The 288358-nt window shown below is 44.5% G+C and overlaps 2 protein-coding genes across 4 annotated transcripts; both read left to right on the plus strand.

Moving 5' to 3' along the window:
- The first annotated feature begins 26561 nt into the window (after positions 1-26561).
- Positions 26562-158470, plus strand: ATG10 (autophagy related 10). Of its 3 annotated transcripts, none has more exons than XM_066602957.1 (8): positions 26562-26597; positions 50957-51087; positions 67022-67135; positions 104841-104976; positions 115521-115618; positions 136374-136462; positions 136594-136683; positions 157689-158470. In XM_066602957.1, exons 1-7 carry the CDS (start codon positions 26564-26566, stop codon positions 136679-136681), a joined length of 690 nt encoding a protein of 229 aa, XP_066459054.1. In that variant the 5' UTR covers positions 26562-26563; the 3' UTR covers positions 136682-136683; positions 157689-158470. The 3 variants fall into 3 exon arrangements, with proteins under 3 accessions (XP_066459054.1, XP_066459052.1, XP_066459055.1); XM_066602955.1 differs by lacking the exon at positions 157689-158470 and adding an exon at positions 147780-149129; XM_066602958.1 differs by lacking the exon at positions 157689-158470 and adding an exon at positions 141469-142600.
- A 12195-nt stretch (positions 158471-170665) lies between these two features.
- Positions 170666-211502, plus strand: LOC136626939 (V-type proton ATPase subunit S1-like protein). Its single transcript, XM_066601896.1, has 7 exons — positions 170666-170744; positions 183307-183353; positions 183563-183624; positions 186710-186951; positions 192292-192342; positions 206960-207203; positions 210932-211502. Exons 1-7 carry the CDS (start codon positions 170695-170697, stop codon positions 211256-211258), a joined length of 1023 nt encoding a protein of 340 aa, XP_066457993.1. The 5' UTR covers positions 170666-170694; the 3' UTR covers positions 211259-211502.
- Positions 211503-288358: the final 76856 nt, after the last annotated feature.

Consider the following 288358-nt stretch of genomic DNA (forward strand, 5'->3'; position numbering starts at 1 on the left):
ACTGCCATGAGGAAACCTTTAACGATTCACTGTGGAATAAAAATTTCTACAACCGCAAAATATGTAACATAGTTGGATTTTTTGTGATGGTCGTAAGGTCACTTGTGGCATTTCTTCCATAGGGAAACACAAAAGTTGCAGTGGGACTGTGAATGTAATAACGCAACAGTTTCACAGCGACTCTTGGAAGATGCCGTACCATCGTGGAGAACTAGCCTATTTCCCTTTCATGTTTAGAATCCAGTATGTAAGTCAGAATATTACTTTTTATACTCTGAGAATCACAACAGATAGAAAGAACATACTAGGAATAAGCTCTGGAATAAAGTTGGAGTCGAGTTTGAAATATAAAAGACAAACTAAGGATGAAAATCGTGACAAAAAAAAGTTAAGCATAAACAGAAAGAAAAAGAGAATGCACTTATATATTCCTTTCCTCTGTTTTGTAGATGTTTGTTCTTAGGTGCTATATTTAGGATTGTTGACCCAGTTGGAGAGAAAGTAGTAGTAAGAAAGTTATGAGAATATATTCTTGTGTTACATTAAATTCCAGTTCTGCCTGGTTCTTAGGAATGATTCCTGACACAGAAAGGGGAAACCAAAGTAACAGTATTAAAGGGGCACTAGCCCCATTTATTAGAGCGACCCCTTCCTGGCCTAAAGACCAGGCTATATGAAACCCATCAAATATGACTGCCTCGTAAATATAAATACCAATTGTACTATTTTAGAAGATAGTTCATTGGCTTTATAATTTGTTTATTGTGAATGGATAGTATAATGTTAAATTTGCTTTGCAGAAGTCATTCAAAATAACTTTGTTTCCATGTGGCTGATTTTATTTTCTCATCCTGCAAGCAGCCTGTGGCCACAATGTAACATTCAGAAAAACGTGTGCAAGGACAACATGGAGTATATGGGTTCTTTCCATTGGACAAGCTTCAAACTTCCAAGAAAAACATGTTTATCAATCTTGATGAAAGCATAGCCGTTTTTCGTGCTCTTGCAGAAGTATCCAGCTGTTGGTCAGTCAATGTGAAAACAGAATATGAAGGGTGTGTCAGGAAATGGAATTCCCTTGTGGTTGAGCTCACAACTAGGGCAGCGAAAATATCACACTGCTTTACTGATGCAAATGCAGGTTACAAAAACAACACGTATTACCTTAGAGCCATGCAATGCTTAGATTATATTGCTGTGCTTAGTTTCATTAACGAAGATAACACCAGTAACAAAAAAATATATATGTACAGGTCGTAATATATACATGTGATTCTTATAGTTTCTGTCTAAACAGTGGATATTGCTAAGACATCTAAACTGGAAAATGGTTCTGAAAAGTAACATTTGGTTAGTTCATCGTCCATTTATTGTTCGGGGTTAGGAATCACCTTGTACAGAGACATAACTTGAAGCTCCTGGCCCCCAATGCAAAACCTGTAACAGGGCCCTCAACTATAATGCTTTATTCATAGTACTGGGCTCCCTTTATGGAGAAGAGAGGCCTTATGGGCCCCCTAAGGCTCCTGGGCCCGGGTGCAACCACATCCCCTGCATCCTCTATAGTTACGCCCCTGACCTTGTAGTAAGGCTTTGTTCACACTGCTGTTAGGGGTTTCTATTATTTGAAACAAAGCTCAGCATATAAGGGATAACTAACTAATTGGTGGGGGACTCCTATATCCCATTCTCCTCACTGCAGGGGTCGCTTCTCCCTCTGCAGTGATGTCACTCTAAATGGAGCACTGGCCGAGCATGAGTGGTTAGCCCTCCATTCATTTTACGGGGATTGATGGAAATACCTGATTGGGTGCGCCGCTCGGGTACTTGGCAGTCTCATTAAAAGTGAACGGAGCGCTAGTGCGCTTGCTTGACCAGTGTTCCATTCAATCTCCTCCTCACTGGGGTAAGTGCAGTAACCCCACAGTGAGAAGGATAGGGGACATCCCCATTCTTGAGATCGTCAGGGCTCTCAGCAGTGATACCCCCACCAATTAGCAAGTTATCCCCTATGGATAGACAGTAACTTGATATTCCGGTGTAACCCCTTTAAAGGGTTTCCAAGCTAAGCGAAACCCTTGTCAACCGGTACCCTACACATTAACATAACAAATCAGCAGTTACCTTTCCCTGCTACCCCATTCATCCTCAGGGGTTAACTAGGACAACCACCTTAAGGGCATTTTTAACCCGTTAGTAATATAAAAGTAATTTATATTAAGAGCTAGTAAATCGAATTCCTTTTTGTATTGCAGCAGTCATAACTTTTAAAAAACTGTTTTCTTAAATACAGCTGCATGACCCCTTTTATTCAGCGGGGCAAGTTCTAGTTTTTAAAGAAACCAATTTATGGTACATGTAATGTATTGGAAAACTTTTATTCATTTTTTTTGCAAGGTGCAATAGAAAAAAATCTATTCCAGTGTGGTATAAATATTATGTTACCTTTATTCTGCGAGTCATTATGATTATGAGAACACCAAATTTATAGAGATTTTAGTATGTTTTATCACTTTTGCATAAACCCTTATTTTTTCTTTTTCACAAAAATACATTTTATCTTGCACTACATTCCAGGACCAGAACATTTTTATTTTTCAGTCTACAGACCTGTAGTGGAGGTGTGTTTTTTTGTGGGACAACTTGTAGTTTTTATTGGTACCATTTTGAATTATATGCAAATTTTTACATTTACTTTTTATTCCTGTTTAAAGGAAGCAAAATAATCAGAAAATGGATATTTTTTATTAATTTTTTTAATGGAATATTCTGTGCCTAATAAATGCAATAATTTATAGTACGGATTGTTATAAATGTGGCAATAGCAATTATATGTCGTTTTTATTTGTTGTTTTCATTTTTTTCCATACTTATAGCCTTGTGTAAGGGAGAAACATTTTTATTTTATTTTTCTCTAAAAATATTTCAATGCCACGGTCAACAATGACTGCAGCAGTAGTGATTCAATGAGCAAGTTCTCATCATTTTACTCCTTTCCTCGGAAAAAACCCATGTGTGACAATCAGAGAGCAAATATCCTCTCTGTATGATGGGGGTAATAACATGAACAAAAATTTATGTCACCCCCTCCCCTGGGACAGGAAGATAGACAGGAGGATCACAGATCTGCTCTGTTGCCGCTGGTCTCTCTTCTGCACACACACTTAAAAATGACAGCTGTAAATTCAGTATTCATTACTCCACTTCAAACAGCTTCAGCTTTAGGCTCTATCCAGGCTACTAACATGCGTTTGGTGTTATTTTACAGCTAAGATCCATAGGCTTTAAAATGATATGAAAAGCATGTCAGTAGCCCTAAAAGAATTGGAGCTACAGCCATTTAAATTAGAAGGAGCTCTGTTTATCCTAAATTGTAATGTCCTTTTCCTGCAGAAGGAACAGAGCTCATCCTAAACTGCTGGTGGGTTAAGAAAGTTCATTGAGTTTGAATTAGTGTTGAGTCCTCCAGTGTGGGAGACACTTTCTGCAGCTGCTTTGGCTTTGGGGTCCTGATTTTGAGATCACCCCCTACTATGTCATATCTCTGGAAAGGACATATTAAAATAGGTTGTTCTGTTTCCCAGAGGCAATGTCATATCCATCTCATTGTGGCTGTCACAGTTGCACCCCTGTTACTGGCATCAATGATAGAGACGAGTTGATGCTTATTATTTGTCAATTTCTTCACTTTTTCACAGTTTAATCCTTTTGTCATGAACCTCTCCATGTCCCATTCCACATCACTCCCATCTCTGTTCTTTGTGTGTCCTCTGTATACCTCTGTTACTATCAGTAACCATCTTTTATTGCTTGGTACAAATCTCAAAGAAGCATTAGAAAGCTTTGCAAATGTATCAGTATTCCAGATTGTTTTGATACATAAAAATGAACCGGAATATACACACTTGCAAAACCAAAATGACACTGTAGATACCGTAGTACTCTATACTAGAAGTACGTTTCTGTATATTACTAGGTGTTTGCAGTACAATTAAAAATTGGATTGCAGGCTTCAGGGAACTAGTACCTGTTGTGTTAGTGATTTGTACCGTGGTGTATAACATGTCTGTACAAAGTAATATTATTTTCAATGAGGAACCTCATGTCTCACTCGCGTGTGCCTTGCGCGTTGTGCGATGTTTTTGCCGACCCCAATGAAAACAATGGTCGAGGCGCTCCGAGGGAAAGCCCAAACACGGATGTAGGAAAAAAAGCGCTCATGTGTATAACCCCATCTCGCAACCAACAAATTTTGCACAATTTTCTCGGCTGTGTAAAAGCGGCCTAAGGTGCCTTGGTACTGTTGTATTATGTCTCCACAGGAAGCTAGGGATAGAGACATAATTGTGCTGGGTTGACATGCAGGTTACGCCCCTGGTGATTGGCTCTTTCCGCTGCCCTGCTATCTCCGTGTCTCTGCTCTCATGTACCGTTCGGACCCCGCTGTTGGCACTGTGCCATTGATTGTCTGTCCCTGCTGCTCTGCCATCTCTGGCTCTCGGTTCTGCTGCCATTGTCCGTCTGCCGTTGTGCGGCTATCGGCACTGTTCTTTGGTCCTCCATCTCCCCAGCAATCGCCGATGTGCTCCGCTCCTCCATTGCTGTCAGTCAAGACCCCCGCTGCTGTCCTGCACTTACAGTGTACGGCAATAACCAGTGGCAGCAGGGTCAGGACACTGACAAGAGCAGGGTCCAGACAGCACATGAGATCTAGCACCCATAGATGGTAGGGTAGCGGGGACAGTCAATCTATGGGACAGTGACACCAGCGGGGTCCGGACGGCACATGAGAGCAGAGACACGGAGATAGCAGGGCAGCAGGGACAGCCAATCACAAGCTGGGGGCGTCACCTGCATGTCAGCCCAGCTGAATTATGTCTCCACCACTAGCTTCCGGTGGACACATAATACAACAGTACCAGGTGCCTCTACTGTAGACTTCCTGCAAGGTTAAATCCACAGTAAATTTGCTGAAAATCTACAGCAAAACAAAAATGGATTTCTTTACGGAAATGCTGCAGATTTCGCATTTCAATTTCTGGGCAGATTTCACATGGATTTCCCCACAGCATATTGATGAGATTTTTTGAAATCTCATCCATTTGACTTGTAATATAATATGCTGCAGATTGTCGCACCCAAATCCATGAGGGAACATAAACAGCGTATATGTTGTGTGAAAATACCGCAATACGAGTAGATTGGATTTATGTCTTCTCTCAGTCAGACCCGTTCACATGGGTGTATGTTCTGTCTGTATTTAGTCCGTATTTTTGTCAGAATATGGACTGAATACAGACCCATTGAATTAACTTGATGTATTCATATGGGTTTTTTTACACATGTAAAAGTAAATCGCAGGATGCCCTATTTTGATCTGTGTCATGGCCCATATCACCCATGAAAGGCTATGAGAGTTTAGATCTATATTACAGAATTATGGGTCACCTGGAAAAGTCAAAGTCTGGACCATTGCACATTTTGCAGCAAAAAAAATAAATTACTTTAGGTTTTAGCCTTTAGCTGACAGTAAAAAGTTTAAACACATCCAGCTACTTGTCTATCGGTAATTGTCCTCCGCAGTCAGGAAAAAAAAAAGTCAGCAACACAAGTGATGGACCTACCAAGCATGAAATTTATGCTTGACCTTGGATCAGCAGTCAGTTTGACTGCTATTGACAATTCTCAGGTATATCTGACTTTGTGAATGTCACCATGTCTGGTATAAAAAGAGTCACCAGTATTTTGCTGACTGAAGTTGGTTAAAAAAAACCCAACAAAACAAGGACTGCATTGTGATCGGACGCCTTTATTCCCATATTTAGAACTTATCTAGTCATCACAAATGATGACAAAATACTGCTGACCTTTTAGAGATATAGCATAGCTGAGTTTGTCAATGCGTGAGAGCTGAGGTTGTCATTTAGCACAATTGGGATATATTGAATTGTTAGATTACTTTCACTCTTCGTCTTTAGTCTGCTTTTACTGTATGCGCCAAGAAAGCTTTCACCGCATATGGTAAATTGATATTGTAGACCCCCATTCACCTGATTAAAACTAATTTGGCCTCCTTTCAGGTGGCTTCTGTCATTGTTTCATTTTTTTATTGCATGGAATAGCACAGGCGTATACTACCACGTTTCCCTGAAAATAAGATCTACCCTTTAAATAAGCCCTAGCTGCACTACATGAAAAAAGCGGCGCTTGAGAACCAATCACAGCAATCGCTTGGTGGAGGCAGGGTTTACAAACCCTGTTACCAGCAAGCGATGTTCTGTCAGCGCTGAGAACTCCACGGAAGCCTGCCTGAACTGCATGGAACAACGGGAGGACCCCGAACGGCGCCTGCTAAGTAAGTAAGGCATCCCCCGAAAATAAGACCCTGTGCCTCTTTTGAGGCAAAAATTAATATAAGACAGGGTCTTATTTTTGGGGAAACACGGTATTCTATTTAGAATATTTTAAAAAAATGCATATTATGCAGTATATGCTTTTTTTTTCAATGGCAGTGTACAGGTGATGGATACCACTAAGTGCCATCCATAGCTGTCCTCAGCTACATGTGGTCCTTGCAGTTACACAGGGCAGTGCCCATCAGCTTGTAGGGGACCACCAGACGGATGTAGGCTGGGGGCAATTGCCCCTTTCCCATTTGGGTCTGCCTGGTCATATGATGTTTTTCTTCCTGCATCTTGCGGAGCTACATGAATCATCCTCCTCCTGGTTATGTCTCCTCCCATCTGAAGTTGCAAGGCACCGCAACGAAGTAAAGTTAATTTGATTTCCCCCATTTAAAGTTCGGCTCTTCTAAGAGCATTTTCCTGACCTTTTCTTAGTTGCATTTTTCAGCAAAAGCCATAAAGAGCTTACAGCACATCAAAGGGATCTGATCGCTGAAAGGTATCAGGAGAAGGGGACCAAAAACATCTCCAAGGCATTAAATATACCATGGAACACAGTGAAGATAGTGTAGGCACTAGGCAGTATTATGCTGTGGACTGTTTTTCTGCTGCTTTAGTCAAGCTGGAGGGAATTAGGAACAGTTCCAAATATCAAACCTTATTATAAGCTTGGTTTGGGTATTGCAACTGTGTTCTGAGGTTGGCTAGTGCTGTATTTATGTATTGAACTTGGCTCTGGTGCTGTATTTATATTCTGAGGTCAGGTTTGGTGCTGTATGAACTAAGTTATGGTACGGTATTTATTCACTGAGCTGTTCTGGTGTGGGTATGCAGCTATTTTGCTGCTGTCTTCAAGAGCAGAATACACTGCCTACCAATGCAATAGATTTAGTCAAAGTGCTAACGACCACTTGTCTGTCTGTGTGCGCTGTGTGAGTTACATGCAGAGCCTGACAGCAACTATGATGATGTCACTATCATGTAATCAGTTACCACCTCTTAGCTCCACCCCCTGATCGCATAACGGTAACATCATCACAGGTCTTTAGTCATTCTTGTGCACTGAATGAGGGATTATGGGCGGACAACATCTCCCACAAACCCCTGTGGCCTCAGTTGCTATTGATACAGCAGTAATCAGTCTGGCAGTTTGTACCGGGTTGTGAGACAGCTGGACACCTGTGTGGAGACTCCAATAAATGACACCTCATAAATTTACACATACATAGCTCATTTGCTGACAAGACCTGTGATAATGTCACCGTCATGTGATCAGTCACATGGTCTCTGAGCTGATTGAGGGATTATGGATTATGTATGTTGTGCAAACATGTCACCACAGATGGTTCAACGTCGCCATGAAGCTAATGCAGCTTACCTGACACAGCGACAAGCCACAATTTCACCTCCGCCACCTGCTGAAGTTTGTAAATCTCATGCAGCAGATATGCGAAAGCTACGAGCGAACATGTCTCCTCAGCGAGTTGCTGAAGTTTGTAAATTACGTGCAGCTCATATGATAAAGCAACGTGGCAGAGCTGTGTGTGTGAGATATGCATGTAGCAGAGCTGTGTGGCCACCAAAAACACTGGTACTATAATTTCCTAATAATTACTAGTTTTTTCTTATGATGAGCTGGCATAAACAAAATTTCTACTCAGGGACCCATCTAACTTAAGGCTGGCACACCATTAAATGTATATATCTGTGGTTTTTGTTATAAATCCTCCTTATGGAAGCCCTGGACGTAGAAAAAAAGATGATGTGTAAGTGGTGTAAAAGTAGCTTTATCTACGGTGCTCCAGAGGACTGCTGGTAAACCTATTGAGAAATTATCTGTGTAAATTCCGATGTGGCACAAAAATTGTGCAGTGGGCCAAGTATTTGCTACAAGTCCATAACGCATCATGTTACATGGAGATTTTGCATTGCAGAAGGTGAAATCCACAACTAATCTACAACATAATTTGTGAATCTGCAGCGTGCTCTGAAATCTGCACAGCTGTTTACCATACATGTGAATAACCCCATTTACATGACTTGCACTCCGCTGTACGTTGTGGCTGTTATTAGCGAGTGTTGTTTTTTTTATACTCGTAAATAGGTAGCATATTTGCGTATGTAAATAAAAAATTCTATTGATTTTGGCCATAAATATGCTGTGTGCAAGTAGTGCTAAAACATATAATAGAGACGAATAGTGCAATGAGGTCCTTTATGTAAATCCCTCACTGCGTTCACATACGTAGTATCCTGTCTGCCCACCAGAGTCTTCTCCCCATCAGCAGTGCTGTACATAGATAGAGGGGGCTGCACAGCAAAGATCAAAATAGACCCCACTGTGATGGCGCATTCACACGAGCGTAAATACACTGCATATTACGCGCATAATACGCAGTGCATAAAGCCCATTGTCTTTAATGGGTGAATTCACAGCCACGTATTTTTCACACGGCTTTTGGGCCCTTCAAAAAATAAAAAAGCATGATATCCTATCTAAGTGCATATTATGCCCCATAATAACCCATTTGTTTGTTTAAGCTCTTATTGTGCACTTCGAAAATGGCTTTTATTATATCAGAGTTTCAACATAAACAGAGTAAAGCCGGGCTTACACAGGAGGATTCCAATTGCGGAATCCATGACCACCGTCTCCGCGGAAAAATGCAGGCAATGAAAAGCATGTACTTTCGCTTTTTTGCTCACACTCGTGAATACGAATTGCGCATTCGCGAGCAGAGAAAAAAATCGCAGCATGCTTTCTTTTGCCGCGGACTCAGCATGGATGGTCTCCATTGAAGTCAATGCAGGCCGTCTGACCCGCAGCCCATAGCATTGCGTATGGGCCACGTGTATCCACGTCATCACTAAGCAACGGCATTGGAAACACAACTGTAGAAAAAAAACCTGCACTGTGCGTGACTGACGGTGAGCCGTCACGGTCATCTGCGTCACAGGAAAATAAAGTACGTACGGTCTAAGTAGGAACACTTTGGAAATTCTGTCCTTCTTCTAACAGAAAGATGGACTACTTTTAGCCTGTAAAGGACCCATGTCCTTGAAGAAGGAGAGAATACCAAAACATCATGGTATAAAAAACTGCACGCTCTATATACTGATATCTGTGTGCACTTTTATATGCAGTCCTATACATATTATTTACCTCCGTGTATCATCCGCTTGATACAGCTGCAAAAAAACCTGAACCAGGCCCGATACATTCTTTTCTGCAATGGATCCCTGATAGAGATGAGCGAATATACTCGTTTTGAGTAATTACTTGATCGAGCATCGCTATTTTTGAGTACTTCCGTACTCGGGTGAAAAGATTCAGGGGGCACCGGGGGGGCGGGGGGAGGCGTGGCAGAGCGGGGGGTAGCAGCGGGAAACAGGGGGGAACTCTCTCTCTCCCCCCCCCACTCCCCGCTGCAACCCCCCACTCACGGCACCCCCCAAATCTTTTCACCCAAGTACAGAAGTACTCGAAAATCACAGTGCTCGAGTGAAAAAGGAGCGTGGCCGAGTACGTTCGCTCATCCCTGACATACGAGCATTGTGGCTTGAATCAGTGAGTCTAGTCTGCAAATTGGATCAGAGTAGCAGTTGTATGCTGTGATGTGCATGTGGACCTTGTATCCACGCGGAAAAAAAAAAAGTGTGAATTGACATATAAACTACTATGCATCGGTGTGCTGCTGTAGACCGTACACTGATACAAACCCCCCTAACAAACAGATGTTTAAACACTTTCCCATGATGCTATATAAAGCCCCAGCTTCACCCAAAACTCCTCTTTCCGTTTCAGATGACTTTATGTTAAAGGAAAAAAATGCAAAAACAGAACCAATTCAGTATTGAAAATGCATCTGACAGGGCAGTCAATTGCAGAGTTGGTATCTTATGTGCAATAACGTCTGTCCATTTACTACACACGCCAGGCTGACATGCCACCAAGGCAACACCACGGTATCGTTTACAGCAGCTGTCATCACGCCTGTCAGCGGGATTTAAGCCTCTGATGAAGCAAATCTATCTCCAAGTTTTTAGGAGGTGGGAAAGCTAGTAGTCATATTCCATCTTAGCAGCTCTTAGACCACCAGGTTGATTGACAAGGCAATATGAGGGTTAGCTTTCCTGGAAGGAGAAGGGTCAAGAGATGTCAAGACATTGTGTGCCATTACTCTGTACTGCTCAGACTAATGAATGGAAAACCACATGCTGGAATATCTTCTATATCAATATTAATAGATAATTTATCACTAAGTGGCAATAAATTCAACATTTGCAACACACTATTTATTTTATTCATGTTCCCTCTGATTCCCTAGCATGATGATGTACTAATGTACATGGGTGACTATATTGGGCACTGCCACATGTGACTCTGAACTAGTTCACCATCTTCAGCTGAGGAGACTGTGTGCTTGTTAGACCATGGACTTTTTAAAAGAATCTTAGGCGCAACTCCGTTCAGACCACACACGGATACCCTGTCCGTGTGCTGTCCAATATGTGGGACACCTCACATTTACATGTACTGCTCTCATCCGAGGACATGCTGCAATTTTATTTTACTCAGAGTGTCTAAATTAAAAAAAGCTCTTGTCAATACACCCATTCAGATGAATGGGTTTGATTTTCGGACCAAAAAAAAAATCAGTTCGAAAATTGGACGGAAATATCATTTCTATAAATATACCCTAAATGCTGTGGAATTTCCACAGTATTTAGAGTAGAAAACATGTAATTTAAATTAAAGGTACACATTAGCCATGGTTAGCAAGAACAGGTGTCTCAGCACTCATACAATTCTAATTCTATCCGTTCAGTCGTGTCCGACTCTTGAATACTCTGTAGGCCACTCCTCTCCATGCTTCTCTATTCTCTATGGCTACTTTGAATTGCCTGATGTCCATTCCCGTGTCGTTCTTGATGGTGTTCAGCCAATGTATCTTTTGTCTTTCCTGTTTCTTTTACCACTGAGCATTTCAAGTAGCAGCTTTTTTTCCAGCAAATTCTTCCTCATCATGTGTTGAAAGTAAGTCAGTCTCTGTCTTGTGATCTTGCCTTCTGTATCATCTCTGGGATGATACAGTCCAAGACAGTTGTGTTGGTGACCCTAGCTGTCCAGGGGATTCATAGAAGTTTTCTCCAACACCACAGCTCGAAAGTGTCAATTTTTCTTCTGTCGGCTATCCTCAATGTCCGTGTCTCACAGCCATATGTTGCAATTGGAAAGATGATGGTTGTGATTAACCTTCATTTGATGGTGACTGAGACATCCTTGCATTCTCATATTGGGTCCATGCTCAGCATGGCTGTACGCCCTAGTGTTAATCAATTCTTTATCTCAGCTGTCGAGCTGCCACTATATGGTTGGTGAGGGACCCAAGTAAAACAAAACTATTAGCCACTTTGTTTTCCTCGTTGTTGACCTTTATGTGGACTTTCTTGTTGGCAGTAGTCATGATCTTTGTCGTCTTGATCTTCAGGTGAATTCCCATCATCTCACTTTTTTCTTTTAGCTTCAAAATCAGCACCTTAAGATGCTTCGCTGTCTCTGCTACCAGTGTTGCTTTGTCTGCATATCTTAGATACTGATGGTTCTTTCACCTATTTTCAACCCAATACCCTGATCATTTAAGTCCAGCTGTCTCATCATCACTTCCACATAGAGGTTAAAAAGAAAGAAGAGAGGATGCATCATTGTCTTGTAAGTGTTTTTGATCTTGAACCATTCTGTATCCCCATACCTGGTTCTCACTGTGGTTTCTTGATTGCTGTAGAGGGACCTGATCAATGTGATCAGGAGCACTGGTACTTCTACCTCCCTTGGTGCTTTCCAAGACTTATTAAGCTCAATACACTTTAAATCATTGATATAATAAATAAAACACAGCAGAGCTTCTTCTGATACTCTTGCCTTTTCCATGATCTACCTCAGGTTTGCAATGTGGTCACAGGTCCTTCTGCCCTTGCGGAATCCAGCTTGAACATCAGGATGTTTCTGGTCAAGAATATTGCCCAAGTGCTTCTGGATAATTTTTAGAAGCACCTTCCTGGCATAGGGAATCTGAGTGATTGTTTAATAGTTTCCACAGTCTTTGACATCGCCCTTGTTTGGCAGTGGAATGAAAACTGAACTTTTCCAATCCTTTGGCCATGCGCAGGTCCTCCAAATTGTCTGGCATAGTGTTGCAAGTGCAGCTCTTGAGACTGGTTTGAGCAGTTCTATAGGGATTCCATCCAAGCAATGTGCTTTGCTGTTTGGTAACTACCTCATTGCCCACTCCACTTCACTTTCCAGCAAGTCTGGTTCCAGATCCTCTTGGCTCCCATGTTTCTCTGGGTGGTTACTGCTGGTGCCAGAATATAGTTCTTTAGTATATTCTTTCCATCTCTTCTTGATGTCGTGCTGGTCGCTGAATTAATTCCCATCATGGTCCTTCCCATCATGGTCCACCCTCTTACTATTCCTGGCAGATGCGGGTGTTGCCCTGCTCCCTCTGTATGAATGAACTGCCATTTACTTTCCAGCAGTTAATCCTCACCGGTGCCCTCAGCCCTGCTGCAGGGTAATTGGCTATTAACTCCCTACTTATCTTAGCTGGGGCTCATCCTTCCTTGCCTGAGTGTTGGTGTGTGTTTGCTTCTGTCACCCAGCACAGGTCCTGTGACTAGTGTGTCTGCACCTGTCTCTGCCTTGTTTGTCTGCCCTCATTCCTGCTTTTACTTATCTGTTTTAAAAGAGCTTGATAAAGGCCAGTTGTTTGGCCGAAGCGTAGCATTTTTTATGGAGGAATAAGGTCTTTAAACATCTATTTTTACACCGACATATGCTGCCATGGCTTGTTTTCGTCTTATGTACCTATCCATTTGTCCTCTGTCTGTCCCGACTTTGCTCAGTTTTCTGGTTGCCATTCACCCTGTCGCGTAGTGCCTTGCATCGGTGCTTCTGACCTCCGTAGGTCAGCTGCCAACCACACCAGGACTACTCCAAGAGGTAGTGGCCTGCTCGGCTCACTGCGGTGGAGTCTAGATCCCTGTACAGGTGTTAAAGGGTGAATACTGGGGAGTCAGCAGCATAACACCATCAGGTTTAGCCCAAAGCCAAACCGGTTGGTTGGAACAGTGGGTCCACATTCATCGTCCATAACAGTTTCCCTTTAACTATTCACACAGTTCATTTTGATCCCCACTTTCCTGCCTGAGCAAGTAAAATCTGTTTCTCACCTCGACTGTGTATTTTGCAGGAATCTTGCTGACATCACATATCCTCTGTATAGCAGGATGTTTGAGTTTGCGTAGTCTTAACCTGACTTTAGCTATAAGGAGTTTGTGATCGGACCTAACTGAATAAAATTGCACAACTGTTTTATTTATTAACTGCATGAGGGCATTTCAACATGGGACAGGACATTCTGCAGGGCACTTTAGAATATCCCACTGTCAAATCCACACCAAAATCTGCAAGGGTAAATGTGGATTTTCGATGCAAAACTGCCAGCGGAATTCTGCCACTTTCATTTCTGTATTAAAATCTGGACATTAGTTATGTAGCTTTTGTTGCAGTACCCTAAAACTTCAAAGTTCTTAGCACATATATTGATCAAATCATGTGCGCCCATCTGCCACATCCAGGTAGCCAACATTCAGACAGGTCCTAACTCTTAAACAGACTCGTCACTCCCAGGGCCCAAGCTTCAAATGAACTCATAAAAAATAGAATGCAAGCCTAGACTTTTAGGGCACCATTCATGTGGGTGGAATTTGGCCACAGGACGCACTGCAATATGTGGAAATTTCTGCACCAAAATCTCCATGCCTCCGTATGGATTTTGATAAGAAATTGAAAATGGCTTAATTCTGACAGCAATTCTGCATCACAATCTGCATGTAGCCATGTGGCTTTTGGAATGGATTTCTACAGTGGCAGCTTCAACAGTGTGCTGCATTGCATCCTGCAGCCGAACCCTTAAGGGACCTTTCAGACGGAATAGAATTCTTCCATAACACACAGCGGAACTTTCCACTGCAGAAATCCGCACCAAATGTGCATGTGTAAGTGCAGATTTTGATGTGGAATCGCCTGCGGAATTATGCCATCTTCAATTCTGCATCTAATTCCACATGGTAGACATGCAGATTTTGGTGTGGAATTTCCAGCGCAATGGCAAATTCCACTACATATTGCAGAACAATTCCACCCATGGCGTCATGTGAACAGTATGTGACCATTGCAGGAGCTTCCCCTCGGACTGGTTCAGTGGCGCTTCAGCTGGGTATCATTTAAGAGGTGAGTGTGTTTTTTTCTCTTTATTTCAGCCCCTTACCTGTCTCCTGAAAATTTTTTCTTAATATCAAAACACCCCTTTAATTGCTTCTAGTGGGTATTGCTGTAAAAAATCCTTAGTAGCTGGACATCCGTAAGAAGAATTATTCACTTTGTGTCAAAATAATTTCTAAGCTTTTGATGGATATCAAAAACGTTTAGAAAAAAGTAACAAAACATTTAGTATTTGTCAATAAAATGGGCAGAAAACTGTTACATGAAAACATTTTTTTTCTAGGTGCAACTGGATTATTTATTTAAATTTGGTTAATAGCGGACATTTCTTTGCCTGCTACATCAAGACTGAATCCACTCTGACTAGTTAAGGATCCCCAGAAGGTGGACGTGCTTGTTGAGAGGGTGTTTATTCTTACTGCTATGGAGGGTTAATTAATGCTCTTTGTCAATAACTATGTGCTGGCTTTATTTACTTACTTGAGTCAAATGAAAGCAGGACAAGTTATTTTCTAAAGAGGAATTACTTACTCTATAGTCTAAACATGGTTACTGCTGCTGTGTTAACAGAGAGCCGGTTCCAGTGAGAGCGCAGGGACTGCAGAGTAGCTTATGTAACAGAGGAAAAGCGTGCACTGAATTTTTATAAAAGATCTTTGAAATGCAAGAGACAGAAGCGCAGGCTTTATAATGGAGAATAACAATTGAGCGGGCTATATTAATAGCCATTAACTGCTCGCAGCTCTTCTGGTTTAGTAAAAATAGTTACGAGATCATCAGCTCATTTTATGTTTATTTCTTGCAATATGGTGGGTGCTTTTTATATGTCGTCTATACATATATTTCTGCAGTCCTTTAATCAACTGCAATAACATCAATGACATTATTGTCATTGTCACCATTTAAATGGAGCGGAGGTACATTTCAGGTTCAGAGAAGAAACCTTTAAACCATATTCATGTCATTTCTAAAGGATTATTTATGAGTGCAGGACAATGCCAGTATGCAGCACAAAAGCTCATTTTCGTGTCATTTTATGATATGTGTCTGTTTCTTTGTCACTGAGTCTTTATACCAGTAAAACAAAATTCTGCTTGCAAAATATTGCTGACAAATGATGACTGGACTTGGGTGTAAGAGTGGGTCATGGCTGGAAAAAAGGGAAAGCGGGAATTGTATTTCGTTATTTTCAAGAAGGGGGTTATGATACTGAACTAGAAAATTAGTAGATCGAATATATTTTGTATTCAACAAGGTAGAAATATGGCGACTTCAGGCAAAGCTGCTCCAAAACCTCAGCAGATGCAAAGATTTCTACATGGAGATTCAGGTAGCTGTATTATCCACAATGTATATACAACACTTTCAAGTATAGATGGTATATTGTAGACAGCAAAGCTACCCATTTTATGAATCTCTGGACATCTTTGCATCTGTTGGGGTTTTGGTGCAATGCCATTAGAAGTTGCCAATTTCTCTTTCACTGAGTCCTTAGAAGACACACTAGTGATATCCAGATGGGATCTGATGGCAGTGACATGGCTTGAGCCTCAGCACCCCTTCTACTGGTCAACTGACCATAAAGTGATCTACAGAGATGGGCCTATTTACTAGCGCAACTCAAAATGGTGAGAATAGCCTTGTTTGTCTGCGTTCTTAGTCAACCAGTGTCAACCTACTACAGCCAAAAAGCATTTTAGTTAGAGATGAGCGAACACCAAAATGTTCGGGTGTTCGTTATTCGGAACGAACTTCCCGCGATGCTCGAGGGTTCGTTTCGAACAACGAACCCCATTGAAGTCAATGGGCGACCAGAGCATTTTTGTATTTCGCCGATGCTCGCTAAGGTTTTCATGTGTGAAAATCTGGGCAATTCAAGAAAGTGATGGGAATGACACAGAAACGGATAGGGCAGGCGAGGGGCTACATGTTGGGCTGCATCTCAAGTTCACAGGTCCCACTATTAAGCCACAATACCGGCAAGAGTGGCCCCCCCCCCCCTCCCAACAACTTTTACTTCTGAAAAGCCCTCATTAGCATGGCATACCTTTGCTAAGCACCACACTACCTCCAACAAAGCACAATCACTGCCTGCATGACACTCCACTGACACTTCTCCTGGGTTACATGCTGCCCAACCGCACCCCCTCCCCCCCACAGCGCACACCAAAGTGTCGCTGCGCAGCCTTCAGCTGCCCTCATGCCACACCACCCTCATGTCTATTTAGAATTGCGTCTGCCATGACGAGGGACCGCAGGCACACACTGCAGAGGTTGGCACGGCTAGGCAGCGACCCTCTTTAAAAGTGGCGGAGCGATAGCCCACAATGCTGTACAGAAGCAATGAGAAATAGAATCCTGTGCCACCGCCATCAGGAGCTGCACACGTGGGCATAGCAATGGGGAACCTATGTGCCACACACTATTCATTCTGTCAAGGTGTCTGCATGCCCCAGTCAGACCGGGCTTTTTAATTCATAGACACAGGCAGGTACAACTCCCTATTGTGAAGTCCCTGTCGACCCACAGCATGGGTGGCTCCCTGGAACCCACCGGCGGTACACAGAAATATCCCATTGCATTGCCCAACACAGCTGAGGTAGTAATGTCGTGCTTAATGCAGGTGGGCTTCGGCCCACACTGCATGCCCCAGTCTGACTGGGGTTCTTTATAAGTGTACAGATGTAGTAAAAACTCCGTGTGCACCTACAGCATGGGTGGGTGCCAGGAAGCCACCGGCGGTACATAGAAATATCCCATTGCATTGCCCAACACAGCTGAGGTAGTAATGTTGTGCTTAACCCTTTCCAATCCAATTTGTATATGGTTTTCCTAGGGGGCTTACTCTTTTTCTGCCGTTATACAACGGCGCTATATGCTGGCTAAAGCCAGTACTGCATGAGCTGACACGTAGGATAGGCTCCGACAGCAGAGAGGCTGGCAATATACAGTAAGAGAACCCCGACGGACGTCTACCAACAACGGAGCTGTACAGCCTTAAACCCTAATGTCTTCACAGGTCACACAGTGGACTGGAAAGGGTTAATGCAGGTGGGTTTCGGCCCACACTGCATGCCCCAGTCAGACTGGGTTTCTTTATAAGTGGAAACAGATGCATTTATAATTCCCTGTGGACCCACAGCATGGGTGGGTGCCAGGAAGCCACCGGCGGTACATAGAAATATCCCATTGCATTGCCCAACACAGCTGAGGTAGTAATGTCATGCGTAATACAGGTGGGCTTCGGCCCACACTGCATGCCCCAGTCTGACCGGGGTTCTTTACAAGTGGACACATGTAGGTTAAACTCCCTGTGGACCCACTGCCTGGGTGGGTGCCAGGAAGCCACCGGCGGTACATAGAAATATCCCATTGCATTGCCCAACACAGCTGAGGTAGTAATGTCGTGCGTAATACAGGTGGGCTTCGGCCCACACTGCATGCCCCAGTCAGACTGGGGTTCTTTACAAGTGGACACATGTATTAAAAACTCCGTGTGCACCTACAGCATGGGTGGCTCCCTGGAACCCACCGGCGGTACATAAAAATATCCCATTGCATTGCCCAACACAGCTGAGGTAACGTCAGCTGTAATGCAGGTGGGCTAAAAATTAATTTGATTACACTGTAGGCGAGGGCCCACAAAAATTGCTGTATCAACAGTACTAATGTACATCCCAAAAATTGGCCATGGCCAGCCAAGAGGGCAGGTGAAACCCATTAACCGCTTTGGTTAATGTGGCTTAAGTGGTAACTAGGCCTGGAGGCAGCCCAGTGTAACGAAAAATTGGTTCAAGTTAAAGTTCCAACGCTTTTAAGCGCATTGAAACTTATAAAAATTGTTCAGAAAAATTATTTGAGTGAGCCTTGTGGCCCTAAGAAAAATTGCCCGTTCAGCGTGATTACGTGAGGTTTCAGGAGGAGGAGCAGGAGGAGGAGGAGGAATATTAGACACAGATTGATGAAGCAGAAATGTCCCCGTTTTGGATGGTGAGAGAGAACGTAGCTTCCATCCGCGGGTGCAGCCTACGTATTGCTTACGTATCGCTGCTGTCCGCTGGTGGAGAACAGAAGTCTGGCGAAATCCAGCCTTTGTTCATCTTGATGAGTGTTAGCCTGTCGGCACTGTCGGTTGACAAGCGGCTACGCTTATCTGTGATGATTCCCCCAGCTGCACTAAACACCCCCTCCGACAAGACGCTAGCCGCAGGACAAGCAAGCACCTCCAGGGCATACAGCGCTAGTTCAGGCCACGTGTCCAGCTTCGACACCCAGTAGTTGTAGGGGGCAGAGGCGTCACCAAGGATGGTCGTGCGATCCGCTACGTACTCCCTCACCATCCTTTTACAGTGCTCCCGCCGACTCAGCCGTGACTGGAGAGCGGTGACACAGTCTTGGTGGGGAGCCATAAAGCTGGCCAGGCCCTTAAAGACTGTTGCACTGCCTGGGATGTACATGCTGCCTGATCTACGCACATCCCCTGCTACCTTGCCCTCGGTACTGCGCCTTCTGCCACTAGCGCTGTCGGCTGGGAATTTTACAATCAGCTTGTCCGCAAGGGTCCTGTGGTATAGCAACACTCTCGAACCCCTTTCCTCTTCGGGAATCAGAGTGGGCAGGTTCTCCTTATACCGTGGATCGAGCAGTGTGTACACCCAGTAATCCGTCGTGGCCAGAATGCGTGCAACGCGAGGGTCACGAGAAAGGCATCCTAACATGAAGTCAGCCATGTGTGCCAGGGTACCTGTACGCAACACATGGCTGTCGTCACTAGGAAGATCACTTTCAGGATCCTCCTCCTCCTCCTCCTCAGGCCATACACGCTGAAAGGATGACAGGCAATCAGCCGGTGTACCGTCAGCAGCGGCCCAAGCTGTCTCTTCCCCCTCCTCCTCATCCTCCTCATGCTCCTCCTCCTCCTGTACGCGCTGAGAAATAGACAGGAGGGTGCCCTGACTATCCAGCGGCATACTGTCTTCCCCCGCCCCCGTTTCCGAGCGCAAAGCAGCTGCCTTTATGGTTTGCAGGGAATTTCTCAAGATGCATAGCAGAGGAATGGTGACGCTAATGATTGTAGCTTCGCCGCTCACCACCTGGGTAGACTCCTCAAAATTACCAAGGACATGGCAGATGTCTGCCAACCAGGCCCACTCTTCTGAAAGGAATTGAGGAGGCTGACTCCCACTGCGCCGCCCATGTTGGAGTTGGTATTCGACTATAGCTCTACGTTGTTCATAGAGCCTGGCCAACATGTGGAGCGTAGAGTTCCACCGTGTGGGCACGGTCGCACAGCAGTCGGTGCACTGGCAGCTTAAAGTGATGTTGCAGGGTGCGCAGGGTGGCAGCGTCCGTGTGGGACTTGCGAAAATGTGCACAGAGCCGGCGCGCCTTTACGAGCAGGTCTGACAAGCGTGGGTAGCTTTTCAGAAAGCGCTGAACCACCAAATTAAAGACGTGGGCCAGGCATGGCACGTGCGTGAGGCTGCCGAGCTGCAGAGCCGCCACCAGGTTACGGCCGTTGTCACACACGACCATGCCCGGTTGGAGGCTCAGCGGCGCAAGCCAGCGGTCGGTCTGCTGTGTCAGACCCTGCAGCAGTTCGTGGGCCGTGTGCCTCTTATCGCCTAAGCTGAGTAGTTTCAGCACGGCCTGCTGACGCTTGCCCACCGCTGTGCTGCCACACCGCGCGACACCGACTGCTGGCGACATGCTGCTGCTAACACATCTTGATTGCGAGACAGAGGAGGAGGAGGAGGAGGGTGCTTTAGTGGAGGAAGCATACACCTCCGCAGATACCACCACCGAGCTGGGGCCCGCAATTTTGGGGGTGGGTAGGATGTGAGCGGTCCCAGGCTCTGACTCTGTCCCAGCCTCCACTAAATTCACCCAATGTGCCGTCAGGGAGATGTAGTGGCCCTGCCCGCCTGTGCTTGTCCACGTGTCCGTAGTTAAGTGGACCGTGGCAGTAACCGCGTTGGTGAGGGCGCGTACAATGTTGCGGGAGACGTGGTCGTGCAGGGCTGGGACGGCACATCGGGAAAAGTAGTGGCGACTGGGAACTGAGTAGCGCGGGGCCGCCGCCTCCATGATACTTTTGAAGGACTCCGTTTCCACAACCCTATACGGCAGCATCTCAAGGCTGATGAATTTTGCTATGCGGACGGTTAACGTTTGAGCGTGCGGGTGCGTGGCGGCGTACTTGCGCTTGCGCTCCAACAGTTGCGCAAGCGACGGCTGGACGGTGCGCTGAACTACACTGCTGGATGGGGCCGAGGACAGCGGAGGTGAGGGTGTGGGTGCAGGCCAGGAGACGGTAGTGCCTGTGTCCTGAGAGGAGGGGGTTGCATCTCAGTGGCAGGTTGGGGCACAGGGGGAGAGGCAGGGGTGCAAACCGGAGGCGCTGAACGGCCTTCGTCCCACCTTGCGGGGTGCTTGGCCATCATATGTCTGCGCATGGTGGTGGTGGTGAGGCTGTTGATGTTGGCTCCCCGGCTGAGCTTTGCGCGACAAAGGTTGCACACCACTGTTCGTCGGTCGTCAGGCGTCTCTGTGAAAAACTGCCAGACCTTAGAGCACCTCGGCCTCTGCAGGGTGGCATGGCGCGAGGGGGCGCTTTGGGAAACACTTGGTGGATTATTCGGTCTGGCCCTGCCTCTACCCCTGGCCACCGCACTGCCTCTTGCAACCTGCCCTGCTGATGCCCTTGACTCCCCCTCTGAAGACCTGTCCTCCTGAGTAAGCGTTGCACACCAGGTGGGGTCAGTCACCTCATCGTCCTGCTGCTCTTCCTCCGAATCCTCTGTGCGCTGCTCCCTCGGACTTACTGCCCTTACTACTACCTCACTGCAAGACAACTGTGTCTGATCGTCATCGTCCTCCTCACCCACAGAAAGTTGTTGAGACAGTTGGCGGAAGTCCCCAGCCTCTTCCCCCGGACCCCGGGAACTTTCGAATGGTTGGGCATCAGTGACGATAAACTCCTCTGGTGGGAGAGGAACCGCTGCTGCCCAATCTAAGCAGGGGCCCGAGAACAGTTCCTGGGAGTGCTCCCGCTCCTGAGCAGGTGTTATTGTAGTGGAGTGAGGAGGCTGGGAGGAAGGAGGAGCAGCAGACAGAGGATTCGGATTGGCAGCAGTGGACGGCGCAGAACTGCGGGTAGACGATAGGTTGCTCGAAGCACTTTCTGCCATCCAGGACAGGACCTGCTCACACTGCTCATTTTCTAATAACCGTCTCCCGCGTGGACCCATTAATTGGGCGATGAATGTGGGGACGCCAGAAACGTGCCTCTCTCCTAATCGCGCAGCAGTCGGCTGCGACACACCTGGATCAGGAGCTTGGCCTGTGCCCACACCCTGACTTGGCCCTCCGCGTCCTCGGCCGCGTCCACGTCCTCTAGGCCTACCCCTACCCCTCAGCATGCTGTATTACCAGTGATTTGATTTCACAGGCAGGAAATAAATTGGCGCAAGACTGCAGGCCAAATATAATTTTTTCCCTTTTTTGAAAACGAAAGGCCCCACTGCCTCTAGTGAATGTATAATCTAAGTTTAATAACTGTGCTGTTTTCCTGCTAATGTGTCACAGAACGTGAGGGTAGCAGAGTTATTAACTGTGGCAGAGCAGGTATTTTTTTTCCCAATTAAGGAAAGCAAATGGCGAAGCCAGGAGTAAAACGTAGCTGGGTGCGTATGATTTTTAAAGGTGTCACACGCAGCCGACACGTGTCCACCGCCCTTAGGACGGACAGAGGCCGGACAAATAGAATTATTTTCCGTTTTTTGGCACCAAAAGGCAGCACTGCGTATATTCTATGAACATGAGAAGTTTAATAACTGTGCTGTGTCCCTGCTAATGTGTCACAGAACGTGAGGGTAGCAGAGTTATTAACTGTGGCAGAGCAGGTATTTTTTTTCCCAATTAAGGAAAGCAAATGGCGAAGCCAGGAGTAAAACGTAGCTGGGTGCGTATGATTTTTAAAGGTGTCACACGCAGCCGACACGTGTCCACCGCCCTTAGGACGGACAGAGGCCGGACAAATAGAATTATTTTCCGTTTTTTGGCACCAAAAGGCAGCACTGCGTATATTCTATGAACATGAGAAGTTTAATAACTGTGCTGTGTCCCTGCTAATGTGTCACAGAACGTGAGGGTAGCAGAGTTATTAACTGTGGCAGAGCAGGTATTTTTTTTCCCAATTAAGGAAAGCAAATGGCGAAGCCAGGAGTAAAACGTAGCTGGGTGCGTATGATTTTTAAAGGTGTCACACGCAGCCGACACGTGTCCACCGCCCTTAGGACGGACAGAGGCCGGACAAATAGAATTATTTTCCGTTTTTTGGCACCAAAAGGCAGCACTGCGTATATTCTATGAACATGAGAAGTTTAATAACTGTGCTGTGTCCCTGCTAATGTGTCACAGAACGTGAGGGTAGCAGAGTTATTAACTGTGGCAGAGCAGGTATTTTTTTTCCCAATTAAGGAAAGCAAATGGCGAAGCCAGGAGTAAAACGTAGCTGGGTGCGTATGATTTTTAAAGGTGTCACACGCAGCCGACACGTGTCCACCGCCCTTAGGACGGACAGAGGCCGGACAAATAGAATTATTTTCCGTTTTTTGGCACCAAAAGGCAGCACTGCGTATATTCTATGAACATGAGAAGTTTAATAACTGTGCTGTGTCCCTGCTAATGTGTCACAGAACGTGAGGGTAGCAGAGTTATTAACTGTGGCAGAGCAGGTATTTTTTTTCCCAATTAAGGAAAGCAAATGGCGAAGCCAGGAGTAAAACGTAGCTGGGTGCGTATGATTTTTAAAGGTGTCACACGCAGCCGACACGTGTCCACCGCCCTTAGGACGGACAGAGGTCGGACAAATAGAATTATTTTCACTTGTTTTACAAGCAAAAGGCAGCACTGCATATATTCAATGAATAATAACTGTGTTGTGGCCCTGCCTATACAATTCTTTCCCTGCAGTATCAATGGAGGGTGCAATGCTCTGCAGAAGCGATTTTGAGAAGCAAAAAAAAATGCAGCACAGCTAACAGCAGCCTGGACAGTACTGCACACGGATAAATATGGCCCTAGAAAGGACCGTTGAGGTTCTTGAAGGCTACACTCACTCCTAACACTCTCCCTGTCTATGCAGCACTTCTGTCCCTAATGCCAGGTGCAACGGTCTGCAGAGGCGATTTTGAGAAAAAAAAAATTGCCACTGCTAACAGCAGCCAACACACAGCTATCAGTGGCCCTAATAAGGACCTTTGGGGGGTCTTGAAGCCTACACTAACTACCAATTCTTTCCCTACAGCAGCTCCGGTACAAACAGCACTGTCCCTCATCTAAATCACACGGCATCTGAGGCGAACCGCGGGAGGGGCCGACTTTTATGTTCGGGTGACACCTGATCTTCCCAGCCACTCACAGCAGGGGGGTGGTATAGGGCTTGAACGTCACAGGGGGAAGTTGTAATGCCTTCCCTGTCTTTCAATTGGCCAGAAAAGCGCGCTAACGTCTCAGGGAAGGAAGTGAAAATAACCAGAACACCGCATGGTGTTCGTTACGAATAACGAACATCCCGAACACCCTAATATTCGCACGAATATCAAGCTCGGAAGAACACGTTCGCTCATCTCTAATTTTAGTGTGTTTCTCTCTTTTTGCACATTTTCTCCCAGTCTGATATTAGTGTTGGGATCCAAGATATATGTGTGTATATATATATTTTCCAAATATCAGTTGTGTCTGGTTAGTAGTTTTCCCCCAGTCTGCTCTTAGTATTAGGATATCTTGGATTTCTCCATGTGCCTCAACAGAAACCAGGCCAAGATTTCTGGTATAAATTATACATATATTTGTTGCACCCTCCCGACAAGCCCCACCCACTTTGAAAAAAGTGGCAAAGACGCTGCAGAAGGCTAAAAAGTCGCAAAATTTTAGTGACTTTTTCTACACTAGACAACTGGATTAATAAATGTCGCCCAATGTTTTCCTGTCCAGTGTAGGGAGGCATCTGGCATCAGAACTGATTAGCCAGATGCAATGATTGATCCAATGGAAAACTATGGGACCAATCCTGGAATCAGTGTCACTCTCATTTCACTAGAAAACTAGAGGGAGAAAAACTAGAAAGTTGTACGTATGGGGAAAATACACAATTCCCAGTGGTGTGGACCATTACTCTATCCACAAGAGCAAACATACCATTTTGATCAATTTTTAGGGAATGTTCACACGACAGAACCCATCAAGCATAAATTCACAGCTATTCTGCCATGTATCCACAAAGGGATTTAGTCCTGTCAATGGGCAAAATCCACTTATGGAATCTCCAAAGCGGATCTGCATGAAGACGTTAAAGTGAAGAAGTGACAATGTCAATTTATGCTGTGAATTTCCACCACCTAACCTCTGATTGGCTGCAGTGGTCATGTGATGTCTGCTCCAGAACAAACACTGGGAGGTCCATGGGGCTACAGCCCTGGACTTGAGGACATGTAAGTACAGCTGGTTTTATTGTTTTAAATTTTTTGGATTGAATTTTAAAAACTTTTGCTACCAGACAACCCCTTTAAATACTGGCCATGTCCAATAACAATAGACACATTGGTGGATTAAGTACACCACTTAATTTTGCCCCCCTCCATGAGGTAATAGAGCATTGTATTTATTCAGGCCTCCCAACTTTTGAACTATGAAAAGAGGGACAAGTATAATGCTGCGGAAAATTTTTGTGACAGGCCATGCCCCTTTTATGCCAAGCCCCACCCTCCAAATACCATAATAGCGCCCTTCAGTGACCCCCTGACAGTAATAATAATAATGCCCCTCATGGCCCAAATTTAATAATTATGCTCCTCATGATCCTTTTACTCATGATCATTTAGTAATAATGCTCCCTTTAATATCGATGCCTCTCATGGCCCCGTTTATTAATATTACCCCTCATGCTTTATTTAGTAATAATGCCCCCTCATAGCCCCTTTTAATAATAATTAAAAAGCCCTTTTGTTGCCAAGATAAGAAAACCGCTGTACTCACCTACATCGCTTCTCCCACTCCAGGCCTCTGCAGTCCAAGCTGGTAGTCCCCGGTGTGCTTTTAGCTGGTAGATGGCATGGCAACACATGATCACTATGGCCAGTCTCTATACTAACTAAACTGATCTTGGGGAATGGCCGTAGCGATCACATGACATGCTTGCTACGTGATCTGTCTACCCAGAAGCACACTGGGGACCAGTGACTCAGACTGCAGAGGCCTGGAGTGGATGGAGCAATGTAGGTGAGCATAGCTGTTCTTAATTTTATTGCAGCAGTGGATTATCAATTGGGGCAATTTGGACAGTCCTAGGGCAGCCGCCCCTACTATAATCTGCCATTAGGTGGGTAGGGCGGTGCAGGGACATGCCTGGGACATTGCCCCAAATCTGGAACTATCCTACAGAATCTGGGCTGGCTCAGAAGCATTCATATCTGACTTTGTCTCTATCTGGACCCTCTGATTTGTAAAGTGTTACAGAATATGATGGCGCTTTATAAATAAATACTATTTTTATTAATATGTTGCATTTTAAACTGGAGAAGGGAGAGGAAGTTGTCAGAAAAGTGACATCAAAAACTCCCCTAATGATAAATTCCTCACTTAGTTTCCACACAAACATATTTTGAGAAAACAATATACTTGACCCGCACATTTCTCCTATAAAACCAAAACAATGATCTCATGTCCCGTGTGCCGCCGCTGCCCAGGAGAGCGCCCATCCATAGGGATGTTCTCAGCACAGACTGAAGGAAGAGGCTTATAGTCTGAACAGTGTGGTAATGTGGCCAGGCTGCACTATACAGTGTATTACGGTAGTGTGAAGAAAAGCATGCTGGGAGAGGCAGTGCAGAGCAGGAAGACATGTGAGTTCTGCAGAGGGAATGTGCCGGATGTCACTGTATAAAATACCTAGATACAATGTATATACAGATGCATCAGACATAGCAACATGTATGTATTTAGAGTCAGTATGTATCACTGCTGAGACAGAAGAATCCTCACCATCCAGGACATCTTGCTGGTTTTAGCTATGTAGCTTTTGTTCTGATGCTGGGAACTGTATTCCCCCATCAGCTGGAGGTTACAATCCACTGATATAACTTTTTGGACACTTTGGTTCTTTGTGTAGAAGATCCCCATCCCACGTGGATCCGTGGGCTCCAATAGTTATTACTACACTGGCAATCATCACAGTATAGAAGTGTGTCAGTGTGCAGGAGCCTAAAGAGAAACTTTACCCCTTCCTAGCTATTATTCGGTAGCATGCAGTAGTGTCCGGCACGCTGATTGGAGACCTGCGTTATTTCAGCAATCGACATGTATATTCTGGTTCAGCCTTGAGCCTGAAGTGTTCATGAAATGAGGCTACCTCTGCCCCTGATTGACAACTTTCTCATTATTAGGCTTATTAACAAAAGCGTTTTTACACGGCTAATTTAGCCGTGCTAAAAAAATCGCCACCATCTGGTGGTTTGCATGTATTCATTCATATGGTGTTGCGCCAGAAATAATAGCACATCAGCGACTGAAAACCGCGACCGATTTTATACACAGTCTTGCCCTATCTTTTGCCGAGATATGCTGGAGGCTCCCATAGATTCATATGGGAGCCAACAAAAGAGGGAAGTGGAAGGAGTTTACCTGCATCCAATGCTGCAAAAAGATTATAGCTGGCTTTATTTAACTACTGTTTCCCTTAAAATAAGCCCTGCCCCGATTTTCAGGGAGGCTTGAAATATAAGCCCTCCCCCCAAAAAAGGCCCTAGCTACACTACACACACAAAAAAAATACTCACCTGGCCTGCGGCGTCTGAGTCCCTCGCACTGGTCTCTGGCAATGTGTCAGGCTTCCGTGTCCTCTGCGCTGACATGGCCTCCAGCAAGCGAGTGCTGTTATTGGATCGAGCGCTAGTTAATCAGAGGCGGCGGTTGATCATTCACAGCCATTCAGTGAATGACATCACTGAATCGCTGTGATTGGTTCATCAAGCGCCGGCTCTGATTGGCTGAGCCAGCAGCGCTCATGATCACAGCACTCACTTGCTCACCGTCACCAGAAAGAGAGTGATATATCAGCGCATAGGACACGGAAGCCTGTCGCAGCGCTGGAGACCAGCGCAAGAGACTCAGATGCCGCGGGCCAGGTGAGTATAAGACCCCCCCCACACACACACGGAAATAAGACCTAGTGCCTCTTTTAGGGCAAAAATCTATATAAGACAGTGTCTTATTTTCAAGGAAACGTGGTATTAGAAGTCATTCTGAGGATTTATGCCGACCAAGAGAATTCCGCGCTGCAACGTCTTTTCTCACTAATACTCCGTAGCTGCCTGTGTGATCTGATAGTTTTGATCGGGACTTGATCGCGCCTTCTTCTTTCTCACTGGTTTTTCGGCTGCGATGCGGCCAGCGTGAAAACACATCGCTCGTGTGAAGGAGGCTTTTCTGTGTATAGCGAGAAAGCTGTCAATCAGCTGCTAGAGGACAAGATTCTGTCCAGGGAACATAGGAAGGTTTTAGATTATCTGCCATTGGTTTCCTGTGCCCATGTCCCAAAAATCTGTCAACTATTGGTGCACTAACCTGCTTCCTGATGGGCCAGTGCTACTCACATAATCGGTGGTGGCCAATCGTACAGCAGCGCAAAGTGCCTTGGTCAATCGGCCCACAGTTAGAAGTTTGGGGCAGCCATCTTGATCAAGTGAAAGCAAGCTCGAAACCATAGGACATTGTGTCAAAATAGAAATAGCAAGTAATATAACGCTCGCCCCTTGGTGCCACTTGACCCCTGGGTGCACCACACTGCATACTTACGGCACTAGTGTGATGCTTTTAATAGGTGGTCCGGGTATGAGATATCACCTATCACAGCTGTTTACCCCCTTAGATGATGTACCCTTATTGACCTTGGAATCTAAGTAGATAGACAGAGGGGAGGGCTCCTTCCGTCACCCTACTGGTGCCCCATGACAGGCTTATTGGAAACAATGGAAGGAGGTCTGCTATGTTTGTCATTTATCCCACATGGTGTGAAGGCCGTAAAAAGAATGACCAAGATTGCTATTGCTTTTAATTCACATCTTTTAGCCTTTTTTGTTACAGTTTTGAATAAATTGCATCAAATGCCATGACATGACCACAAAGGGGGAATAAACCTGAAAGGGGTTACTGGGCAAGCCCTTCGCTATATGACCCCCGGTGTGAAAATAATAAACAGATCCAGGGCTGGTCATTCCTATAATAAATGATGTCACAGGAAATAGGGTGACTGCTGCAGCCAATGAGAGACTGCAGTGTCGCCGCCCGTTCCCAAGGCATCGGCGCTCACATCCCAATTGCCACAATGCCAAGAATTCAAGAACGTGACGCTGAGGCCTTTCATTGGCTGCAGCAGCCACGTGAATTCCTGTGACATTATTTGTCACAACAATGGGCTGCATCACTGGATCCCAGTTGCCACGGAGGGTAAGTATATCTTTGTTTATTATCTTTACACAGGGGATTTTATTAAAAAAAGTGATTGTCCAGTAACTGTTAAGAGTTGAATGGGTTGACCCACTTCTAGATGCTTTACTGCAGGAAGCAGACAGCTTCATACATTGCGTAGTGGCCTAGGTTGATACTGCAGGTTAAGTCCTACTGAAGGGTATGGAATTCAGTCTGCAGTACCCTCCCATGCCACTACACAATGTACAGTTACCCTGTTTCCCTGAAAATAAGACCTACTCCCAAAATAAACCCTAGCATGGGTAGATGTGGGACAGCCTTTTTAATCAAAAGTAGTACAGGAGGATTTATCATACAAACATGCCCCAAGCATTGCTGGCAGAAATGAATTCTAAAATGTTCAAATTTATGCCAATTAATGGCACTTTTTAAAAAATAGTGGGCAAGGCATGTCGGAAGGGGGCATGCTCCCTGTACCAATGGATTTAGGTAATTGGCATAAATTATACCAGCGTTCCATGGCAGCTCACAGCTGATGTAGATTTCTGTTTAGGTGCACCAAGGGCCTGAGGTGTACCATATACTAGATGCATCTTACTCCAGCAGGGCTTATATTAAGACTGGGGTATGAAACACTGGTCTTAATACATTCCCCTTTGTCTGCAAACAGGGTGCCAATGAAAACTACAACTTGTCTTGTGAAAAACAAGCTGTCATACGGCTATGGTTGAAGGGGTTGTTCGAGATGAAAATTATTTCGTAAAAACGGCTGAAACATAATAACGAGCAGATACTCACCTTTCCCTGCAAGTTCCCTGTGATTGATCGCTGAGCTCTATCATTGGCTGCAGCAGCCTGTGATGTCAGGTACGTAGGCTGCTGCTGCATGTAAGGATTACATCACAGCGGAGAACCGAAGCTGCCAAGCAGGGAACTTGCAGGAAGAGGTGAGTATCAGCTCTATATTATGTTTTAGCCATGTGGGACCCATTTTCACCAAAAATAATTTATCCTGGAAGACCCCTTTAAGAAAAAAAAAAACAGTGCAAAAACATAAACAATTGATTTTTTTTAATGATCTGTGTGTTCCACCTCATGTTTCTTTTTACCTCCACTGCTCAACTTTTACACACACTTTATGTTGCAATTTTTGTAGCAACTGGTTTTAGGCCTCCTTCACACGCAATGTTGTCGTGTTGCCACAATGCTACAAATCGCATGTATGTGAAGCCCATGCTTTCCTATGGGTTCCTTCACACATGCAATGTTTTGTAGCATGCAACAACCCGACACAAAAACCTCACAGGTCCGGTGATATGCCCACGACACGCGAGGTTTTGTAGCCCATGTTTCCCTATGGAGCCTTCCTCCCTGTTGCATCGCACGAAAACGTGATTTTCGTGAAGTGCAATGCAACTTTCACAGTACAAAATCCTACTGTCAAAGCTATAATCTAAGCGCTAGCTGGAGGGAAAAAAAAAAAATACACATGCATCACCTATCAGCCGCTGCCGCAGCTTATCCTCGGGTCCCGGCACTGCTTCTCTTCTTCATTTTCTGGCCGGGAATTTGAAAAATCCCTGCCTCCTGAAAGTGCTGGCTGTGATTGGCTGACGCTTAGCCAATCACAGCCAGTGCTCGATGAATGGCTGTGATTGAACCAATCACAGCCATTCATTGAGCACTCGCTGTGATTGGCTAAGCGTCAGTCAATCACAGCCAGCGCTTCCAGCAGCCGGGGATTTTTCAATCCCCAGCGAGAAGATGAAGAAGATGATCAGTGTCCCAGGACCCGGGGAGAAGCTGCAGCAGCGCCCCGGACAGTGAGGGAGAGGTGATGTATACTCTTTTTTTAACTTCTTCAGTTACAGCTTATATTCGGGGTAGGGCTTATATTTCAAGCCCCCCCTCCCAAAACCCCTGAAAATCCTTGCATGTGATGCTACAAAGTCGTGCGACTTTTTAGCGTCACATATGAGTTTGTAGCGCTAGAAAATCACGGTATTGCTACGAGAAGACGCAGCGATATAGCACAGTGCAGCGATATAGCACAGTGCAGCGATATAGCACAGTGCAGCGATGCCATATCGCTGCGATTTTCTCGCGGCGATGCCGTGTCGCCCGTGTGAAGGAGGCTTTACACACACACTTTATGTTGCGATTTTTGTAGCAACTGGTTTTATACTGTGACATGACTGCAACATATGAACAGACCCTTGTAGTTCTGAGCACAACCCAATCCTGGCGATTTTCCCATTGCTGTGTTTTGGGATATTTCCTACATTTTGCTGCAATGCTCCTGTTATGTGAGAGACGGCTGTATTGAGATGCTGCATCTTTCGCTTTGCTGATGCTATTTGACAAAGGACCAGAGTTCTGCATCTTCTATCCTGGATGCTGACGCTGCAGATCAGTCATCGAACTGCAAAGTCATGGCATTCAAAAAGCTGGAGTGAGCCCATCGAGCAAGAAACAATGATGATTAACTGAAGTTCATTAATGTCTTGTTCAATATTATTGCTGGCTATTGGTAACTGATCCGGTTTTGTGAGCAGCTCTTTAAGTACTTTCGGTATCCGGTTTTCTTGGCTCTACCGGCGTAGTTAGTGGTGGTGTTAAAGCGGAGGGACATGAGACTGTTGTAAATGTCACATTAATCTTTCCCCGTCCTCTGGGTTTAGGCCTCTGACCAATGATATTAAAGCATTGCTGTTACCATTGAAAGAAATTGTGTTTTGTGACAGCCTTACTGCTTGTTCACACTAGTCATGCAGCTGTCAACACTGTGTGAGCGCACCCCTGGGAATATCACTCATAAAACCCAACGACTGCGCATCTCTGATGTTCAGGTAAACGGCGCTGCAGGCGTCAGATTAACTCGTAACAACAAATAGCAGCTGTGCACAACCCGAGTGTCAGAGCGGCAGAGAGCAAGCAGAATCAGAAATAACCCAAGTGGTAATGGTGATACTATAGTTGGCTGTTGTGTAATAGTTAATCGTTTTTTTTTCGTCAAGTAGCAAAATGCAAAGTTAATGAACACAAGAGAAATCTACAATCTAAATCGGGTCGATATTTGTGTGACCGCCCTTTGCCTTCAAAACTACGTCAATTCTTCTAGGTACACTTGCACACAGTTTTTGAAGGAACACGACAGGGAAGTTATTCTTATTATTTTGGAGTGGATATAGGGTAGCTCAAATGTTTCTGAATCTTCATGTGATCCCAGACAGACCCAATGATGTTGAGATGAGGGCTCTGCGGGAGGTGGGAGCAATAAATTACTTCCAGGACTCCTCGTTCTTCTTTACACTGAAGATGGTTATTAATGACATTGGCGGGATGTTTGGGGTCATTGTCCTGCTGCAGAATAAATTTGGAGCCTGATGCCTCTGTGATGATATTACATGATGGATAAGTATCTGCTTGTATTTCTCAGCACTGTGCGCACCATTAATCCTGACCAAATCGCCAACTACATTTGCTGAAATGCAACCCCAAACTTGCAAGGAATCTCTACCATTCTTCACTGTTGGCTGCAGACACTCATTATTGTACTGCTCTCCAATGCTAGAGCCATTTGCATAAAAGTCATTCTTCTCTCACAAAGGTTGTTTGGAAAAAATATCCAAGTTTGTGTTGCCACTCTTCTTGATCTAAGTAAGCTAACTCTCTGAAACTTGGTGCATGCAGTCAACTTTTTGTGTAGAATTCGAAAATCCTTTTAGGCAGGGCTCCCTAAGCATAGGTTTGGTGGCTAATAAGGCCCAAAGTGGTTGGTAAATGTTTTTGCAACCAAATTATCCACCAGTATAGGAACCTATAACTTATTACCAAATAGCTTATAGTTCACGATGGTACCACTCAATGTAGCATAAAAACTCAGGAACCATTAGCTCTAGGAACTTAAAAGTTTGGGAAATTTCTGTTGATACCATGGCAGTGTAATAGACAAATTTTGAACAAAATCTGAGATCTGAAGGTGGGGACTTTTTTCTTCTTTTAGACCACTTGACATGGAATGACTCATTAGATAACTATTGGCTGAACACAGCCATTCTTTCCAACCCCCTTCCCACATAGACACTGCATGCTTAACCAAGTGTGCATGTGTTCTCCATTGGGAGAAGATTAAACCCCTACCAGACACCTCTGATGGTTTTTGCCACCTGAGAACTAAAGGATTGGGCAAGTTGAAATCTTCTTTTCTCCAGTGTCTGCTGTTGGGGGATAGTTGAGACAGGACCAGGCAAGTTAAAAGGTTGGCCGGTCCTGCAAAAAGGTGGGTTTGACCAATATTCATTTAAATGTTCATACAATGCGCAAATTCTTCCCATCTTGTAATTACACAGAACTTGCATGTTTTTCACGGCCGTGTAAATGTGTCCTTAGTCTAATGTATAGGTGCACCGTAAGGCCATCTGCACATGGGCGGATTTTTGCGGTGGGCGTTTGCACTGCGTATCAGCCGCAAATACCGTCTATATCATGCTATGAGAAATGGATTTTTCCTGCACGTGAGCGAAAACCAGTTGCAGTTTCCACTCATTGGAAGAAAAATCGCAGCATGCTCCATTTTTGCGTGGATTCCATGCGGACAGCTTCCATTTAAGTCAACCTATTGAATGACAGCTGAGAGCTGCCTCTGATTGGTCCTGCGCTCAGCCAATCAGAGGCAATACTCACTCATTCATGAATGGGTGAGTTAGTGCTGCCTCTGATTGGCTGAGTGCTAGGACCAATCAGAGGCAGCTCTCAGCTGTTAAATGACAGCTGAGAGCTGCCTCTGATTGGTCACAGTGCTCAGTGAATCAGAGACAGCCCATTCAGCAGGTGGGGATTTTAAATCGCTGCCTGCTGAATACTCCTCACAGCAGTGCAGGAGAAGAGCCGGCTGGACGCTGCTGAGCCCTGGCAGCTGAAGAAAGGTGAGTATAGATTCTTTTTTATTTCTATCACCAATTTTTCTTGTTTTTCAGGGAAGGGCTTATATTTAAAGCCTTTCCCTGAAAAACAATTACAGGATGCCAGCAGCTGGATCCCCCTACCGTAGCTGTCCTCTGTGACAGCTGTGGTAGGGAATTCTTTATTCCCCGCAGGGATAAAGAATTTCTTTGCTGCATCTGTCACAGATGTAGCAGGTGCAGCAGGGAATTCTTTTTCCTCGCAGGGATGAAGGAAACATCTGCCTGATGTGTTCTTCATCCCCACGGGGACATGGCAGCGGCAGACAAGTAAGTATTTATTTTTTTACACTAAGGTTCTTGTTTTTCAGGGAAGGGCTTATATGTAAAGCCCTTCCCTGAAAAACAATTCAGGGGTACCGGCAGACCATTGCCTTCAATGGAGCCGCTGGCAGCAGCCGCTGCTCCATTGAAGACAATGCACGGACCTGCATTCAGGCGTGTTTTTGCACGTACATGGGTGTGCACTTATGTACGTACCTATGTACGCACAAAAACACGCCTGTGTGAACCCACCCTAACGCATGAGAAAAGGATATTCTTCTGGCATACACTGGGTTGAGCCTATTATATCCTATGGACATATATAGGGTATACACCCCAGATCTGCAGACAAACAGTGTGAATGAAGTCTTAATTCACTATTAGTTAATTCAGTTTGAACAATTCTCATAACAGAACTCTGGTTTTTCCATAGCCTTTCAGGATCATCCAATTATTAGAAAGAATGAACAACATAATCTAATTAAATGAGAAACAAAGTGAAGATAAGTTGCGTCCAGCGAGGGCTGAGCTCTTCTGGATGCGAGGTGGACTTTAAAAATCTCGTAAGATTTTCTCTGCCTCAAAAGCTTAAACCTGTAGCCTTTTGGATTTGGAAGGATCTGCTGTAGACATGTTAAGATAATTGACTTTGTAGCGCAGTGTGACAATGTCTGACTGTCTGCTATAAACTAGTTAACTTCTGGATTTATATGTGACTACTGTGCCCTTTGTAGGAAATAACCGAGTCACCACATGCATTCAGGTGAAACTTGCTCAGAAGTTTATTGTTGCATGCAGTTTGCATTTTTTTGTCCCATGAGGGGCTCTTTGTCAACAGTATATTGTGGTGAGAACCAAAGTATTTACAACCCATCGTTTAACCCCTTAAGGACCAGGGGGTTTTGCTCCTAAAGGACCAGACACTTTTTAGGGGTTTTACTGTTCTATATTTTTTTTCAGCTGCGAAAATTATTTTTGCTGCATTTTTTTTCTCGTGACCTATATGGCTGGTTTTAAAATCTTTTTTTCATTAGTTTTTTCCCCCCATTTTTTTAGTTGTAGGCACAGGACCTGGTCGGATTCCACATGCAGGATCCTGCAGCAGAATCCCACTCTGTGCCCGGCTGGGGACCCCGCATACCTGTCTGGATTCTTTTTTATTCTGTACTGCGGATGTGCTGGCCGGCTGGCGCACATGCGCAGTACAGGTTATGCCACACTGTCGCTAGGTGCTGACATGGATCCCGCGGCCTTTCCGCAATGATGATTCAATAGAAGCCGTCCGTACAGAATCCGCCTAGAAATAGGGCATTCTGCAATTTTCCACCTACAAATGGAAAATCACAATTCATTTCCGCTCATGGGCAGGAAAAATGCTTTTCCATAGCAAGCCCGCTCCGGATTCTGCAATGTAAATCTGCTCATGTGCAGGCGGCCTTTTTGGGAGCAAAAAGCTAAAAAAAAATGATTATTTTAAAATGTATAGTTTATTTTTAAAATTAGTCTATTTATGCTAAAATAAAGTACAGGAATGGATTCCTCATGTTGTTGTTTAAAGGGGTTGTCCCGCGCCGAAACGGGTTTTTGTTTTTTTCAATAGCCCCCCCCCCCCGTTCGGCGCGAGACAAACCCGATGCATGTGTTGAAAAAAAAAAACGGATAGTACTTACCCGAATCCCCGCGCTCCGGTGACTTCTTACTTACCTTGCGAAGATGGCCGCCGGCATCTTCACCCTCGGTGGACCGCAGGTCTTCTGTGCGGTCCATTGCCGATTCCAGCCTCCTGATTGGCTGGAATCGGCACACGTGATGGGGCGGAGCTACGAGGAGCAGCTCTCCAGCACGAGCGGCCCCATTCAGAAGAGAGAAGACCGGACTGCGCAAGCGCATCTAATCGGGCGATTAGACGCTGAAAATTAGACGGCACCATGGAGACGAGGACGCCAGCAACGGAACAGGTAAGTGAATAACTTCTGTATGGCTCATATTTAATGCACAATGTACATTACAAAGTGCATTAATATGGCCATACAGAAGTGTATACCCCAACTTTGTTTCGCGGGACAACCCCTTTAAGACATTTTGATATATAATATGTATGGTTTCAGATTACAGGACACATATGATGGTTTTGGTTGGCGTCGGCTTCGGGTTATTTTCTTTTTGATGTACAGTGGTGCTTCAGCTTGCGAGTAGGCTCTCTCACGAATTTTTGCTCAGATTTAAGATCAAAAACTCAGGTTACGAGCCTGCTCGCAAGTCAAGAAGCTCGCAAGCTGAGGCTCAGGGGCGCTCTAATACTCACATACCGCTGGCGTTCCGGTCCTCACAATGGTCTGCGGCGCTGCTGCATCCTCCTCCACGTCGACACAGCATTTCTTCCTGAAAGCGGGGCTTGAATACCAATCAGAGCATTAGCTTGCTGGAGGCGGGGAATTCAGGCCCCGCTTCCAGGAAGAAATGCTCTGTCGACAAGGAGGACGTGGCGGTGAGGAGGAGGAAGCAGGAAAAGGAGGAGGAGGACCAGACGCCCGCCGCGAATTCCGCAGCAATGTCCAGTAAGAAAGACAGCATCAAGCAGTGCATAGATAGAGAAATTTAAAAGCCTTTATTCTCCATGGTGCAAGTGCCAACAGCGATGTTTCAACCCTAAACGAGTCTTTATCAGCAATATCCGTCCATATCCATGCCAATATCCAGACCAATATTCATGCCATGTTAAACAATTCTCCCATGCTCATGAGCATAAATCAACTGCGATTTTCTGCTCGCAGGGGAGAATTGCAGCATGTTCTACTTTGTGCGTAAAATTGCAATGGAAGGCGTCTGTCCCACAATACTTTCGCTGTGAGCACAGCCGAAATATCGCAGGAAATCGCATCAGCGCCGGTGCGCCACACGCTGCACTGCGCAGGCCTGTTGGCCGAGACGCTCATGGTGGATCCGGAGAGGTGAGTATAGGGTCTCTGGGGTGTGCCAGGTCTGATTCCGCTGTGAGATTTCGGCTGTGGACATGTGGCCTTAGGGTAGGTTCACACATAGCGGAAGTCTCACCACACACTGTGAAAAAAACCTACACTGTAAGTTCACCCGCCATGTGGATTTTAAACAATGCAGCATGTCAGCTTATGCTGCGGACATACAACGTAGGTTTCACCCTTTGCAATGCCAAAAATCTGCAGCTTTTGCACACCAAAACCCACTCCAAAAAGTGCACCATTTGGTGCAGTTTCTCTCTTTTGGATTTTGAATGGATTTGTTGCAAATTTTCTTCTGCATAAAAAGCCCGTACATTCCTCAACATTAAACTTGGAACACCAAGAAGGGCAAGTCAGAGGGTAGAGCAAATTAAGTAAGTTCAACGAAAACTGGAATGACAGCATGAGGCACCCGGAGACGAAGCTCTGCATGAAGTGACCCTCAGATTAGAAGACTGGCTGTCAGAACCAGAAACTCTCGGGGCCGCCGTGCCCACACCACCGGTCCTGCCACCCGCGTATATTTTGACTGCTCTTGTGACCCCGGCTTTTCTGACTTCTGCTCTTGGACCTTGACTACATTTTTGCCTTCCCCTCTGCCCCCTCCAATTGCAATTAGTGGCGAAGGACGGAGTGGGGGCGGGAGCTCAGTGCACTGCTCCAGGCCCGGCCTGCCTCCTCCCCCTGCAGAAAGGGACACTGTATATCAGCTGGGCGTGAAAACCCAGTCGATATACGGACGAGTGTATGAGCCCTATGGTTAAGTTTTAGACTGGGGTCGCATTAACAGATTTGAATTGCGGATTCCGTGATCGCCGTCTGTTCAGAAAATCTGCAGTAAAATGCGTTAATTGAAAGGCATGTAGTACTGAATTTTCCTTCACACTTGCAGGTACGAATTGCGTATTTCGCAAGCAGAAGAAAAATTGCAGCATGCTCTATTTTAGTGCGCAGTCTGCACGGGCGGCCTCACTAGATGTCTATGAATACAAGCAATACGTAGCCCATACGCAATTAACATTGCATATGAGCGTCGGAAATGCTCTCAACTAGATAGGAAAATAGATAGAAAAGCCGGAGTGCCAACTGGAGGGGAGAAAGATCTTTCTTCTACGCGAACGATACACTGTGCATACATGTACATTGACGCCGAAAACCGCATAAATCTGTAATTTCCTGTGATCATTTGCAATTATTTTCCGCACATAATTGGTTTGAGCCCCATGTGAACGTACAGGTGGTCCCCGACTTGCGAACAGGTTCCGTTCCGGGAGCCCGTTCGCAAGTCCGTTTTGTTCGCAAGTCGAACAAATGGTATGGTGGTGGATCCCGCTCCATACAACGTCGGTTGCCGGCTGTTCTTACAGCGGGCACCCGGCGGCAGCAGTTCCGACGAGCCGCGCCGCTTGTCAGAACTGTTAACACTTTAAATACCGCTCTGACAGCGGTATTTAGAGTGTTAACAGTTCCGCCGAGCGGCGCGGCTCGTCGGAACTGCTGCCGCCGGGTGCCCGCTGCACCCGACGTTCAGGGGGCCCGTACAGCGTCCCACGATGAGATCACGGGACGCTGTGCGCTTGATAGGCGCTCTGCATAGACAGCCCTAGGGCCTTTCAGAAGGCCCCCGACTGCCTAGCAACCGCGATCTGACCGGACAGGCTTCTATCAGGCTTGATAGAAGCCTGTCCGGTCCCTGCACAGTATGATGTAATGCCATAGCATTACATCATACTGTGCAGGACAGATAGTTCGTATCTAGCGAAATTCGTAAGTCGAATGTTCGCAAGTCGGGGACTATGCCAGCATCTCAGGTCCTGCTGCGTGAAAAGATACTGTGACCTATCTTTGGTGTGTGATACCCAGGAGTTTCTATAGGCTCCTATGGGAGCTGGAGTTTATCTGTGTCCTACACTCCGAAAAAAAGATTACAAGTCGATTAGTAGGATTTCTACCGACCGAAGGACAGCAGCAGAGCCGCTACACCAGGAAACACATTTTAAATGTCCCGCTGTAAACCCCTGTTAGTCCCCTCGGGATGAGGATAAGCCCTGAGGGTTCCGTTCATCTCCCCCAGGGTTCCCTTAATCTTTGCAAGGACTAATAGTAGTTTACAGTGGGAAATTTAAAATGTGCTACTGGGCTGCAAGTTTTAAATGTCCTGCTGTAAACAATTTCCCTGCAGCCGGGGGCAGTAAGAGACTCCCTCCATGCCTCTGTACCCTAAATCAAATGCTTGCCTTCGCTGAGGCTTTTTACAAGGTATCCAGTCTAGGCAGGGGTGTTGCTAAAGGCTCATGGGCCCGAGTGCAAAAGTTTATCTTGACGTCGCCCAACGTGTCTTAACCCCTTAACGCAGAGGTGTACCTTGAAGCTCCTGGGCCTCAATGCAAAACCTGTAACAGGGCCCCAACTATAATGCTTTATTCATAGTACTGGGCTCCCTATATGGAGAAGAGAGGCCGTAAGGACCCCCTAAGGCTCCTGGGCCCGGGTGTACCGCCTCCCCTATAGTTACACCAGTGAGTCTAAGCAATCTTCTAGCCAGACTGTTTGCTAGAAGCCAAACTGTATCAGCCTGGAGACTTGCAGACCCTGTCTGGATACATTGTAGAATGTCATCAGCTGTGACAACTAGTACGCCTTTATCGGTTCTCAGGCTCTTTAAAGGGGTTTATTGAGTAAACACTAGTGATGACCTATCCTTAGGATAGTGTAAGCTCACAGATGGGCACTACAATTAAAAATGCAAAATATACCCCAAAAAATTATCGCACATCACTCAATAATGAAAAGACAAGAAATCTTTATTATCACAAAAACACAGCGCAAAACAGCATAAAACCACTTAAAAAAAACTGAAAAAAGAACGTACATAACTGGTCAATGTATTACAATAAAGTACATGACCCCCGGAGGCAGTTGTCAGAACATAATTCTTTCCACAAGGAGCAATAAATCAATAAACCAACTCAACTCAAGATATACAATCATAATGACAAAAGGCTTAAACTGCACCTGCAATAAAGTACAAGAATGCATACCCCAAACCATGAACCTATATAATGGTGTGGGATGGAAATCAGCGACATCTTCACACGGCTGTATTTACGCAGGTATTTAGAAAAAAAATGAAAATGTAAAAAATAGCCCAAAAATCATGCCGATGCGAACCGTTGGATTCCAATGTATTCATTCAGATGAACGATTTTTGGGCGCGTAAAAAAATCATGGCAGGAAAAATAGCACATACGTGACCGTTTTTAGTCACTGATATTATACGCCGCGTGAACAGATACGTCTTGCCCTATCTTTTGCAGAGATATGCAGGAAGCTCCCATAGACTTCAATGGAAAAAAGGGAGGGTCATTCCGAGTATTTTACAGCGATCAATGGTTTTCATCACTTCTGTATATTATTTTGCCGATATGCAGCATTGCTCCATGTGAATGGCTGAAAATATGTGGCGAATCATTCACACGATTTTACGGGCAAATTTAAAAACTCATAGGGTCGTGTGAAGGAGGCCTAAGACATATAATATGTGCCAAAATAGGCTCAAATTGCCAAAGAATAATAAATGCCTACGGTGAGGACTCTGAACTGCGCTCGATTCGCTGCATGTTATGGCTTCCTCAGGGGAACTGCTATACCACATAGTAAGACATCATGAACTAGTCATAAATCAAAATGCAACCTTGAAGCACCTGTGTTAAAATATGAGCCACCTGGCTGTGCGCCATGCCATGGCGAACCGGAAGTAACTAATTGCGTAAGACCAGAACTTCTGGAGGTTTTAATATGGGGAACAATATTCAGTTGTTAAATGTGCGCATGCATCTAGTCTAACATCATGATGAGCGCTACGTAAAGATCTACGGCGCACCTTATAAGGAGCAATAACAGAGGTATGGATATTCAATCATAGTCGTTGCATGTATGGTATAAGAGGTCGTGACTACAACCCCCTTATAAAGCACAAACTTGCGATTTTTGTTCAATACGTTTTTAACATTAGAAAGTCCAATTGACTTTTGCGTTAAGGAAACGCAGCGATATCACGATCGCAAGTGTGAAGGCACCGTAATCTGAATAATAATTGCAATTCATATGCACATACCATAGCAAATTAAAAAATAAATCATTGTGCAAAAACAGAATTACTGGGATCTTCAATATTGGGGAAATTAAAATTAGTACCTGCAGGTATTTAAAAGTTAGACGAGCACATGTGCCCAATAAAATGTCACATCTATCGCGCAAAAAAAGGCAGTGCATGTTAGTACTAACAATAAGGATAGAGATATTTGGACAGAAGTACTACACGTGTAATTAAAGTATCAGTACTCCAAACTTAATAGGCCATGAATTGATTTACTTCAGTACATAGATTGTCAATGATAACTTCTCACAAGGCGTAAGTAAAACATGTATACCTAAAATACTTGTAGAAATGAAGACATAAAATTATAAAGTGTCAAGTGCGGCATCAGTGGCAGTTTAAAGCCCCATTCACATGGGCGTTGTTTTCACGCATAATAGGCGCATGAAAAGTCTATCAGAACAATGGTTTCCTATAGAAACGTTCAGATGAAGGAATTTTAGAGGCGCAAAAAAGTCGCACCCTAAAAGGATAGGACATGCGTGAGTACAATGCCGGCATCTCAGGTCCTGCTGCGTGAAAAGATACCGTGACCTATCTTTGGTGTGTGATACCCAGGAGTTTCTATAGGCTCCTATGGGAGCTGGAGTTTATCTGTGTCCTACACTCCGAAAAAAAGATTACAAGTCGATTAGTAGGATTTCTACCGACCGAAGGACAGCAGCGGAGCCGCTACACCAGGAAACACATTTTAAATGTCCCGCTGTAAACTCCTGTTAGTCCCCGCGGGATGAGGATAAGCCCTGAGGGTTCCGTTCATCTCCCCCAGGGTTCCCTTAATCTTTGCAAGGACTAATAGTAGTTTACAGTGGGAAATTTAAAATGTGCTACTGGGCTGCAAGTTTTAAATGTCCTGCTGTAAACAATTTCCCAGCAGCCGGGGGCAGTAAGAGACTCCCTCCACTTCTCTCCCCTGCATTGGGTTCCCCAAGAGATTTCCCCATAGGGGAAGAGAGAGGGGGTGGAGTTAGAGGGCTCCCTCAGGGGTGGGGCTAGAGCGATTTAGCCTCGCCCATCTAGTCACACCCTCTCTCAACTTGCAGTGGGAAATCCCAGGGAGGAGACCTCTAGCCATGCCCCTCCCTCAGTACTATGGGGGTATCCCCTGAAGCCCCACCCCCACTCTCTGCTTTATGGAAATATCCCTCAGGAAATGCCATAGCAAGAAGAGGGAGAGCGGGGCGATGGAGGATTTCCCTGTAGCAGTGAGAGAGTGTGGGGCTATGGGGGATTTCCCCATAGCAAGGAGAGAGAGAGTGGAGCAATGGGGAATTAACCAATAGCTGGAAAAGAGAGAGCGGGGCCCTGAAGCCCTGCAGGACTTTTTCTCTCTCTCGTTTTGTAAAGCAACACGCTGCTCCAGTGAATGGGCAATTTTCACACGCATAAAGCTGGGGTCTTCTGCTCATGCAAAATCGCCTTTCATGTGATTTTTAGTGCAGTATAGTGGATTTTTTCACATGCCTATACTGCGCTAATACAACACCCGTGTGAAAGCGACCTTAAAGGGGTTGTCCCGTGAAAGCAAGTGGGGTTATACACTTCTGTATGGCCATATTAATGCACTTTGTAATATACATCGTGCATTAAATATGAGCCATACAGAAGTTATACACTTACCTGCTCCGGTGCTGGCGTCCTCGTCTCCATGGCGATGACTGAAGCCTTTTTCTCCTTCCTTTAGACGCGCTTGCGCTGTGCGGTCTTCTGCTTTGTTCAGGTCTGCGCATGCGCATAATACACATGAGCCCTAGGACCTAACCTTTGCAGGTACTCCTATATAAAGGACACCCGTTAAAGAGTCCCATAGAATAGGCAATTGTGGATTACACAATAAATCCGCCAACAACTATATTGGTGTAAGGGAACACTGACAGGGGTAAGGAAAAATAAACTAAAACTATATAACAATACTAATGAAGACATAAACAAAAATTTCCTCTTCCTTTATGTATGTACCTTATAAGAAACCCGTGAACAAAAATTCCTCATTAAGTCCACATGGAGAAACTCAGTCTAAATTAAAGAGCCATCTAGATCCTTGAAGTAGCAATGTTGGAGTTGGGTCTTCTCCTTAAATATTGTTATACATTTTTTTCAAGACCAATTTGCAGGCCTGTATGTTTTGCTTGATGATACTTGAAGAAATGAGCTTCCACAGAAGTAAGTGTCTTGTCCTGTTGATCATCTCTTCATGTCAGGGTGATCGTGGAAAGATATTTTTAAATCCTTTTTCGGAGCTCTTGTGAAGTTTGACCAACATAAATCAAAGAAAATGGACAAACCAAAGCATATACAACCGTCTTCATCTTATAGTTAATGAAGTCCTTCAAATGGAAAGAAACCGTATTAGAAGAGTAACTGCCACAAGGGAAGGATCCACAATTCTTGGAGCTTCCACCCATGTTGATATTAGAACGAATAAAGTGACTTCTAACAAAATGGTCCCTCAAATTAGAGGCTCTTTTGGCAGCTAGTAGCATTTTATTTCGGTATCACTTTCTGTATCACATCTGAGTATAGGATATTCCAATTAGAATTTAAGAGAGACAGTAATCAACTCCAATGATTGTTGTAATGGGTAATGAAACAAATAACACTCTTATCCCTGTACCCTGGGCATTGAATAGTGAGGCAATATCTGTCCTCTTGGCAGCCTGATAAGACCTGGACATGATTGTATGGGGATAACCCGGACCCAAAAAAAGACTAGTAAATTGATGTGATTGGAACTGAAAGTTCCTAATCCTAGAGCAGTTCCACTTGATTATTAAAAATTGGGAATAACTGCCTTGATATGATGAGGATCAAAGCTTAAAAAATGAAGCAGGTTATTAGTTGCTGTGGGCTTTTGAAACACTAAAGAGCGGATCTCGTTATTGTCCATCCTCAAATGTAGATCCATGAAGTTTGCCACTGTATCTGACATAGAATATGTAAATCGAATATTCAAGACATTGTTCAAGGCAGAACAAAGTTCTCACATTCTTCGCTGGTACCTTGCTTACCTTGATCGTACTCATACAAAAGTTCCATTAGGTCTTGAAGTGCTTGTTGATCCCATTCGACAACATTTTCCATAAAAGTCGGTTTTTGATGTAATAATTAGAAATTTAAGTTCCTACAAAAGAAGTACAAATCTTTGATAATTAAAAACTTGTCTAATTGACACGTAGGGAAAAAAGTCAAACTCTTTTTAAGGACCAACCCCGCATCATCATTTTTATTCATCATTAGGATAGGTGATCGGCGGTGATCCACCTACTCAGGATACCTGCTGATCAGCTGGCAAGAAGCTGCTGCCAAGGGATGAAAAACTCATAATGCTATCTGCTCAGCAGTAGCCAGTTTAGTATTGCAGCTCTCTCCCATTTACAGCAATACCAAATTGGGCACTGCTGACCAGACTGCATTATCAGCTTTCCAACCCTTGACAACAGCTTCTTGCCAGCTGATGAGAGGTAATCATGAATAGGCAGATAACTGCTGATCTGTTATTGATGACCTTTCCTAAGGAGAGGTTACCAATAATGTTTGCCTGGAAAACCCCTTTAGGGTGCATTCCCACGAACGTATATCGGCTCGGTTTTCACGCCGAGTTGATATACGTCGTCCTCATCTGCAGGGGGGGGGGGGGGATGGAAGAGCCAGGAGCAGGAACTGAGCTCCCACCCCCTCTCTGCCTCCTCTCCGCCCCTCTGCACTATTTGCAATGAAAGAAGGTGGGACAGGGGCGGGGCTAAGTTCTGAGAATTAGCCCCCCCCTGTCCCGCCTCTCCCCATTGCAAATAGTGCAGAGGGGCGGAGAGGAGGCAGAGAGGGGGCGGGAGCTCAGTTCCTGCTCCTGGCTCTACCACCCCCCCCCCCTGCAGATGAGGACGACGTATATCGGCTCGGCGTGAAAACCGAGCCGATATACGTTCGTGGGAATGCAGCCTAAAGGGTTTTTCTTGGACTGTGACATTGATGGCTTATTCTTAGGATAGATTGTCAATATCAGTTTGGTGGGTTCCAATTCCTGGTACTTCTACCAATCACCTGATTGTACATAATACTTATAATAGACATAGAAATTACTTACACCTTTGATATTTCCTAAACTTGTTTATGTAGAGTTCGTGCAAAACTTCTTGGGCTCTGGTGATAGACAAAACAGACCTGCGCCATAGCTAATTTACCTATAAAGTTTTTTACTGCGCTTTGTTTTAACTTGATCTGTTTTTGATAGCTTTTGCATCTTCATACCTGGTGAAAGAGGTTTTAGCACGGTCGCCAATCTAATTCCGAAAAAAATAAATTAGTTGCAAATCACTGGATGTGGAGATTTCAGACTAAACCTCACTAATTTGAAGCTAAATATTGACCAATTGCTATCAGAGCATCAGGCTCATCCCCCCCCATTTGTGTATTCATTAGGGCACCTACCCACTAGCGATATATTTTCTTGCGATGCGAGAGCGAGTGAAAACGCATGATCATGAAACCAATGATTTTCAATATTTTCATATTCATTTGCGATTTTTCACTGAAGCCTCGCAGCGTTAAGAAAAATCTGCGATATCGCTCATTGCAGCAGCGCTAGCCCCAGTGAAAACATAGGGAGTATATCTCAGACTTCTGCCACAGCTATGGCAGGGGATTCCTTCATCCCTGCTGTGGCAGAAGTCTGCGATGCTATCCGATTGCTTTCAATGGGGCCGGCACTGCTGCAGGCAACCCCCGCAGCAATGATTTTGAGGGAAGTTCTTGACAAATAAGCTCTTTCCTGAAAATCAGCACTAAGGTAGCTGTAAAAAAAAAATAATATTTACTCACCTAGAAGAGCAGTCCGGCTCTTCTCTCCGGCCCCATTCAATGACGGCTGAGCGCTGCCTTTAATTGCTCACAGCGCTCAGCCAATCAGAGGCAGCACTTTCTGGGGGTGGGGATTTTTCAATCCCTGGCCTCCAGAAGACAGAAGATGACTGCCGGGGCTGGAGAGAAGAGCCGAACTGCTCTTCTAGGTGAGTAAATGTTTTAATTTTTTAAAACTTTTTTTTACAGCTAGGACTGATTTTCAGGAAAGGGCTTATATTTCAAGCCCTTCCTTGAAAATCATCACTGCAGGGGTTGCTTGCAATCCATTGCTTTCAATGGGGCCGCAGCAGCGCCAGGCTCCATTGAAAGCAATGGGATAGCATTGCAGACTTCTGCCACAGCTGTGACAGTTGTGGCAGAGAATTCCTTCATCCCCGCGGGGATGAAGGAATTCCCTGCCATAGCTGTGACAGAAGTTTGCAATATACTCCTTATGCTTTTAATGGGGCTAGCGCTTCTGACGCCGGCCCCATTAAAAACAATGAGCAGATTTTTCTTATTGCTGCGAGGCTTCCGTAAAAAATCACGAATGAGGATGAAACCATTGAAAATCATTGGTTTCATAATTACGCATTTTCACTTGCTCTCGCATGGCAAGAAAACATATCGCTAGTGGTTAGGCCCCCTTATATGTAAGAATTTTACTAGGTTTTGATTTGTTTCATCCCAAATCCAAATACTTACTTGCATTTTGTGTCTTTTCAATAAAGATCTGAATAAAAATTGTACAGGTTTTTCTTTTTTTACTCTACAAAAAAACGTATCTAAGTGAGCAGCTCTGTGTCAGCTGTGAAAAACCCATTTGACTTTAATAAGTTAAGGAAAATTTAATATTAGGCTGGCAGGGGGTCTATGGAAAACAAAAATAATTGGCAAGTGGTCTATGGGGCAAATAAAATTTGTATGGAATGAATTTTCAGTTGCAGAATTTTCTGCAATGCATCTGCTGCTTTTGAATATTCCCTAATAAGCAATTTCTTATTAGTAGTATTGTTTTGAAACATATTTTGCCTTAATTTGTATTACCATCATTTTTTGTTATTTTATGTTATCATTTTCATTCTAATTTGTGATTTTTATTTTGTTTTTATTTTTTTCTCTCTCCCCCGCGTACTTTTATTATGTTTGTGCATTTTACGTATTTTATCCTTGCTCCACATTTATTAGTGCATAACCCTAGCTATACTAAGGAAGAGGCTCTATAGCTCAAAACATATTTTTTGTTGCTAGCTTTAGATTTTATCTGATAAATGGAGTTAAATTTTTAATTCTTGTCCAGTATGTTTTGGAGGATTTTGCCCTACACCATTGTTTTCCCTTTTTCATTCCACATCTTCCATGCCCAGTTTCAATAGGCATTAATCTCAATGGCAGCACCTTCGCACAAATTCACAGTCCTAATCTTTGACCCCTTACGGTTCGCTAGTGATATTTTCAGGTCATCAAACACTGCTGCAAGGTCGCTTTACCCTTTTTCCTTATTCTTCACTCCATATGCACAATTCCAGTGAAAAACAAACTGAAATCTTTTAGGGTGGAAAACTAAAACTAAAACTAAAATAATGCAGTTGCATAAGTGTAAACCCTCCTGTTATATTTGGGGATGGGGTTGTGTTCAGAATTAGCCAATCACATTTAAACTCATATTAAAGGAGATGTCTCGAGGAAGCAGTTAAATTTTTTTTTTGCCCAGTCCCCCCCATTAAGTACACATTACTAAGCCCCCCTGTAAATGACATTTCTAGCTGGTTCGTACTTACCGTTCCAGCGTTTCAGCAACTTATAAAAGTTTTCTCAAGATGGCCGCCGGCTCTTTCCCCGTCGCTCGCTGCAGCACGACGTGCGCGCTCCCGAGACGCCGCCAGCTGTGTCTCCATGGCAACCGGACGCATCGCAGCCGCCGACCAGACGCCCCGCAGCCGCCGACCAGACGCCCACCGCCAGGCAGCAGGTAAGGCGCTAGCCCCCGGCTCCCCAGCGCTAGACCCTCAGCCCAGGTGAAGGCCCCGGAGCCCAGCGCTAGTTCCCCCGGCCTAGCGGCAGCCCCCCCCGGCCTAGCGACACCCCCCCGGCCTAGCGGCAGCCCCCCCGGCCTAGCGACACCCCCCCAGCCTAGCGGCAGCCCCCCCCGGCCTAGCGGCAGCCCCCCCCGGCCTAGCGGCAGCCCCCCCCGGCCTAGCGACACCCCCCCGGCCTAGCGGCAGCCCCCCCCGGCCTAGCGACAGCCCCCCCCGGCCTAGCGACAGCCCCCCCGGCCTAGCGGCAGCCCCCCCCGGCCTAGCGCTAGTTCCCCCGGCGCAGCGCTAGTTCCCCCCCGACCCATCACTTACCTGGGAGGCTTCTCGGGGCTGCTGGGCTGGGCTTCTCCGCTGGGCAGCTCCAGTTTCTGCACCTTCCTCTAACAGAGGAAGGTGCAGAATGGCCGCTGCAGCGCGCTCCCGAGCAGTGACAGCTCGTCTGCGCATGCGCAGAAGAGCTGTAGCGGGGAGCACACTGAAGCGGCTCGTGCTGAATAGAGAAGACCGGACTGCGCAAGCGTGTCTAAAAAAGCAAGCTGCCGGCGAATTTAGACGGAACCATGGAGACGAGGACGCTAGCAATGGAGCAGGTAAGTGAATAACTTCTGTATGGCTCATATTTAATGCACGATGTATATTACAAAGTGCATTAATATGGCCATACGGAAGTGTATAACCCCACTTGGTTTCGCGAGACCACCCCTTTAAGTAACAGTCAGTACTCCGCTGCCATTATGTAAAGTGATTCTGATTTCCCCCATATAAAGTTCGACTCTTCTAGGAGGATTTTCCTGACATTTTTTTAGTGACATTTTTCAGCAAAAGCCATAAAGAGCTTACAACACATCAAAGGAATCTGATCGCTGAAAGGTGTCAGTCAGGAGAAGGGGAACAAGACATCTCCAAGACATTACATATACCATGGAACACAGTGCAGACGGTCATCAGGAAGTGGATTATGTTTGGCACAATAGTGACATTACCAAGAACTGGATGTCCCTCAAAAACTGATGAAAAACCAGAAGAAAATTGGTCTTCGAGGATGCCAAGAGCCTACAGCAACAAGGAGCTGCAGAAGTCTCTGGCAAGTACTGGTTCTGTGGTACATGTGACCACCATCTCCTGTATTCTTCATATGTCTGGGCTGTGGGATAGAATGGCAAGACGGAAGCCTTTTCTAACAAAGAAAAACATCCAAGCCCAACTATGTTTTGCCAAAACCTACATCAAGTCTTGTGAAAAGTATGTGGGAGAAGGTGTTATGGCCTGATGAGACCAAGGTGCAACTTTTTGGCCATAATTCCAAAAGGTATATCTGGTACAATGCTAACACTGTGCATCACCAAAAGAACACCATACCCACAGTGAAGATGGTGAAGGCAGCATTATGCTTTGGCCTGTTTTTCTGCTGCTGGACTGGGGCTTTAGTCAAGGTGGAGGAAATTATGAACAGTTCCAGATATCAGTCAATCTTGGCAAAAAACCTTTTAAGCCTCCGCTAACAAGAGAAATTTCACCTTTCAGGACGACGACCCAAAGCATACTTCCAAATTAACAAAAGAATGGCTTTGCCAAAAAAAGATCACATTTTGGAATGGCCCAGCCAGAGCCCAGACCTGAATCCCATTGAAAATCTGTGGGTTGACCTGAAGAGGGTGCTACATATGAGATGTCCTCGCAATCTGACAGTTTTGGAGGTCTTTTGCAAGGAAGAGTGAGAAAAGATTGCCAAGTCAAGATGTGCCATGCTGGTAGACAACATACCCGACAAAATGACTTCTATTATAAAGTAAAAGGGCACATCAACAAAGTATTAGCTTAATGATGAACATATCTATGCAACCACATTATTTTGTTTTTTAATTTTTCCACCCTATGATGGAAAAACCATAAACAAAGTGATTCATCTTTGTCAGATATTCTAACATGACAAAACCCTGGCAGTATGTAAGGATATCTGTTCAAATGGCTTTATATGAATGGTAAACTTGATGATGGCCATCTGTAATGTGCATTAGAAGCTTGTAGAGTTCTCCTAGCTTCACTTGCCATTCTGGCTGTTGAATAATTCAGCTTTACTTTTGCACCAATCCTTTTGAATGCCGCTGCCCTGGATGTAGATGTCTTCTGGGTCTCGAGGTCTAGTCCCTTAAATCTACATTAGTTTATCTTTTGGCCCTGAAATTATTGTATGATGAGCTGAGCTCTCACTAGTTACAGAATCATTGATGAAGATACATTTACATCCAAGTATTTTCTGTTGTGTTTCTTCAGCAGAACGATTTTTTTTGTCAGTGTAATCTTGCAACAATGTAAAATTTGAAAGAAAAGCAATGTTTTCGCTTTTTAAGAATCTGATTCCAGATGTTGTCATTTACGGTTTGACATAGGAAATTCCATACTGTAAAGTCTTTCTGTGGGTTTTCTAAAAACAAAAAAAGAGGGGGGACTGGAAAATGTTCTGTAACCAAAGCAGACTAGTTCTTGAACCTAAACTTGTTTTCCATTATCTGTTTTCTTTTTCTGTGCATGTAGGTTTCTACAAAATGGATTCGGAAAGCAGCAAGAACGTGATTCTGGGAGAAGAGAAATTTAAACACTTCTGCTTGGAATTTTTGAAACACTCTCAAGCTATTGGGGACGGCTGGGAGTGGAGAGATGTTCAGGTATCGTCAGTCCGAGTCTCTGCTACACATAATATAATATGATATGCTTGCTAGAACTCAGTGAAATAACTGTACAAAGAGAATTTAATTTTAATCTTGGAACATTTTTGTATAAGTGCTCAGTGGGTAACAGATTTTCTGAATAGGAGAGAGAGAGGAAGAGACAGAGAGGGAGAGAGAGAGAGAAAAAAAAGCAGCTCGGGACCCAGCGTCCCACATACAAAAATGCTCAAGTCTCCCATTGTAGTCAATGGGGTTCGTTACTCGAGTAGAGCTCTCGAATTTTACAAAAAGCTCGACTCAAATAACGCGGACCCGAGCATTTGGGTGCTCGCTCATCTCTAGTGGTTTCACATCTGCATTGAAACCTCCAGTTGGTGGTTCCATAGGGCTGGGTAATTTGGCCTAAAACTAAAATCTTTTTTTAAAATTTTTCTCGATGTTAATCTCTATTTTCTAAAATAATGCCAAGACAAGTTTTTTTTTATTACATAACGGAAACGCACGCACAACAGTTTCTTAAAGGGGTTGTTCTGCAAAAGGAAGTAATCCCCTATTGACAGGATGGGAATAGCTTGCTGATTGGGCAGGTTGGGCTACTGGTAATTCAAGTACCAGCTAAAAGCTCTCAACTTACTAATGCCAGCTTGGGTTGGAGGGACTCTGCTCGCTCCCCATGTTGCTGGCATTAAACACAATAAAGGGGTTGTCTGGTTATGAAGTCATATTTCAAAATTAGTGCCAAATGACTGAAGCAATGAAACAAAGGTGATCCAGCTGAAGTCAGGTTGATAGTAGCAGTCACCTGACTTTCACTGTCAACAGAGACTAGAGGAATCGCGGGGCTGCAGTGGTGGATCGCCAGGACTGAGGATGGGTAAGTACCCTGTATTGTTTTCACTCTTTTGGCACTAATCTTAGTAACCGGACAACCCCTTAATGCCGGCAACTGCCCTTCGAGAAGGACGGTGCTCCACTGTGGCATGGGGAGTGAGTGGCCGTAGGTTGGTATACTTTCACATGTGGGTGCTATTACTGGGCAGGGGATGATTTTCTAGAGAGCAGAATGGAGCTGGCACTAAGTACGTGTCTGCTGAAACTCATGATGAAAATCTGCTACGGTGGGGGTGGATCTAAAGTTGATTTTAAGATTCTGACATTAATGAGAATTGTAATGCATCGAGGTGCTAAGTTAATTCAATTAATCCCCCAGCCCTGTTGGCATTGCAATTTCTATATTTTACAGGGGTATTCCCATTTCTGCTAATCATGACCACAATCTTTGTATGCAAACAGCTGAGCAGGGCTGTGTTAGCCGTTTCCATAACTTCTGTACAGGTGAATGAGAATTCTGAATACAGCTTTGCTCATTATGCTGTTTCCTTGATATCATTCACTTCTATCATTATTTCGACTTAGTACAGTCTGCTAGGCTGTTCCTGTACGTCTCGCCACTGCATACAGAGCAGTATTGCCATCTCAGCCATGATTGGTGAGATGGGATTACCCATTTAGCAAATATAGAAGAATGCCACCATTTTAGTCTTTGCTGTGTGCCTCTTCACCCCTGGCTCATGTACAGTTATTTTCCTTCTAGTTAATTTGTCTGTTTTCTGCACTTATGGGTGACCCTAAAATGGCCTTTGGGTTTATGAGAGAGGTTTTTGGAGGTCGGCAGAGACTTTCCTGTTGGGAGATTGGCACATCTCCCATTTTTTAACAGTTTGTCTAATTCCACGTCTGCAAGCATTGCCATCTGCAGATTATGGGGTTTAATGCGGTAACGGTTTGCCTGAAGCATGACCCGATCTGTATAAAAGTTCTGGCTGCTGCTATAATCTACACAAAAAGCCAAAACCATAGTATAGAAACCTGCAGAAGATTTGTAGATGAGCATTTTCCTGACCTTTCACTTCAGCAGCACCTTCACACATAAGAGCTAACTCTCTAGCCATCACCTGCACCATCCCGCTCTCCGGCCTTTTCCAGCCATGCTATTAACAGGAGTGGAGCTAATATCAATTTAACGATTCGGATGAAAATCTAGAATCAGAAAATAAAAAGATGAGAAAAATTGAAAATGCTTCCCTATCTGGTTTTAATTAGTAAAAAAATATAGGTGATCCTTTTCCTTTAAGTATGTAACAATTAAAATGGGTTGAAATATAAAGTGAATTAATAGTGTATATAGTAGGTAGCATTACAATGCATGACAGTTGTCTTCTCAGAAGGCATCTTCCTCTATGACCTCCATAAGTTCTAATAGGGCATAGGGAAGGGGGTTGTCTTGAGTAATATATTGGCTCACAGACAGAGCCGTTTGTGTCTCCTTGTCTCTCCTCCCTTTACTAGCTGTCAGTATTTGGAGTGTTGTGCATTGACAGTGTTGTACCCTGGTGATGCTTGGCACTGAGATAGTGAACAAACCAACGCCACTATGTAATTGAGACCACAGACTGAGTTTCTCAGCTCCTGATTACTGATTCGCTAATTGCCCACTGGTGACACCAAACTAGAGGTCACCACGTCCGCCCAAGCAGCAACGCAGAGCTAGAAGAATCTCATCATTCTGCTGAGTGTGGATGGAAGAGAGGATGTTGTGTCCATTGCCATCTTGCTCAAACTTACATTGACATGTAGCTTTTCTCCAGCCAGCGCAACAGGTCCAAGCCCTTACTTTTTCTCTAGTTGTGGAAGTCCCCAGATTCCATCCCTTTAATCCAGCCCTGCCACCATGTAACCCAACTGGCCTTCCAGAATTTCTGCTGAAAGAACTAATCCCCATTCTGCCTCTGAGCACTGTTGCTGTTAATCCAACACTGGCTTGAGTCATTAGAAGCAGCAGCAGAGTTGTTGTGTTTTCTGCCTTTGTCTCCCTTAGGCTTCTATGGGCAGCAGCTGTAATCTGATCTCTCAGTATACAGATTGCTGTGTATGGATTGTATCAATGAATTGGATTGATCAGTGAAGGATAAGCCGAGAAAAAGTGATTTTCTGTAATAAGATATACAACAGGAAGGCCCTTTTGATTGGCACTCCTTACTGCCGTTTATATGTAGCAGAGGATCGGTAGTATAGAGATGAGCGGTCGTTAATACAATCATTGGTCTCCATACAGATAACATTTGTTGGCAGCATATCCCCTGTTTACACAGAGAGATGTGCTGCCAATGAGTGAGCATTTTTATGCCCACTTAAATTATCCAATCAGCTGGCAAACTGCGGTTTACTCATTTGTCAACGGGTGTGGGCATATTAAGACTGGTCGATGATCAGTTAAACGATTGTCCATAACGATCATTAGCCCACCTAAGAGGGCCTTTACAAAGTTTTTTACCTTCACTTGTACTATTGATTTATGGAAAAATGTATATGATAGTTACTGTTCAAGATGAATCCACATTATGGTGATCTACAACCATCCTAAGGTGTCAGCTAACTGCATTACTGTCCTCCATTTCTGTAAATTACTGATCTACTGTAAGATATTGTATATTTGCACATTATCCCATGTAAAGGCCCAGAGTTCAGAATCCCTGATGTAAACTATAGCCGAAATCTCTGCCAGCTTGTAGCTGATGTAGATTTCAGATTGTGGCTCATGGATATCCGGAGATGTGCCAAATGTATTAAAAGGCTTACTTCTCAATACATTTGGCGCATCTTACCGCAGTGGCACTTCTCGTAGACCAGCGAATGAAGCACTGGTCTTAGATAATTGTGCCCCTATGTTTTCTTGGAAATGCCACAGCATTTCAGAGCTAAAACATAGTTCACTGTAATGAGGGAGCCTGCCGGTATTTCATGCTACCCGTGGTTAGGGCAGCATGAATCTGCTGACAGGTTACCTTTAACAACCAGCTTTAATTTTCTGTTTGAATGAGCTTGTTTAACATGAGCGCCCAGCAACAACTACAGATTTTGTTTTTCGGCAATAAATTTTGGATGTGAACTTCTTTATTTTCCATCTCTCCATGGTTACATTTCTGAAAAGTCTACAATTTGTTACAAAGTGTTATTCACAATCCTTGTCATATAAACAGATTTGTGTTAAAGGAAAGTTTTAGCATTACTCTCATACACATCTATTATCAAAGCGCTGCAATTGCTAATTGAAGTGATGTGAGTAAAGCCGCTGACATTTATGCATCTGTAATATGGATGGGTGTCCCGGCCTGACCATGGGTCTCCTGATCTGAACTCTGAGCACCATCGGAATTTGGTTTGGGTCATGATACCCACAGTCAGTCCGGGACACCCATCCATATTATGGACGGACAAATGGGGCCGGAATACGCTTTAATGTCACTGGCGTAATAGGGGGAGAGCAGACATCAGGAAATGAAAGGAGTACTGTGTGTGAAGGTAAAGTTCTTTAGCTTGGATACAAGATGAGATACAGGCAAGCATGGAGGTTCTAGTACCCTGTGGTACCACCTCTAGTTTGGATGCAAGATGTGATACAGGTGGGCATGGAGGTCTAGTACACCGATAGGCTCCCTCTAGCTTGGATACAAGATGTGATACGGGTGGGCATGGAGACTCTAGTACCCTGTTGGGCTGCCTCTAGCTTTGATACAAGATGTGATACAGACGGCATGGAAGCTCTAGTACCCTGTTGTACCGCCCTTAGCTTGGATACAAGATGTGATACAGACGGCATGGAAGCTCTAGTACCCTGTTATACCGCCTCTAGCTTGGGTACAAGATGTGATACAGACAGCATGGAGGCTCTTGTACCCTGTTGTACTGCCTTTACCTTGGATGCAACATATGATACGGACGACATGGAGGCTCTAGTACCGTGTTGGGCCACATCTAACTTGGATACAAGATGTGATATGGGTGGGCATGGAGGCTCTAGTTCCCTGTTGTACCGCCTCTAGCTTGTATACAAGATATGATACGGGCAAGCATGGTATCCTGTGGGATATCAGAACACATTAGCTGTAACTGAGCCTTTAGATCATGCAAACTCAAAGGCTGTCAAAGTTGCCATCCCAGATGGTCCCATACATGTTCTATTAGAGACCCGGTGACACCCTTGTGTGTGCGGCCGACCATTATCCTGCTGGAAAATGCCTCTTGGAAGCCACCATAAGAGGAACTTATCTGGCTGCTGGATGTCCTGAATATATCGCTGAGCTGTCATTGTCCTTTGTACGACTATTAAGAATGACTGACTATCATATGTAATTGGTTCTTTTTCCCCACATGACCTTCATACCAGCAGTAGGGGCAGGATGCCACTCCACAGCAAAGGCAGGATTGAGGCACTGACCCCTAGATCTCCAGACACAAACACGTCTGTCATCAGTGCCCAAACTACACTTTAATTAATCACTGAAGACAACCCCGTTCCACTCCGTAGGAGTCCAGTTTCATCATTCAGCACAGCATTGCAAACGGAAGTGACAGTGGGTGGCTGTTAAAGGCAGAACACATATTGGGCACCATGAGACCAAATATCTTTCAGGCAAGCACCTGGAAATGGTTCTGACAGACCTAGAGGCCAAAAACGATGGTGCCACTTGAAGCTGCTCATGATCAGACTATTTACTGGTGGTCTATTGAGGGCATTCTGAGCACGGTCACCCTGTGAGTGCCTCATGCATCCACTGGTCTCAACACCTCCTAACTGTCTGGTCAGAAAGGCCCAGGTGGCAGGCAGTTTGTCGCTATGACCATCCAACTTCTTGCATTCCCATAATGCGCCCCCTTCCCAAGCTCTGTTAACTGGGTAAAATCTCTTCACTTGCGTCTTAAAGGCATATAATGGTCAACAAACTCTCCACAAGTCAAAAAAGGTCCTCCATACACAAATAGGCTCTGAGAGCTTTTTATAGACTAAGGGTTGAACCACTTTTAGGGCCTCAGGTTGCAAGACCGTTCATCTAATCACACCACAACTGTAGTCATTTGAATATCTGCCTAAGATGTAACTGCATGCTGAGTTTTGCAGCAAAACAACACCTCCTTCTAGGTGCTTGAGTTTTTTTTACAAGGCGTGTATAAATCAGCTGTGCGCAGGGTTTACATAATTATAATAATCTTTATTTGTATAGCGCCAACATATTCCACAGCGCTTACATAGATGGGGAAATACAGAGAGACAAAAGTACAAAAATTTCAGAACCACGGTTACATGTAATAATTTCTTGATGGAAACAATAGGGGTGAGGGTCCTGCTCCAACGCGCTTACATACTACAAGTAATGGGGTGATACAGAAGGTAAAGGGCTGGAGATGTGCCCGGTATAGGGAGGTGGAGAGTGAGGGATGCTATACCCAAAACAATAGGCAGACATTAAGCCGTGTGACGGCAGAATCGGTATGACTGCAGGGAGCAGTTGATGGTGGCTAGCAGGGATTGCAGTCAATAGGTCAGGGACAATGTTATTAGGCGGCATACAGAGGGATTTGGTTTAGGAGATTTGGTATGCCTCCCTGAAGACGTACGTTTTTAGAGCACGCCTGAAGTTTTGTGAGTCATGGATTGCCCGGATAGCCTTTGGTAGTGTGTTCTGGAGGACTGGTGCTGCTCTGGAGAAGTCTTGGAGGCGGGAATAAAAGGTTCCAATTAAAGGGGCAGTCAGTCTGGTTTCGTTAGCAGAGCGGAGAGCCCAGGCTGGGTGATGGATTGAGATGAGGGAGGCAATGTATGGCGGTGCTGCACTGTGGAGGGCTTTGTGGATGAAGGTAGTAAGTTTAAATTGAATTCTGTACTTAACAGGCAGCCAGTGCAGTGACTGGCACAGGGCAGAGGCGTCCGAGTAGCAGCTGGACAGGAAGATGTGCCTGGCTGCCGCATTAAGGATGGATTGAAGAGGGTAGAGTCTAGCTCGGGGGAGGTTGATCAGCAATGAGTTGCAATCATCGAGCCGAGAGTGGATGAGGGCAACAGTGAGCGTTTTTAGCATGTCCGCAGTGAGAAAAGAGACGATTCTTGAGATGTTCTTGAGGTTTAGCTGACATGTTCGGGCAAGAGATTGGATGTAGGGGGTGAAGGAGAGATCGGCATCGAATATGACCCCAATGCAGCGGGCGTGCTGTCTGGCAGTTATGGAGGTGCCACATACTGAGATGGAGATGTCAGGATAAGTTGGTTAGTAGAGGGCGGAAACAGGAGAAGGTCAGTTTTAGAGAGGTTTAGTCTCAGGTAGAGAGAGGACATAGTGTTAGAGACAGCGGACAGACAGTCGGTGATGTTTTGGATGAAAGGTGCAGAGATATCACTGGAAGAGGTGTATAGCTGGGTGTCGGCCAAATCTCCTGATGGTTTGTCCAATAGGGGCTGTGTAGATAGAGAAAAGGAGGGGGCCGAGGACCGAGCCATAGGGGACCCCAATAGCAAGGGGAAGAGGAGGGGAGTTAGAGCTAGCAAAGGAGATGCTGAATGAGCAGTCAGATAGGTAGGAGGAGAACCAGGAGAGAGCAGTGTCCTTTAGGCCGATGGAGCAAAGCATACTGAGGAGGAGTTTGCGGTCAACAGTGTCGAATGCTGCGAAGAGGTCGAGGAGGATCAGTAGGGAGTAATCAGCCCTCGATTTGGCTGTCAGGAGGATGTTTTTTACACCCTTGTAAGGGCAGTTTCTGTCGATTGTAGGGGTCAGAAGCCGGACTGTAGGGGGTCGAGAAGAGCGTTTTCTGATAGCTTACAGATGGGAGTAAACTAGGCGTTCCAATAGTTTGGAGATGAAGGGAAGATTAGAGATGGGTCGGTAGTTGGCAGCATCAGTCACGTCAAGAGTCGGCTTTTTATCAGTGGGGATATGATGGCATGTTTGAAGGAAGAGAGAAAGATGCCATAGGTCAGAGAGAGGTTGAATATAGTGGTGAGATGGGAGATAGCCACTGGGGAGAGGGACCAGAGGAGGTGTGAGGGAAGAGTGTCGCTAGCGCAGGTGGTGGGGTGAGCAGAGGAAAGCAATTTGGAGACTTCTTCTGTCATTGGTCTGAGTATAGACAGTGAGCAGGAGTATGGAGCCTACTGTTTTATACAGCTAACATTTGGCCACAGCAGCAACTCTGATCCCAAACATTTGATCATTTAGATGCCACAGTCCATGCTGACTGTGGCATCTAAGTGGTTAGACACAGGGAAGGAGATTTCTCTGTCTCCTGGTGGCTGCTCAAAAAACAGGCATCACATAGCTCAATTAAAAGAAAAGTCAAAAAGTTTTTTTTTAATTACTTTATTTTTCAAAAGTAGTGAAACTGAATCTGCATCAATTATAATTGTACTGACCAACATAATACAGTTAATGTCATTTTCATTGCACAGTGCATGGTATAAAAAAACCCCACAAAAATGACGCAATTCATTTTTTTCGTTTTACCCCATTTTTTTAGAGTTTTTCAGTCAATTATATGATAAATTAACTTATTAAAAATTACAACTTTTCCCACAAACAACAAGTCCTAATATGTTGATGGAAAAATAAAAAAATTATGACTCTTGGAAGGTGAAGATGAAAAAAATTAAAAAAATCAATAAAATTGCCTGCGTCCTCCAGGGGGTTAATATAAAATGTTTGGACCTAAAATAATACGGTGTTTAAAAATAAACATAAATTGTAGCCTAGAAATCTTCTCGGAAGACAGAGAACCTAATGAAAATTAAAGGAGATGTCCCGCGCCGAAACGGGTTTTTTTTTTTTTAAACCCCCCCCCCGTTCGGCGCGAGACAACCCCGATGCAGGGGTTAAAAAAACCACCCGCACAGCGCTTACCTGAATCCCGGCGGTCCGGTGACTTCAATACTTACCGCTGAAGATGGCCGCCGGGATCCTCTATCTTCGTGGACCGCAGCTCTTCTGTGCGGTCCACTGCCGATTCCAGCCTCCTGATTGGCTGGAATCGGCACGTGACGGGGCGGAGCTACACGGAGCTACACGGAGCCCCATAGAGAACAGCAGAAGACCCGGACTGCGCAAGCGCGGCTAATTTGGCCATCGGAGGCCAAAAATTAGTCGGCACCATGGAGACCAGGACGCTAGCAACGGAGCAGGTAAGTAAAAAACTTTTTATAACTTCTGTATGGCTCATAATTAATGCACAATGTATATTACAAAGTGCATTATTATGGCCATACAGAAGTGTATAACCCCACTTGCTGCCTCGGGACATCTCCTTTAAATGAATATGATGCCCAAAATAAACCCGTGCCAACATGGAATATGCAGGTCCCCAGTTTTTAATAGTCTCTGGTCTTGTGGTATTAAGTTCTGTAAATGACTGGACTACCAGATTGGATGGATTATCGGGTCATAGTTTAACTCTACCTTAGACCGTCTGATAAATCTGACGGCTATTGTATAATAGTTGATTGTAGAACAATTCGTATTAAATGAATCATTAATAGTTATTACTCTACAAAGGAAAGTCTTTGAGTTATGTGCCGCTTTCTGCTTAACCATTCTGCTGCAATGTCCTGGAAAACTGGCTGCCATGGCAACTCTGACTTGACCAGTCCTAGCCGTAAATATTGTCTGAAATAGCCGGTTAGAGGCTAAAGTGCATGAAATTTTCAGTCTGAAAATGTTAAATCAATGCTTCACAATGACAGGACAGACTTCCATCTAACGGCATCTTAATACACCGGATATGTTTGTATTGCTGCATGTCGTGCGCCGTCATTATTAATATGCAATTTGCTATTAGTAAATTATGAATAGAAGAACAGAGGAACGTTTCAGAGCAGTCTGACAGTTTAGTTTTGGCAAAAACTGACTATTTTGTCTTCTTATTCGCAGTCCATCAGAATTTAGGTTAATAATATACCGATGACATCATCGGTACGTGTGGCACAGGTTCCCATGCGGTAGTTTCATATAGCTCTACATTACAGATTGTACTGTAATAGATTTGTAAAGAACTTAAACAGAACATCAGGGAAAGGAATATTATCAGAAAATTACATATTATCCAAATCAGGCTGTATCAGAAAAATATATATTTTTCTGCAGCTAACTTGTCTATTTGCATAGTCTGAGCTGAGTCATCTCGTTATTATAGGGTGGACAACTTAAATAGACACTAACTTTTCACACAGCCTATACTTATTTAACAGCCTATCTTGTACTATACAGTGTCTGCATTAATTATTTTTTATTTTGTCACTGACAATCAAGTTTGAGCTGCCTGCCACTAGGAGTTTCCCTTCCAGCAACTTTGTAATCCATTGCCTGTTGTTAGGCATTTGGCTTCTCTAGTAACAGGGACATGGGAACACTGCTAGTTACTATATGCAACAGAAGGTTGGGCATTCATATGTTGCCATGCAGTTGATTGGAGCAGGGCTATGCAAGGTAGCATGGAAGTCCCATCAAGTATAGTAGTGGCAAGATAACTGGCTCAGGACTTCCTCTGCCCCCTTACCCCGCCTGTAAATGCATTGCAAAGAGCAGGGCACCAGCAGTCCTGGTGACTGTACTAATACTTTTATGACTAATAAAGGATTATTCCCATCTCATAAAGTCAAGGCAAATTCCTAGGGTATACAAATACTTTATTATCAGTGGGGAGCCAACCTCTGGGACCCCAATGAGCCTGAACATGAAGGGGGACTACTGCAGTTCCCGTCACAGCAAGATGGTGGGGAGTGCCACTATGCATGGAAAAAACGGTAAACTAGCAATGTGGCCCCTTCATTCTTGGGAGAGGTGGGGATCCCAGAAGTTGGACTCTCACAGATCATAAAGTGATATGCCATCACTTTATGAGATGGGAATACCACTTTAACTCTAAGGCAAGCCAGTTGTAATGTGTTTTGATTTCTTAGACTGTTTTGGAACATATTGGCTCCAGTCATCAAGATGTTTTGCTGTTTTATCTTCTGTGGCTTTTTATGACCTTTATTTGAATAAATAATATTATCTAATTAAATGAATTACTTACTTGCGTTTCAATGATATTTGTTGCATGTGACATTTTGTTGTAAAACCTCGTAACGATAAAAGACGTGTTTTCTGTAGGTTGGTCAGTATTCAACAAGACTTTAGAAAATGAAATACCTTAAGTCTTCAGTAAAGAAGAACTGAAAAAGTTGAGTCATCCAACCAAAATATTAGCAGACCGGTTTTGTGCTTTTTTTTTGTATATGAAATAGTGTATTCTCTTCTGAATAGAAGTTCCTGCAGGCATTCGTATAGGTCACACCGCTTCTAATATTCTTAAAGGGGTTTCCATGCAGAAACACTATTGATGACCTATCCTCATGATAGGCTATCAATAGTTGATCAGCTGGGGTCCACCGCTCAGGGCTCTGGCCAATCAGCTGATTGGGCGCCTGCAGTCAGCAGTGTAATACATAGGGGCCAGAGCAGAAGCTGCTGCTCCAACCCCGGTGTAGCAACTGGCGCTTGTAACTGCAGGCGCAGCTCTCATGAAACCACCCTCATCCTTTTTCCAAAAAATGTTGGAGGCATCTAAGATTACGCATTATGATAGTCTGCATTAACTGAGGCAGTACTTTATAAGCTTCACAATTTGCATTGGAGGCTCTGTCATCAGTCTGCATTTCTGATTTTGTTTTTAACGTAAACCACAAAAACACAGATGGAGCTACGCTAATTGCAACCGCCACCTGGACTTGTTTGTTCAGTTACTATGATGAGTCCAGACGCTGGCCATAATCAGCTTTTCTCTGCCTATGTTTTGCAGAAGAGAAATGTTGCCATCGGATACAGGTCGGATTCTGCATGCAGGAGCCTGCAGTGTAATCCGACTCTGTGCCCAGCTGGCGTCTGCGGGTACCTGTATTTTCTGTACTGCGGATGTCTCGCCGTTGCACATGCGTAGTACAGATTTTTTTTTTTCCTGCACCGTCGCTAAGTGATGACATAGAATCTGCAACCTTTCCGCAATGTCAATGCAGGATTCACTAAGTCATCCCAGACAGATATTTGTCCAGCCTTTGTTTGAACACTTCCATTGAAGGAGAACTCACAACCTCTCATTGATCAGCCTCACTGTCAGAAAGTTTTTTCTAATATCTAATCTGTGTTTCCTCCCTTTCAGTTTAATGCCATTGCTTCTAGTCTTTCCTTGTACAAATGAGAATAGGGCTGATTCGTCTTCTACACTGTGACAGCCCTTCAATTATTTGTAGACAGCTATTAAGTCTCCTCTCAGCCTTCTTTTATGTAAGCTAAACATTCCCAGATCCTTTAACTGTTCCTCATAGGACATGATTTGCAGACTGCTCACCATCTTGGTAACGCTTCTCTGAACTAGCTCCAGTTTGTCGATGTCTTTTTTTAAAGTTGGGTGCCCAGAACTGGACACAGTATTCCAGATGAAGTCTGATTAAGGAAGAGTAGAGGGGGATAATGACCTCACGTGATCTAGACTCTATGCTTCTCTTACTACATCCCAGAATTATGTTTGCCTTTTCGGCATCACATTGTTGACTCATGTTCAGTCTATGATCTATTAGTATACCCAAGTCTTTTTCACATGTGCTGCTGCTTAGCCCAATTCCTCCCATTCTGTATGCACTTTTTCATTTTTTTTGCCCAGATGTAGGACTTTGTATTTCTTCTTGTTAAATACCATTCTGTTAGTTGCCACCCACTGTTCAAGCTTTTCTAGATTTTTTTGAATACTCTCTCTCCTCTCTAGCATTAGATATCCCTCCTAGCTTTATGTTGTCAGCAAATTTGATCGATTTTTCCCATCAATTAGCTCCTCCAGATCATTTATAAAAATGTTGAACAACACTGGGCCTAGGACAGAGCCTTGTGGTACCCCACTTGATGTGCAGCCATTTATGACCACTCTTTGAGTACGATCACTAAGCCAGTTGTGAATCCACCTAGCAGTTGCCTTGTCAATCCCATATTTGGCTATTTTTTCAATATGTATGGTATGAGATACTTTATCAAATGCTTTACTAAAGTCAAGATCTACTATATCCACCGCAAATCTCCAATCAACACAGTCAGTGATTCTGCCGTGGAAGGAAATTAGACTTGTCTAACATGACTTGTTTGTTTCAAACCCATATTGGCTCTGGTTAATTATTCCATTATTATCCAATTACTTGCATACATGCTGTTTAATAATTTCTTCAAAGATCTTTCCCAATATAGAGGTCAGGCTCACAGGCCTGTAGTTTCCTGGATCCACCTTCTTCCCTTTTCTGAAGATAGGGACAATATTTGCTCTTTTCCAATCTTCTAGGACTTCTCCTATTCTCCAGGAATTTTCCGGCGACTGGTTCAGCAATTACCTCTGCTGCTTCCTTTAGTATCCTAGGATGTAATTCATCTGGATCTATTTGCTTATAGATAGCCTGCATTCTTTTATTCCCCCAATAGCATAGGGAAGATCAGCTGATGTTACACCTACTTTCTGAGAGAAAACAGATACAAAATAGGAATTTAAAAGTTCAGCCTTCTCAACACCATTCTTAATCAATTCTTCCTACCCTCTTTCTGAGTTAATTAAAATCTGCCTTTCTAAAATCCAACCTTGAGGTCTGCGTTTCCTCAGGTCTTCCTCCCCTTTTTTTCCAAAATTGAAGATCACTGCCTCCTAGGGTCCCAGCCACCCTTACTTCCCCAACCATTCCCTCCCTGTTGGTAAGAATTAGGTCCAAGATAGCAGATCCCCTTGTTTTCTTTTCTATCTTTTGGTAGATAAAGTTGGCAGCAACAGCGGATAAGAATTAGTTGGACCCATTATTTTTACCTGAGAAAGATTCCCAACAAATGTCTGGATAGTTAAAATCTCCAATGATCACTATGTCATGCTTTTTTGAGAGACATTTATTCTCTTCTTATCCGTCTGTATTCTTCTCTGGTTTTGTATTTTGCTGATGTCCTTATCGCTACTGGTAGCATGAAGTGGTACCTGTAGCCCAATCAGGTTGCACAGGTAATCCTGCTCCTCTAGGATGACACATCAATACGTACCATCACAAGAAGCTTTGTTGTGTGTCCCAGCAAAGTCTGCGAGCATGGAGCTGATACCAGGACATGGGCTGCACATGGGTTGTAGGAAGGTGGACAGGGCTGTAGAATGGCATCAACCCAGCATCAGGACTACTATCTGCTGCTTTGTGCGAGGAGGAACAGTAGGAGCCCTGCCAGAGCCCTACAAAATGACCTTCAGCAGGTGTCTGGTTTTTCAAGCATCTGACCAAAATGTCTGAAATAGACTTAATGAAGGTGACACAAAGGCCCAATGTCCAATAGTGGGACCTGTTCTCACAGACCAGCACCATGTACCTTGATTAGCATTTGCAAGAGAACAGCAGAATTGGCCGGTTTGCCACTGGAACCCTGTTCTCTTCATAGATGAGAGCAGGTTCACACTGAGCATATGTGACAGATGTGAAAGAGTCTGGTGATGCCGTGCTGAACGTTATGCTGCCTGCAATATCATCCTTCATGACTAGTTTGGTGGCGAATCAGTCATGGCTGGGGAAGCATATCCTTGGAGGGGCGCAAAACCACCACATGATAGCTAATGGTACCCCAACTGCTATAAGGATGAGATTCTTAGTGCAGTTGCCAGACCTTACACTGGAGCAGTGGGTCTGGTTCTTCCTGGTGCTGGACAATGCCTGGCCTCATGTGGCCAAAGTGTGTAGGCAGTTCCTAGATGACAAAGGCATTGATGCCATTGACTGGCCAACATGTTCCCCAGACCTGAATCTTATTGAGAACCTCTGGGGCATTCTGTATCAGTGCATCCAACTCTACCAAGTAGCAACACAAAGTGTCCAGGAGCCCACTGATGCCCTGAGCATATCCCCCAGGACAGCATCCACCATCTCTTTCCAGACATTGTCCGGAATGCATATAGGGGCCATACACACTACCGGGTTACATTATGAATTGCCGTGATGAAATTCAGGACATTGATTTTGTGGCTGATTTTGAATTCCGCACTCAATTGGTTTTTATTTTGGTTCCCATTGACCGCTGATATATCATTTTGTTCTTAACAAATTACATAATTTATATCAGTAAAGATTTTCAACTTGAATCTTTTGTTCATCGAGATCCGATGTGCAATTTAAGTAAAAGAATCCAGCACTCGAATAAATGCAAAGTATATTTATTAATCTGTCACCGAGCAATGTGATTTCTCACTGATGGATTAATAAATATACTTCGCACTTGTTTAAGTGCTGGATTCTTTTTCTTATGTAGTTAGGGAGTGAGATCCTATCCCTGCACCACCCTGCCAATTTTCTGCTAATGTGTAATTTAAGTGTTCCTCAAATTTTTTGGAGTAGTGTGTTTTATATTCTACAATGTGGGTAATTTTGCGGCACGGCTACAATGCCAGTCTATAACTCAGTATGATCGGAAAATCGATTCTAAGATTAGGTGCATACAATGAAATGAAGGGGCTCAGAGCAGATATTAAAATAATGCCCCTTCTGATACTGACACTCTGACACCCCCTGACCACCCGCAATAGGAGGACATGGTATTGGGCTGGCTACAGAAGCTCTCCACAGGGGTCCTAGAGTTACTGCATGCAACCTCTATGGTACATATGCCCTATAGAGATGAGCGAGCATACTCGCTAAGGACAATTACTCGATCGAGCATTGTCCTTAGCGAGTATCTCCCCGCTCGGCTGCCGGCGCGGGTGAGAGGTGAGTTGCGGCAATGAGCAGGGGGGAGCAGGGGGAGAGAGGAAGAGAGAGATCTCCCCTCCGTTCCTCCACGCTCTCCACAGCCGCTCCCCGCCGGCAGCCGAATCTTTTCTTCCGAGCGGGCAGGTAGTCGCTAAGGGCAATGCTTGATCGAGTAATTGTCCTTAGTGAGTATGCTCGCTCATCTCTAATGCCCTAATATTCCTCCATTATGTATTTTATTTGCAACTTTTATTTTGGTTTTTCTTACGTATTGCTCTGTACTGTATATTAAAATATACATTTATTTATATGTTATTGGCGTTTTGGATGCAGGGAGGAGAGGAAGGATATCTGAGTAAGACTTGCTACCAAGCAAACGCCATTGGAACAGATCAAGGGAAGAGGCATGAACAGGAAGATGAGAAATCCGACAGCATTATTTTGGAGGTGAGTTAGTATTGATTATTATTTATTTATCATTTCGCAATTTTGATTTGAATATTGATCTGTTTTATTGCTCAACAAGCAAAATCCTGGATAAAATGGTGCAGCATGCTGGGCTACTTCATCCAGAAAAATGCTATATAGCATAACAGGAACCCAATGAACCCTATGAAGTCAATGAGGTCTGTTGGGCACTGTGCCTGGCGCTCATGTGCTGGAACCAGCATTTAAGTTATTTTTAATATTTGCCTCCTGTAATGGAGCTGAACAACGGAAATGATAGTGCAGGTGGGAATCGAGCCTAAAAGATTAGCAGAACACTTCTCTTTTTACATAAAGCAAATCATGCACAGCAATTCCTGGATATATGCAGATTATCCGAATTAAATGGAACAATTCTAATACCAGTACTGATTAAGGAATTGCTGTGCATGCATGTAGGACTGGGTATGAACATCAAAATTACATACACATAAAACATGAGGTTTCACCCCCCAGTCAGCACAGCCCCCCAAAGTACATGACAGCAGCTCCCCAGTCAGGACAGCCCACCCCCCATGTAGAGGTCGGGTACAGTGCACACTAGAGCATTTTGCAGGCTTGTCTCCTCTAGTGTACCGACAAGGAGCAGAAGAGCAGTGCACACATTACAACAGGGGTGCAATTTTTTTAATGGTCTAAGGGCCACATTGCCATACTGAACTACTTCCAGGATCAGCAAGGGTATTACCATCGTAGACATTTATGGTATATCTTAAGAATATACTACAATATCGGAATCTCACCTATTTGGAGAATGAGGGTCACCTTTTCCCCTCCCCTTCAATTAGCACTTCAGAGAGGAGACAATGCCTGTGGCTCTCTGAAATCTAGCAGAACAAAAAACGAATGCCAGAGATAAGATATATAAGCCTGTTTCTATTATCAGTATTAAAAAGGGTTGTCCATGTCTGTATATAAAGGATCTTTGATTTTTTTTAGAAACAATGCCACTCTTGTCCGCTGCACTAGTGCCTGGCATTTCAACTCATCTGTAGCCAAGTATTTTGGGCTAAACTGCAATTCCAGACACAACCAAAGGTCAAGAATGGCACTGTTTTTTGAAAATAAACAGACCCTTTTAAAAAAAAAAAAAATGCTGGACATCTCCTTTAACACCTTAATAGAGATGAGCGAACGTGTTCTTAACGAACACTTACGCACCCAGACACCGGCTTATCCGAGGACTTCAGTGTCCGCGCGTAAGTATTCGGCCGGCGCCGGGCGGCGGGGGGAGGTGCGGCGGCGCGGGCGGCAGCAGCGGGGAACAGGGGGGAGCCCTCTCTCTCTCCCTCTCCCCCCCACTCCCCGCCGCACCCCCCCGCGCTGCCACGGCGACCCCCGAACTTTTTTCGCCCGAGCACGGAATTGCTCGCAAAGTTCGGTGCTCGGGTGAAAAGGGGCGGAGCCGAACACGTTCGCTCATCTCTACACCTTAACCCATTCATGACCAAGGGTCATTGATGTGCCTGTGTCCAGGTCACATTCTGCAATTCTGGTAACATATCTACATGAGAATTTGTTTTTTGCAGGACAAGTTGTATTTTTCAATACAACTTGTTTGGGTTCCTGGAGAATTGGGCTGACTGCTGTTGGCTACAGGTTCTACCGTAGGGACAGGCTGCATCTTAGTGGGGAGGGTACAGCTGTGCTGGGGGAGAAGATGGGTAGAAGGTTGGAGGAGTGTTTAAACACACAGAAAGTTGCAAGATGACATGACACAAACACAGGCAGACAAGACTGAGGAAATACAACTTCCTCTTGCAGAGGGGCTGGGGTATATATCTACCCCCAAACCCAGGGGATTCGCTGACCAGAACCACCACACCCAGCCAGCTCAATTAACCCTTACCTGTGCAGATGTGTTCCTGGAACCCAGAGTACTACAAGTTCCAGAAGCACAACCTACCACTAGGGGCACATGATGAGAACATTGTTCGTCCTCTTTACAAGTCACTAGTCAGACCACACATGGAATATTGTGTACAGTTTTGGGCACTGGTACTTAAGAAGGATATATGAGAGCTTGAGCGGGTACAAAGTTGGACAACTAAAGTAAATTAATTGTGCAGACTACAATAACCAGAGAGGTTATCAAAAGTTGGGTTATTTAGTTTAGAAAAAAGATGTCTAAGGGGCGACCAAATAGCTATGTATAAATACATGAGGGGACAATACAAGGATCTCTCCCATGATCTGTTTATACCAAGGACTGCGATGGTAACAAGAGGGCATCCTCTACGTCTAGAGGAAAGAAGGTTTCTACACCGACATAGAAGGGGGTTCTTTACTGTAAGAGCAGTAAGACTGTGGAACTCTCTGCCTGAGGACGTGCTGATGGTGAACTCACTAAAAGAGTTCAGGAGGGGCCTGGATGCTCTTCTTGAGCGATACAATGTTATATTTTATAGTCATTAATAACTTCAGAAGGGTCGTTGATCCAGGGATTATTGCTAGACTTGTAGTCAGGAAGGAATACACACTATGTCCGAACCACTTCTCTGACTAGCTGATGCACACTGTGTATTAGTATGCAGTAGTAGTCTAGGACACTACATGCTGCTCTGACTGTCCAGTGCTACTCATGTATGCAGAACTGGTTAATCAAAGCAGGTGTAGAGTCTCAGACTAATGATGCATATTAATACACAGCGTGTAATCAGAGAAGCTGCTGTGGAGGGTTACTTTAATAGTAAGAAATCTATGGCAAACCAGCATGCCTTCACAATGCCAAATTAACCGAAATGGCAGCCCGTAATCTCATTGTTTTTTTTTCCGGAAGGCAGAGGTAACTCCCTCCCTCTATCAGGCCATACCAGTACTGACTGCGGCATCTGAAGGGATGATAGCTGGGATTGGAGTTATCTCCGATCCAGACCGCTGCCCCAGGTGTCAGCTGTTTTCGCCATGTATAGAAAACCACTTTAAGCTCTAAGTCTTTCATAGGTTTAAAGTCCTTGTAGTAAGATGTAAAATAGTAGACACAGGCCTTTAACCCTTTCCAATCCAATTTGTATCCTGGTTTTCCTAGGGGGCTTACTCTTTTTCTGCCATTAACAATGATGCTATCTGCTGGCTAAAGCCAGTCCTGCATGAGGTGACACATTGGATAGGCTCCGACAGCAGAGAGGCTGCCAATATACAGTAAGAGAACCCCGACGGACGTCTTCCACCATCGGAGCTGTACAGCCTTAAATCATGATGTCTTTAGACGTCAGACAGTGGATTGGAAAGGGTTAAACTAAACAGCCTGTGTTGTGCAGACTTGTTGCATTCTCTCTTGTCACGCGTCTTATATGATGGCCCGAGGAGTATTTGAATGCATAGCCTCTGGGAGACATCTCGTCTTTATAACGCAGCATCTGCTCTTATTCTCTATGTGATCCTTTTGCTTTAGTGTCTCTTTAATTCAGGCATTTAAAAAGGCGACCGGAAAACGTTTTTATGTTGCGAGGAGCAGAAATAGGCGGCATGTTTGTTGGTTAATTGTTAAACTGTTCACCTTTAGATCAGTAGTTAAATTTGGCCGTAGCATGCTTTGTAGGAATTCTACAATACGCGGCTTGATATGTGTAGCTTTTTTCTTTTTTCCTCGGTTTTCAGCAATGCCCCTAATTGCTCGTTGCTCGTGCTCTTCCACGTTTTGTTGTATAAACATTACTTAGACGCTGCATTCGTGAACGTGCCGTCGTTTCCCTCCCTACTCTTCTACTTGTCCTCTGAGGTTGGAAGCAATGATCTCCCTTTGACTCTGACTTTGATCTCTCCTCAAATTCTCTTACATTCCCCCAAAAGAATATGCTTGATTGACAGTGACAACAATAAGTAAATCAAAGCATATTTACCAGGGAGCTGGAGGGAAGAGCTTAAAAATGCTGACTTTTGTGACCTCCTGAAAATGTTTTTCTTCATCCGCATTTTGTAACATTGTGACCTTACAGAGCTGATTATTTGTGTCACTGAAATAGGTTTTGTTATGGATGGCTAACAAATAAACTGTTCACTAGCTGGAACTGAACATAAAAGTAGAGATTTGTACCAAGAATAAGTGTTCCATTAGTAAATATAAAGAGCTGGCGTGTCGTCTGCACTGCCATATTAATAAAAGGGAGCACACAGACTACTTTACAAATAGATTGCTTAGATATGATGTACTAATATTTAGACTGTGCTTTAAATGCATATTTACTGAATTCACATACTGTGGTACAGAATAGCAAACCTAAAAACTGTCACCACCTCCCTTCCTTACTGCTTAAAGGGGTTGTCCCGCGCCGAAACGGGTTTTTTCTTTTTTCAACCCCCCCCCCCCCCCGTTCGGCGCGAGACAACCCCGATGCAGGGACCTAAAGAAAGCTTACCGGAGCGCTTACCTTAATCCCCGCGCTCCGGTGACTTCTATACTTACCGGTGAAGATGGCCGCCGGCATCCTCTTCCTCCGTGGACCGCAGCTCTTCTGTGCGGTCCATTGCCGATTCCAGCCTCCTGATTGGCTGGAATCGGCACGTGACGGGGCGGAGCTACACGGAGCCCCATAGAGAACAGGAGAAGACCTGGACTGCGCAAGCGCGGCTAATTTGGCCATCGGAGGGCGAAAATTAGTCGGCTCCATGGGAACGAGGACGCCAGCAACGGAGCAGGTAAGTATAAAACTTTTTATAACTTCTGTATGGCTCATAATTAATGCACAATGTACATTACAAAGTGCATTATTATGGCCATACAGAAGTGTATAGACCCACTTGCTGCCGCGGGACAACCCCTTTAAAGGGGTTTTTTGACTCTCATGTGGATTTAGATAGTGATATGCCCACATCACATTTTGCTCTAAAATATTCCCTAGATAGCATTATTTTCAATTTTCATGACTTCTCCTCACCGATTGTGAGTTTCCTACGCGTTTCAGTTTGTTGACACGCTGCATTTTGGGTTCCGCAGCAGTTTATGGTACCCATACGTGGTGTTCATAGTGCCTGCCCACCTGCTAAGAGTACGGCGGAGCATTTTCAGCTCCCGGGTATGGGACGTTGGTAATGGCAATCCATACACTGAAGGAACTGCAAGAGAGTCTGGTGAGTGGATCTGATGGGATGTCACCAAAAGCAAAAAAAAGGCTTAAAAGGGTTATGCAGTTGTAAACTGTTGCTAGCTTATCCTTAGGTTAGGTCGTCAATAGTAAATCGGCACACGTCATTCACCCGAGACCACCGACAATAAGCTGTTCTTGCTTGTGCACGCATGCACTGAGCTGATTTCTGCAGGAAGCAGAAAGCTCCGTTATCAATACAGTGGCCTGGCGTGGTATTGCACCCATTTACTTCATTGGGAACTTCACCTGTAATATTTATCCTGATCACTGCAATGGGTATGAAGCTGTCAGAAATCAGCTCAGTGCACGGACACACTGGCATGGCTAACAGCTAAATGGCAGGGGTTTTGGGCAACAAACCTGCACTGATCCACTATTAATGGCCGAACCTGAGGATATACTGTCAATAGTTCACAATTATACAACCCCTTTAATTATTGATGCTTTTATCAGGATAGGTCATCAATAGTTGATTATCTGTTATTGGGCTCACTGTCAGTGCAGACAAGGCCAGAAGCTGACAGCTCTGTTCCGATTACTGTTGGTAATGCAGGCATGGCTACCATAGAATTCAATGCATTACAAACCTGGGCTCTTCCATTGTGGACAGAGTTGTCTGCTTCTGCTTCTGCCTACACTGACAGCAGGTCCATTAACAGCTGATCGCTGCAGATCCCAAGTGGTAAACCTCTGCTGATCATCTTTGATGACCTGTCCTGAGGATGGGTCATCAATAGTTAAATGGGTTAATCCAGGACTTTTACTATTGCAAACCTATCCTCAGGGCATCAATAGTTGATCAGCAGGGGTCTACTGCAGCGGATCCTCACCAGTCAGCTGTTTACAAGAGCCGCCGTCATTGCGGACAGTGCTGGGCACAGCTCCTATACCTGGCGAATGGCTGATCCCAAGCAGCAGACCCCAGCCAATCAACTATTGATGATCTATCCTCAGGATAGGTCATCCATAGTAATAGTCCAAGAGAACCCCTTTAATTTTTTGTCTGATCCCTTTGTCATCTTCCTGCCATCCCGAGAATTGCGATCGCAGGACTAACAATTTTCAAATGCGGCAGAATTGCCATCAATATGTGGTGCGGAATCTGAACAATGGTACAATACGTTAGCTGTGTGTAGCAAAAAGAAATCTGTGTGGAAATATGAGCATTAGGGATGAGCGAGTATACTCGCTAAGGCACTACTCGCTCGAGTAATGTGCCTTAGCCGAGTATCTCCCTGCTCGTCCCTAAAGATTCGGGGGCTGGCGCGAGGCGGGAAGCTGCGGGGGAGAGTGGGCGGGAACGGAGGGGAGATCTCTCTCTCCCGCCTGCTCCCTGCCGCAACTCACCTGTCAGCTGCGGCGGCCCCCGAATCTTTAGGGACGAGCAGGGAGATACTCGGCTAAGGCACATTACTCGAGCGAGTAGTACCTTAGCGAGTATACTCGCTCATCCCTAATGAGTATGCTTCATCAGCTTTACCTTATGTTGGTCATTTGTTGTAGATTTTACGGGTGATTTTACTCTTCGCATTGCTCAGGACGAAATCGTTGGCCAAATCTGTGACAAATTCCAGGTGTAACATTGTCTGTAATGCATAGGTCTCTGTTAGTTCATACCTTACTTTATATGCACAGACTAATGTAATTTTGTATACAGACTTATATAACATTAAAAAACAATTACAGTAGAACCTCAACTAATGTCATTAATCCGTCCGGAAGCAATGGACTTTAGCAGAAATCAATGTTAGTTGAGGACATTATTTCCATAGGAATTAATGTAAATCAAATTAATTGGTTTTAGACGTTCCAAAAAACACACCAAACCCCATTTAATAGAGAATAATTCTGGTCTTTAATAACAATAACAATACTGAATGAATATAAAACACAAATGTAAAGAAAAAAGTAACAATTAACAGGTTTTTGGACATTTAGCATACAGTGCTTTGACATAGGACTGCAGGGACATCATTATAGCAGTAGGTATCACTGTTATCTGTGCTTTGACAAAGGACTGCAGTATTTATTTGCAAACGTTTCTTTCCTGTACTGTACTCATCTGTACAGTACTTACATTTTGCAGTACAGTGGGGATTCAGGAGGCAGGCAGCGTTCAGCCGGCACTTTGGGGATTCAGCTGCTGTACTGTGTGAGGAGGCAGGCAGATACAGCAACGCTCAGCCGGCACTGTGCACTGTGGAGAGGGGAGGGCAAGCAGTAGGTGCGCGCTGATGCAGGAGAAGCAGGAAGTGACTGGCATCAGCTGCGCGTGCCTCACTGAGCGGCGCCCGGGGTCATGGAGCGGTCGGCGCCCTTATCTGAGGAATGCAACTTTATTTGAGGGACCGCTGCTGCCCTGAGACATCGAATTAAGTTGAAAACAGTGTTACTTAAAGGGGTTGTCCCGCGAAAGCAAGTGGGGTTATACACTTCTGTATGGCTATATTAATGCACTTTGTAATATACATCGTGCATTAAATATGAGCCATACAGAAGTTATTCACTTACCCACTCCGTTGCTGGCGTCCCCGTCTCCATGGCTCCGTCTAATTTCAGGGTCTAATCGCCCGATTAGACGCGCTTGCGCAGAAGGGTCTTCTCCCTTCTGGTCGGTCCGGGCACGAGCGGCGTTCTGGCTCCGCCCCCTTCTAAGCGTCATCGCGTAGCTCCGCCCCGTCACGTGTGCCGATTCCAGCCAATCAGGAGGCTGGAATCGGCAATGGACCGCACAGAGCCCATGGTGCACCATGGGAGAAGACCCGCGGTGCACCATGGGAGAAAAACGCGGTGCATCATTGGGAAAGGACCAGCGGCCATCTTTAAAAGAAGAAAAGAAGATGCTGCGCGAACTGGGAAGGAGGTAAGCGATTTTTTTTTTTAAATTACAAACGGTATTGATTTTAACGGGGCAGAATGCGGGGGTAGGTTGAAAAAAAAATTGCATTTCGCCGCAGGACAACCCCTTTAAGAGCAATGCTACTCAAGGGTTTACTGTAAGAAAAAGTTACAAAGTAAAATTTCCCTCTAGGACTAAAAATATGCCTGTTCAAAATAAAGTAAATGATTAAATGTAAAAAAAAACAAAACATCTAAGTAACTAAGCCAGTCCCCTGCTCAGTTACAGACAATGCAGAAATAGAAAAGGGGGGTTGGCTTAGTTATTGAATTTACCCAATTAGCCAGCCCCCTGCAATGACATCAGTGACATTGAGATGGATAGGAGAAATCCATACCCCATCACTTGTGTTAGAATCGGGTCAGAAATGGAGATGTTGGCAACGCTGGACCTGGACTGTATCAAGTACGCTTTTCTCTACCTGAGCAACTCCTTTAAAGGCCAGAATTGGCTTGGTCCTTAAGGGCTTAATATATTAGTGCACTGATAAACAGCAATTTTCGAACTGTTATGGTATGATCACATGTGGCAGATTTGTTGCAGACATTTTTGCCGCTATCACATAAATCTGAATGGGGCTTGCAGAAATTCATTTAGAATTTTCTGCAGCTAATATGCCACGTATGAACATACCCTAAAAGGGGTTTTAGGGGAAATACTATTGATGACCTATCATCAGCTTCTGCTCCGACCTCTGTGTATTTGGAGTGGATGTCTCCACGCCGACCTGCCATGTAGTGGCTGGCGCTTGTAACGGCAGGCACGGCTCCCATTGACTTCAGTGAGAGCTGTGCCTGCAGTTACAAGCATCGGCCACTACATGGAGGTCGGCGAGGTAACTTCCGCTCCGACCTCTATGTTATTGCGACGCTGACAGCTTGTGCCTGCTCAGCTGATCGGTCGTGGTCTTGAGCGGCGGACCCCGGCCGATCAACTATTGATGACCTATCCTCATGATAGGTCATCCATAGTATTTCCCTGGAAAAGTGTTGTCAGAATATATCCCCTTTTCAGTGAGAGATCATATTATAAACAAGAGGACCTGCAAGGAGTTCAAGGTTCCTGCATTTTTCTATTGGTTTGCGAATGGATAAAAGTTCTACTACAAAAGTCTGTGTCTTTGACTTCTTGTGGCTGCTGTTCTTGTCACTTATCAGTCTGGTGATGCATTTGCATGGTTATAGTAAATTCAGAAATAGGTATACTGTATATTAGGCAATATCTCTTTGTGAAGTTCTGTTATGTGTAGCTTCACCAGAGGTCTTCTGTATAGTATGCTGTAATATGGAAAACACAAGGGCATCTGATATCCTTGTTATTGGAAACAGAATTTCCTCGAAACATATTTTAGTAATTTACTCAGCATACACCGTGTTGTTTTGTCTTAATCGACAACGTTTGGAAAAGTTCTTTAATGCATACTCAAACTTTCAGATGACTTTTCAGAATAAGCTGCCATGTCTGTACATAAGGAATACCAACATTTATGGCCATTATGCGACTTGTATCTTGCAATATCACCTATTTTCCACTCTGCAGGCTGTAGTTGTAATTTTCAAATCTTTCTAAGCTGATGGGAGAAGACCAGCTGTTATAAAGTCTACATACTTCACACAGCAAAAACAGCAGACCCTGCTCCATAACTCTCTGTAGGACACACACATAAAATTATCATGTAGGACATTAAGCAAGTACTGAGCAGTGCAGATGTGATTGTAGTAGTTGTAAATCACTCATCTGTTATGTAAATCACTTCCTCTTTCTTGTCCATAGACTTCTATAGGAGGGAGGAGCCATCCTCTTCTTTCAATTCCTGTTATCCTTCTTGATTTCTCTCTTACTGGACTTCACTGGACAATAGGCAATGAACAGAAAATTGTAAGGAAGTCATACCCCTACTGACCAACACGTTAGAGTAATTTTTCTGCACAAAAACATCATTTGAGGTAAATAAAGAGATTTGTACATTTGCTGGTTGTCACATTGACTATCACAAGTTGTTTGAAAAATCAATGACCATTTCAATTACTTGTAGAAAAATTATAAAAGAAAAAAAAGTGATACAGAACTGAATAACATGAAAGATGACCCAACGCCCCTCCTGACAGGTCCAGCTTTTGGTGTAACTTTCGTTTTGTAAGACAAATGACAGATTCAAGGAGTAAACCTGACTTCTCATTTATTGAGAACCAGCAGGTATAACGTGTTTTGAGGCAAGAGCCTTTTCATCGTATATGCTGGACTGTGCACAACTTGGGCTTGTAAGGAAGCTTAGCTATGCGCAGTGTCTGTGTGATAAGCAGAATGGCGGAACTAAGCTCACTTAGTACAGGCAAAGTTGTACACAGTCCAGCTTATCTGATGAAGAGGCATTTGCCTCGAAACGTTTTATACCTGCTGGTTTTCAATGAATGAGAAGTCTGGTCTACTCCTTAAGAGTGGTTTCACATCTGTACTGGGAATTCCGCTTTCCTGCTCCGCTTGTGGAACGGGAAAGGGGAATATCCATGGCCGAACGGTTCCATCTCTAGATGGAACATCTCCAGGTGCTCCCCATTTACTATAATGGAGTCTGCCCTCTTTCCGCCCAGCTAACTAGCTTTTGTATGGAAGATAAAGCGCCGCATGCAGCACTTTTTCTTCCAGTATTTTCAGACACATCTGTGGCGGAACCTTCGGAGGTTCCATTGCAGATGGGGAACCACCCTAACCATGTCATTTGTCTTATAGTGTGATCTATGGCTGTGCAACGTTGCGTGACCAAAGTGGCCATGTAGCGTTAGCCTAAGAGGACCAAGGGCATATTTAAAATACATATTTTGTCGTTTTTTTGTTTTTTAAATGCCCAACATGATATAATTTTACATGAACGTTACTGATACAAAGTATGAATGACTACAAAGACTGAGTTCCGACGCTTTTGAAACATAAGGACTCTGTGAAGGGTAAATACTTATTGAATGCATTGTGCATCACAGGTTTCGATGGAAACGATTATCCTAAATGTTGGTGCACGTGGTAAGTTAATATAAGCCTTCGTACAGTGAATAATGACTTATTGCCTTACTTCTGGACAAGACATGTTTGTAGCAGGCGCAACAGAGCATAACCTGATGTAAAACTGCAGACATATATCTGTTACTTTCACATTTTCTATTGATGTTTCTTAGATTAACTTGCAGTGAGACACGAGCAGTTCTCGCTAGTGACAGTCAATCAATACAAATATGAGGACATGAGTCATGTTTCTTCATCAGTACCTTGCTGTAATGTTCAATCTGAAATTGTTTTCTTTTTCTACTGAATGAGATGGGGTAATGACTGTACAAGCAGTCCTCAGAGGATGAATCCATGATGATGTCCGGGATGGATGCATGAAATAGAGAAGCCGAGAGCCCTGTCTGTTGTGGCTGAGAGACAGAAGATGAATTATTACAGAGTTTGCTGTCAGCCGAGATGTGCAGACCGAGACCTTGTCTGTGGTTGGATTGGGTATTCGTGTATTGATACAGATTAGCGAAGAATACGGATTGATCAGATAATTAAGCACAAATATCTTCATGTCTTTATGAGTAATTAGGTAAAAGGTAATTTGTTGTATGTCCATTTTTTTAAGTAAAGGCACGATTACGTGAGCGAGAGTGGCCACCTCTAGCGCTCACACTTTAAAGATAACTGTTGGGTTGAACTTGCAAGCGCAGGCGCCAATTAGCGTTACATTTCTAGCATTAGTGGTGCTGTGTTGTATGGCTACCATACCATAGACGCATACGGCGACAGTTCTGGTTGGCATCAGCTTTGCATTAATTTTTTTTTAATGTAAATATTTTTATGTTTTTCTGTTATTTTTTTTACTTATGTATGTAATTATGTTTTTTACCATCTATGTCCCCCATGAGGTCATATAAGACCTCTGGGGGACATTCACAATATATAGATTTTTTTTTAATTTGACACTTTCCTACTGTAGTTGGGGTATCCATAGAAGCCCCAGTTACAGGGAAAACATCCACCTGTAGTGACAGTAGTCACTGGTAGAGCTGATCAGGGTCCGCTATGACCCTGCAGCTCTGCTGTGCCAGGGAATCCCATCAGTCACGTGACCGCCGGCTCGCATAGTAAGAGTTACACTTCCACTTTCACTTTTTAGTACACAGCTCTCATTGAGCACTGTGTACTCAGGAAAAGAGAAGTCAGAAAGGGTTAAAAAACCCTCCTGCCTTCTTCTCCAGGTTATCAGCTGTGACTAACAGCTAACAACCCAACATGCTTCTGATTTATTGCAAAAGCAGAGGCTTTAAACCTCCCCCGATGTAATTTTTACTATCGTCCGGGTTTAAAGCCCAGGACCAAGCGCCGTAAATTTACTGTGCTTTGTCCTTAATGGGTTAAATGGGGAAAATTGGTTTCTACCTCATTGGGGTTTTTTGTCTTCCTCTGGATCAAAATTGTGAGGTAACAGGCTGAACTGGATGGACATGTGTCTTTTTTTGTCCTTACATACTATGATACTATGTGTTTTAAAGACATCCGTCTTGTACAAGTGGAGCACATTGGCTTAAACAGATACGGCATGTGTTTGGGTTCACCAAGGCTTCTAACTCCAGTGTTTGATTATTGCTTATCGCTCTTATGTGGACTTTGGAGCAACAAACATTGTAGAATGACAAGCTCTGGTGCTTGTGGTGAGTTCATGCGTTACAGAGAATTTGCACAAAATCACTGCTAAACTAAGTCATTTTGGCACAATTGTGATAAAATCTCAGCCAGAAAAACAGTATTTGATCACAGCATGTCTGCATACATATACACAGCAAAGTTGTGTGTATGGAGCCTGGCACAGCCCCTCTATGTGCTGCCATGCGGGTTCCCTCAGGTGCTGCATGTACTACAATCTAGGGGAAAATACAGAATCTAATAATACCTGCCGTGATTTGCTTGCTGTATCACTGTGCAACAGAAGAATCCTCCACATGTTTTTGTATGACTTCACAGGTATATAAAAGTGCAGCAGAGATCCCATGCATCTCTATGGGGGCCCTGTTACTGTCCGTACAGAATTGTCATAAAAAGGCCATAGATGTAACCTTTTGGTTGTGTTTTATTGTAATACAGGGATATAGCTATGTAGATGCAGAGGTAGCAGTTATACCCGGGCCCTCGAAAACCCCTTTATCACATAAGGAAGAAAGAGGGGATACCAAGGTGCGCTGAAACAGGAACTTCAGCTAGAGGGGTTGTGTAGCGGCAAAACACCCATGCAGCCTGTAAAACAGCAGGAGCTATCGGACAACCGCAGACTGGCACAAGACTCCATCACTAATGAAGAAATCCAGGAAGAAAAAGGGGATACCAAGGTGCACTGAAACAGGAGCTTCGCCTAGTGGGGTTGTGCAGTGGCAAAACACATATGCGGCCTGTAAAAGAGTAGCAATCACCCTACCATGGACTGGCACAAGACTCCGTTGCTAATGAAGAAATGCAGGAAGAAAAAGGGGATACCAAGGTGTGCTGAAACAGGAGCATGTTATCACATAAGAACCAGGGTTATAAAATGCACATAGTAGAAGGGGGCCTTGTGTAGTGCAGAATAGCGCAGTTTATGAGATCGCCATCTCCTGTGTTTGATAGGCACTTTTGGCACTTCCAGAACAGAGGACCACTGCAGATGGTCGTGGTGCAACTGGACTCGACCACTTTTATTTGGTTTTCAAGCAGGAAAGGAAAAGTAACAATTAGAGATGAGCAAGCACCCAAATGCTGGGGTCCGCGTTATTAGAGTCGAGCTTTTTGTAAAATTCGAGAGCCCTACTCGAGTAACGAACCCCATTGACTACAATGGGAGACTCGAGCCGGGTCTCGAGCTTTTTTTTTTTTTCTTGGTTCGTGTCTCTCTCTCTCTCTCTCTCTCCCTCTCTCCCCCCTGCCTGCCAGACAAAAAATTTGCCATTGATGTGCACTGCGTCGCGGCGGGGCGGGGCCAAAACAGGCACGTCGCAGCAGGGAGGAGCTAAAAACTGGGGCGGGGTTGAACACGGCTTGATGCTCGTTTGAGTAACGAGCACCATCGAGTACGCTAATACTTGAACGAGCATCAAGCTCTGCAGAGTATGTTCGCTCAACTCTAGTAACGATACCAAATAAAAATCCTAGGCCTGCCTGACCGATTACTACACATCAATCCAATAACTGTCATTGCTGGGCCTAATGCACAACCAGTAGGTAAAAGGCCATTTTACACGAAACGATATCATTCAAAAAAATCATTCAAACAAGTGTTCAGTATAGACGCAGCCAACGACCGAACACTAAATCATTCACTTTTCTCTCGTCGTTCATTTTATGCAGGACTAAAAATCATCCTTGGCTCATTCACTTATCGTTCAGTCTAAATAGCCAATTGTTCCAACCTTCTCATTCACTTATATAGTGAATAATAATTGCATATGGACTGCTGGTTGGATGGCCTCTATTGTATTCACTTGCGGAATACACAATTTCTATCCGCAAGGGTGAATGTAAAATCGAAAATGCATGCCTTTCAAAGCCCACATTTTACCATGGATCTTCCACGCAGACGGCGGTCGTGGATTTCGCAATTAAAATCCACCCATGTGAGCCCGGCTTTAGACCTGTGGATTTTGGTGTGGAATTCTGCAGCTCCGGACTTGGCTGTGTCCTGCAGTGTAATTCTGTCTCATGTTAACCCTTTCCAATCCACTGTCTGACCTCTGAAGAGATTATGATTTAAGGCTGTACAACTCCGATGTTGGAAGACATCCGTCGCGGTTCTCTTACTGTATATTGCCAGCCTCTCTGCTGTCAGAGACTATCCAATGTATCACCTCATGCAGTACTGGCTTTAGCCAGCATATAGCACTGTTGTATAACGGCAGAAGAAGAGTAAACCCCCTAGGAAAACCAGGATACAAATTGGATTGGAGAGGGTTAAAGGTCCCTTATTCAGGTTTTCTACCTGAAGCAAAGATATGCACTATTTCTTTACTTCAAAAACCCCTTCTTTGCCACATAAGACAGGAGCCTGGAAGAAATCTACACATTTTCAAACACTTCTCCCTTTGTCCTGCTACATACCTTACACCTAATGCACACAGTCGCATTACAGATCGATAATACGGTGCCAATAGAAATCTATAGACCTGTCCTATGTGTCTCCAGTTTCATACAGAGGTTTTATTTCATATGGACTCTGTTAGAAAACAAATGGTGGTGTTTTCTATTGTATTCCTTATTATTCATGTATTCTCAACTAGATGCATTGCCTCTAGGTGAGAATATACAGTAGTACCATGCAGACAGGGCACCGAAAGGCAGAACGAAGGATTACCTACGAGTCCATATGGTACTGCTCAGCTATCCCATGTGCTCAGGGCTACGAATACATTAACACACGGCAGATTTCTTACCGAAATTTCTGCAAGTGAAAATCCGTACTGTTCACCTGAGTGAGGTTTTTTCTGCAGCTCAGGAATAAGTCCCTGAAAGTTCTGCAACAACTCTAATACATGCAAACATCTACACTTCGTGTTAATGTTGGTCGATAAACAACTGAATGTCAAATTTTAAAGGGTTTTCCCATCAACAACGTTCACAGATTTTTAAAATTATGTAATATCTGACATATTACATATAGAGAAGACTTTTACATTGAACAGCAATGTACATACACAGTTTATTCTTGGGTTTCCATTGTGTGTTGAGGATTTTCATTGCACTGCTACAAAACAACTCGCTACATAATTACAACATACTACAACATGATACATTCACATGAAAACATCCAAATACCAAATCAAAAATGCCCAAATATGTGAAATGCAGAGAGCATATTCATGAACGTATCATGCAGTGCTCGTTTTGCCTTCTTAAAAATGCAGCAGGAAAATTCACTTTCCCACATCGGTTTTGGACTATAAGGATTTCTACTGTTACATTTCTATTTCCCTGGAGACTGTGAGTCATTCTCTGTGACATTTTCATGTGAGGAAAGGCAAAAGAAAAATATATATCTTAAACTGGATTCTGTATAAGATCAGGATTGCATTGCACAGCTCTGTTTCATGTTTTTCCTCTATTTAACGTACAGATGGAGCGAACATTAACTTGACATTTTACCCATGTTAGGATAATTCTATTTACAGCATTGTAGTCAGTTGTACTTATCATGATGCACCAGTCAAGTTAATGATTGCTACATCTCTAATCAGGATGGTGGCTTAGAGAAAAATTTTTTTAGAGTTGGAGGAGAGTGAGGGATGTGCAAGATATACTTAACAGACTTTTTTTTTATAGACCATCTAACAGAGGACCAAAGTTATAGTCTGGTGTTCTCATAAAAGTCAATGTGGGAAATTCATAAACATGTTTATGCCAGAATTCTGGTGTTAAAAAGTTGAAGATTTCTGAGCATGACCCATTTGTGCACAAATTTGCGACTTTTCGGCTTTTTATGCCACCAGCGCCATTTTTGTGAAAAAAAAAAAGCTTCCAGGTTTGGGAAAGGGTCAGCTATAGTTTATCAAATTCAGTAGGATTTAAACCTGGAACTGGGGGAAATTATAGCACAAATCTATGGCAGGTTTTATCTGTCGTAAATTTTGGAAAGCGGTGCACTCCTGACTCAGGCCTTAGTCAGACGGGCGTTTTTTGACGCGATTTGCGCATGCGTCGGCCGATTTTATAAAACCATTGCTTTGCAATGGTATCGGACACATGAGCACTTTTTATGCGCTCGTCCGATAAATGATAGAACAGAAATCACAGATCGCACCTATCTGCGATTCCTGTTCTCTTCTCTATATGCGCTCAATGGGGCCAGCGGTAGCAGCGCCGACCCCATTGAGAACATATAGTAGACAAATCAATCTTCTCTGCCACAGCTGTTACAGCTGTGGCAGAGAAGAACGATGTTTGCCCATTGAATTCATGAATGGGTGAGTGAGTGAGAGCTGCCTCTGATTGGTCAGGCTGTGACCAATCACAGGCAGTTCATTCAGCCGGCGGGGATTTTAAATCCCCAGCTGCTGAATACTAGAGAGAGCAGTTCTGGAGAACTGCCGCCGGCCGCGGCTGAACTCCATCTGCCGGGACAAGGTGAGTATATATACAGTATATTTTTTATTTTTACACATTTCTGGATGAATTGCAGGGAAGGGCTTATATATTTAAGCCCTTCCCGACACTTCATCCCACGATTGCCCGCAGGGCATTGCTTTCAATGGAGCCGGCTGTATTGCCGGCTCCATTGAATTCAATGCGCTGGACAGCTCCGGCCCGTTTCTATTGAAACGCGGCTAGGAGCAGTATTTTCGGGCGATTTTTCGGCCCCGGTTACGCGATTTGCCGATGCGCATCCGTCATGCGATCCGCAAATCGCGGGAAAAAACGCCCGTGTGACTAAGGCCTCAAGATGCGCTAAATGTAATGATAAGAGGCTTGCACCTCTTATTACATTTGGCTAATTTTACTCTTTTGACACTTATCTAGCACCAGTGTGTAAAATATCAGTCTTGGATAAATGTGCCCCATTGTGTGCTAATATAAAGGCAATGCAAACCAGAAAGCAGCTCCTCTGCAGTCGCTCCCAAGCAAGGACTGGCTGGAAACCACAACAGATGCACAGTAAGCGGAGTAAGTTCAGCGTCGGATAGAAAACGCTTTCTCTTTATTGAAAAATCCAGACAGACATAGTGGAACAAGAAACATGTACCATGTTACATGTTCCAGGCAAGCATGTTGCCCTTAATCATGGGAGACACATGGTTCTTGTTCCTCTATGCCTGTCTGGATTTTTCAATAAAGAAAAAGACTTCTTTACTCTCTGCTGGACCTACTCCCTTTTCCTGTGTATCTAATATAAAGACAAGGTATACCCTTACAACCAAATGACAAATGGAAAAGAATTTGGGCAAATATATCAAGAAAGACATTTCCTAACACTTACCTATGCAGAATTCATATTTTTCTGATGTGTTTTGGTCATTCCCGATATGTCCTAGTTTTTAATATTTAGGAATAAAAGGTCTTTTTTATTTTCTTGTTCTACCATTGGTTGAGCTAGATTCCTTTTTCTAACTTGGAAGTATTTACATGCGGCTGGTCAGACACTTTCCATACTCTATCCATTTGGCAGAAAGGTAGTCGGTGAGCTGGATTCACTTTTTTTACATTTATTAAGAAGAAGAAGAAGAAGGTTTATGGTTCTTGGATAGTCTTATACACCAGTTTTAGGGATTCTGGTGAAGTTTTGGTTTGGTTCGAACTAATTTAGACTGAAGCAAACTTTTGCCAAAGTTCAGTGAACCAGCCATACTGAATTCTTCAAAAGTTCACTCAACACTAATGAAAGAACAATGGCTGCAAATATTACATAGCCTTCAACATCTAGAAGCCTTCAGGCAGCAAAGCGCTCTCAGAACAAGGAGAATCAGATGCTTTTTCTTGGGAAACTCCAGTAGTTACAAAAGTAGACAAGCGCTCCAAACAGATGGTCTGCTTCAAGTGTTGCCTATAATACTAGAATCCATAGCACAGATCTATGGTTGGGAATTTCCCATTCACAGCAATTTTACTGTAATACTGCGTCCAAAATGCCATACAAGCTGCCTTTAACCTTCATACATCATATATGAAAATTGTAATTTTTGCCTCGCACTGAATTTTTATCATTCTAGCAGAAGTGCTAAGCAGAAAGCAGAGCCGAGGATTAGCTCGCCATATGAAAAAGAATTCACACTAGTGTCTGGGACATGTATTGACAAGCAGCATAAGAAAAGACTCTTTCAGCTAATGCTTGGAAGCAACATCAGTGTCTTTCAACACATCCATTCAGAATTATTATACATAACTCTTCCTTTTTGTGACTTTCTCTTATGGAATGCCTCTAGGATAGTAATAAGGAGGAAACGCTTTGTTTTGTCAGGCGAGAATGATATAAATATATAGCACTAGGTGTAATTACTTGGGTTAAGCTTGTGCATGGAAATATTGTTTTGCCTGTACTCCGTGTCAGGATGCAATGTCACTATGTGCCAACATTTTACCCTGTAGCTATGTAATTTTAGCCTTAAAGGGGAAAATCTAAATGGTGCAAGGAAGGACAACTGGAAAACCTGTGCCAGTGTCACGGGCACTCAATGCTCATGGAAGTGCAGAGGGAGCAAAGACTAGCCCATGTGGTCCGATCCCACAGAAGAGCTACTGTAGCATAAATTGCTGAAAAAGTCACTGCTGGTGGTGAAAAGGAGCTGAACCCACAGGGCATTGCAGCTTGTTACGTAGCTGTAGACCACCCAGAGTGCCAATGCTGACCCCGTCTACTGCCTAAATTGCCTACAATGGGCACATGAGCATCATAACTGGACCATGGAGCAATGGTCTGATCAATTACATTTTCTCTTACATTACATAGATGGGCGGGTACCTGTGTGTCACTTACTTGAGGAAGAGATGGCACTAGGAAGCAGTATTGGAAGAAGACTAGCCAGTGGAGGCAGTGTGGGGAATAGACAATGTTCTGCTGGGAAACTTTGGCTCTTGGTATTCATGTGGATGTTACTATGACACATATCACCTACCTAATTATTGTACAGACCAAGCACCCCCCTTCATAGTAGCTGTATTCCCTAATTGTATTGGCCTCTTTCAGCAGGATAATATACCTGGCCACAGTGAAAAATTGCTCAGGAATGGTTTGAAGAACATGACAAAGAGTTCAAAGTGATGACTTGGCCTCCAAATTCCCCAGATCTCAATCTGATCTCAATCAGTCTGTGGGATGTTCAATCCATTGAGGTTCTGCGTTATAGCTTACAGGACTTAAAGGGGTTGTCCCGCGAAAGCAAGTGGGGTTAAGCACTTCTGTATGGCCATATAAAAGCACTTTGTAATATACATCGTGCATCAAATATTGGCCATACAGAAGTTATACACTTACCCCCTCCGGTGTTGGCTTCCCCATCTCCATGGCGCCGACCGAAGCCTTCTTCTGCCTGGATTAGATGCGATTGCTGTCTGCTTCTTCTGTCCCGCTGAAGGGGCCGCTCCAGCATGCTCGCGCCGCACAGGTATGCCGGAGTGGGACAGAAGAGGGCAGACTGCGCAAGCGCGTCTAATCCAGGCAGAAGAAGGCTTCGGTCGGCACCATGGAGACGGGGTCGCCAACACCGGAGGGGGTAAGTGTATAACTTCTGTATGGCCAATATTTAATGCACGATGTATATTACAAAGTGCATTTATATGGTCATACAGAAGTGCTTAACCCCACTTGCTTTCATGGGACAACCCCTTTAAATGATCTGCTGTTAATATTGTGGTTCCAAGTACTACAGGACACTTACTGAGAACTTGTGGAGTTCATGCCTCTATGGGTTAGGGCTGTTTTGGCGGCACAAGAAAGACCTACACAATGTTTGATAAAGGGTTTTAATGTTATCTTTGATCGGTGTTTACTGTATTAATTTGTAAAAAATGCTATATTATTTGGCGTCTAATTCCTGAAACCTCCACAATCTGTAGACTAGACAATCAAGATGGGAAGAATTTGTCTGTACTGAAGCTCTGATGTCCATCTGTCTTTATGGGTTGGAGCTGCTTCGGTGTCATGAAGATGACTTACACAATATAAGTAGATTGTTTTAAAGAGCTTGTCTGCTCTTTTGTAGTAGTTGTTGGATGGGGCATCCGCCGCTTGGGATCCCCCTCCATTAGCTGATTGTCCGGCCTGCACGAAGTGCCATCATTGCCTTCTCTCCCATTGAAATTAATATGAGTGCTGTGCTACTACAGCATTTTAATGTTCTAGCTGAGCAGTGGATATTGTATTGATAGGTGATGTCATATTATTTGGGGTCTGACTCTTGAAACCTCCACAGTCATTGTGGAAGTCAATGTAAGAAGGAGTTGTATGAAGTGGTATGTGCCGAATAGGACATAGTTTCAAACCAGTTTATAACAAAAACAGTATTTTACAGAAAATTGGATAATGACGAAATATCAAGAATTACTTGTATACTCAACTACAAACAACATGAACTGTTTTTTCAACAGTCCCTTTAAGAACAGGTACCTGCAATAATAGATGCGTACCCCTAAATGATAACATTCCATATAGAGTACACCTGACCAAGGGTAGTAACTCACATTGAATCTGTACTAACACTAAAGAGTAGCTCCTTTAGTATGCTGGCAGTATACTCTGTAGTCTCGGGTGACAGTTTAAGCAGTTCCTGGTAGAATATTTTCGTACAGTAATACAGTAGATTTCTATCTCTTAGCAAGTATAGGTGATGTCCTTATCCACACACTAACATGCAGGCACAATACCTGCGTCTGGGCACTATCCTTTACGGGTCACGCTGTATCCTGTAAGTTAGGGGGCTGCAGAACGACTTTACTCATGAGCAGGCATAATCGAAACTAGGTATCCGAATGATCCTACAGTTAGTCTCTTTGGCAGCCAATTAGTCTCTTTAGCAGTCACTTTGGCCTTTACACAGGGTCAAGTCCAGGATTCCACTCTCAAAGGCTCTCTCTGCTGTTTACCTTGCCTGCAGAACCAGCTCATGTCCATATACAGTGCACCTATAGTTTGCGCTGCCAACTGAATCACCTGAGGCTCTCCTTCTCGGGTAGTCACAAAGTCCAGCTGTACGTCAGCTCTGCTGCAGCTCTCAGGAGCTGAGTGTCCCTCTTTCCTGCACCCTCTGAAACTGCTGAATCACACTAAGCCCAGGAACAGGGCCCTTCTTTTATATATAAAGCCCTTTAGCCAATTAATTTGCAGCTCAGGTCCTGTCAGTCCATAGCAGCAAAAATCAGAGTGAACAAAGTCACATGACCTCTCTCTGATGGTCCTAGAAGAAACAAATAAAATACAGCAGTAATATTCCTATACATTTATGGGAATTTAACCCCTTACACATGCTTTTGACGCTTTCCATATAAGTCTGTTGGAGAACTGGAAACAGCAGAGTGTGCTCACTCCAATTACAGGAGGAACATCAGCTGGTATCTCCAATTGTATCTCCAATTGTAGCCTTAGGTGAGCGCCTCATCAATATACATTCTACTGTGAAAAGTCGGCATATGCAGGCCTATTGTGCAGCCTTCAGCTTATTATCAGATTGCTCCTGTCTGTAAAAGTATTGTTTCTGTTGCCCATGGACATGGATTTGAACTTGCCAAATTCCTTGTTCCAATGGGAAATACACTGCTGCTAATGGTGTCTGGAAGGGCCCTTTTCCCTTCTCCCCATTGAAAAAAAGTTGTTGGCTGACAGCTACCCTGCCTAAAGAGTCTGTCACCTACTTTTAGCCCTATAAGCTTAGCTTATGGGCTAAAAGTAGGTGACACGCTGAGTCCAGGGATGTACAAATTATACTTATCTACCCTGGTGTCAGCGCTGGAAGCTGCCGCTCAATGCATTTAGTGGCCCTACTGAGTAGTCCACCCATTATAAAATTAGAAGGGGTGGACTACCTAACAGTGTTGCTCAAAACACCGCGGCTGCGGTTTTCAGTGGACACACCGGGGGAACAATGGGGAACGTAAGTATAATACTTACCTCCTCAGACTCAGCGGGTCACTTACGTTTAGCCCATTAGCTTAGCTGATAGGACTAAAAATAGGTAACGGAGTCTCTTTAACATATACAGTGGGGTTATACAAATGTTGGTTCCTTAAAGGTTTAGATAGTAAGCTCATAATTGCAGGGCACATCCTGCTGTATATTATTATTGTTGGTATATTTAGTACTCCTTATCAAGGTTGCCAAAGTAATTTTTTTCCCTTTTTTCCTGGACAACACACCCAAAAAGCACAACGGTGAACAATTTGTACAGTCAAACTGGAAAACCATAATGAAGATTATAAGTAACGTACATAATTTACCATACAGCTATGAACTCATTATTAGTATTCACTATATACTGTAAAATCAATATAAATGTAATTACAATTACTTGCTCGATTGTCACCACCCTCAACAAAATCACGGATACATCCTTTTTTTTTAAGCTCACTGGAAAAAAGACCCCTATTATTTCATACGGTCCAGGAATTTTTGGACAGGTCTCAGCTCTCAACTCTGCTCCTTAAGTTATCTTGTATCATACTGCATTGTGAAGCGTCATCTATTAGACAGTAACATTCCTGCCTTTCACAGGCCTTGTAACAAAAAATGGGGATATGAGTCAAAGCCAGAGTCTTCTCCAGAAGGAAAAGATAACCATACATAGACAGCTGTTTCAGGGTTTTTTCCTTCATTAGTGTGCAATAGGTTGCTGGCTTGGCTGGGTAAAAAGGTCTGACATTGGCTTGTAGGAATGACACCTTCTAATAAGTTCATTTGTATATTTCCCAGAGGAGCATGGATGGCCTTATACATCTCCTCACACCTTATGGGTGCTCTCCCTAAGGAGAAACTATACCCTTTCTGACTTACTGCATTGTAAAGCACTTAGGAGATAATGCTGAAATATATCGAAACTATCGAAATATAGTTCAGAATATGCATTATGTCACTACGGGAATATTACATCCGTCAAATAGTTTTTCCTCGATTTCCTGAGTTTGTTAAAATTTCTTGACACAATCAATCATTTCCATCCCCACCACTTTCATTAAGCTTTCAGCAAGTTCCTTGCTACTCATTTATCAGAATACTTAAGCTGACATATGCTAAAATTGATCTGTGGACATGTGGGAGTGGACCATATGTTTAAGCTACAACTACAGTGTACATTCCTGTCAATTACACTTATATCAAGCTGAAAAATACATAGAGTAACTAATTTACAAGCTCCAGTATTGCATCAAGATTTAGCAAGTGCTTTGTACTTCAGGGTCCTCCTTCAGCGGTGTACATAGTTAAAATGATTTTTTCTATTAACCCTTTGCAACCAAATTTTGGATTCAGGGTTTCCTAGGGGGCTTTCTCTTTCTATGATTATACAATGGCACCATCTGCTGGCTTGAGCCAGTACTGCGCTATGGGACATGCTGGAGAGGCCCCCAACAACAGAGCAACTGGCAATGTACAGTAAGAATACGCTACTGGACGTCTTCCGACATCGGAGTTGTACAGCCTTCAATCAGAATGTCTTTAGACGTCAGACAGTGGATTGGAAATGGTTAAAAACTAAAATCCTTGAAAGAGCCGGGAATTGAGTAGAGATGTTTGCCTGCACTTCATGACTCTCCCCCTTGAAGTCTAGAGTATGTGAGTTTTGTAAATAACCAAGCAATCTTGCATAACATCACAGAACCTTCTTCTCCTTGTCCCCCACCTATCAAATATTTACTGCACATTTTATGGATATGCCATAAATGCCTAAACTGAGAAACTCCTTTAAAGAAATGTTCCCACAGTAAGCATTGACTATCAATTTCATATGCCTTGATATGCTACAAATGTGTTATAAGTAGGGGCCTAGCGTCTGGGAACTTTAACACCCCTTGTAGTGAGAGTGGCTAGTGTAGGGTATGTATGTGCAGTCACCTTCCATTGATTTGAATGGACAATATAAAACACTTGGGTCAGTATGCATGGTTATTTCTGTACCTCCAGACAGTCTAATGATATTGACTACAAGTGCAGATAACTGTCCACTGGTGATTGGAACCATGCGCCTATAAGACATTTATAACATGTCAAATGGATGTGCCCTGATTCTTTCTTGTGAAAAACACCTCTGTAAAGTGAAACATAGCATCGATAGAGAATACATTAAATAGGCACTGCTGTTTCAACGAGCTTTTTGTAAATCAGTAGAGAATTAGAGAAAAATGTGTGCTGCCTCACTCTTGAGCCACTTCTCCTTCTCTGCACAGATGATTCATTCTGAAATACCACTTAAATTAGTCTCGAGATGGATCAGCTCACTGAGGGATCAAGTTACATGTTGTCCATAGAGGAGGAAGGGGGAGGAGAAAGTCGCTATAAAGTAGGAGGCAGAGAGAAATACAGTGATGCTGCTGAAGGCCCTAGTAATTGTTTTAACGCACCGCAGTGTTAGATTCGTAGCTTCAGTTCTGTTGCTTCGGAGGATACGCTACAGAGAGGCAGGGAGAAGAGAGGTTTTATTTCCGTGAGCTGGGTCTGGGAGACATCAAAACAGCCAGTCTTTACCCACTAATTTATGAAAAACTGACAATTATACATGCAGAAGGGAAAAGTAGTTAAAAATTTGACATACTTTACAAGTCATAGAATGGCCAGAAATAGTGTTATTCCCCATATTCACTACACACAAGACAGCTTATGTCCTTTCACATAGCGTTTTTATGATCCTCTGACCTCGGTACTTTTCTATTTAGCTAAAAAGACCAATAGGATCGGAAACCATGTGAAACAGCGACCAAAGCGGTCTCTGTCTCACCTAAGTACCATCCCAATTCTGTCCTGTCTATGCAGTTTTTTGTATAAATGACAGCAACTAGGATGGAACCAGTGCTGCATGGAAAAAGCGCGATGTGAAAGGAGCCTTCTTCTGAAAAGTCACCTGAAGCGACAAGTACGCTTTTAGCTTCTACTGTGGCTACAGAGGACGTGCAGCTGTGTATTGCAGCTGGAGGTTTCTGCAGTACACAGCCACATTATTTTGCTCTTAACTTTGAAAAGATCCAGTACATGAAGTCAAGGAGTCAGTGCATTGTTCTGAGCTACATGAGTCATATCACTTGGCTGGAATTGTACATGGCAAAAGATTTAAGATGAATTGGTTGGATATGTCTGCTGGAGTCTCCCCAGAAAGTCATGTACATGCATTTTTGTTTGCTAAGAGACTTATTGTTTTTAATCTAATAAGACTCAAACATTCAGCATGTCTTATATCACTAGGCGAAAATGATACATGCTCTGTGCTATTACTGAGTATTGTTGTACAGCAGGTATGAGGGAGTAATGCACTCTATTCATGCTGGTGTCATGGTCTGCATCCATTAGGGAAGACTTAACAGATGTGTTACTGTTCATTTTCAAACACGTTCTTATGATAACTCGTCCCTCACGTGCCGCCAAAACAGCTCTTACCTGTCGAGGAATGGACTCCACAAGACCTCCGAAGGTACGTTGTGGTATCTGATGCTAAGACGTAACATCAGATCCTGGAAGTTGTGAGCTGCGGCCTGCATGGATAGGACTTGTTTTTCCAGGACATTTCACAGATGCTCAATCAGGTTGACATCCGGGCGAATTTGGATGCCAGACCTGCACCTTGACCTCTGTAATTTTCCTCAAACTATTCCTGAACCATTCTTGCAGTGGAAATATAGATAGCGCTCCACAGAATGGAATTTTTCTAAAACTATATATATCTTTAAGATGGACTCAACCGGTGTGGAATGCCTGTCAACTGACAGGCGTCCACATTGCCGGAGCACCACCGATCCACCACCAAATCCCTGATAGGCTTTCTGATCCATAGGGAGAGCATCACGGGAAATCCCCAGGTTATAATAATACCTTGGTCGTATTAACAAGAGTTAGAAGTAACCAGTCTGCAGTCACGTGGCTGGACAGCTGCAGCCATCTTTTCATCTTCCTCCCTCTATCCCTCCTATATCCTAGCCTACCGTAGTTGTGTTGCCACTAATTATTATTATTATTACGCTCACACCCACTAGAAGGCGGGACTGAACTCCATTTTGGCGGGAAAAACTGACGTTTTGGTGGTTTTTCTACAGGTCGCTCCTCAGTTTTCCTCACGTTATTTAAAAAGCACTTCCTAATATCTTGTATTATGCTTGAAAAAGAGGTTCCTTTGCCTCAGAAACGCATTGTAATACACTTTTTTGAGAGACATGCACATATTGTAATTGTGGACTGTATGTCTTTAATATATTTTTATTTTTATATGTAATTTAAAAAATATACATTTATGTTCCTATATGTTTGAAATAAATAAGAAAAAAATGTTTTTGGACTTTTACGCCCGCCTTTGAGGATACTTAGAGCTGACCTGGATTATAGAGGAGTCCCGTTAGTGTACGGACTCCTCTATGAAGTAAGTACAATAATATCTCTTCTCTATCGCCTGTCTGTCACTTTTCATACAACCAACCCACCAGGAGCACGTGAATTTTTTAAACCTCTAATTCTTGCACTGTGGCGGGAAGCATTATCTTGCTGAAAGAGGCCACAGCCATTAGGGGATACTTGTGCCATGAGGTAGTGTATTTGGGCTGTACAATATTTAGGTAGGGGATATTTTTCAAAGTAACATCCACTTAAATGCCAGGACCCAAGATTTCCCAGAAGAACATTGCCCAGATCAGGACATTCCTCTACCGACTTGTCTTCTTTCCATAGTGCATCGTGGTGCCAGCTCTTTTCCAGGTAAGTGATGTACATGCACTCGACTTCAACATGATGTCAAAGACATCATGAGTAGAGATGAGCGAGCATACTCGCTAAGGACAATTACTCGATCGAGCATTGTCCTTACCGAGTACCTGCCCGCTCGGAAGAAAATGTTCGTCTGCCGGCGCGGGTGAGAGGTGAGTTGCGGCAGTGAGCAGGGGGGAGCGGGGGGTTAGAGAGGGAGAGAGAGATCTCCCCTCCGTTCCTCACCGCTCTCCCCACCGCTCCCCGCCTGCAGCCAAACCTTTTCTTCCGAGCGGGCAGGTACTCGCTAAGGGCAATCAAGTAATTGCCCTTAGCGAGTATGCTCGCTCATCTCTAATCATGAGTCATCTGACCTGGTACCTTCATCCATTGCCCCATGGTTATGTTCTGATGCTCTTCTGCCCAATGTTGACAATTTTGGCAATTAAAAAGGGTCAGTATTGGCACTCTAACCAGTCTGCAGCTACGCAGCACTATACACAGCAAGATACAATATTATGAATTTTGAAACCTTTCTATAATAAACAGCATTTACTTTTTTCAACAGTTTGTGTTGCAGTAGCTCTTCTGTGGGATCTAACAGGACACCCAGTCTTTGCTCCTCATGCATATCAATGAACCTTGGGCACCGATGTCTCTCACTGTTTCACCAGTTGGCCCTCCTTACATCACCTTTGGTAGCTACTAACTACTGCATATTGAGAACACCCCACCTACCACTTTGGAGGTTGTCTAATCCAGTCTAGACATTACAATTTGGCCTCTGCCATAGTCACTCCTATCCTTACAATTGCCCATTTTACTGCTTCCAACACATCAGCTTCAAGAACTTGTCTACTTGCTACCCAATATATTCCACTCGTGATAAGTGCCATTGTAACAAAATAATGAATGCTGTTCCCGCTTCACTGTCAGTAGTTTTGATGGCTGATTGGTGTTTGCATATAGATATCTATGGTGCAAGAAGGACCAGGTTTGCCCTGTTTTTGCCTGTAGCTGTACCACCATTGGTGTTGTCCGATGTAGCAGAATACCACCAGCATATACATTCCATGCTACACTCAAAACCTACAAAAACATCCCAAATTATTCTTTTTTTCCCCCACAATTGCTGGCTTCTGTACAACTTCAAAAATCTTGACTTTTTAGGAAATCTACTTAATGTCCTTAGCAATCATCACTTCAGTTTACAGTATGATTAAATTTACCCTAAGCTGACCTCTTCCAATCTTCTAAAATGTCTTCTTTCAATTGGCATTTCAAGAAGGAGAATAAATGTATTTTGTTTTCCTTGGATACAATTCAAATAATCTTGATACCATTGTGAACTGATTTGTAGAGAGCTCTTGACTGCGAGAAAGAATAAAATTGTCGAGTGTGTGGGAGGTCATTGCTGCAATGAGTGATCACGGCTGACCTTGGGCTTGTTTAGTGTGAGAGCGTGCTTGAGAGGTAAACAGAGGCTGTACAACCAATTTGCTGTTCAAAGCAGTGCTGGGGAAATACTTGATAATTTAAAGCATTATTACTATATAAGTTATGTTTTGATAACAAGACAAATTAAGAGGCTAAAACGGCGAAATCTTTACCTTATTATTATCGTTACACAGTATTACCAGGGTATTAAGTCAAAGTAAGACGGGCGATTAAAAAAAACTCACATACTGTTGACTTTTCTACTTGATTCAACCATATACTATTAATATAGGCGCATATCAGTAGGGAAATATAGTGTTATATCTTATGCTGTAAAAATGGTCTAGCACTTTACTTCTCTGTCTACAGTGCCATGTAGATGTTTATTAGGGATGTTATGAATATACTATGCAACTTTTTCGGTCTTCATTCAGGCTTCATACTTGACATGGCCTATAAATCATATGCTACACAGAGAAAAGAGCCATCAAGTTTTTCTCAATGGACTTTAGTTTCCAGTGATATTCGTACATGTCACCCATATCACCATTACCCCCATGGATTTGCAAAAGATAGCATGCAGTACAGTAATGTAACCCTGAAAAAAAAGAGTGCCAGGACTGTAATATCTGAAGAGGTAGTAAGCAGCGGCACTGTCCACTGTTGTTTGTGGTTACGGTCATGAAAATTAAGGGCATGCAATAAAGTATGCAATAAGATGTCCTTGTAAGTTAGTGCCTCATTTCTACGCTACGTGATAATGCCAAAAACAAATATGTTATACAGGGTGATTCAAAAAGAATGGTGCAAAAGTAAAACAGATTTATTCATTCATGAATTGACACTAGAAGACCTAAAACAACACATCTGCACTGCAGTGGCATCGATAACAGAGGATATGCCGGGATGAGCCTGGGCACAATTTTAATTGCCAAAGACAAAAAATACCCATAGGTAATGTAATGTAACCCCAAAAATATAATTTAAATACTTTATTATTCAAAAAGACAAAGACAACATTGAATAATATTTAAAGTAAAGGGGAAAATGGTGGTAGCAAATGAAATGTGACCTGCAGCCATTAGTATGTTGAATTCTATCCGCATCAACTGAGGAACCCAAGGACTTAGAAAATGAGTCTGGGCAGAGCTGGACTTGGCATCTGTTGTGTCACCAAGGGCACCCACATCAATCATGTGTGTAATTGTGCATGTACGCATTAAAACATAGGCCTGGATGCCCAACTTCCAAAAGCCTGTATAGCGATTAGTAAGTCAGCACCACCAAAACCCTATTAAAATCTAATCTATAGCCACACCGACATGTTTCGCCTTGCGGCGTCCTTCGGGGGAGCAACTACCAGGGCTATAGTGAGCCGAGTGCTGAATTGATAACTCATAAATAGAAGAGAGGCGGAACATTCTTTTGAGTAGCCAATCTAGACCAGAGACAAGGCAGCAGCAAATAATGATGTGAGAAAATCTTGACAGACAGTGAATGGTGCTATAGTTTGACCAATTCTATATCGATGGCTCCACCATGCTGTTGCCAGAGCATGCCCAGTGCAGAACAGGTGCGGCTGTCTCAATAGAGCATGTGCAGAAACTTAAAAGAATAATTAAATGCTGTCCGCATCAACTGAGCATGCCCAAGGGCTTAGGAAATTGGCAAGTGTAGCTAGCTCAATGGAACATGTGCAGACACTTAAAACAGGTTGTTGAATTCTATCCGCATCAACTGAGGAACCCAAGGACTTAGAAAATGAGTCTGGGCAGAGCTGGACTTGGCATCTGTTGTGTCACCAAGGGCACCCACATCAATCATCTGTAAGGTGCCTTAAAAACTTGAAGAGTTCTTCTATCTGTTCATGTAATTCCACTTGCTATATGTTTTACTTTTACACTATTTTTTTTGAATCACCCTGTGCTGGTTGTAAACAGGTTCAAGTTTGGATTCACAGAAGCACTATCATTTTCCATTGTTTCTTAGAGATGAACAATGAAAAATATGGAAGTGCTGGATCTTGCATATGCCGGTCTTAAACTGCACCACATGGACCCCACTGACTATAATGGGGTCCTTCCGGCTTCAAGCATGCCCTCCTTGATTTCATCAGACAAAATAGCGCATCATACTGTACTATTCTGTACGCCATTTTGTACTAAATTCCAGTGGTTCTGATGGAGCATCCAGAGCTAATATGAATATTGCATAATCAGGTTATTCGCAAATAAGACATGATATATGTTAAATCATACTTATGTTCCATCCAGGGGTCGTACTACATATTTTACAGAAGAGTAAAAATACTTCTCACAACATTTTTGAGGAGTATTTTTACCCATATAATAATGTTTGCTCCCTTTGTTGCCCCTACACAGTAATAATGTCCTCTTTATTGCTCCCATCAGTAGCAATGCCTTCATTGTTACCACATCAGTAGCACTTCTTCTTTGCTGCCCCCACCAGTAGCAATGTACCGTTTTACACTATAAAATACAAAAAGGACAATATAACTCTCTCACCGATCAGCTCTGCTTCTTACTTTCTGCCGGATAACGTGATCACTTGCTACACAACGCGCCCCTGGATCTATCATGTGATTGCGCTAGTCGGAAAACAGGAAGGAGCGGAACTGAGCTGTGAGGGAGCGAGAGGGTGAGTATCTTGTCAGTGTTTATTTTACAGTGGATCAAATTCAGTCTCGTGGGTAGTCCCCTGAGGTCCTTGGTTCAAATTTGACCAAAGACAACATCTGCATGGACTTTGTATTTCTTGTTTTCCTCCTCATCCTCCAGATAAGAAAGAAGAAAGAACAAACATGATGGCTCTGTGCTTAGCACTGTTGCCTTGCAGTTTCAAATCTGACCAAGGATGATGGCAGTATGGAGTTTTTCAAAGTTGGTGTTGCCCTTGATGAGATTTGAACCTAGGACCCAAGCATTGCAAGGCGACAGTGCTAACCACTAAGCCACATTCATTAAAGAGGCATAACCCCTCTGCCCCTCAAGTTTTCCAGCACAGTCCTGTGATCAAGCATACTTTTGAAAAGTGTAAGTAGTTGTACTGATGTCTTGCAACTCTTTCCTGTTATATTGCATTTCTGAATAAAGCCTGAACTGCTTTTTTGTGTATACCTCAGCTTCACACTTGTTACCTTAAGTTATGGTAGAATTTTTTTGGGGGGGGGGGGGGGGGGGGGGCAGGGAAATCGCTAGAAATGTAACATTGCTTTTAAAAAAAAATTAAATCAATTTATTTTTACATCCATCGTGCCTGAGAAAGAATGCATGCTAAAAGCTAAAAGGTTTCATAGCATGCAAGTTTCTGGTAGTGCAGGGTTCGAGTGAATCAAAAAATGTGCACTTTATAAAATCAAATTAATGGGATTTGTAATCTTTGCAACCAATATATTCTATCTATCTATCTATCTATCTATCTATCTATCTATCTATCTATCTATCTATCTATCTATCTATCCACCCTGTTTCCCCGATAATAACCCTCTTTTTTGGGGGTGGGGGGAAGGCTTGAAATATAAGCCCTTCCCCCCAAAATAAACCCTAGCTACACTACATGTAAAAAATAAAAAACAAAGCGATACTCACCTAGCAGCTGGCGTTTGTGTCCCTTGCACTGGGCTGCAGCACTCTGGCAGGTTACCGTGTCCTCCTGCATGCGGACAGAGCAGTTCTTCCTGGTAGTGGGGCTTAAATACCCGCCTCCAGCAAGCTAAGGCTCTGATTGGTTAATCTAGCGCCGCGTCAGCCAATAAAAGCCAGCGCTCGATTAATCAATCACAGCCATTTAATGATGTCATTCAATGACATGCAGGAGGACACAGAAGTCTGCAGCAGTGATGGAGACCAGTAGGAGAGACACGAACGCCGACTACTAGGTAAGTATTATAATACACCCCCTGAAAATAAAACACTGAGCCTTTTTTGAGGCAAAATTAATATAAGACAGTGTCTTATTTCCGGGGAAACACTATCTATCTATCTATCTATCTATCTATCTATCTATCTATCTATCTATCTATCTATCTCATATCTATCTGTCCCATTTCTATCTATCTATCTCATATCTATCTGTCCCATTTCGATATCTATCTATCTATCTGTCCCATTTCTATCTATCTATCTCATTTCTATATCTATCTATCTATCTATCTATCTATCTATCTATCTATCTATCTATCTATCTATCTATCTATCTATCTATCTATCTGTCCCATTTTTATCTATCTATCTATCTCATTTCTATATCTATATCTATCTATCTATCTATCTATCTATCTATCTATCTATCTATCTATCTATCTATCTATCTATCTATCTAATCTAACAGTGTGAAAATCTAACTTCTCTGAAGAAGGTCAGACAATTTTAAATGTGGTTTGGCACCATTACAGATGGTAGAGGCAACTCAAGTGCTCAAGAAGTGCAGTGATTTAGTAAAAAAATGCCATTTTAGCAGTGGTTCTCTTTCAAGGTCCTTCTATGGACATTGAGTTAAATTTGTTGACTCTTCATTGTGTCATCTGCCAATAATATCTACTTCTAAGCTTTAGAGGGAAATTACTGTACCCCCTCTGGAAAGAGTGTCAGCAGAAGCTTCTACTTGACCTTTATAGTTTATTCTTGATTGCTGTGTACACATAGTGACAGAACAGACGGTCAATGGATCATCATGATATAATATTATATCATTTGTGCTGCAGATCTAAGGAACTTTTATGCCACTCTCACACATGCGTTCAAATAAACGCCACTCAAAACTGCAGAATTTTACCGCAATTTCGACCTGTGTTTTTGAACGCATGGTACGGCGTTTGACAGCACTTTTTAACACACCCCATCATTGTGATGGGTGATGAGGTGCACTAAAAGATGCGAAAACGCAGAAAAATAGAGCAGACAGTGCTTGAAAACCACGTACTTAAAAATGCCGCAGGTCTGCGAGGCACCATTTAAAATAGTGAAAGCATTGTACTGCGGTTAGCTTAGTGCTCAAAACGCCACGCTAATCGCGGTAAAAAGCGCCTGACGGGAGAGCGGCCTTACTTTGCACTTAACGTGTTCAGTGCACTATTACAGAAAACTTTAAATTGACATTTAACACAACAAAAACTATTGAAGAAGTCAAGTTAAAGTTTGCTGCAAATGTGTAGTTAACACCTTAAAAAAGTGTCAGGTTAAAGTTTGCTATATGAGTACCTAAAGGTAAGGTCTTATCCGAGAATTACCTATTATATAAAGCACATTTTTGTGTTAAGCATATTTTGAAAGAATGTTTAGTGATTTTTTTTTTGTTTCTTTTTTTTTTTGGTCACAAATTACAATCTATATTAAAGAAAATCCTCAAATCCCGCATTTTTCACATTGACCAGAGAGATTTATAATACTCTGTCACTTTCTGATTTGTAAAGAAAGCTTTGCAGCAGTCATCTCACTAAAGGCATGAATTTGGGTGATAGTCGTCCCGTGTACATGCAGCCACTAACAGGGCAGGGAGTTAGGTATCGCATGGTTTTTAGCAGAAATAGCCAATAACGAGCTGTGTAAACATGTGTCGCTCAATCGTTGAGCAACTGTTTACTGTGAAAGGAGGCAGACGGGCTGGAACAATCGCTCGCCATTCACTGGAATGACTATAACTTCTATGCAAAGTTACCTTTATATCAAAGGCAAGATTATGGCTCTTTCCCATGAGTGTATTTCGACTCGCCGTTTTCACGGTCGGCTGATACATGCTGTGATCTGAAGCATTGGATTCCAATGCATCAGATCACATGGCCGTTTTCCCGCAACGTAAAAGCGCCCGGCAAGCCAATATAGTGCTAGGCGTTTTTATGTCTGGCCCAAAAGATAGTCCTAGAACTATCTTTTTGGCCGGAATATGTCAGACGCTACATGGGCTCCTATGGGAGCCAATGACAGCGGCCAGAGAAGGGAGGTAGGAGGGAGTTTAGCAGCGTGACTGCTAAACTCCCTCCCTCTTCTCTCCTCCCCTCGAGCTGATTCCAATAGGAGAAGGTGGGATGAGGACAGAGCTAAGCGCTGCCCCATCCCGCCTCCTCCCAATGCTGGCTGCGGACAAGGGGCAGGACAGGGGTGGAGCTAAGCTCCCACCCCCTGTCCACAGCCAGCAATGGGAGGAGGCAGGACGGAGCAGCACTTAGCTCCACCCCCTCCTGCCCCCTCCCATTGCAATTAGTTTATGGGGAGGAGAGAGAAGGTGAGCCGGTGAGGGGGAGGAAAAGGGAAGGCTGAGGCTGCCATGCCGTTTGAATGGGCGCACAAACATTAGATTTGTGTGCCCGTTCATGAGTTTTTACAGCTCACATCGTAGCGTATATCAGTCGGCCGTGAAAACGGCGGCCAATATACACTCGTGGGAATGAAGCCTTAGACTGAAAGGCAACACCTATATATAGCTAACACAGAATCCACCATTCACAATAGGTGATATGCTGTGATTATCTACCTCCCCCTCCCTGCAAAATGACCATAGCACAGGTCTTAGGGCCCATTTACACTAAAAGATGATCGCTCAAATGGCAGTTTGAGTGACAATTTTGAGTGATCACTTTGCATAGGCTCTTAAGTAGCTAATTAGCTACTTAAGAGTTTATTAGCATGTAAATGAAGGTGTGCTGTTATCTGCTTACAGCTGCTTTGTTCTCGGAGCTATCGCTGAGAACTCTGAGTGGGATACCAGCTGAATGAACAGTAGCAGCAGTATCCCTCTAAGAACTCAGTGCGCAGCGATGAACGAATAGTGCACGAAAACTGCATGATGGACGCGCGTTTAGACACCGATTATCGCTCAAAAGACGGTTTTTGAGCAAATTTTGAGCGATAATCATTGTGTCTAAATGGACCTTTAGAGCATACTCAGAACAGTCTCCCATACAAGTCAGGGTCTAACCACACTGCTTTATGTTGCCTCTGTTTCACGTACGGCCTTCGGAAGTGCGCTGCAGCCTGACAGCGGGTCTCCTAACAAAAACTCTGAGCATTGTATGCTCGTATGATACTCATTCGGGTCAGGAGGTATGTGGTCAGACTAGGACATGCTTTCAAAGTCCATACATAAAACAAAGGCAACATAAAGCAGTGCAATTACCCCCTAAATGGATCAGCTCCTGTCCGTTGCTTGAATGGCCCATGAGGCTGCTGTAAAGCATATCTCTAAGTTCTGTTGTAACTCTGACAAGATGGCCACTCCCATAGTCAAGTATAAACAATAAAATAAAAAATTCAACAATCTGAAAACAAAAACAGATTAGAAAAATGGAAAAATGTTTCTGTATCCAGTTTTAATTTAAAAAAATGACACAATAGTCTCTTTAATATGTTAGAAATCTGATTCTTTGCAATAATTTTTTTAAATACATGATAGTAGAGTAAATTAATATTATTGTAAATACTTTTTGAGTGAGAATAAATGTACACACACAAATGTTCTCCATACCGCAGGTAGTCAGCTGGCTACTAATTTTGAGTGAGGCATAAATAACGGTACAAGGGAGTGGGTGGGGGAGGGGCGGTAGGGGGTTTATGTCAGAAGAAAAGTGAAAAAACAATGATGATACCACCCCTAGCAACTAATGAGGTTCTATCCAAGGAAAGTTACACAATGGCTACAGGAAACATTACTTGTAGTATGTTTTACTTGTATTCTAGCTTTTACAGGCATACTAAACATGTAAAATATATGAACAACTCCCTTCAATTTCCTTATTCTCTCCTATTATCTTATTCAGTCTCATATTACAATCAAAACTGTGAGAAATATCAAAATAATTCTTCTACCTATCTATAAGAGAGCAGGAATTATAAACCCCATCCCGTTTGTTAAGCCCCACCCCTCACCGATCTGTCAGTCAAAGGGATGATAGAGCTTTAACACCAGTGCAAGATTCCAATACTATGCTTGGCTTTAGTAGTGAGCGAACTTTTGAAAAGTTTGTTTCAGCTGATTCAACAAACATTTGCAAAAAGTTTAGTTCGGTCCTAATTAGTTTGAACTGAATCGGAAGGTCACCAAAACTCCTAAAAATGGTGTATAGCTCTGTATGAGAGCCATAAAAGACCTGTTTAACACTCTCAGAGTGTTATACAAGGCTTTTATGGCTCTTAGATAGTGTTATACATCAGTGTTCAGGACTAGTGTTAAGTAGAAATGAGCGAACGTACTCGTTTAGGGCGATTTCGCAATCAAGCACCACTTTTTTCGAGTAACTGACTACTCGGGTGAAAAGATTCGGGGGCGCCGGGGGTGAGCGGGAGGTTGCAGAGGGGAGTGGGGGTGAAAGAGAGAGCTCCCCCCTGTTCCCCACTGCTACCCCTCGCACCCCCATGACGACCCCGCCCCCGGCGCCCCCCGAATCTTTTCGTCCGAGTAGTCAGTTACTCGAAAAAAGCGGTGCTTGATTGCGAAATCGCCCTAAACGAGTACGTACGCTCATCTCTAGTGTTAAGCGAACTGAACCAGTAGAATCCTGTTTTGGATAGAACTTTGCTAAAAGTTTGGTTCAGGTTCATGCTGGATAAAACCTTTAGCCAAGTTCTACAGGGGTCCAACTGGTTTGGTTTGCTTAACACTGTCTGTTTTGATGCATGTGAAGGAAATTCTGCAGACCAATAGTGTGGGCAAATTATTTTATTATTATTTTTATTATTTTAGCATTTATTTCTAGGTTTTAGTGTTCCTTTTAAAAACATTTGCCTCCCTTTAAAACACTTCCAATGGTGTTGTTTAATAGATTAACAAACTTTTACAATTAATTATGTCTAGTACATATAAAAAAATGTGTTATTGGGATTTACTAGGACTGAGAAATGGCAGGGAATGTTTTAAATACTGAAAATATTTATTTGTGTTTTTTAGGGTAATTATGAAGAAGAAGACACCTCTGTTCTACCACAGGGAGCTCTGCAATCAGAAGTGATTCACTATGAATATCATGTTATATACTCCATAAGTTACCAGGCTCCGGTGCTGTACTTTAGAGCAAACTTCTTAGGTAAGATATCTGCACCAGTAATACACTGTTTTTGCTGTACATTGCACTAGTAATGAAACAATAGAGTAGCATATAGAGATGGCATTCACTAAAGCTTTATGGGTTTAAGGAGAATTACAAGGCTACCTCTCAGACTTTGATTACTAGTTAGATATGTAGGCTGGGAGGAGCGCCATCCGCCACCAATAGACTCATGCTGTATGTTAAAAAGTATCCCGCATTCTATACTTTTTTTTTCAATGGAAACCCCTGTATGGAATAGCTCAAAAAAGTATACCAGCATATACCTGCCTACTCAAGGCCAAAAGGACACCATTTTTTTGGTCTCTGTCAGGTGAATTGATGATTATGGATACTTTTGAATTGGAACATACGGTAAATAGACACTGCAGAACACAGTGTGAAAGCAGCCTAATAGAGATGAGCGAGCACTCAAATGCTCGAGTCCGCGTTATTCGAGTTGAGCTTTTCGTAAAATTCGAGAGCTCTACTCAAGAACCGAACCCCATTGACTACAATGGGAGACTCAAGCATTTTTGTATGTGGGACGCCGGTTGCCGAGCTATTTTTTTTCTAGGTTCGTTCTCTCTCACTCTCTCGCCAGCCAGCCAACAAATTTGCCAATGACGCGTGCTGCATCGCGGTAGGAAGGGGCCAAATCAGGTATGTCACAGCGGGGAGGAGCCAAAAACTAGGGCGGGATCGAACACGGCTTGATGCTCGTACGAGTAATGAGCACCATCGAGTACGCTAATGCTCGAACAAGCATCAAGCTCGGCAGAGTATGTTCGCTCAACTCTACAACCTAGCCAATGGTTGTTTAAAACGTTTTTCAACAGTTTAATATTAGAGTTTTTAGAGGCTTATTAATTGTATAGTAAAAAATTATGTAATTTTCTATTATGCTTTCAGTACTAATTCATCACAATTTTAACCCCTTCCCAACATCTACCGTATAAAATCTATATGGCTGATGTTGCAGCGAGTATAATCTGTTCAAGTTGAGAGTTGGTTTTCCAATGAGTGGAATCCTACTTCTGCCATAGGAAGTCATAAAATATTGTCCCCTTTGACTTTGAATTACTGTCCAACCATTTTACATTCTAATGAAGTAATTATGCCTAATTCTTATATTAGTTTTCGGTAGAGACCGCTTCAATGAGAATATTTATACAATACATAAAGATTTGATGCCTCTGCTGCACATTATACAGAATATACAGGAAAATAGTATGCAGGCCAACAGTCTGATACATTTTTGTATTAATATTTATCAGACAGGTAATTAAAGAATTAACATTTGAACCTTGGAGCATCCTTCATTAAGCGGCATTAGTTTGAATTGTTATTTTCGGAGTTACACCAGACTATCGGGACCAATTCCATTGATATGACAGAGCTCACTTTTAAGGTGTCTTGGTTGTTGTCCACTTAATAAGAAATAGAAAGTAAAACATATTCCAAAAATGTCACTTCTAAATAGTTTTTGACCTATTATCCCTAAATTGTTTGTTTTCATATTAGTTTGGACTTTTCCTATATGTGGACTGATTTTATTTTGATACAATTAGCATTATAAAAGAGAAGTAGTCTTTGTTACGATTCATGGCCATGGCCACCATCTTGCCTCACCGGTTCCATCGAAGCTATGGCATATGTTCCTGTCTGCGGCATATGCCATGCACTAGCTTCCTGTCACTCTTTCCCCGCTGCCCAAAGGTGCATGCTCACACACCCACAGTCTTAAAGGGCTAGCACACATCTTGTAATTCAGTCCCCCACCAATCCCCGAGCACCTCTGGTTATATCAAATGCTTTTGATCTCTTAAGTCAAGGTGTCTGTGGACACTGCTAGGTAAATGGTAGGGATGGTGCTCACCTCATGGTATCATACTAAGAGCACAACGCTTGGTAGTATATTGGAGTGACTGAATTGCTGCTGCCTACTGCACCGTTTCTTCAATATGCATGCTGTACATGGATGCAAGCACAATAATTTATAAGATAAGGCAGATGTTAGTGCTGCAGATCGCTGTACCAGCCCATTCTTTAGGATAAATGCTAATTAAAACTGTGGGCTGTATACCATTTAACATCATTAAAAAAATTACTTTGTACTTACCTCATCAATCTTCAAGCCTCATTGGTTCTATAACACCAGTGTCTACCCATCTCTAATCCCAATGGGTTTACCGGGATAAATTGACCAAATGGACATAATTTAGCAGATAGAGTAAGTGTAAGGTTATACATTTTGGGACAAAACATATAAAAACTATCATTATTTGTTGAATCTATAATAGAGAAGGATTTGGGTGTAATTATCTTATAATAAACTAAATTATAACACATAATGCCAATCTACTGCATTGAAAGGCACCAAGATATTGTCTTATATTAGGAAAGGCATGGGTTCTAGAGAAGAAAGAAAGTATTATTTTATCCCTTTGTAAAGTACTGGTGCAACTGCATTTTGAGTAGTCTAATTTTGGGCACCAATCCATAAGAAGAAAAACCATGTCAAACTGGGGTTTCTTAGGCCCAGCATTGGAAATAGTTTGCCCTCCAACTAATTATCCATGCAGAGCTAATCATGGAGGTCTAATAAGTTATTTGTGAATCACCCCATAAGAAACAGACCCTATTGGCAAGTGATTGACTCTAAAGTTAACTCCAAATGGGATTGTCTTCTTCTAAGCTGTTAAGGTGGTCATTGTCACGTCAGATTTTGGGTCCACTAAGGGATCCTCAGGTACTTTGGTGGGATAGTCCAATCAGGATGGAAGAATATTACTAAATATCATGTTACATGTGTTACACAATGTTCAGAAAGATTGCTTAGATTGTGATTTATAATATAACACTGCGCATATGAAAAAATCAGTAGCCTGTGTGTGGTCAGGAGAAAAAGAGTGATGCAAAAGTTAAGCTGATTTATTCACACATGAGCTGACATGCAGCAACCAGAATGATAAGAAATGATAGAAGACCTCTTCAAGTCTTCATCTTAGAGATGTTCCATGGAGGTTCTGTTGCTGGCGTGTCAAATTGGTAGTCCAGTTCTTTCGAGACATGTCCCAACATATCCATTCTTTAATCTCATCATGTATTATCAACAGCCCCCCCCCACCACCACCACACACTGTTACCTGAGGATAAGCCAGGAAGCCAAATGCACTGACCATAGTGCATCAGCCCAGGTTGGTTACTGCAAGTGCAGCTCCCATTGAGTTCAATGAAAGCTGTGCCTGTAGTATCAGCCTGGGCTTCTGCACTATGGTCAATACATTCTGCTTCCTGCACTGACCACAGTGACTGTGGCCTGGGAGTCAGCTGATCAGTGGGGATCTGAGCCTCAGGTACTTACTGATCACCTATTGATAACTCATTGGTTATCCATAGAAAAAATGTAAAATGTCCCGAAACACTTGTTTTCTGGGGAAAAACTATTGATAACCTATTCTCCAGATAGGTCATCAATAGTTAATTACGGATTCCCGTCAATTAACTATTGATGACCCATCCTGAAGATAGGTCATCAATAGCTTTTGACTGGAAAACCCCTTTAAGTTGCCATCCGTCTTGATTGGTTTTGCTTATGTTTAGTTGGGTAGGGTTGTAAGGGTAAAGTTATGGTATCAGCAATTATGATTTATAATATCATGTACATATTAGCTTTTATGAGGCAAGAAACCCTCTTACTTGTCCTTCCTAGTTCATCCCATGAGACGCATTAGTATTTTGTACCCTACACAGACTTTCCCATCTATATCTTTATATGTATGAGCTTCCTGTAACCAACATTTTAATGCAAAAAAACAGGCAAATTACATCCAAGCTTATCACAAGTCCTCATTTGCCTCGTTAGTGGTATAATTCTACAGCTTCATAAATGATCTAAGAAATTGTCGTATTTTCTCTGTAACCCCCATCTACACCTTCTCCTGAAGGAAGCCACTTCAGCATGTGTTTTCATATCTGTTATTCCATTTTCTCTTTGTGGCTTTCTGCTCAAACAAGCTGTAAGAATTAATGAAATTATTCTGCAACACCAAATTGGAATATTTAAGCAGCGACCTAAAAACACGTATTTGACCAACAGAAGCTGTAAAAATTAACACCAATTTCTCTGCACCCGCAACAAAATTTCAAGTAGCTTCTCTATAATTTAGTCATTTTGGAAGACGCTGAATAAATAATTTAAAAAAAATTGAAAAAGCCCCTTAAAGCTTTAAAACACAAATTCCATGAACCTGGGAGTCCTTCATTTAATTAGTATTCACTGTAAGCAGTTAATCACCACCGAAAAGCTCCCAGAGACAAAACAACTTGTTTAGCTTGTCAGCATCTGGGAGTCGGAGGTGTTGAAACATGACTGCTTGTATCTAGGCCTGAATTGTATAGATGAGCGGAAGAAGCGCCCGTGCCTCTCCAGCGTGCCAACAGCTCCCCTTACTGTGCGCTGCTACAACTGTTCCTTCATGTCCTCTTGCTACCTGCTTCCTACAGCTGAGCAACTTCAGTCTTCTCCCGCTTACACCTTGCCAGTGTGGCAAGCGAGACTCCCAGTGGAAGCTTCACAACATTAATGTTTACACATATATTTAATTATAGACATCTGGAGGCCAAAGAATACACCAAGTTTGTTTCAGTGAGACGGAACATTTGCAGCGAGCTCCTTCCAGCGTCTTGTTATTACAGGTGCTTGTCTAATTGGGACTGAATCAAATCAGCTCTTTGATAACATGTAACACAAATGCAAATTGGCATGCCAGTAAAATTAAAACTACCGCTACACATGTATTTGTATATAAATATATATATAATACACTGTAGTCACAGTAGTGCAGTGGTTAATATGTTGCTCTTTAATTCTGGGACTATGGGTTTATTCTAACAAGGTCACAGTTTGCATGGCATTTGGATATTCCTCCAATGTTTGCATGAGTCACTACCAGACTTTTCTAGTTTTGTCTCGCAGTCCAAAACAGGCAATGCTATGAATAGATGTGTTCTTTATGCACAGTCGGGCGGTATCTTGGTGCTACTATACTGTTATAGGAATGTGTTTCGGTTTTCAGCTGTATGTTAAGATTACGGGATGTAAAGATATACAGGTACTGCACTAGAAGCTTTCAATAGCTGATAGAAAAACTAACTAGAATTGGTTACATGATGTGTACTGACTGTCATTATCATCACACTAGACTACAATTCTGTCATCTCCCTGCTAAATCATAAGGAACCTATATTGATGATAAAAGATGGAATATATACACGCCAAAAACCAAGTGTTTAATCCATTGACTGATGGCAGGCTGCGGTAAAAGGCAGTTTGTACTCTTTTAATACTTCTTCATGGAATTGCAGGCAATTTGAAATTCCTTACAGAGTTTTCCCATTACTTAAAATTGCTTCACAAGAACTCTGTCCTTCCTGGTTGCTGCTGATCAGGTCATGTGACTTCTGCAGCCAGTTACTGACTATGGAAGGTGACTGCTGTGGCCAATGATTGGCTGCAGTAGTCACATGTCCTGGTTAGCAGCAAACAGGGAGGATAGAATGGTTGTGAAGCAATTTTAAGTTGTGGGAAAACCCCTTTAAGGCCAGGCAGGTTATTATTAATAACTGATATTAACAATAAGCATCAACTCATTTAGCTTGTATTAATAATGTTAAGCTTAAAGGGGTTGTCTGAGATTAATTAAAGTACTAGCTACTAGAGTATTAGCTTATGTATTCATTTTGGCTATGGGGCACCAGTTTTTTAAAAAAAAATAATTAAAGGGGTTGTCCAGTTAAATACTATTGATGACCTATATTCTCAGGAGAGGTCATGAATAGTTCATTGGCTGTGGTCTGACGCTTGGGACTGCAACCAATCACCTGATTAGGCACCTACTGTCAGCGCCCCAACACACATGGGTATGGAGTGGTAGTTGCTGTTCTGAACCTTGTGTAGTGGCTGGCACTTGTAACTGCAGGCGCAGCTCCTATTTAGTCTAATGAGAGCTGCACCTGCAGTTACAACTGCAGCCCACTATAGCAGGGTCAGAGCTATCTGCTTCTACTCCTTACCCCTGTGTGTTGTGGGGCTGACAGTAGGTGCCTGATTGGCGGACCCTGGCTGATCAGCTATCGAAGATCTATTCTGAGTATAGGCCATCAATAGTATTTCCCTTGAAAACCCCTTTAATCTCGGACAGCCTGTTTAATCAATATGTGATGATGCAAAAATGCTAAAGTTTGTCTCTTAATAAATACCCTAGCTTCCGGTCTACAGTAATTTATCAGAAAAATAGTGAATGATCTACTCAAATAAGTATCCTCACACAAGTGTGTATATATAACGTTTTATGGATAATTCAAAGCAGAAACATAATTGGTACTATTACCAAAGCATATGAGTTATAAGAAGCTACATTACCAACCATAGCTGTGCTACATGGTACATCCATTATGATCTCCACACATCACACACACAGCTCTACTACATCCATCCCGAACCCACACATTACACACACAGCTCTACTACATCTATTCTGATTCCCAGACATGACACACACAGCTCTACTACATCCATCCTGATTTCCACACATTACAAACACAGCACATTACACACACAGCTCTACTACATGCCACACACAGTTCTACTACATCCATCTTGATTACCACAGAGCACATTACACACACAGCTCTACTACATTGTACATCCTTCATGATTCCCACACATCACACACACAGCTCTACTATATCCATCTTGATTCCCACACATTACACAAACAGCTCTAATACATCTATCCTGACCCCACACATTACAAACACAGCACTTTATAAACACAGCTCTACTACATCTATGCTGACCCCACGCATCACACACACAGCACATTACACACACAGCTCTACTACATCCATCCTGATTCCCACATATTACACACACAGCACATTACGCACACATCCTGACTCACACAGCTCTGCTACATCCATCCATTATGATCCCCACACATCACACACACAGCTCTACTACATCCATCTTGATTCCCACACATTACACACACAGCACATCAGACACAGCTCTACTGCATCCATTTTCACAGCACACATTACACACACTGCTCTGCTACATCCATCCTGACACCACACATCACACACACACAGCTCTGCTACATCCTGATTCACACACACACACAGCTCTGCTATATGGTACATCCATTATCATCCCCACACATCACACACACAGCTCTACTACATCCATCTTGACCCCACACATCACACACAGCCCTACTGCAACCATTTTGACACCACACATTACACGCATAGCATATTTCACACATAGCTCTGTTACATCCATCCTGACCCCACACATCACACACACAGAACATGACATACACAGCTCTGCTACATCCTGATTCACACGCATAGCTCTTCTATATAGTACATCCATTATCATCCCCACACATCACACACACAGCTCTACTACATCCATCTTGATCCCACATATCACACACAGCACATCACACACAGCTCTACTGCATCCATTTTGACACCACACATTACACACACAGCTCTGTTACATCCATCCTGACCCCACACATGACACACACAGCACATGACACACAGCTCTGCTACATACTGATTCACACGCATCACACACACAGGTCTACTACATCCATGCTGATTCACACACATGACACACACAGCTCTGCTACATGGTACATCCATTATTATCCCCACATATCGCACAGACAGCTCTACTACATCCATCCTGACCCCACACATTACACACAGCACATGACACACAGCTCTGCTACATACTGATTCACACGCATCACACACACAGGTCTACTACATCCATGCTGATTCACACACATGACACACACAGCTCTGCTACATGGTACATCCATTATTATCCCCACATATCGCACAGACAGCTCTACTACATCCATCCTGACCCCACACATTACACACAGCACATGACACACAGCTCTGCTACATCCTGATTCACACGCATCACACACACGGGTCTACTACATCCATGCTGATTCACACACACACAGCTCTGCTTAATCCACATCCATCCTGATTTCCACACATCACCAAACTCACTCCTGGATACAGTGATGAGCCCCTGGTCATGTGATTCCTGACTCCACCCACACAGGTGATCACTTTGATGGTGACATCATCACAGGTTCTGGTAGTAGCTTCTGTTGGTGTATCCAGTACTTTCTACCAAACTGCACAATGGCTCCTCCCACAACAGTGACATCACCACAGGTCCTTCAGCCCACCAAATCTCTGTGGTGGTGGTAGGTCAGTGTTTTCTCTCAGGACCACTGAGTTGTGTCTGAGATAATAACAGCTTAGTTATATTCTCAGTGTGTTATTTTTGTCCTCCCCTTTTCAAGAGCCCTAACTGTGTTGTTCTTCTGTTGGTCAGGCTCTAGGTTTTATATATGTTGTAGGACCTTCGATGATGTCACCGGGCAGGGAGGGGGGACGGTGGAGTGATGACGTCACCAGCGGCGGAGCATCAGGAGCACTCACATACTAACTGACAAGTGGTCATTAGTAGTTTGATATAAACATTTTTGTCTACACATGATAGTTAAAAGTTAACGTGAATAAAAATCCACATACCAAGAAAAAGGACCACAAGAAACCTAATACCACTGAGGGATCGAGGAGAGCAGAAGAATGACAACCCTTAGCCAAAAGGATCTGTCTTATGATGGAACCGAATGGCACTGAACAGACCTCGTTGACTATAATGGGGTCCATTCAGTATTCTGCCGGGCTTCTGAGTTTTAAGGGACAAAGTAGCGCAGAATTTAACAGAATTCAATCATAGGTTCCTAACAGAACCTTTGACACTGATGTGAACTAACCCTTAAAGGGAACCTGTCAGGTCTTATAAATACCATATACTAAGGTTATGAGTGCATAGGCTAGGGGTCACTGAAGCCATGGGTATGCTTTTTATTCTTTCCTACCTCCCCTTTTCTTCACTGTCCACTTGGGAAGCCACTGCTTATTTCATGCATAGGACTTCTCTCTGCATTCAGTGCACACATACACATAGGGAACAGTGTCTGCCTGGCACCCTTTATATGCCTTATCCATGTGCAAGTATAATATAATGCATTCACCCTCCCCAATGTACGGTAGGCTTGTGAGTGCTTGTTCATCACTATTTTTTCACCTGTGCCCTTCCCCTGTATAGTCTGTTCTGGGAAATGGTTTCTACCTGTCCATGTGCTTTTATATCAGTAGGTATGTCCTTCTGCTGTGATTTTTCAGCTACAGAAATAGCATTAGGTGCTGTATGATGGGGCACCTGGTCAATACCATGCCCCTGCCAAATGGTTGTTCAAGAAGGGTTACATCTGTATAACTTTGCTAGAAACTGGTTAAATGTTTTCCTGTCCTGTTGCTCCATGAACCTACATCTTATTTTCTGATATTTTGTGCTTTCTTCTTGTCCATAAACATCAAACAAGACGGAGTCATCCACTGCTTAAGTGAAATATAAAATATATCTTTATTAATAATCATGTTAAAAACCCATAGTATTCAGGACAATTACATAATGGGTAAGGGTTAACTAAGGGTGGTTTCCCATCTGCGTTGGAGGCTTTGGAGGTTCCTTCGCAGAATCGGCACAAAATACCAGAAGAAAAGCACTATATGCTGCACTTTTTCTTTTGGCAAAAAGCCAGGCAGCTGAGCAGAAAGCAGACAGACCCCATTATAGCCAATGGGGTCCATTTGGCGCTGTTTGGTTCCGTCATAATACGGAGCCGTTTGGCCAGGGGATTCCTCTTTCCTGCTCTCCAAATGGAGCTGGAAATCAGAACTGCCAAGTGCAGAGGTGAAACCACCCTAAAAGAGTGCTAAAACCTCACAATGTGTGACAATATTTAACAATTCATATATTGCTAATTAGAGATGAGCGAGCGTACTCGCTAAAGCAAAATACTCGAGCGAATAGTGCCTTACGCGAATACCTGCCCGCTCGTCTCTAAAGATTCGGGCGCCGGCGGGGGAGAGTGGTGAGTTGCAGGAGTGAGCAGGGAGGAGCGGGGGGGAGAGAGTGAGAGAGAGATGTTCCTCCCCGCTCCCCCCCGCCGCTCCCCGAGTCTTTAGAGACGAGTGGGCAGGTACTCGCATAAGGCAATACTCGCTTGAGTATTTGCCTCATCTCTATTGCTAATCAATCTGAAACCTAATAGTTTAATATAAATGTACCCCTATCAAGTAATCAGATATGTATATTACCGACCCCGTAGTATCCGATCTACTATATAGGTAATAATAGTCCCCATTGCACTTGCACTTCATATTTATGGCATTTTGATGTTTCTATTAGGAATAGATATATATCTTAACTGCGGTATGTGTGTACTATGTGATCGTTACTGTGCATGTCTGCTTACTTGATATGGGTATACGTACATTAAACGATTCGGTGTCAGATTGATTAGCAATGTATGAATTCTTAAATATTGTACTTTGTGGTAATAACTTTCTTCTTTTCCTCGTAGATGGAACACCCCTAACACTAGATGCAGTATGGGACAGGGTGCATGACAGCTACAAACCTCGGCTTCTACATGGACCATGGGAAACTATCACCCAGCAAGTAAGACAAACAGGTTTTCTATCTGAGTACTTTGTGACATTCATGATCGCCGAGGTCAGTAATGGGCTGCAGCGGTCATGTGAACAATACATGGCCTGGTGACCACTGCAGGGGCTTCTGGGGCCAAATCGGTGAATGCGCTGGATCGGCGGGACCTCTAAATGATGAGTACTGCGTAATTTGTTATTTTGTGCTTTTAGCCTCTCTTTTATGTAAATTTCAGAAGACCTCCTTTAAATTAGTTTCTTATTATTTGATGACATGCAATCTATCATCTCACAAATGTAGTTTTTCCATAAGAACAGGTGTATGTTGCTCCCAAGCTCGCTGTGCCGTTTAGAGTAACAATAAAATGTGTGAGTCCTGGGAAATGTAAGAAGGATATATAGGGATTTTTCGCTGTTGAGTCTGCTGTGAAGTACTTGACACTCTTCATGAAGCAGTGCTGCACATGTCGAAGTGTGATGTCTGCCATGAGAATGATTATCCTGTTAATGCACATACAGAACACTTGCTTCAGCCCCAGTAAAAGCCCCACTGTGTGCTGTGAAAGAACGAAGCCCAATAAAAGGAAACTTGTTTTATATAAAGTTCATTAATCTGACGATTAATAGTAAGAGTGGGAGCTAGGAAAGTTAAATAACTGAAATAGGTCACACTACAGAAGTAGCAGAACTGGAAATGATTGTGATACGGTTATAAGGCTCTGTTCCCACTGCGTTTGGCATGCACATTTGAACTGTGCCACTAAATGTATATCCAAGGTGTATGCAACTGTTATCACTAACTCCCTTCCTAGAAGAAAATGCAAAACATATACAGTGTGTATATATATTGAAAGAAAGATCAAGTGAATCATTCAGAATCAAGTCAGAGTCCTGACTTTAACCCTACCGGGATGCTGTGGCTCAAGAGGTGCAAGGCATCCCAGAAATATTGATGAACTGAAACACATTTTCATGGCGGAATAGTCCAAAATTCTCCTTCAACATTGGGAAAATCTTATTTGCCGCTGCAGGAAATATTTGGTACAAGTGATTGTTCTTAAATGGGGATCTACAGGTTATTTATTTCAAGGGTTCACAATTCCTTTCCCTGCACTGTGGATGTTGACTCAGTATGCTCCATAAAAGTTATGAATGGCACAATTGTTTATGTGTTGTTAGATTAGGAAGATTGTGTTTGTCAATATTTGTGACTCGGATACAGTAACAATTGGACAGATTATTAGTAATCAATGCAGGTAAGGCCGTCTGTGTACGGGCGAAGCCCATTCTTGCAAGTGGATTTCCGCCACGGGAGATCATTTAAAGTCCCCGCAATGAACCTATCATTATGATAGGTTCTTTAAGGGATAATCGCGACATGCCGCAATGTTTAGACACGAGCGTAAAATCGCGATGGATTTCCCGCTTGTGTACACCGGGCTGCGCTTTCCATAGCTATCCTATGGAAAGCTTTTCAAGCATGATCCATGTGCGATTTATCGCCGCAGATCACACTATGAACTACTGCCCGTGGACAGCCAGCCTTAAAGGGGTTCTGTCAGCAAAACCCTTTTTTTTAATACTACCCTGCATCCTGCCCTGTATCCCCAATTAATCTAACCTGTTAAAATAACAGTTAAAAAAACGAACTACACTTACCTAATCCCATTGTATTTCTTCCCTCCCTTGTTTACTTGGCACGTAAGGGGTCATCTCCCATCGGCTCCTGTGCGCTGACGGCGACCTGGCCGCGCCTAACCTCTGAGGTCTTCGGAGAGTTAACGACGAGTGCGCAAGCGCGTCGGGAAGGGGGACGCATATGCACTCTCCATCGAGTCTCTGAGGACTTTAGAGGTTAGACGCAGCCCAGCTAATCAGTGGGCAACACGTCACTTGTCACGCGTCGACCACTGACCCGGGCGGCAGTACTTGCTGTCCGGCGGTGGTTGAGGCAGTGGCGGAAGCTGGAACTTTGCCAGCTTCTGCCCTGTGATAGACAGCCTGCAAGAGGGACAGGAGAAGAGGCAGCTTCCTGGTGAATGGCCCGGTAAGGCACAGGTGAGTATACATTTTTTTTATTTTCACGCCCGACCGTTATACGCGACCATTTGAGGCATTGGATTCCAGTAAATTCCTTCACATGGGCGAATATGCGGCGTGTAAACACTGTAAAAAATAGAACGTACGGGACCGAAATCCGTTAGTTCTGGAACTATCTTTTGACCGATATACGCTGGCGGCTCCCATAGACTCCTATGGGAGCTGGAAAAAAAGAGAGGGGGAGGCAGTTTAGCAGCGTCCAACGCTGCAAAAAGCTTATAGATGCGCCTATTTAGGCATTTAAAGTCATATTGAGGATCTATGCCAAGCGAGAAATTTCCAGGGTGCGACGTATATTTTCGCTGACATTGCACTCAGCAATGTGAATGGACGAGAAAATGCAAATTAAAGGGGTTGTCTCGCGCCGAAACGGGTTTTTTTTTTTGCATAACCCCCCCATTCGGCGCAGGACAAACCCAAGGGATGTATTAAAATAAAAAAAAAAATATTACTTACCCGAATCCCCACTCTGCGACTTCTTCCTTCTTCCTACTTCTTCCTTCTCCAAGATGGCTGCCGGGATCTTCACCCACGATGCACCGCGGGTCTTCTCCCATGGTTCACCGTGGGCTCTGTGCGGTCCATTGCCGATTCCAGCCTCCTGATTGGCTGGAATCGGCACACGTGACGGGGCGGAGCTACGCGATGCTACGCGATGCTACGCGATGCTACGCGATGACGCTTAGAAGGGTGCGGAGCCAGACTCTGCCAAGCCATGGCCGCCAATAGCTGCATGATCTTGCGGATCTTATCGACAAGATCGCACCTCCATTGGCAGCTGTGGCTGGGCAGAGTCTCAGCCTCAAGCCGGTACGTGGGAACGCACCTAAACTGCTGAGCAGTTTCTCAATTAACTCATCAGTCCAATTAAAGAAGGCATTATCAGTAAAGGGTACAACTGCAGTCCATATGCTGCAAGAAGCAGAGTGTATAGTTCACCCTCCTTTCACGTCTAGCATCATGCCTATTCTAATTCATGTGTTTTGCTCGATCCTTGAAAAACATTTCTGCACAGTGTGCAATGGAAAGCACCTGTGCCGTGTAGCAGCATCAGGCATTTGGGCTGCAAGATGGAAATGTAGTAGTATGAAGAGCAGATGGTCGCATAGCCAAACACTTGTAGTTCTACCGTTTCACATCCCCGCACAGTCTGTTGTGTTCTAACAACATAACTTCTCCAGCACAAAGGTCTGGTAAGGAGGACCAGCTGTGGAGGCTGAAGAACCTTCAACACGTACACTTCTGGAAATCAGATGTCATATTTGTAATTTTCCTTAGAAACAGTTAAAAAAAAGATCCAGATTCTCATGTATGAAGACTGAAAATGAAAGTCTAGGCCATGGTTGGAAGGTCTTTGACAGAGGCTTCTGGCAATAACTAGGCGCTGGCCCCAACATGCTGCTCATAAACTTAATCAACGGTGTGAACGAAAAGTCTTTTTGAGCAAAACAGCATATACAAAAGCACTCATCGACCCCAGATCTCAGACCGCAGGCAGCAAGTAATGGAGTCTACTAGATAAGCCTATGCCGAAGTTGGGTATGTTCTTCAGTGACCGTCGCTCTTGCATAGAGGAATTGCGGCTGCCGTCACATATTCTCTGCCAACTCTGGGATCTGTGGTGTGGTGCACGCCGGTGTACAATGATACTGGTACAGCTCTTCACTGTCACGCTCTGCTGACATAGACTGATGCCGTAGGATTCTGCATTGTAACTTATATAGCGTGTGACACCTTCCTCAGCATGCCCACGTCCTGCTCCCGTGATTCTCTGGCCCAATCTAACATAGCATGTTAGACTGAAAAAAGACTTGTGTCCATCCAGCCTATTTTCTTGCAATGTTGATCCACAGGAAGGTAAAAACCTAAATGAGATAGGCAATTTTTCTCATTTAAGGGAAAAAAGTTCCTTCCTGACTCCAGGTCCACCAATCAGAATAATCCCTGGATCAACAACCCTTCTGAAGTAGTTACTATAATATGCAACACTGACTATAACATGTAATATTGCTGCACTGAAGAAAGGCGTCCAGGCCCCACTTGAACTCTTTTAGTGAGTTCACCATCACCACATCCTCAGGCAGAGAGTTCCATAGTCTCACTGCTCTTACAGTAAAGAACCCCCTTCTATATCGGTGTAGAAACCTTCTATCCTCTAGACTCAGAGGATTCCCTTGTTACAGTCACAGTCCTGGGTATAAACAGATGATGGGAGAGATCTCTGTATTAGGTCGCCCCACAGCCATTTTTTTTTTCTAAACTAAATAACCCCAATTTTGATTACTTCTCTGGGTATTGTAGTCCGCCCATTCCATTTATTACTTTAGTTGCCCGCCTTTGTACCCGCTCAAGCTCTGATATGTCCTTCTTGAGTACCGGTGCCCAAAACTGTACACAATATTCCATGTGTGATCTGACCAGTGACTTGTAAAGAGGAAGAACAATGTTCTCGTCATGTGCCCCTAGACCTCTTTTGATCCATCACATGATCCCATTTGCCTTGGCAGCAGCTGTCTGACACTATTTGCTCCAATTAAGTTTACAGCTAACTAATCGCCAAGTCCTTTCCCATGTCAGTTTTGACCAGTGGTTTCCCATTTAGTGTGTAATGATGACCTGTATTTCCGCTGCCCATGTGCAGAACCTTATCTTTATCCGTACTAAACCTCATTTGCCACTTTTATGCCCAAGCCCCCAACTTATCCAGATCTGTTTGCAACTGCCTTCTGTCTTCTCTTGTGCTAATTATTTTACATAGTTTTGCATCATCTGAAAATATTGATATTTTACTGCACAATCCTTCTACCAGGTTATTAATAAATATATTAAAAATAATAGGACCCCATACTGCCCCTTGTGATACCCCAATAGTAACGGTGATCCAATCAGAGTTTATACCATTAATAACCACCTTCTGCTTTCTATCACTAAGCTAGTTACTTACCCACTTACATACATTCTCACCCAGACTAAGCATCTCATTTTAATAATAATCTTTATTTGTATAGCGCCAACATATTCCGCAGGGGAAATAAAACAAGACCACGGTTACATGAAGTAATCAATTGATGGTGTCAGTAGGGTGAGGGTTCTGCTCCAACGAGCTTACATGCTACAAATAATGGGGGGATACAGAAGGTTAAAGGGCTGGAGATGTGCACGGTATGGCGCGGTGGAGAGTGAGGGATGCTATACACACAAACAATGGTCAGGCCATATAGTGGCTGAATCGGTATGACTGCAGCTGCCAGTTGATTGTGGCTAGCAGGAACTGCAGTCGGTAGGACAGGGAGCATCTTATCAGGCGGAGTACAGGGGGGTTTGGTTTTATTTACCAACCTTTTATGTGGCACAGTATCAAATGCTGCAAGATCCAATGACTCTCCCCAGTCCAGTCTAGAACTTTCCTTCTTGTAGAAGCTGATCAGGTTGGTTTGACAAGAGCGATCTCTCATAAACCCATGCTGATACAGAGTTATACAGCTATTTTCCTTGAGGTCCTCCAGGATAGCATCTCTTCAAAACTCTCCAAACATTTTACCCACAATAGAAGTAAGACTTACCATCCTATAGTTCCAAGGTTCGCTTTTTGATCCCTTTTGGAATATTAGCATTACAAACCAGTGAAACAGACCCCATCACTATAGAATCCTTAAACATAAAAAACACTGGTCTGTGTATCACATTACTTAATTCCTTTAGAATCCGGGGGTGTATGCCATTGGGACTTGGAAGACTTTAATCTTTTTTAAGGCAGCTCCACACTTCCTCCTGGGTTCGACTGGGGACATTTAATGGGGAGTTTACTTTATAATTCTGCATTTCACCTGACATTTCATTTTCCTGAGTGAATACACTTGAGAAAAAAACTATTTAATAGATTTGCTTTCTCCTCATCACTCTCCAATTTTTCCTACATTATTTTTCAGTATTAATCATTTTGCTATTTATATAGTTGAAGAACAGTCTGGGGTTAGTTTTACTCCTTTTGGCAATAATTCTCTCTGCCTCCACCCTTGCAGCTTTTATTTGCTTTTTACAGAATGTATGTTTTTCCTTTATAGGTTTTTAGTGCTTCTTCATTTCCTTCTTGTTTTAGTAGTTTAAACGCTTCCTTTTTCTGTTTATTGCCCCCTTTACATCTTTATTGAGCCACATTGGTTTTCTCCTATTCCTAACCCTTTTATTCCTGTAAGGTATGAACCGCTCACAGTGTGTATTTAAGATGGTTTTAAACCTTTTCATTTATTGTCTGCACTCTTATTTTTGAGGTTATTGTCCCAGTCAATAAGATTAAGGGCATCTCTTGGCTGATCGAATTTTGCCTTCCTAAAGTCAAACTCTCTCTTGAAAGACAAGTGGAAATTTATTATATCACGGTTACTACTTCCCAGGTGCCCCCGAACCTGCAGCTTTGTTATTCTGTCAAGTCTTTTGGTTAATATTAAGCCCAAAATGGCCATCCCTCTAGTCGGGTCTGATGAAAAAAATGCATTAACATTAATCAGTAGAATAATATGGACTGTGGCCACCAGAGGTCAGACTTTGATCACTGATAAAGACAACAACAACAAAAAAATAAAGTCTGTTACTTCAGAAACTAAAAAGATGATAGATAGATAGATAGAGATATGAGATAGATATTATATTGATATATATGAGATAGATGGATATGATATAGAGAGATATGAGATAGAAATATAGATATTAGAGAGATAGATAGATATGAGATAGATTGATAGATTAATAGATAGTTGGATTGATATGAGATAGATAGATGGATATGAGAGATAGATATGAAAGTGAGATAGATATGATAGAGATAGATAGATATTAGATAGATAGATCGATAGATAGAGATATGAGATAGATATTATATTGATATATATGAGATAGATGGATATGATATAGAGAGATATGAGATAGAAATATAGATATTAGAGAGATAGATAGATATGAGATAGATTGATAGATTAATAGATAGTTGGATAGATATGAGATAGATAGATGGATATGAGAGATAGATATGAGAGTGAGATAGATATGATAGAGATAGATAGATAGATAGATAGATAGATAGATGTTAGATAGATGGATGGATAGATAGATAGATAGATAGATATGATACAGATATATATATATAAGAGACAGATAGATATGAGATAGAGGATAGATAGATAGATAGATTTGAGATGGATAGATAGATAGATAGATAGATAGATAGATAGATAGATAGATAGATAGATAGATAGATAGATATGGTACATAGATATGAGAGAGAGAGAGATATGAGAGACAGATAGATATGAGATAGAGGATAGATAGATAGGAGATGGATAGATAGATATGGTACATAGATATGAGATAGAGAGCTAGATAGATAGATATGATACAGATATATATAAGATAGACAGATAGATATGAGATAGAGGATAGATAGATAGATTTGAGATGGATAGATAGATAGATAGATATGGTACATAGAGAGAGAGAGAGAGATATGAGATAGATAGATATGAGAGACAGATAGATATGAGATAGAGGATAGATAGATATGGTACATAGATATGAGAGAGATATGAGATAGATAGATATGAGAGGCAGATAGATAGATATGAGAGGCAGATAGATAGATATGAGAGACAGATAGATAGATATGAGATAGATAGATAGATAGATAGATATGAGATGGATAGATAGATATGGTACATAGATATGAGAGAGATATGAGATAGATAGATATGACAGGCAGATAGATAGATATGAGATAGATAGATAGATATGAGATAGATAGATAGATAGATAGATATGGGAGAGATGGATATAGAAGGATAGATAGATATGAGATAGATAGAAAGATATTCTCAACAACCCTCTTGCACAGCCTCTAGATTTCCACCTTAACACACATATTTTCCACACACATTACATTGTACGCTTGCCAGGTTGGTTGAATTTATAACTATTGATCTCCATTTCATCATCATACTTGTACACTTTAGTTCCTTTTATACATTTGTCCTTGCCAATAACCGTCATTTAATATCACTCATCTTGTGGCAATAGCCTGCCCACAATATTGCCTCTGAGACACCGTTTTGATCCTGATTCTTTGACTATAGAGTTGTCTACGTTTGGACGTGGCCGTGATAAGACCGGGGCCACACATGGCAGCATGTCTCTCACAAGAGTTTCCATAAACTCCTTTCACCCCGCGTTTGTCTTCGTGAGAGTCATTTAACAGCTGTACAGTCTCCTCCCCTGCGGTCCTCCTGACATCACATACAGGGAGAGAGCATGCGCAGTTGTCATTTACGATGCTGTGATTGGACATGTTCGGGGATGACTGCCTTCCCTATCCTAAACCTAAAGCCTATCGGCAGTTATGGCCAGATGTTGGAATAGACGAACGAAGCTGGAAACTCCCCCGCAATGAACATGACGTCAGCTGATGCGCCAAACATTTGTGGGAGCCGACCCACAAAAAAAGGCATAAATCCAGAGAAGGTAAAAGAAACATGTTGTGTAAAATATGATTAGGGTAATGTGGTTTAAATTGTCTAGTCCCAGAATAAACTTTTAAGCCATGTTCAAATGTTGTGGATTTCTCTTGGATTTTCCGTGCCAATCCTCCGCACAGAAAATGCAGCCATTTACAGAAGAAACAAAGTGGACACGATTTTCGAAATCTTGTTCTTGCACTGTGGAATAAATTTGCACAAAATCTTTGTGGAAATTGACATGCGCAGATTTTAACATTGCAGCATGTCAGCTACAGCAAATCTTCAAATGTATGGGTGATTTCTGCACCAAAATCCATGTTAGGCCTCCCTCATACAGGCGTTTGGCAAAGTGCCGGGATTTTACTTTCACTTTCAGCGGAGTTTAGCATACCTCATCAAGGATGAGGTGTGCTAAACGTCAAAAATAGAGCAAACTATGCTCGAAAATCACCCCCCCCCCAGTCTTCTCACTGTGGGCTTACTGCATCCCCCGCAGTGAAGTCGCGCTAAGCTCTATTGAATTTCAATGGGACTGCAGAGATAGCCAAGCGACAAACGTTTGGGTATTTCCGTCAGCCCATTTGAAATAAATGAAGTGTCGACTGCACATGATTGGCCAGGCTGCATTCATTCTGACTTCATTGAGTGGGGAATTATAGGACCCCAGTTCTCGAGATCGGTGGGGATTTTGCTTGTTGCTTGGCTATCTCCACAGTCTCATTGACATTGAATGAAGCGTTGCGAAACCTCACTGTGAAAGAGGTGCAGTAAGCCCACAGTGAGGAGGTCATGGAACACGGGACCCTATTCTCAAGATCAGCGGGGGTTTCAACAGTCAGACCACCCCCACTGATCACCAAGTTATCGACTACCCTGTGCATAGGTAATAACTTGTAATCTTGGCAAAACCCTTTAAAAATCTGTATCAACATTTTTTTTCACATGGTGCAGATTTTGACGCAGATTTTGCACTGCGGATCTGCTGCAAATGTCCACTGTGGACACTCCGCAGCGAATCCCGTCTCATGTGACAATAGCCTACATTAGCACAAACTTTTGAACGTATTTAGAATTAATAAAATTATTGATCAGCAGGGTGTACCCATTAACTCCTTCTCCACACTGGTACCCCAGAGAGAATATCATGAATCTCCTTGCTACCCCAGTTGTAAGGTGTAGGCTAATTAACCCTTTCCAATCCACTGTCTGTCATCTGAAGACATTCGGATTGAAAGCTCCGATGTTGGAAGACGTCCGGCAGGGTATTCTTACCGCATATTACTGGCCGCTCTATTGTCGGGGGCATTTCCAGCATGTCACATACTGCAGTACTGGCTCTAGCCAACAGATGGCGCCATTGTATAAGGGCAGAAAGAAAGCCCCCTAGGAAATCTTGAATCCAAAATTGGATTGCAAAGGGTTAAAGGCTGGTATACCAATGAATAGAGGACCTCATTATGTTGATGCATTTGCAGGACCATGAGCTTGCTATTCGGTTACAGCAGCTGCTAAAGGGGATTCATTTGGATAATAGGTGTATATTGGTAATTTCCTTTTTTCATCTATGTATAGAAAACTAACATTCAAGGAACAAAAACGTGCACAATAAATAAAACGTTGGAGCCAAGCCTATAGGAAAAGAGGGTAATGGAGGTGTAAGTGCTACATCATAGCACCATGGACAGAACGGAGCACTCAGCAAATAATGCTAGAGGAAGCACTGGCACTTCATTCGTGTCACCGGTGCTGGCTGATAAATCAGTTGTCTTTCTTATACTCCTGGACACATCGTATCATCTGTGTCATTCATGTATTCACCTTACGCTGATTCTTGATTTGATTCTTTATTTTGACACCCATGATCATAAATCATAAGAACGGGCACGGAAGAAAACAGATCAGATAGCAGAGAACAGTTTTTGTAGGTCATAAATTTTCCACAGGCAGCAAGTAACTCAATGCGTTGTGGAAATAGAGCAGAGCATGATTGCGGGCGCACGGTGGCCCTCTGCGAAGAGCGGATGGGAATGTATCCGTGTTCATCCCTAGATTTATAGTACTTCTGTCTAATGCTAGAGCTACACTGTGTAGGCTTACTTTAATTCTGTACTGCCAGCATGGACCCAACAACATAGAAGCAGTGGAAAGCCCTAAAGTTGAGCCACAGATGTATCATGATGTAACATGTTACAACTTTATAAACTGACAGTTTATTTACGCTTTTAATTGATGTAAGCCATATCTGTGTCCGAAACATCCGGTTGGGGGTTCCATCACAGATCCGGCTCAAAATATTGGAAGAAAAGGCCCCTTTTCTTCCGTCCAAAAGCCGGGTAGCGTGGCGGAAAGTGAACAGACCCCTCTATAGTCAATGGGGTCCGTCCGGCGCTGTTCAGTTTCATCCCGAACCCCGACCACAGATGTAAAAAGCACTCTTCCAATGGATGTTGTTGTGTTAATATAAGAGAACTATCATTTTTAATGGGTTAAGATGAGGGAACTTGTCAGAAAGTTATCACAACAAAGTTACACTTTGCTGCATTTGTACTGTATGACTTTAAGGTTGACTATAAGGCCTCATGTCCACTAGAAAAATACAATCCACGCAGAATCTGCCGCGGATTTGCTTTAAATGGCATTTTTTTTTGCATGCAGATATCCGCACACATTGCTATCAATGTGATAGCAATGTTGCCGATCCGCGTGGATTCCGCGGCAAAATGGAGCATGCTGCGTTTTTTCTCTCACGCGTGAAAAACGCAATTCTTTTAAAATGCCATCCGCGGGTGCAAAAATCAATTTAATGGACCGCGGATGGCCAATGATTTCCTATGGGCAAAATCCGCTGCGGATTCCGCGGCGGAAATCTGCTGCGGAATACGCAATTCCATTTAGCTAGTGGACATGAGGCCTAAAGTCTTTCATCCTCGTGCTAGACTTTATTCCTATACTAATTATCATAGTATATGGTTGCCATTCAGACGTATATCCTCAAATATTTAATTAATGCTTCCAGAGCGTGTATTCCAGCTCAGCCCCCTACCACACTTGCCCATTGGCTTTACAAAATTGATGAGATCATAAGGGTGGAGGAGCTCACCACGGGACACACATGATTCCTACTTTCAACTTGGACACCCTGGATCTTGTTCCAGGAATCTGCAGCATGTAGGGCTATTCTGATTGATGAAGATGAATACCTGTTCACCCTCCTCCTCCTCCTCCTTCCACCCTTCTCTATTTCCTTTTTGCTCCTTCTAGTTCTTGTCTTGTCTTCCTGTTTCTCTTTTGCTAGGCTGTAGTTATCTTGGGCATTGGTCATTCTCTCAGTACAGACCTATGTTATACTTGCCTCCCTTTTACACTCTGTCTCTTACTGCATTGGGAGGATTTACGCTCTGAGCCTACAGTTTTAGGCTGGGCTCACTCGTTAAAGTCACAGCATTTTACCTGCGTGTGTATGCTTGCGCATGTACTGCAAATGACTGGGTGATAACACTATCCTAGTAGCATATATGTGTCAAAGTGGTATACCCATCTCGGACACCTTTAGGTAGTATATTTCTAAGATATGCTATAAATGGGTGATAAATGCAGAACTCACCTCTGGTATACACAGCTGTGCCTAGAAGAAGGAGCCCCTTAATTCACCCCAGCTGGTCTGAATCCAAGCACCAAGAGGTGTCTTGGTTTGAGCATCCTATGGTACGCTCTTCCAGAACTTCACAAAAATAAATAGAACTATGTCATATAAAAATGTGGCTCGCTATGCTACACAGTTTATGTAATTACAATTCACTTAACGGAAACATGGTAGCATGGGGTCTTTGGATGCTTCTTTACAACCCAGCCACCACCACAAGCCTGGATGCAGAGGTCAGCAAGGAGCTGAGGAAGGAGGGGTTCAGAGTACCAGAAAGGAATACCCCTTTAATGAACGGGATTATGTTTTAGTGATGTACAGCAGAATCTCCACGGAACCAAAAGTTGGCCATAAAAGTGTGTCCATATTATGGCCACCAACGAATATGACTGTGGCAGTTTCTGGTAGCATTTGGCTAATGTGCGAGAAAAGGCACACTGAATGAGCATCCCTTCCCAAAGTCATCAACAGGACAGAATATTGCTTCTCGGGGGGAAGAGAGGCTTTGTAATGGCCTTCATCCTCTGGCTTAAAGGTTGGGCTTAAAAAATATGGAGGAAGAAAAAAAAATTGTTTATACACTATCCTACCAAATGTTATGGGACACCTAAGGGATAATAAAAAGTAGTATTTATTTCCATACTAATACTTAGTGGGGCCTCATTTGGCCCTAATGACATCGGATACTGTCTGTGGCATACTTTTTACTAATGTCTGATACACTTCAGCTGGTATTTCCCTCCATACATCCTGCAAACGTCTGGTGAGTTCCCTCATCGAAGATGGAAGCTTTTCAGTAGGGTTCAGGTCGGGACTCTAAATCGTGGAACATCCATATCCTAAAACTAATGTAAAACAGTGTTAGATTTGTGACAAGGTGTGACCATTCCCAGATCATTGGCACATTGTCAGCAGCACATTATTGTCCGTGTTCATGGTTCTTGTCATTACAGCTAACAAGCCAATGTCATTAGGCCCTACTAAGTATTACCCACTTAACAACACACAGTACAGTGCTGTGCTTTTGGGTTTTGTATTGGATTGGGAGTTAGATTCACACGTCCGTAGGCGGTTTTTTGAGTGCCCGCCAGTGTCATAAAAACATGTGAATGGGGGCACAAATCTAATGTTAGTTTGCCCATTCGGATGGCACAGGCCCAGCACATATACCCCGAGGCCGCAATGCTGTTGAGCGGGGGGAGACAGTTTAGCTCTGCTAAGCTGTTCTCCCTCTTCCCTCCCACTCGCCAGTTCTCTGACTCTCTCCTCCCCTCTGGCTGTTTGGAATAGGAGGGGGTGGGACAGGGGCTCAGCCCCCACCCCTCCCTAACATTGCAAATAGCCGGAGGGGCGGAGAGAAGGGGAGGTAGTTTAGCAGTCTGTTAAACTCCCTCCCTTCTCCGGCCGCTGTCATTGGCTCCCATAAGAGTCTATGCAGCGGCTGACGTATTCCAGGACTATCTTTCCTGCCCGGCACTACATTTGCTGTCCGGGCACTTTTACGCCACACGAATACGCCTGTGTGATCTGATGCATTGGAATCTAATGCATCAGTTGGTAGCGTATATTGGCCGGCTGTGAAAACGGCGGCTGATATACGCTCGTGTGAATAAGCCCTAAATGAAACAATGCTATTGGAAAATACAATTCGTCCTGGAAAAACACAAGCCCTCATACAGCTACAGCGATGGATAAATAAAAGAGTTATGATTTTTTGAAAGTGGGGAGGAGAAAATGAAAATGAAAAAAAAGGGGCGGTCCTTAAGTGGCTAACATATGTTTAAAAAAAATGCTATTTCTGATACTTGCTCAGGAGTCCAATTACTTTCGGTAGCATAGTGTGTCAGAAGTGATTCCATGAGCCGCTGTGTACAGAGTAAGCAGGTCAGGAGAGACACTACTCTAAAGCAAGTTGTAACACTGAAATCCCAACCAAATAATCGCTGCCCTTCATTGTAGTATAGAGTTAGACATGTGGTGACACTGGCTGGGCCTCCAGTCCACTCATTGTAGTACAGAGTTAGACATGTAGTGATGCTGGCTGGGCCTCCAGTCCACTCATTGTGGTAAAGAGTTAGACATGTGGTGACACTGGCTGGGCTTCAGTCCACTCATTGTAGTATAGAGTTAGACATGTAGTGATGCTGGCTGGGCCTCCAGTCCACTCATTGTGGTATAGAGTTAGACATGTGGTGACACTGGCTGGGCCTCCAGTCTACTCATTGTAGTACAGAGTTAGACATGTAGTGATACTGACTGGGCCTCCAGTCCACTCATTGTAGTACAGAGTTAGACATGTAGTGATACTGGCTGGGCCTCTAGTCCGTGTATTGTAGTATAGAGTTAGACATATAGTGACACTGACTGGGCCTCCAGTCCACTCATTGTAGTACAGAGTTAGACATGTAGTGACACTGGCTGGGCCTCCAGTCCACTCATTGTAGTATAGAGTTAGACATGTAGTATTACTGGCTGGACCTCCAGTCCACTCATTGTAGTATAGAGTTAGACATGTGGTGACACTGGCTGGGCCTCCAGTCCACTCATTGTAGTACAGAGTTAGACATGTAGTGATGCTGGCTGGGCCTCCAGTCCACTCATTGTAGTATAGAGTTACACATGTGGTGACACTGGCTGGGCCTCCAGTCCACTCATTGTAGTACAGAGTTAGACATGTAGTGATGCTGGCTGGGCCTCCAGTCCACTCATTGTAGTATAGAGTTACACATGTGGTGACACTGGTTGGGCCTCCAGTCCACTCATTGTAGTATAGAGTTACACATGCGCTGTCACTGGCTGGGCCTCCAGTCCACTCATTGTAGTATAGAGTTAAACATGTAGTGATACTGGCTGGGCCTCTAGTACACTCATTGTAGTACAGAGTTAGACATGTAGTGATACTGGCTGGGCCTCTAGTCCGTGTATTGTAGTATAGAGTTAGACATATAGTGACACTGACTGGGCCTCCAGTCCACTCATTGTAGTACAGAGTTAGACATGTGGTGACACTGGCTGGGCCTCCAGTCCACTCATTGTAGTGTAGAGTTAAACATGTAATGATACTGGCTGGGCCTCCAGTCCACTCATTGTAGTATAGAGTTGGGCATATAGTGATGCTGTCTGGGCCTCCAGGCCACTAATTTTGCAGCACTACTTTTTGTTGCCGCAAGAAATGTTTGGTGCAGAGCAAATAGTTTTTTTTCATATCAGTTAAAAATATCACTGGAAAAATCTGATTAGGTCCAACTGGGGATAATTTGTCGGATTCACATTTGGATGTTGATTAACAAGGAGCTGATGAGTATCCTTGAGGATTAGCAGTCACACCATCCTCCATGGTGAACTACATGAGTTTCCTCTCCACACTAACCTGAGTGCAGAAACGACATGTTCAGTACATGAACTCTTCCTGTAAGTAATACTGCTCTTCTATCATATTATGTCATGTATGGATTAATGCATTAACCTTTTTAACCATTTCTGCCCTCTCTTTTACAAGTTACATAGTGCTCAATGAGGACTATGTAGAGAATGCAGGAAGTGGCAGAGTGACCCCCGGCATGTCAGAGCTGCAGGGCCTTGGCAGACCCCTGACCAGTGATTCCGTCACACTAAAGCCATAGGAGTCAAGGAAACTCAGGCAAAACGCGCATCTATGTCCTATCTTTTTTAGGTGCGTGCTGTTTTGCACTTCAAATTCCGCGCATATGAATGCTTCTGTAGGAACCCATTGGTTCTTTAAGATACGTGTATTATGCGCACGCAAAACACACGCTCGTCTGACCGAGCCCTGAGGGAATGTTTTTCTCTGTATATTAGAACCATTGGTTTCCTATGATGTGTTCACATGTCCGTTTTTTACAGGTGCAAAATACTTGCACCTGCAAAATATAGGATAGGCGTGTGCTGGTAAGGTCCGTGCTGTGCGTAAAGAATCCTCGCAGGGAGTCCCCTCATCACTGAATACTGTGAGAGCGCTGTCACAGTGTTCAGTGATGAGGGGACTACCTGCGGGGATGAAAGAATCCCCTCCCACAGCTGTCACAGCTGTGGCAGAGTATCGCAATGTTCTCCCATTGCTTTCAATAGGCCTGGGCTGCTGCCACCCCATTGAAAGGGATGGGATGCAGGCAACCCCCACAGTGATTTTTGGGAAGGGCTTAAAATATAAGCCCTTCCCTAAAAAAAAATTAATACATCACCTAGCGGCACTGTTGGGGCTACGGCGCTGCATCTCTCTGGCTCCCGGCAGTGTTCTTCAGCATCCTCTTCTGGCCAATCAGAGGTAGCGCTCAGCCATTCATTGAATTCAATGAAGACTGGAGGCAGGGATTCTGGAGGCCAGAAGAAAATGCTGAAGAACACTGCCGGGAGCCTGAGAGAAGAAGCGCTGGAGCCCCGACAGCACCGCTAGGTAATGTATCATTATTTATTATTTTTCATTCAGCTAGGGCTCGTTTTCAGGCAAGGGCTTATATTTCAAGCCCTTCCCTAAAAATCCCTGTGGGGGTTGTCTGCATCCCATTGCTTTCAATGGTGCAGCAGCAGCGTCGGCCCCATTGAAGGCAATGGGAGAACATCGCGATCCTCTGCCACAGCTGTGACAGGGGATTCTTTACTTCCCGCTGCAGTCCCCTCATCACTGAACACCGTGATAGCGCTGTCACAGTGTTCAGTGATTAAGGGGACCTTCGTGAAGCAGCTGCGCTTCTACAAGCACAGCTGCACCACTTGCATGGAGCTTCAGTCACACGCATTTTGCACATACGTGCAGCGCATTTTTTTGCGCACATAGGTGCAAAAAAAAGGCTCGTCTGATCAAGTCCTTAAGGAGTTACTGAGGTTTTTTTTTACACAAAACACTAAAATGGTCATATGGCTGCTATTTCTGTTGTCACCTTTGCAAAAAATGCTGTACAGATCACAACGGGATAGCGAAATGGCAATATCTAAAACAAATAAAACAAATTGTCTGCTTCGACTCGCTGTTTACTAGTGTATGCTATCTTTGGTACATCTTGCGCAGGCATGACACTAAGGGTGGTTTCACACGGGCGAGAAAATCGCCTGATGTGAAGCAATTTTAACCCTTGGCACAAGGGTTGTTTGCATGAATTACGCTGAATTTCCATGAATTTCCCCCATAGGAAAGTACGGGTAGAAATAAAAACTATCCCGCGCCGTAGCAGAAACTAACTTTTTTTAATTAAAGTGTGACAATGGGACAGGGGGTCTTTGCAGGGGTCCCTCTTAAGTTAGTCGTAGTTTACACAGTTTTTTTCCTGGTTATAAATTAATAGATAAATGCCCTTTTCTTCATTTGTCTCCCTGCAGTATAATGAAGCAATCTCGTCGCAGTACAATTGTGCCCTCTAGTGGCCGCATCAACCAATGACTGCCAGAGAATTCTTCATGTGGAGTTTTTAGAAACGTGTAAAGTCTTTGATTTTGCCATAGGCAGACCTGCTGTGGATTTTGTAGGTAATCTGCAGCTTGAGGCTACTTCACAGGGCCGTATACACGCACACAATACGCAGAGAATGGAACTCATTGATTTCAGTGGGTCCTTTCAGACTCCGATTTGTGTGCACGCAGGGGAAAACACATGGCATGCTTTACTTTTGTGAGCATTTGCGCACAAAGGTCCCCATAAAAGTCTATGGCAGGGTGCACAATTGTGCATGCAATACGCAAGGTGAAGTACAATGTGCTATGTGGTTCCTCGGGAAAAAGAACACATCTAGAACTCCTTAGACTTTACATTGGGGGATGGTTGTGTCCGGTGCGCAAAAACAAAATGCTCTGCCAGTGCAAAAAGTGCCGTAAAATACGCCGATATGCACGCAAAAAAGTTTCCCTCAATTCCGCATACACCAGTGTGAAGGAGCCCCTAGCGCTCACAGGTGACTGTTTACTGCATAGTACACAGTGTTAAGGACCCATTGATTCACATTAGGCAATTCAGACTTGTGAAGTATTCCGCGCATGAAAACAACACAGCATGTCCTGTGTTGGTGCATATTACATGTATTATATGCTATGGGTGTGTAAAATATGCCGTAAATACCCATGTTACACCTGTATTTGCTGCATACTGCCTACTACACATGGAAAAAGATATGCAGCAAATATACACCCCTGTGAGGGAGTCCACGTACTCAAGACTTCTGCCGCAGATTGGCCAGTGGATCACCATAATTATTAGGCCTATTGTAATTAAGTGGAGCTGAGGGTGGATTCGGACGAACGTATTTGCGGAGGCATATCCACACGTGACAAAGCGATGCCTTTGATTTCAATAGAATCGTTCAGACAAACATGTTTTTTCCGCACAAAATCTTCATCTGAGAAAAAATAGGACCTCCTGGATCTTTGTCCGTGTTACGCAGAAGGCAATCATAGACTTCTATAGCAGCTCAAAAAAAGGGAGGGGGAGGGAGTTGCCAGGGAAAGAAGATGGCTCGCCTTAATTAGTGTTTAATTGCCATTCCATTCCATGGGAAGGGAGTAGCAGTCTAGCGTGGGAACTGGCATTTCAGTCGCAAAAGCAACGATTGATCTGCTGGCATGGACGTATCAGCCTGTTTCTTACCATCTCCCAACCTCCTTCATGTGACAATACGTTCCGTACCAGCGAACGGATTTACACATACGCTCGTCTGAATTAGCTGTGATTTGCAACTTTTCAGCAAGGAATCCATAGCAAGTATAAATACACCGTGAGTTATACTATTAGGGCTCCTTCACATGGGCGTATTTGCGCATGTAAAAATTTACGCGCACAATAGACAGCAAATAGTGCCCAATGATGTCAATGGGTAGGAACACATATCCTGATTTTGCGCACATTTGTGCACCTGCTCTATTTATCTGAGCATTTGTGCACCAAAGATCCCCATAGAAGTCTATGGGAGGTGCACAGATGCACAATACGCTGCACAATGCCATGAAAAAAAGAACATATCAGGGAAGGGCTTATATGTTTAAGCCCTTCCCGAAAATTCATCCTGCGCTCGCTGGCAGCCCATTGCTTTCAATGGAGCCGGCTGTATTGCCAGCTCCATTGAATTCAATGGGCGAACATCGCTGTTACAGCTGTGGCAGAGGAGAATGATCTTTATAGTATATGTTCTCAATGGGGTCGGCGCTGCTGCCGCCGGCCCCATTGAGCGCATATATAGAACACAAGGAATCGCAGAACGCAGATAGGCGCGATCTGCGATTCGTCGTGTCCTATAATTTATCGGACATTCGCATCTGACCGATCCCATTGCGAAGCAATGGTTCTATATATGCGCAGATCGCATGCGCACCCGCAAATCGTGGCAAAAAACGGTCGTCTGACCGAGGCCTCACACTGCATCTGTGGCTGCATGCTGCTTCCCTCCATGATGTCAGCTGACTGCTTGGGGTTTCAACATCCGAACATACAGAGATCAGCTGATCACTGAGGCAGTTTGTTTTTCAGGAAGGATCGTCTAGTCGGGATGATCTCTTTATATTTAGGGACTTTTTTTTAATACTGTGTAATCTTAGACTAGTCAGTCCTAAAATTGCCAGATTTATCACAGTAGCTCTGCTGAATGATACATTTGTTGAACATTAAGACTGTCTAGTCTAAGTTTAGACCACCTTGAAGTTAGCTAGTTCACACCAGAAATTTTGCCAAAATTTTGGCGCGGCTGACCGTAATTTGGTGCAGCTAATTTCACTCCTTTTTTTTTACGAAGGAATATCCGATAATGTCTAAAACACACGGTGAATGTGTCTCAAAGCATGTTTGAATGTTTTCTGGTACAAATTCATGCCAGAAACTGCAGTATTTTCAATAGTAAGTTAGCCCCTAAGTTTACAGATCGTGCCTTCGGAGTACCTTTACTGCTAAGGAGCCTTTACACCTGACCATTTATCGTTCGCACGAGTGAATGATGTCAGAGTTCCTGCAGCCTGTTTATACAGGTGGACAAATCACTCGCTTGCTCAATTGCTCAGTCATTCATATTCACTGTACCAGTGAATGAGAACGACTGAATGATCGGTATTTTAACTGAACGATTAGTGAAGGAGCCAACGATATTTTTTTTAATGTTTGTATGAAATGAATGATAAACGAACAAATCATCCTTCATTGTTCACTCGTTTGCCCTCATTATAGTTTATTTTCTCTTCTTTAAGCGATTTTTTGCATAATAATTGTTCCGTGTAAAAGGGCCTTTAGTCCGTCCTCTGATTTAGTGTGTCTAGTCTTCTTGCTTCCTCAGGTCAATGGTGGAATACTGTAGCTTTGGCTATTACATAGGTGATTAATATTAGATTGCCGGTGGTCCATGGGAATGGGAAACCCAGAGATCCCGGAGCAATTGGCATAAATTTCAATTATACATGGAATAGACTTTTTCCCATAAACCCCTTTAATGATCTCTGATTGTGCGGGAAGATACATATTTGATGTACTTGCAGTACCTTTTCCACTTTCTGCATTAGTAAGATGAATGATGACATTTCAGATGTTTCTCCTTTAGGAACATCCAATTCTTGGCCAGCCGTTTTTTGCACTTCATCCTTGCCGAACCAATGAATTCATGTCAGCTGTGCGAGGGAGCTCAGGCAGGTGAGGGCAGTATTTTACATGATCCCAATCAGTGCCTATGTTCATACTCTTACCTATTATATGTGTAAGTCATCATATGCTTTACACAGTGACAGCAGCCTCCTAATAACTGTTTTTTTTTTGCTTTTTAGAGAAGGAAACTACATCACTTCGTGGCTTAGTACAGTAGGACCTGTGGTTGGATTGTCTTTACCATTAAGTTATGGAAAAACGGTGTAGAGGTACATTTATGTCTGACATTTATTTTCCACAGTTATACCTATGCTACTTAAAGGGTTTTTTCCAACTTCTAGGTGTTTTTTCTGCAGGAAGCAGCCAGCTCCGTACATTGCGCAGTGGCCCAGGTTGGTATTGGAGGCTGAGTCTTACTGAAGTGAACGGGATTCAGCCTGCAGTACCAACCCTGGCCACTGTACAATAGATGGAGCTGGCTCCCTTGGCTATCAGTGTTCCCACAAAGCAATTGTGGGATGCCGATGGGTTGCCTTGGCAGCCAAGGTCCTAAAGTTGACCCCCAAATCAGTTATGTGAGAACCTTCTAGGCCTGCAACAAGCCCAAAATAACCCCTGTCCTTAAGGGGTTAATATATTGATCACATTACACACATGATTTAACCCCTTTCCAGCGCTCCCTATTGCTTAAGGGCCTTCAAGGTTTTTTTGACAGACTGATACTTGGGGCCCATTCACACGAGCATACTTCCCCTCCCAATGGTCTCTGTGATGAATTGTAGGACGTCCAGTTCTAGTCTGTATCACGGACCAGAATCAGACGTACAATTTCCACCACCCGCGGAGATCAGGCAGCATGCGGCGTATGTCCATGTGCTGTCCGATGCAAGGTGTGCCCGAGAACCTCAGATGCAACCTGCATATGGCTGTGTGAATGGTCCCTTAGAAGAATGTATAATTAACCCGTTCCTGCTGCAGCCTTTTTTGTGTTCATCATTTTCAGTTTCCCATCTCCACTATTAAAAAAAACCACAGCGTCTTTATTTTTTCAGCGACACAGCTACATGAGGGCCTGTTTTTTTTTTTTGCGGAATGAATTGTAGTTTTTACATTTGATTTAGCATACCATGTAATTGGAAAAACTGTAAAAAAAAAGGGGGGGGGTGAAAGTGGGGATTTCTTGTTTTTTCGGCACTAATGATGTGGTTAAAATAAGTTATCTTTCATTCGTGTGTCAGTATGAGAGAAGCCATACCAAATTTATATCGCTTATATATACAATTATTTATATGCTGTACAACTTAAAAAAAAGCCTTTTCTTTAAAAAAAAACTGTTTTCTATTGCTGTCTTTTGACTCCCATAACTTTTTTAATTCATTTAGTCAATGCAGCTGTGCGAGGGCTTGTTTTTTGTTTGTATATTGGGGTACATATGACTTTTTGATTTGCTCTTTATTCAGTTTTTTTTGGAAGGGGGAGTTACCAGAAAAATGCAGTTCTGGCATTACATGTTTTTTTTCTGGTAGGATTCACTGTGCAGCATATAATAATGTGATATTGTCATAAATTGGACTTTTATCAATGTGGTGATAACAATTTTTTATTTATGTGATGCCTGAGAAAAGTTTTTACAACTTTTTAATGTTTTTATATTTAATCATTTAAAAAAAAAACTTTTAAAAAAACTTTTGCCTTTAGTCCCCATAGGGGACTTCAACTAACAATCATTTAACCACTTATACATCTATTGCAGTGCTTCAGTATTGCAATATAATGTATTTCTGCGCACATTTTATTACGTCACGACACAGGCACGGCTTAATAGGCAGAAACACATGGCAGCTCTGGGATCCTTCACAAGACACCAAGCTGCCATGACACCTAAATGGCCGCCCCCTATCTTGTGGGTGAGTTATTCGGGTGACCGAGGAGGCCCCCTCTCTGTGTTGGACCTTTTAAATGAACTGTCATAGTACCAGGCTCCAGAATTTCCAAGTATTTGGCACGTTTACCCATTGTAACATAAAAATGTAAGTTCCCATTGTTAGAACTCTCCTGAGCATTTCTGGCTGCCGGTGCTGGATCTCATGTTTGTGATAATGGGTAATGTGTGGGAGTTCAGGCTGAATCAGTGTCGCCTTCTCACAATAGACTCCTACATTATAGCCAGCCATAGGCAATATTTTGCTGTCCATCACGCAGTGCGCAGCGTGACACATTTCATGAATTAATGTGTCTTGGATTCAAAGAAAGTTCCAGTTAGTATTAAAGACATTATAGTACAAGCAGCAGCCTATAAATCCTAACAGAGGTAGAAGAATTCAAAGCAGCAAATGGAGAAACTGTACATGAGGCAAACATAGCTACAGAATTATAGTTGTCAGACAGCTGGATGGGGGAGTATCCAGTGAGATCAGATTGTTCTGTCAGTCTTTTATTCTAAGGGCTATCAATATAAACAGGAAGCTACGAAGAAGGAGGAGTAAAAGGGTTTTCCTGGACTTTGATATTGATGTCTTGTCCTTAGGATTGGTTATAAATATTAGATTAGTGGGTGGCCAACTTCTGGCAGCACCACTGGATCAGCTGATTAAAAGATCTTTGGAACTCCATTAAGCTTTGCATCCATACAATTGCTTACTAGGTACCGCTACATACATTTGGTAATATCTATAACTGGTATTGCAGTTGGTATTGGTACTCAATTGGTACTCAAAATGTATACGACTGTGCCTGGTGAACAGGGAAGGGAGTCCAAGGCACACTCGAGCACTATTGCCCATTATGGGCACACTCGAGCACTATTGCCCATTATGGGCACACTCGAGCACTATTGCCCATTATGGGCACACTCGAGCACTATTGCCCATTATGGGCACACTCGAGCACTATTGCCCATTATGGGCACACTCGAGCACTATGGCCTCACACCTACTTGACAAAATAGAGTAAAAAAATAGCTGGCATGAAAAATACAACTTACACACAGATTGGTCACGAATAGACATTTTTAAAATGTTTTTCTTGCTATCTGCCCACTTTAGTTAATAAGCAAAAAATAATAATTTGTTCTACATGTTCTGCTAGAGCCTAAATTATAGAGACACATTTTAAAATCGCATGCAATGATTAATTTAAATAACTGATACATTTCTATGAAGGTAATCAAGGTTTGTATGTGTGGCACACGTGTACTTTGCACACCTTGAATTTTTGTTTTTGGAACATGTCTTGGGGATAAACAGAGTATCACTTTTTGGTTAGACTTTTGAATAGAGATGAGCGAGCATGCTCGGATAAGGCAGTTACTCGAGCGAGCATCGCTCTTCTCGAGTAACTGCATTCTCGTCTGAGTAGGCTCAAGTGGGCGGCAGGGGGTAGATCTCTCTCACTCTTCCCCCCGCCACCCCCCTGAGCCTGCTCTGTCGAGAATGCAGTTACTCGAAAAGAGCGATGCTCGCTCGAGTAACTGCCTTATCCGAGCATGCTCGCTCATCTCTACTTTTGAACTTTCATGCAATTTTTGCAAAACAATCACTATAAATCTGCATGACTTTTAAACTGCTAGGTAGGACTCTTACAATCTTCATGTTGTCTACTATCACAAAATATATAGGCTGTGCTCACTTTTCAAGCCATCAATCCCTGTTTTTTGTAAGTTGATTTTTTTTTTAATTTGTCACTTGAAAGCAGCTTTTTAAACTCTTCAGTTTTGATAATTTTGTAAAGATTTGCGAATCTGGTCATAGATCCTGTCTTTTATATGACCTCTGCACACCTTGTACTTTTAGTACTTTTAGAAAGTTTTGTAAAACTCTGCTTGGGTCAGAATGTTAACCACAAAGATGAATTGTAATGCATTTCACACAAGGCACACTTTGTTGCAAAATTGCGAAAAGGTATTAGTATATATAAAGTGATAAATGGCATTTTAACAATATGCTGTTCATCTACTTTCAGTAGTATGTATGGTATAAATGTATAAAATGGATTTATTATATAATTCAGCTTTTTGTGTAAATATCAGAAGTGTGAATATTATCCCAGCCACCAGGGATGCAAAATGCCCAGAAATCCCTTGCAGCCATACATAGTTAAAAGCTAAAAAATGATACCATGTTAACCAGTAGAGCAAAATGTTATAGTTATCACTAAGAGAAACAAAATAACCGTGTAGATATGACACCTATAAACAGATAACAAACAGATGTAATGTTACGGCAAGCTTTCACGTGATTGTTCCTAGCAAGAGAAACCGAGTAAAGCAAGCTTTCCAACTTACCAGGGCTCTTCCTCAGGCATAATCCAATAGATCCGAAGAGGCATGTGTATGTAATATATATGTGTGTATACATATATATGTACACATACTTATGACAAGTCACAGACATGGATGTGATTATAATGAGTAGAATATTAAAAACCTACTTAGATAGTCCACTGATAAAGATGTGAAGGTTTTATGGTCCCTGAATTAGTGTTAGGGGGTCACCAGGCCAGAGTGTGATCTGTGCTGTAGATTTCTCATACTTCCCATTCAGGCATGAATCCTCTTGGAGAATTTAACCCTCTGTTGAAAGTGGATTAATGATGAAGGAACCTAAACAGTTTTGAAAGCTTGCTGTAAGATTACATATTTTTATTAGCCATTAAAAGGTATCATATCTGCAAGATTATTTAGTTTCTCTTACTGAGAACTATAACATTTTACGATTCTAAGAGTGATGCATTTAGAGTACTCACCCTTCATTTCTGACAAATTTAAAGGGGTTAAGTGAGGGCCATCTATTTTCCAAAAACAGCACCAGTCTTGTTCATGGGTTATTTCTGGCATTGCAGAACCCCATTCACTTGATTACCGGACACAGTCCGTGGATTTTTTTTTCTACTCTCAGATAACCCTTTTAATGTATTTGTGCCTCTCACTCAGCATTGCCATATTCCTTCAACCGCCTTTGAAATATTAGAAGCTATGGTGCAGATTACAGGCGTATAACTGCAGAAATGATTGGCAGCAAATCAGAAGAGTCATTCTGTGATAATTAAATCTGCAGCATTATACTTGGAAGCAAAAAAACCCGAAGCTTAATGAAATTCACTGAAGAAAAAATCCCAGGTGCTCTACCGGAGTCTGAGGTCATTGGGACTATGCCCATGTTTCATTTACAGACGCCAGTTCAGAAATTTTCATCATGAAAAAGTTACTTTATGTCAAAATAAAGTATTTCATTGCAAGACTGTATATCTTGGCAGGAGTGTTGCGATCGACATGTCAGATTACTGCTTCCGTGCAAGCAGGAGCTTCTGTTATTCCTCTATATTCCTGCATTGTGTAGACGTGTCATTAATATTTCTGGAAAGAGCTCTGTTATCATTGGCTTATGTTGCAGATTCATGTATGTCTGATGCCTCATGGTTTTAGTGCGGAAATGTATATATGTGCAACCGTTCATAATTATGGGGAACCAATTAATGAAGTGATGCTTAGTTTTAGATTTAAAGGGATATTCCAATCTTATTAAGTGATGGCATATTGCAAGGACATGCCATCACTTTATGATCAATGGGACCCCACCAAACCTAACAATGAAGGGGCCACAGCATTGATTTGTTAAGTTTTCTTTAAATCTGTAACAGGGCTCTCAACTATAATGCTTTATTCATAGTACTGGGCTCCCTATATGGAAAAGAGTGGCCTTATGGGCCCCCTAAGGCTTTTGGGCCAGTGCAACTGTATCCTCTATAGTTACGCCACTGGTTATGGGGGGACAGCATTGAACACTTTCATTCTGAGGATCGGTGGGGTCCTAGACATCAGACTCTTACCGACTATAAAGTCATGGCATGTGCTTGCAATATGTCATCACTTTATAAGATAGGAAACCTTCATAGAGTATATATACATTGTATTGCCAAAATGTTGGAGACAGCTGCACATCACAAGCTTTTATAGTCTCTAATCGTTCAACTATAAGGGCATTTGTGATATCAGACTGTGATGTTGGGTGAGAAGGTCTGGCCCGTACGTCTTGCTGAGCGCCTCACCTCTTCTAAATTTTCCCTACAAAGTGGCATTTTTCTTCGATCGCCATTAGTCATAGATTAGCAGTATTGTACAGGTTGTTACAGTTGAGGTTATTTCCAGTATGTGTATATTTTTGATGATTTATGAATATTTATCTAATAAATATGTTGCCTTTATAAAAAATCACATTTATGCTTTTTTATTAATGTTTATGTTACGTTTATTTTTTTTGCATTTGTTCCACTCCAAGAAAGCACTACATTTTAAGCTTTGCATGTTTTGATGATGATTTATCCGTTCAGTCGTTGCCGACTTTCGGTCACTTTTGTGGATCCGCTTACGCCATGCTTGCCTGTCTTTGGCCGCTTCCTTCTTTTAGCCTCTTAATAATGGACCCATTTTAGGATCTAATGACCAACCAATTGTTTAGTTTTTTCCATTCCTAAAGCCCTAACTTTTTAATTTTTCTGTCGACATAGTTATATGAGGGCTTGGTTTTTTGCAGGACAAGTTGTATCTTTTTAATAAGACCATTTGCTATAACCTATATTCTATAACTTCTGCCTATTTTTTGGATTTCATTTTTACAGCGTTCAGCATGCATAATAAATAAGGTGATACCATTATTTTCGGAGTCACCATCACTACAGTGATACTAAGTTTATACAGTTTTTATATGTACCCTATTTTTGGATGATAAAAACACTTTAAAAAAAGGTTAGTTTTTGGATCACTGTATCTCAAGAGCCATAACCTCTTTATTTTTACATTGACAGAGCTCCGTGAGGCCTTCGTTTTAGTGTTGCTCATCTTGATCGAATGGGCAATAAAATCGTCCCAATTTTCGCAAAATCGAATCTGGTTATTTTTAACCAATTTTTAGCAAAAGTTGCTGAGCAACTGCCACAGAAGTCCGTGTGTAGCCAACCAGTAGCCAGGGTGCCTTGCTGATGTCACCAAATGTGTGTTCCATCTTGCCTAAGGCTGCATCACATAACCAAGTCATATGTAACATAAGTACAGTGCAATTAGCGACCATTTTATAGTTGAGCATAGGACAGAGAAGCTGCATCATGTTTATATGCCTATATAACATGTGATATGTTGGTAATAGGGACAGATATTCTGCAGAGCATATATGGCTGCTGACGTGAAAGCTTGTATACTGGGGTCATATTGGATGGACCAGAGAAAGAAGCCCCATTGCGTTTATATGCCTGTATTGCATGTGGTCTGTTGTTAATAGGGACAGATATTCTACAGAGGATATATTGCTGTCATGGGTGTGAAAGCTTGTATACCAGCAGAGAACTTAAACAGAGTTCTGTCAGAGGGAGCAGAGACAGTTTCTGCATCACATTTATATGCCTATACGAAACGTGGTCTGTACATTGGGAGAGGGGATATTTCTGCTGCTGTCAATGTATATAGCAGCGAAGCAGACAGACAAAATACGCTTTGGCATGGAGAATATTGCAGTTCTCTCTTTGTTGCCTCACACATTGTTCAAAGATGCCAGTCCAGCCACTACAAGGTATTTGAAGACCTTACGCAGCTAGCAGTGGGATTTGGGGAATTCAATTACGCTGAACCAAAGAGGGACAGCTATCAAACATACAAGCTAGTCTGTGGCCTTCTGCTCCCACATCATGGCTCCCAGGATTGTGGCTTATTTAGTTGGCAGTGCTTTTTTTGTTAATATGAAACAAAAAGAAAACTGAACAGGAAAATAGAAAACGCACACAGTGCATGTCAGTAGCTCAGATGTCGTTCAAAGTTGCCAGTCCACCCACTACAAATTATTTGCAGGCCATATGCAGCTAGCAGTGGTTTTCTGCAAACAACAAGGTTACCCGATAAGTTACATAAAACTACACTAAAAAGTGAACAAAAGCAGCTAAATAAAATAAATAAAAAGTAAAGTGAAGACAGCAAGGGTTAGGGGAACGCGTTTGTGGTGGTGGAGGTAGAGGATGGGACAAGTTGCCACTTTAAGCGGCTCCCACTGAACCAATAGCGCCACATTCTGCAGGAAGCAAGGCAAACCCAATGCCATTCCTTAGGAGAGGTTCTGTCTGTGCATTACATCCACAGCATGCAGAATAGGTCGTAGTGTGATTGACGTAGCATGCCTCAAGTACCACTGCCTTTTATTCCTCCAAGTCACAGGCACACAGCAGTTAGTCTACACCAGTTGGCCATGAGCATTCCCTATCAACATCACCCCATGCCAAACACCTTGCACCCTCCAAAGCAGTCCACATGGATCAGTCTGACGAGCTGTTTTATCATTCAGTGTCATGGATGTCAATAGGGCAGTTGAAACAACCAGAGGGAGAAGACCAAGAAAGCACTGATGCTCAACCATTTTTTTCCTCGGAAGAGGAAGATGAGGGTGGGATAGTGCTCGTGGTCAGCCCTACACAGGCAATGTGTACTCAGAGGGATGTGGAAATGGAAGTGCTTACTGGGACATAGAGTCCACTCAGGAGGAGAAGGATGACTAACAGGAAGAGAAGGTAGAGGAATTTGAGGTGCTTGACCCAACATGGACAGAGAGAGTCATGATAGCAGCTCTCGGGTGGAGGAGTGAGAGGCAGACATTGAGGGGCAGCACCCTGCAAAGGCAGTGATTAGGGTGCCGCAGGAAAACAAAAGGGCAGTGCCACCACCCTCATCTACTAATAGTTGCAGCAGCAGCAGCAACATTAGGTCCACAGCTAGGTCTGCTTACAGGACCTGTGCAGCCTGGGTATTCTTTAAAATCACATGTAATTACAGAAGAGTGGTCACATTAACTCCCACCACCCACTGCCTTGGAGAGCCCACCTTGGCCAGAGGGCAAAGAGTCAGCCTCATCCTGATCTCTCTTCCGCTGCCTCTTCCTTCATCGCTCTCCTTGTTGATGTAGTGCCCGCTGAGCACAAATTGGCAGTTTTGTGTAGGGGCAGTAGACCACCTACTTCAGGCCATTCCTCCGCAATTAAAGATCGGATTGTAGGCTTTAGAGCCAGGAGTGGGAAACAGAGAGCAGGAATTGAGCCGCCACCACTACCTTCACCGGCATTGACATCTACCCGATATTCCAGTGTGTCCCAGGTCAGCAGACAGACCTCCATTCCCCAACTCTGGGAACAAAAAAAATTCCACCCCAACCATCCACAAGCACAGAGCCTGAATGCAAGAGTTGCACACCTACTTGTAATGGAAATGTTACCCTCAAGGCTAGTGGACACATGCCTTCTACAATGTGATGCTCTATGCTAACCCACAGTACCAGATGCACAGCTACCATTTTTTTTGCCTATAAAGCTGCCCCTGCCCTGCACCGCTGTGCATCTGACTTTCCTTAGTTATTTATAGGCCCCATGTGCCCTGAATCATTTATAGACCTCACTGTACTCTGACAATAAAACAAAAAAGCTCACTCAGGCCTCATGTCCACGGGGAAAATCAGATCCGCTGCAGATTCTCCATGTAGAATCTGTAGCGGGTCCCTCCTGCCCCGCGGACATGAGCGCTGAAAAGAAGAATTTAAAAGCATTTACCTATCCGTAGCGGGCGGAGAAGGTCAGCTGTTACTCACTGCCGGATCTTCATTTTCGGCCGGCGGATGAATTCGTCACGCCGGCGGCACGTCGCCGGCACGTCGCCGACGTGCCGCGCGCATGCGCCGGGCACATCCGCCGAAGCAAGAAATATCCGGCCGTGAGGAAGAGAAGACCTTCAGCGCCCGCTCCGGGTGAGTAATTCTTTTAAATTCCTATTTTTGGTCTCCCGCAGATCCGGACGGCTTCCATAGGCTTCAATAGAAGCCCGCGGGAGCCGACCCCGCGGGAGACCCGCATGAAAATGGAGCATGGTCCGGATTTTTTCATGCTCCATTTTTTTTTAAATCTCTTTTATTGACGATCCGCGGGTATTTATCTACCCCGCGGGTGGTCAATGCATCCCTATGGGGTGCGGATCCGCGGGCAGAAGAAGAGTTAAAATCCGCTGCGGATTTTAATTCTTATTTTGCCCGTGGACATGAGCCCTCAGTGTGCTAACTAATCAGTGGAGTCTGTCATGGGGGTGCAGAAGCCAGGTGAAATCCACGTCTGGTTCATTTTTAGGGAATGCGTCTGTCAGTTATCACACCCCCAGCTGTGCCGAACACCCTTTCTAATAGCAATATAAATTGCTAAGTGGACCCACTGTGAAAATGGCCCACAAGGAGCCAGCCCTGGTGGTAGGCATTGACTTGTGCACTCCATGTTTTTTGCACACTCAACTTTATGTGGTGTGCTCATGGGTAAACTCTAACAGTACTCTTTATCTACTCATCGCAGATGAGAAAACCAAAAATGTGGTATACAAGGAAATTCTATAGCATGAGCAAATCTGTGATTATAGCTACTTTCCATTAAATTCAATTTTAAGGCCCCCCTGTCCACAGGCGATGCGAAGTCCGGCGGCAGATCTCCACCGCGGGAGCCGTCGCCTGGGAGCAGGAGCCGCCACCAATTCTCCGCCGGTTAGCCCTATCTGATAGATAGGCTGGCCGCGGAGAATCGGGGCAATTTGCAGCATGCTATGAATTGCCCGCCACAAGCGGAGAATTGCAATGATTCTCCGGTCGTGGACAGGTGCCGGCCTTTTCCATAGCAATGCTATGGAAAGCGTCGGCCGGCATGATTCGCCGGCGGTTTACTGCTGGCGAAATCACGCACGTCGACAGGCACCCTAACACAGGCAAAGTTGCGGGCATGGACAGTATAATAAAAATCAGTATGGCGGCTGAAAATTCACTATTGATGAGAGTTCTTTTCTGAAAAATTTCTAAGAGTGTTTTTTATAGTATTTTCCTCCCCAGTATCAGGATACATGGGGTATAGCCCCTTCCATATTTTATTGGTGACACTACATAGCCAAAAAGTGTTTTCAATTGGTATGACAGTAGATCATGTGAATTCTACAATAATCTGTATATCTCTGAGAAAACAAACAGATATGAGGGTTTCGCAACAAAGTGCATTTCTATAAAAACTTGTAATTCTTCGTCATGCTGAAGTAATTTGTTTGGATTTGTTTTACACATTTTATTGATTTATCATCCAGTTGGGTTTCTCAAGAAACATGTTCACAGGGCTACGCACTGTACACCATCACAGTGATTTTTTTTTATTGCTCATTTGCTTTATAAATACAAAATTAAAAGCTTTCTACACAATCTCCATTTAAAAAGTTTTACCATTTTGCTTCTGTAGAATCTGTGCAATTCCTGTACAAGGTTGGTTGTCCTGCTACTTCTGACATAGATGGCCACAGTTTACAACATCTGTCATCTTTTTGCTTTAGGGTATGTTAACACGAGACATGTCTTGAGAAAATCTGCCATGGGAAATTTGCTGCAGAAATCTGAAGCGGAAACTCCTATTTATGACCCTGATTGGCCAGCGGATCCGGACATGGATTAGCCCCGCTGTAATTCAATGGAACTGATCAGTGACCTTTCTATGCAGAATCTGATGGAGTGAACATGCTGTGTCAAAGTACTAACGACCACTGATCCGTCAGTCTGTGTGTGCTGTGTAAGTTATATGTAGAACCTGATAGCACCTGTGATGATGTCACAATCATGAAATCAGTTATCGGCTTTTAGCTGCACCCCCTGATCACATGATGACGTCATCACAGGTCCTTTATCCTCCTTGGGCACTGAATGATGGATTATGGGTGGACTACATCCCCCACAAACCCCTGCAGACTCAGTTGTTATGGATACATCAGTACTCAGTCTGAAAGTTTGTACCTGGTTGTGAGACTGCTGCATACCTGTGTGGAGATTCCAATAAATGACACTTCACAAATTTACACATACATAGCTCGTGTTCTGCCAGGACCTATGATGATGTCACTGTCTTGTGATCAGTCCCATGGTCTCTAAACAGAATGAGGGATTATGGGTGGACTACATCCCCCACAAACCCCCACGGCCTCAGTTGCTATGGATACAGCAGTACTCAGTCTGGCAGTTTGTATGTTGTGAGACTGCTGCACACCTGTGTGGAGACTCTAATAAATGACACCTCACAAATGTCTACATACATAGCTGGCGGTGCATATTGACCAACAACATTGAAGCGTAGTCCTTCACCACTATCTTCACAACTCCTGATGGTGATATAATGTCATCTCAAGTCCTGATGCCGCCAACACCATTCCAGTCTCCATCTAATCGTCAACCGTTGTCCAGTGTTGGAACAAACTGTCGCTGTCATGCAAACATGTCACCACAGAGGGTTCAACGCCACTGTGGAGCTAATGCAGCTTACATGACACAGTGACAATCCATGATTTCACCTCAGCCACCATATGAGAAAGCAAAGTAACAGAGTTGTGTGTGCGACATGCATGTAGCAGAGCTATGCGTGTGTGACATACATGTAGTAGAGCTGTGTGGCGCATTATGTCACCTGAAACACTGGTACTATAATTTCCTAATAATTACTGGTATTTTAAAATTCATAACACGTTCGTTATTCCACACAGATTTTTTCCCGGAGTGTAATGCTGGGGGTTACTTTAGCATTGTGAGAAACAAAAGAAATGCCCACTTACACAGCTGACTTAATGGTCAAAAACATACCATTAATCAAAATAGAAAAACATTAATCTGTGTAAAAGAATATATATTGACAAATATTACCGTATATACCGGCGTATAAGGCGACGGGGCGTATAAGACGACCCCCCAACTGTCACCTTATACGCCGGTATTCAGTGGAGAAAAAAAAAAAAAATTTATTACTCACCTCCCCCGGCGTCCTGTCGCGCTCCGGCAGGATGTCGCTCGCTCCGGCAGGCTGTCGCTCGCTCCTCGTCCCCGCCGCAGCATAGCTTTCTGAATGTGGGGCTTGAAATCCCCGCTTCCAGAAAGCTAATACACACGCCGGCAGCCATGACATCATTGAATGGCTGTGATTGGCTAAAGCACACGTGGCTTCAGCCAATCACACTATTCAATGACATCATTGAATGGGTGTGATTGCTAACACGTGCGCCTTCAGCCAATCACAGCCATTCAATGATGTCATTGAATAGTGTGATTGGCTGAAGCCACGTGTGCTTTAGCCAATCACAGCCATTCAATGCTGTCATGGCTGCCGGCGTGTGTCTTAGCTTTCTGGAAGCGGGGATTTCAAGCCCCGCATTCAGAAAGCTATGCTGCGCCGGGGACGAGGAGCGAGCGACAGCCTGCCGGAGCGAGCGACAGCCTGCCGGAGCGCGACAGGACGCCGTGGGAGGTGAGTAAAAAAATTTTTTTTTTTACACTTTTTTTTTTTTGTATTACCGGCGCATAAGACGACCCCCGACTGCAGAGCAGATTTTTCGGGGTTCAAAAGTCGTCTTATACGCCGGTATATACGGTAAATAAAAGATCAAAAATGTATCCAAAAAGTGAACAGGGAGATGAAAGGAAGACGATATAGATGAATTAGAGAAATTTCACCCTGCAGGTAACCTGTAAATAGGGTTCTGCCTAAAACAGGATGCTTGCCCAGATAAGGGCAAACTTGGCCAATGGCCTACCCTACTTGCACCCTAAATGTGCCTTACAGAGAGATACTCAATGGGAAAAAAAGGCATAAGGGTATGAATATGGTCTATACCCGTATGTACGCCCTACCTCTCTCCATAGAGTTCTATGGGCCTCAGCTGTTATCTGATCTGTATACAGACTTCTATCTACAGATTTCATTAGTACATTCAGAGTGAGTGATCAGTGATCATTAGATTTTGATACAACACCTATATGTAATGATAATTGCAGCCTGAAACTTAGCGCAACGTTTATAAATGAAGGTTCATTGTACAAGTGAAAGTCTGTGAGTTCACAAATTGCATGATTAGGAATTCAAGTCCAGTTTAAAATACGTTTTCTGTCTGGTCCTTGTTTGGATGTGCACTTCATACATTTAATGAAATAATAAAATTTAATGTTTTTAACTTTCATCGGGCTGCTGGTGAATTCTGAGTACTTTTCCAAGATCAGAAAGTGCATCTCTACACAACAGTGATTGTAAATTGCACTGTATTAGTTGCAAGAAATGGCTTTATAATAGGATAACCAATAAATATTCTATTACCGTACTTCATAATGATAAGCAATGAATAAATAATAGCTTTTTTCTCAACAATCCTGAAAGCTATTTATATCAAACAGTATAAACCGGAAATATATCAATCCCCTCCCCAATTAGAGCATTGCGGTCAGATAAAGGTGCAGTAGATGGGTTATGCTGTAGGAATTTTCTTGTTACCTTTAATGTACAAAAAGTTGTTCCAAACCTGAGAAAAAAGCCTAATCCAGTGTGCAAGAAATAGATAAAAGTTCCAAACTATTGAGCTTAGTTGAAAAGACTGCCAGTATGTATCAAAAAACACTGATGGCTAGAGAGTTTTGGATGGAACCCGTTCTTAATCATAGGTCATAGCTATGACTTGAGATGGGTCCTGTCCAAAACGCACTAGCTGTCAGTTTAAAATACTGCCAATATGTACTAAAAATTACTAATTTAATAAGGCATGGGACTTTAATCCAGCGGACATGAAGTAGATAAACCTTTCTTCTCATGTCTGAAACCATACCGTAGTTGGGGTGGAACCGCACAGGCTTTTGTAAGAAGATAGTTCCCTGATCCCTTAAAGGGGTTCTGTCATTACAATCTGTATTTTTTTTTCTCCAGTAAATCTGCCCCGCTGGCACAACCTGTGGTAAATAACACATATAAAACGTTTTTTTCAGAAGTAGTACTTACCTTGGCTCCATTTTTCACCTCCATGCTCTGTTTACATCTTCAGCCCCTCCTGCTAGGAGGTCATCTCCCAGCACCCCTTGCTGTGCTGACCACTTCCGCCCTCACAAAGCTACTTCCGCCCATCCAGTGCAGTGAATAGTCCTGCCTGCAGTCTACCAAAATCTGCTAGTGTTTCTCCCTGGGTCTCTGAACACCCAGAGTTTCCCAAGGGCCTCCAGATCTTCCCTGCAATCTCACAGTAGCCACTCACTGTAGTCACTCAAAGCAGTCACTCATAGCAGTCACTCAAAGCAGTCACTCATAGCAGTCACTCATAAAAATCACTCACAGTAGTCACTCCACATGGTAAAAACAGGAATATTCCCCATGCAATGTATTGTATGAGTGTATGTATATATACATTTATTTATGCTTATATGTATCAAGATGTGTGTGTATAGATATATGTATGTATGTGTGTGTATAGATATATGTATGTATGTGTGTGTGTGTGTATATATATATATATATATATATATATAATATAAATATATATATACACACATACATACACACACACACATATAATATGTATAGTAATATATCTACACACTGCATAGGACATGTACGTTCCACGCTTACACCCATGTGCGGCTGCCCTCAGAGAGACAAAAAAGTGCACAAAAGTGTGCGCAACTGCACTTACATCTGTATAAAGCTGGTCTTATTGTATGTATATATGTATGTCCTGTTGTACCGCCTCTAGCTTGGATACAAGATGTGATACAGGGGGCATGCAGGCTCTAGTACCCTGTTGTACCACCTCTAGCTTGGATACAAGATGTGATATAGGCGGGCATGCAGGCTCTAGTACCCTGTTGTACCACCTGTAGCTTAGATACAAGATGTGATACGGGGGGCATGGAGGCTCTAGTACCCTGTTGTACCACCTGTAGCTTAGATACAAGATGTGATACAGGGAGCATGGAGGCTCTAGGACCCTGTTGTACCGCCTCTAGCTTGGATACAAGATGTGATATGGGGAGGCATGGAGTCTCTAGTACCCTGTTGTACCACCTGTAGCTTAGATACAAGATGTGATACGGGGAGCATGGAGGCTCTAGTACCCTGTTGGGCCACCTCTAGCTTGGATACAAGATGTGATATGGGCGGGCATGGATACTCTAGTACCCTGTTTACTACCTCTAGCTTGGATACAAGATGTGATACAGGCAGGCATGCAGGCTCTAGTACACTGCTGGGCGGCCTCTAGCTTGGATACAAGATGTGATACAGGCAGGCATGGAGGCTCTAGTATCCCGTTGTACCACCTCTAGCTTGGATACAAGATGTGATACAGGCAGGCATGAAGGCTCTAGTATCCCGTCGTACCACCTCTAGCTTGGATACAAGATGTGATACGGGTGGACATGGAGATTCTATTACCCTGTTGTACTACCTCTAGCTTGGATTCATAATGCGAAACGGACGGGCATGGACGTTCTAGGACCCTGTTGTATCGCCTCTAGCTTGGATACAAGACGTGATATGGGTGGGCACGCTGCCACTTGGGATGCATTATGCATTGACACTTGGGGGTCAGGATAACAGCATGCTGACAATAGAGGGCAATGTATAGCTTTATGTCTTTGGTGATGTTAAATTCATTCTCTGTGGCTGATTTTACACAAGTGAGCACTATATCAGCCCGAGAAACTCAAACCAATATCTTGCATGGCAAATATGCGAGTGTGTCTGCCAGTGCAGTGCGCCTTGTAAGAACAATGCCTTGTGATGTGCGTATGTGTGTATCATATATATACACATACACACATACATATACAAACACACACACACACCGCTGTAGGAGCAACTGTAAGAAACAAAATAAATGGTGGGAATACGGCGGCCGCCTGATCTTTCACGCACATAGTATTCATAGGGGAGGTCCTATATTTTCTCGGTCAAGTATTAACGAGAGAGAAACCACATTAATCATAGGCTTAGTTTTGTCCCAATATACGGCCGTGACAATCATGGCCGCATAAGGGAAGAAAATTACATTCGCCTGAAACCGCCATATACACACACACAGACAAATAAAGCTAGATAGATATATGTGTGTATATACACATAAACATATAGATGCATAGACGCGGATGGATAGACGGGCAGACGCAGACGGATAAATGCAGGCGGATAGACAAATAAATGCAGACGGATAATTACAGACGGATAGATGGATAAATACAGATGCATAGAGAGATAAATACAGACGGATAAATACAGACGGATAGACGGATAAATACAGACGGATAGACAGATAAATACAGACGGATAAATACAGACGGATAGACGGATAAATACAGACGGATAGACGGATAAATACAGACGGATAGACGGATAAATACAGACGGATAAATACAGACGGATAGACACAGACGGGTAGACAGATACAGATAGCATATATATGCATATAAATATATATATATATATATATGCATATATGCTTTTATATATATATATATACTTTTATTTTTATATATATATATATATATATATATATCTATAAAAAAGCATATATGTGTGTGCATATATATATATGCATATATATATGCATATGCATATATATATATGCATATATATATATATATATATATGCATATATACATATATATATATATATATATATATATACACACATATATGCATATATACATATATATATACACACATATATGCGTATATACATATATATATACACACATATATGCGTATATACATATATATATACACACATATATGCATATATATATGTGTGTATATATATATATGCGTATATATATATGCATATATATATATGCGTATATATATATGCATATATATATATATATGCGTATATATATATGCATATATATATATGCATATATATATATATATGCATATATATATATATATTTATGCATATATATATATATATGCATATGCATATATATATATATGGATATATTTATATATGCACACACACATATATATATATGCATATATTTATATATGCACACACACATATATATATGCATATATTTATATATGCACACACATATATATATATGCATATATTTATATATGCACACACATATATGCTTTTTTATATATATACTTTTATTTATATATATATATATATATATATATATATATATATATTTATATAAATAAAATATATATATGCTTATATGCAGAAGCTTGCATTTCCATTGGCTAATAGAAATATATTCTGCCTGACAACAGTGTCAGGGATACATTTCTATTGGCTGAGAGGCAGCAGAAGCTTGCATTTCCATTGGCTAATAGAAATGTATTCTGCCTGACAACAGTGTCAGGGATACATTTCTATTGGCAGAGAGTGTGCACGTGTAAAGTGCTCCCAGGCGAGCGCGAGCGCGCCGCAGACTCGCGCATGTGCAGTCGTGTGCCGCTGTCTCGCGCGTGCGCAGTCGTGCCGTTGTCTCGCGCGGCTACCTTCATTCCGCGCTTCCTCACAAGACAATGTACATTGACCTGAAGGAAGCGGAAGGTAGGCAGTGTACGCTTTTTGACCGGATGGAAGAAAATCGGGTGCTGGAGGTCACGTGACCGAATTGACAAGCGGCTCCAGGAGAAGATGTGGGATAAGAAGAAGAGGTAAGCAGGCTGCCTGGGGAGCAATAGGTAAGTATAAAATTTTTTGTTTTTAATGACAGAACCCCTTTAAAGCTGGCTTCCTCCTACTGATGACAGAAAAGTGTACAATAGGGTTGATACTCCTGGTGGGGTCTTGAACATGGAGAAAGATTTAGCCTTATTGGATAAATGGTCAAAACAATGGAAACTGCAGTTCAGTGCTTCCAAATGTAAAATATTGTATTTGGGAAAAAGAAATCCTCAGACTGAGTATCATATTGGGTTTCCTGTGTTATACAGGACTGCTAAAGAGAAGGATTTAGGGATTTGGATCTCTGACCGTCTCAAAATTAGTCCATAGTTTGTTCAGGCTACAAAGAAAGCATGTAGGGTACTCGGCTGCATAGCAAGAGATATAACCAGTAGAAAGAGGGAGATTGTGATCCCACTGTATAGAACTCTGTTGAGACCACATCTGGAATACTGTGTTCAGCCCTGGAGACCTCGCCTACAGAAAGACATTGATAAAATAGAATAAGTCTAAAGACGGGCAACAAAAATGGTGGAAGGTCTCAAGAACAAAACTTATCAGGAAAGACTTAAAGAACTTAATTTGTATAACCTGGAGGAAAGAAGAGAGACTGGGGACATAATCAAAACCTATATATATGTTACTGAAAGAGTAGTAGATGCTTGGAATAAACTTCCATCGGATATGGTTGGAAAATCAACAATAAATGGATTCAAGCTGACTGGGATAAGCATAGATCTAGCATATGAGATAACTTAACCCTTTCCAATCCATTTATTTTTTCTCATCCATTCTCCCCAGCTCCAAATAAATTGGAGCTGGGAAGAATGGATGAGAAAAAATACATTTTCCTTGCACCCTCCTGAACTGACAGACCTGTTTACCTGTCCAGGGTCTTCCGCATTCTCCCTTCTGCCTCCCGGCTCAGCGATCATGTGACCGCTGGGGTCAGGTGGCACCCAGCGGTCACATGATCGCCGGGCCGGGCGGCAGAAGGGAGAATGCAGAAGTATTACTTCCGCATTCCCTCCACGGTGCAGGCTCCCATTTCGGCAGTTATGTGACCGCTGGGGGTCAGGTAACACCGGCGGTCACATGATCGTCGGCCGGAATCTCTGTGCATTACATAGCGCTAATTGAGCGCTATGTAATGTGTAAAGGAGAAGGCAAAAAGAGTTAAAAACCCTTTCTGCCTTCTCCTCGGGGGTGCTTGATGAGGATCAGTGCAGGAGTGCATCTGCACCCGATGTGTCTGATGATCAGGTGCAGATGCACTCCTGCACTGCAGTGTTGGACCTGTCCCGACATCGGAGCTGTGGAGGGAAATGATGATGTCGGGGCAGGCACGACATTGGATTGGAAAGGGTTAATAGGAAATAATATAAGGACAAACTAGATGAATCTTTTGCTTTTTTTTTCTAACATCAATTTTCTATGTTTCCCTCTCTCACAAAAAAACTGTTCCCCATGGGCCGGCTTAAAACCTCCTCATCCTAACCTTATTGGCTATGCCACTAGAGATGAGCGAGTATACTCGATAAAGGCAATTGCTCGAGCGAGCATTGCCTTTATCGAGTAGCTCCTGCCCTCTTGAGATGAAAGGTTTGGGTGCCGGCGCAGGGGAGCGGTGAGTAGCGGCTGTCAGCAGGAGGGAGCGGGGGGAGAGAGAGAGAGAGATCTCCCCTCTGTTCCACTCCGCTCTCCCCCGCAGCTCCCTGCCCGCCGCCGGCACCCGAACCTTTCATCTCAAGCGGGCAGGTACTCGCTAAAGGCAATGCTCGCTCGAGCAATTGCCTTTAGCGAGTATACTCGCTCATCTCTATATGCCACCCATCCTGTGAAAATTTACTGCAGTCACCTCGCAGCTTAACCCCCCCTGGCATCCAAATGCTACTGCTGAATATTAAAGAGGTTAGCTGATTACTCGCAGATATCATTGAGCTGATCACTTCCCACTGTTGCTATGTGCTAAGCCTGATCGTCCTGAATCACATATAAGTTCTGTTTTCCTCTCCAATACAGCAGCAGAGAAGAGGAAATGTGCGACAGCTTCTTTGAGGGGTGCACCAGTTGGAGTGTCGTCCATTGAAGCACATCACCAGTCCAAAGGTTGATTGAGACCTATTGGAGTAGCTTGGCTCCACCGCCTACTTTTAAATACTTTTACTTAAGAGAACCTATCAAAAAAATAATATCACCTTTTTAAAACACTGGTCCTTTTTCTGTGTATTTCTTTCTATAGCATTCATTAGCCTCAGCAGGGCGCTGTTTGTTTTGTGGTTTACAGAAGTAGGCTGCCCAACTAATAGATTTCATTCAATTACTTTTTTTTCCACTTATTACGGATTCAAGTATTTGTTTGACTTGGGTGTTTAAGTGGAAAACAATGTATTTTCTTTTAGACAATAACTTGTATAGAATTCTTTTAATGTTATTGATCTTTGGCGCTGTAATCCATCTTTAGGTTTTGACTCCTTTTCATATGCTTAGCTATAAACACACCATATTACATTAAGCTATTAAGCTTCTTTCTATTCGTGGGGATTCAGTGTCGTTCGCCAAAGTTGTCTTGGCAAAGACCAAGTCGGTATCTTGCCAGAACATTTGGAATTAATAATCTAATTTCCTTTTGGATATTGTTTACCATTGCAGAATAACAGGCATCTCTAATGTTTTCTTCTATTGCTTTTGCATTATAAGGCTGCATTCACATTTCACTAGTTTGTTTCTGCACATTTTGTACATATCCTAACATTACCCCATTGTTCATTCCAGGATCACAGGCCAATTGTAGTCTGACATAGCTGCTCATCATTCTACGTCTGAGATCAACTCCAGGGAAATCAGATGTTAGGCTGGAGAACGCTGTCATCTCGTGCGCACAGTTCATACTGTACCTCCAGCTCTATTTGTCACTCTAATGTGTGCTGATGGAGCGTGGTTAACAAATCCTAATGTACTGTGGATGCTGATAGTGGAAGCCACTAATACAACCGTGATGCAGCTTGGCCAATTACAAAATACCAACCGACAATGGCTGGAACCCAAATGAAGTGGAACAGATGTTCTCATGAAGGCTGCCGGGTCATGCAGACATAGTCATTGGAATTTATTTGTCATGATTGGTTAATCAAACATTTACAAATTAAACCCAAATGGATTTAATCAAAAAGCTGACAACTGCTAGAAATTTTGGCACAAAAATGCTTGTAGGCTGTACATTTCCTAGATGCTGTAGCCTTGTAATACATGAAAAGCTCTACGCACGTCTACAAAACCTACAGAAATAACAGACAGCACAAAGCTGAATGAATCATCATGCCGTCTTCATCGGAATACTCAAAATTATAGATTTAAAATGAAAAAAGCATCACACATAAGGAAAGCCGAAGCTATGAAGTCCGTAAACCATACACTGCAGTAGTCAACACTGGAAAGGGAACAATTTATTGCAAGCCAAATGACAAAAAATGCCTAGATAAAGAAATACAAAAAAGTGTCCTAAGTAGCTGCGTAGAAAAATGTAAGAAGACACCGAATAATAAAAAGGCAATTGCGCCCCAATATGTTTTTTGTAGGTTGTGAGTGCCGTTTTTTTTTTTCATTTGTTTGATTGTTCCACCATAAATGGAAACCAAGTTGGAGGTTTTGCACAATGGACACCGGTGGAGACCAATGGAACCTATTTCCTTATAATAGGGGTTTACTATGTCCCACAGAGGTGTCTGCCATAGTTACAGAAAAAAGAAATGCTGCATGTTATGCTTTTACATCTTGTAAAAAGCAACAGAATCTGCAAAGTAGCCTCTGATGCAGATATGAAAGCAGCCCTGGGGCTCCTTCACACGGGTGTATGTGCTTTAGCATGCGACTAAGACCATGCATTTAGCCTAAGGAAGTCCAGATGTGTTCTTTTCCCTGTGGTTTTGCACTGTATTTCACACATACCCTTGCATATTGAGTGTGTATTTGTGCATCTCCCATAGACTTCTATGGGGTCTTTAGTTGTATAAATTCAGGAATTAAGAATGAATCCATTGCTATCAATGGGTTCTATTTTCTGTGTATTGCGCACGCAATTTTTGTATGCACAAATATGTCCACAAATACACCCGGTGAAGGAGCCCTTAAACTCTAATTTTGTTCAATCGTAATAATTGTTAACTAGAGATGAGCGAGCATGCTCGGATAAAGCAGTTACTTGAGCGAGCATCGCTCTTCTCGAGTAACTGCTTACTGGTCCGAGCGTGCTCGGGGGTGGAGGTGGGGGGTGGCAGCGGTCAGCGTGGGGGAGAGTTAGAGAGAGATCTCTCCTCCGCCGCCCGCTGCCCCCCCCCCCCCAAGCACGCTCAATGTAAAATTTTGTAGACTTTGAATCTTTTGATGATATTATGTACTATGGAATATTCAGAGAATTTGGAGAAATTAATGTACACAAGGGACAAGGCCAAAACATTGTCCATGAATGCAGCTCTACGTGCAATATACAAAAGCTAGTTAAAGCTGCATCATGCAAAGAATAAGCTATTTATCAACACAATCCAGAAATGCCAGCCTCTTTTCTGGGCCAAAGCTAATTTAAAGAGGACTGATGCAATATGATGGAAAACTGTTGTGAGATCAGATGAATCAAAATTTGAAATTATTTTTGGAAACCACGGACGCCATGTCCTGCGGACTCGAGGAGAGGGAGCATCCAGCACACAATTCAAGAGCCTGCATTTCTTCATGGTATGAGATTTTATTACTGCCTATGGCATGGATAGCTTATACATCTTGAAAGGCACTAATAAAGGGGTTGTCTCGCGGCAGCAAGTGGGGTTATACACTTCTGTATGGCCATATTAATGTACTTTGTAATGTACATCGTGCATTAATTATGAGCCATACAGAAGTTATTCACTTACCTGCTCCGTTGCTAGCGTCCCCGTCGCCATGGATCCGTCTAATTCTGATGTCTTCTTGCTTTTTTAGACGCGCTTGCGCTGTGCGGTCTTCTTCCTGGTGAAAAAAATACACTGAAAAAAAATGTTATTTTGCTTTTCTTTGAAGTACTGAACTAATATTTAGTGGCATAACCATTGTTTCTGAGAACTGCTTGACATCTGTGTTACATGGAGTCTACCCACTTCTGGCTCCTCTGAACAGGTATCCCACTCCAGTAAGATTGTATGACATTCCACAGTTCTTCTGCATTTTTTGGTTTTGCCTCATAAACTGCATTTTTGATGTTGGCCTACAAGTTCTCTATGGGATTGAGGTCAGCAGATTGGACTGCCCACTCCACCACCTCAATCCTGTTTGTCTGTAACCAAGATCTTGTTCGCTTACTGGTGTGTTTTGTGCCATTGTTGTGTTGAAACACTTATTTCAAGGACATTTCTTCTTCAGCAGAGGACAAAATAATCTCAAGTATTTTGATGTATTCAAATTGATCCATGATCCCTCATATGTGATAAATAGACCGACCATCATGGTAAGAGAAACGTGCCCATATCATGTTTTGTACCACCATGCTTTATTGTCTTCAGGGTGTACTGCGGGTTCAATTCAGTGCTTTGGGGCAGAGGCGTAACTTGAAGCTCCCGGGCCCCGATGCAAAACTTGTAACAGGGCCCCCAACTATAATGCTTTACTCATAGTACTGTGTTTCCTATATGGAGAAGAGAGGCCTTATGGGCCCTTCAAGGCACCTGGGCCCGGGTGCAATCCCATCCCCTGCACCCTCTATAGTTACGCCCCTGCTTTGGGGTCATCTGACATCATGTCGGCGGCCACTAGACCCAAAGAGAACAATTTTACTTTCATTAGTCCACAAAATGTTGCATCATTTCTTTTTGGGCCAGTCGATGTGTTCCTTTGCAAATTTTAACCTATTCGAGACATGTCTTTTTTTCAACAAAGGGACTTTGCGGGGAGTTCTTACCGGTAACTTGGCTTCACTTAATCATCTTCTGATTGTACCAGTACTCATTGGTAAGTGCAAATAGTCTTTGATCTTTCTGGAGGTGATCATTGGCTGAGTCGTTGCCATTTTGGCTAATCTTCAGTCCACTCGAATAGTAGTTCTCCGCTTCCTTTTGGGTTTCGGTTTTCCACTTCAAGGCATTGAGATCAGCTGGAACGACTTATTTTCACCAGTACTTCAGAAGGAAATGCACTATAACCAACACATGCAACATTTGCCGCCCTCCTACCTTATATTAGGGCAAAAATTAACACGGGTTATTCCACAGAATTAATGACTTCGCCACTTTAACTTCTCACGGCTATTACTTAGAAAACCCCTTTCAATTATGCAGGACCTTTTCTCTACGGACGAGAATAGGACATGCAGGGATTTTCTTCACATGGACCATCGGTTTATTTGAAAGAGTGCTAGTGCGTGCAGCCCAAATGGGTCCGTATACAGTCTGTGAAACAAGCGGAAAGCACAAGGATCAAAAATACAGCTGTCTCATTATGGCCTTACATACAGGGCTACACACTTTTACACACAAAGCGGCGCACTTTTACCCACATACACAGGAAACTTTTACATACAGACGGAACAGCATTTTTGCTTATTCACACAGTGATATGCCTTAAATACACACACAGTGGTGCACTTTTACATACCTAGCAATAGATGTACAAACATAAGGTTATGCACATACAGAAAGAAATAAGTATAAGTAAATACAGCTGACTGGCAACGTTTAAATCAATCCATACATCCAATTACTCACTGTCCCGTACCCTGCGCTGTCTGCTGGCCAATAACAGATAAAACGCTGCCAGTCCATTTCATGGGTCAGTGCTCCTGGAGGGGCTGGAGAGCGTGGCGATAGTCAATAAGAAGCTGCAGATGTGGTAATGACTCTGGGAGTCGGGCCCTGTGAAAGAAGGCTACAGGTCCAAATTATCAATCTGCAGACAAAAGGTTTGTACACCACTCATATGGGGATGAGGATAGGGAGGTGGCACATGGACCTTACTTAAACTGGGAGCTTCAGTTCTGCGTTTGGGCGTGCACTGGGGAATTAACCAGCTCCCTGTTGAGCCAGTTCAAGACTGACGCACATTATGAATACACATTCACATTACACAGGTTTTGAATATATATACAGTTACCTTAGGCTGCCTGCAGACGGCCAGGTCGGATCCCGCTGTGAGAATTCTCACAGCAGGACCTGACCCGAGCCCCTGCAGGGACCACCGCAGCACTCACCTGCTCCCGCAACTCCGGCTCTATGATGTGCTGGCTGCCGTCCAGCCGGCGATGAGCAGAGCGGAGCCGGCGGCCGGGTAGTGACATTTCTGTTCAGGCCTCTGCGAGCCCCGCACAGAAATAGAGCATGCCACGATTTGTTTTCTGTGCGAGATTTCACGCGGACAAATCATGGCCGTCTGCATAGGATTTCGTTTTCTAACGCAATCCTATGACAGCTTCCATGGGCGGAAATTCTGCGGGAAATCCCGCTGCAGAATTTCTGCCCGTGTGCAAGGGGCCTTAGGCTGAGTGTCCATGGGGTGATTTGTCATAGCCTGATCCGCGGCGATAAATAGCACGCGCGGCACGCATGACACCCTTTTCATGAGATAAATTATGGAAAGTGCGGCCCAATGTACACGAGTGGAGGGGGAAAAAAAAAAATAAAATCGCCTGTGATCTTTCGCTCACGTCTAAAAATCACAGCATGCCGCGATGGACCTACCATTAAGATAGGTTCATTGCGGAAAATCACAGTGACATTAGTGCTCCCCCACAGCAGAATATCGCTCACGATATTCCGTCCTGCCCGTGGACACTTAGCCTAACGCACGTTATGAACATATATACAGACACAGTACACACACAGCATGAATAGGGGTTCCCCAAGATATTGCCTGAGGTGATGTGTGATGTGCCCCGCGGCAAAAAAATCTCCACTCATTTTACAGGCATTCAAAGTGCTAATACAAAAAATACCCATCACATGTCTGAAGTAACAGAGTAATAGTGCCCCCAATGATGGCCCCAATAATGTGTCCTCTTTAATGGCCCCAACAGTAATAGTGACTCCCTTAATGGCCCCAGTTGTAATAGTGACCCCATTAATTGTCCCAGTAGTAATAGTGTCCCCGTTAGAGGCCCCAGTATTAATAAATGTCCCCCATAGGAGTCCCAATATTAATAATGTCCCCCATACATGCAGGAATGTAAACGCTGGTGGTCACACTCAGTGACCACCCGACCGGAGTGATTGCAATACTTGTAGGGTTGCCACCTGGCTAGCTCACACCTGGCAATTATTTTCCTTTTGTCATTAATAGGGCCAGTGAAAAGTAATTATTGGCCAGGTGACAACCCTAGTACCACCCCTCTGAGGTCCTACAGGCTGCCGCCTGAGGCAGCAGGCTCAGGTCACCTCATGGAAAGGTGCACCCTTGAGTATGAACACATATACAGACACATTACACACATTATGAACACATTACACATACACTCACCATCTATGCAGCAGTGTGAAGATCATGCAGGAAGTCTCCCAACAGAAAACAGGCAGGTCTGCAGAGGCATCTGGTCTCCACTACCACCAGCACTGAGGAGAGTCTCCTGGGAGCTACAGCATTGAGTAGCACAAGAAGCGCTATGTGCATTGTACTAGTGGCAGGCCCACTCATGGCTCAAGCTCCCACCCGATGTTCACTGGCTGTGGATGTCTAGACATGTCCTAACTGCATGAGGTATGTGCATTTAGAGCGTATATAGCTGTATGGCTGTTGGGAAAGAGTTAAGGAGAAAACTGTACACACTATTATATGATCAAGATATAAACATATAAAAAAATAGGATAATTAAATTACTCTTCATACTAGTCATCATTGTTTATATTGCAAACCATATGAAGTGACCATGTTTCCACCATCAACATGGCAGGTGGATTTTTAGCTTTAGATGACTGACAATGGATCACAACACCAAAAGGGAGTAATCAACTAGAACAAGATTATGCTATAAGACTGAAGGATCGCTGGAACAGCAAGTTTATGGTAAAAGTTCGAAGTTTAACTGCTATTGTGATTGGTGAGAATTCAGATGCTGAAACTCCTGGCCTATATCAGCATTTGCACCTACTGTTGGGGAGGTAGGATTAGCCATACAAGAGCTATAGACCTGACCCCATACAAGAGCTATAGACCTAACTCCATACAAGAGCTATAGACCTGACCCCATACAAGAGCTATAGACCTGACCCCATACAAGAGCTATAGACCTGACCCCATACAAGAGCTATAGACCTGACCCCATACAAGAGCTATAGACCTGACCCCATACAAGAGCTATAGACCTGACCCCATACAAGAGCTATAGACCGGACCCCATACAAGAGCTATAGACCTGACCCCATACAAGAGCTGTAGACCGGACCCCATACAAGAGCTATAGACCGGACCCCATACAAGAGCTATGGACCTGACCCCATACAAGAGCTAGACCTGACCCCATATAAGAGCTAGACCTGACCCCATATAAGAGCCAAAGACCTGACCCCATACAAGAGCTATAGACCGGACCCCATACAAGAGCTATAGACCGGACCCCATACAAGAGCTATAGACCGGACCCCATACAAGAGCTGTAGACCGGACCCCATACAAGAGCTATAGACCGGACCCCATACAAGAGCTAGACCTGACCCCATATAAGAGCTAGACCTGACCCCATATAAGAGCTATAGACCTGACCCCATACAAGAGCTATAGACCTGACCCCATACAAGAGCTATAGACCTGACCCCATACAAGAGCTGTAGACCGGACCCCATACAAGAGCTATAGACCGGACCCCATACAAGAGCTATGGACCTGACCCCATACAAGAGCTATAGACCTGACCCCATACAAGAGCTAGACCTGACCCCATACACAGCTCTCCAAACGGCAAAAAAAATAAATAAAGATGTGGGCTGAGAGTTTATTTGCACTTCACTGTCAATGAATTTTTTTAGCTGTGATTTTGGAAAATTGCGTCATAAATACATTGAATTAGGTCCAGAAAACACATCCTCCAGCCACAGGTTTCTGCCATATTGGCACTGTCAATGCAATCAGACATGTTCCTGCAAAAGTGTTGTTTGTTAAGAGGCTCTATCACCATATTTCACAATGTCAGAACAGTTGCATAATCCTCTCTGAAAGTTTTTTGCCTGATCTTATAGTGATCAATGCAGCTAAAGACTGAGAGAGCTAAGGAGTCCGGTGTATTTGCAAGCTGAATCAAATCTGTGTTGGCCTAGCGTAGTCAACAAGTTCCTTTCAGTGCACCTCCTCCCCTGCTGCTGCTGAAATCGCATACTGCCAGTAAAGCTCCAAATTGCCTGATTCTGTAGTCAACAACAACAAAAAGCAACAGATGACATTAAAAGCTGTAATTACACAATTAAACTGCTGTTGGAAGAGGGGCGCTCTATCCCTGCAAAATCGGGGACAGCTTGTACTAAGCAGGGAAGAAGGTGCACTGAATGGAGCTTGTCAATTAAGCGCGAGGCAGGCAGAGACTAAGTTTAGTGCATGCCATAGTTTCAGTAAACTTTGCAAATTTTCTCTCCAATCTCCAGTTTTGATAAGTAGGGTTAAGGTGAGTGGCACAGGATGTTCTATAAATGTCGGAGAGATGCGGATCCCACTTCTGGGACCCATACCCTATTCAAAGACTGTTTCCCGTGACCCCGTGCCAGCCCTCCTCAGCTGCCTGTGGTGGGCAGGTTTTACGGAAACAGCGAAGTGTAAACAGCATAGAACACCGAGCTGCTCTGTATTGGCATCTCAGAAGTTATCGAAACAATGTCGTTGACTGTGCTACGAGTATACTGTCTCTGTAACGGGCATTCATGTCTATGGAAGTTACAGAAATGGCATAGAACAGTCTACTCAGCTGTTTCCGCAATCCTGGCCACCAGGGCCATGGTATACAGACAGGTATTCCTATGTCAGCCATGACTGACAGGAATGGGAATATCCCTTAAACTGGGAAGGGAGCATGGTCAGCAACTATCTGACTTATTTATTATTACTAAAGACCGAAAATTAAGATTTTTGCACAGAAGTAGGCATAGATTTGATTTCCTGTCCTTTGGACAGCCCCAAATGCACCAACTTTATGCTAAAAGGCATGCATCTTTTAATGAATTTGATGCATTTTACTCCACTGAACTTCCACTTTAGACTGGCATATGAAACTGTAGTAGGAGATTAGATGGGACACTCCAGGAAGTCTCTTTAGGAAATGGATACGTTCATTTTCTATATACACAGTCTCAGGGAATTCATCTCCAAAACTCTGAGTGAATTAACAGAGAAATTCACACAACTTTATACCAAGTAGGCTGCTTATTCACAGCTTCATGGCTATTGGTTAAAATCTACTTTCACTTTAAACGAAGAACAGGGGCGAGTGGATTTAGGGGTTTCTTGGCATCACATTAATCACAGGCTACAATATCATGCCACAATGTAAAGCCCATGGTTTCCAATGGGTTCTTTCACATGAGAGATGTTTTGTAGTGAGATTTTGTAGCCCGTGTGGAGGCAGCCTTAAGATACAGTTTACACACAGCTGACAGTAGTATATAGTATTTTTAGAAAAATACATTTTAGTTACCTACATTCTACATAAGGCTGCCTGTCCACGGGCGATTTGTCACTGCGTTTCTCACGGTGATAATCCAGCCACGGGAAACGCAGTGAACGCTTTCCATAGACTACTGTGGAAAGCGTAGCCCTGTTGTCCACGAGCAGAGAATCATAGCGATTCTCCGCTCATAGGTTTTAAATCGCAGCATGCTGCGATTAGCCGCGATTCTCCGTGGTGAGCCTACCTGTCAGATAGGCTTAGCGCGGAGAACTGTCAGCTCTCCCCAGCTCCCCGGTGGCAGCTCCCGCAGCGGAGATCTGCTGCAGGAGATCGTTACGCCTGTGGACGGGAGCCTTTAGGGAAAGAGATTTTAATAAGGTATAAGTTAGTAGCTACATCCTATGTGCATAGAAATAGCAGAAAATGCTGTAATATACTTCAGCTTTCTGATTGATAACAGAAAGCAATAGCAGTTGTTACAATATAACTTTTTCTAAGTCCGCTTAAGAAATCTCCCCATGGGCGCCTTCAATATCGCTGCTATGTACATGCGATTTTGTAGCATTAGTGATGCTTATTTTTGGAAAGAATATAGCACGTCGCTGCTACCCACGATTTTATAGTGAGAAACGTATTTGGATTTTCTAATGTTAAAATCGCATCACATGAAAATCGCAAGTTCATACTATGCAATGAGATAAACTAGGAGCCTCTATAGGGAAACATGGGCTAAAAAACATTGCAAGTTGCGGGCATATCACGAAATCCACGAGGTTTTTGTCTCGCAATGTTGCATGATACAAAAAAAAAAAAAGAAATGTGAAGAAAACAATAGGAAAGCGTGGGCTTCACATACATGCGATTTGTCGCAACATGAGAAAATCTGTCGTCGGTGTAAAAGAGGCCTTAAGGTCTAATCCCCTTCATGGCACTAAATACACTGCCTCACAGAGAAAATGCCACACCATGAAGCAATGTTCGAAATGAGTTGAAACTTAAGACAGAGATAGAAAATTAAGTTTTGAACGATTGATCTTAATTTAAAACAAATACAAGTCTCCAGTGGTCCAATAAACAGGATGGTCAGTAAGTAGTGGGGCCACCATGTTGGGTGATGCAGTCGTTAAGGGATGTAGCATCAGTTCAATGAGTGCTCGAATACTGCCTAAGGTAGAGTTCATCATGTGGTATTGACTATAGTCTACACATCATCTTCATTATGGAAGAGCATTCACTCAACATCCAATCGTGTCTCACAGTTTCTCTCTTGGAGAGAGATTTTGGGTTCATGATGGCCAAAGAATCACCTGGACACTTCACAAAGTATGACTGCTGATATTTGCTTTGTGAGACTCCTAGAAAATGACGTTGGGTACACCCTGAAGATGTGGTTGTATGACAGGCTGCAGCACGTCATCAACATAACGGCATGCTGTCAGTATGTCAATACTAAAGGTGATCAGCTGTTGAAGCTGATGGCACCCAAAACCATGACTCCACATTGACGAGCTTTGTGGCACTCCAAAATGGCAGAAGGATCAACCAGATTGCCATTTTGCCCACAGACCCTCACTTGGCAATCATCATTGCTGAGGTAGAATTTCCATTAATCGTTGAACACAACACCATGCCATTCGTCATACCAGGTAGCTCTGAAGCAACACCACTGCAAACATTTGGGATGGTGGTGTAGTGTGAGGGGCATTCCTCATAACAGATGGTTCAACCGCAAACTTGTCTCAGCCAGTCTTTGAAAAACTGTAATTGTTGATATTTTAGCATCCAAATCTGACTGTACACTCGGCAGAAAGTCACCAGCTGTGCATTGTGGAGCCACTACTGTATGACTCCGGATGCATTGGTCTGTGCATTATGACGCTCATCTCACTGCTCCACTCCCACTACAACAATGCACATTTCATTCTGCTAACCTGCGCCTCCAAATTCAACCCATGGTGGTGGAATCCTGATGAGTTTATGCTATGTTACGACCCAAAGACCAACCAGCTGTGCATAGTCCTATGATGAAACCTGTAAAGCTGTCTGTTTAATGAAATGGCTCCTGACGGCAGCTTAAGGGCATCTTCACTCCTTAAGCCTTTCCAATCCACTGTCTGATGTCTAAAGACATTATGATTTAAGGCTGTACAGCTTCGATGTTGGAAGACGTCCGTTGGGGTGCTCTTACTGTATACTGCCAGCCTCTCTGCTGTCGGAGCCTATCCAATGTGTCACCTCATGCAGTACTGGCTTTAGCCAGCAGATAGCGCCGTTGTATAGCAGCAGAAAAAGAGTAAGCCCCTTGGGAAGATACAAATTGGATAGGAAAGGGTTAATCTTTCCCAGACACACAAATCAACGAGATGAAGCAACTTCTGTGGGCGTGACAATTTCGCCAAAGTTAGCTTCACAAATAGGTTTCCCCATTTTATTACGCTCCCTGATCATGTGATTGACCTGAAATGGCATCCGTTTGCATAAATTATTTGTCTGAACATATCCTGAAAATTGGATAATGTAGCAATAAAATCTTCATGATGTGGCCTTTTGTCGGTGAGGCGGTGTATATTTCTGAAGCATGGAGACATAATACTGCCATATGCATAAAGCATCATAGGGTCGGACACAGGGTGCAGGGGGCCCAGTGCAAAGAATGTGGCTGGACCCCTCCATCCCACCATACAAATTTATTAAAGCAAGTGATGCCTCCTCCTCCGATTACAGTCCTGTTTTCTCTTTTCTTGTTCTCTATCTGGGTTCAGAGCACTGTGAAAACGTCTTCATAACTTGTTTTTATACACTCCTGCTATTACCTCCCATGCCCTTCTCACTGTTACACAGTATTATTGTAATACTATGCTCCCTCTGCATAATGACTATTTTCTACCTTCCTAAAGTTATAATGCCCTCCTCCGTATACCTACAAAGCTATAGTGCCCCCTCTGTGCCTCCATATAGTTATAGCGTCCTAATGGTGTCTCCACATAGTTGTGTCCCAAGGGTGCACGCACATAGTTATAGTGCTCCTAAAGTACCCCCATATTGCTATAGTGTCCCAACAGCCCCCCCCCCCATATAGCTGTAGTGTCCCAGGGAGGCCCACACATAGCAGTAGTGTCTCCATAATGCAGCAGCATAGCTACGGTATCCTCAACACTATTCCCACATAGCTCTAATGTCTCCATAGTGCCTCAGCATAGCTACAGTGTCCCCATATAACTTTAGTGTCCCAACAGTGCCCCACATAGCTGTGTAGCCCCCCCATAGTACTTCAGCATAGCCAGTGGCCCCCACAGTGCTTCCACACAGTCTAGTGTCCCCTATGCCACAGCAGAGATCCATGCCAGCCAGTAATCAGGACACTGATTCTGTTGCCCCCCAGTGTTCTGCTCAGTACAGTATGACCCAGGGTAGGAGTCGAGCTGCTCAGGCAGCAGCATCAACTTGAATGAGGAAGTCCATCCTCATTACTGGCCGCTGGAGTGTAACCGAGTTGCAGCATGGGGTGGGGGTGCATGTGACAAAGGTTCTGGCTGCCGCAGTGCTAAGGGGGGCCTACAGACCCCCCTGACTTATGGGTTTGGTCACAGCTGCAACCCCTGCACAGGTGCTATATCTGCACCTGGTTATAGTGTTGAAAAAAAAAATAAAGCTACAAAAATGCAATACCTGGATAGAATTCATGATTTCCCATTCGCTATATGTACACTAACAATACATTATCTGATGCCTTCTTATTGATAAATGTACGGCCACATTATTCTACCATATGTAATATGTCTCAGATATTTATGCCATGCACAGCTCTGCCAATAATTACAGCCTTCCTGCACTGATTGCTTTTCTCAGCACATACGGTGCAAACGTTTCTTTTTCTGCAATAAAGTTGGTGAAACCAATTAAAGAATTCTATGAAGATAATAGCTCAGAGACGTGTGACTTCAAAGTGCTAAATAAATGCAGGCGAGCTGGGAGCAAGTGTGGGGGAAGCACTAATGAGGATGAGAACTTCTGTCTTCTATTGCCTCCTATTGGCGTAAGTGCTGTCACATGTCACATGTGATTGGAAGGTCATTTCTTTCATTCCGCTACCCCAGATTAACAAATGTGCATGATACTGACAAGATCTGCTCTATCCCAATGGAAAAGAATAGGTTCTGCTTCATTGTAGCTGTTATTGGCATGGGAATTGTGCGTTCAAAGGAATGGGTCTCTGCAGGGCTGGAGAACAGGTGAGCTCAAAGCGTCATTTCATCATCATATCTAATAATCTGAAGCACTTTATTCCATGATCATTAATCAATGTAGAAGCAATGGAGCATAGGACTACCATCAGGATTCCTATTAGTGCCGCACTGAACCTACCTATCATTGCGGTACGTATAGAAGTAGCGCTGCGGAATATGTCATTTAACTGTAATTTCATGCTTCGCGATTACGAACTCTGGACAATGCAGCAAGTTTGCCCACAGCGCTATGTGAAGCTATAGGAAAGAATATCACAATTATCTGTGCCAGTTGCTGACCTAGCTCTGCTATACTAACAGATTAGCTCTGCTACATCTAAGTAACTATATTACTATTTCTGTATATCAGGATATCAGTTACCTCTTTGCATCCTGAAGAATCTGTGATTGTGCAGTCTTTGTGGTTTCTATGTGTTCTTTGTCTTTAGCCATAGTCATTAGGATACAGTGTTTCTCTTCTTGTCTGAATTACGCTACAGATATTCTTTCTATGTATTTGCATTACTGTAAAACATTTACTGTGCGTTTACATAGGTCAAAATATCCTAGAGGTCGGCACTGCTGAGAATCCAATCTCTGGATATAGGGCAGACTGGACATGTGGAGATTTGTTTAATCTTCTATTAAGACGACTTTGGGTCAATAACGGATAAAAGCCACAATATGTTTGCCGCTGTATATCCAGCACATTTTAATTAGCGGGCATTTAAACCTGCTTAATAGACATGCGAGAGCTGGAATAGGTGACGGCTTCTGTATTAGACGTATATTCATCTTCAATAGGAAATGATGGACCTGCAGTCATGTAATCCGTTGTATGATCAAAGTGACCTTTATTCTAGTATTCATTCATTCATTGGCTTTTTAACTATTAGCTTTAGACTAGGGTAGTATAAACCTTTTAATATCCTGTTGACATCTGCACCCTTGCTTTCTTTTATAATGGAGGCCATGGCGGTGCACCGAATGCATCATACAGTATAACAGATCTAAGCAGTGCCTAATGGACTGCGCTGATGCTGTATAGAATGGGAATCAGAAAGATTCCTATGAGGTTTCCTTTTTTGATGGCAAGAATGCAGCATGCTGTGTTGTTCTTGCCATCAAAGGTCAAGAAAACTCTGATGGAACCCTAATAAAGTGCAAAAATCAATAAATAACAAGGTGTATGTATATACACATATATATTACATGTATTACAGATCTGTCCCTATACATGGATAGCAAAACACTATTGCTTCTGTTAACAAAAAGGTATACTTAATATTTTGTAGAAAGATATACTGTCTGGACACCAAACAGACCTCATTATAGTCCATGGGGTCTAGGAAACAGAACCCAAAGCGCTAGTGTAATAGAGCCGTTGGAATAGCAGGGCTTTATTCACAAGACTTGCTTGGGGAAAACTCAACATAGAAGTCAAGCACAAGACTTGCTTGGGGAAAACTCAACATAGAAGTCAAGAACAGGATTTTTGCAAGTTTGGGGGAAAAATTGGATTCTGACTCGGCCTAACCCACTAGGGGAGCAATACTTACTCCCCCTGGTAAATAAAAAATAAAGTTTGTGTGTGTATATATATATATATATATATATATATATATTACTAGCTGACATACCCGGCTTCGCCCGAGTTAATTTCGTACTGGTGTTTATCTGGTGTTCACATGGAAAGTCTTATGAAGTCGTGGTTACTTTAGAGATACGGGAGAAAAGAATATGTTCACCATTTTGCATGGTTCTTTGCGTTACCGAGGAAACACCACGTGGAGGTAACCATGCGACGTTTCCTTCATATAAAATGACATCAGGAAGTGAGAGAATTAGATTCCATATGTAAAATTTGGACGCTAATTCTTTTGCGCTTAGAATTGAATAATCGAGTTGGGACCCATTAGCTTTTCCTATTTATGACATAATAATCAATGCTCGTGCCAAATTTCAAGTTTCTATGATATCGGGAAGAGAGAGAATTAGATTCCGTACGTAGAATTTGGACGATAATTCTTCTGCGCTTAGAATTAAATAATCGAGTTGGGACCCATTAACTTTTCCTATTAATGACATAATAATCAATGCTCGTGCCAAATTTCAAGTGAGAGAATTAGATTACGTACGTAAAATTTGGACGCTAATTCTTTTGCGTTTAGAATTGAATAATCGAGTTTTACCATTAGCTTTTCCTATTTTAGACATAATCTATGCTTGTGCCAAATTTCAAGTTCTATGACATTGGGAAGTTGAAGAATTAGATTACGCATGTAATATTTGGATGCTAATTCTTTTGCGCTTAGAATTAAATAATTGAGTTGGGATCCATTAGCTTTTCTTATTTGTCACATAATCAATGCTCGTGCCAAATTTCATGTTTCTACGTTATCGGGAAGTGAGAGAATTAGATTACGTATGTAAAATTTTGACGCTAGTTATTTTGCGCTAGAAGTGAACAATTGAGTTGGGACCCCTTTACTCTTCCTATTTTGGACATAGTCTATGCTTTTGCCAAATTTCATGTTTCTACGACATCAGGAAGTTGGAGAATTAGTGGCGAGTCAGTCAGTCAGTGAGTCAGTGAGGGCTTTCGTCTTTATATATATATAGATATATGTGTATATATCTATCTTTAACCATTTAATCAGGCCCGACCTATGGACACTTTATGGATCAGGCCTCTCCACACAGTTTTGTTTTGTACTGCTTCTTTCAGTTCAATCATTTGCATGTTGATGTTGGCTTTGATGGTATCAAGCCAGCGTGGTCTTTGGTGGCCGCAGTCTTCTTTTGCCGCTAGCCAATCCAAGCATTATCGATCTTTCTAACGAATTAGCTCGCATTATGTGGCAACATAAGAGTCTCTGTTCTGTAATTTTGCCCTCCAATAAAAACTTTGGTTTGATGTGATCCAAGAAATTTGTAGAAGTTTTCTCCTTCACCAAGGTTCGAAGGCATTAATATTCCTCCAGTCTGTTTTCTTCAGTGTCCAACTTTGATGAAGATGCTTGCGTTGACTATCCAGCATTTCGAAGCAATGCTTATGTATTTGTTTTTCCAGATCTTATCCATACTTAACATTGTGCTGTGATCTAGCTTGATTCGTCATTTTACTTTGGCTACTAATTCTCCATTGTGGTCGATTTTTGATCCGAGGAAAAAAGTCTTGAACTGCTTCAATTTCTTAATTGTTAATTTCTTAATATTTCATATGTGCCCAGTACTGTGTAAAGGTTTTAGGCAGTGGGGGAGAATGCTGCAAAGCAAACATTTTGTTCACCCCCCCCCCCCCCCTCTGGAAAAAGGTGAATGTCATTAAGCACTATCTTCTGTGCGAAGAAGAACATGGAGTCATGAAAGTGATGATATGGCTCCCACAGATATGAATTGTGTTATTCGTTAAGAGTGGCATTTTGTTTTAGTGGTCAATGGAAACCAATATCATCAACCAAATGAGAGCCAGATTCTTATCAATTTGCGTTATGGCAACTTATAATGTGATTCTGTAATGGGAATTGCCTTCATGTGCCTGTGTGCACTCCTAACAATGTCTGGGCATGTTCCTAACGAGACAGCATGTAGATTTTTTTTTTGTTTTCTGCTGCTCTACTGTTTGTAATCCGCTTACAGGTGAGGAGCATGCCATTCTGCCAGTACTGTACAGACCTGGACTTCCTTTCCCACACTTTCCATGCTGTTTTGCATAATGCTGCCCCAATCAGCTGTAAGGCAGCCTGTGAATGCCCACCCCTCTGTAGCATGCAGTAATTAGCAGTGTCCCCATGCCCCTGATACTAGAGAAGTAGAATGCCAAATAACAGGCAGTGGATTGCAAAGGTGGTGGAAGGGTGACTCTCAGTAATAGGCACTACAAACTTGATTTTCAGTTGTAAAAGAAAAAAAAAGTCAATGCAAATACATGCCAAAAGTCATGGAACGGGACCTATTATCATGTAGGACTCTCTCTAGATCAGAAAAGGGCAGTAACTCAATGTGACATCGATTCCACAAGTGCACGGAAGACTGCTGTCTGCAGGGATGTTGAGCCTAGTCAGGTGACTAGCTACAAATATCTCCATGGTATCTGTAGGTGTAGTGTCTCAGGTGTGAATGGACCTTTATATCAGATCCCATAAATGCTTTATTGGGTTCATGTCAGGCAAACATGCAGGTCACACCATTCATAGGAGCTCTCCAGAATGCTCCCCAAACCAATTCTCGATAAATTATCCTGCTGGAATATTACCTTGCGGCGGTGGCACATAAAGTCCATGAAGAGCTGCAAATGGTCACCAAACAGTGAAGCGTAGTGGGTACCAGTCAATGAAGTGTTTAGTCAGACCTGTGGACCCAACCCATGCCAAGAGAATACATCCCACACTAGTGTGGAACTACCTCCAGCCTGCATATTTGCCTTCTTGAGATGTGGGATACATGGCTTCATGGGGTCTGCACCACAAATAAACACTGAAATCAGCCCAAAACAATTAGTACTGCGACTCATTGGACCATACCACATCTTGTCAGTCCTCTAGCATCCAGTTAGCAACTTCAGCCCAGGTGAGGTGCTGTGCCTGGTGTCTTGGTGTTAACATAGGCACTTGGTTGGGTCTTGTAGCTGTTAACTGGCCAGACCGATGACATGATTGCTACACCTGGAAGTCAGTGGGTAAAGAGTACGGGTGTGGACTGCAGAGGCTGAGAGCAGAAGGTGCGACACACGTGAATATAACTTTTTTATTTTAATATATATAAAGGGATTTATTACTATGGAATACGAGGGGCACTATTACAGAGGTGGGGGTTGGGACATTTGAGGGGCAGTATTATGGAGGTGGGGGCTGAGGCCTATGAGGGGCACTGTTATTGAGGTGGGCATGAGGGCCTATGAGGAGGATTACTGATTGGGGATGTAACAGTCCGGTTCAGAGCCTGTTGTGGCAACCAGTGCTGACAGGTAACTTGGTCAGGGGAAGCCAGAGGTTAGTACACGGGAACAGCTATCATAGTATAGAGGAGTAGGTGGCTAGCATGGTCAGGGGAAGCCAGAGGTCAGTACACAGAAACAGCTATCGTAGTATAGAGGAGTAGGCAGGTAGCGAAGTTTGACTACAGGCTGAGAGGACAATAATCTCGCTGAGGAAGGAGAGACAAGGCCAGGTTTTTATAGTGAGTGCAAACAAGGAACAGGGTGGAGCTAATAAAACAAGCAGCACCAGTGAACAAAGACAGGATTCAGCAGAGGAGCTATCTAGAGCACCAGAATACTTTAGCAGCTATAGCCACCACCCAGAGCACAAGAGCTCCTGGGTTTGAGTCTTGACAATAGCTCCCTCCTTCCAGGATGGCCTCTGGACATCCCAGGGGCCAGTTTTCCTGATATCATTGTGTCATTTACAGCAATAAGCGACGGCTTAACGAAAAACTGCACAATGTCAGTGTAGTTACACACAACGATTATCGCTCAAAAGACGGCTTTGAGCAAATTTTGAGCAATAATTGTTGTGTCTAAATGGGCCTTAACAGGTTAGGTTAGGAATAAATACTGGATGTGGTCCAAAATTAGCATAAAAATAGAATTATGTTTGGAGTTCTTATAGGTGAATTCTGCTCTTGATAAGTAATCCACCCAATCATCCTGAAGGTAGGAAATAAAACAGCGGAACTATTGCTCAAGAGTCTGATTAGTCCTTTCAGTCTCGCCATTGGACTGAGAATGGAAGGCGGGAAACATATTAAAAGTAATTCCTAAGGCTGTACAAAAGTGTTTCCAAAACATTGATGTAAATTGAACACCTCTATCAGAAACTATATTATTGGGAATGCCATGCAGCCTAAATACCTCCTTAATCATTAATTCCGCAGTCTGTTCAGCTGTGGGAATCTTTCTAGTGGGAATGAAATGGGCAATTTTTGTGAGTCAGTCCACCACAACGAAGATGGCAGTCATTTCTTTAGATGGGGGGAGATCCACAATAAAAATCGATATTGATCCCCAAGGCCTGAGTGGAACTGTAAGTGGTTGAAGAAGTCCTAAAGGAGGAGATTACACAAGAGACAACAGATTTTCTCACATCATTCTTACAATTAAGCCACCAAAATGAACGAAGCAATAGTTCAAGAGTTTTCGTGATTCTAAGATGACTTTCAAGTTTAAAATTGTGGACAAGTTTAAGAACTTAAAGTCGATAGAACCAGGGATATACGGTCTGTTTTCCTGCATCCAAAACCGCTCCTTAAAAGAGAAATCCGACGATTGAGAAATGAGTTATTTTGGTACCCATCTTTGAACATTGTTAAGAATTCTTTTGAGTCAAGTATTCCCAGGACATTTTGGGGGGCCAAAATTGTACATTCTGTGTTAGACTCCTCCTCTGGTTCAGCACAAATCTTTATTAGCTCATTCATTGGCCTCACTATAAAATCCTGGCCTTGTCCCTCCTTCCTCAGTGAGATTATTGTGGTCTCAGCCTGTAGTCCAGCTCTGCTACCTGCCTGCTCCTCTATACTATGATAGCTATTACAACCAGTGCTGGCAGGTAGCGTGGTCAGGGGAGACCAGAGGTAGTTACATAGGAACATCATAGTATAGAGGAAGAAGCAGTGTCAGATTTTGCCATGGAATTTGCCTTAGATCTGCAGCAGACTTGACTCCTTCAATTGAAAGGGTGAAATGTGCAGTGAATCTGCTGCAAAAACCAAGACATAATCCCCATCAAATAGTGCGGATTATAACGTGGTTTTTTAAGTAGATCTTCACCAAAATCTGTAGTGCAAAATGTGCTGTGTACCAGGAAGCTCCGATCAGCCACCCAAACCACGAGTATTATTATTAGCTAGTTGCACAACAGCTGAAGCCCTGTAAAGGCCATTCTGTGCTACTTTATGCCAGATCTAGGTGAGCAGGGGTCACTTTGGATGACTGGCCTGGGGGGCACATGCACCTTTGCCCCACGGCCCAGCCAACCCTTGCAGAGCTGGCAGGTACTCGAAAAGGACAATACTCACTCGAGTATTTGTCCTTAACGAGTATGCTCGCTCATCTTTACGGATAAACCCTTTTAAAACTCAGTATTGTAAGAGAGATAGAAACTCGTGTGAACTGTCAGTACACCAACCGCCCACCACTGTACCCTTGAACTGTGAATAGCTGACTGTTGGTATGTTCACAGGTATTATATGTAGCTTTGGACATTGAATTGCATTATGCATAATGTCATCGCTGCACTAATAGCTACTTCATTCACGGACTGTCAGCGAAAGAATGCCTATAGCACATTGTGATAATGATAATGATGTTTGTACTGTAACTTTAAGGTGTTCAGTGACCTTACAGACTGGGTGTTTGGTTGCACATAGTGATGCACTGACATTGTGCAGAGCCCCATGACAAGGTGAAGTTTTATATAAGGAGGTTGTTTATAGTAGTGCTCACCATTAAGGAGCACCCCCCGACCCCCAGACTTGAGTAGCTCACAGAGAAGTGTTGCACCATCCTAGATAGGCTACAGTGAGATAAAAGAAGATAGTTTGGGGACTGTAGGAGGATTCTGCATGCTACATTTCCATGATATTGTGACTAGTGAGAAACCAATTCCTGTGAGAGAGTGCAGTAACCATACCCAGGAGGAACCCTGCGAGTGGTTGCAGATAGAGATGAGCGAGTATACTCGGTAAAGGCAATTGCTCGAGCGAGCATTGCCTTTATCGAGTACCTGCCCGCTCGAGATGAAAGGTTCGGGTGTCGGCGCGGGGGAGCGGTGAGTAGCGGCTGTCAGCAGGAGGGAGCGGGGGAGAGAGGGAGAGAGAGATCTCCCATCCGTTCCGCTCCACTCTCCCCCGTAGCTCCCTGCCCGCCGCCGACACCCGAACCTTTCATCTCGAGCGGGCAGGTACTCGCTAAAGGCAATGCTCGCTCGAGCAATTGCCTTTAGTGAGTATACTCGCTCATCTCTCGTTGCAGACCATTGCTCAGAGATCATTGGGTTATCTACACATGATACCCTAAGTGATGAAGACACCTGAGGAGTCTTGAAAGCCTGCCGTCTGACATCTTTTTTTTTTTGTTACACATTAAAACATATCATATCTACAAAATTATTTTGCTTCTCTTATTTAGAGCAATAACACTTTGAACACTGATGATATGGCATTCATAGAGCCACAGCCATACTGTTCCTCCATATGCTTTCATATGGAGGCATGTTCCATCCGATTCTGCATTCCAGAGATATTCTCAGATTTGGTGCCATATGGAATTTATGGGCTAACAAGCTAGTAGAGATGCAGAGCAATGGTCTGTGGAAAAAGTAAAGGTGATCATACACTTTCAATAGCTATTGGCTGAATGATACAGTAGATACTCCTCCCAAGACCCTCAAACGCATGCATAATCGGTTCAGCTGACCAGTGCATGCTCAGCTTGGACAAACATGCATGCATATGTTCTCAACGGGTACAGGGAAGTAAGCCAGACAGCTCTGACGGTGATTTATCTCCCTTGAGAACAAAGAATTAAAGGGGTGGTCTCGCGAAAGCAAGTGGGTCTATACACTTCTGTATGGCCATATTAATGCACTTTGTAATATACATCGTGCATTAAATATGAGCCATACAGAAGTTATTCACTTACCTGCTCCGTTGCTAGCGTCCCCGTTGCCATGGTTCCGTCTAACTTCGGTGTCTTCTTGCTTTTTTAGACGCGCTTGCGCAGATGCATCTTCTCCCTTCGGCTGGTCTTGGAAGCATCGGCGTTTTGGCTCCGCCCCCTTTTCGCGTCATCGCGTAGCTCCGCCCCCGTCATGTGCCGATTCCAGCCAATCAGGAGGCTGGAACCGGCACACGTCATGGGGCGGAGCTACGCGATGATGCGTACAAGGGGGCGGAGCCAAAATGCCGATGCTGCCGAGCGGAGCCGAAGGGAGAAGAAGGGAGAAGACGGATCTGCGCAAGCGCGTCTAAAAAGGCAAGAAGACACCGAAATTAGACGGAACCATGGCGACGGGGACGCTAGCAACGGAGCAGGTAAGTGAATAACTTCTGTATGGCTCATATTTAATGCACGATGTACATTACAAAGTGCATTAATATGGCCATACAGAAGTGCTTAACCCCACTTGCTGCCGCGAGACAACCCCTTTAAGATTATTAAAAAAATCAACATGCCAGTTTCCTTCTTTCCCCAACATCATCTTCCAGGGAAGAGTCAGCGCACCCTGGAAGTCATCATATATGGTCAACTTTGCTCTTAATGTATGTGTATGGGCACCTTTACACAGATCCTAGATGTTTCATACTGGATTTGGATTATGTTCTCAAATTGCAGGAATTTGCTTATATAAGATAAAGGAATGAAGAGGGTGGATTTACAGGCAGGCTTTATAGTAGTAGGAAGGTTAGTAACTTATTTCAGTTTGTATAAGTGCTTCATCCACTCTTCTTATCTGTTTAATTCTTTGACACGTCCAAACAGAATGGACTGGATTTCAAAGCCTGAAAGTCTCATGGGCTGTGAACAAATAGACCGCAAGTGCACACAAAACACTTGTAAAAAAATAAAGAAAACAGATACTAGGGAAACACTGTCCCTATAAACCCTTTACCCAGGAAAGGGACCTGCCTATACGCAAATAACCTGCCCTAACAAAGGCGAACCTGACCACGTACCTCGGCCACTAGCAGACCCTACATGTATGAGGAGAAAGCCACAGAGAACAAGATATCAACAATAGTCACATCAGTACTTATCTTAGGGAAGAATCAGGAAAACAGGAGATCCAGTGCCAAACCCTGACTTCCACCACAGTCAGAGAGAAACTGAATTAAACAGCAATGAGCTAAGCGCAAGGCCAGGTTAAATAGTCCTCCTAAATTACCCACAGGTGAAACCAAGCAAGTCTTACCTAAAACCACTTACACCAGATCATAAGATGAAGAGAACCAAATACAAGACCTGAACCAGATTACTAGAAAGGAACAGATCCCAGAACTGTTGCAACATTCTTAGGGCTATTTCAGACGACCGTATATCGGCTCGGTTTTCACGCCGAGCCGATATTCGGTCTCCTTTTCTGTAGGGGGAGGAGGATGGAAGAGCCAGGAGCAGGAACTGAGCTCCCGCCCCTCTCCGCCCCTCCACTATTTGCAATAGGAGGGGGCAAGACAGGGCGGAACTAAGTACCAGCGCTTAGCTACGCCTCACCCCTCCCCTCCCATTGCAAATAGTGGCAAGGGGCGGGAGCTCAGTTCCTGCTCCTGGCTCTTCCAACCCCCCCCCCCCCCCCCCTGCAGACAAGGACACCGTATATCGGCTCGGCGTGAAAACCGAGCCGATATATGGTCGTCTAAATAAGCCCTTATAAGCATTTAATACAACTTACCCTTTGATACAAGTAGAGTATTTGTATTCTCTATATGTTCAGAATGCCATAAAAATATAAAATAACGTGTTTCATGTAAAGGTTCCCAATAAAGAGGATTAAAACTCTTGGAGAAAAAAGTCTGGTTGCTCGTACCTGTCAATAATATTATAACTCAGAAAAGTCTGTCTTTCATAAGGGGTAACCTTCTTAGTGGATAACACGGTCTAATGAGCTGGACATGGTACTTAGAGGCACTAATACTCCTTCCTAACCAGATGCCGCTTAGTGATTACGGTGATTTGGATAAAGCCCACTCTTTTTTCAGCTGATACAAATTGTAGTTGCACCTTCTGCTGTGAGGCTCCTGATTTATAAAATGAATTGTTATTACAGGATTATTATTGGACAATTTACCCCCAGAGTGCAGGACTTAAAAGCAAAAGCAATGCATTTACCAGAGGGAAAAATCCACAACTGTACCTGACATGCTAAGACATAGGGCTGACGCACAAAATAGAGCCCTGTGCATGGAGCCTGTAGGCTAGTGCAGCTTTATAGGGCTCCTTAGTAGGGAGTCAAATAGCCTTTGTGCTTTGCAATATTGGCTTCATCTGGTGGTGTATGTCTGGAGCTAACTCATTCCTAGAATCAATGTTTTTAGCTTCATATATATGTATCATCTGATGGGGCATGCAACATTTTGACATAGCCTCTATACCTACCCTTGTGATTTGTATCAGCATACCAGTAAGTGTGGCTGCCTATTGTGATTTTTGTGTTCAGGAAGCCTTTGGACTACAAATGAGCGAGCATACTCGCTAAGGACAAGTACTCGATCTAGCATTGTCCTTAGCGAGTATCTCCCCGCTCGGAAGAAAAGGTTCGGCTGCCGGCGCGGGTGAGAGGTGAGTTGCGGCAGTGAGCAGGGGGGGAGAGAGGGAGAGAGAGATCTCCCCTACGTTCCTTCCTTATCTCCCCAGCCGCTCCCCGCCCGCTGCCTGCAGCGGAATCTTTTCTTCCGAGCTGGCAGGTACTCGCTAAGGGCAATGCTTGCTCGAGTAATTGCCCTTAGCGAGTATGCTCGCTCATCTCTACTTAGGACCCTTGTACACAGGATGACCTGTTAAGCACAGAGAACCCAACATTCGTCCTAGCAATTATTATTCCAATGCTTTTACCCAGGAGTGATCATCGCTGAGGGAATGGATGCAGAGTAAGCCAGGAATCACTCTAACCCGCCCGCCTTCATTCACAGTAGAAAGGCAGTTGGTTATAGATGAATGATCGCCATTCAGTTTTTTTGCATTCTGAAATCTGTACGATTATCAGCCCGTAAGAGGGCAATAAGTTTCTAATTCTATAATAATATCCATGAAAGGTCAAACTTAAATCTGAAAGTGTTTGTACTCCCTACTGATATCCGAATGATATCAATTTTGTTTAGAAGTTCCTTTGATCCTCAACCTTTTGCATAGCATTAACCTTCATGTGCAATTTGGGAACCATATGACCCAATATGTATTATCTTACAACTAGGCCCAATTCACATATCTTATTTTAAATGGTGTTCTGTCATTTTCATCATCTTCAGGAATGAATCCAAGAAAGAGGAATTAACTCCCCCCCCCCCCCCTGCAAATGTGAGGTCTGTTTAATTTTGGAAGAAACTTGTAAGCAGCATAAACTAAGTTATGGCACTGTGACTGTCCTGTGTGTACCTGATCACATTCATTTTTAACTGTCCTGCTTTTCCTGCGTCATCATGATGTGGAATCCGCGACCCTAGTGATGATGTGGAAGAGCCGCAGATCGGATAGCTTCCATTGACTTCAATGGAAGACGTCAGTGGAGCATGCTGCGATTTTTCCTCCGGCTTGCGGAAACCGCAATTGGTTTCGGCAAGTGTGTAGGAAGAATCGACTTCCCATAGCATGCTATGATTGCTATTTGCTGCGGATGCCGGCTGCGGATTCCGCAGCAAATATCCGCCTGTGGGTAGGAGGCCTTAGTGAGGTTTAGAGGAATCCTTTCACATACTGCAGAAACAACTCCATTAAGTCACAGAAATTGCTGGTACAAATATTAAGCATGTGATTATACCCTTAGAAAGTGTGAAAAAATGATAGTTGTGTAATGTAGGCATCAATATTTAATTGTTATAATGATTGTTTTGAATGTTGTGTCTTTTATCTAAGGTATAATTTGCAAACATCTTCAGAGGAAGAATTAGCACAGAGTTATGGTAAGAGATTTTGTTTCTCTATAGTTCATAATTGGAGATTATTACTATTTCACAGTCTGATTGCTTATCATTGTAAACATATTAGAGCTGTCAGCTACGATTCCTATCAGTCGGGACTCCTGGTAGATGACAATGAACATGCACTGTATTATGTTAGACAAATTAGAAGGCTTGTATGGAATGTGTTTTAATGACTGTATTTGTTGTAGGATATCCCAACTTGTTCAGCACACAAGAGGATTATACATTACCTCATACAGACAACTACCAGGTGAGATGAGAAACAGAATGATCATTTGTACTAGAATAGCAATCTGTTAAAATCTAAACTAGCAAAATTAGATATTTGAGCAGTTTAACATCCCTGCTGGAAGAAGGACAAGGATGTTCAGGATAAGACATAGGCTCTGGGGTAGCCGCAGAGGTAGCTGGTTTCTTGCCCACATCTTGGGTGGAATGTGACTCGGCCATCTGGGTCACTGGTTGTCCATATCTGCAGAATATTTGCCCCTTTACATAGAAGAATGCCTTGTTACAGGGCGCCTGGAATAACCCTTGGTAAGGCCGCCTGCAGACGACCGGGTCGGATCCGGCTGCGAGAATTCTCGCAGCGGGACCCGACCCGAGCGTCTGCAGAGAGCAGCGTGTCACTCACCTCTCCCGCAGCTCCGGCTCTTGCTCCAGCTCATGCGCAGAGCGGAGCTGGCGGCCGGTGAGTGATGTTTCTGTGTGGGGCTCGAAATAGAGCATGCCGCGATTTGTTTGCCGCGCGAGATTTTGCACAGCCAAATCGCGGCTGTCTGCATGGGATTGCGTTTGTTAACGCAATCCTATGGCAGCTTCCAGGGGCAGAAATTCCGCGGGAAATCCCGCCGCGGAATTTCCGCCCGTCTGCAGGCGGCCTAAGGCATATCACAAGACCAGTGCATTTTAATGACTTATTTGTCAACAAATGAAGCGGGCTTCTGATCACCAAGTGATACAGTTGGAGGCATGAAGTGTTTGGTTCTACACACTGAGCCCAAGTTCCCTCTTTCTTAGCCAATTTTATAACCTAATGTCATCTCCTTTATTCGTTGTTCTGCTTTCTGTTTCCAGCAAAACACATCACCTGAAATGAGTGAGAATCCCTCTGCTACTTCTCCACTTGTCTTCACAGTCACAGCTCGTTTTTCCACACAGTCAAAACACAAGCTCTCCGTGTATTTTGCTGTAAATCCTACCCGAAAGCACGTAGGAACATTTAAAAAACTCCTAGTCTTGTACCATGTTTCCCTGAAAATAAGACCTACCCCCCCAAAAAAGGTCTACCCTGATTTTTGGCTATTTATAATATTGAAATATAAACCCTATCCCCAAAATAAACCCTAGCTAGACGACATAAAAAAATGAATACATTACCTAGCAGGTGCAGTCTGGGTCCCTCCCGCTAGTCTGCAAAGATCCGAGACCAGCACTGCTCTCAGCCAATCACAGTTGTCGCATTGGTTCAGCGAGCGCTGCATTGATTGGCTGGGGGTGGGATTTATGAATGCCGCAACCAGGAAGTGATGTTCTGTCAGCGGCCGAGGAGTGCGGGAAACTCGGCGGAGCTACAGAATTTCACAGACCAATGGAAGCTGTCCGTGCAGAATCCACAATAAAATAAAACATGCTGAGATTTTATTTCTGCAAACAGAAAACACAATCACTGTCCGCTCATGTGAATGGACATGCGAATTGTCTGCGCGGGTCGTGTGAGGCTGGCCTAAATCACTGGGGCTATGCAATACCCCTCTATAGGAGCACTGACTACTGAAGTGGTTGTCCAGGACTAAAAAAATTGATGATCAATTTTCAGGAGAGATCATGAATAGTTAATTGGCAGGGGGTCCACTGCTCGGCAGTCTCGCCAGTCAGTGTGAGTGGAGCCGGAAGCTGACAGCTCCATATGCAATGCAGGTTGGTAATGCAGGCACAGCTCCCATTGAAATCAGAATGCAAGTTTCACGCGTGCCACCGCATATATGTCCCAGATGTACCATATATACTCGAGTATAAGCCGACCCGAGTATAAGCCGAGTCAATACGTTTTACCACAAAAAACTGGTAAAACTTATTGACTCGAGTATAAGCCAAGCTATACTCAAGTATATACTAGGTAAAAAACACTCAATACCCACCTCCCAGATGGCGTCTGTGTCCCTGCAGCGATGGTCTCCCCGGCGGTGTAGTAAGCAGCTTTAAATTCCCCCGCCATCAGCGCTGTGTAAGTAAGCACTGTGATTGGATCGAGCACCAGCCAATCACAGCTTTGGTTTAAAGTAATTGAAAAATTCGCTTATTGCTCTGCATTACTTATACAAATTTAACAGAGCTCCTGTACATTTGGCATTTACAAAATGTCAGTCCCTGCTGTCAAGCTCAGCTAATCTTAAGAATGAAGAGGTCTTTTTTTAAATTTTCATTTTTCTTAATGAGGTCAGTGCCACTGTCAGATGAGATTAATATAAGTTACAGAAGCCTACAAACTGTTCTTGAGATAGGAGGAGTTCTAACTGCTGAACCCCCATCACCTCTTATCAACATGTCATAAAAACTAATTAATAGTTGACCTTCATTACCATATGCAAACCCCCTTCAAGTTGTTCATTATTATTTATATTATTCTGTATCCTCACCTGACTGTAAACCAAAATAAAATTACTAGTTTACAGTGGAGATGAATCAGTCTTTTCTGTTTTCCAGCGGGTGGTCTGTTATCTTCATACAGCTCCATTGTTCTCCGGCAGGACAGCGGCTGAAAACAATGTCATCAGCACTCCTGCAGAGAATCACAGCATGCAATCCCTGCTATCAGCTGGCCAGCCTAACGATGGTTTTTATGCTAAACTAAAAATCATCATTTGGTCGAAAAGCTAACGATGGTAGCATTTACTTGCAATGATTATCACTCAAAAGACATCATTTGAATGCATTTTGAACGATAATCGTTGTGTGTAAATGGACCTTAAGTCTGATGATGGCTGCAGTCAATCAGACTACAGGGTCACCGTTCTGAAGTCCTGCTGCCCAAGATGTGGGCACTGATGCCAGGAGAATGGCTGGTAATGCTGCAGCCTCTGAGTATCCCTAAATTCCTGTAATGACATCTTCCACAACAAATGCCAGGAGGATGTCAGGGCTACAGCGCTGGATCCCCACCGCAGAGGACAGGTAAGTACTGCGCTTTTGTGTTGCAGATATCGGAGGAATGTTGCCCAGTAACATCCCCTTTAAAGTAAAAAAAAATCTTTAAAATGTGTGTGTGTTGTAATATTAACTTTCTTTAAATGTGCATCTATAATTGTGGTTATAAATTGTGCAATTTGTTACAGGGTGCATATTACAACATAGTACGAAAAGAGACCGTGATCAGAGAAATGACACATGAAAGTAATTTACCTCCTCAAAGTACCATCAATGTCACTGAAAATGGCAACATTTGTATTCTATTCGGAGTCAAGAGAATAACCATTACATTTAAGAATCAAACCCAGCTGGACCTGACACATACAAATTTTAGCCTGAATGACAGCATGGATGTAGACGAATCAAACTGCAATGAAGAAAATTCCACGTAAGCAAGTATGGATTCATTTTCCAATTGTATATATGAATTGCAGCACTATATTAATAATTAGAGATGAGCGAGTATACTCGCTTAGGCTGCATTCAGACGAACGTATATAAGCTCGGTTTTCACGCCGAGCCGATATACATTGTCCTCGTGTGCAGGGGGGGGGGGAGGATAGAAGAGCCAGGAGCAGGAACTGAGCTCCCGCCCCCTCTCTGCCTCCTCTCCGCCCCTCTGCACTATTTGCAATGGGGAGAGGTGGGCTGAGGGCGGGGCTAAGCTACGAGAATTAGCCCTGCCCCCTCCCCACCTCTCTCCATTGCAAATAGTGCAGAGGGGCGGAGAGGAGGCAGAGAGGGGGCGGAAGCTCAGTTCCTGCTCCTGGCTCTTCCATCCTCCCCCCCCCCCCCCCGAACACGAGGACAACGTATATCGGCTCGGCATGAAAACCGAGCCGATATACGTTCGTCTGAATGCAGCCTAAGGCACATTACTCGAGCGAGTAGTGCCTTAGCGGAGTATCTCCCCGCTCATCTCTAAAGATTCGGGGGGCGGCGGGGGGCGGGGAGCGGCGGGGGAGAGCGGGGAGGAATGGAGGGGAGATTTCTCTCTCCCTCTCCCCCCCCCCCCACTCCACCCTGCTCCCCGCTGCAACTCACCTGTCAGCTGCGGCGGCCCCCGACTCTTTAGAGACGAGCGGGAAGATACTCGGCTAAGGCACTACTCGCTCGAGTAATGTGCCTTAGCTAGTATACTCGCTCATCTCTATTAATAATGTACAACGTACCTGACCTCATGAGGTTGGAAACTACTTTGTCCAGGACCCTCTTCTATTGCGTCTGTTTCTGTACATGCTCTGTAATGTTAGTAAAGCCGTCGATATGGACAATATAATGATCACTATCTAGGAACGCATTATAACATTGTTACTATTATAAAGTTATAATGATGAATATTATTGTTTATGTCTTGAAACAAGATGTGATACATTTATATCATTAACTTGATAGTATTTTGAAATCCTTGGTTACTATGTACCATATCTACAGCCATAATTTCTTAATGGTATAGAAAACTTCACAAATCTTTGTCCAGTCTTGATAGTTCACTGCTGTGTGTCAATGGAGGTAAAATCAATCAGTATGGAGTCCAGGATGTTTAGCTATGAGAGATATTCTTCAGTGCCAGTCTTAGGTTAGATGACACCATGTTCGGAATGTGTTTGCCCCCCATCAAAGAAAAAAACAATATACACTGAACGATCACTGCATAAGGAACACCTACTCAATAAAGAGTTAGTCCACCCACCTTTTTCGGATGTCGGGAAACAGATGCTACAAGATGTCAAACTTCCTCCATACTCAAGTTGACCCATGCTCGCTGCAGCAGCTCCATCATTTGGTGCACATTTTGCATATAAGTGGGAGCAGATCTCACAGCCCTTTCCAGCATATTCCAAACATATTCTGTGCGGTTACAGTTAAAGTCAGTTTAAAATACAAGGCAGCGTAAAGAATTCATTGTCTTGTTTCTCCAACCACTCCCTAGTTCTCCTTTTGAAAGAAGCCATTGTGGTTGGGGAAAACTTCCTGAAGATATGGGTGCAAATCATCAGCTAACAAGTCCCTGTAGCGTTCAGCATTCAAGGATTGTGGTATGATAATGAACAGTCCAAGTCCATGCTAGGAAAATGCTCCCCAGACCATGATACCGCTACCATCATCTTATTGAACCCCAACGGTGCACCCATCGAATATGGCTTCATGCTGTTTATGCCAAATTTGGACCCGGACATCCATATGGTTCAGCAGGAAACGGGACTTGTCACTCCAGATGACCTTCTGCCATGTGTCTACGGTCCATTGATGTCTTTCCTGGGCCCAAGGCGTTGTTGGTAATGATGCAGGGTTACGGGGGCATCCTTGTTAGTCTAAAGCTATTGAACGCCATATGACGCAAGGTACACCGCATAATCATTGTGGACATTTTTCTAACTTCCCGCTCTTGTACTACTGGTTCAGTTGCTCCACTTTGGAACGTCATCGCTGAAATACCAGATTTGTCTCCTGATGCTTGCCTCTAGGATTATCTATAAATGACCTGCTGCTGTGTGATCCTCTGTTTGATGTCTGTCCATGGTTCAACCAGGCCTTGTACACTCTTGGTTCAGAAATAGTCCACAAGTGCAACTCTTTTAGAAATACTGGCACCACACCTCTGGCCACCAATAATTATCTGCCCTTGCTCAAAGTCATTCAAGTCACCAAGTTTACCCAGAACTCCTGGGTATTGCCTTCTGCTGTACACAGAGGAGGTCAGCACTCTTTCTGAGAGCAGATGGTACCGCTTTACTGATCACATGATGTCACGCGCCAACTGTTTCTAATACAGTGACCATTCAGTGTATATTGCACTGATAAGCAGTCTGCCTGCATTCTACGTGTGTAAAAGGAACAAGTTAGCAGTTTACCCATATCAGAACAGCTCAGTGAATAATTGCTGTACCATAACCAATATCATAACATGAATACAGCTTCTGAACCAAATTCATAACATAAATACAATACCAGAACCAAGTTCACTACATAGATACAGCCCCAGAACTAAGCTCATAACATAAATACAGTAACAAAACTAAGATACTGTGTTGTGAGGTCACCAATGGGCTCTTGGAGCATCAGAGGGGAGGCAACAATTCTAGCAGAAGCATCATTTATGGAGCTCCACAAGATGCTTCCACACAGAGGAAGAAGATCATCTAGCCGGGCGTCTTTAAGGTGTGTGGGGGGTGATTGCGTCTAGCCTGCATTCGCTTTGTGCTCCCCTACAAGCTGGTGGCCAGTTCCTTGTGTGACAGCACTAGTCACATGCTGCCAAGGTCAGCCATGATTATAACAAGCCATCGGATATACAAAATATTAAGTTTGTACAGGTTTCAGCCTCTGGATGTAAAGAAATTCTCTAATGGAAGAGTGCTCTCATTTATAAACAGTCAAAAGCTACGGTAGTGATTCTCCTTGTGTAGATCCACTTGGTAAGGAATCTATAATCTTCAGTATGTCTGCTCACCCTGACATCGTGTTCCCTTTCTGTCACTTACACTTTGTGATAGAGAGATTTCCGTTCACACTTGGCAGATATTTACATCACGGGCTCTTTGAAGCGAGGCATCGGTGTTCCTTTTTTAATCATTTTCTGAGTTATTTCTTTTGTGTACTGAAAGGTGAATTTAAAGTCATTGTCCGTTCTGCTTATGTGCCGGTAATGTTAATTCTCACAGAGCTGTAAGTCATTTCAGTTTTACTTTTACATAAACAGTTGTAGAATAATGAGCACTGAAGTTGGATAGACAGTGGCGGTGCAGCCATTTCTGTTGAACCGGTGATCACATGACTACTGTGTGCCCTCCGCATGGCAAAACTGCTAAGTCTTGGCAGACCCAAAATAGTTTTTATGTTAATGATGGGGAAAATTTGAATTGCTTGCAGCGTTATTTTTTCTGTCAAAACAATGAACACCTCAGCAGAACCTGATGGACCCCATTACAAGTCAATGGGGTCTGACAGCGCTGCTGGTGTCTTGTTCGTTAGATCCATCACTGCATTGTGGCTTCTGTTTCTAACCAAAGCGACGACACAGCTGAGAACAGAGAACATATCTCAAAACAAAATGCAGAAGCCGTTTTAATGCTCATTTAACAGTAACTGTGAATTCACAAAATTCTAAATCAATTGCTTGAAAAAACTAATAAAATCTTAGTGCTTTTTCCACAGTTAATCCTGAATAAACATAAAAAAATCTAAATTATTAGTATAAAAATATTACCGTCAGTGAAGATGGACTGATGGCTTGGTTTTCAGCCCTTATCTGTCACGTGGATGCCAGGTGCACTCATTTCATAAACGGAAATGCTACACACATGCACACATGAAACACCAAGGGACAGTGAACTGGACTCATGGGCAGACATATACAATGACTGAAAAATGCCCAAAACACTCATCTGTCATACCTGCACGCATAAACAGATGGAATAGATATGGTACAAGGTATTAGTTTGTATTTTGGCCAAGAAATTTAAGCCCACAAGCCCGCCAACAAGGGTCCTCGTTGTCTCATGGGTCCCTACTGTCACAAGACAACTTACTTCATGAATCCTGCTTGCAAGTAGGGCAATCATCCCAATAAGGATGGCCCCACACTGGAACCCAAGGACCTAACTTGTCCTGGATGGTAAATGATCCAAGCAGACAGGACACAGTCCACACCAACACCCAGAGATTGCATACCACACAGAACACCATGCACTCTGAACAGGGCTGTTCACCTCCCATGTCCAGCCACCTGCACAGACACACGGAATAAGTCGCTGTTCACACCAATACACACTGAACATGCCTGTTCACCTCATGTCCAGCCACCTGCACGGAACTCAATACATATATACCAGAGAGGCTGGTATATATGTGCAGCAGACCAGTGAGGATTGACTCGCTGGAGAACTCCACACCCAGCCAGCTCAATTATCCCACACTTGTGAAGGTGTGCTCCTGGAAACCTGTAGAGCAACAGGTCCCAACAGCACAACCTGACATTATCTCCTTTCTCCTGCACATTCTCATCACCTAATTTATGGTCAGAACACAGATAAACTTTGTTGTGGTCAGAAATTAGCTGTAAAAAGTATTGAAGATAATAAATGAGGGCTGAAAACTAAGCCATCATTTCATAATCTCTGCCAGGTCTCCTATTGAGATTTAGACGGCAAGTTTCTATATGTAGTGATGGTGCAAAAATGATTGTCAGCCCAAAAAACATGCATTTAAGTGGAGAGAATACACCCCTCGAAGGTGTCCATACCCTTTAATTTTCCTTTTGGTGTAATTGCAGGAAAACTGAATGCTTGTTGGCAGCTTGCTACACAGGTCACTGCTGATCACTGGGGATCCCAGCATCAGGATATCATTTGGTCATCCAATTATCTATCAGTGATTGAGAGATAGAGATAGCTGCCAATCACTGATAGGACCGCCCACTAGAGTCCTCCGCCCAGAATAAGTAGAGGTTTCAATAACAAATTGCTAATTATACTGAATAATTTCCCATCAAAGTACATATCAATCTGCTCAGCTCATTTGCTCTAAAACTCGGTGCCTGCAGATTGGACTGCATTTTTAAGGTGACGGATTCAACTTTAAGTAAAAGTTTTTCTAGACTTCTGTAGAGTGGTGGCCATCTTTGTAGGTTATCAGTGGTGTCTTCCAGCAGTGGTGCCATTAGATGCTGCATTATAATCATATAATTCATCACTTTACTGACTTGTACTTTCTTCACTCTTTGTAGGCTTACGTTAAAGTTTCTCAACGTTGGACACTTAAAGGGACTTGCCTTAAGGTACTCCATGATTATGTATTCTTCAGTGATGACTAAATAAATGTACAGTAATTCAATAATTAACCTAACTGCAGTATATATAATGTTGTATCCCTCTTCCTTGTTACTTGTCAGAAAAAGGTATGACTTTGACACGGTTCTAGAATCATTAGAAGAAGAGGGTAGCCTGGGGGAAATAAATTTACCCAAATCCAACTGTAGTGGCGTGTCCACTCCCGGCCTGTTTCTGACAACAGGTCATGTGACATACAGCTTTGTACCCTTCCCGGTGTCTGTGAATGCTAGGTAGGGGCTAACTGACTTATTTTAATAAGTAACCACCCCCTTCTTTGTAACAGAAATGGGCTGGCTTAGTTGTTGAAATGACATTTAAATGATTGATATCACTGGCCTTAAACTGGATTTGGGTAAGTTTATTTTCCTAAACATCCCCTTTAAGGTTTATTTTGGTTTAATCTGTGTAGTGACTTAAGTTTCTCACTTACATTTCAGGATATTGGTAAATGTGAAGCATTCCTATGTCACAACATATAATTGTTGGCACTCTGATTACTAGGACCTCCATTGATCCCTACAATGGAGGGACATATGTCCCTTTTGCAGTCCTGTTGCACAGTAGCACTCCTGGCCACCCACTATGCAGGAGTCTGCAACATATGTGAATGAGGCTGCGTTGTCATTCCATTCACAGTGGGCGGTCTGCAGCAGGGGCGTAACTATAGAGGATGCAGGGGATGCAGTTGCCCGCGGGCCCAGGAGCCTTAGAGGGCCCATAAGGCCTCTCTTCTCCATATAGGGAACCCAGTACTATGAGTAAAGCATTATAGTTGGGGGCCCAATTACAAGTTTTGCATCGGGGCCCGGGAGCTTCAAGTTACGCCTCTGGTCTGCAGCATCACTGTACAGGGAAAATTAATGGAGCCGCAGGGCAGCGACATGCTATGACTTTATACAGAACAGATTAAAAAAAAATACAGAGGGGACCAAGGAGTTATTTATTGATATCATGTGTCAAGACAGCATGTAGCAGAGTGATACATTATATCATAAGACTTCCCATTATTATAATAATGTTTATTTTACTCTCCCAATATTTATTTAAGAAGGAATTGCCACATTATGGAATACATATGATTTTTCATCCCCTTATATCTAACTAGGAGATGCAATCACCTGATCAGTAAATTATGACCAGTAGTAGAGATGAGCGAGCACCAAAATGCTCGGGTGCTCGTTACTCGGGACGAAATTTTCGCGATGCTCGAGGGTTCGTTTCGAGTAACGAACCCCATTGAAGTCAATGGGCAACCCGAGCATTTTTGTATATCGCCGATGCTCGCTAAGGTTTCCATTTGTGAAAATCTGGGCAATTCAAGAAAATGATGGGAACGACACAGCAACAGATAGGGCAGGCGAGGGGCTACATGTTGGGCTGCATCTCAAGTTCCCAGGTCCCACTATTAAGCCACAATAGCGGCAAGAGTGGCCCCCCCCCCAACAATTTTTACTTCTGAAAAGCCCTCATTAGCAATGCATACCTTAGCTAAGCACCACACTACCTCCAACAAAGCACAATCACTGCCTGCATGACACTCCGCTGCCACTTCTCCTGGGTTACATGCTGCCCAACCCCCCCCCCCCCCGCACGACCCAGTGTCCACAGCGCACACCAAAGTGTCCCTGCGCAGCCTTCAGCTGCCCTCATGCCACACCACCCTCATGTCCATTTATAAGTGCGTCTGCCATGAGGAGGAACTGCAGGCACACACTGCAGAGGGTTGGCACGGCTAGGCAGCGACCCTCTTTAAAAGGGGCGGGGCGATAGCCCACAATGCTGTACAGAAGCAATGAGAAATATAATCCTGTGCCACCGCCATCAGGAGCTGCACACGTGGGCATAGCAATGGGGAACCTATGTGCCACACACTATTCATTCTGTCAAGGTGTCTGCATGCCCCAGTAAGACCGCGTTTTTTTATAAATAGTCACAGGCAGGTACAACTCCGCAATGGGAATTCCGTGTGCACCCACAGCATGGGTGGTTCCCTGGAACCCACCGGCTGTACATAAATGTATCCCATTGCAGTGCCCTGGACAGCAGAGCTAACGTCAAATTAAATGCAGGTGGGCTTCGGCCCACACTGCATGCCCCAACCTGACCGGGGTTTTTAATTCATAGACACAGGCAGGTACAACTCCCTATTGTGTAGTACCTGTGGACCGACAGCATGGGAGGGTCCCAGGAAGCCACAGGCGGTACATAAATATATCCCATTGCATTGCCCATCACAGCTGAGGTAATGTCATGTTAAATGCAGGTGGGCTTCGGTCCACACTGCATGCCCCAGTCAAACTGGGGTTCTTTAGAAGTGGACACATGCAGTTACAACTCCGTGTGGACCGACAGCATGGGTGGGTGCCAGGAAGCCACCGGCGGTACATAAATATATCCCATTGCATTGCCCATCACAGCTGAGGTAATGTCATGTTAAATGCAGGTGGGCTTCGGCCCACACTGCATGCCCCAGTCAGACTGGGGTTCTTTAGAAGTGGACACATGCAGTTACAACTCCGTGTGGACCGACAGCATGGGTGGGTTCCAGGAAGCCACCGGCGGTACATAAATATATCCCATTGCATTGCCCATCACAGCTGAGGTAATGTCATGTTAAATGCAGGTGGGCTTCGGCCCACACTGCATGCCCCAGTCAGACTGGGGTTCTTTAGAAGTGGACACATGCAGTTACAACTCCGTGTGGACCAACAGCATGGGTGGGTGCCAGGAAGCCACCGGCGGTACATAAATATATCCCATTGCATTGCCCATCACAGCTGAGGTAATGTCATGTTTAATGCAGGTGGGCTTCGGCCCACACTGCATGCCCCAGTCAGACTGGGGTTCTTTAGAAGTGGACACATGCAGTTACAACTCCGTGTGGACCGACAGCATGGGTGGGTGCCAGGAAGCTACTGGCGGTACATAAATATATCCCATTACATTGCCCATCACAGCTGAGGTAATGTCATGTTAAATGCAGGTGGGCTTCGGCCCACACTGCATGCCCCAGTCAGACTGGGGTTCTTTAGAAGTGGACACATGCAGTTACAACTCTGTGTGGACCGACAGCATGGGTGGCTCCCTGGAACCCACCGGCGGTACATAAATATATTCCATTGCAGTGCCCAGCACAGCTGATGTAACATCAGCTTTAATGCAGGTGGGCAAAAAATTAATTCGATTACACTGTAGGAGAGGGCCCCAAAAAATTGGTGTACCAACAGTACTAATGTACGTCAGAAAAATTGCCCATGCCCAACCAAGAGGGCAGGTGAAACCCATTAATCGCTTTGGTTAATGTGGCTTAATTTGTAACTAGGCCTGGAGGCAGCCCAGTTAAAATAAAAATTGGTTCAGGTGCAAGTTTCAACGCTTTAATAAGCATTGAAACGTATAAAAATTGTTTACAAAAATTATATGACTGAGCCTTGTGGGCCTAAGAAAAATTGCCCGTTCGGCGTGATTACGTCAGGTTTCAGGAGGAGGAGCAGGAGGAGGAGGATGAATATTATACACAGATTGATGAAGCTAAAAGGTCCACGTTTTTGATGGTGATAGAGAACAATGCTTCCATCCGCGGGTGCAGCCTACGTATAGTTTAGGTATCGCTGCTGTCCGCTGGTGGAGAAGAGAAGTCTGGGGAAATCCAGGCTTTGTTCATCTTGATGAGTGTAAGCCTGTCGGCACTGTCGGTTGACAGGCGGGTACGCTTATCTGTGATGATTCCCCCAGCCGCACTAAACGCCCTCTCTGACAAGATGCTAGCCGCAGGACAAGCAAGCACCTCCAGGGCATACAGCGCGAGTTCAGGCCACGTGTCCAGCTTCGACACTCAGTAGTTGTAGGGGGCAGAGGCGTCACGGAGGACGGTCGTGCGATCGGCTACGTACTCCCTCACCATCCTTTTACAGTGCTCCCGCCGACTCAGCCTTGACTGGGGAGCGGTGACACAGTCTTGCTGGGGAGCCATAAAGCTGTCAAAGGCCTTAGAGAGTGTTCCTCTGCCTGTGCTGAACATGCTGCCTGATCTCCGCGCCTCCCCTGCTACCTGGCCCTCGGAACTGCGCCTTCGGCCACTAGCGCTGTCGGATGGGAATTTTACCATCAGTTTGTCCGCCAGGGTCCTGTGGTATAGCATCACTCTCGAACCCCTTTCCTCTTCGGGTATGAGAGTGGAAAGGCTCTCCTTATAGCGAGGGTCGAGCAGTGTGTACACCCAGTAATCCGTAGTGGCCAGAATGCGTGTAACACGAGGGTCACGAGAAAGGCATCCTAACATGAAGTCAGCCATGTGTGCCAGGGTACCTGTACGCAACACATGGCTGTCCTCACTAGGAAGATCACTTTCCTCCTCCTCCTCAGGCCATACACGCTGAAAGGATGACAGGCCAGCATGGGTACCCTCAGCAGTGGGCCAAGCTGTCTCTTCCCCCTCCTCCTCATCCTCCTCCCCCTCCTCCTCCTCAACGCGCTGAGATATAGACAGGAGGGTGCTCTGACTATCCAGCGACATACTGTCTTCCCCCGCCTCTGTTTCCGAGCGCAAAGCGTCTGCCTTTATGCTTTGCAGGGAACTTCTCAAGAGGCATAGCAGAGGAATGGTGACGCTAATGATTGCAGCATCGCCGCTCACCATCAGGGTAGACTCCTCAAAGTTTCCAAGGACCTGGCAGATGTCTGCCAACCAGGCACACTCTTCTGTAAAGAATTGAGGAGGCTGACTCCCACTGCGCCGCCCATGTTGGAGTTAGTATTCCACTATAGCTCTACGCTGCTCATAGAGCCTGGCCAACATGTGGAGCGTAGAGTTCCACCATGTGGGCACGTCGCACAGCAGTCGGTGCACTGGCAGATGAAACCGATGTTGCAGGGTGCGCAGGGTGGCAGCGTCCGTGTGGGACTTGCGGAAATGTGCGCAGAGCCGGCACACCTTTCCGAGCAGGTCTGACAAGCGTGGGTAGCTTTTCAGAAAGCGCTGAACCACCAAATTAAAGACGTGGGCCAGGCATGGCACGTGCGTGAGGCTGCCGAGCTGCAGAGCCGCCACCAGGTTACGGCCGTTGTCACACACGACCATGCCCGGTTGGAGGCTCAGCGGCGCAAGCCAGCGGTCGGTCTGCTCTGTCAGACCCTGCAGCAGTTCGTGGGCCGTGTGCCTCTTTTCTCCTAAGCTGAGTAGTTTCAGCATGGCCTGCTGACGCTTGCCCACCGCTGTGCTGCCGTGCCGCGCGACACCGACTGCTGGCGACGTGCTGCTGCTGACACATCTTGATTGCGAGACAGAGGTTGCGTAGGAGGAGGAGGAGGAGGAGGGTGGTTTAGTGGAAGAAGCATACACCGCCGCAGATACCACCACCGAGCTGGGGCCCGCAATTCTGGGGGTGGGTAGGACGTGAGCGGTCCCAGGCTCTGACTCTGTCCCAACCTCCACTAAATTCACCCAATGTGCCGTCAGGGAGATATAGTGGCCCTGCCCGCCTGTGCTTGTCCACGTGTCCGTTGTTAAGTGGACCTTGGCAGTAACCGCGTTGGTGAGGGCGCATACAATGTTGCGGGAGACGTGGTCGTGCAGGGCTGGGACGGCACATCGGGAAAAGTAGTGGCGACTGGGAACTGAGTAGCGCGGGGCCGCCGCCGCCATCATACCTTTGAAAGCCTCCGTTTCCACAACCCTATACGGCAGCATCTCCAGGCTGATAAATTTGGCTATGTGCACGTTTAACGCTTGAGCGTGCGGGTGCGTGGCGACGTACTTGCGCTTGCGCTCCAACACTTGCGCTAGCGACGGCTGGACGGTGCGCTGAGAGACATTGGTGGATGGGGCCGAGATCAGCGCAGTTTAGGGTGTGGGTGCAGGCCAGGAGACGGTAGTGCCTGTGTCCTGAGAGGGGGGTTGGATCTCAGTGGCAGGTTGGGGCACAGGGGGAGAGGCAGCGGTGCAAACCGGAGGCGGTGAACGGCCTTCATCCCACCTTGTGGGGTGCTTGGCCATCATATGTCTGCGCATGCTGGTGGTGGTGAGGCTGGTGGTGGTGGCTCCCCGGCTGATCTTGGCACGACAAAGGTTGCACACCACTGTTCGTCGGTCGTCTGCACTCTCAGTGAAAAACTACCAGACCTTTGAGCACCTCGGCCTCTGCAGGGTGGCATGGCGCGAGGGGACGCTTTGGGAAACAGTTGGTAGATTATTCGGTCTGGCCCTGTCTCTACTCCTGGCCTCCGCACTGCCTCTTCCAACCTGCCCTGCTGCTGCACTTGCCTCCCCCTCTGAAGACCTGTCCTCAGTAGGCGTAGCAAACCAGGTGGGGTCAGTCACCTCATCGTCCTGCTGCTCTTCCTCCGAATCCTCTGTGCGCTCCTCCCTCGGACTTACTCCAATTACTACTACCTGAGTGATAGACAACTGTGTCTCATCGTCATCGTCCTCCTCACCCACTGAAAGCTCTTGAGACAGTTGCCGGAAGTCCCCAGCCTCATCCCCCGGACCCCGGGAACTTTCCAAAGGTTGGGCATCGGTCACGACAAACTCCTCCAGTGGGAGAGGATTCGGAACCATTGCTGCCCATTCTGGGCAGGGGCCCGAGAACAGTTCCTGGGAGTCTGCCTGCTCCTCAGAATGTGTCATTGTAATGGAGTGAGGAGGCTGGGAGGAAGGAGGAGCAGCAGCCAGAGGATTCAGAGTTGCAGCAGTGGACGGTGCAGAATTCTGCGTGGTCGATAGATTGCTGGATGCACTTTCTGCCATCCACGACAGGACCTGCTCACACTGCTCATTTTCTAATAAAGGTCTAACGCGTGGACCCATTAATTGTGAGATGAATGTGGGGACGCCAGAAACGTGCCTCTATCCTAATCCCGCAGCAGTCGGCTGCGATACACCTGGATCAGGAGCTCGGCCTGTGCCTACACCCTGACTTGGGCCTCCGCGTCCTCGCCCGCGTCCACGTCCTCTAGGCCTACCCCTACCCCTCAGCATGCTGTATTACCAGTAGTGCAGAAACAGAACGCTGTAATTAAATGTGCCGCTTATTGGCCTGTTGTTGGAGGCTGACTTCGCTTACGGAACGCACAGCAGAGCCAGGAAAGAATTTTGCGCAAGCCTGCTGTAACACTTAGCTGGCTGCGTATGAATTAGGACAACTACCCCCAGCAGAGACGCAGTACAGTCAGGACGGTCACAGGCAGCCCAAATAGATTTTTCTTCCCAAATTTTTTTGGAAAAGCCCACTGCGTATATAGACTGGATATGTCTTTCACTGTCCCTGCCTCACCACCACTACTGGCCGTGGACTATGTAAAATTACTGCAGGACGCAATGCTCTGGACGCAATGCTCTGCACGGCCGATATACAAAAAAAAAAGTGCAACACTGCAAAAAGCAGCCTCAACAGTACTGCACACAGTCACATGTGGCCCTAAGAAGGACCGTTGGGGTTCTTGAAGCCTAAAATCACTCCTAACGCTCTCCCTATAGCAGCTCCGGCATCAGCAGCACTTTCCCTGATCTCTGTCAGAATGCATCTGTGGCGAGCCACGGGAGGGGCCGATTTATATACTCGGGTGACACCTGATCTCGCCAGCCACTTACTGCAGGGGGGTGGTATAGGGCTTGAACTTCGCAGCTGGAAGTTGTAATGCCTTCCATGTCTTTCTATTGGCCAGAAAAGCGCGCTAACGTCTCAGAGATTAAAGTGAAAGTAACTCGAACATCGCGTGGTGCTTGCCTCTAGTAACGAGCATCTCGAACACGCTAATACTCGAACGAGTATCAAGCTCGGACGAGTACGTTCGCTCATCTCTAACCAGTAGTTTCTTCACCGTAAAGCTCGTCTCACACAGGATGGTGATTGTGTAGCGTCTGTGGAGAATGTAACTTTACATTCTACCGGAACCGCTATGGGAAATTATTAATTCCCATTCACATAGTACGGTACCTAGCTTTGTATTAAAAGACACTACCATGGCAAATATTTTTTAACAAGGCCACACCCCTTTTATGCTGAGTCAGGCATTTTGTGGCCCTTCACAATAATAATGGCAGTAAGCAACCGCCTTACAGTAAGAGTGCCCTTTAGTGACCCACCCACGGTAATAGTGCTTTTAGTGACCCTCCCATAGTAATAATGCCCTCAGAGACCTCCTTATAGAACTAGCATACTTATAAAAAATGATCAGATACCAGTTCTACGCAGTGGTAGTCATTAAATTGTATTTACCTCCATGATCACAGGTGATTTCTCATCTGATTGGTGGTCATCCATTTGTCTTCTCCCTTTGGGTCCAGACTGCCATGACGACTTTTTCCAGCTGCAACTTGTTTCTACACACTCTCCCCATCCTGCTGCTACCCCAATGAACTTCTCAGTAACTTCTGATAGTACTAGTTCCCACTCTGCAGCCCCACTAAGTGATAGTGCCTTCTCTGTGGTCCCACTAGGTTCTAGTGGCTCCTCTGGGGTTTTGCTAATTTATGGTGCCCTCCTGACCCACTACTATGCCCCTGCTCCCAAACCTCAGTCCATTAGCTGCAGTAACCATCTATTTTCATCCTCCCACAGCTACTTCACGGTTTCTGCACAGCATCATCTGACTCCTCACTCCACTTCTGCTCTGAGTACATTGTGTTTGGATCCATGTAAGAAATCAGGTCATGCTGTGCAGTCACTGTATTGCTAATGGACAGAGGTTCAGGAGCAGGGGCTCAGTGTTGGAGTGTGGAAAATTACATGGGACATGTTTCTTACCTACCTGGGACAGCCAGACAGCCCCCAAAATCTGGGACTGTACCACTGAATCCAGAATGGATGGGACGCATGCGTTACTTTTAATTAAGAAAAGCATCAAGAAACAGCCTGCATCTTATTTTAATGTTTGCAAGAACAGAAAAATGTCCCAAGTTTTCTGCTTGTTAAGATTCCTTTACATGACTCTATATATGGCAGCAACACACAAGGGGAATTTTTTCCCGAAGCATGGTGCACTGAATACACTAAGGGGTGCACGCCTCTTCATGTATCCAGCTCATCCCGGCAGCTCTGTGCGCCTTCACAGAAATGTATGCGTGGTCTCGACCAAGTGTACATTCCTGGCATAATTTATGCAAATTTCTGGTGTAAATTCTGCATAAATGTGTCAGTCACCTCCTGACAAGCCCTGCCTACTTTTTAAAAAAGTGGCAGCGCTGGGATAGGTAGAAGAAAATTTGCGATTTTTTTTTGCGCAAGTAACCTGGCGTAGAATACTTAGTAAATGTCTCCCATTGTGCTTACAATTTCATATAATGGAGCCTTATTAGAGATGAGCGAGCATACTCGCTAAGGACAATTATTTGATCGAGCATTGACTTTAACGAATATCTCCCCGCTCAGCAGAGAAGGTTCGGGTGCCGGCGCGGGTGACAGGGGAGTTGCGGCAGTGAGCAGGAGGGGGGGGGGGAGAGAGGGAGAGAGAGATCTTCCCTCCGTTCCTCCCTGCTCTCCTCCGCCGCTCCCTGCCCGCCGCCAGCAGCCGAACTTTTTCTCTCGAGCGGGCAGGTACTCGCTAAGGGCAATGCTCGCTCGAGTATGTAAATTGTCCCCTAATAGCTAACATGCATACAACATCTGAAGGAAATCTCTGTGCAACTACATAAAATTAGCAGCGTACATTGGTAAATATAGGCCATAGCAATCAACAGGCTCCATATTATAGATTCATACAGCACGGTTCCCTTGTTCACCCTTCTCCTAAAACTTTAATGAAGAGCTAATGGTTGTCTTGTTAAATAGGTTGAGCAATGATTAAACGTTATCCTTTATTTATAGGCTAGGGGATATATTTCAGGGACTCCCACCAGTCCAGAGAACAGGGCTCCAGTGCATTATTAAGTAAGGGCAGCAGCAGTCACACGGGCGTACTGCCTGTTCATTCATTTTAACCGAACCAAGAGGGATAGTCCAGCATTTGCCCATCTCCAGTGGTCTCATTGAAATGAATGGAAGGGCAATGCGTATGTGTGACCACCGCTAACTCATTTCAAGACACGCCGGAGCCCCGTTCTGTGGATAGGATATAACATTCAATCTTGGTGCAACCCATTTAAGGCCGTGAGTTTATTATTGCTACTTTTGCCTTTATTGTTTTAGCTAACAGTACATTACTTTACTAATATTGGAACCTAGAGTTTATACGCCTACGGAGTTTATCTTGTCATTTTTCTGCCAGTGACCGTTCAAGCACTCTGGACATGTTATTCAAATGCATCACTATGAGTTATAGTTATGGAGTAACATTTCTTGAAAGTCTGCCTATACTTCATACCAGGATTTTACATGGACTTCATGGGCATTAGTCTAGTTACTCATTGTTCTCTTTTGCTTCTCTTCTTTTGCCCACACGTCCGTCTTAATTGTTGTTTCATTGTAGAAACTGATGTAGATATCAGATCTAATATAGAGAATACTTGATATTCAAGGTTTTTGGACAGCTGCGTATAATTAACCCTTGTATTTCGTGTTTTGGTTCTTGATGCCCAGAGCAAAATTTTAATGTTTTTACTGTTTTTTTTTAAGTCTACTCCATGACCCACCCGGGTATAACGGAGTCGTCTCCGCTGCAGCCACCACTTCCAAACTCCCTCTTACCTAATTGACCACAGGCACCTTTTCTTTAGATTAAATTTGGCCACAGCAGCCATATTTATTAACAAACAAAACATTAAACATATCCAACATTTGTAACCCAATAGGGAAGCTAGGGAGTGATCCTTGGAGTTCTGAAAAATCTGTAGCTTCACCAACCAAGGAAATATTTGTAACTGCCACCCGTCGTGTACTAATCGACTCGGGCGGCACTATTTCTCAAAACAAGCGTCCTGCCGTAAGCCAACTGACTTGGGAGGCTCACAACTCACCAACTAGCCTCTAGTAGCCGACCTTCCGACACCAAGGCCAGCTAGATATACCCTGGCTAGCCACTCCCACCATATTTGCAGGGCACCACCCTGTCAAAGCCAAGAGACCCACCTACAAAAGGGGAAAGGTAGCTATCCATCAATCAAAAGGGGGAAGGTAGCTATCCAGCCCCTGCCTCCCCCACACCATACTTTTATGCTGACTCCAAGGACCCCCTCACCACTGCCATGACAATTTTTTCCAACACTCTCCCCAACCTTTCCCTTAGGGCGGGCAAGTGGGAGGGACTCTTCACCGCTCTGCTGCACTTCTTCCTGTCTTTCTGCTTTTTCCATAGCTCCCAGACTGACTCCTCCTCCCTTCTTTCGTGCTGTTTTTCCCTCATAGGCCCCCCTTCTCCCGCTCCACCCTTACCCAGCATACCCCTGGCCAGGTTAACGCTTTCCCTCCCTATTAACCCTGTCATGCCTGCCTTCCACTTATCGCCCTGCGGGCTTCAGTTCCGGAATTCCTGATTTGTCTTTTCTCGTCTTTCTTTAATTTTTTTTAGAACACGTGACTTGAAGCTGATACCTTATTATTTTGTAGATTTCAGTTAGGGACAAATATTCAGAAACAAGAAAAAAAAAAATATTTTTCACGTTATGTTTTAAGGTTGTTTGTTTATTCAGTAATATTTTCCCCAAACTAAATTTCCTGTGCAGAGAAATACCAAATATGTGTGAACTGTCTAACATGTGATGTCTGTATAGCAACGAGGACAAGGTCCCATTTTAGATTTTTGCATATATCTTCTTCCCTTAAAAGCAATGTGTCACCACCTTTATCAAGTCCTCCCTGAAGGAAGTATAATGTGATGTCTGGCAGGCTGCAGCCATATGTATGTTACATTTTATTTGTTTTACTCATTTATATAGCACATACATATTCTGCAATTCTGTATATCACTTGATATAGGGTTCTGTCTGCATTGGGGCTCATAATGTAAATTTCTCCATTTTTGGAGTGGGAGAAGAAACAGGAGTTCCCAGAGGAGACGCACGCAAGCACACAAACTCCATGCGGATGTTGTCTTTGGACAGATTTGAACTTAGGACCCCAATGCTACAAAACAACTGTGTTAGCCAGTGTAGCCAACTTGACGACCAACTGCTGATTGACAGCTGTCTTCCTATGCAGAAGAAGAGGGAGACGGCTGTCAATCAGCAGGCAGTGGGCATGAGTAGCCCTGCAGATGGGTGGAGCTAGCCCACAGCTCATGAATATCAAGGATTATTACTCCTCCTGTGTGATGTGTGTGCTACTACTGATAAAATGTAAGTTCCAGATAAACTACTATACAGACATATATACTGGACATATTGCTATAATCAACGTACTTGTCACTACTTTGGGACACTAGAAAGGTGGTGACAGTTTCCCTCTAACTTTAGGAGTAGTTTCTCTACATGGGTGACAATCATCCAGGTACAGAATTGTTTTTTGTGATGGTAAAAAGCATGTTAGATGCCCCTGGCATAGCAGAGGGGCCACAGGCAGATTGCTAGCTTGGGGGGCTGTGGAAATCCAAGTCTCTGCTACACATAGAGAAGGTGAATGCTCTGGGCTCAAATCTGGGGGCCACATGTAGAGCGTAGAAGGACCCCGTTCCATCTTGTTAATTAGAGCCTAGGAAATAGGATCTCAGATGTTTGATTCCAATCGATAATGGATGTAGTAAGCGCGATCACTGGGTTGGCACCATATAGACATGCGGGGAACCCGTAATATGCAGGTTTTTTATTTAGCAGATGACTTGCGACACTGAGCAGTCACTTTAATAGCCTGCGGTAATTGAGGGTAGAATTGCAGCACAGCTTCAGCTTTGACTTCGAGCGAAGGGAATCCCCATAACAAGCTGTCCTGATTTCAAGCACAGGAATGTGGCTCTGTGCTGTGCCAGAGAGCCTTATACAGCAACCCAACTGGCAGCAATCCATCGGGTCTACAGACTTTCTACAACTCTGTGCCTTAGTGTAGTATGCATGCCTTATATAGGGGTACATGACCCTGGTGTCTGCGCACCCCACATGTCCAGCAACAGTTAATCAAAAACAACATGATGCATAACTGTGCATTAATAATAAAATTATAAATGACAGTATTACATATGGCCAGCAGGAGTCAGGCCATACTTACAAATAGAGCAGTGTATTCTCTACACAAATATGGGTTGTTACCTCACAACCCATGTAATCATGGGAGATAGAACATGACTCCCTTACAAGCATACAGTATGGGGTTGAGGTAGATCAGACTAAAACCGGTGGTGTGGGGTAACATTTGGGGTAAACTACATTCTGTGTGATATGAACGTATAAAAACCTGAGAGATTAATACTCATGCAAAAATGAATTTGCAATCACTCAGGTTGTCTAGTAATGATGCATGTGGGTTCAGAAACCTTTATTTTTTTTACGATGAAGACTTTGGTAAGCAAAGACCACGTGCTCTTTGTGTTCCCTGCTCTCATATTCAAATATTGATAACAGTGACTTAAATAAATGCAGCAGCTGAGCAGGAGGCCAAGAAGCAATTAACCTGAGGAGTGCTGCAAAACAATAAATGTAAGTTCAGTGAACAGGAAGAGCTGGACGACGCCCTCGCCTGCCAGACACAGAAGCAGAGGATTGTGTCTGAACAGTGCATCTAACAATTCCATCCAGGGTTCTATCTGGATGCCATTTTTGGCCATCCAGGTGAAGACCTGGGATGTAACCCTCAAATAGGGTTCTTAGTGCAATTGTAGGGGACTGCAAGCAGCAAGTTTTATCCAGACTTTCCCAGTTTTTCGGGTCCATGTTAGCCTGATGGACATAGGGCACAAAAGTAACCATTGCTGAACATACAACACTTCATTAACTGTAAAACAAGAAAACTGTAACTCAGTCTCTCAATAAAGTTCTGTATGAAAAGTTGTTAAACAGAGCCCTAGCCCAGTTCACCGAGATCAGCAATAAACAATAAATGCCTCATTAAACAGTCTTTAGGTTCATCAGCGTGGGATACCTGTAAAAATTCGACATCCAGATGACCAAGAAGGATTCTTTCCAGGCCTGCTGGCACTGCCTCAGCATCTTCCGAGGGGAGGAAATGGATGAACCAATTGGCATTGACTTCACTATTTGGCACCCCTTTCCTTGTTCACCAGAGGAAAACTGCCCCTAGGACAATTGCTACAAACTGTAGCACAAAACCTTCTTCCTTTATGCACAGCCCAGCTGCCCTCTACACACTCTGCAGGCTTCTCAATGGCTGTATCTCTTTCTCCCAGAGGAAACTGTCCTTAGGACTGTATCTGCATCACTGCACTACCACCGGAGAGACTCCTGCTTCAACCTCAGTCCCGCACCAAGCCCCTCTCTTAGCTACTTCCTGTTTATTCTTCCTGCTCATCTGTTCCTCCATTCCCGGCCCTTCTTAAAGAGATAGTAGCATTACAAAGAAACAACATCATACTATCATTTAAACAGCGATAAACCATACCCTACTTACACAGTATGAATGAAGACTAAGTGGTATGAACCATTCTTATTCAACTTCACCTCCACATGTCCCAATATGTATATAATTATGTACAGTATTATGTATTTTAAATTTTTCTTAACTTTTCTTCATTTCGTTTCAGATTTTTATTAGTAAAAAGTTACTACAAACAATCTGTGCAGAACTGGTTCAAACTGCAGAGTGTACAGATACTTCTCAACCATTCTGTACAAGCTACATTCAACACCTCAAAAATATTTGCTCCAATCAGCTATTCCTATCACTGTCAGCATGTCAGCAGCCTACAGAAATATGATGCATTGTTAGTTCCCAGCTCTTCCGAAAACAGCTCACGACTGTGGGATGTCACTTTCCAGGATTTTCAGGTAATAAAAACGCTTTGGATGGCAGATATAAAAGATTTACTTTAACAAGTGCATGAAGGTACACAGCAAATAACAGGAGGAAGGAAATAAAGAGAAGCTTATAGTATTATGTACTTTCAACTTGTACATGCTGAAAGCCCGAGGCTTTCTAGATTAATGATGTCACAAGTGTCAGGCAGCTGCACCGCACAGACAACTTCCCAGCATTATACCACCTTGATAGTATAGTTGTATTCTTGAGGCAATGACATGACCTGAGAGGACTGTCATCAGGAACGTCTCACTTCTATAGCTTAACACTGTCACATAATATCAGTCTGTGCTTGACAGAGCAACGTTACTGGAAAACTTTCAATTCCAGTGCATTTATTAAGTCTGTCAAAAATGTCGGGAAAAAAAATCGCTCAGTATCCAAAGCTATTTTTTAAATAAGATTACGAACATCATGATGGAAACCTAAAATATAGTCAACGATGTCTATCCAATGCCATAGGTATCCGTCATGTAATGGATCCGGCATTGCCATCAGTTTTATTGTTCTGCTCCTATGACGGCAGAAAAACGGAATTGATAAACACAGATTTGAAAAGAGCAATAGCCGAAGCAGAGAGTGACTACAAAGAGTGTCTCTCTCTATGGAAGACCTGGCATGTTCATCCATACCATAAAGAGCTTGTTCGAGATGTTATAAAAATGTGCTGGAGAGCAGATGACTGCGGAAGAGAAAGAAAAAAACATTACTCACCTTTTAAATTGGGAGGGGTACTGTCTCTCCTTGAGAAGGTCAGTGAGACTTATAAGGCCATGCATGCTCCACTGGGTAATATGCCAATAAGGAAAATAGAACAATAGCTCTGTATAAAGGGCCGGATAGTGATTTGCAGGAATGCTGCCATCCAATAGGTGGCGCTGCAGAGGTATTTTCCACCTTCCTTATTCATCTTTTAAATGTCCCGCCACTCTCGTTCCAGAAGCTCCTGCAATGACTATATGCCATTTATTGCTCATGCGACTGCTGCAGCCAATCACTGACCTCAGCAATTAGTTTGCATGAATGGCACGTGAGCACGGAGGCCAGTGATTGCCTGCAGCAGTCACCTGAACGATGAACAGCATGTCACTACTGCAGGAGCTTCTGGGACCAGAGTGGTGGGGACATTTAAGGGGAGAATAATGTTTTTTGTTTTTTTTATACTGTGATCAGCCACCTGGGAGAAAAAATTAACCCTTTATATTGACAGTCTGTTGATTTCAATCAGCACAGTGAAATATATAATTTCCTCTGAGGGAACCTGCAAGGGGATTGAGCAGGTTCCAACAAAGTTCACTGCTGGTCACTAGTGGTCTCAGCAGCATGACACACTGTGATTAGCTTATCGTTGGAGTACTCTACTAATAAAAATAGATTTTACCAAGTAGACAATCCACTTAAAGGGGTTGACCTACCAAAAGAACTTATCCCCTGTCCATAACATAAAGGTTAATTATCTGATCAGTGGATGTTTGGGTGCTGGCACCACCACTGATCAGGAGAGCAGAGGTTTCATTCCGGGATACTCAGGACCCCAGTTCATGTGATTGGTAGAGGTCTAAGTGGTCAGAGGCCAAAACAAGACATATGTCCTTCCAGTTTAGCTTATTGTCCTGCAATGTTGATCCATAGGAAGGCGAAAAACCCTCATGAGGTAGAAGACACTTTACCTCATTTTAGGATAAAAATTCCTTTCCGGCTCCAAATCTGGCAATTAGAATAATCAACAACTCTTCTGAACTAATAAGTGACTATAGCATGTAATATTGTAATGCTCAAGAAAGATGTTCAAGTCCCTCTTGAACTCTTTGAGTGTGTTCGTCATCAGCACTTTCTCAGGCAGAGAGTTCCATAGTTTCACCGCTCTTACAGTAAAGAACCCCTTTCTATGTTGGCATAGAAACCTTCTTTCCTCTAGATGGGGTATAAATAGATAATGGGAGAGATCTCTGTATTGTCCCCTGATATATTTATACATAGTTATTAGATCACCCCTCAGCCGTCTTTTTTCCAAACTAAACACCACTTTTCATAACCTCTCTGGGTATTCTGGTCTGCCCATTCCATTTATTACTTTAGTTGCCACCTTTGTACCCACTCAAGCTCTGATATGTCCTTCTTGAGTATCGGTGTCCAAAACTGTATACAATATTCCATGTGTGGTCTGACCAGTGACTTGTAATGAGGAAGAACAATGTTCTCGTCATGTGCCCCTAGACCTCTTTTAATGCACTTCATGATCCTATGTGCTTTGGCAGCAGCTGCCTGACACTGGTTGCTCCAGTTAAGCTTACGGATAACTAAAATCCCCAAGTCCTTTTCCATGTTAGTTTTGCCCAGTGGTTTCCCATTTAGTATGTGATAATGAAATTTTTTTCCCTGCCCATGTGCAACACCTTGCATTTATCAGTGTTAGGGCCCCTTTCCACTGGTGAGGAAATAGTGCATTTTTCATGTGATGCGAGAGTGAATGAAAATGCATGATTATGAAATCAATGAATTTCAATGGTTTCATTTTCATTTGCAATGTTTTCGCTCCAGTGATGCTGCGTGAAAAAAATCTCAGCATGCCCATTCTTTTTATGATATCGCCCAGTGCTGCAGCACCAGTCCCATTGAAAGCAATGGGAGAGGATCGCTTTTCCCTGCTGCGGCTGTGGCAGCTGCATCAAGGGATTCCTTGGATGTGAAACCCCTGGATGCTGTCACATCCAGGGGCTTCACCTTGTTGCTAATGGGGCTGATGGCAGCATCGCCGGCCCCATTGAAAGCATAGGGAGAAGATTGTGCTCCTCTGCCACTGCTGTGACAGCACGGCAGGGGATTCCTTCATCCTTGTGGGGAGTCCCCTCATCACTGAACACTTAGAGCACTTCCACCCCATTGAAAGCAATGGGATGGAGGGAACCCCCGCAGTGATGCGAGACTGTTATCACATGAAAACACCTGGCATCCAGGGGTTTCCCATGGATTTTGAGAGCGATATTAGGCCATGAATCACGGCCCAATATCGCTCTCGACAGTGTGCAGGAGGCCTTACGCCTCTTCTACACTTGCGTTTTTCTTGCACATTTTTTTCACGCAATATAGCTGCGTTTTTTTAATGCGAATGTCAATGGATCGCACAAAAATTACAAAGCACGACCTGCCATTTTTGTGCAATGCGTTTTTAACATTAGAAAGTCCCATTCACACTCGCGTTTAAAAAAGCAGTGATACCATGTGAAAAAAACGTGCAAGAAAAACGCAAGTGTGGAAGAGCTCTTAAACTTTTGCCACTTTTCTGCTCAATCCCCCAACTTATCCAGATCCATTTGCAACCGCCTTGTGTCCTCTCTTGTGTTAATTACTTTACATAGTTTTACATCACCTGCAGATATTATTATTTTACTGTGCAATCCTTCTACCAGCTCATTAATAAATATATTAAAAAGAATTGGGCCCAAAACCGACCCCTGTGGTAGCGGTGTACGCATACAGAGCATGTACCATTAATAACCACCCTCTGCAGAACATTATAGCTCATTGCTGATGACTTATTTCTGGTCATCATCATCAACTCTACTGAGAAAGGTTATGGTTGAGAAAACGTATGATTATTACTATTATTATAGACATGGGACCCGTCAGTGATCAGGAGCATTTACTCCAACCACTGTTTGTGCAGTCCTTTTTACTGATGCCATTGCTCTTTCAGATACAGGGATTTAACATTGAAGACGGGGAGTTTTCATATGCCAAGGACTGTGCTACCTACTTTTCGCCAGCCATTCTTATGGGTCTAGTCATGTCGCTCATCCTTCTACTAGTCTTGGCCTACGCACTGCACATGCTGGTACATTTGAAATCAATGGACAGACACTATCAGAGGAAATGCTCTGCCACCTATTTTCCTAGGATGAAGGACAATTACCTGGAGGATGAGAGGGAGCCCCTCAGAGGCAGCGGACAGGAGTTCTATGAACTAAGACAGTCGGAGTACTGTAGACTAAGCATTCAGCAGTGTGCATCTGTTTCTCATTAGCTTTATAATTGACCATTGTTCCCCTTTGTGTATTTCTGTTATTCTGATTTCACATTAAACACAGTTTCCAAGAAATGACTCCCCAGATAAACACGTTATAAAATAAACTCTTGTGCAACACAGTAACTCTGGAGACCGAAGACCCTGAAAGACTCTTGTGAAACTACGGAGCATTTTGTCACAGGAACATGTGTTGCCCAAGATGAATTGTTGATGTGTTAGATTGTGAATCAAGAGCTGTGAAGGTAAAACGGACTGCCGCAGTCCAGCTGCGCAAAAGTCATGTATGAGCTGAATAAAACTCTGGTTGTTGGTCTGATAAGATGAATGCGCTTTGCCTTTCCTGTGAAAAATGCATCAAGTGCCGAAATGCACAAAAATCTTTGTTTCATGTAATGTCAAGGAAAATGGGGCATAAGCCTTCACACGGGCGACAAAGACATGCGATTTTCATACATTGCGACAGTGCTACAAATCGCATGTATGTGAAGCCCATGCTTTCCTTCAAATTAGCGATGTTCTGTACCATGCAACATTGCGAGTCAAAAACTTTGCGGGTTTCGCGATAGGTCGGCGACTTGCAATGTTTTGTAGCCCGTGTTTCCCTATGGAACCTTCTTTTCTGTTGCATTACAATGTACGAAAACGTGATTTTCGTGAAGTGCGATGCAACTTTGACAGTAGGAGATACTACTGTCAAAGCCCTAGCTGCAAGAAAAAATCACATACATCACCTAAGAAGTGCTCCCTGGCTCCACAGCATCCCTGGCAGTTGTCTTGAGGCATGTCTTCTGGCTGGGTTTGGAAATTCCCTGCCTCCAGGAAGTGCTGCCACAGCACTCAGCTAATCAGAGCCAGCGCTTGATGACCCAATCACAGTCATTCAATGAATCCCTGACCAGAAAACATGCCTGAAGACCAGTGTCGGGGACCAGGGAGAAAATGCAGAGGAGCCGGACAGCACTTTTTAGGTGGTGTATTATTTATTTTTACTGCAGCTGGGGCTTATTTTTGGGGTAGGGCTTATTTTAAGCTAAAACCCAGATCGCCAGATCAACTGTGAGTTAGGCCCTTGTCCAGCAACCCTGCGTACCAGGTCATTTCTGTATTGCGAATGACCATGGACACTCGCGGTCGGTCATGCACAGTACAGATTTTTTAAAAAATATTTGTTTATCTTACGCCATCGCTGGGCGATGACGTGAGTACCCATGATCTATCTGCAATGTCAATTGCGGATGGGACACGGGTCGGACGGCTTCCATTGACTGCAATGGAAGCCGTTTGTGCGGAAACTGCACAAAATAGAGCATGATGCGATTTTTCCTCCAATCACGGTAATCAAGTGCGGGGAAAAAGCGAATTTCCGTAGCATGTTCTGAACAGTATTTGCTGTGAATCTTCTGTGCGGATGCCCACTGCGGATTCCTCAGCAAATGTTCACTCATGTGCTACTGGCATTATGTGATCACAAGGTAGAGGAGAGTGGGACATACCCCATCTAAACCAAGAACCAGGCGACCCAAAATATTACCAAATGGGACAAATAACAGCTTGGAGGACCTGTCCGCAGAGCTCGCTTTTCCACTATCCATGAACACGCTGAGAATCTGCAAGTGGAAACCAAGTCAGTGTCAGCACCGTACAATGGTAAGTGCATGCTATTGGATATATGGGTTATGCCGCTGCACACTAGTCGTCCTTCACGAAGCCATTGCAATTCTTGCTCAGGAGTCCAAATGTTTTTGGTAGGATAGTGTAGTAGATCATTATCTCACCATGGGACCCAATAGTTCTTGATGTTAGGTCGCTAGGCAATAACCTTACTTGCTTTCACACAGGCGTGAGAAAAATGTCTACGTTTATTTCGTTAAGGTGCCTGCTTATTTACTATACCGGTCTCAGTCAGGCTCTACAAAAACCTAACTACTTCTACTCTATAGACATTCTAGCCATGGTGGTCATCAAGAGCTGAACAAAGTATACATCTTCATACTGCAAAGGAAACTGAACCTTGGAATGTATATTGTATAAGATCACAGTACATCCAAAAGTTAAGAATGGAAAGTTATTAAAAAAAACCAAAAACTTTACAACACAACCCCATGTATACAGATTCACTACTAACTGTTTCCACATCAAGGGACTTTTTCAACCCTACCCTATAAGGAATTCTGAAGACAAAAAGGCAGTCACATTTGGTTGTACATGCTAGGTAGACAAACAGGTACATTCTCAGCTGTGGTTATCCTTCCCTGATGATTTGCATAATATAAAGGCAACATAGTATGTTAGGCTGAAAAAAGACATATGTTCAGCCTTCCCCCACTCCTCAATGTTGATCCAGAGGAAGGCAAAAACCCCAATGAGGTAGAAGCAAATCTCACCCATTTATGGGAAAAAATTCCTTCCTGACTCCAATTTGGCAATCAGAATAATTCCCGAATCCCCGACCCTTCTCTAGGTATTAATGAGTAAATCACTGATTTATGTATCACTGATAAAAGCTCTACTAGAAAGTTGTCTCTGCTGTTTATTTAGACCAGAGGTTCCCAAACTTTTTGCCCCATAGACCACTTGCTGATTTTTTTTGTTTTCCGTAGACTCCCTGCTGGCCTAATATTGAATTTCCTTAACTTATTAAAGTCAGACGGGTGTTTCCCAGCTACCACAGAGCTGCTCACTTAGATTGGGTTTTTTGGAGAGTGGACAATTGTAAAAAAAAGAAAAACCTGTACAATTATCATTCAGATCTTTATTGAAAAGACACAAAATGCAAGTAAATATTTGGATAGGCCGCCTACACATGGCCGAGTTGGATTCCGCATGCGGGATCCCGCTGTGGAATCCGACCCTGTGCCCTGCCGCTGACCCTACGTACCTATCCGTCATCTTCCATATCTGCGCTGCGGATGTGCTGGCCAGCGCACCGGCGCACATGCGCAGTACAGATTGAGCCGCGTCATCGCTAGGTGATGACACGGATCCCACGGCCTTTCCGCAATGCTGATTGCGGAAGTGTCGCAGGGCGGACGGCTTCCATTGAAGTCAATGCAAGTCATCCACACAGATGCCGCAGAGAATTGCACCATGCTGCGATTTTTCCCCTGCGAGCAGAAAATCACAATCAAATTCTACTCGTGGGCAGGAAATCGCGGTTTGCCATTGCATGCTATGAGCAGCATTTGCTGCGGATTTCGCAGGCAGATGCCCACTCCGGATTCCACAATGCAAATCCACCTGTGTGCAGGCGTCTATAATGCTGTTATCAGGTGGGATGAGCCAGATGCTCTGATAGCAATTGTTCAATATTTGGCTCCAAATTAGTGAGCTTTTGTCTCACATCTCCACCTCCAGTGATTTGTAATTGATTTCTTTCTTTCATAAGAAGATTAGCGACTGCGCTAAAACCCCTTTCCACGAGGTGTGAAGATGGAAAAGCTATAATGCAGAATATGCAACAGGTATGCACGCAATGCATTGCTGCTGGTATGAAAACTTGTAAAAACTTAGACATGAACATAGTACACCACAAAGCAGATGGGTATAGTGTGCACAAAACGTCTTGGTTTTGTCAGGTCACGTGAAAATGATGCACAGTAGAAACTTAATAGGTAAATTAGCTGCTTCGCAGGTCTGTCTTGTCTATCACTAGAGCGCAAGAAGATTTGTGCGAACTCTACATAAACAATGAAATATCAAAAGGTAAGTAATTTCTATGTCTATTATAAGTATCATGTGTACAATCTGTGAGAGGTGTATTACGTCATTTACAGAATGCCTAAATGTTGATGATGACTTGCCTAAATGGAGTCCGCTCACGTAGACCCCCATTTACATCTTGTGATGCCCCCCAATTTTTTCTTGCTGCTACTGACCCACAACAAGTCAAAATTGACCCCTGGGGGTCCATATAGACCACTTTGGGAATCTCTGATTTAGACTACTCCAGCATTTTACCTGCTGGAGTAGTCCTTTGAAATCTTATTTGGGGCATTGCAAAAAAGCTTTATGGTAACTGTATGATTATTCATCGTAGATGATTGAGTGAGCTGGGCCACATGGCAACATTCAAAACACCTTTCATATTAAAGAATGGATGCTCTTCATCAGGTCAGAAATATATACTGGCTTTCCGTTCTCAAAGCTTATCTATCTTTTTAGAATAAGCTGCCGTGTGTACAAGAGGAATAATCATATTTCTAGTCATTATATAATTTTTGTTCTCTGCAGGGTATAGCTGTGATAAATCTGCTTAGGACTAGTGGAAGGAGCCTGGGTGCTGTGTTGTATCTTACAAACTGCAGCCAGAGAACTGTAGATTCTTCTCTTTGAAACATGCACAAACATAACACCATCATGTATTACAGTGTCCAGCAGTGCTGAGCAGTGTAGATGGGAATAAGCAACAGCAGATATCTTACCATTAGCTCCTTCCCCACATCTGTATGAATGTGTCTCTCTTACTCCCCTCTGCTCTCATACAGTTCAGTGAACATTATTATTAATCACCCTCTGCCACTCCTGTTCTAATGTGATAGTGCTACTGTCAGTTACTTGAGAGCAGGACAGCAATCTAAAAGGTAGGGAGACCCCTAGTGGCCAGTGCTTTAGAATGATTTTTCAGCACAGATGCATAAGCAGTTTTGCTAGTTATCAATCTGGAAGAAGTTGTTTGAAAAGTTAGTGACTATTTAAGACATCTTTTAGTTGCCAAAGGATAAAACATTAGTCTCTAATGAATATTAGAGAGAATATTCAGAGCTGAAGAATAATATATTAGTTTGCCTGACTGACAGATTTTAAAAGGACCTTAGTCCAGCTTGCAGTATATTGAAACACAGGAGCGAGTATCGTTGCTTCACAGCGAGGCGGCTGGAGCAGATTTCTCTCCTTTCGCTCCCCCGCCCCTCTCAATTCAGTTAACATAGCAGCCGTTCAGTACTGCATGGCTGCTGTTTACACTGAACGATCAGCGATCAGGATTTTATGCAGCCTAAACGATGAAAGATGAGCTGAACACTGATCGTTCAGTGTAAACAGCAGTCGGTCAGTACTGAATTACTACTATGTTAAGTTAATGGACAAGGGGCGGGGGAGCGAGAGGAGAGAAATCTACTTCAGCCATTCTGCTGTGAAGCAAAGATACTCACTCCTATGCAAAAACACGTGAGCTAGTACATGCGGGGATGACTGGCGGGCATTGTTTGCCCGACAGTCATCCCGTCTAAATGCGGCTGAAGTCAATGGTATAATGGGTTGAAATGATGCTTGCCAATTCCATGACAACAATTGTTTCCATTGTTTTGATTACAATTAGAGATGAGCGAACGTACTCGTCCGAGCTTGATACTCGTTCGAGTATTAGCGTGTTCGAGATGCTCGTTACTAGAGACGAGTACCACGCGATGTTCGAGTTACTTTCACTTTCATCTCTGAGACGTTAGCGCGCTTTTCTGGCCAATAGAAAGACAGGGAAGGCATTACAACTTCCCCCTGCGATGTTCAAGCCCTATACCACCCCCCTGCAGTGAGTGGCTGGCGAGATCAGGTGTCACCCGAGTATATAAATCGGCCCCTCCCGCGGCTCGCCACAGATACATTCTGACATAGCTCAGGGAAAGTGCTGCTGGTGCCGGAGCTGCTATAGGGAGAGTGTTAGGAGTATTTTAGGCTTCAAGAACCCCAATGGTCCTTCTTAGGGCCACATCTGACCGTGTGCAGTACTGTTGAGGCTGCTTTTTGCAGTGTTGCACAATTTTTTTTTGTATATCGGCCGTGCAGAGCATTGCGTCCTCAGTCTGCAGTAATTTTTTTTTTAAAGGAACGTTTATTTAGCCAAAATAGATACATATACAAAGACAGCGGACACCAAAGAGAATGCACATCTTGTTGATACATCACAGTATATGAGAATTGAGAAAATAAAGGAGACAAAAGTAAGAACACTGAGTGTCTCGCATATTCGTGTGCATTTCTCATAAGAAAGTATTTGGATGTTCATTTTTGCTTTTATTTATAAACTACTCATAATAAAACAAACCCAAACCAGGTTAGGGCTCCAAGCCTCGGAGTCCCAAAATATCAGGAGAGAGAGAACGGTAATAAAAAGAGAACGGGAGGAACCCCCACCCCCCAGGACAAAATAAACAAAGGGACATAAGAAAGATTAGAGAGAACACCCCCCCCCCCCCAGAAAGAATTTTAACCCTCCCCCCTTAATCCCTTAAACAACAAACCTGCGCGACTCAAAGAAAAAAAAAGGATTAGCCTAAACAGTAGATTGGTTCAAGCGGGTGTACCTTATTTTATCCCTTCCTAGTATCTAGACAGGCATCTCTACTGCCGCTGCAGGACTGCTCACCCAGCTCCCCCAAATCTTGTCAAACTTCTCAGGACATCCTCTCGCCATATAAGTCAGTTTGTACATTGGAAGCACAGAGTTCACCACCCGGATCCATGCGTTCCTGGTCGGCCTACCAGGGTGTTTCCAATTCAACAAAATCACCTTTTTAGCATAGAAAAACAGTAGCTTATATAAGGTGCGGGTTGCCGCTGCCACTGGCAGGTCTCCAACAAGCCCAAAGAGGCACACCCCAGGGTGCATGATCCTCGGGGCCCCCAGATGAGACTCCATAAATATGAGGACGTCCCCCCAGTAGTCTCGCATGACACCGCAGTCCCAAAACATGTGCATGATAGTCCCGTCGGCAATTAAACATCGGGGGCAGGTCGCCGAGGGGAGTAGACCCATTACATGTAGCCTAGATGGGGTGTAGTATATCCGGTGTAGGAACTTTACCTGGATGAGCCTATCTCTAGCACTAATCAAGGGAGGACCAGAGCTCGCCAATATGTCCTCACCATCCCCCTCCAGCAGATCAGGAATGTCGATGATCCATTTTTGGGTGGCTCTCTCTCTTAACGGGGCAAGACACTGCACCAAGTGGGCATAGAAGCTGGACAATGGTCTTACTATGTTGCACATCTGTGCCAATCCCTCCAGCCGAGTCAGGGACAGCGGTATGGACAGGCCCTGAAACTGAGCCCTGATCACATGTCGTAGCTGGTAATATCTGAAATAGGAGTGCTCAGGCAGGTTGTAGACTATCTGCAGCTGAAGAAAGGTGCAGAAGGCGCCCTCCGTGACTATGTCAGATAGTACATTAATACCCTGAGCTCTCCAGAATGCAGACTCTGTAAAGCGCTGCAGGTGCGGCAAGTGTGGATTATCCCACAAAGGAGTGTGTGGGGACCATGTGACTTCCACTACAGGGGTCAGCCGCAATGCCTTGTGCCATATTTTAAGTGTTACCAGCATGGGGGCAGGTAAGGGGGCAATAGAAGAGGAGCGGCCACGCATCAGCAGACCCCTCAATCCCAGGGTGGGGTCCGCCACCCTGCGCTCCAGCCTGACCGCCGGATTGTAATCCGATGAGGTCAGCCACCACCCAGCATACACCAGCTGGCTAGCCAGGTAGTAATAGTAAAAATGGGGTAAGGCTAATCCTCCCCAGCTCACCGGGAGGCACAGGGTCTCCAATTTAATCCTGGGGGTGGAGGCTTTCCACAGGATACGCAGTACAATCCCACGTAGCGTAGCGAAGAATCTGATTGGGACCAGGACAGGGGAGTTATGGAGTACGTACAAACCTTTGGTAGCAGCTTCATCTTTATCAAATTGACCCTGCCCACCAGAGTGAGCGGGGGAGAGGCCCATCGTGTTGCCATTCCCTCAGCCCATTTCAGGAGGGGAGCTAGGTTAAGGTCAGAGAAGGCAGAAACCCTCACTGACACTCTTATACCTAAATAGGTTGTCTGAGTTGTCCAGCTCAGTGGAGCGGGCAAAGGGAGCTCAGCCGCTGCAGAGTCTATCGCAATTAAGTGGGTTTTGTCCCAGTTGACCCGAATACCAGAATGCAGGCCAAATATGTCAAAAATGGTGAGTGCAGAGTCAAGCGAAGACTCCGGATCCTGGAGGAAGAGGAGGGTGTCATCAGCGTATAGTGCTATGCGCTCTTCATAGTTGTGAAATTTAAATCCTTTTATTACCGGCGAGGTCCGGACCCGGATTGCAAGTTGCTATATAGCAAGGGCAAACAGGGCAGGGGACAGGGGGCAACCCTGTCGTGTGCCTCTACTGAGGGGAAACTGGGCCGAAATATGGACATTGGTTTTAATACTGGCTACTGGGGAATCATATAGGATCTTTACCCATCTAATAAATACTGGCCCAAATCCAAACCGTTGCATCACTGCCCATAAGTACCTCCACTCTACTGAGTTGAAGGCCTTTGCCTGGTCTATAAATACCAGGGTGCGTTTCCCGCAGTTAGAATGTTCATATGTCAGATGGTCAAAAAGCCGCCTTAGATTCATGTCTGTACTTTTGCCAGGCATGAAGCCAGATTGGTCAGGGTGTATGATCTCTTTAAGAATGGAATTTATGCGCGTCGCAAGTATTTTTGCCAGAATTTTAACGTCGTTGTTAAGAAGTGAGATCGGCCTATAGGAACCACAATCTGCAGGATCTTTTCCAGCTTTAGGAATCATGACAATTATGGCCTTGCGCATGGTGTCCGGCAGGGCACCATCTCGCAGAATAGAATTATATAGCGTTAGAAACCGGGGAGCTAGGAAATCCACATTCTTTTTATACCATTCCCCAGGGAGTCCATCCAACCCTGGCGATTTCCTATTGGGAAGTGACTTGATAGCGTCCATTACCTCCTCTATACTCAAGTCCCCATCCAAATAAGTGGCACTACTTGGGCTCAGCGAGTCTGCAGTAATTTTACATAGTCCAGGGCCAGTAGTGGTGAGGCAGGGACAGTGAAAGAGATATACTGTCTATATAGGCAGTGGGCTTTTTCAAAAAAATTTGGGAAAAAACATTCTATTTGGGCTGCCTGTGACCGTCCTGAGTGTACTGCGTCTCTGCTGGGGGTAGTAGTCCTAATTAATACGCAGCCAGCTAAGTGTTACAGCAGGCTTGCGCAAAATTATTTCCTGGCTCTGCTGTGCGTTCCGTAAGCGAAGTCAGCCTCCAACCACAGGCCAATAAGCGGCACATTTAATTACAGCGTTCTGTTTCTGCACTACTGGTAATACACCATGCTGAGGGGTAGGGGTAGGCCTAGAGGACGTGGATGTGGATGCGGGCGAGGACGCGGAGGCCCAAGTCAGGGTGTGGGTACAGGCCGAGCTCCTGATCCAGGTGTATGGCAGCCGACTGCTGCGGGATTAGGAGAGAGGCACATTTCTGGCGTCCCCACATTCATCTCACAATTAATGTGTCCACGCGGTAGACCTTTATTAGAAAATGAGCAGTGTGAGCAGGTCCTGTCGTGGATGGCAGAAAGTGCATCCAGCAATCTATCGACCACCCAGAATTCTGCGCTGTCCACTGCTGCAACTCTGAATCCTCTGGCTGCTGCTCCTTCTTCCTCCCAGCCTCCTCACTCCATTACAATGACACATTGTGAGGAGCAGGCAGACTCCCAGGAACTGTTCTCGGGCCCCTGCCCAGAATGGGCAGCAATGGTTCCGAATCCTCTCCCACTGGAGGAGTTTGTCGTGACAGATGCCCAACCTTTGGAAAGTTCCCAGGGTCCGGGGGATGAGGCTGGGGACTTCCGGCAACAGTCTCAAGAGCTTTCAGTGGGTGAGGAGGACGATGACGATGAGACACAGTTGTCTATTACTCAGGTAGTAGTAATTGGAGTAAGTCCGAGGGAGGAGCGCACAGAGGATTCGGAGGAAGAGCAGCAGGACGATGAGGTGACTGACCCCACCTGGTTTGCTACGCCTACTGAGGACAGGTCTTCAGAGGGAGAGGCAAGTGCAGCAGCAGGGCAGGTTGGAAGAGGCAGTGCGGTGGCCAGGGGTAGAGGCAGGGCCAGACCGAATAATCCACCAACTGTTTCCCAAAGCGCCCCCTCGCGCCATGCCACCCTGCAGAGGCTGAGGTGCTCAAAGGTCTGGCAGTTTTTCACTGAGAGTGCAGACGACCGACGAACAGTGGTGTGCAACCTTTGACGCGCCAAGATCAGCCGGGGAGCCACCACCACCAGCCTCACCACCAGCATGCGCAGACATATGATGGCCAAGCACCCCACAAGGTGGGACGAAGGCCGTTCACCGCCTCCGGTTTGCACCGCTGCCTCTCCCCCTGTGCCCCAACCTGCCACTGAGATCCAACCCCCCTCTCAGGACACAGGCACTACCGTCTCCTGGCCTGCACCCACACCCTCACCTCCGCTGTCCTCGGCCCTATTCACCAGTGTCTCTCAGCGCACCATCCAGCCGTCGCTAGCGCAAGTGTTGTGGAAACGGAGGCTTTCAAAGGTATGATGGCGGCGGCGGCCCCGCGCTACTCAGTTCTCAGTCGCCACTACTTTTCCCGATGTGCCGTCCCAGCCCTGCACGACCACGTCTCCCGCAACATTGTACGCGCCCTCACCAACGCGGTTACTGCCAAGGTCCACTTAACAACGGACACGTGGACAAGCACAGGCGGGCAGGGCCACTATATCTCCCTGATGGCACATTGGGTGAATTTAGTGGTGGCTGGGACAGAGTCAGAGCCTGGGACCGCTCACGTCCTACCCACCCCCAGAATTGCGGGGCCCAGCTCGGTGGTGGTATCTGCGGCGGTGTATGCTTCCTCCACTAAACCACCCTCCTCCTCCTCCTCCTCCTCCTCCTACGCAACCTCTGTCTCGCAATCAAGATGTGTCAGCAGCAGCACGTCGCCAGCAGTCGGTGTCGCGCGGCACGGCAGCACAGCGGTGGGGAAGCGTCAGCAGGCCGTGCTGAAACTACTCAGCTTAGGAGAGAAGAGGCACACGGCCCACGAACTGCTGCAGGGTCTGACAGAGCAGACCGACCGCTGGCTTGCGCCGCTGAGCCTCCAATCGGGCATGGTCGTGTGTGACAACGGCCGTAACCTGGTGGTGGCTCTGCAGCTCGGCAGCCTCACGCACGTGCTATGCCTGGCCCACGTCTTTAATTTGGTGGTTCAGGGCTTTCTGAAAAGCTACCCACGCTTGTCAGACCTGCTTGGAAAGTCCCACACGGACGCTGCCTCCCTGCGCACCCTGCAACATCGGTTTAATCTGCCAGTGCACCGACTGCTGTGCGACGTGCCCACACGGTGGAAATCTACGCTCCACATGTTGGCCAGGCTCTATGAGCAGCGTAGAGCTATAGTGGAATACCAACTCCAACATGGGCGGCGCAGTGGGAGTCAGCCTCCTCAATTCTTTACGGAAGAGAGGGCCTGGTTGGCAGACATCTGCCAGGTCCTTGGAAACTTTGAGGAGTCTACAGAGATGGTGAGCGGCGATGCTGCAATCATTAGCGTCACCATTCCTCTGCTATGCCTCTTGAGAAGTTCCCTGCAAAGCATAAAGGCAGATGCTTTGCGCTCGGAAACGGAGGCGGGGGAAGACAGTATGTCGCTGGATAGTGAGAGCACCCTCCTGTCTATATCTCAGCGCGTTGAGGAGGGGGAAGAGGAGCATGAGGAGGATGAGGAGGAGGGGGAAGAGACAGCTTGGCCCACTGCTGAGGGTACCCATGCTGCTTGCCTGTCATCCTTTCAGCGTGTATGGCCTGAGGAGGAGGAGGAGGAGGAGGATCCTGAAAGTGTTCTTCCTAGTGAGGACAGCCATGTGTTGCGTACAGGTACCCTGGCACACATGGCTGACTTCATGTTAGGATGCCTTTCTCGTGACCCTCGCGTTACACGCATTCTGGCCCCTACGGATTACTGGGTGTACACACTGCTCGACCCACGGTATAAGGAGAACCTTTCCATTCTCATACCCGAAGAGGAAAGGGGTTCGAGAGTGATGCTATACCACAGGACACTGGCAGACAAACTGATGGTAAAATTCCCATCCGACAGCGCTAGTGGCCGAAGGCGCAGTTCCGAGGGCCAGGTAGCAGGGGAGGAGCGGAGATCAGGCAGCATGTACAGCACAGGCAGGGGAACACTCTCTAAGGCCTTTGACAGCTTTCTGGCTCCCCAGCAAGACTGTGTCACCGCTCCCCAGTCAAGGCTGAGTCGGCAGGAGCACTGTAAAAGGATGGTGAGGGAGTACGTAGCCGATCGCACGACCGTCCTCCGTGACGCCTCTGCCCCCTACAACTGCTGGGTGTCGAAGCTGGACACGTGGCCTGAACTCGCGCTGTATGCCCTGGAGGTGCTTGCTTGTCCTGCGGCTAGCGTCTTGTCAGAGAGGGTGTTTAGTGCTGCTGGGGGAATCATCACGGATAAGCGTACCCGCCTGTCAACCGACAGTGCCGACAGGCTTACACTCATCAAGATGAACAAAGCCTGGATTTCCCCAGACTTCTCTTCTCCACCAGCGGACAGCAGCGATACCTAAACAATACGTAGGCTGCACCCGCGGATGGAAGCATCGTTCTCTATACCATCAAAAACGGGGACCTTTTAGCTTCATCAATCTGTGTATTCTATTCATCCTCCTCCTCCTGCTCCTCCTCCTGAAATCTCACGTAATCACGCCGAATGGGCAATTTTTCTTAGGCCCACAAGGCTCAGTCATATAATTTTTGTAAACAATTTTTATACGTTTCAATGCTCATTAAAGCGTTGAAACTTGCACCTGAACCAATTTTTATTTTAACTGGGCTGCCTCCAGGCCTAGTTACAAATTAAGCCACATTAACCAAAGCGATTAATGGGTTTCTCCTGCCCTCTTGGTTGGGCATGGGCAATTTTTCTGAGGTACATTAGTACTGTTGGTACACCAATTTTTTTGGGCCCTCGCCTACAGTGTAATCCAATTAATTTTTTGCCCACCTGCATTAAAGCTGACGTTACATCAGCTGTGCTGGGCACAGCAATGGGATATATTTATGTACCGCCGGTGGCTTCCTGGGACCCACCCATGCTGTCGGTCCACATGGACTTCCCATTAGGGAGATGTACGTGCCTGTGTATACTGATAAAAAACTCGAGCCTGACTGGGGCATGCAGTTTGGGCCGAAGCCCACCTGTATTTAATCAGACGTTAGCTCTGCTGTCCAGGGCACTGCAATGGGATATATTTTTGTACCACCAGTGGGTTCCAGGGAGCCACCCATGCTGTAGGTCCACACGAACCTCACATTAGGGAGTTGTACCTGCTTGTGTCTATGTATTAAAAACCCCAGTCTGACTGGGGCATGCAGTGTTGGCCGAAGCCCACCTGTATTTTATCTGACGTTACCTCAGCTGTGCAGGGCAATGCAATGGGATATATTTATGTACCGCCGGTGGCTTCATGGCACCCACCCATGCTGTCGGTCCACACGGAGTTGTAACTGCATGTATCCACTTCTAAAGAACCGCAGTCTGACTGGGGCATGCAGTGTGGGCCGAAGCCCACCTGCATTAAACATGACATTACCTCAGCTGTGCTGGGCACTGCAATGGGATATATTTATGTACCGCCAGTGGCTTCCTGGCACCCACCCATGCTGTCGGTCCACACGGAGTTGTAACTGCATGTGTCCACTTCTAAAGAACCCCAGTCTGACTGGGGCATGCAGTGTGGGCCGAAGCCCACCTGCATTAAACATGACATTACCTCAGCTGTGATGGGCAATGCAATGGAATATATTTTTGTACCACCAGTGGGTTCCAGGGAGCCACCCATGCTGTAGGTCCACACGGACCTCACATTAGGGAGTTGTACCTGCCTGTGTCTATGTATTAAAAACCCCAGTCTGACTGGGGCATGCAGTGTTGGCCGAAGCCCACCTGTATTTTATCTGACGTTACCTCAGCTGTGCAGGGCAATGCAATGGGATATATTTATGTACCGCCGGTGGCTTCATGGCACCCACCCATGCTGTCGGTCCACACGGAGTTGTAACTGCATGTATCCACTTCTAAAGAACCGCAGTCTGACTGGGGCATGCAGTGTGGGCCGAAGCCCACCTGCATTAAACTTGACATTACCTCAGCTGTGCTGGGCACTGCAATGGGATATATTTATGTACCGCCAGTGGCTTCCTGGCACCCACCCATGCTGTCGGTCCACACGGAGTTGTAACTGCATGTGTCCACTTCTAAAGAACCCCAGTCTGACTGCGGCATGCAGTGTGGGCCGAAGCCCACCTGCATTAAACATGACATTACCTCAGCTGTGATGGGCAATGCAATGGAATATATTTATGTACCGCCGGTGGGTTCCAGGGAGCCACCCATGCTGTGGGTGCACACGAAATTCCCATTGCGGAGTTGTACCTGCCTGTGACTATTTATAAAAAACCGTGGTCTGACTGGGGCATGCAGACACCTTGACAGAATGAATAGTGTGTGGCACATAGGTTCCCCATTGCTATGCCCACGTGTGCAGCTCCTGATGGAGGTGGCACAGGATTGGATTTCTCATTGTTTCTGTACAGCATTGTGGGCTATCGCCCCGCCCCTTTTAAAGAGGGTCGCTGCCTAGCCGTGCCAACCCTCTGCAGTGTGTGCCTGCAGTTCCTCCTCATGGCAGACGCACTTATAAATAGACATGAGGGTGGTGAGGCATGAGGGCAGCTGAAGGCTGCGCAGGGACACTTTGGTGTGTGCTGTGGACACTGGGTCGTGTGGGGTGGGGTGGGGGGTTGGGCAGCATGTAACCCAGGAGAAGTGGCAGCGGAGTGTCATGCAGGCAGTGATTGTGCTTTGTTGGAGGTAGTGTGGTGCTTAGCTAAGGTATGCATTGCTAATGAGGGCTTTTCAGAAGTAAAAATTGTTGGGAGGGGGAGGGGGCCCACTCTTGCCGCTATTGTGGCTTAATAGTGGGACCTGGGAACTTGAGATGCAGCCCAACATGTAGCCCCTCGCCTGCCCTATCCGTTGCTGTGTCGTTCCCATCACTTTCTTGAATTGCCCCGATTTTCACAAATGGAAACCTTAGCGAGCATCGGCGATATACAAAAATGCTCGGGTCGCCCATTGACTTCAATGGGGTTCGTTACTCGAAACGAACCCTCGAGCATCGCGAAATTTTCGTCCCGAGTAACGAGCACCCGAGCATTTTGGTGCTCGCTCATCTCTAATTACAATGTTAAAAAGGATCGATGGAAAAACTCGTGGAACGTTTAAAACAAATGACATGTATAGGACAATGGTTGAAAATGCTTTGTCATCAGTTTTAACTAGAGTGGAGCAAACATACTCTGCTGAGCTTGATGCTCGTTCGAGTATTAGCGTACTCGATGGTGCTCGTTACTCGAACGAGCATCAAGCCATGTTCGATCCCGCCCCAGTTTTGGCTCCTCCCCGCTGTGACATGCCTGTTTTGGCCCCTCCCCGCCGCAGTGCGCGTCATTGGCAAATTTTTTGTCAAGAGAGAGAGGGAGTGAGAGAGAGAGAGGGAGGGAGAGAGAGTGGGAGGGAGAGGGAGAGAGAGAGAGAGAGAGGGAGGGAGAGAGAGAGAGACAGAGAGAGAGGGAGGGAGAGAGAAAGAGAGAGAGACCTAGAAAAAAAAAGCAGCTCGGGACCCACCATCCCACATACAAAAATGCTTGAGTCTCCCATTGTAGTCAATGGGGTTCGTTACTCGAGTAGAGCTCTCGAATTTTACGAAAAGCTCAACTCGAATAATGCGGACCCGAGCATTTGGGTGCTCGCTCATCTCTAGTTCTAATGGTTTTCAGTGATTTGTCATCCATTGTATTATGCGTGCATTATAGAGAATAATAATAATAGGTAAAGGTCAATAAACTCGTAGCCTCACGTTTTGGTGTGCTGTCGTAGGTACAGTGCATTTGGAAAGTCTTCAGGCCCTTTCATTTTTTCTACAGTTTGTCATGTTATGGCTTTGTGCAAATTTTTCCCCGCCATTTTGCACTCAATACTCAATAAGGACAAAGTGAAAACGGAATGTTTGAAACCTTCAGAGACTCTTTTTAAATGAAAAACTAACATTTTGCACTGGCATAAGTATTGAGACCTTTTGGTGTGACATTTGATGCTCTGGGGGCATCACATTTCTCTTGATCATCTTTGAGATGTTCCTACACATTGATTGGAGTCACCATAAAGTCTGACAGCTCTCAATGCATATCAGAGTCAAAACCAATTTATGAGGAGGAAATAAATGCCTGGAGAGCTTAGACACAGACTTGTGTGGGGTCACAGACCTGGGAAAGGCTGCAAAAAACTTTTAGCTGCACTGAAAGTTCTCAAGAGCACAGTGACCTCCATAATTCCTAAATGAAAGAAGTTTGGAACACCCAGGACTCTTCCTCGAGTTGGCTGACCCTCAAAAGTAGTTAATCAGGGGAAGATGGGCCTTAGTAAGAGAGCTGACGAAAAACCCATGACCACCCTGGCTGAGCTCCAAAGATCCTGTGTGAAGATGGAAGAAACTTCCAGAAAGTCAACCATCACTGCAGCACTCAACCAATCTGGGCTTTATGGCAGAGTGGCCGGAAACAAGCCTTTCCTCAGTAAAACACGAATGAAAGCCTGCCTGGGGTTTGCCAAAAAGCACCTAAAGGACTCTCAGGCTGTGAGAAATAAGATTCTTCAGTCTGATACAACCAAGATTTAACTTTTTGGCCTCAATTCTAAGCATTATGTCTGGAGGAAAGTAGGCACTGCTCATCACCTGCCTAATACCATCCCTACAGTGAAGCATGGTGGTGCCAGCATCATGCTGTTGGGGGTGTTTTTCAGCGAATGGGACAGGGAGACTGGTCAAGGTTGATGGAAAGCTAAATGGAACAAAGTACAGTGATATTCTTAATAAAAACCTGATACAGAGTGCAAGGAACCTCAGACTAGGCAAAAGGTTCACCTTCCAACAAGAAAATGACCCTAGCCACACAGCCAAGACAACACAGGAGTGGCTTAGGGGCAACTCTTTGAAGTCTTTGAGTGTCCCAGCCAGAGCCCTGATTTGAACCTAATCGAATATCTCTGGAGAGACCTTGAAAATGGCTGTCCACAGATGGTCCCCATCTAACCTGACAGAGCTTGAGAGGATTTGCAGATAGTCACCTATTCACATCAATGGTTACTGGTTTTGCATTCAAGGAAAAGAAAAACAGAAGACACAGAGCAGAGGAGAAAGAGATGCAGCAAGAAATGACTCTATCCACAAAGAACAGAGCAGAGGAGAAAGAGGTACAGCAAGAAATAACGCTACCCACAAAGAACAGAGCAGATGAGAAAGAGGTACAGCAAGAAATAATTTTACCCACAAAGAACTGAGTAGTAAGCACACAGAGTCCTCTTGAATGGAGAAAAAGAAGTACTATTGTGAAGAAGAAAAAGAGAGTGATGGCTATGGGGGATTCTTTATTGAGAGGAACAGAGGCCGCTGTCTGCAGACCTGGCACCTCACGGGAGGTGTGCTGTCTTCCAGGTGCACAAATCAAAGATGTCTCTGATAGGTTGTCAATACTCTTCAGTCCTACAGAACACCACCCATTCCTACTAATACATGTAGGGACAAATGAAACTGCACAAAAGGAGCTTGCAACTATCTGCAGAGACTATGAAGACCCTAGAAAGAAGGTGAATGAACTAGGAGCACAAGTGGTCTTCTCATCCATCCTCCCAGTGGATGGCCATGGAATAAGAAGATGGAACAGGATTCTAGAGGTGAACAACTGGCTACGTCGATGGCGCCATCAGCAAAGATTTGGATTTCTAGACCATGGAGTGAATTACCTGTATGATGGACGGCTTGCTAGAGACAGGTTGCACCCTACAAAAACAGGTAAGCATATATTTTGTGGGCGTCTTGCTTAACTCATTAGGAGAGCTTTAAACTAGAACAATATGGGAAGGGAAGTGAATAGAGATGAGTGAACGTGCTAGTTTAGGACAATTACTTGATCGAGCATCGCTTTGTTTGAGTAACTGCCTAATCGGGTGAAAAGATTCGGGGGGGCGCTGTAAGTGAGCGGGGGGTTGTGGGGGGGAGTGGGGGGGGGGAGAGAGCTCCCCCCTGTTCCCCCCTGCTACCCCCCGCTCCACCCCGCTGCCCCCCTCCCCAAATCTTTTCGCCCAAGTAGGCAGTTACTCGAAAAAAGCGATGCTCGATCGAGTAATTGTCCTAAGCGAGCATGTTCGCTCATCTCTAGAAGTGAAAGGCCAGATAAAAATATACAGCTGATTAATACATTTGAGAACCTTGCTATTAGAAGTGGAAAGAAAGAACAAAGGCAAAAAATTCAGAAGGAAAGTAGAGGAGTCAGCGACACTAATAACAAACTAAAATGTAATTACACAAATGCACAGAGCATAGGAAACAAACAAGGAGGATTGGAGCTCATAACACAGGAAAAGAAATATGATGTCATAGGCATCACGGAAACTTGGTGGAATGATACCCATGATCGGAATACAAGGCTTAAATGATGCAATTTATTTATAAAAAATATACCAAAAAAAGGAGAGGAAGTGTTGCGTTGTACGTTAGGAAAACATTAATCTCCACAGAGATTCAAGCTTCAGAGCATGGTAGTTCTGTAGAAACTGTTTGGGTAAGAATACAAGGAGAGAACAACAGAAATGACACCATTGTAGCCATTTAATATAGGCCACCCGGACAAGCAAAAGATATTAATGAACTCTTTCTACATTAGATAGCCAAGCTCTCAAAAAAGCATCACATAGTGATCATGGGAGATTTTAACTAAGCAGAGAGACAGTAAGGGAACACTTAGCTAACTTAAATGAATTCAAGTCTCAAGGTCCAGATGAATTACATTCTAGGATACTAAAGGAAGCAGCAGAGGTAATTGCTGAACCACTCGCCATATTCTTTGAAAATTCCTGGAAAACCCCAGAAGATTCAAACAAGCCAAGTGTGGTCCCTATCTTTAAAAAAGGGAAGAAGGTGGATCCAGGAAACTACAGGCCTATGAGCCTAACTTCTATACCATGAAGATATTTGAACACATTATTAAACAGCATGTATGCAAGTACTTGGATAAAAATGGAGTAATTAACCAGAGCCAGCATGGGTTTGTAACAAACAAGCCATGCCAGACAAATCTAATTTCCTTCTATGACAGAATCACCGACTGGGTTGATCAGGGAAATGCAGTGGATATATTATATCTTGACTTTAGTAATTTGACAGAGTATCTCACAACTGGCTGAGTGATCATACTCAAAGAGTGGTCATAAATCGCTGCACATCCAAATGGGAGAATGTATCAAGTGGGGTGCCACAAGGCTCTGTCCTAGGCCCAGTGTTGTTCAACATTTTTATAAATGATCTGGAGGAGGGACTTGATCGGAAACTGATCAAATTTGCCGACGACATAAAACTAGAAGTGATAGCTAACACTAGGGAGGAGAGAGAGTATTCAAAAAGATCTAGAAAAGGTTGAACGGTGGACGGCAACTAACAGAATGGTATTTAACAAGGAGAAATGCAAAGTCCTATATCTGGGCAAGAAAATTTAAAAAAGCACATACAGAATGGGAGGAATTGGACTAAGCAGCAGCACATGTGAAAAAGACTTGGGTATACTAATAGATCATAGACTGAACATGAGTCAACAATGTGATCCAGCAGCCAAAAAGGCAAACGCAATTCTGGGATGTATTAAGAGAAGCATAGAGTCTAGATCACGTGAGGTAATTATTATACTTCTCTACTCTTCCTTAGTCAGACCTCATCTGGAATACTGTGTCCAGTTCTGGCCACCCCACTTTAAAAAAGACATAGACAAACTGGAGCAAGTTCAGAGAAGAGTTACCAAGATGGTGAGCGGTCTGCAAATCATGTCCTATGAGGAAAGGTTAAAGGATCTGGGAATGTTTAGCTTGCAAAAAAGAAGGCTCAAAAGAGACTTAATAGCTGTCTACAAATATCTGAAGGGCTGTCATAGTGCAGAGGGATCAACCCTATTCTCATCTGCACAAGGAAAGACTAGAAGCACTGGGGTGAAACTGAAAGGGAGGAGACACAGATTAGATATTAGAGGACACTTTCTGACAGTGAGGGTGGAAAATGAGTTGAACAGGTTACCACGAGAGGTGGTGAGTTCTCCTTCCATGGAAGTCTTCAAGCAAAGGCTGGACAAATATCTGTCTGGGATGATTTAGTGAGTCCTGCGTTGAGCAGAGGGTTGGACCAGATGACTCAGGAGGTCCCTTCCAAATCTAGCATTCTATGATTCTATGACAGATGACAAACGGATGAAAATAAAGGACACAAAATACACAAGGCTACAACACAAACATATAAATGGTTTAAAATCTGTTTTCACAGGCCAAGACTGGACATGCTCTTCTAAATAAACCCCTAAGGGTGTATTCAGATGGCCGTAGGCACAACTACACTCGGCAGTATGGAACATAGCTGCACCTGAATGAGGGAGATTTCTTCTCCCTTACCAGGAGTTCAAACTCTGTGCCAGAGTGCATGAGTTAGAAACAGAGGCGTAAAGATAGCAGCTGCCCGATCTTCCCCGTACCATGTGTTCACTACATTATACATATTGATCTAAAGCTACATTTTATATACATTGGGATACATTTATTATCTTGTTATATTTAGATAGCTTAAAACTACAGCAAGCAAGCAGAAGGCGCGCCAAATTTATTGCTAAACATGTTAGAAACCTTGCACACAGGCAGAATATTTCTGTGTTCCAAAGCTAAAGTGCTTCTATACATACAGGTGTATTTGCGTGTAAAATTTGCGTGCGCTAAGCAGAGAATAGGACCCATTGATTTTAATAGGTTCATTCTCATAAACGCCAAAAAATAGAACCTGCTCTATTTTTCTGCATTTTCAGCAGCAAAAGTGCCATAGAAGTCTACCTCCACCAAGCGCTGGTTCTGATTGGTTCTCCAGTGCCACAGCTCAGCCAATCACTGCAGCGCTCGATAAACCAATCACAACTATCGCATTCAATGGCTCCGTATTACAAACATGTTACAATACACTTCTCTGAAACTGGGCTATGGGTTTCCTGTTTCTTATGAAATTGACGATAATGTGCGGCAGCATCACACCAGCTGCAGCATCACACCAAATACATCAACTAATTTATCACTTCTTGGTCTGTCCGAAAGACAGAGAATGAAACCTACACCTGGCATGAGCAGGCACAGATTTGCACTAAAACTTGTGGCATTTTATGTCACCAGAAGTCGTGATTCAGTAGGAAAGTTGATGGCTACGCTCCTCTGGTTAGTGCCACACACTTTCTTGACATTTGTTAAAACTTGTAAGTGGTTGAAAAGTTGTAAATTTTAGCACATAGATGGCATTCGCACTCACGTGCAACTTCTCTGTGCCAAAATATGGACACAAATCAAATGATAAATTCCAGCCTGAGTGCATGTAAAGGCAGGAACAACTGGTAACACACAAAGGCATAGCTTGAGGCTCAAGGACTACAGTGCAAAGTGTATAACAGGCCCCCCGCCTCCAATGTACACTTTATAATACTGGTGTCTTCTCCCTTCGGGCATCCTCAGGCACCAGGTATTCACTAAACTTACCCCTGACTCCTGAAGCGTGGAGAAACTGTTTTTTCTAGATTTACATGTAGCTCCTCTGAGATTAGCCTATGGGTTTCCTGTTTCTTCTAAAATTGACCTTAATGTGCCGTTATCTGAGGTAGAGAAGTCTGAGTTGTGAGCCATAAGTAACTGGAATATCTGTGCAGGGTTAAGGAGTAGAGATGAGCGAGCACCAAAATGCTCGGGTGCTCGTTACTCGGGACGAAATTATCGCGATGCTCGAGGGTTCGTTTCGAGTAACGAACCCCATTGAAGTCAATGGGCGACCGGAGCATTTTTGTATTTCGCCGATGCTCGCTAAGGTTTTCATGTGTGAAAATCTGGGCAATTCAAGAAAGTGATGGGAACGACACAGCAACGGATAGGGCAGGCGAGGGGCTACATGTTGGGCTGCATCTCAAGTTCACAGGTCCCACTATTAAGCCACAATACCGGCAAGAGTGGCCCCCCCCCCTCCCAACAACTTTTACTTCTGAAAAGCCCTCATTAGCAATGCACACCTTAGCTAAGCACCACACTACCTCCAACAAAGCACAATCACTGCCTGCATGACACTCCGCTGCCACTTCTCCTGGGTTACATGCTGCCCAACCCCCCCCCCGCACGACCCAGTGTCCACAGCGCACACCAAACTGTCCCTGCCCAGCCTTCAGCTGCCCTCATGCCACACCACCCTCATGTCTATGTATAAGTGCGTCTGCCACAGGAAAAGCAGGCACACACTGCAGAGGGTTGGCATGGCTAGGCAGCGACCCCCCCATAAAAGGGGTGGGCTGATAGTCCACAATGCTGTACAGAAGCAATGAGAAATCCAATCCTGTGCCACCTCCATCTGGAGCTGCACACGTGGGCATAGCAATAGGGAACCTATGTGCCACACACTATTCATTCTGTCAAGGTGTCTGCACGCCCCAGTCAGACCGCGTTTTTTTATAAATAGTCACAGGCAGGTACAACTCCGCAATAGGAATTCCGTGTGCACCCACAGCATGGGTGGCTCCCTGGAACCCACCGGCGGTACATAGAAATATCCCATTGCATTGCCCAACACAGCTGAGGTAGTAATGTCGTGCTTAATGCAGGTGGGCTTCGGCCCACACTGCATGCCCCAGTCAGACTGGGGTTCTTTTCAAGTGTACAGATGTAGTAAAAACTCCGTGTGCACCTACAGCATGGGTGGGTGCCAGGAAGCCACCGGCGGTACATAGAAATATCCCATTGCATTGCCCAACACAGCTGAGGTAGTAATGTCGTGCTTAATGCAGGTGGGCTTCGGCCCACACTGCATGCCCCAGTCAGACTGGGGTTCTTTTCAAGTGTACAGATGTAGTAAAAACTCCGTGTGCACCTACAGCATGGGTGGGTGCCAGGAAGCCACCGGCGGTACATAGAAATATCTCATTGCATTGCCCAACACAGCTGAGGTAGTAATGTCGTGCTTAATGCAGGTGGGCTAAAAATTTATTTGATTACACTGTAGGCGAGGACCCACAAAAATTACTGTATCAACAGTACTAATGTACCTGAAAAAAATTGGCCATGGCCAACCAAGAGGGCAGGTGAAACCCATTAATCGCTTTGGTTAATGTGGCTTAAGTGGTAACTAGGCCTGGAGGCAGCCCAGTTTAACGAAAAATTGGTTCAAGTTAAAGTTCCAACGCTTTTCAGAGCATTGAAACATCTAAAAATTGTTTAGAAAAATTATGAGTGAGCCTTGTGGCCCTAAGAAGAATTGCCCGTTCAGCGTGATTACGTGAGGTTTCAGGAGGAGGAGCAGGAGGAGGAGGAATATTAGACACAGATTGATGAAGCAGAAATGTCCCCGTTTTGGATGGTGAGAGAGAACGTAGCTTCCATCCGCGGGTGCAGCCTACGTATTGCTTACGTATCGCTGCTGTCCGCTGGTGGAGAAGAGAAGTCTGGGGAAATCCAGGCTTTGTTCATCTTGATGAGTGTAAGCCTGTCGGCACTGTCGTTTGACAGGTGGGTACGCTTATCTGTGATGATTCCCCCAGCCACACTAAACACACTCTCTGACAAGACGCTAGCCGCAGGACAAGCAAGCACCTCCAGGGCATACAGCGCGAGTTCAGGCCACGTGTCCAGCTTCGACACCCAGTAGTTGTAGGGGGCAGAGGCGTCACGGAGGACGGTCGTGCGATCGGCTACGTACTCCCTCACCATCCTTTTACAGTGCTCCCGCCGACTCAGCCTTGACTGGGGAGCGGTGACACAGTCTTGCTGGGGAGCCATAAAGCTGGCAAAGGCCTTGGAGAATGTTCCCCTGCCTGCGCTGTACATGCTGCCTGATCTCTGCGCCTCCCCTGCTACCTGGCCCTCGGAACTGCGCCTTCTGCCACTAGCGCTGTCGGATGGGAAGTTTACCATCAGTTTGTCCACCAGCGCCCTGTGGTATAGCAACACTCTCGAACCCCTTTCCTCTTCGGGAATGAGAGTGGGAAGGTTCTCCTTATAGCGTGGGTCGAGCAGTGTGTACACCCAGTAATCCGTAGTGGCCAGAATGCGTGTAACGCGAGGGTCACGAGAAAGGCATCCTAACATGAAGTCAGCCATGTGTGCCAGGGTACCTGTACGCAACACATGGCTGTCTTCACTAGGAAGATCACTTTCAGGATCCTCCTCCTCCTCCTCTTCCTCCTCCTCAGGCCATACACGCTGAAAGGATGACAGCCCAGCAGCATGTGCACCCTCACCAGTGGGCCAAGCTGTCTCTTCCCCCTCCTCCTCATCCTCCTCATGCTCCTCCTCCTCCTCCTCAACGCGCTGAGATATAGACAGGCGGGTGCTCTGACTATCCAGCGACATACTGTCTTCCCCCGGCTCTGTTTCCGAGCGCAAAGCATCTGCCTTTATGCTTTGCAGGGAACTTCTCAAGATGCATAGCAGATGAATGGTGACGCTAATGATTGCAGTATCGCCGCTCACCACCTGGGTAGACTCCTCAAATTTTCCAAGGACCTGGCAGATGGCTGCCAACCAGGGCCACTCTTCTGTAAATAATTGAGGAGGCTGACTCCCACTGCGCCGCGCAAGTTGGAGTTGGTATTCCACTATAGCTCTACGCTGCTCATAGAGTCTGGCCAACATGTGGAGCGTAGAGTTCCACTGTGTGGGCACGTCGCACAGCAGTTGGTGCACTGGCAGATTAAACCTATGTTGCAGTGTCCGCAGGGTGGCAGCGTGCGTGTGGGATTTGCGGAAATGTGCGCAGAGCTGGCGCACCTTTCCGAGCAGGTATGACAAGTGGGGGTAGCTTTTCAGAAAGCGCTGAACCACCAAATTAAAGACATGGGCCAGGCATGGCACGTGCGTGAGGCTGCCGAGCTGCAGAGCCGCCACCAGCTTACGGCCGTTGTCACACACGACCATGCCCGGTTGGAGGCTCAGCGGCGCAAGCCAGTGGTCGGTCTGCTCTGTCAGACCCTGCAGCAGTTCGTGGGCCGTGTGCCTCCTCTCTCCTAAGCTGAGTAGTTTCAGCACGGCCTGCTGACGCTTGCCCACCGCTGTGCTGCCACGCCGCGTGACACCGACTGCTGGCGACGTGCTGCTGCTGACACATCTTGATTGCGAGACAGAGGTTGCGTTGGAGGAGGAGGAGGAGGAGGAAGGTGCTTTAGTGGAAGAAGCATACACCGCCGCAGATACCACCACCGAGCTGTGGCCCGCAATTCTGGGGGTGGGTAGGACGTGAGCGGTCCCAGGCTCTGACTCTGTCCCAACCTCCACTAAATTCACCCAATGTGCCGTCAGGGAGATATAGTGGCCCTGCCCGCCTGTGCTTGTCAACGTGTCCATTGTTAAGTGGACTTTGGCAGTAACCGCGTTGGTGAGGGCGCGTACAATGTTGCGGGAGACGTGGTCGTGCAGGGCTGGGACGGCACATCGGGAAAAGTAGTGGCGACTGGGAACCGAGTAGCGCGGGGCAGCCGCCGCCATCATGCTTTTGAAAGCCTCCGTTTCCACAAGCCTATACGGCAGCATCTCTAGGCTGATCAATTTGGCAATGTGCACGTTTAACGCTTGAGCGTGCGGGTGCGTGGCGTCGTAGTTGCGCTTGCGCTCAAACTGTGGCACAAGCGACGTCTGGACGCTGCGCTGAGAGACATTGCTGGATGGGGCCGAGGACAGCGGAGGTGAGGGTGTGGGTGCAGGCCAGGAGACGGTAGTGCCTGTGTCCTCAGAGGGGGGTTGGATCTCAGTGGCAGGTTGGGGCACAGGGGGAGAGGCAGTGGTGCAAACCGGAGGCGGTGAACGGGCATCGTCCCACCTTGTGGGGTACTTGGCCATCATATGCCTGCGCATGCTGTTGGTGGTGCCTCCCCAGCTGATCTTGGCGCGACAAAGGTTGCACACCACTGTTCGTCGGTCGTCAGGCGTCTCTGTGAAAAACTGCCACACCGTAGAGCACCTTGACCTCTGCAGGGTGGCATGGCGCGAGGGGGCGCTTTGGGAAACAGTTGGTGGATTATTCGTTCTGGCCCTGCCTCTACCCCTGGCCACCGCACTGGCTCGGCCTGTGCCCACACCCTCACTTGGCCCTCTGCGTCCTCGGCCGCGTCCACATCCTCTAGGCCTACCCCTACCCCTCAGCATGCTGTATTACCAGTGATTTGATTTCCCAGGCAGGAAAGAAATTGGCGCAAGGCTGCACTCAACCGTAGCTGGTTGCGTCTGATTTTTGTACATTGTCCACGCAGCACACACGTACACGGAGACCTTAGGACTGACACAGGCAGGCCAAATATAATATTTTTCCTTTTTAGCTTAGGGAAGACCCCACTGCGTGTATTCAATGAAAAACAAGAAGTTTAATATCTGTGGTGTGGCCCTCAAAAAGTGTCACACAACTATAGTGTAGCAGAGTTATTAACTCTAGCAGAGCAGGTATTCGCCAGTCAGGAAAGACAATGGCGCTAGGCTGCAGTAAAGCGTAGCTGGTTGCGTCTCATTTTTGTACGTTGTGCACGCAGCACACACGTACACGGAGACCTTAGGACTGACACAGGCAGGCCAAATATAATTTTTTTCCTTTTTAGCTTAGGGAAGACCCCACTGCGTGTATTCAATGAAAAACAAGAAGTTTAATATCTGTGGTGTGGCCCTCAAAAAGTGTCACACAACTATAGTGTAGCAGAGTTATTAACTCTAGCAGAGCAGGTATTTGCCAGTCAGGAAAGACAATGGCGCAAGCCTGCAGTAAAGCGTAGCTGGTTGCGTCTGATTTTTGTACGTTGTACACGCAGCACACACGTACACGGAGACCTTAGGACTGACACAGGCAGGCCAAATATAATTTTTTTCCTTTTTAGCTTAGGGAAGACCCCACTGCGTGTATTCAATGAATAATAAATGTCTTCTAGCCCTGCCTACACAATTCTATCCCTGTAGTATTAATGCCGGGTGCAATGCTCTGCACAGCCGGTTTTGAGAAAAAAAAAAATATATGCAACACTGCTAACAGCAGCCTGGACAGTACTGCACACGGATAGAAGTGGCCCTAGAAAGGACCGTTGGGGTTCTTGAAGCCTACACTAACTCCTAACACTCTCCCTGCCTAACCCCCACTTCTGTCCCTATTGCAGGGCGCAATGCTCTGCAGATCCAATTTTGGACAAAAAATAAAAAAATACTGTGCTAACACAGTACTGCACACTAGTAGATGTGGCCCTGAGAAGGGCCGTTGGGGTTCTTGAAGCCTACACTGACTCCTAACGCTCTCCCTACAGCAGCACCAGCAGCAGCACTTTCCCTCAGCTAAGTCACAAGGCATGTGTGGCGAGCCGCGGGAGGGGCCGATTTTTATACTCGGGTGACATCTGATCGCCCCAGCCACTCACAGCAGGGGGGTGGTATAGGGCTTGAACGTCACAGGGGGAAGTTGTAATGCCTTCCCTGTCTTTCAATTGGCCAGAAAAGCGCGCTAACGTCTCAGAGAGGAAACTGAAAGTAACCAGAACACCGCGTGGTGCTCATTACGAGTAACGAGCATCCCGAACACCCTAATATTCGCACGAATATCAAGCTCGGACGAGTACGTTCGCTCATCTCTATTAAGGAGTCATGTTGACACTAAAGGGAATTCTCACCTGAACTATCACTGGAAACAGCAAATTCGGGTGATAACCATCTTGTGTATACGCAGCTGCCAACAGGGCATTGAGTGACAAATCACTCACTTGCCAGTCAATTGTTTTTGAGCAGAACTAATTATACCAAGCAACTATCGGCTCATGTAAACAGTCCGCCATTCAACTATGAGTGACTGCCTGTTTACTGTGGATGGAGGCAGATGGGCCAGAACGATCTCCGGCCTGCTCAGCTTTCAATCGCAGAATGACTAATGTTGGGTGCCAAACATTCACCCCATGTAAAGGTGCATTAAGGGTTAAGGAGTTATGGAATATACAGTATATGAATAATTAAGAAATTCTTACCTAGTGTCCTATACAGTATTGACCGCTATCGCACAGCCTGAGGTCTTATTAGAAGCTCTTGTTTATCTGTATCTTTGCTCTTCTGCTGCCTGTCCAACTATCATCGGCTTCAACTCCTGATTAAAACTGGTGCCTCATGCAGCGGTCTAAAACTGAGGTTCGCTAGTGTAAAATGCATGAAATTCATTAACTGATTGGCCACATTTGGACCTGTCCGAAAGCCAGAGAAGGAAACCTACACCTGGTACAAGTAAAATTCTGTCTTCAGAAATAATAAATCTGTTGGAAAGTAATGCTTTCACATCACAACGTCCATTGTTTACGATGGGTCCAGCGGCAGCATCACACCACTTGCTTGGTGCACACGATGCAAGGTCTCCCGAAGTGATGTGAGGTTGTTTTAACATGAAAACATGGTGGGGAGTGTGATAGCACAATATGGTGGTGGTATTCTTGGCCCCATATTGCTCCCACCAGTGTGAAGTTAGCCCTAAAGTACTTGAATGCTTCAGAGAAGTGCCTTATGGAGATACTATACAGAGGCCCACATAATACTCTCTTTATAAAAATAAATGAAGTACCCAGAAGGAGTTGTTGTTTTGCTGCAAAAGTTGTTGATTTGGTAAATCTCAGGCAGATATGCAAATGATTAGAGTTGGGGTGTAATTAGATGGATGGTCTTGTTACCTGAGAACTTAAAATTGATTCCACCCTTGGCCTATAAAAGGCTCTGAGAGGTTCCTTGTATGTAGTGACCTCTTCTTCCACTTGTGTAGAGCTTCTTCACCACTAGACGCCTCTACCACGTAATCAAAAAGATTTCTCCCAGTTAAGAGAGTTTTAGAGGAGCGCATTATTGGAATGCGAGAAACTCGATGAGGTGCCGCCCCCTGGGCCATCCTGACCAGACTGTTAGGAGGTGTTGGGACCAGTAGATGCATGAGGACATGCACACAAGACGACCGGGCTCAGGGCACCCTCAACAGACCACCAGTTGAAGGGCTCATCCACAAAGCATGAGCAGCTCCAATTGTTTTGTCGTTCAGCATTTAGAGACATGTGACACCATTGTTAGAGATTCCTGTGTCTGTCGGAACCATGTCCAGGCACCTGGCCGAAGAACATTTGATCTCGCAGCACCCATTACATGAACTACCTTTGACACCCACCCACTGTCACCTCAGTTTGACGAAACTGGACTGCTAAAGAATGGAATAGGGTTTTCTTCAGCGATAAATCCAAGTTTAGTTTGGGCACTGATGGCCTTGTTCTTGTCGGAGACCTAGGGGTGAGCGCCTCAATCCTGCCTTTGCTGTGGCGTGGCACACTGCCCCCCTTTACTGGTGTAATGGTCTGGTGGAGCCATCGCATATGACAGTTGGTCCCCCCTAGTAGCGGTACGAGGTACAATGGCAGCTCAGCAATATGTTCAGGACATCCTGCAGCCAGATGTGTTCCTCTCATGGCGGCTTCCAAGAGGCATTTTCCAGCAGGATAATGCTCGGTCGCACACACAAGGGGGTCACAGGAATGTCCCCACAATATTGTCACACGTCCGTGGCCTGCCTGGTCACCAGATTAATCACCAATAGAACATGTATGGGACCATCTGGAATGCTAACTTCAACAGTCTGTTATAGCAAATGTGGACTGATATGCTGCAGGATACCATATGGAACCTGTATGCCTCCATGTCCACCAGCATCACATCTTGTATCCGAGCTGGAGGCAGTGCAACAGAGTACTAAAGCTTCCCTTCAAGGGGTCAGCTCTCTATAATAAATTTAATCTGACATTGTAATCACTTACTAATATTAACATTACAATCACGCATAGAAAGTTTCACTTGATTTCAACAACTGCTTTTTGGTGTTTGATTTTTTTGACAATGAGTATGAACTAGTAAGTACTCCATGTACTTCTGCAAAGGCTCCATGCATATGGCATTACTGTATGCAAGAAACCTCAGTTTTTGCATAGGGAAATACTATTATAAACGTGGACATGATAATGATTTAGTAAGAGGCTCTTCATAATCTCAGTGAATCAAATACTGTGCTTTCTAAGCAGCAATAGAATGAGTTCCGAGTAACAGTAGGTTACACTCTCTATAGTGCAGAGTGGCTGGTGGCCATATATTGATATCATATGAGCCAAGAGTAGTACCGTCATCCATATTGCGCAGAAATAGATATTTGTTTAGTGGTGAAGAAGTAGCGCAAAGGTCAAAAGAGACATTTAAACCTGGCAGACATAGTATTTAAAGAACATTTTTCATCTGAGGTCAAGTCTGCAAAAAGTATTAGGAAAAAAAAAAAACGTTTGGCACCGCGTTAGCCAGTAAAGCAAAATATTATTGTTCTCAATAACAAAGTAATCTTGTACCTTTTAATGGCTAATCTATGATACCTTTTAATCACTAACAAAAAGACATGATGTTACTGTGAGCTTTCGAACCTTCTTAGGGTTCTTCCTCAGGCTTAAAGGGGGTTTTGTCATTAGAAAAAAAAAATCAATACTTACCTATTCCTCCCCAGGCAGTCTTCTTACCGCATCTTCTCCTCACTGATCTTCTCCTGGCTCCTCCAGTCCCCCGGGGTCACATCCTCTTCTTCCTCTTATGAAGCGAATATTCTCTGCATTCTGCTTCTTGCTACATCCCTAGTGATATAACATTCACTGCCTAGCAGGAAATGCTGGATCCTATGCCGGGCTATTGCCAGGACTGTGCATGCGCGCTGTCTTGTGGCAATAGTATATGAACACTTACGGCAACACAGCGCTCATGCGCAGTCTTGGCAATAGTCCTGCGTAGGGTTCGGCATTTCCTACTAGGCAGTGAATTCTACGTCACTAGTGACATAACGTACACTGACCTGCAGGAAGGAGAATTCCAAGAATGTACGCTCCAAAACAAGAAGATCTGGGCGGCTTGTGGTGACGTGACCCGGGGGACTGGAGAAGCCAGGAGAAGATCAGAGAAGAGAAGATGTGGTAATAAGACTACCTGGGGAGGAATAGGTAAGTATTGATTTTTTTTTCTAATGACAAAAAACCTTTAATGGAATAGATCTGAAGTAGCATACATATACATACACATACATATGAAAAGGCACAGACAGTGTGTGATTAATTTGCACTTAAAACAATACCAGAACACTATAATTAGCGGAGTAAATACTTAATTAGTCCATTGATAAGGGTGTAAAAGTTTTATTGTTTCTAAATTGGTGTTAGGCGGTCACCAGGCCAGAGTGTTATCTCTACTATAGATTTCTCATATTCTCCAATGTCCCATGAAGCTGCTTGAGATGTTGATTCCGGTCTTGGGAGTGTCAAAGATGGTTATAAACTTGTACTTCCAAATCCTTCCATGATGTTGAGATTTGAAGTTGCCTTTTAATATAGTGACCTTCATGTGTTCTATGTTGTGTCCATGACTAGAAAGCTGCTCAGCCATAGGTAATTCTGTCTTTCTTTCTTTAATTGTGTGGCTTTCAGTTTTTATTCTGTTTCTCCAACATAAAGGCCCCCAACAGACCATTTACTGCAGTGGATCAGGTACACAACATCGGACGTGGAATATGTGAATGACTCCGAGATCTTGTAGTCCTGCTGTGTGTTGGGTTTTGTATCCTGTCCGTAGTCAGTACATGTGAGCAGGTCTTGCAGCTCCTTACATTACAGGGGTAAGTTCCTTTTTGTGTGTCAGAGGGCAATGCGCTCCTGATTATAAGTTTCCTCAAATTTGCAGGTTGACTGTAACACAGAAGGGGAGGGTCCAGAAATATTGTTTTCATACAGTCAATGTATTAAAAAGCACATAGCTTTGCAGCATTTCCAGGCATCTGTATGCCAAATATGAAATCTACTGCAGGACAAACTAGTGTAGATTTCGGCTGTAATTTACACAAATTTCTGGCATAAATTGCAGTAAATGTGATGGGGCACAGGTGGCCACATTCCCAACAGTAAGCCCTGCCCAATTTTAAGAGTTCTGAGGCTGGTGTAAAGTACTGTCATTCGCACATTTTGGCACACAAGAACTTTGACACTAAAATGTGTGACTTTTATATACCAGAAATCAAGACTAAAACCTTTAATAGATGTCCACCTTTATGTGACATGATTGGACCCTTCTAATAAAAAGACATCAACAAACACTTTATTTTTAAAGAGTATTAGAGACTTCAGCAAGTTTTCTAAAATACACCTAATTCTCCTTATCCTCTCAATTGCTGCTGTTTGATTCCTTTTTCATGTCATGTAAGTTCTGAATTTCAGGTGGTCTTCCCCAATCTTTCTGTTGCCCTGCTATTTGCAATCCACCTTCAGGCAGGAGGCATGTAGCAAACAGCATTCTACCAGTAGTTCACTGTCCTGCACCTCCTTGCCTTCACTTCCCATTCAGCATTATCCAATCAGGAGGGGGCATCCCTTTGCTCTCCCAGGAATATTCAGGCATTCTGGCCAAATGCTGAGTAAATCCAATATAACGTGTGTGTATATACACAGACAACCCAGGATAATCATTCCCTTATTGTCACTTAATGCAGTTTACTACTAATAAAGTACATTTTCACTAACAATTGACTGCAGCTCACTCTTTGAAAGCAGTAAGTATTCACTGAGCTTCACTAATAATGCTAGAATACATTAGATATCCACTTGTCAGCCAAGAATATTTTTCTTTTTGGAGTTGGGTATAAGATGACTGTTTTTTGTTTTGGTTATTGTAATTTGTACTTTGTACCGTTTAAAAAAACATAATAAAAAGAGTTTGATAAGATGATATGAGTAATATATTCTGCTATAATTCCGATCTGTTGCATGCAATCAGCTGTTAAACAACTGATTTTCGCAACTGTTATGATGAGGTGTGTTTCTGTTCTAGTGGAGGCTCAATCCCAAAGATGTCCGAAAAAGTACTGTAAGATAATTAGAAGTAACTAAGGATGAAATAAAATTGGCTGTGAACTCTAATTACAGGGCTGAAAGCAAAATGCTACATTTTATAAACGGAACCGCTTTAATAAAAGTAACAAAAATAAAAACCATGTATTGCAATAATTTATTAACGGTGTTTTCCCACAGTATAAAATTACTTCACAACCAGGCTGCCCTTCCTGGTTGCTGATGACCAAGACATGTGACTGCTACAGCCAATCACCGGCCACAGCAGTGACCACCTATAACCAGTGATTGGCTGTAGCAGTCATATGTCCTGGTTAGCAGCAATCAGGAAGAGAAGCGTGGTTGTGAAGCAGAAGAAAACCTACATACCTCGGCCTGTTGGAGTAAGAGATCACTTTGGGAGTATAGACTGCCCTGGATATCACAAGTGGTACTGCACCACTACCAGCCTAGAGACTGTAACGTCGGTAGTCCCAAGCCAGATGCCAGATTAATTTAGTGACTGGAGATGGCCAGCCTGTTACGCCCTCTAACTGCCTAATGTGAATGTACTGTAAGCTGCACCGTGCACCAAGATAGAGACTGTTCTGTGACTGGTGGCAACTGCCTGTGGAGTTATAGAAACTGTCCTGTTACTTGTGCCAACCACCTGCTAGAGCTATGAAGTTATCAAACTGTATATAGAGACTGTTCCTTTGCTACTGACAACCACCAAGCTGTGTGCACTTTAAGAGACTGTAAACACCAAGTTCTGTGCTACAGTGTGTGTAAACATCAAACTTGTCAATAATGTGCGTAACTATCAAGTTTGTGCCCTTTGTGTTTATGAGAGACTGTAACCTTATGTTTATTGCCTCAATCTAAGTAAATTTTTGTTGAATTGAACTTGAGTCTGTGTAATTCACAGTTTCCACCTCAAGTGGAGTACTGTGATAAACCTCCTGGGCTACACTTATATATATGGGATCCTGTTAACTATATACATAACTCTTCATGGGCGCAACCAAGATTGGTTGTCCGTGGAACAGTCTTACGGCGGATTCAGACAAGTGTGGTTTCCTCCCCTTATACCGCCTCTTTTTTCAAACACCTGTGCTCTGGCGCGGAGTTTGAACTGCCATCGAGGGAGAAGAAATCTCCCTCATTCAGGTGCAGCTACGCTCCATGCTGCGGCCATCTGAATAAGCCCTAATACAGATATGTCAGCAGGTCACAACGACATTAGCAGAACAGGATAGAGAAAAATCTAATTTGGTGCAATAAGCGGTAAGGTTATTTCTCCATACTTTTAACTATAAATAAGATATAACAGAGTACAGCATTAAATCATATTTATGTTAGATTTATATTTAAGTACATTTACAGTTGCTAGAAATATTTCTTGTCATTACACTTACACACCACAAGATGGCAGTAGTGCACAGCAATTTGTGTGGCCTTCCGTTTGCTGGATGAGCTGCGTATTATTTCGTTATCCCATTCTCACAAATTTTATGGCAAGAGCTAAAACTCTTTTATTACCAACAAACAGATTAAAGTACTGCAACAAGACAGAACAGGGACATGTATAAAAGATGGAACTGAAATCAAAATTCTGTAATATTCCGCTGATTCATAAATGACCTTTGTGACAACTTTGGAGGTCATTTTGTGTAGTTTATATACTAGTTACACTAATGAGATACAGCGACAAAAACAAGCCAATGTCACCATAGCAAGAGTGTCTCTCTATAGCAATGGCCATTACAGCTAGAGTTTATTAGAAGAGCTGCTGGTATCATTGTCACGGTCGCACGTCATCCCTTTGTTTTCAAACTTGAAATAATGGATGGAAAAACTAATGTCCCAATGTCTTCAATGTTGGAAAAATCGGACCAGAAAACAAATATATTGTATGCTCCAAAGATGGATAAAGCAATGTTCATGGAGGCACTGGCGTAACTATAGGGGACGCAGGAGATGCTGTTGCATCCAAGCCCAGGAGCCTTAGGGGGCCCATAAGGCCTCTCTTCTCCATATCGGGAGCATAGAACTATGAATAAAGCATTAGAATTGGAGGCCCTGTTACAGTTTTTGCATTGGAGCCCAGGAGCTTCAAGTTACGCCTCTGTGTTAAGGGGTTAAGAGAGTTGGAAGACCCCAAGATAAACTTTTGCACTCGGGCCCATGAGCCTTTAGCCTATCAGTTATCCTATTAGGGGGCCTTTCAAAAAGGCATACAGACCGTCTGTGTGGGCAACACATAGATCCATTATAGTCACTATAGTCACTGCCTTCCCTACTATTCTGCTCAGTATCATAGATAAGAGCAGGGCATACAATGTCCATTGCCCCCGTCGCTCGGACAGCACACATATACATAGATTTCTATAGACATTTATGCATCTATTTTCAGTTGACAAGAGGAGATGACAGGCGGCAAAGGCAATTAAAGGGCACAGCGATGTGTGACCACGGCAGGCTCCTCGTTTCAGCAATCTGATCTAAACTTTTGGCATGTTGCCCTGACATGTCAAAAGATTTTTAAAAGTACATGCACAATGTATATGGGACCTGTCCAGTATTTAGTTCTACGTCATTGTAGTACTGCCTTTCCTTGTGCCATAATACAACTGTGCATGGATGGCCCAAGGACTGTCTTCTTACTGCATTCAGTGTATAAACTCTATGTAGTTAGCTCCCTCTTGTGGTGGTTGCAGGGATTTCATTTAACTCTATATCTGTGCAGAGTTCCAAGCGCAGTATAAGAAAAATGGAGCTCCGACTGCTATAAAGAGACATAAAGAAAGTAATCTGCACAGAATTTTGAACCTAAAACTGTAATGGTGCGAAAAAGTGGACAGTCACTTTAAGTGTAAATATTTTTTAGGTGTTTTATGGAGATCCATGAATTGGCTAGTTTTATTTTACTACAGGTTATATAGAGTCTGTTTATTTGCCCCCTCTCTTGCCTAGATTGATAGCTGTAAACAATAAAGTGCTCCTAATAATACAGCATACGGTACAGTAAAAAAGGTGACTGAAGACTAGATCTGTTTTTCTATTATATCTCAGTTATGAAGAATGAAAAGTTGATATGAGTTACACAATGAGACAATTTGGAGAAATTCTGCATATCATGTATTATCTATATATATAAAATTGAATGTATGTCTGTCTGCGTGCGTGCGTGTCTGCGTGTCTGCGTGCGTGTCTGTTTGTCCTTTATGCGCTACTACACCATTCATCCGATCGCCATGAAACTTTGGGAAGTTGTTAAGTACACTCCTGGGAAGATTATAGGCATAGTACAAATATCCTACGATAAATGGCGCGCGAGCGTCGTAGAAAGTTACGCCCCCCCCCACGTAGATCGAATAAGTAAGCCACCTGCTATTGTGATGTCATCACTGATGTCATCAACATCGGACGCCCTTGAACATGCCCCAACATGTTCTATAAAGCTGCATTGTGATGTCATTAAGGCTGTATTATGACACGTACAGCTTGGAACCACTAGAGCACGCCAGCCAATTACCATTGGAGTTGGAAGTGGGTAAACAAGTACTAGGATATCTTCCTAAGAAGCCACAGCAGCCGGATAAATTGTATGTTCCACCCAACGGCTATTTTATTCAGCCCGCAAGGGGGAAGCAGCGGCCTACAAAATCTAATTCTCTCATTTCCTGATGTCATAGATAGATAGATAGATAGATAGATAGATAGATAGATAGATAGATAGATAGACAGACTGTATGCAATAACCCTGATAGATAGATAGATAGATAGATAGACTATGCAATAACCCTGATAGATAGATAGATAGATAGATAGATAGATAGATAGATAGATAGATAGACTGTATGCAATGACACGTACAGCTTGAAACCATAAATACTAGAGCATGCCAGCCATTTACAGTCAGTCTCCATTGGAGTTGGAAGTGGGCAAACATGTACTCGGCCAGTGATGGCGAACCTTTTAGGGACCGAGTGCCCAAACTACAACCCAAAACCCACTTATGTATCGCAAAGTGCCAACACGTCAGGGGGCGGGGCTTATCACAACGTATGATTTTACCCCCGTCGTTCTAAAAAGGACAAGGCTGTTTCAGAATAGACCGGGTGCAGATTCTGACTGCTTTTTGGACGCGGAAATACTGCAGAATGTCCTCAGCGGAGATTTCTGTGGAAAATTCTGCAGCATTTCCGCATCTAAAAAGCAGTCAAAATCTGCACCCGTTCTATTCTGAAAGAGCCCTGCCCATTTCTGCCACATGTACACATACCCCAGCGGTAATAGTGACACCTTCACCCCAGCGATAGTAGTGACATCCCACAGCAGTAATAATAGTGACACTCCCCCCATTAGTAATAAGAGTGACATACCCCAGCGGTCCCCCAGCAGTAATAATGCCCGCTCCCCCCCCCAGCGGTTCCCCCAGCAGTCATAATACCCCCCCCCCAGTGGTCCACCAGCAGTCACAATGCCACCCCCAGCTGTCCGCCAGCAATAATAATGCCCCCCTCCCCCCAAGTGGTTCCCCCAGCAGTCATAATGGCTCCCCCCCAGCGGTTCTCCTGGCAGTCATCATGCCCCCCTTCCCCCACAGAGATTTTCTTGGCAGTCACCATGCCCCCCTCCCCCCAACGATTCTCCCAGCAGTCATGCCTCCGCTCCCCCGCCAGCGATTCTCTCACACAACGCCTATTTTATTCAGCCTGGAAGGGGGAAGCAGCGGCCTACAAAACCTCAGTGGTCGCTGCTGCCGTCATCTAGATATATAAAAACGAAGTATGTATGTATGTCTGTCTTCGCAGCAACGCGCGACGGGTACGCTAGTCTATATATATAAAATTGAATGTATGTCTGTCTGCGTGCGTGCGTGCGTGCGTGTCTGCGTGTCTGCGTGCGTGTCTGTTTGTCCTTTATGCGCTACTACACCATTCATCCGATCGCCATGAAACTTTGGGAAGTTGTTAAGTACACTCCTGGGAAGATTATAGGCATAGTACAAATATCCTACGATAAATGGCGCGCGAGCGTCGTCGAAAGTTACGCCCCCCCCCCACGTAGATCGAATAAGTAAGCCACCTGCTATTGTGATGTCATCACTGATGTCATCAACATCGGACGCCCTTTAACATGCCCCAACATGTTCTATAAAGCTGCACTGTGATGTCATTAAGGCTGTATTATGACACGTACAGCTTGGAACCACTAGAGCACGCTAGCCAATTACCATTGGAGTTGGAAGTGGGTAAACAAGTACTAGGATATCTTCCTAAGAAGCCGCAGCAGCCGGATAAATTGTATGTTCCACCCAACGGCTATTTTATTCAGCCCGCAAGGGGGAAGCAGCGGCCTACAAAATCTAATTCTCTCATTTCCTGATGTCATAGATAGATAGATAGATAGATAGATAGATAGATAGATAGATAGATAGACTGTATGCAATGACACGTACAGCTTGAAACCATAAATACTAGAGCACGCCAGCCATTTACAGTCAGTCTCCATTGGAGTTGGAAGTGGGCAAACATGTACTCGGCCAGTGATGGCGAACCTTTTAGGGACCGAGTGCCCAAACTACAACCCAAAACCCACTTATGTATCGCAAAGTGCCAACACGTCAGGGGGCGGGGCTTATCACAACGTATGATTTTACCCCCGTCGTTCTAAAAAGGACAAGGCTGTTTCAGAATAGACCGGGTGCAGATTCTGACTGCTTTTTGGACGCGGAAATACTGCAGAATGTCCTCAGCGGAGATTTCTGTGGAAAATTCTGCAGCATTTCCGCATCTAAAAAGCAGTCAAAATCTGCACACGGTCTATTCTGAAAGAGCCCTGTCCATTTCTGCCACATGTACACATACCCCAGCGGTAATAGTGACACCTTCACCCCAGCGATAATAGTGACATCCCACAGCAGTAATAATAGTGACACTCCCCCCATTAGTAATAAGAGTGACATACCCCAGCGGTCCCCCAGCAGTAATAATGCCCGCTCCCCCCCCCCAGCGGTTCCCCCAGCAGTCATAATACCCCCCCCCCCAGTGGTCCACCAGCAGTCACAATGCCACCCCCAGCTGTCCGCCAGCAATAATAATGCCCCCCTCCCCCAAGTGGTTCCCCCAGCAGTCATAATGGCTCCCCCCCAGCGGTTCTCCTGGCAGTCATCATGCCCCCCTTCCCCCACAGAGATTTTCTTGGCAGTCACCATGCCCCCCTTCCCTCAACGATTCTCCCAGCAGTCATGCCTCCGCTCCCCCGCCAGCGATTCTCCCAGCAGTCAGAATGTCTCCCATTCCCCCCCAGTGATTCTCCCAGCAGTCAGAATGTCTCCCATCCCCCCCAGCGATTCTCCCAGCAGTCAGAATGTCTCCCCCCCCAGCGATTCTCACACAACGCCTATTTTATTCAGCCTGGAAGGGGGAAGCAGCGGCCTACAAAACCTCAGTGGTCGCTGCTGCCGTCATCTAGATATATAAAAACGAAGTATGTATGTATGTCTGTCTTCGCAGCAACGCGCGACGGACGCCCTTGAACATGCCCCAACATGTTCTATAAAGCTGCATTGTAATGTCATTAAGGCTCTATTATGACACGTACAGCTTGGAACCACTAGAGCACGCCAGCCAATTACCATTGGAGTTGGAAGTGGGTAAACAAGTACTAGGATATCTTCCTAAGAAGCCACAGCAGCCGGATAAATTGTATGTTCCACCCAACGGCTATTTTATTCAGCCCGCAAGGGGGAAGCAGCGGCCTACAAAATCTAATTCTCTCATTTCCTGATGTCATAGATAGATAGATAGATAGATAGACTGTAGGCAATAACCCTGATAGATAGATAGATAGATAGATAGATAGATAGATAGATAGATAGATAGATAGATAGATAGATAGATAGATAGATAGATAGATAGATAGATAGATAGGAGATAGATAGACTGTATGCAATGACACGTACAGCTTGGAACCATAAATACTAGAGCACGCCAGCCATTTACAGTCAGTCTCCATTGGAGTTGGAAGTGGGCAAACATGTACTAGGCCAGTGATGGCGAACCTTTTAGGGACCAAGTGCCCAAACTACAACCCAAAACCCACTTATGTATCGCAAAGTGCCAAGTCTGCGTGTCTGCGTGCGTGTCTGTTTGTCCTTTATGCGCTACTACACCATTCATCCGATCGCCATGAAACTTTGGGAAGTTGTTAAGTACACTCCTGGGAAGATTATAGGCATAGTACAAATATCCTACGATAAATGGCGCGCGAGCGTCGTCGAAAGTTACGCCCCCCCCCCACGTAGATCGAATAAGTAAGCCACCTGCTATTGTGATGTCATCACTGATGTCATCAACATCGGACGCCCTTGAACATGCCCCAACATGTTCTATAAAGCTGCATTGTGATGTCATTAAGGCTCTATTATGACACGTACAGCTTGGAACCACTAGAGCACGCCAGCCAATTACCATTGGAGTTGGAAGTGGGTAAACAAGTACTAGGATATCTTCCTAAGAAGCCACAGCAGCCAGATAAATTGTATGTTCCACCCAACGGCTATTTTATTCAGCCCGCAAGGGGGAAGCAGCGGCCTACAAAATCTAATTCTCTCATTTCCTGATGTCATAGATAGATAGATAGATAGACTGTAGGCAATAACCCTGATAGATAGATAGATAGATAGATAGATAGATAGATAGATAGATAGATAGATAGATAGATAGATAGATAGGAGATAGATAGACTGTATGCAATGACACGTACAGCTTGGAACCATAAATACTAGAGCACGCCAGCCATTTACAGTCAGTCTCCATTGGAGTTGGAAGTGGGCAAACATGTACTAGGCCAGTGATGGCGAACCTTTTAGGGACCAAGTGCCCAAACTACAACCCAAAACCCACTTATGTATCGCAAAGTGCCAACACGTCAGGGGGCGGGGCTTATCACAACGTATGATTTTACCCCCGTCGTTCTAAAAAGGACAAGGCTGTTTCAGAATAGACCGGGTGCAGATTCTGACTGCTTTTTGGACGCGGAAATACTGCAGAATGTCCTCAGCGGAGATTTCTGTGGAAAATTCTGCAGCATTTCCGCATCTAAAAAGCAGTCAAAATCTGCACCCGGTCTATTCTGAAAGAGCCCTGTCCATTTCTGCCACATGTACACATACCCCAGCGGTAATAGTGACACCTTCACCCCAGCGATAATAGTGACATCCCACAGCAGTAATAATAGTGGCACTCCCCCCATTAGTAATAAGAGTGACATACCCCAGCGGTAAACCTCAGTGGTCGCTGCTGCCGTCATCTAGATATATAAAAACGTAGTATGTATGTATGTCTGTCTTCGCAGCAACGCGCGACGGGTACGCTAGTCTATATATATAAAATTGAATGTATGTCTGTGTGCGTGTCTGTTTGTCCTTTATGCGCTACTACACCATTCATCCGATCGCCATAAAACTTTGGGAAGTTGTTGAGTACACTCCAGGGAAGATTATAGGCATAGTACAAATATACTACGATAAATGGCGCGCGAGCGTCGTCGAAAGTTACGCCCCCCCCCACGTAGATCGAATAAGTAAGCCACCTGCTATTGTGATGTCATCACTGATGTCATCAACATCGGACGCCCTTGAACATGCCCCAACATGTTCTATAAAGCTGCATTGTGAGACCTCCTCCTCATCTATATATATAAAATTGAATGTATGTCTGTCTGCGTGCGTGCGTGTCTGCGTGTCTGCGTGCGTGTCTGTTTGTCCTTTATGCGCTACTACACCATTCATCCGATCGCCATGAAACTTTGGGAAGTTGTTAAGTACACTCCTGGGAAGATTATAGGCATAGTACAAATATCCTACGATAAATGGCGCGCGAGCGTCGTAGAAAGTTACGCCCCCCCCCACGTAGATCGAATAAGTAAGCCACCTGCTATTGTGATGTCATCACTGATGTCATCAACATCGGACGCCCTTGAACATGCCCCAACATGTTCTATAAAGCTGCATTGTGATGTCATTAAGGCTGTATTATGACACGTACAGCTTGGAACCACTAGAGCACGCCAGCCAATTACCATTGGAGTTGGAAGTGGGTAAACAAGTACTAGGATATCTTCCTAAGAAGCCACAGCAGCCGGATAAATTGTATGTTCCACCCAACGGCTATTTTATTCAGCCCGCAAGGGGGAAGCAGCGGCCTACAAAATCTAATTCTCTCATTTCCTGATGTCATAGATAGATAGATAGATAGATAGATAGATAGATAGACAGACTGTATGCAATAACCCTGATAGATAGATAGATAGATAGATAGATAGACTATGCAATAACCCTGATAGATAGATAGATAGATAGATAGATAGATAGATAGATAGATAGATAGATAGATAGACTGTATGCAATGACACGTACAGCTTGAAACCATAAATACTAGAGCATGCCAGCCATTTACAGTCAGTCTCCATTGGAGTTGGAAGTGGGCAAACATGTACTCGGCCAGTGATGGCGAACCTTTTAGGGACCGAGTGCCCAAACTACAACCCAAAACCCACTTATGTATCGCAAAGTGCCAACACGTCAGGGGGCGGGGCTTATCACAACGTATGATTTTACCCCCGTCGTTCTAAAAAGGACAAGGCTGTTTCAGAATAGACCGGGTGCAGATTCTGACTGCTTTTTGGACGCGGAAATACTGCAGAATGTCCTCAGCGGAGATTTCTGTGGAAAATTCTGCAGCATTTCCGCATCTAAAAAGCAGTCAAAATCTGCACCCGTTCTATTCTGAAAGAGCCCTGCCCATTTCTGCCACATGTACACATACCCCAGCGGTAATAGTGACACCTTCACCCCAGCGATAGTAGTGACATCCCACAGCAGTAATAATAGTGACACTCCCCCCATTAGTAATAAGAGTGACATACCCCAGCGGTCCCCCAGCAGTAATAATGCCCGCTCCCCCCCCCAGCGGTTCCCCCAGCAGTCATAATACCCCCCCCCCAGTGGTCCACCAGCAGTCACAATGCCACCCCCAGCTGTCCGCCAGCAATAATAATGCCCCCCTCCCCCCAAGTGGTTCCCCCAGCAGTCATAATGGCTCCCCCCCAGCGGTTCTCCTGGCAGTCATCATGCCCCCCTTCCCCCACAGAGATTTTCTTGGCAGTCACCATGCCCCCCTCCCCCCAACGATTCTCCCAGCAGTCATGCCTCCGCTCCCCCGCCAGCGATTCTCTCACACAACGCCTATTTTATTCAGCCTGGAAGGGGGAAGCAGCGGCCTACAAAACCTCAGTGGTCGCTGCTGCCGTCATCTAGATATATAAAAACGAAGTATGTATGTATGTCTGTCTTCGCAGCAACGCGCGACGGGTACGCTAGTCTATATATATAAAATTGAATGTATGTCTGTCTGCGTGCGTGCGTGTCTGCGTGTCTGCGTGCGTGTCTGTTTGTCCTTTATGCGCTACTACACCATTCATCCGATCGCCATGAAACTTTGGGAAGTTGTTAAGTACACTCCTGGGAAGATTATAGGCATAGTACAAATATCCTACGATAAATGGCGCGCGAGCGTCGTCGAAAGTTACGCCCCCCCCCACGTAGATCGAATAAGTAAGCCACCTGCTATTGTGATGTCATCACTGATGTCATCAACATCGGACGCCCTTGAACATGCCTCAACATGTTCTATAAAGCTGCACTGTGATGTCATTAAGGCTCTATTATGACACGTACAGCTTGGAACCACTAGAGCACGCCAGCCAATTACCATTGGAGTTGGAAGTGGGTAAACAAGTACTAGGATATCTTCCTAAGAAGCCGCAGCAGCCGGATAAATTGTATGTTCCACCCAACGGCTATTTTATTCACCCCCCAAGGGGGAAGCAGCGGCCTACAAAATCTAATTCTCTCATTTCCTGATGTCATAGATAGATAGATAGATAGATAGATAGATAGATAGATAGATAGATAGATAGATAGACTGTATGCAATGACACGTACAGCTTGAAACCATAAATACTAGAGCACGCCAGCCATTTACAGTCAGTCTCCATTGGAGTTGGAAGTGGGCAAACATGTACTCGGCCAGTGATGGCGAACCTTTTAGGGACCGAGTGCCCAAACTACAACCCAAAACCCACTTATGTATCGCAAAGTGCCAACACGTCAGGGGGCGGGGCTTATCACAACGTATGATTTTACCCCCGTCGTTCTAAAAAGGACAAGGCTGTTTCAGAATAGACCGGGTGCAGATTCTGACTGCTTTTTGGACGCGGAAATACTGCAGAATGTCCTCAGCGGAGATTTCTGTGGAAAATTCTGCAGCATTTCCGCATCTAAAAAGCAGTCAAAATCTGCACACGGTCTATTCTGAAAGAGCCCTGTCCATTTCTGCCACATGTACACATACCCCAGCGGTAATAGTGACACCTTCACCCCAGCGATAATAGTGACATCCCACAGCAGTAATAATAGTGACACTCCCCCCATTAGTAATAAGAGTGACATACCCCAGCGGTCCCCCAGCAGTAATAATGCCCGCTCCCCCCCCCAGCGGTTCCCCCAGCAGTCATAATACCCCCCCCCAGTGGTCCACCAGCAGTCACAATGCCACCCCCAGCTGTCCGCCAGCAATAATAATGCCCCCCTCCCCCAAGTGGTTCCCCCAGCAGTCATAATGGCTCCCCCCCAGCGGTTCTCCTGGCAGTCATCATGCCCCCCTTCCCCCACAGACATTTTCTTGGCAGTCACCATGCCCCCCTCCCCCCAACGATTCTCCCAGCAGTCATGCCTCCGCTCCCCCGCCAGCGATTCTCCCAGCAGTCAGAATGTCTCCCATCCCCCCCCAGTGATTCTCCCAGCAGTCAGAATGTCTCCCATCCCCCCCAGCGATTCTCCCAGCAGTCAGAATGTCTCCCCCCCCAGCGATTCTCACACAACGCCTATTTTATTCAGCCTGGAAGGGGGAAGCAGCGGCCTACAAAACCTCAGTGGTCGCTGCTGCCGTCATCTAGATATATAAAAACGAAGTATGTATGTATGTCTGTCTTCGCAGCAACGCGCGACGGGTACGCTAGTCTATATATATAAAATTGAATGTATGTCTGTCTGCGTGCGTGCGTGTCTGCGTGTCTGCGTGCGTGTCTGTTTGTCCTTTATGCGCTACTACACCATTCATCCGATCGCCATGAAACTTTGGGAAGTTGTTAAGTACACTCCTGGGAAGATTATAGGCATAGTACAAATATCCTACGATAAATGGCGCGCGAGCGTCGTCGAAAGTTACGCCCCCCCCCACGTAGATCGAATAAGTAAGCCACCTGCTATTGTGATGTCATCACTGATGTCATCAACATCGGACGCCCTTGAACATGCCTCAACATGTTCTATAAAGCTGCACTGTGATGTCATTAAGGCTCTATTATGACACGTACAGCTTGGAACCACTAGAGCACGCCAGCCAATTACCATTGGAGTTGGAAGTGGGTAAACAAGTACTAGGATATCTTCCTAAGAAGCCGCAGCAGCCGGATAAATTGTATGTTCCACCCAACGGCTATTTTATTCACCCCCCAAGGGGGAAGCAGCGGCCTACAAAATCTAATTCTCTCATTTCCTGATGTCATAGATAGATAGATAGATAGATAGATAGATAGATAGATAGATAGATAGACTGTATGCAATGACACGTACAGCTTGAAACCATAAATACTAGAGCACGCCAGCCATTTACAGTCAGTCTCCATTGGAGTTGGAAGTGGGCAAACATGTACTCGGCCAGTGATGGCGAACCTTTTAGGGACCGAGTGCCCAAACTACAACCCAAAACCCACTTATGTATCGCAAAGTGCCAACACGTCAGGGGGCGGGGCTTATCACAACGTATGATTTTACCCCCGTCGTTCTAAAAAGGACAAGGCTGTTTCAGAATAGACCGGGTGCAGATTCTGACTGCTTTTTGGACGCGGAAATACTGCAGAATGTCCTCAGCGGAGATTTCTGTGGAAAATTCTGCAGCATTTCCGCATCTAAAAAGCAGTCAAAATCTGCACACGGTCTATTCTGAAAGAGCCCTGTCCATTTCTGCCACATGTACACATACCCCAGCGGTAATAGTGACACCTTCACCCCAGCGATAATAGTGACATCCCACAGCAGTAATAATAGTGACACTCCCCCCATTAGTAATAAGAGTGACATACCCCAGCGGTCCCCCAGCAGTAATAATGCCCGCTCCCCCCCCCAGCGGTTCCCCCAGCAGTCATAATACCCCCCCCCCAGTGGTCCACCAGCAGTCACAATGCCACCCCCAGCTGTCCGCCAGTAATAATAATGCCCCCCTCCCCCAAGTGGTTCCCCCAGCAGTCATAATGGCTCCCCCCCAGCGGTTCTCCTGGCAGTCATCATGCCCCCCTTCCCCCACAGACATTTTCTTGGCAGTCACCATGCCCCCCTCCCCCCAACGATTCTCCCAGCAGTCATGCCTCCGCTCCCCCGCCAGCGATTCTCCCAGCAGTCAGAATGTCTCCCATCCCCCCCCAGTGATTCTCCCAGCAGTCAGAATGTCTCCCATCCCCCCCAGCGATTCTCCCAGCAGTCAGAATGTCTCCCCCCCCAGCGATTCTCACACAACGCCTATTTTATTCAGCCTGGAAGGGGGAAGCAGCGGCCTACAAAACCTCAGTGGTCGCTGCTGCCGTCATCTAGATATATAAAAACGAATTATGTATGTATGTCTGTCTTCGCAGCAACGCGCGACGGACGCCCTTGAACATGCCCCAACATGTTCTATAAAGCTGCATTGTGATGTCATTAAGGCTCTATTATGACACGTACAGCTTGGAACCACTAGAGCACGCCAGCCAATTACCATTGGAGTTGGAAGTGGGTAAACAAGTACTAGGATATCTTCCTAAGAAGCCACAGCAGCCGGATAAATTGTATGTTCCACCCAACGGCTATTTTATTCAGCCCGCAAGGGGGAAGCAGCGGCCTACAAAATCTAATTCTCTCATTTCCTGATGTCATAGATAGATAGATAGATAGATAGACTGTAGGCAATAACCCTGATAGATAGATAGATAGATAGATAGATAGATAGATAGATAGATAGATAGATAGATAGATAGGAGATAGATAGACTGTATGCAATGACACGTACAGCTTGGAACCATAAATACTAGAGCACGCCAGCCATTTACAGTCAGTCTCCATTGGAGTTGGAAGTGGGCAAACATGTACTAGGCCAGTGATGGCGAACCTTTTAGGGACCAAGTGCCCAAACTACAACCCAAAACCCACTTATGTATCGCAAAGTGCCAAGTCTGCGTGTCTGCGTGCGTGTCTGTTTGTCCTTTATGCGCTACTACACCATTCATCCGATCGCCATGAAACTTTGGGAAGTTGTTAAGTACACTCCTGGGAAGATTATAGGCATAGTACAAATATCCTACGATAAATGGCGCGCGAGCGTCGTCGAAAGTTACGCCCCCCCCCCCCCACGTAGATCGAATAAGTAAGCCACCTGCTATTGTGATGTCATCACTGATGTCATCAACATCGGACGCCCTTGAACATGCCCCAACATGTTCTATAAAGCTGCATTGTGATGTCATTAAGGCTCTATTATGACACGTACAGCTTGGAACCACTAGAGCACGCCAGCCAATTACCATTGGAGTTGGAAGTGGGTAAACAAGTACTAGGATATCTTCCTAAGAAGCCACAGCAGCCGGATAAATTGTATGTTCCACCCAACGGCTATTTTATTCAGCCCGCAAGGGGGAAGCAGCGGCCTACAAAATCTAATTTTCTCATTTCCTGATGTCATAGATAGATAGATAGATAGATAGACTGTAGGCAATAACCCTGATAGATAGATAGATAGATAGATAGATAGATAGATAGATAGGAGATAGATAGACTGTATGCAATGACACGTACAGCTTGGAACCATAAATACTAGAGCACGCCAGCCATTTACAGTCAGTCTCCATTGGAGTTGGAAGTGGGCAAACATGTACTAGGCCAGTGATGGCGAACCTTTTAGGGACCAAGTGCCCAAACTACAACCCAAAACCCACTTATGTATCGCAAAGTGCCAACACGTCAGGGGGCGGGGCTTATCACAACGTATGATTTTACCCCCGTCGTTCTAAAAAGGACAAGGCTGTTTCAGAATAGACCGGGTGCAGATTCTGACTGCTTTTTGGACGCGGAAATACTGCAGAATGTCCTCAGCGGAGATTTCTGTGGAAAATTCTGCAGCATTTCCGCATCTAAAAAGCAGTCAAAATCTGCACCCGGTCTATTCTGAAAGAGCCCTGCCCATTTCTGCCACATGTACACATACCCCAGCGGTAATAGTGACACCTTCACCCCAGCGATAATAGTGACATCCCACAGCAGTAATAATAGTGGCACTCCCCCCATCTATATATATAAAATTGAATGTATGTCTGTCTGCGTGCGTGCGTGTTTGTCCTTTATGCGCTACTACACCATTCATCCGATCGCCATGAAACTTTGGGAAGTTGTTGAGTACACTCCTGGGAAGATTATAGGCATAGTACAAATATCCTACGATAAATGGCGCGCGAGCGTCGTCGAAAGTTACGCCCCCCCCCACGTAGATCGAATAAGTAAGCCACCTGCTATTGTGATGTCATCACTGATGTCATCAACATCGGACGCCCTTGAACATGCCCCAACATGTTCTATAAAGCTGCATTGTGATGTCATTAAGGCTGTATTATGACACGTACAGCTTGGAACCACTAGAGCACGCCAGCCAATTACCATTGGAGTTGGAAGTGGGTAAACAAGTACTAGGATATCTTCCTAAGAAGCCACAGCAGCCGGATAAATTGTATGTTCCACCCAACGGCTATTTTATTCAGCCCGCAAGGGGGAAGCAGCGGCCTACAAAATCTAATTCTCTCATTTCCTGATGTCATAGATAGATAGATAGATAGATAGATAGATAGATAGATAGACTGTATGCAATAACCCTGATAGATAGATAGATAGATAGATAGATAGATAGATAGATAGATAGATAGATAGATAGATAGATAGACTGTATGCAATGACACGTACAGCTTGAAACCATAAATACTAGAGCACGCCAGCCATTTACAGTCAGTCTCCATTGAAGTTGGAAGTGGGCAAACATGTACTAGGCCAGTGATGGCGAACCTTTTAGGGACCGAGTGCCCAAACTACAACCCAAAACCCACTTATGTATCGCAAAGTGCCAACACGTCAGGGGGCGGGGCTTATCACAACGTATGATTTTACCCCCGTCGTTCTAAAAAGGACAAGGCTGTTTCAGAATAGACCGGGTGCAGATTCTGACTGCTTTTTGGACGCGGAAATACTGCAGAATGTGCTCAGCGGAGATTTCTGTGGAAAATTCTGCAGCATTTCCGCATCTAAAAAGCAGTCAAAATCTGCACCCGGTCTATTCTGAAAGAGCCCTGCCCATTTCTGCCACATGTACACATACCCCAGCGGTAATAGTGACACCTTCACCCCAGCGATAATAGTGACATCCCACAGCAGTAATAATAGTGACACTCCCCCCATTAGTAATAAGAGTGACATACCCCAGCGGTAAACCTCAGTGGTCGCTGCTGCCGTCATCTAGATATATAAAAACGTAGTATGTATGTATGTCTGTCTTCGCAGCAACGCGCGAACATGCCCCAACATGTTCTCATAAGCTGCATTGTGATGTCATTAAGGCTCTATTATGACACGTACAGCTTGGAACCACTAGAGCACGCCAGCCAATTACCATTGGAGTTGGAAGTGGGTAAACAAGTACTAGGATATCTTCCTAAGAAGCCACAGCAGCCGGATAAATTGTATGTTCCACCCAACGGCTATTTTATTCAGCCCGCAAGGGGGAAGCAGCGGCCTACAAAATCTCATTCAGGTAGGTAGGTTCAGTTCTTGGAGGTTGGGGAATGCTTATGGGCAAGGCCTTATGTCTCATCCCAACTCGATTATTCAATTCTAAGCGCAAAAGAATTAGCGTCCAAATTTTATGTACGGAATTTAATTCTCTCATTTCCCAATGTCATAGAAACTTGAAATTTGGCTCGAGCATTGATTATGTCATAAATAGGAAAAGTTAATGGGTCCCAACTCGATTATTCAATTCAAAGCGCCAAAGAATTAGCGTTCAAATTTTACGTACGGAATCTAATTCTCTCATTTCCTGATGTCATAGATAGATAGATAGATAGACTGTATGCAATAACCCAGATAGATAGATAGATAGACTGTATGCAATGACACGTACAGCTTGGAACCATAAATACTAGAGCACGCCAGCCATTTACAGTCAGTCTCCATTGGAGTTGGAAGTGGGCAAACATGTACTAGGCTATCTTCCCAAGAAGCCACAGCAGCCGGATAAATTGGATGTTCCACACAACGGCTATTTTATTCAGCCCGCAAGGGGGAAGCAGCGGCCTACAAAACCTCAGTGGTCGCTGCTGCCGTCATCTAGATATATAAAAACGAATGTATGTATGTCTGTCTGTCTTCGCAGCAACGCGCGACGGGTACGCTAGTTAGTAATAAGAGTGACATACCCCAGCGGTAAACCTCAGTGGTCGCTGCTGCCGTCATCTAGATATATAAAAACGTAGTATGTATGTATGTCTGTCTTCGCAGCAACGCGCGACGGGTACGCTAGTATACTAATATATTACACAGACGACCGCCTCCTCATCTATATATATAAAATTGAATGTATGTCTGTCTGCGTGCGTGCGTGTCTGCGTGTCTGCGTGCGTGTCTGTTTGTCCTTTATGCGCTACTACACCATTCATCCGATCGCCATGAAACTTTGGGAAGTTGTTAAGTACACTCCTGGGAAGATTATAGGCATAGTACAAATATCCTACGATAAATGGCGCGCGAGCGTCGTAGAAAGTTACGCCCCCCCCCACGTAGATCGAATAAGTAAGCCACCTGCTATTGTGATGTCATCACTGATGTCATCAACATCGGACGCCCTTGAACATGCCCCAACATGTTCTATAAAGCTGCATTGTGAGACCTCCTGCTCATATACTAATATATTAAACAGACGACCTCCTCCTCATATACTAATATATTACACAAGACGACCTCCTCCTCATATACTAATTCTATGCGCAAAAGAATTAGCGTCCAAATTTTACGTACGGAATCTAATTCTCTTGCTTCGCGATGTAATAGAAACTTGAAATTTGGCACGAGCATTGAATATGTCATAAATAGGAAAAGCTAATCGGTCCCAACTCGATTATTCAATTCTAGGCGCAAAAGAATTGGCGTCCAAATTTTACGTACGGAATGTAATTTTCTCACATAGAAACTTGAAATTTGGCACGAGCATTGAATATGTCATAAATAGGAAACGCTAATGGGTCCCAACTCGATTATTCGAGATTCTATGCGCAAAAGAATTAGCCTCCAAATTTTACATACGGAATGTAATTTTCTCACATAGAAACTTGAAATTTGGCACGGGCATTGAATATGTCATAAATAGGAAACGCTAATGGGTCCCAACTCCATTATTCAATTCTATGCGCAAAAGAATTAGCGTCCAACATGTTCTATAAAGCTGCATTGTGATGTCATTAAGGCTGTATTATGACACGTACAGCTTGGAACCACTAGAGCACGCCAGCCAATTACCATTGGAGTTGGAAGTGGGTAAACAAGTACTAGGATATCTTCCTAAGAAGCCACAGCAGCCGGATAAATTGTATGTTCCACCCAACGGCTATTTTATTCAGCCCGCAAGGGGGAAGCAGCGGCCTACAAAATCTAATTCTCTCATTTCCTGATGAGATAGATAGATAGATAGATAGACTGTATGCAATAACCCTGATAGATAGATAGATAGATAGATAGACTGTATGCAATGACACGTACAGCTTGAAACCATAAATACTAGAGCACGCCACCATGCCCCCCTCCCCCCAACGATTCTCCCAGCAGTCATGCCTCCGCTCCCCCGCCAGCGATTCTCCCAGCAGTCAGAATGTCTCCCATCCCCCCCCCCAGCGATTCTCCCAGCAGTCAGAATGTCTCCCATCCCCCCCCAGCGATTCTCCCAGTCAGAATGTCTCCGATCCCCCCCCAGCGATTCTCCCAGCAGTCAGAATGTCTTCCATCCCCCCCCAGCGATTCTCCCAGCAGTCAGAATGTCTCCCATCCCCCCCCCAGCGATTATCCCAGCAGTCAGAATGTCTCCCATCCCCCCCCCAGCAATTCTCCCAGCAGTAAGAATGTCTCCCCCTCCCCCCCCAGCAATTCTCCCAGCAGTAAGAATGTTTTGCCCCCCCCCAGCAATTCTCACACAACGGCTATTTTATTCAGCCTGGAAGGGGGAAGCAGCGGCCTACAAAACCTCAGTGGTCGCTGCTGCCGTCATCTAGATATATAAAAACGAAGTATGTATGTATGTCTGTCTTTGCAGCAACGCGCGACGGGTACGCTAGTCTATATATATAAAATTGAATGTATGTCTGTCTGCGTGCGTGCGTGTCTGTGTGTCTGCGTGCGTGTCTGTTTGTCCTTTAGCGTGCGTGTTTGTCCTTTATGCGCTACTACACCATTCATCCGATCGCCATGAAACTTTGGGAAGTTGTTGAGTACACTCCTGGGAAGATTATAGGCATAGTACAAATATCCTACGATAAATGGCGCGCGAGCGTCGTCGAAAGTTACGCCCCCCCCCCACGTAGATCGAATAAGTAAGCCACCTGCTATTGTGATGTCATCACTGATGTCATCAACATCGGACGCCCTTGAACATGCCCCAACATGTTCTATAAAGCTGCATTGTGATGTCATTAAGGCTCTATTATGACACGTACAGCTTGGAACCACTAGAGCACGCCAGCCAATTACCATTGGAGTTGGAAGTGGGTAAACAAGTACTAGGATATCTTCCTAAGAAGCCACAGCAGCCGGATAAATTGTATGTTCCACCCAACGGCTATTTTATTCAGCCCGCAAGGGGGAAGCAGCGGCCTACAAAATCTAATTCTCTCATTTCCTGATGTCATAGATAGATAGATAGATAGATAGATAGATAGACTGTATGCAATAACCCTGATAGATAGATAGATAGATAGATAGATAGATAGATAGATAGACTGTATGCAATGACACGTACAGCTTGAAACCATAAATACTAGAGCACGCCAGCCATTTACAGTCAGTCTCCATTGAAGTTGGAAGTGGGCAAACATGTACTAGGCCAGTGATGGCGAACCTTTTAGGGACCGAGTGCCCAAACTACAACCCAAAACCCACTTATGTATCGCAAAGTGCCAACACGTCAGGGGGCGGGGCTTATCACAACGTATGATTTTACCCCCGTCGTTCTAAAAAGGACAAGGCTGTTTCAGAATAGACCGGGTGCAGATTCTGACTGCTTTTTGGACGCGGAAATACTGCAGAATGTGCTCAGCGGAGATTTCTGTGGAAAATTCTGCAGCATTTCCGCATCTAAAAAGCAGTCAAAATCTGCACCCGGTCTATTCTGAAAGAGCCCTGCCCATTTCTGCCACATGTACACATACCCCAGCGGTAATAGTGACACCTTCACCCCAGCGATAATAGTGACATCCCACAGCAGTAATAATAGTGACACTCCCCCCATTAGTAATAAGAGTGACATACCCCAGCGGTAAACCTCAGTGGTCGCTGCTGCCGTCATCTAGATATATAAAAACGTAGTATGTATGTATGTCTGTCTTCGCAGCAACGCGCGAACATGCCCCAACATGTTCTCATAAGCTGCATTGTGATGTCATTAAGGCTCTATTATGACACGTACAGCTTGGAACCACTAGAGCACGCCAGCCAATTACCATTGGAGTTGGAAGTGGGTAAACAAGTACTAGGATATCTTCCTAAGAAGCCACAGCAGCCGGATAAATTGTATGTTCCACCCAACGGCTATTTTATTCAGCCCGCAAGGGGGAAGCAGCGGCCTACAAAATCTCATTCAGGTAGGTAGGTTCAGTTCTTGGAGGTTGGGGAATGCTTATGGGCAAGGCCTTATGTCTCATCCCAACTCGATTATTCAATTCTAAGCGCAAAAGAATTAGCGTCCAAATTTTATGTACGGAATTTAATTCTCTCATTTCCCAATGTCATAGAAACTTGAAATTTGGCTCGAGCATTGATTATGTCATAAATAGGAAAAGCTAATGGGTCCCAACTCGATTATTCAATTCAAAGCGCCAAAGAATTAGCGTTCAAATTTTACGTACGGAATCTAATTCTCTCATTTCCTGATGTCATAGATAGATAGATAGATAGACTGTATGCAATAACCCAGATAGATAGATAGATAGATAGATAGACTGTATGCAATGACACGTACAGCTTGGAACCATAAATACTAGAGCACGCCAGCCATTTACAGTCAGTCTCCATTGGAGTTGGAAGTGGGCAAACATGTACTAAGCTATCTTCCCAAGAAGCCACAGCAGCCGGATAAATTGGATGTTCCACACAACGGCTATTTTATTCAGCCCGCAAGGGGGAAGCAGCGGCCTACAAAACCTCAGTGGTCGCTGCTGCCGTCATCTAGATATATAAAAACGAATGTATGTATGTCTGTCTGTCTTCGCAGCAACGCGCGACGGGTACGCTAGTTAGTAATAAGAGTGACATACCCCAGCGGTAAACCTCAGTGGTCGCTGCTGCCGTCATCTAGATATATAAAAACGTAGTATGTATGTATGTCTGTCTTCGCAGCAACGCGCGACGGGTACGCTAGTATACTAATATATTACACAGACGACCGCCTCCTCATCTATATATATAAAATTGAATGTATGTCTGTCTGCGTGCGTGCGTGTCTGTGTGTCTGCGTGCGTGTCTGTTTGTCCTTTATGCGCTACTACACCATTCATCCGATCGCCATGAAACTTTGGGAAGTTGTTAAGTACACTCCTGGGAAGATTACTGGCATAGTACAAATATCCTACGATAAATGGCGCGCGTGCGAGCGTCGTCGAAAGTTACACCCCCCCCCACGTAGATTGAATAAGTAAGCCACCTGCTATTGTGATGTCATCACTGATGTCATCAACATCGGACGCCCTTGAACATGCCCCAACATGTTCTATAAAGCTGCATTGTGATGTCATTAAGGCTCTATTATGACACGTACAGCTTGGAACCACTAGAGCACGCCAGCCAATTACCATTGGAGTTGGAAGTGGGTAAACAAGTACTAGGATATCTTCCTAAGAAGCCACAGCAGCCGGATAAATTGTATGTTCCACCCAACGGCTATTTTATTCAGCCCGCAAGGGGGAAGCAGCGGCCTACAAAATCTCATTCAGGTAGGTAGGTTCAGTTCTTGGAGGTTGGGGAATGCTTATGGGCAAGGCCTTATGTCTCATCCCAACTTAATTCTCTCACTTCCCAATGTCATAGAAACGTGAAATTTGGCACGAGCATTGATTATGTCATAAATAGGAAAAGTTAATGGGTCCCAACTCGATTATTCAATTCAAAGCGCCAAAGAATTAGCGTTCAAATTTTACGTACGGAATCTAATTCTCTCATTTCCTGATGTCATAGATAGATAGATAGATAGATAGATAGATAGATAGATAGATAGACTGTATGCAATAACCCAGATAGATAGACAGACAGACAGATAGATAGATAGATAGACAGATAGATAGACTGTATGCAATAACCCAGATAGATAGACAGACAGACAGATAGATAGATAGATAGATAGATAGATAGATAGACTGTATGCAATAACCCAGATAGATAGATAGATAGATAGATAGATAGACTGTATGCAATAACCCTGATAGATAGATAGATAGATAGATAGACAGACTGTATGCAATAACCCTGATAGATAGATAGATAGATAGATAGATAGATAGATAGATAGATAGATAGATAGATAGATAGATAGATAGATAGACTGTATGCAATGACACGTACAGCTTGAAACCATAAATACTAGAGCACGCCAGCCATTTACAGTCAGTCTCCATTGGAGTTGGAAGTGGGCAAACATGTACTAGGCTATCTTCCCAAGAAGCCACAGCAGCCGGATAAATTGGATGTTCCACACAACGGCTATTTTATTCAGCCTGCAAGGGGGAAGCAGCGGCCTACAAAACCTCAGTGGTCGCTGCTGCCGTCATCTAGATATATAAAAACGAATGTATGTATGTATGTCTGTCTTCGCAGCAACGCGCGACGGGAACGCTAGTATACTAATATATTACACAAGACGACCTCCTCCTCATATACTAATTCTATGCGCAAAAGAATTAGCGTCCAAATTTTACGTACGGAATCTAATTCTCTCGCTTCGCGATGTAATAGAAACTTGAAATTTGGCACAAGCATTGAATCTATATATATAAAATTGAATGTATGTCTGTCTGCGTGCGTGCGTGTCTGCGTGTCTGCGTGCGTGTCTGTTTGTCCTTTATGCGCTACTACACCATTCATCCGATCGCCATGAAACTTTGGGAAGTTGTTAAGTACACTCCTGGGAAGATTACTGGCATAGTACAAATATCCTACGATAAATGGCGCGCGTGCGAGCGTCGTCGAAAGTTACACCCCCCCCCACGTAGATCGAATAAGTAAGCCACCTGCTATTGTGATGTCATCACTGATGTCATCAACATCGGACGCCCTTGAACATGCCCCAACATGTTCTATAAAGCTGCATTGTGATGTCATTAAGGCTCTATTATGACACGTACAGCTTGGAACCACTAGAGCACGCCAGCCAATTACCATTGGAGTTGGAAGTGGGTAAACAAGTACTAGGATATCTTCCTAAGAAGCCACAGCAGCCGGATAAATTGTATGTTCCACCCAACGGCTATTTTATTCAGCCCGCAAGGGGGAAGCAGCGGCCTACAAAATCTCATTCAGGTAGGTAGGTTCAGTTCTTGGAGGTTGGGGAATGCTTATGGGCAAGGCCTTATGTCTCATCCCAACTTAATTCTCTCACTTCCCAATGTCATAGAAACGTGAAATTTGGCACGAGCATTGATTATGTCATAAATAGGAAAAGTTAATGGGTCCCAACTCGATTATTCAATTCAAAGCGCCAAAGAATTAGCGTTCAAATTTTACGTACGGAATCTAATTCTCTCATTTCCTGATGTCATAGATAGATAGATAGATAGATAGATAGACTGTATGCAATAACCCAGATAGATAGACAGACAGATAGATAGATAGATAGATAGATAGATAGACAGATAGATAGACTGTATGTAATAACCCAGATAGATAGACAGACAGACAGACAGACAGATAGATAGATAGATAGATAGATAGACTGTATGCAATAACCCAGATAGATAGATAGATAGATAGATAGACTGTATGCAATAACCCTGATAGATAGATAGATAGATAGACAGACTGTATGCAATAACCCTGATAGATAGATAGATAGATAGATAGATAGATAGATAGATAGATAGATAGATAGATAGATAGATAGACTGTATGCAATGACACGTACAGCTTGAAACCATAAATACTAGAGCACGCCAGCCATTTACAGTCAGTCTCCATTGGAGTTGGAAGTGGGCAAACATGTACTAGGCTATCTTCCCAAGAAGCCACAGCAGCCGGATAAATTGGATGTTCCACACAACGGCTATTTTATTCAGCCTGCAAGGGGGAAGCAGCGGCCTACAAAACCTCAGTGGTCGCTGCTGCCGTCATCTAGATATATAAAAACGAATGTATGTATGTATGTCTGTCTTCGCAGCAACGCGCGACGGGAACGCTAGTATACTAATATATTACACAAGACGACCTCCTCCTCATATACTAATTCTATGCGCAAAAGAATTAGCGTCCAAATTTTACGTACGGAATCTAATTCTCTCGCTTCGCGATGTAATAGAAACTTGAAATTTGGCACAAGCATTGAATCTATATATATAAAATTGAATGTATGTCTGTCTGCGTGCGTGCGTGTCTGCGTGTCTGCGTGCGTGTCTGTTTGTCCTTTATGCGCTACTACACCATTCATCCGATCGCCATGAAACTTTGGGAAGTTGTTAAGTACACTCCTGGGAAGATTACTGGCATAGTACAAATATCCTACGATAAATGGCGCGCGTGCGAGCGTCGTCGAAAGTTACACCCCCCCCCACGTAGATCGAATAAGTAAGCCACCTGCTATTGTGATGTCATCACTGATGTCATCAACATCGGACGCCCTTGAACATGCCCCAACATGTTCTATAAAGCTGCATTGTGATGTCATTAAGGCTCTATTATGACACGTACAGCTTGGAACCACTAGAGCACGCCAGCCAATTACCATTGGAGTTGGAAGTGGGTAAACAAGTACTAGGATATCTTCCTAAGAAGCCACAGCAGCCGGATAAATTGTATGTTCCACCCAACGGCTATTTTATTCAGCCCGCAAGGGGGAAGCAGCGGCCTACAAAATCTCATTCAGGTAGGTAGGTTCAGTTCTTGGAGGTTGGGGAATGCTTATGGGCAAGGCCTTATGTCTCATCCCAACTTAATTCTCTCACTTCCCAATGTCATAGAAACGTGAAATTTGGCACGAGCATTGATTATGTCATAAATAGGAAAAGTTAATGGGTCCCAACTCGATTATTCAATTCAAAGCGCCAAAGAATTAGCGTTCAAATTTTACGTACGGAATCTAATTCTCTCATTTCCTGATGTCATAGATAGATAGATAGATAGATAGATAGATAGATAGATAGATAGACTGTATGCAATAACCCAGATAGATAGACAGACAGATAGATAGATAGATAGATAGATAGACAGATAGATAGACTGTATGCAATAACCCAGATAGATAGACAGACAGACAGACAGACAGATAGATAGATAGATAGATAGATAGATAGATAGATAGATAGACTGTATGCAATAACCCAGATAGATAGACAGACAGATAGATAGATAGATAGATAGATAGATAGATAGATAGATAGACTGTATGCAATAACCCAGATAGATAGATAGATAGATAGACTGTATGCAATAACCCTGATAGATAGATAGATAGACAGACTGTATGCAATAACCCTGATAGATAGATAGATAGATAGACTGTATGCAATGACACGTACAGCTTGAAACCATAAATACTAGAGCACGCCAGCCATTTACAGTCAGTCTCCATTGGAGTTGGAAGTGGGCAAACATGTACTAGGCTATCTTCCCAAGAAGCCACAGCAGCCGGATAAATTGGATGTTCCACACAACGGCTATTTTATTCAGCCTGCAAGGGGGAAGCAGCGGCCTACAAAACCTCAGTGGTCGCTGCTGCCGTCATCTAGATATATAAAAACGAATGTATGTATGTATGTCTGTCTTCGCAGCAACGCGCGACGGGAACGCTAGTATGTCATAAATAGGAAAAGCTAATCGGTCCCAACTCGATTATTCAATTCTAGGCGCAAAAGAATTGGCGTCCAAATTTTACGTACGGAATGTAATTTTCTCACATAGAAACTTGAAATTTGGCACGGGCATTGAATATGTCATAAATAGGAAACGCTAATGGGTCCCAACTCCATTATTCAATTCTATGCGCAAAAGAATTAGCGTCCAACATGTTCTATAAAGCTGCATTGTGATGTCATTAAGGCTCTATTATGACACGTACAGCTTGGAACCACTAGAGCACGCCAGCCAATTACCATTGGAGTTGGAAGTGGGTAAACAAGTACTAGGATATCTTCCTAAGAAGCCACAGCAGCCGGATAAATTGTATGTTCCACCCAACGGCTATTTTATTCAGCCCGCAAGGGGGAAGCAGCGTTGCTGCGAAGACAGACATACATACATACTTCGTTTTTATATATCTAGATGACGGCAGCAGCGACCACTGAGGTTTTGTAGGCCGCTGCTTCCCCCTTCCAGGCTGAATAAAATAGCCGTTGTGTGAGAATCGCTGGGGGGGGGAGACATTCTTACTGCTGGGAGAATTGCTGGGGGGGGGGGGAGGGGGAGACATTCTTACTGCTGGGAGAATTGCTGGGGGGGATGGGAGACATTCTGACTGCTGGGATAATCGCTGGGGGGGGGGATGGGAGACATTCTGACTGCTGGGAGAATCGCTGGGGGGGGGATGGGAGACATTCTGACTGCTGGGAGAATCGCTGGGGGGGGATCGGAGACATTCTGACTGGGAGAATCGCTGGGGGGGGGGGGATGGGAGACATTCTGACTGCTGGGAGAATCGCTGGGGGGGGGATGGGAGACATTCTGACTGCTGGGAGAATCGCTGGCGGGGGAGCGGAGGCATGACTGCTGGGAGAATCGTTGGGGGGAGGGGGCATGGTGGCGTGCTCTAGTATTTATGGTTTCAAGCTGTACGTGTCATTGCATACAGTCTATCTATCTATCTATCTATCTATCTATCTATCTATCTATCTATCTATCTATCTCATCAGGAAATGAGAGAATTAGATTTTGTAGGCCGCTGCTTCCCCCTTGCGGGCTGAATAAAATAGCCGTTGGGTGGAACATACAATTTATCCGGCTGCTGTGGCTTCTTAGGAAGATATCCTAGTACTTGTTTACCCACTTCCAACTCCAATGGTAATTGGCTGGCGTGCTCTAGTGGTTCCAAGCTGTACGTGTCATAATAGAGCCTTAATGACATCACAATGCAGCTTTATAGAACATGTTGGGGCATGTTCAAGGGCGTCCGATGTTGATGACATCAGTGATGACATCACAATAGCAGGTGGCTTACTTATTCAATCTACGTGGGGGGGGGTGTAACTTTCGACGACGCTCGCACGCGCGCCATTTATCGTAGGATATTTGTACTATGCCAGTAATCTTCCCAGGAGTGTACTTAACAACTTCCCAAAGTTTCATGGCGATCGGATGAATGGTGTAGTAGCGCATAAAGGACAAACAGACACGCACGCAGACACACAGACACGCACGCACGCAGACAGACATACATTCAATTTTTCGTGCCAAATTTCACGTTTCTATGACATTGGGAAGTGAGAGAATTAAGTTGGGATGAGACATAAGGCCTTGCCCATAAGCATTCCCCAACCTCCAAGAACTGAACCTACCTACCTGAATGAGATTTTGTAGGCCGCTGCTTCCCCCTTGCGGGCTGAATAAAATAGCCGTTGGGTGGAACATACAATTTATCCGGCTGCTGTGGCTTCTTAGGAAGATATCCTAGTACTTGTTTACCCACTTCCAACTCCAATGGTAATTGGCTGGCGTGCTCTAGTGGTTCCAAGCTGTACGTGTCATAATAGAGCCTTAATGACATCACAATGCAGCTTTATAGAACATGTTGGACGCTAATTCTTTTGCGCATAGAATTGAATAATGGAGTTGGGACCCATTAGCGTTTCCTATTTATGACATATTCAATGCCCGTGCCAAATTTCAAGTTTCTATGTGAGAAAATTACATTCCGTATGTAAAATTTGGAGGCTAATTCTTTTGCGCATAGAATCTCGAATAATCGAGTTGGGACCCATTAGCGTTTCCTATTTATGACATATTCAATGCTCGTGCCAAATTTCAAGTTTCTATGTGAGAAAATTACATTCCGTACGTAAAATTTGGACGCCAATTCTTTTGCGCCTAGAATTGAATAATCGAGTTGGGACCGATTAGCTTTTCCTATTTATGACATATTCAATGCTTGTGCCAAATTTCAAGTTTCTATTACATCGCGAAGCGAGAGAATTAGATTCTGTACGTAAAATTTGGACGCTAATTCTTTTGCGCATAGAATTAGTATATGAGTAGGAGGTCGTCTTGTGTAATATATTAGTATATGAGGAGGCGGTCGTCTGTGTAATATATTAGTATATGAGGAGGAGGTCTCACAATGCAGCTTTATAGAACATGTTGGGGCATGTTCAAGGGCGTCCGATGTTGATGACATCAGTGATGACATCACAATAGCAGGTGGCTTACTTATTCGATCTACGTGGGGGGGGGGGCGTAACTTTCGACGACGCTCGCGCGCCATTTATCGTAGGATATTTGTACTATGCCTATAATCTTCCCAGGAGTGTACTCAACAACTTCCCAAAGTTTCATGGCGATCGGATGAATGGTGTAGTAGCGCATAAAGGACAAACAGACACGCACACAGACATACATTCAAATTTATATATATAGACTAGCGTTCCCGTCGCGCGTTGCTGCGAAGACAGACATACATACATACATTCGTTTTTATATATCTAGATGACGGCAGCAGCGACCACTGAGGTTTTGTAGGCCGCTGCTTCCCCCTTGCAGGCTGAATAAAATAGCCGTTGTGTGGAACATCCAATTTATCCGGCTGCTGTGGCTTCTTGGGAAGATAGCCTAGTACATGTTTGCCCACTTCCAACTCCAATGGAGACTGACTGTAAATGGCTGGCGTGCTCTAGTATTTATGGTTTCAAGCTGTACGTGTCATTGCATACAGTCTATCTATCTATCTATCTATCTATCTATCTATCTATCTATCAGGGTTATTGCATACAGTCTGTCTATCTATCTATCTATCAGGGTTATTGCATACAGTCTATCTATCTATCTATCTATCTGGGTTATTGCATACAGTCTATCTATCTATCTATCTATCTATCTATCTATCTATCTATCTATCTGTCTGTCTATCTATCTGGGTTATTGCATACAGTCTATCTATCTATCTATCTATCTATCTATCTATCTATCTATCTATCTATCTATCTATCTATCTATCTGTCTGTCTATCTATCTGGGTTATTGCATACAGTCTATCTATCTATCTATCTATCTATGACATCAGGAAATGAGAGAATTAGATTCCGTATGTAAAATTTGAACGCTAATTCTTTGGCGCTTTGAATTGAATAATCGAGTTGGGACCCATTAACTTTTCCTATTTATGACATAATCAATGCTCGTGCCAAATTTCACGTTTCTATGACATTGGGAAGTGAGAGAATTAAGTTGGGATGAGACATAAGGCCTTGCCCATAAGCATTCCCCAACCTCCAAGAACTGAACCTACCTACCTGAATGAGATTTTGTAGGCCGCTGCTTCCCCCTTGCGGGCTGAATAAAATAGCCGTTTGGTGGAACATACAATTTATCCGGCTGCTGTGGCTTCTTAGGAAGATATCCTAGTACTTGTTTACCCACTTCCAACTCCAATGGTAATTGGCTGGCGTGCTCTAGTGGTTCCAAGCTGTACGTGTCATAATAGAGCCTTAATGACATCACAATGCAGCTTTATAGAACATGTTGGGGCATGTTCAAGGGCGTCCGATGTTGATGACATCAGTGATGACATCACAATAGCAGGTGGCTTACTTATTCGATCTACGTGGGGGGGGGCGTAACTTTCGACGACGCTCGCGAGCCATTTATCGTAGGATATTTGTACTATGCCTATAATCTTCCCAGGAGTGTACTTAACAACTTCCCAAAGTTTCATGGCGATCGGATGAATGGTGTAGTAGCGCATAAAGGACAAACAGACACGCACGCAGACACGCACGCACGCAGACAGACATACATTCAATTTTATATATATAGATTTTGAGTTGATAAGCATTTTTTTAAATTCAATGTTTATTGAGGTTTTCAAAATGCAGTGTAACAATACAGAACAATACCAGGGACTGGTACTATAAGGGTAGGTGGTATAGGAGAGGAGGGTGGGAGCAAAAAAGGGATATAGGCAGAGCGGGGTATGGGGAGAACAAAGTACTAAAGTCAAATATAAAAACTGAACATATAAAACCTTGAACAGACTGGCAGCATCTAGAACTCAAAAACATATGAATGGGTGAGGACAGAGGGGAACGGATTGAAGAAGACTGAATCACAGGGTACACACCCCAGGCAAGGCACCTTACAGAGTTATAACTGCACACACCTATAGGAGTCAAGGGTGAGGAAGTCCAATGAGGCTCCCCATGTATTAGCATCTCTATCCTGTATCCTGGGCCATGGGAGTTGTAGCTAAAACATTGCATTCTGTTTAGGGTAGAAATCTCTGCAAACCATTCCTCTAGAGCTGGGGGCTGTGCGTTCTTTCAGTGGCGTAGGAGCACATTTTTTGCTACCTGAAGAAGTAAGCTAAGAAGAGGGCATTTTTAATTTTCAGAAGGCTTATGGGATCCATGAATAAGAGGATAGCTCAGAGGTGTGACTTGTAGCTCTTGGACCCCAATGCAAAACCTGTAACAGGGCCCCCAACTATAATGCTTTATTCATAGTACTGGGCTCCCTATATGGAGAAAAGAGGTCTTAATGGCCTCCTAAGACTCCTGGGCCCAGGTGTACCGCCTCCCTTATAGTTATACCAGTGCTTCTGACAAATTTGGATTAGCAATTCTCATTATCTCTGCCGTTAATACAAAAACTTGGAAGCAAAATCTACTGAAAGATGAGCATCCCCACCAGATGTGCGTCACTTCCCCCTACCTGCCTCACAGTGCCAACACATTGCAGGAACAGTTGGAAACCAATTATGCAGAGTTGCAGGCACACAATACCATCGGGGTATAATTTTGAAGGAAGTTTCTTGAGCCTTGTTGCTATGAGGGCTTTGTGAGCAAACTGGAAACATTTGGCCCATTGGGAGGTGAGCCCCAACTCCCTTTGCCACATAGAACAGTAGGAAGAGAGGTCTCCAGAGGAAAGACTAACTAGAGTAGCATATAATTGAGAAAGGAGGCAGGACAGGGAGTTAACAAAACAAACAATTTTTCAAAAACAGGTAGATCCCTGTGCAGATTTATATGTTTCTTGATCTTTGCATAAAAATGAGTAAGCTGCATATAAACATAAGAGTCCATAGGCAAAATTTTATCTGGCAGAGATACGAAATCCAATAGGGCCAAACTGGCACCATCTAGTGCATGGTTAAAATGCAGAGGGGTAGGTTTGTTTCTTTCCAGAAAATGGTTATTAGAGAACCCTGGACGGAATGCAGTAATATCTGAGATTGGGACCAGGGGGCCTTTTTAGTTGATGAGGGAATCTTTCCAACTCGGCTGTTTCCACGCCGAGATGGTACGAAATGTGCTGAAGGACTTTTGGTAATATATGATGCAGTATAGGTCCATGGGAGAGTTGCGAGAGATTTCCTACAGATGCCCTGGGCCATCCTGACCCACAACTTTAGAAGAATCATGAAAATAATCTAGTACACAGAAGTGGACCATTGCAGAGTAATATTTCCTTTGGTCTGGCAGGCCCAGGCCACCATTACGTTTTGGTCAGAGAAGTGTATCCCAACAAATGTGAGCACATCTCACAAGCCATACAAAACCACAAATGAGCCACTGTAGGGAATGGCAGAGTAGTGAAAATTACAATCAGGAGGGTTTGAAAGAGACAAAGCAACCTGGGAAGAGCATTCATTTTTATGATATTAACTCAGCCACACCAAAAGTAGTCCCCCTTTTCCAGGAGTCAAGATTAGAGATGAGCGAACGTACTCGTCCGAGCTTGATACTCGTTCGAGTATTAGCGTGTTCGAGATGCTCGTTATTTGAAACGAGCACCACGCGATGTTCGAGTTACTTTCACTTTCATCTCTGAGACGTTAGCGTGCTTTTCTGGCCAATAGAAAGACAGGGAAGGCATTACAACTTCCCCCTGCGACGTTCAAGCCCTATACCACCCCCCCTGCAGTGAGTGGCTGGCGAGATCAGGTGTCACCCGAGTATATAAATCGGCCCCTCCCGCGGCTCGCCAAAGATGCGTTCTGACAGAGATCAGGGAAAGTGCTGTCTTGCTGGAGTTGCTATAGGGAGAGTGTTAGGAGTATTTTAGGCTTCAAGAACCCCAACGGTCCTTCTTAGGACCACATCTAACCGTGTGCAGTACTGTGGAGGCTGCTTTTTGCAGTGTTGCACATTTTTTTTTTTTTTGTATATCGGCCGTGCAGAGCATTGCGCCCTGCAGTAATTATACATAGTCCAGGGCCAGTAGTGGTGGTGAGGCAGGGACAGAAGACATATTTATTGAATATAGGCAGTGGGCCTTTCCAAAAACATTTGGGAAAAAAAATCTATTTGGGCTGCCTGTGACCGTCCTCAGTGTACTGGGTCTGTGCTGGGGGTAGTTGTCCTAATTCATACGCAGCCAGCTAAGTGTTACAGCAGGCTTGCGCAAAATTGTTTCCTGGCTCTGTGTTGGCTGTTACATCACCGCTGTATTCCAGTCCACAGTGCAACAGTCTGCAGTTATTTTACATACTCCAGGGCCAGTAGTGGTGACGCAGAGAGAGAAGACATATACAGTGTATATAGGCAGTGGGCCTTTCCAAAAACATTTGGGAAAAAATATCTATTTGGGCTGCCTGTGACCGTCCTCAGTGTACTGGGTCTGTGCTGGGGGTAGTTGTCCTAATTCATACGCAGCCAGCTAAGTGTTACAGCAGGCTTGCGCAAAATTATTTCCTGGCTTTGTGTTGGCTGTTACATCACCGCTGTATTCCAGTCCACAGTGCAACAGTCTGCAGTTATTTTACATACTGCAGGGCCAGTAGTGGTGACGCAGAGAGAGAAGACATATACAGTGTATATAGGCAGTGGGCCTTCCCAAAAACATTTGGGAAGAAAAATCTATTTGGGCTGCCTGTGACCGTCCTCAGTGTACTGGGTCTGTGCTGGGGGTAGTTGTCCTAATTCATACGCAGGCAGCTAAGTGTTACAGCAGGCTTGCGCAAAATTATTTCCTGGCTCTGTGTTGGCTGTTACATCACCGCTGTATTCCAGTCCACAGTGCAACAGTTTGCAGTTATTTTACATACTCCAGGGCCAGTAGTGGTGACGCAGAGAGAGAAAACATATACAGTGTATATAGGCAGTGGGCCTTTCCAAAAACATTTGGGAAAAAAAATCTGTTTGGGCTGCTTGTGACCGTCCTCAGTGTACTGGGTCTGTGCTGGGGGTAGTTGCCCTAATTCATACGCAGCCAGCTAAGTGTTACAGCAGGGTTGCGCAAAATTATTTCCTGGCTCTGCTGTGCGTTCCGTAAGCGAAGTCAGCCTCCAACCAGAGGCCAATAAGCGGCACATTTAATTACAGCGTTCTGTTTCTGCACTACTGGTAATACACCATTCTGAGGGGTAGGGGTAGGCCTAGACGTCGTGGACGTGGACGGGGGCGAGGACGCGGAGGCCCAAGTCAGGGTGTGGGCACAGGCCGAGCTCCTGATCCAGGTGTATCGCAGCTGACTGCTGCGGGATTAGGAGAGAGGCACGTTTCTGGCGTCCCCACATTCATCTCACAATTAATGGGTCCACGCGGTAGACCTTTATTAGAAAATGAGCAGTGTGAGCAGGTCCTGTCGTGGATGGCAGAAAGTGCATCCAGCAATCTATCGAACACCCAGAGTTCTGCGCCGTCCACTGCTGCAACACTGAATCCTCTGGCTGCTGCTCCTCCTTCCTCCCAGCCTCCTCACTCCATTACAATGACACATTCTGAGGAGCAGGCAGACTCCCAGGAACAGTTCTCGGGCCCCTGCCCAGAATGGGCAGCAAGGGTTCTGAATCCTCTCCCACTGGAGGAGTTTGTCGTGACCGATGCCCAACCTTTGGAAAGTTCCCGGGGTCCGGGGGATGAGGCTGGGGACTTCCGGCAACTGTCTCAAGATCTTTCAGTGGGTGAGGAGGACGATGACGATGAGACACAGTTGTCTATCAGTGAGGTAGTAGTAAGGGCAGTAAGTCCGAGGGAGGAGCGCACAGAGGATTCGGAGGAAGAGCAGCAGGACGATGAGGTGACTGACCCCACCTGGCTTGCTACGCCTACTGAGGACAGGTCTTCAGAGGGGGAGGCAAGTGCAGCAGCAGGGCAGGTTGCAAGAGGCAGTGCGGTGTCCAGGGGTAGAGGCAGGGCCAGACCGAATAATCCACCAACTGTTTCCCAAAGCGTCCCCTCGCGCCATGCCACCCTGCAGAGGCCGAGGTGCTCAAAGGTCTGGCAGTTTTTCACTGAGAGTGCAGACGACCGATGAACAGTAGTGTGCAACCTGTGTCGCGCCAAGATCAGCCGGGGAGCCACCACCACCAGCCTCACCACCACCAGCATGCGCAGACATATGATGGCCAAGCACCCCACAAGGTGGGACGAAGGCCGTTCACCGCCTCTGGTTTGCACCACTGCCTCTCCCCCTGTGCCCCAACCTGCCACTGAGATCCAACCCCCCTCTCAGGACACAGGCACTACCGTCTCCTGGCCTGCACCCACACCCTCACCTCCGCTGTCCTCGGCCCCATCCACCAATGTCTGTCAGCGCACCGTCCAGCCGTCGCCAGCGCAAGTGTTGGAGCGCAAGCGCAAGTACGCCGCCACGCACCCGCACGCTCAAGCGTTAAACGTGCACATAGCCAAATTTATCAGCCTGGAGATGCTGCCGTATAGGGTTGTGGAAACGGAGGCTTTTAAAAGTATGATGGCGGCGGCAGCCCCGCGCTACTCAGTTCCCAGTCGCCACTACTTTTCCCGATGTGCCGTCCCAGCCCTGCACGACCACGTCTCCCGCAACATTGTACGCGCCCTCACCAACGCGGTTACTGCCAAGGTCCACTTAACAACAGACACGTGGATAAACACAGGCAGGCAGGACCACTATATCTCCCTGACGGCACATTGGGTGAATTTAGTGGAGGCTGGGACAGAGTCAGAGCCTGGAACCGCTCACGTCCTATCCACCCCCAGAATTGCAGGCCCCAGCTCGGTGGTGGTATCTGCGGCGGTGTATGCTTTCTCCACTAAACCACCGTCCTCCTCCTCCGCAACCTCTGTCTCGCAATCAAGATGTGTCAGCAGCAGCACGTCGGCAGCAGTCGGTGTCGCGCGGCATGGCAGCACAGCGGTGGGCAAGCGTCAGCAGGCCGTGCTGAAACTACTCAGCTTAGGAGAGAAGAGGCACACGACCCACGAACTGCTGCAGGGTCTGACAGAGCAGACCGACCGCTGGCTTGCGCCGCTGAGCTTCCAACCGGGCATGGTCGTGTGTGACAACGGCCGTAACCTGGTGGCGGCTCTGCAGCTCGGCAGCCTCACGCATGTGCCATGCCTGGCCCACGACTTTAATTTGGTGGTTCAGCGCTTTCTGAAAAGCTACCCACGCTTGTCAGACCTGCTCGGAAAGGTGCGCCGGCTCTGCGCACATTTCCTCAAGTCCCACTCGGACGCTGCCACCCTGCGCACCCTGCAACATCGGTTTCATCTGCCAGTGCACCGACTGCTGTGCGACGTGCCCACACAGAGGAACTCTACGCTCCACATGTTGGCCAGGCTCTATGAGCAGCGTAGAGCTATAGTGGAATACCAACTCCAACATGGGCGGCGCAGTGGGATTCAGCCTCCTCAATTCTTTACAGAAGAGTGGGCATGGTTGGCAGACATCTGCCAGGTCCTTGGAAACTTTGAGGAGTCTACCCAGATGGTGAGCGGCGATGCTGCAATCATTAGCGTCAGCATTCCTCTGCTATGCCTCTTGAGAAGTTCCCTGCAAAGCATAAAGGCAGACACTTTGCGCTCGGAAACAGAGCCGGGGGAAGACAGTATGTCGCTGGATAGTCAGAGCACCCTCCTGTCTATATCTCAGCGCGTTGAGGAGGAGGAGCATGAGGAGGATGAGGAGGAAGGGGAAGAGACAGCTTGGCTCACTGCTGAGGGTACCCATGCTGCTTGCCTGTCATCCTTTCAGCGTGTATGGCCGGAGGAGGAGGAGGAGGATCCTGAAAGTGATCTTCCTAGTGAGGACAGCCATGTGTTGCGAACAGGTACTCTGGCACACATGGCGGACTTCATGTTAGGATGCCTTTCTCGTGACCCTCGCGTTACACGCATTCTGGCCACTACGGATTACTGGGTGTACACATTGCTCGACCCACGGTATAAGGAGAACTTTTCCACTCTGATACCCGAAGAGGAAAGGGGTTCGAGAGTGATGCTATACCACAGGACCCTGGCGGACAAGTTGATGGTAAAATTCCCATCCGACAGCGCTAGTGGCAGAAGGCGCAGTTCCGAGGGCCAGGTAGCAGGGGAGGCGCGGAGATCAGGCAGCATGTACAGCGCAGGCAGGGGAACACTCTCTTAGGCCTTTGACAGCTTTCTGGCTCCCCAGCAAGATTGTGTCACCGCTCCCCAGTCAAGGCTGAGTCGGCGGGAGCACTGTAAAAGGATGGTGAGGGAGTACGTAGCCGATCGCACGACCGTCCTCCGTGACGCCTCTGCCCCCTACAACTACTCGGTGTCGAAGCTGGACACGTGGCCTGAACTCGCGCTGTATGCCCTGGAGGTGCTTGCTTGTCCTGCGGCTAGCGTTTTGTCAGAGAGGGTGTTTAGTGCGGCTGGGGGAATCATCACAGATAAGCGTACGCGCCTGTCAACCTGGATTTCCCCAGACTTCTCTTCTCCACCAGCGGACAGCAGCGATACCTAAGCAATACGTAGGCTGCACCCGCGGATGGAAGCATCGTTCTCTATCACCATCAAAAACGGGGACATTTTTGCTTCATCAATCTGTGTATAATATTCCTCCTCCTCCTCCTGCTCCTCCTCCTGAAACCTCACATAATCACGCCGAACGGGCAATTTTGCTTAGGCCCACAAGGCTCAGTCATATAATTTTTCTAAACAATTGTTATACGTTTCAATGCTCATTAAAGCGTTGAAACTTGCACCTGAACCAATTTTTATTTTAACTGGGCTGCCTCCAGGCCTAGTTACCAATTAAGCCACATTAACCAAAGCGATTAATGGGTTTCACCTGCCCTCTTGGTTGGGAATGGGCAATTTTTCTGAGGTACATTAGTACTGTTGGTACACCAATTTTCTGGGGCCCTCGCCTACAGTGTAATCCAATAAATTTTTTGCCCACCTGCATTACAGCTGATGTTACATCAGCTGTGCTGGGCACTGCAATGGGATATATTTATGTACCGCCGGTGGGTTCCAGGGAGCCACCCATGCTGTCGGTCCACATGGAGTTGTAACTACATGTGTCCACTTCTAAAGAACCCCAGTCTGTCTGGGGCATGCAGTGTGGGCCGAAGCCCACCTGCATTAAACATGACATTACCTCAGCTGTGATGGGCAATGCTATGGGATATATTTATGTGCCGCCGGTGGCTTCCTGGCACCCACCCATGCTGTCGGTCCACAGGGACTTCACAATAGGGAGTTGTACCTGCCTGTGTCTATGAATTAAAAAGCCCGGTCAGGTTGGGGCATGCAGTGTGGGCCGAAGCCCACCTGCATTTAATCTGACGTTAGCTCTGCTGTCCAGGGCACTGCAATGGGATACATTTATGTACAGCCGGTGGGTTCCAGGGAGCCACCCATGCTGTGGGTGCACACGGAATTCCCATTGCGGAGTTGTACCTGCCTGTGACTATTTATAAAAAAACGCGGTGTGACTGGGGCATGCAGACACCTTGACAGAATGAATAGTGTGTGGCACATAGGTTCCCCATTGCTATGCCCACGTGTGCAGCTCCTGATGGTGGTGGCACAGGATTATATTTCTCATTGCTTCTGTACAGCATTGTGGGCTATCGCCCCGCCCCTTTTAAAGAGGGTCGCTGCCTAGCCGTGCCAACCCTCTGCAGTGTGTGCCTGCGGTTCCTCCTCATGGCAGACGCACTTATAAATAGACGTGAGGGTGGTGTGGCATGAGGGCAGCTGAAGGCTGCGCAGGGACAATTTGGTGTGCGCTGTGGACACTGGGTCGTGCCGGGGGGGGGGGGGGGGGAGGGTTGGGCAGCATGTAACCCAGGAGAAGTGGCAGCGGAGTGTCATGCAGGCAGTGATTGTGCTTTGTTGGAGGTAGTGTGGTGCTTAGCTAAGGTATGCATTGCTAATGAGGGCTTTTCAGAAGTAAAAATTGTTGGGAGGGGGGGGGGCACTCTTGCCGCTATTGTGGCTTAATAGTGGGACCTGGGAACTTGAGATGCAGCCCAACATGTAGCCCCTCGCCTGCCCTATCCGTTGCTGTGTCGTTCCCATCACTTTCTTGAATTTCCCAGATTTTCACAAATGGAAACCTTAGCGAGCATCGGCGATATACAAAAATGCTCGGGTCGCCCATTGACTTTAATGGGGTTCGTTATTCGAAATGAACCCTCGAGCATCGCAAAATTTTCGTCCCGAGTAAAGAGCACCCGAGCATTTTGGTGCTCGCTCATCTCTATTCAAGATCTTTAGAAATTTGGGCCAGTAAAGGTTTGAAATTCATATCAAATAATTTGAAGAGGTCAGAATGCATTCTGATTCCCAGATATCAGATGCCACTAGAAAGCCATACAAAGTGATAGTATGCTTGTATAGAATTAATGCTGCCGATGGCAAGGTGACATTCAGGGCTTCAGATTTGGTCAAGTTAATCTTAAAATTGGACCTGTTTCAGGCATCCCCTGTGTCTTCCGCTGTGAGCCATCAGCAGGGGAAGACAGCATTCCACTCCACAGGGTGGGTGTTACATGTAAACGCAGGCATTGTGCTCTTTTTGTCTGAATGTTGATTTTAAGGTAAACTTAAAATCCAGGGTTCAGCTGCAGAGATATAAAGTGTCCCTCTAAAGCCCGCATGTTGTGTTCTCCACGGGAGTCAGCAGATAACATTCTAATTTGCTGAGGAGAACAATGCAGCTGTGTGCACAGCTGGGCATGGGATTAATTGCATGCTGGGCTCTGCAAACTGCTCCTGGAGGCATTTTTACGTGCAAATGAAAATGACAAAGTGTGTGTTAATGGCCATTAACACTTTATGCAAAAAGATCACTAAAACTTTCAATCTTTCAGTCGTTTGAAAGATTATCTTTGCATGTAAATTGAAGAGGTACTTTCACATCTCCTGCATACAGTAAGCCCAGGGCAGGCTGTAGATTCCTTTCAGCCTCTTCCATTCTGGGCCACACAGGCTGAAGGTGCTTTTGAGGTCCTCTTGTAGCACTTCCAATACTCCTCTCTCTTGCAAGACCCAAACAGAACTCTTTTCAATCACCTATATATCATCCAATCACATGAATAACAAACAGATACATTTTCCAGACAGTCATCTCACATACTAGACAATTAACTCTTTCAGTGCTACACTTATGCAATACACATCATTCATGCAACACAGAAAACACTGACAATACAGTAGACAAATGCATGTACACTATTATGGAGGGGCCTCATTGTTCTGGGCCACTACACTACAATATAATACCATACCATGAATTACTAATTTAAATTCACCAGAGCAGAAGGCATTTTTTCCTAGCTGGTCTCTATTCTGGCTCATAGAGGGAGGTACAGAGCCAGTGACTCCCCTCTATAACTTCCATATGCCCTAGTAGGACATACATTGCTGGCATGAGTTGCTCTATGTATCCAGATGCTCATTGCTGAGATGTATTGTTTATATAGTGAATTAAAGAGGTCGTACAAAATTAGAAAAATATGTCTGTTCTCTTTTCTTTCCAGAAAGAGCAGCACACATGTTAATGGGTTGTATCTGGTATTGCAGCTTAGCTCCATTGATGTGAATAGGTTTGAGCTACAATGCCCCACATAACCCGCGGACTGTTATGGCATTGATTTTGCAAGAAAGCAGCCAAGTTTTCTTAACTTTCATTCCTTTAAGAAAACTCAAGAAGTTCACATGAAATCTTATGTATGTGGGGTCTACTACTGCTACATCTAAGAAATTGACACATGCCATACGTATTTCTTGTTTTAGGCAGAACAAAGTAATGCATTCTGTTAATATGCCGTTTATGATTTGTTAGTTTTGCATGTTTCCATTGTCGTCAGCTAAGATAGCTTTTTCAATCAAATTTGATCTTTTTTCCTAATTGGACCAGTATAATAAGTTCATATACTTGGCTGCTTTCTCAGTGAACTGCACCCAAAACTAACATTTTAATTTTGGGCACAGAGTGTGCCATTACAGCAAAGTTAGACCAAATTCCATTTACTTTGTTGTCTCACTGTTATTAAGTGAACTATTTAAAGTCAGCTGCTCACTGTTATTTCTTTATCGTTGGTAATTGGTGAGAACACTATGACATGTGATTCCAAGTCTATTGTCACTAATTATCTGTTATCAATTATAATTTCATCAAATTGGGTCACCGGTGTCCACACATTTTAGGTTCTTGGCTTCTTTCCACAAATCGGCTTGTCCTCATGTATGTTATGGGAATCTCTGGCTTGTTCTAGAAGCCCATTGAAATCCGTGATTAACTACCGATAAGGAATTTCATCTTTATGTGATTAGGTCTTTTAACATCGGACAACGACCCTTTGTTTGTAGAGTGTAGCTTGTGAAACTGATATACTGCATGTTTCATATGGCATTAATAAGAAAGTCATTTATCTTAAATAGTATTTCCAATCAGCATCCTAGCATCTGGGCTGTACAAAATAAATGAACATTACTAGGTCGGAATTGCTCTTGAAAAGTCTTAGATTTGAATCACGCATGTAGTTTTTAGGGCAGTTTTTTCAGCCAAAACCAGAAGTGTATTTTTCTCTTTGCTGCTGGATTCAATGTTGGCTTTGGCTTAAAAATGTACACAAGTAATGCACCTCATACTGCATCAAAAACTTCCTGTATGTTCCAGGCTTGTACATTGCAAACCTTTTTTTTCCAGAAGGTTTAGTTTTTCAAAAAAGCCATAAAACGAAGGGTTTTTTTGCAATTTTTCATACTCTATAAAGAAGCTGATTGGAAAAACAACAGAAAAAACATCACATTCTGAACATTCTGCATTTTGAAAAACACCACTGACCTAAGAAATGCAAAAAAACCTCCCAAACACCATGTGATCAGCACTGGTCAATCAGAAAGCAGTGCACATTGTGCATTTGCTAGCTAAAAAATGATGACAGCCATCTTCTATAGTAAAAAGACTGAGACAGGAATTAGTGGATTGGATGGAGAGCAGAGAAGGACAAGTGCCAATAAAATACCCCCACCCCCTCCGGGTCAAGGACAGAATTTTGTCCTGGAAGCGGAAGATCACTTCAATTGCTGTATTAATACATAAAGTGACCAACTTTCTAATATGTGACATGCTGCAATTCCTCTCCATTTTCAGGTTATTTGCTTGTAGTCAGCGAGAACACTGTTTACATTTAGTAGCAGCAAACATGTATGTATCTAGTATTGCTCTCATACAATCTGTCTTAAAAGGGTTGAATAGAGCGGTGGTCACACATGCACAGCACTGCACCATTTCTTTTAACCCATTAAGAACCAAGGTATGGTAAATATATGGCACTTGGTCCTAGGCTTAATCCCGGTCGATAGTAAAATTACGGCACAGGATTTAAGCCCCTGCTTCTGCAATCAAGCAGAAGCAAATTGGGTTGTCAGCTGTTAGTCACAGCTGAGAACCCGAAAGAGAAGGGAGAAGCATTTTTTAATAATTATAATAATATTAGTAATCTTTATTTGTGTAGCGCCAATTTATTCCACAGTGCTTTTGACTTATGTAGTGTGCAGAAGTTAATGTACAGAACTTTTTAGATGTTTCTGAATGATCTATGTATGTCTTGTGCCCATGTATTGTCAATGTCTTCTATGTGAGTGGATATAATGTGAATTGCATAGCTGCAGCAATAAATGAGTAACTGTCTGGAAATGTATCTTTTGTATGTCATGTGACCTTTTTTTTATATATTTGGATGCAAGGTGCGTGAGTGAGCTTTTTGTCTCTGTCTTTCCATCAGTCTTTCTGTGAGTCAGGAGCCTGTCTGCACACAGATACCTTCAGTCTGTGTGTATGGAAGATGGAGGAAGCTGAAAGGATGAGATGTGTGTGCCTTGGGTCCCTTCTACCCAAGCTTTAGAACTAAGAAGCAGGAGAGGAGTCATGCAGTGCTGAGTGTATGTCCTTCTGTGAGTGTGTACCAGTAGAGAGTTGGAGAGTACAAGTAGAAGAGTGACCGGGAACAGAGATCCACAGGTAACTTGGCCTGTGAAAGTCCCTCTGTCCTCCCATGAATCCTTGCTGTCACACCATGTGTTCTCCTGCTCCAGTGTATTGCTGGTGGATGTAAAACTGTGTTGGACTGTTTCTGAGTTTAATCAAGTTATGTTACGGCTTTACTGACTATTCCCGGTTCTGCCTTTAAAAAGTCAACTCTGCATGTGTGCACTGTTTACTACATTGTCTAGAATTCACCACGGAGGACAGAACGGTGGCATCACTCGTGACAAAAGGACTAAGGTAAACCACTGTTGGGTTTTCTTATTTAATAGCCTGTCCTTTGCCCCTTGGATGTGTCCCTGGTTACCCTCTGGGTGGGAGATGCTAGAGCCCCGTGACAAGGCCCAATCTCTATCTCGCTGTCTCCTAGGCTGGGGCCCGCTCCTCAGACGCTGCATGTACAGGAGAGCTCAAACAGTGGTTACAAATGATATTCAAAAGATTTTGGAAACAAAAGGAGGGTAGGGGTGATACATAGGGTACAAGTCTGGTGATACAGTGTGTGGGAAATTCAGGAGTGCAGGGGCAAGAAATGATAGGCATATTATTGGGTAGGGGACTAGATCAGGGGAGTTGGTATGCTTCTTTGAAGAGGTGAGTCTTTAGGGCACCTCTGAAATGCTGTGCATCAGGGATTGCCGGATGTCTTGGGGTAGAGTGTTCCATAGGGTCGATGCTGCTCTGGTGAAGTCCTGGAGGCGAGCATATGAGGTCCGTATTAGAGGGGTGTTTAGTCTAGATGTGTTAGCAGATCGGAGTGCGCGGGATGGGTGGTAAATGGACAGGAGAGAGCCAATGTACAATGGTGCGGCACCATGGAGAACATTGTGCATGAGGGTGAACAGTTTAAATTGAGTTCTATACTGTATGGGCAGTCATTGCAGTGACTGGCATAGTACAGAGGCATACGAGAAGCCGCTGCATAGGAAGACGAGTCTAGCTGCTGCATTTAGTATGGATTGGAGAGGGGAGAGTCTGGAGCAGGAAAGGCTGATAAGCAGTGAGTTGCAGTAATCAAGTCTGGAGTGGATGAGGGCAACAACGAGTGTCTTTAGTGTGTCTGTGGCCAGGAATAGACAAATTGTGGCAATATTCCTGGTTCTTAAGGAGTTCATGGGACTGCTGGAGATAGCCAAGCATTTGTACCCCTGTTCTCCTAATCAATGGGGGGCCTAGAGGTCAGATTACCATCG

This window comes from Eleutherodactylus coqui, chromosome 5 (assembly GCF_035609145.1).
Source record: "Eleutherodactylus coqui strain aEleCoq1 chromosome 5, aEleCoq1.hap1, whole genome shotgun sequence".
NCBI classification, from domain to species: domain Eukaryota; kingdom Metazoa; phylum Chordata; class Amphibia; order Anura; family Eleutherodactylidae; genus Eleutherodactylus; species Eleutherodactylus coqui.

Bases quoted from the DNA above. Each gene is read 5' to 3' on its own strand.
- ATG10 (XM_066602957.1), top strand. From the start codon at position 26,564: ATGCTGGGAGAGGCAGTGCAGAGCAGGAAGACAT. The intron at 26,598-50,956 runs GTGAGTTCTGCA...CTGTGCATGTAG, and splicing joins AGTGCAGAGCAGGAAGACAT to GTTTCTACAAAATGGATTCG. The intron at 115,619-136,373 runs GTAAGACAAACA...TTTCTCCTTTAG, and splicing joins GGGAAACTATCACCCAGCAA to GAACATCCAATTCTTGGCCA.
- LOC136626939 (XM_066601896.1), top strand. From the start codon at position 170,695: ATGGGAATTGTGCGTTCAAAGGAATGGGTCTCTGCAGGGCTGGAGAAC. The intron at 183,625-186,709 runs GTGAGATGAGAA...AATTTGTTACAG, and splicing joins CTCATACAGACAACTACCAG to GGTGCATATTACAACATAGT. The intron at 186,952-192,291 runs GTAAGCAAGTAT...CACTCTTTGTAG, and splicing joins TGCAATGAAGAAAATTCCAC to GCTTACGTTAAAGTTTCTCA.